This window comes from Melozone crissalis, unplaced genomic scaffold (genome assembly GCF_028551555.1).
Source record: "Melozone crissalis strain CALT ecotype California unplaced genomic scaffold, PUWL_Pcris_2 ptg000023l_1, whole genome shotgun sequence".
NCBI classification, from domain to species: domain Eukaryota; kingdom Metazoa; phylum Chordata; class Aves; order Passeriformes; family Passerellidae; genus Melozone; species Melozone crissalis.
The window spans coordinates 30,846,500-31,113,587 of NW_026535801.1; the positions used below are offsets into that span (position 1 = coordinate 30,846,500).

A 267,088-nucleotide genomic window follows, 5' to 3' on the forward strand; every position below is an offset into this window, starting at 1 on the left:
GCAAACCAAACTAATCAGTTACAACTATGTGTTATTAATAATGCAGTTGCCATCACTTCTCTTGGGGTTTTTTGTTTGTAAAAATCTCATGAAGAAAAGGAGAGGGATGAAGTTAGTTTTTTTAACATCCATGTTTTTTAGCCAGGGCAGTGCTGCACAGTGTAATTAATGTCATGGTGCATCTGCCAGCACTCAAGAGTGTCACCTGTCAGCAGGGAGGGGCTGGTCTGCTGCTGCCAAGCAAATGCCCTCGGCCAGTTATTCTGGGACCAAAGAAGGAAACTGGCCTTAAGAGCTCCTGATTTATGCATGTTTTTCCTCCTCTCCATGCCAAGTAGCTGCAGAGCCAGCCCAGCCTCAGGGCCTGGACACACCAGCTCAGGGCAGCCAAGCACCCTCTGTTTTATTTTCTCTCAGCACGAAGAAAAATCACAGTGTGAACCCAGCCTGACCTCCAACATATTCTGGCATTACTTTCTGGCCATACAGGCTGGGGGGAAAAAGCTTCCCACTTCCCAAAGTTCTGGCGTGGGAAGCTGTCTTTCTCCAAGCTGAGCATAAACTCTTCAGAGAACATTTCCTAGGAAAATGTGAAGCACAGTAATGGATCTCTGATCCTGCAGCCACCAGGTTGATGGGGATAAATGCTTATTTCTGTACTCCACCCCACAAGCATGGAACAGGATGAGCACATCCAACATTTCCTACTGCATCCCCAAATGTCCTGAGAGCTCTCCAAGGGTGTTAGGGTTTGCTTACCAAGAAGACAGCTCTGTTGGTCTCACCTGCAGTGGGTGCACAGTCCTCTCCCGAGGCAATATTGGTTTTTTTCCCTTTTCGCAGAGGAACAAGCATCCTTTAAGGCAGGTTTTCTCTGCTTCAGTGGGAGGTGAATGGGGCCACAGAAATGCAGAGATGCTGCACAATGCTGCCAGTTCCATGCAATTCCCTCTGGGCTCTGGGGTCCATCACACCTTCCACCTGCAGTGCACCACAAAACCATTGTCACTGCTTACCCTAAACTTAACCCTCTGCCAAAGCTTTTCTTAGGCAAAAGAGCAGCACAAGAGGAGGCACTGCAGAAATCAAAGAAACAGAATTCACCATGGAATAAAGTCATGTCTCTCTGGCAAGGTACTGTAGTATGAAGTGCATTAGGTATATTTTGGATGGATGTATAATCCTATTTGTTGTGTATTGTTTGTGTTGTAGTCCCTAGATTCAAGTCCTCATTATTCTAGATGCTGTACAAATATATAAGAGTCTGTCATGCGTGGAAAGGCTTTTATTATGTAAATAGTCAGGTTCGGAAAAAAGAAGTAGTGTTATCTCTGTTTTACAGATGAGGCAGTGAGACAGAAAAAAACCCCAACAAAGCATTTTGCCCAAGGACACACAAAATCTGTGGGTCAGCAGTGGACTTGAAATTCAAGTCTTGGTTTCCTTTCTTACTAGCTCTTCTTTCCATTTGTGTATTGCCCACAACATAATTAAAATTAAGCACAAAGACAACACTCTGTGCAATTTATCTCTATCTGTAACAATCATCCAGCACTTCTCAGCCAAATCCTCCACAACTCTACTTTGTCTCTTCAAAACCTGTATTTCTGCCACACCCAATGCCTGTGACCACCATACAAGTCCCTGTACCTGTTGTCCTCTGATTTTCTGCAACATGCATCAGTTAACTATAAAGCTGTTCAAGAAAAAACCCTGTTGCATGTGGGGCTGTGTCTCAGTTGGACCAGCCTGCCAAATTTGTATTCCAATCCTTTTAAAAAGTGATACTAACCCTATTTAGAATAAAAAAGGATGCATATACATTTCTGCTGCAAATATAGAGCCAACCAATCTATAACTGCTGCTCAACACTACCTGCTAGTCAAAATTGTGTATTGCTGTAAATAACTAATCTATACATAGACAAATAAAACATGGATTTTTCACTGAAAAATCACAATATATTTTGTTTTGTGTACAGCAATATTTTATGTCAGGCTTTTGGAAATAATGTGGGAGGAGAGAATTGTACAAGTCATGACAGTCACTGGAAAACAGAATAAAATGGAATGGGCATTTACCAAGGCTAGATAATATCAAACTAATTCAATAGGTTTCTTTGATAGAGTAATTAATTAGCTAGACAAAGAGGGAAATGTGGCTGTCTAGACCTGAATAAAATAGCCAATGAGGAGCCATGTATAAATTTATATTCCTGCATGGAGAAGTCTGAGATTTATTGAGGAACTGCAAGGCATACATGGTATTGGAAGATGAGAAGCTGAACTGTATTGAAAGGAAATTAATTATTCAGAGGTCCTAAACTGTAAGTCTGAAGAATGATTGGTATTATTTTCATCAGTGACCTATTTGGAAAACAGAGGTGTCTGATCATAAAAAGACATTGAAGTCACCAATTTAGGAGGTATCATCAGTGTAGAGAAAGTTCAGAATATCACACAGCAAGAGCTGAATATCCTTGAAGAGCAAGGCCACAGAAGTAGTAAGGGAGATAGCAGCAGACAAAATTCTGCAGGAAACCTCCAATGATACTGAAAGATTTCATGTTTCAGTGCAGCATGGGCATGGAAAAGGCAACTGAAACTCTAAAATGCAGTAGGAGACACATTTCTAGCAAAGCAAGGGAAGTATGAACATCCTTGAATAAGACCCTAGTAAGATTTTGTTTGGAATAAACCCCATTATTCTGATTGTTGTAAAGAAAGCTGTGTTCCTAATGAAATGGGTACAGCAAAGGGCAGCTAAGAGAGCACTGGAGAACCTTTCATGAAAGGACAGGGTGCACAAGGGGCTTGTTCAGCACAGCAGCTGAAAAGTGAGATGTGGTTTGATTACTTTCTGTAGGGGGAATATTAAGGGTAGGCATCTGCATGTATGAGCAAGCAGGTATAAATTGGCCATGAATAATTTAGACTATCAATTAGGTGTTCTTTATCCACCTGCAGAGTGAGGGTATAAAAGTTATAGGGATGAAATCATACCTAGCTTTTCATGAAGCTCACAAAATGTATTAAATGGACCATGTGATCCAGCTGCCTACCTGGGGACTGGATTTGATAATCCAGAAAGTCCTGCCTATGCTGTGTCTTAGTGGGTTTCTATAACAGTGAGCTACCACCTCCATCTTATAATGCTATTAGCTATTACAGTACCTATAATCCCTTCAGTCCTAAGAAACCTTTCTATCCTTCTGAATTAAATTTCAAATAGAACAACCTAACTGTGGATTACAGAGCCATATGTGTTTTCTTTCTTACTCAATAAATTTGTTGTGGTGATTATCGTAAACAAAGATGAATTTCATTAGGGACTAAGAATTATTTTCATATAAATTATAGTGTTTATGGCACAACTGTACTGAAAAATAATGATGTTTTTATTTATTGTAATTGTTCAAATGGCTCCTAATGAAATTTTTGGCCTCATGAAGTGATCAGCTTGGAATGACTTTCCCTTCTATGAAAATATTTAAATATAAACAAAGTCTGCCAATGTGTTCAATTACAGTCATGCAGGGAACTAAAGGGATTATGTGTACTAGGAGTATATTCATGTGGCTTTTCAGATCAGCTGCTTCTACCAGAAAGGGAATAAAGAAAGCAGAAAGGCCCCAAAGACAGCCCATCACTGTTGGAATGGCTTGGGACACGATCATCAGAAATGCTCACTGGTGTTATTTCCATAAGCCCATAATGCTTATGGCCCTGTAAATACAAATACATTAACAACATGTTGCTTTTCAAACTAATTGAGATGCAGTGTGAAGATTACTTCTCAGAAATAGGATGTTCTTTACGCAGGAGATCATACTGGGCCCTGCTGCAACAAGAGCCATTGGGACAGCTCTGTGTTTTGTTCTAACAGCTGCATTTATTGCCAGTGAGAGACTTCCTGTGACATTATGAGGTTGCTCCAGTCTTGCAAAGCCCTTGAGAGTTAAATACTAGTGTTCCAGGAAAGAAACTTTTGGGCCCAGCACAGGACCTTAAGACTGAATCAGCAGAGGAGGTTTTTAAAAAAGAGAAGCAAGGAAATAAACTGCATATTCTGCTGATGATTTTTATGACCTTGCTCACACTTCTGCTGATGCTGTGTTAGCAAGAACAGTTCATTCCAGTGAGCATAATCCTTGCTCTTGCGATTATGGACACAGGTTTCTCTAAAACCTCAAAAATCAAATGCAATTTTTTAGAGTGCAAAATTGTTAGTAAGTCACGGGCTTTTAGCTAGTGCCATGATTTCAGCAGCCTGATTCAGAGTGCAAAGGCCTCGTGATGCAGCCGGGCTGCACTCCTCCTGAATTCACTAATTCAACATACCTGGTTTTTCCTGGGAATTGACAGCACTTTCCAAGGAACAGGAAGCATATTAATGGTTGTTAGTCTGGTTTTTAGCTAAAGCCTCAGCTTGAATAATACCTCCAGCTTCAAGCACCAAACTTTAGGAAACGTGTAAGAAAAGAAATGGTACAGAGAAAGGAGCAGTAGAATAAGAAATGTGTAGTAAACAGAAAGGGTTTTTTTGCCTTTTGGGTTAAAAGAAAAAAAATATATGAAGGCTTTGGGTCTAAATCAGAGAAGGTTTTTATTTTCCCCATAAAAACAGTTACAAAGTGGATCAGTAATCTGATATATTCCATAGTTTAATTTGCTGCAAAAAAAATACCCTGAAGCTGAATGTTCCTTTCAGAACCTTACTTTTGTGTTGCTCCTGTGACTCCATCACTGATGAATACAATTACTGCCAGCTTCTCAAGATGGGTGTTTTCCTTGGGGAGACCTGATTTAAAAGTCATGTTTAAATCCAGTGAACAGAGCCTAAGGGTTTATCTTCCCTACCTTAAGTCATCCAAAGCCAAGGTGTATAAATGCAGCTGGACATGTCTGCTCCCTGCAGTGACTGAGGAGAAACAGCAACAAAAAACTTCTGCACAGAGGGCAATTTCCAGGTCACTGAACATTGGTGAGGCAAATCCTGTCCTAACTCATCTCTGAGCATTCACTGTTGGGCTTTGCTTTCAGCTGGCTGATGACACACTCAGCAAGTGATGCCTTCTCTGTTTTGCTCATGTAGAGTCCCCTCGTTGGCATTTCTGAGGGGTTTGGCACCACGGGCACTCCCTTGTCACCCTCCCTTCATCCTCTGACACTGCCCACACCTCTTGGTCTCCTCAGCTCTCCTCCTCATTCTGAAACACCTCATTCCTCCACTTTGGCTTCCCTTTGCACTGACTGGATTTACTTCTTATGAATGTTTTATCTCTGGCTGCAGCTTTCACTAATGCATTCACTGCACGCTGCCCCTCTGACAATGTTTTACTGCTTCTGTGTCTTAGGGGAGTCAATGGGACAAGGAAAAGACACAATTTAAAGTGTAACTGGCTTGTTAGCCATGCAAATTCTTGAATAACACATATGATTTAAGTTCACCATGAGAGCTGGGAGCTGTAACCTCACTTCTGACTCTGCCACCACCTCCCTCAAGAGACCTTGTGCGATTTATTTACCCTTTTGAGGTCAGGTTCACCTGAAAATAAAGAATAATGTGTTTTTTTCCCCTAGGAATCTTAACTAATAGATGCATATACAATACTTGAAATCCTGTTTATGTAAATGGAAAATGCTTATCTTTTTTCTTTAAAACATTTACAAAAGGTTAAGAGAATTTTAGGGTTGAAAGATAAACAGTTCAGAAGAACTAGAAAAATTAAAATTACACATATATGCACTTATCACAAAGCTTTAGACAGCCTCTAATTAAGTAATCACTAGTTGTCTGCATTATAGTAGATGCTATCATAAGCTGTTAAACTGTGTAGCAGCGTGTAATACTGTGCACTCTGTTTATACAGGATAAGGACTCTCTGGAAATTATTCAGATTAATGTATCATCTGAACGTGTGCTTTACTTGAACATAGTCAGTCAGGATTGAGAGGTTCCCATGCTCCACTCTACAAAAGCCTGACTGGGAACAGTTTTTTCCTGACAGGCCAAGATACTGACCTGCAGATGCCAAGTTGTGTATTCAAGCACGCAGATGCTCCATCCCTTGTGAGGCTTCAGCAGGACCTGTTCGTGGTGCACATCCTGGGCAGCTCCTGCCCACAGCCAGCTGTCACTGAGAGAAGGGTGCTCAGGAAAGGCTCTCCAGGACATCACTTTTTCCTGAGCTTGTATGTTCAGAGAAAAACTACCTCACCAAGCAGGTGACCTCTCCTGCTGTGGCCCCTCTGCTCACCTGCTCCTTCCTTCCTCTCCCACATCACCATGGAGCCCCATCTTCTGACCCCCTCTTCACCACCTTCCTGTCTTGAGTCTGCTCTAAAAACAGTTTTTTCCCTTTTTGCCAGTTTTCCCCTCTGTTACTCAGCCCCAGAGCTACAATTAATCTTGTACCCCTTACTGTGGTCTTGCTTGACTCAGGGAGCTCCAGCCCTTGGCTTGGCTGAGCTCTGCTTGAACCACAGAGAAGAAAGCCTGGAGGCCAAAAGGGTGCAATAAATCTCCAGCAACAGCAATTTACTCCTGTTCTAAGATCCAAGAGTGTGGTGTTGTGAGGTCCCCAGGTTGAGGTGAGAGATGAGAATTTGACTCCAAGTTCTCAGAAGGCTGATTTATTGCTATGTTATTTTATTTTATGACATGTTATGTTTATTATAAGAAATTATATACTGAAACTATACTAAAGAAAAGAGAAAGGATAGGATACATCAGAGGGCTAAACAAAAATGAACAACAAAAACCCGTAACTGACTCAAAGATCTCACACAGCTGGCTGTGATTTGCCATTAATTAAAAACAATTCATATGTTTGGATAAACAATCTCCAGACGACATTCTGAGACTTCTCATCTTCCCAGGAGAAGAAATCCTGGCTAAGGGATTTTTCAGGAAATATCATGGTGACACAAGAGATTGTTTTTCCTCACTTGGATCACTGGAACAGGGAGTGGGGCAATGCCCCTCTGACATCCAGGGTTGCCATAGGTATCCACAGAAAATTGCTTGAAGGAAGAGTTGAGGCTGAAGAGCATTGATTTGCTCCAATACCATCTTCCTGATCCCCTTGTTCCTAAGCAGAGCTCAGCAGAGCCTGAGAGTCCAGAGTGTGAGGTGTGTTACTTCCATCCTAACACTGCCGTGTTACAGGCACTTGGATAGTGAAGTAGTAACAGATGGAAGGGGAAATTAAAAGGAGATAGCAAGGAAATAAGCTGCTTTCATTTCAGATTTGAGGCAATGGGCTAAACCGGTGTGATTTGGTACAAAACCAGTGAAGTCAAAGAGTGGTACAGGGAGAAAATTATCCTTGTATCGGTAAAGTAAGTTTTAAAATAGGAACCTCACTCTAAGGTTACTAGTGTACTTTTGAATTGTCATTTATTGTTCAATCATGCCCAGTTGATTTATTGAGAAATGAGTGAGATTAGCCTAGCATCTGGTCTCATCTCAGTGCACTTTTGCTGATGGCTATTCTGTCCCCATCACACAGGTGCCAGCAGCAGAGGACCCCAAACACACCTGGTTATCCACACAGTGCCAGGCACACGCCAAGGGCTGTGTCATCCATTAAACCTGGTGGCCACCAGCCAGCCGCTGTCAGAAGTTGTTACACGGGAGAACCCAAAGAGCACAGCTCCTAAAGCTCAGCTGCGCTGACAGCAGAGCCAATTGTCCTGCAGGAGAGGAGGAGAGGGAGAGGGAGAGGGAGAGGGAGAGCAGGCTCGGGGCTGACCCCACCGCTCCCCACAGCTCCCTGGGAGGAGGCTGCAGACCCTGAGGGTTGGGCTCTTCTCCCAGGGCACAGACAAGGAGACGATGCACCAGGGGAGGTTCAGGCTGGTCATTAGGAGCACTTCTTCACAGAGTGGGTGATTTGACACCGGACTGGGCTGCCCAGGGATGAGTTGGAGTCACCATCCTTGGAGGTGTTTAAGACTGCGTGTGCACTGGTCTGGTTGACAGGGTAGTGCTGGGTCATAAGTTGGTCCCCATGATTCCGTAGATATTTTCCAACCTGACTGATTCTATGACAAACTCAGCCTCAGACAAGGCTGTGTGAGACAGCGCTGCCGGTGCTCGGCTGCTCCCGCCCGGGCGGTGAGACACACCCACGCCCGGGAGGCTGGCCCGGGAGCGTGGCAGTCGCATGCCAGCCACACAAGGGCGGCGTACCCTTCGCACACAGCGGCCCCGGGCCCGCCCCGCAGCCCTAGGGCAGCCGCCCAAGCTCCGCGGGTCGACAGCGGGGCCGGCCGGGGCCCCTGAGGCGGCGGCGCCGGGAGCGCCCTCAGGGCGGCCCCGCCCCGCAGCGCCTCGGCCGTAACGCGCGGGGGCGCTGCGGCGCGCGCGGACGTGTCCGCTCCCACAATGCCCGGCGGGAGCCGCGCGCCGCCGCCCCGCTGCCCAGGTACGGCTCGCGCCCCCCCGCACGGGGCCGCCGCCGTGAGGGGCGCGGGCGGGGCGGGACCCGCGGCCGGAGCCGCCGCCCGGCCCTGCCCGCCCCGCCCGCGCCGCGGCCTCGCCCTCACTCCCTTCCCCTCCCGCCCACCGCCGCTGCCGGCCCCAGGCCCGGCCGCGGAGCCTCAGGGCCGGCTGCGTTCGCGCCTCTGCAGCGCGGCCGCTGCAGCCGTCTCGGGGGGTGGTGGTGGCAGCAGCGCCGCTGCCGCGGGCAGGGCGGGCGCGGGAGGCAGGCAGGGCCGCTCGGGGCTCCTGGCAAGCGGCGCTCGGTAGCGGGAGCCCGCTGTGTGTAGGGGTCTCCGCCCCTCTCCAGGCTCTGCGGGAGGGTGTGTGAAGTTCTGTGTCCTGGGGCGGTGCGGACCCGCCTCAGTGACCACTGAGTCAGCGCTTCTGCTGCGGCTGCAGATGGTCCGGTCGGAGCTGCCACGTAAGTAGGTGCCAGGTGAAAGGGTCAGGCTCCCAAACTTTGGGATGCAACTGGTTCCGCTCCCTTCGTTTGTCTGAATTGTTTGGATGTTAGGAGGAATTTCTTCAGAAGGGGTGGTTTTGTATTGGATTAGGATCCCAGGGAGGCGATGGAGTCACTTTGCCTGGAGCCACCTGTTAAGGAAAGACTGGACGTGGCAGTCAGTGGTGGCTGGTGACGTGGTGGTGTCCAGTCACAGGCTGCACTCGAAGATCTCAGAGGTCTTTTCCAATCTCATTGAATCTGTGAATCTTGATTCTGCCCCTAAGGTCTCTTTCCTCTGGCTTTATGGAAAGGATTATATTGGCTGGTGATTTAGGATTATTCCCTTGTCTTATCATATCCAGTGATGTCAAAGTGGCTTTATTTGTTGTGTCCTTCTGTAGTGCTCCAGTTTGTAATGCGAGTTTCTGAAGTATGATGTAGAGTGAAAAAATTAAGCTCCTTCCTCTGTAATGCAGCTGTCACAACCCTCAGAAGTGGGGACAATAAATTGTCCAACACTGTTAGGTACACGTTTGAAGTAAGCGCAGAAGTTTTATTTGTATTCTGTGTCAGACAGGAGTGCAGCTTGCACCCGCTTCCCAATTTTATGTTTTATGGAAAGTTTTTATGAGAGGCAGACATCCCAGCAAGAAATGCTGTGATTAAATTGGCTGAAGGTTATCAGGTGCAGGAGGGTAGGCTTGCCATTACACTAGATCTGCTCAGAATTTTGAGAAAGCTAGAGTTTGTTTTAGGTGAAGTATCCTGAGCAAATCAAGTCACAAGCCATTTTCAAACACTTGTTAGAAGTGTTACAAGACTATGTCAGATAGGTTTAAAACAGCTGTCACATCACAAGGTAGATGATGAATTTGTTACAAAAGGCTGGAATGTTCTAGTTTCTGTTTTCAGTGTTTCTAGGACTTTCCTAGATGCTGCTTCAGGATCAAGTACCATCATAACACAGAAATAAACAACATGATAATTGAATATGGCTTCAAAAAAACAAGTACAGTGAAACAGGCTCTGCTTTCCATCACCTGAGGTTTCTGGTTCCTGGGAGGAAATGAAACAGGCACATGTGCTGATTCCTGGTTGTGAAGCAGTGGATGCTGACGTGTGTGAGGAATTGGACAGCTCTTGGGAAGGTGCAGCAGCAGAGGAATGGCCACCCTGCTGACCCTTACCTGTCTGTGGGCAGCTCTCTCCATGCTCCTCTTTTCCATGAGTTCTCTCATTTGTGGGGAGGCTATGAAAGGGAAATCAACAATGATGGGGCAGAAGTAAATACTAACCGAGGGAAACAGGAATGGTGCAAGCATGGAGCGAGTGATGCTTCTGTGATGTACCCTCCCTGTGGGTGTTTGTGTGGGGGTCAGAATCCCTCTGAGCAAAGGGTTGTGACTTGCTTTTAATGCCCCTGGTAGTTTTTCTGTGAACTTTTCCAGTTGCCTCTTAAATTCACATGACATTGTAGCATGGACAGCAGCCTGTGACAAGGGGTTCCACTGGCTGGTGACATGTTTTGGACCCTCTGTGATACCTGTGAGCCAAACTGCTGCTGGTTGGATTTGGTATTCCACAGTTCTGTCATGGAATGAGACAGCAAACCTGATCTGTTAATTTCCTTGCACCTGTTAGAGATTCACAGACCATTTGTAGTGGCAGTGCAGTCTTTTGTCATCTTGAGGTGGTTGAGGGATGTAGAATTTCTGGAGGAAAATGTATGAAGTTTGTAATTTGGTGAATTACTTAATGCAGCTTTGAACAGATGTTTCAAAAAAACATTTAGAGGTAGCTCTGAAAGCATATTTATCTTTCTTCAGTCTCTAAATATGTAAGTGCATATCAGATTTACCACTTGGCTCCTTGTGAAAAGCTATATTGTTTTGAGAGCTGGATAAGGTAGATTTAATAAACTTTTTTTCTTTGTTAATACATTTTCAGGTAAGGCTGAATGTTCTGTTACAATATGTGCATTATACATCTCTTGACATGTGTCTGATCTTCCAGCCAAAGTAGTTTTCTGTTATTAGCTTTGGTTTTTAGATAGCTTTCTGATTCTGCTGTTAGGAGGCTGAGAAAAAAGTTCATATTTTCACTGGGTGGCTTTTTAAGATGATTGTAACAAAACCTAACTGGTGTTGAGATCTTCAGCTCAACACGGTTTCTACGTTTTGTGATTTCATAGTATATTAAGAGAATTGGCAGGTTCCAATAGAGGCTTGTCTTCTGTTATAGAGCCTGTTTTTCTCTGCATATATGTAGGAGTCTCAAAGTTTTGTTCAAGATTTGTACAAATATTTATTTACATACAGAATAGACATAAAAGTTGAAAGAATACCTCTAAACATGTCTTTACCATTTGCTTTGTCTGTGTGTTCATGTTACTGTTAGTGGTATTTGTGTTCTTTGTTCTCAGTTGTAGGAGCAAAGCAACTATGATGAGATTGAACATTGAAAATCTTAATGCTTTGGAAATGGAGCTGTGGTTGTGCTGTGTTTTGTTCCTGAAGTGCTCTGAGCAGAGAAGATGATGAATTATTGAAACACAGTTGATGAGGGGAATGATGGGGTTCAGAATCAAAGATTGTGTAAACCTCAGTTGCTCCTGTACTGTGCAGATGGATAGCATGTTTTCCCATTTTAAATGCCTCAAGTGATGGGACTTCCTGAACTTCACTTAAAGAACACAGATACATTTTAATATCTCTATTATCCTAGTTTTCTTTTTCTTTGATGATCTTTTGACTAACCTCCCTTAGTTCTTTTCAGGCCTTTCCAATATGTAAGGCCTCACAGAACAGAGCTGAAATGCATTGTTACCCACTAAATGTATTTATTAACTTTTTTTGTTTGTTCTTATCTCATCAGATAGCTCAACATGAACTTTAACCATCGAGATAATTTACCAAGTGAACAGAATATCTTTGTTGACAGCAGCGGAGCTGGCTGCGGGATTCCGGGTTTCTCCTGCAGTGCAGTCCTATTCCCTCCCTTTTCCTGAAACAGGACATGGAGCTGTGTTCCTTTCTTCATGTTAGGTGCTAAGTAAGTTATTTGTTTCATCAGGGGAAATGCACATCCATGAAATTACATTTTGTGCAATAAGTTAATGAAGGGATATTTAAACTGTGCCATGGCATCACTGCTCTTGTTTATATTGATAAAGCTCCCAAAAGTCCCTGTCAGGATCGAGTTCTGAGTGATAGAGATGGGTATTGGCTGAGAACCATTACATTTTAAAGCTCCTCTGCAATTTTGTCGTGCTCTTGAGCTGCTTGGTTCACTCCTTGGTTATATGATCAGCAGCATAGTTAAGAGAATGAGTCTGTGTGCATTCCATGTGAATTGTCCTTCTGGGAACATGTGCATGAACTCGGGGATAGGTAAAAGTTTCTAGAACTGTGGGTTTAGTTTCTTGCATGCTTCATGCCAGCAGGCTGATCTAGAGGAAGTCCTGGAGTTGAGGTTGTTTTCTGGTTTTGTGTCCAGCTGATGGAAGCACTTTGTTCAGGAGGGAATTCTCCAGTGAAGTGCTGAAATAACCAAGGCACCTGATAAAAGCCCCAAGGTGTTCAGCAGACTGCAGTCAACAGTTACAGCTTTGGGGAGAGTCTGATGTGCTGTACAAGTAAAATATGAGGGTGTTAATTTGGAATTTATTCAGCTAATGTGATGGATCTCAGAGGAGTTTGAGGTTTGACTGCTGATGAAGCTGAATTCACTAAACTGAAAATGACAACACATTTTTAGTGCTTACGTTATGATATGCCTCTTTCTCTCTGAGGAGTAAATAACCTTGAAAAGCCTGAATATTGTTGATTATTCATTAAGTTTCCTAATGGATATATAGTCTTTGGGGAGTGGGAAATAGAGAAGATGGGAGTTCAGGTAAAAATAGCTATTTCCTCTCTTTTGTGAAGAGGTAGTGTCTTTTTGGGGAAGATGGATTTCTGACTTGTGAGAATGCAGTCATTCAGCTGCTGGGGCTTGTAAAGCACCCTGGACGTCATAGTTTGAAAGGTGCTGTAAACATGTCAGTGTCACATACAAAAGCATATTTCAGCTGTATCCAGAAATATGTTTCCTCTTGCAGTTTGTGACTGTATGGAACTTGAGTAGCATCATCTGAGGGAGGCAAAAATATTTTTTCATAGTGTCTGAAGTGCTAGGTGTGTAGTATGTGGTAGGAGTCTGCAGAGCAGTGTTAAGAGCTGAGGAAGTGTTTGCTTTTGGCTTCATATAAATTCTAGCAGTTCGCCCACTTGGAGGAGAACAAATTTGTGTACTGATGCTCAGTAATCCTTTTAATACTTGTCTTGCTAAACTCTTGAATGTTTTGATTTAATGTAAAGTTTGAAGAACTGTTTTGTGGCTTGTGTAGATTAGTAGGTCCTGTTCAATTAAGACTCTAGTCTGAGTTACAGTTGGAAATCCTGACTGTGCCCCAGTTGAGGCCTGAACCCAGTGTACAGTTGGAGACGTTTGATTCATCACAGTTGTCTCTGTTGTCTGTGCATTTACCTTAATTCTGATTGCTCCTGATTTGTGTTTTGTTGCAGGCTGTTGTTAACTCTGTTGGCAATGTCTATGATTTTATCTGCCTCTGTGGTCCGCGTGAGGGATGGACTCCCACTTTCTGCATCTACTGATTATGAACAGAGCACGGGAATGCAAGAATGTAGAAAATATTTTAAAATGCTCTCAAAAAAACTTTCTCAGCTTCCTGATAGATGTACTCTGAAAACTGGACAGTATAATATAAAGTAAGGCATCTCATTTAAGTATTTGCAACATCCTAGGTTGTGTCTTTCTGTAAGTGAAAAAGTTAACTGTGCACATTAGAAATGCTTAATCAAAGTAAGATTAATTCTTGGCACTATTTATGTATCAGAAATTTAAAACCTGAGCAATTGTAGAAGGATTTGAAGCTATTCAGATTTTCATGGAAGTTCCTTTATAATGGCACAAAGTCATAGGACAACATCATGGGAAGAGTGGCTTTACACTGAATGAAAGGGTATGTTTGGATTAGATATTTAGAAGAAATTCTTTATTGTTTATAGTTCACTTCCTCTTAAACTGACCAAAATTCTGATTCTAATTCAGATATTTTAAGTGAGGTGAGTAACTTCATCTTAGCCCCTAGTTAACCATGTAGAAGTTACAGTAGTGGAACAATGTACCACCTGAATGATCCTAGAAAGTGCTAAGACCTCTCCATCTCCTGTAGGTATATGTGAGTTTGCAGCATCTCTTGGATTAAAGCCCAGGATGGACTAAATTGTTTCAATCTTTTTTTTTTTTTTTCAGGCTAACTACAGTTGGCCTGTAAACTGATTAGCTTAAAACAAACTTTTAAGAATAAGCTATAAGGCTGAATTAGGTTAGATTTTACTGCTTTTGTCTTTGATTACTCTTAATATTGTAAGTTATCCAGCAAGATTTTAAAGACATTTGAATGTTAGCATGAAAACCTAAACATTAATGAATTGCCTAAATGCAACAGAATATGTATGTTGCAAACTGTCCTTTTCTGATTTCATATTTGCCATCTCTGGTTGTCCTTGCAGCTGTCTTTGGAGAATTATTAATTAATTAACTCTACAGAACAGTTTTATTTCTTCCCATGCTCTAGAAAGAGCCAACAGCCCTCCCCTGAATCTGAAGATAAGGTTTTGCATTTTTGGGCTGCACCAGATCCCATATTGTACATTTGAGATGAGTAAAAAGCTGTTATGGGATGAACCTGCTGTGTTTCTGCATCCTAAAAGCTTTGTTATTTTCTGCTTCACAAGTGTGTGTATATGTGTGCACACACACACATATAGACACCTGCATACACAGTCATGTAAAACAGCTTCTCATATGATTGTACAATGTGGTGTTCAAGTAAAACATTGCCTAAAAGTAACTTGTTTTTCTTGTAGAATACTGTTGGGTTTTTCAGTGAACATTTATTCCTTTGCTACCCCAGATAAGTTTTTGGTTTTTGGTCACAGAATATGAGATCAGACTAGAAAAGCACTTAATTCGCTGAATTTAAATTTGAAATTTTGAATATGTTTTCTCAATTGTAGCTTTATAAGTTCTCTGGGAGTAAGCTATATGATGTTGTGCACTGAAAATTATCCCAATGTCCTGGCTTTCTGTTTCCTGGATGAGCTTCAGAAGGAGTTCATCACTACCTACAATATGATGAAGACGAATACTGCTATCAGACCATACTGTTTTATAGAGTTTGGTAAGGATCTGACTTTCTCCCCTTCATTCTCATACTAAGACAAATGAGAATTTAAATAGATACAACTTAATGCCCACAAGAAATGTCCAAAGCAATTTATAGCTCTGTTTCAGGTAGATTTAGAATCTGATTTAACTGCTGTTAGAGTCAATAAAGAAATACTTCTGGGGGCATTAAATTAGGCTACTAGAGTTTTATCCAAAGTTACTTCTGTTCATTCCAGTAGGTTTTGGTTTAAGCCTTGTGTGAGCAACTCTGGAATTCATCTTCTGGTAGTGATACCAGGAATTGCTTGACTTCATACCTGTTGAAATACTTAACCTGTGAAGTCATTGAGCTTCATAAATTTCTCAAGGAAAAGATTGCAGTTTCATGTTAGCTGTGCTATCTCTTGTTCAGTATATGAAAGGGAGAAATTTTTACCTCTCTTATGATGTAGTGGAGCATTTAATCTTCAGTCTCCAAATGCAACTCATCTCATATATATCAGATAACAGCTGTTACAAATTCCATTAATTTATGTTGCTTTAATACTATGTATTAGAAATTACTGTAATTAGATATTCTTATGAAACACATTAGAGCAAAGAGAACTGCAGTTTTAGAAACACGGGGGAAGGTACTCCAGTTGGTTAACTCCTGTCTATAATTCAGTCAGTTAATGACAATTTCTGTATGACATTACTGTCCTCCTTGTGAAGATTTCTTATGAACACTTTTTTTCTTCCACAACATATTTTTTTCATAAGGGTGTTTACTAAACTAACAGAAAAGCTAGAATAAGTGCAGTAAATCCATTGTATTAGAAATGCATTCAGTCTCATGCAATGAAAAGTCATTATTTTATTCAGTTATTACATAATTAGATTTTTAGAGCTTAATTTTTTTTAACAGCAGAATTAAATAACCCATGATGTATTAGGCACAAAACAGAAATAGTGTTAAAAATCCAAGATAAATACAAATGTTTCAAGCCATATACTTCAGTTTGTGAACTGAAAAGCTGCATGGTCTTGGATTTTGTAATTAACAAAGCCCATAGAAAAATACCTTTTTATTTTAAATTTGCACAGATAATTTCATTCAGAGGACCAAACAGAGATACAACAACACACGTTCTTTGTCCACAAAGATGAATCTTGCTGATATGCAGACTGAAATCAAACTGAGGCCACCGTATCAAATTTCAGTGTCAGAGCTTGGTTCAGCCAATGGCTTTTCTCATGTACCTGTGGGGGAGTATAAGGGTACTGGTAAGATATCTGCAGGTAAGTTCCAGACTTGTGTTGTTGCATCCTTAAATGAGACAGATGCAGTAAAATTCAATTTTTTTTCTTTTTAAAAAAAGCTTTTCATGTTTCTAAAACATAAAGCTGATAGGACCTTATGTGTATTTTAGCTCAGATGTCTGTTTTGCCTCTTGCTCCAAATGCTTACCTTCTTGAGGCACTCAGAGGAAGAAATGGCTCTGTCCATTAGACTGCTTTATTGAAGGGAAAAAGCCCTGTTAATGAAGATGAGCACTTAACAAGAAGATGGTTTTTTGTTTTTTTTTTTACCTTTTAGGATTTCTGAGAAGTTTTAATATTTCTGCCCAGTAAGACTCTCTGTTGACATAAGCTGAGAGCAGTGTCAGGAGTCAGAGCAGCTGGAGGGAGAAGCATCTCCTTAGGAAGCCTTTGCAATGGTGAAAGTCCAGAGAGCTGTGCTGGCTAGAGATGCACTCTCTAAAATGAGTGCCTTATGTACAATGTTAGGAATTGCCATTTTGTATAAAGCTGCCAAATTTATTTGAGTAGTCATTAATTTTTTTAAACTTTAATTTACTTCATGTAGGAGTTAAATGTGGAATTGTGGGGTTGAGCTGGGTTAAAGGTTTGTGCTATTCAGTGAATCCTCTGAATGGGTTTGAGGCCCATCTTCAGATGTTTCCCAGCAGGACAGAAACAAAATGCCAAATCCTTGCGCTGATACATGGGCTCCACATGTGAAATTGACATCATCTGATTTCAGTCCTCCAAGTTTAGTGAACCAAAATCATAAATAGAATGGAAGGAAGTGTTGATTTTAATTAGTTAATATATTTTCCTTTTTTTCCCAGAAGTACTGCTGTCTGTAAATTATCCTGAGCAGGCACACACTGATGCTGTTCACTTTACAGTGTCAGGGTGCAATCATAAATCAAAGAATTGCAATCATAAATCTAAACACCTCCTACAATGTTGTAATAAATGTGATTTTGTGCAGTTTATGTATATGTATACGTAAATGGGATCTCTTTGCCAGTATATTATCCTTATTATGTACTTACTCATGAGGATTACTCTAGAAGATTGAAAACTGCTTTCTATGGAAGATGAAAACCAAACAAAACCAGTAGGGTGCCCTGTTTGTACTCTGGGGCCCTGATTCTGAGAATCCAGGTGCTGTGAGGCAGTGTAGAAATAGCTTACAATCTCTGTATTTGCAATTTAACAGTATTGGAGTTAGAGTCAGGAAAATGATTAAAGGAAAAGTGTGAAGGTGTTTAAATTGTTTTAAAGAGTGGAATTGTCTAAGCAGCACTGTACATACCTTTGTCATCTTTTAACATGTGTGGGCTCTTTTTAAAGGTATGTAATGCTGTAATACCACTCGTGCCACTTTTGATTCCTATGTTGTTGTTTACTCTTATGTTCTCATATAATCCTGCTTTGTGGAAAGGGTTATGGTGGCAGACAGGGAGCTGGTTAATTCTGAAAATTGTCTAGATTTGAACTTCCTGCAGTTGGAAAAAGAAAAAACAATAAGCATGAGAGAATTCAGTCTGTGTCAAAATTGGCTGTTTTTTAAAAGTTGTTCATGTAGTGGGAGATGTGATTTTTATCACTTTTTTTAAATAAGAGTGTTGGAAGGTTATATAGACCTAAATTAAAAAACATAGGGACCATTTCCCTTTTAAGTAAAAAAGAAGATTCAACAATAATTGGCAGGTGATTGTCTGGTTTTTTTACTTACCTTCTTTTACTTACCTTCCACAACTTCTTACAGAAGAAATTCTGTTGTCTTCTTTTCTTTCCATGTCATTTTTTCTTCTGTTTCTCTTTCAGTTGATTTTAACTTTCTTCTTCCTCTGAATTCCACAGATCTCTGTTCAGTTATCCACTTCCTTCCCTGAGTTGCTGTAGAAACTCACCATCAAAGGGCTGTACATTATGAGAAGCTGGCACTTTGCTACTTCTTCAGCTCTTCACATTTTAGATGCTATTGAATAACAGTGTCTTTTTTAGAAAGTCTGCTAATGGTTTTGTAGTTCTTTACATTCATCACTTCTCTCCACCCTTGAAAAGAACTTTCTCTGGATGTTTGCTGCCCACTCAGTTGGCTGGACTTCCAAGTTTCTCCTTTGCTCTAAGGACAGAGCAAAAAGATTCTCACAAAAAGATGTTTTGCCTAGTGGAATTTCCTGAATATGCTGTACTGTTAAAAAGTAGGACTTTGTGGAGTGAGCTGTGTTAAATGAAGTTGGAGGGCACCCAGAGGTGGGAAGTTAGGTGGATGCAGATCCTGTTTTGTTGTGCAGAAGGGCAGAGTTGGAGGCATTGGCCTGGCCGTGGGGGAGGCAGTGGCTCTCGCTTGCTCCTGCTGGAGCTGGGTGTGTAGCCAGGGTGGGGATCCAGCCCTGCTGTGCTGGCACTGCCTGCAGGAGCAGCCTTCTCCCCCTGAGAGCTGTGCAGTGAGGAACAGGGTAATTCTGCATGTGGGAAGCATAAAGTGTGCGGATTGTGGATACAATCTTCCTGCAAAGGTACACGTAGGTGTTGGCAGGCATTAGAAATAAGGTCACAGCATGCTGATATATGATGTTTCAGGTTAGGATGAAATTACTGTTTTCTGAGCTTGTTTTCAGTGAAGAAACAGTTGTCAGATGAAAGTTATTTTTTGCTTGATTGTGTACTCCATGCTTTTGTCTGGTTTTTTTTACATTTTAGTTTTAAATAAACTTTCTTACAAGTAATGTAGCTTCTTATGTCATGTAAATTGCCTGAATTTTTATGTAAGTGTCAACATTAAATTCAGAATTTGTGCTTTATTTGAACTGAGAATTTTTGATATGGCACTTAATCAAATTTCTAAGGTTGATGGATGTACCAGTTTGAAGTCAGTTGCCCTTTACCCTGCCTTCTCTGACATTCCTTCTTCATTCTTTGGTTTTGCCTTCATCTTTTTGTGTATGAATGAGTCTTGTTGCTTTGATAGTAACACTAAAATTTGTTACACTCTGGAGAGTTTAATGACATTATTAATGGTACATAATATCCTTTTTTATATTTTTTTTTTTTGTATTTTAACAAGAGAGAAGTTACTGTTTTATGAACCTTCATAGACTTTGTTGATTTAGCTGACCACGCTCTTTACTTTTCCCCCATGGTTCTCAAAGAGGTGTTTTAAGTGCTGTTTTAGCACACAATGATTTTACGTTACCCAATACGTGGGGAAAAGGAGATATTCTGGAGGGCTGCAAGTGGAGAGCAGTGAACTAATTTTATCCACCAGTTAATGCAATGGAATTGCTATTGGCTAAGAACAGTCATATACACCCTCAGCTTTTTTCCACTCTCTAGATGAGATGATTAAAAAAAACCCAAAACAAAATAACCATTTGGGAGTCATTGAAAAAGAGTGGTTTGGTATGCAAATAGCACATCTAGTATATCTAACCTTAACTGAGTGATTGCTGGGAGTAATGTGCTCTACAGTTAGAAAAGCAGTGAGCTCTCTCAGTTAAACATGGGTTATACTTTTGTTTAAAAAAACCACCCCAACTGATTATACACTATTAAATTCAGCACAAATTAATTAACTGAACTCATCCTGTATATTTTTGTTTTATTGTACACTCTTAATTAGACAGCCCTGCCTGCTTATCAATGTAAAATAGCTTTTGTTGGGGCTTTTTTAGGTTCTGTAACTTCATAAACTGTTTGAAAAACCTTTTTCCTGGGTCTGTGCAATACAAACAACTGGGATTGACACCCCCTCTCTATTAATGTTACAGTTCATTAACCTCATTGTTCACATCTTTACACTTGGTTGATTTGAACAGAATGATTGGAGTACAGCTCAGTAGTCCCATTATTATCCCAGTGTTGCCCAGACTGTTAAGAGTTTTGCATTGTTTTTTCACATTTGCTTTCTGTTATTCATTATGGAAAGGGACAGTAATGAGGAACATACATAACTGTTACATACTTGTGACCCTGGGTAAGCTTGAAGGAGCGGGTGTGCATGGAAAGAAAGTGGTTTAATTTTAATGTGTGTTACTGGTAAGATGCTAAGCACAATCTGGAAGTCCATATAAGATTGTGGCACAGATGCCAGCTGAGTTTCAGAGCTGTCCCTTCATGTGTGTCTTTGGTAGCACACACTGTCTTTGTAAGGAAGGGAACTGTGATAGCTTTGCCTCAGTGTTCTGTTCAGCAAACAAGCTAAATCAGTCTCAATATCTCACTAATGCATTGGTGTTAAAGAAGAGTGGAGGTTGTGAGAGAAGCTCTTGGGCACATGACTTATTACCTGTTTACTGGTTATGGGCAGATTTCAGTAGCAAGTGCATCTTTTACTTTTGATTTTCTGGCATGTTTGAGCAGCTATGACTAAGATACTGAATAAATGGAACCTATTGAGATAAAGACTAAATATAACAAGACAATTCCGTATGTGAACTGGAGGAAAATTTACTTTTTGCTAAACCTTGTGCTGAAACATTTACCATGTTTTGTCTTTTTAGAAAACAGAAATGACATTTTTTGGTTTGCTTCAGCGATCTCTTGAGCTAGAAACCACTGACAAATGAGATTATTATTTTATTGAATTTCTGAAGGCATTGCTCTGACCTTTGATATCTTCTTTTGATCTGCTTTGCAGCTCCTCACCAACGTCTGGAACCTGTGACTCTGCCAGGGATTGTCTCATTTGTGCTTAGTCTGTTATGTGGGGCTTTGAATTTAATCCGTGGCTTCCATGCCATAGAAAGCCTTCTCCAGGTATTGTACATGCTTATGAATTTAAAAATTATGCATCATAGCAACCACAGTTTTCATTTTAGAAGTTTCTATATGAGCTGAGTTGTGCCAGTTTTATTTCAAAAGTACTGTTTGTGAGGTCAGGCCTCTGTTACAAATCCTGTATTGTTTATTATCTGTGCATCCTCCTGGAGTGTCTGCCTCATTCATTGAGGCTGTGAGTTCCAGCAGCAGTGGCAGGTGGGTGGCCAGCTCCTTCCCTGGTACCTTGGGAGCAGTGAGGATGTGAACATAATGTTCTGTTTGCTAAATTTATGCCAGGGTAAGAGGTGTTTAATTTCTATAGATGCTATTTAAAAACCCTTGAGTGAAATGATGAACAGCTTTGAAAATCTGGGCAGTTTTTTTGGAAAGTTCACAGAGCAGGAATCTTTAAGCAGGTTTTGTAAAGTTGTTTCTTAGGAGAACTTCTGTAGTTTTTTGTTTGTATTTATTAAACCTTATTTCTCATTGTGTATTGAAAGGATCAGTGTCAGAAAATTGTCAAGTAATTTCTTCTAAACTCCCCTCAGCAAACAACCCCCTCACACCAATTTTTTTTTCTGTAAAATCTCTACTATGACCCTCCCTGTAGCCTTTCAGTTTCTTTCTGTTCCATTTTTTGTGCTGGTTGTATTCCTACAAGTGCTACAGTGTCACTAATAATGGTTTATGCTTTCAAGCAATTCAGGTGAATATGCTGCTAGTACTTGGCAGGCATGCACAGAAAGTTCCTATGTGTTGCCACAAAAAAACCCCAAAAACTAAGACTTCCTTACAATTTAATGGTTGTTTTTGTGGTTATAGATATAGAAACTAAAAACCCCATGGAACTTTTCTGAGAGAAAATGGTAATCCTCTTGTTTGGCTGGTAGAGAGTCTTTTTATTTAAACATATCTGGACTTCATAGAGTCATTTAGGTTGGAAAAGACCTGAGTCCAACCATAACTCAGCACTGCCAAGTTCACTAAACCATGTTCCAAAGTGCCACATCCACAAGGCTTTTAAATTCCTTCAGGGGTGATGACTCAACCACTTCCCTGGGCAGCTTGACAGCCCTTTCAGTGAAGAAATTTTCCCTGATGCAACACGAGGCCATTTCCTCTCATCTTACCCATTGTTACCTGGGAGAAGAGCCCAGCCCCCACCTTGCTACAGTTTCATTTCAGGTAGTTGCAGAGAGCAGTAAGTTCTCTCCCAAGCCTCCTCTTCTCCAGGCTAAACAGTCCCAGTTTCCTCAGCTGCTCCTTGTAAGTCTTGGTCTCTAGCCCTTTCAGCAGCTAACTGCAATATTTTTGATACCTAATGGGAAATAAGGTAAAGAAGAATTCCTGTATTCCAGCTATCTTACATAGTATTGATATATGTAAAGATTGAATAAACAGTACTGTTGAGTCTCAGCATTTTGGGAGGGCTAGTTGATAGATGAACAAGATTAATGAAAATGTTCCATGCTGGGTCCTTCTTTCTGAGCTGTCTTTGGTTTGTTTTTTAAAGAAAGACTAAGTGAACCTGCATCTCTACTTTATCCCTAATTAGGTTTTTCTGTGTTATGCACAATTCTCAGTTTATAAATAGGAATGATTTTAAAGTATGCTGTAGTACAAGTAGTACTGAACAGATTTGTCAGTTAGTGTGCTGTTGCTAGAAGTTATTTTGTTACCTTTCTGCAGCTGATTTTTAAAAAAGAACACAAATGTTAGATTAATCTATTTAAGGCATGACAGGACATCCAGTTAATTTTATTCTCTATGTTATTGCATCTGGAGGTAATAGATTGCAGTACAGATGGAAGATAATTTTCATTTCTGACAAATGAGGCACACTAAAAATCCATTAAAATTTCCCTTACTTTGCTTTATTATGGAAAAGTCCACAAGGTTTAGGGAGAAGTAATCCAAAACACAATTAATGGAACGTGTTCTGAGAAGTCATTCAAAAGCATGTCTCTGAATTACTGTTTGCTTTATAATCAGTGGTTTTATTTGGGTGTTAATAAAATTCTGTTACAATCTGTAACTACTCCACCACATGTGCATTGGCACTGGGGCAAAGACTCACTGGGTAGAAATTGCTGCATTGTGGATGTAACTTCTGTGTGCAGACATGCAAAGTGTTTCCTGGTCAGCCCAGGACATGGGAATGCTTCACACTGAGCACCCTCTCAGCAGACACAAGTTGTCCTTGTGGATGGACCACCATCTTCTCAAGTGATATTTGCTCTCAAGGACAAACATTTGCATGAGTGCCTGTTGATTTCCTAGGAAAGTTTTTGGTGGTTGCAGATGTTTGCTAGAAATGCAGTTAGAATAGTCATTGAGCATGGAAATTTACTCTGCTCAGCTCTGTAGGAACTGTAACAACCCGTTTGAATAAAGTTAAAGGGTTTGTTTTGTTTTCAAAACACATAGTAGAGAAATCTGTCACTTCAAGTCAATTTTTCCATCTTTCCTTCAAGAGAACCCTATTTCCCAAGTCTGTGATAAATTCCTGTGCTGCTGTTAGCTGTCACTGCATGAGCACAGAGCTGCCTTCGTTTCTCTCGTGCAGTTTTACCCCACCCTAGTGGCCAGGCTGGGTCCTTTCCTGTTACCTCGTTTCCATTTTGTGAAGCTTTAGAAAGGCACAAATCTGTGAAGTTGCTATTAAAGGTAGTTACCAGCGTTTAGACTTGAATTTTCAAAGGCATCTGGAGAAGGTAAATATCCAGTGTTAGAGCTGGATATCTTTAAAGCTTTTGAAGATCTTGGCAGGAGTTTTTTGTTGTGAATAAACATTTTGGTCAGACTCCAGGACGTGATGTTTTTGCAGATATGTAAGTAAGCACTGATTAGTCCTAACTGTCAGTTTAGTGTGGTTAAGGAATTGCTATAAATAAATAAATGTGTGAAACTGTTTTAACGTGCAACAGTTCATAACTTTCGTACTGTAAATGGCTGGTATTTCACTTGTTTTATTGTAAGACATGGCTTTTCATTTTATTCTTGCAGAGTGAAGGTGAAGATTTCAGCTATGTTATTGCATTTTTTCTTGGAACTGCTGCCTGTTTGTACCAGGTGTGTTTTTCTGTTTGCATAATTCACTAGAGTATAAGAACATTACCAGTCATGCATAAGTGTCATCATGTTTTCTTAAATGTCACAGATACTTGAATAGGGTGATTACAAAAAATATTTTCTGCTCTGTTTTTTTTTCATTAATCATAAACTATCATGTAGTAGTAGATTGATACAAAAGATACAAAGAGCTTCTGTTTGCTGGCATTTTTTCTCCAGCTGGATGATTAAGACATTTAATTAAAACAATTATCTCTTAAGTCACAAGCAGTGGAGGTTATATTATTTTCTTGATAATTCTGCACCCCAGAATTTTCCTCACTCTCTACTTTAATGTGCATCTCCTTCTTTTCAAAGCTTGTGGCTGCTTTTCATTTTTCCTGCCTGACACTTCTTGCTTTTCTTCTCTGTCAGCTTTCCATTATTGCATCTGAATTTGACTTTCCTTTATTATTTATAGCAAGGTGCCACTGGCATCTGTCATTCAGTGACACTGCTGTTACATTAACCTCTGTTTGTGTCTCATGCTCAGTTGCAGTTATTATAATTACTTTGACTTTTAATCTTAGTCTTGTGGAGTATCCAGTTTTTGCTTGTTTCTGTGGGCCAGTGTTTAGTGCTGTGTCAGACAGTAATATAAGAAAATGCTTTTCTATCAGTCTTTTGTCTTGTTATCTGTAATCTTCATTCTTTACAATTTATTTCTAGCAAAATGTCCCAGTGCAACCTGTGTTCTCCAACACTTGTTGACTTTGCATTAACTTCTGCCTTAAATAATTTAGATTGGTGTTGATTTTCCATGCAAACTGTCTGTTCCATATCAGATAAGGTAGAGCTTCTCCATTCTTTTTCATATAAAAAATACACTTTTCCCCTCCTTTCCCAAGCTGGAAACCTTATTCTTTATAAAGTATTCTTGTCTGTCCAGTGAGACATCTTTCCTGCACTGTTTGCCTCTAGGAACAGAGCTGTCTGAAAGAAGGAATCCATGCAACTTGGAATGTAGACTTTTTATTAATATCCAAAATACACCTGTTGAAACTCTCTTTCCTACCCTCTGGTGTCATTCCTGTAATATGTGATGGGTCAGTTTTCAGAATTGAGGGATGTTGTTTCTCTGGCATGTTCTGATGTTCTCTGGCTACAGTTAAGAGCTCAGGACATTAATTCCCTGTGCTGTATGGCAGCCCATTTCACTGTCATTCACCCACCAGCTGTCCATCATGCTGTGTTGTCCTGTTCAATTAATTACAACACAGAAGTGTGTCTCTGGTTCCCAAGAAATGTTTGTAACTGTGCAGGCAAAAGAACCGGTCTTACATGGAATATGATGTTTTAGACTCACTGACATGTCTAGTGATGCTTCATAGTTTCTAGTCTTTTATAAAGGAGGAAAAGTAATAACTGCCTCAGTTGTACAAGTGCAAAGTGTCAGAAGCTGAGCCTTCAGTCATCTCTTAACATGAATTAAAAAGAAAAAAAAAATCAAAAATCAAAATCTTTGAAGTAGCACAGAGGAGCCTTCTCCATAAAAGCATGCTCAATATAACACTTCCCTTTAGGAGTAGAAAAACAACCCTCAGGAGTTTCTTAACAGTACTTGTTACAGAAAGCTGTTAAAGCTGCATTGTTTTGGCCTTTTGACAGTTTTTTGGCATTTTCATCTGTTCTGTAAGGGGCACATCCAGTAGTTCAGAGCTAGACCAATGAAAGATCAACTTCAGAAAGTGAAAAGTGGAAATGAAAGATCCACTTCCAGTTCTTCAGTAAAATTCAGTCATTGGACATCATGTTATAGTAACATTTTTAAACCACTGTTTTCAAGCCTTTATTAATCGTTTTGATGAAGCATATCCTGACTCTTATTTTAATCTTGGAAGCAGTCACACTTGTTTGTGCATTGTCAGCAGGAGTGACAACACTAGGAAATTATCTGAATTCTTATTGCTGAGATACCAGTGCCAACTAATTGCTCTTTTAGATATGATTTGTGAAGTTGTCAGCACAAGCAGGTTGCATTTACTCTCCTCAAAATGGCCAAGCAGGTTCAGAACATTTCTGTCTAGATTCTGGAACATGCAGATTACCAATCTCTAGTTTTACTTTGCTTTGGAGGAAGAACATACAAATCTTACTGATAATGCCAGTCCTCACCTCTCTGACAATATTTAGATACCCAGACACTACAAGTAGCTGTGCTGCTCTCAGCCGCACTTGCAGTGGAAATGCATGCTTTATAACAAAGTGGTAGAGTTCAAATAGAATATAAAGTAACCTCAATAAATTGTATTGTTTAGTTGCCCTTTTTTTGAGGAACATGAAAAATGAAAAGAAAATTAAGTGGAGTTTTTTTGACTGATAAAACATGGCAAATGCCCAGGAAGAACAGAAATGGCATTTAGATAATCTGATGATAGATGCTGTTAAATCTGTGTGACCATAGTTGTAAATCCACTGGGAACAGATTTGGAATAGAAAGTAAGCATAAATACTATTGTTATCTGCCTTAAAGCTCAGAAAAAAAACTTCCTTCAGCAGAAATGACCTGAATCCAGGGAAGGAGCAAAGGAATTTTTTGATTTTGTAGCAGTTAAGGGAGTAGTTCAAACAATAGAAGAAATAAAAATAATGTCTGGGTAAAAGCTTTGTCCTTTTAGAGATGAAAACTGAGAGAAAAGACTTGAGCAGATTGCCAGTTACAGTAGGAAGAGGGCTGGGTAGGGAACTGTGGGCAGTCCTGACAGACTGTGTTACACCACAGTGTGCAAAACATTGCCTAAAATTGCAGGAGAGTACTTGTGTGTCTCTCCAGATGTGATCAGTCCTGCAGCAGCTGAAGCAGGGCAGTGGATTTGAGCCTCTCCATCTGCCAGGAGACCCTGAGCATCCCCCCTGGCAGGACATGGGAGCTGTCTGGGGGATTGCTTGTGCTGGGCTCTGGGGCCCTGCTATTGGCCCTGACCTTCCCATTGCTTTCCTTTCCTTCTCTTGTTCCTTCTGCACTGCTTGAGTAGAGCAGAGTTTATTTTGACCAGAGATTGCCAGGAACATCCACTATCTTTAGTCATGGGCCACTCATGTCAGGCTGTAATTAGTTATTAATTGTTCTCAGGGTTTAATGCAAGGCAGATGTAACCTTGTATTGGTATCAGGTACTCCTCATCCTTCTATGGCTGCTGAATTGATACCGTTCTTCCATGCGTGATTCAGACTTTTCCTTGGTTTGGGCTGTAATTTTTCAGTGACCTGACAGTTTTTCTTCAGTAGAAGTTACTTTCCATGAGATAACCTGATTTGTTTTCTGTCTCCTGGCAGTGTTACCTGTTTGTGTACTACACAGGCTGGAGGAATGCCAAGTCCTTCCTGACGTTTGGCCTGATCTGCCTGTGTAACCTGTACCTGTACGAGCTGCGCAACCTGTGGCAGCTCTTCTTCCACGTCACCGTGGGCGCCCTGTGCACGCTGCAGATCCGCCTGCGGCAGCCCCAGGGCAAGGCCCCTGACTACAACGTCTGACACCAGTCTGCTTCCACTCCTTACTCTCAGGAATGTAAAGCTGTTCTCCAAAAGAAGCTGTCTGAATGGGGCTTTGATTTTTTTCTTTTATTTTTAATAAGTCGGTGTAAGATGCCTGTGGACATTCTACACTTGGTGGTTGAACCTTTTTTTAATTATTTTTTTTTATTTTCTTGAAAAGGACACAAAAGATTGTGGGACTAGAGGAGGAGAGTGACGTATGTCCATGCAGTGAAATGTATGTAGAATATGAACTGGTGGCATAAAAAAGCTTCATTCATACATTCATGGAGGTAATCTGATGTGGAATTATCTGATGGTATTTCATGATCACATTATCTGATGGTAGTGTGGAAGCACATTTGTACATTAACGGAGGAATGTGTAGAGTATGTTCTGCATATTGTGCAAGCCTTTCACTTCCAAGGTCAGTTTTGCCTTTGTGAGGCAGTAGGGAATAGGCTAAATAAATAATAATAATAATGCTATTGCATATTAGCAAACTAGATGTGGCATATGTAAGATACTAAATTTTGGAATGTTTTATTTCACATTGACATGTATGTGAATGTTTTCTTAATTAAAATGTAACCTGGAAACTCAGTTTCTAGGGATTGGCTTCACCTGTGGTGCTTTGTCTTGTGCTGTAAGTTCTTTAATGTGTTTTCATTTATGATTTTCTTTTAATTATTCTTTGAAATTGATTTATGTAGATAGGGTACATTTTTTGTAATTATTCAAAAAGTTCTGCCAATAACCAGGATTCTGGCACACTTCATGTGTTTGGACTCTGGAAGGGTTGAAGGAGAAGAGATTGGTGAGTAAATGGAGTGACTTGTACTTGTTGGAATACTGGTTTTTTTATATATTCTTCCTTACTCTCAGAAATGGATGAATAATTAGCTCAAACCTGAGACAGACAGCTGGTGACAGGAAAATAATAAACCAGTCTGATTAGCTTAAACAAGAAATTACAGGGATTGTGTTGGTTCTTTGGGCTTTATGGGTTGGGTGTTCTTGTGCTGCGATAAAACTTCTGTGATTGAGTTGAGAGAACAGTTGTATGCTGCTAAAGCTGGTGAATCAACCAGCAAACTCCAACCAACCATGGAGGGCCACCATCACTTACACTGGGGTTTTATTTTTATATTACAGTTATTTATTTTATATTTATATTTATTTTTTATTTATATTTATTTATTTTTATATTACAGTTATTTATATTTATTTTTATATTTATTTATATTTATTTTATATATTTGTTTTTATATTACAGTTATTTATGATGTTTTATAATGGACAAATAGAGGTAAGTTTTTATCTACAAGTTTTAATCAACCTTAATGGCAGAGAGGTTCTGTGCCCTTGTGTTGCTGGATTTGGGAATGGGCAGAGCTTTGCTGTGCTGTGGAATGTTGGCCCAGGCAAATTTTCTTGGATATTTCATACCAAAACGTTATGTTTTTAATAAATTACTTAGTGCAGATTTTATGGCCAGGAAAAAAGGAACTGGCTATCTTATTTTCTTTTTAAATAGATGGAGTATTAGTGAAGAAAATTGTGCATAATACAACCAAGAAGAATTAGAGAAACAAACTGCAGTGGGAAGTGCTGTGTCTCAGGCTGCTGCCTGAGGTGGAGCTTTGGAGTCCCTGGTGTGCAGGCTCCAGGGTTGGTGCTCCTCAGTTAATTCTCTTCCCTCCCCACTTAGAGACAGGGAAGAAGAAGGTGTTCATGAACATGAGCAGCAAACAGCCCTTACTTAGCACCCAGAATGGTTTGTATTAGCATCCAGTGCACCATTCTGAAAAGGTGAAGAGCAGTCCTTTGTATTTAAAATCAGTGATTAAAAAATAGAGGTATTATGTTTGAAGTATAAAACCAGGTTTTGTTTTGCTTACAGTGTCTAGAAGAACCCTTATACCTGTATTTTCACCTCCATTGATAAGCAGGGAAGCTACTATGAATGTCTTAAGTATTGCTAAGATTTTAACTCAGGTTGTTGTGCACATAAGAATTTCTTGTTGCATCATTTCTTGGTTTATATGTTGGCAGAGAATTTTGTTTTCTCTGAGGCACCGTCCCTTCCTGCTATTCCCAAAGATCCATTTTTAAGGAATGAAAACTTCCTTTGTCATAGCATCTGGAGCCATTATTCCATTCCAGTTATGCTAGCATTAAACTAATTGCTGATTAGCAGGTATAATGAACAAATGCAACTGCCAGTGTAACAGAAAACAGTTGGGGTTTTGTTTGCCTGCTTTTATAGCACTGATAAAAATCCCATTTCACATTGAAAAGTTAATGAGCATGACTGTTCTTCATTATGTGGTATTACTAGATGCTAAAACCACAGCTTCTTAGCATGGTTGAGTTTGTAATATTAGAACTTGCTGACATCTTGGTGTGAGATCAGAACAGAGATACAGCAGGCCAGGCTGGAGGTGAACATTTACTGAAAATTCCCAGGATTTCCTTTTTGCTTACACAAACTCAACACTCAGGCAGGGGCTTCCCTGCTGATTTTACCAGATACCCGAGTTACCAGACTTAGGAAGATGAATTTAGGAAAGTTGATTACTCTGTTGAACAACAGGCTTTACTTTAATGTGAAGTACAGATTACCATTTGTAGTTGCATGATTGTTCTGTGGGATTTAGTAGCAGCAGAGCCCATTTCATGCTGTATTTATAAAGGAGTGTCCACCATGGAATGTTTATCTTTCAATAAGGTGTCACTGCATTTGCTTTCAGGAAGGAATGACCAAAGGCTTGCCTGACTTAGAAAGGTAGGTGTGTAACGCCATTTCCAGTAGATGGCAATAGTTATTTGCATCTGAAGTTGTTAAGAGGTCTCTGGGGGAAGCTGACTGCAGCTGTTTTCCCCTGGCGATTTTTACTGGAATGCCAGTGCCGCGCTGCCCCTGTGGGCGTGTCAGTGCTGGGCTCTCCTGCTGCGGGAACTCCCTGCTGCCACCCCCGCCCCTTTCCCAGCCCTTTTCCCAGGGGAGCCTCGGGACAGGGCTGGCCCCAGCAGTGCAGCCACCTCTGCTTTTCACAGGAAACTCTCGGGCTCCCAAAGGCAGGAAAATGTTGCTGCTCCTGCCCCCCATCCGGCCTGAAACTCAATTTTCTCAGTCCTCCCCCACCTCCCCAGAGCCTACTTGCTCCTTTCCTTGCAAGGACGAAGTGGGTCAAGAGCAAGGAAACTTGAGTTTTCTCAGCTTTAAAACAGCTGAGCTGCCCTTTTCCCAGCAGCATCCCAAGCTTCAACTCCTAAACTTCAGTCTGGAAGTTATGGTGCCCTGAGGAGCAGTTGGGAAACTCAACAGAATGAAAATATTTGCCTCTGGGCATACTTTTTGGCCAGGTGTTGGTGTCTGTGGACGTTGTGTAACACATAAACAGCCAGGCTGGAGATATTTGCAGTGGAGGGCACACATCTAAGAAATTCAGTGTGTCCCAAATGTATAATTTTATTAAGTGTAGGCAGATACTTGAGGTAGTCAGATCTGTGTTGGGGAGAAGTGGCTAAACACCTAAAATTCATCAAAATGCTTTCTGGGTGGGAAAAAGATGCATTTGGGGAAAACTATCCAGCCAGTCTGTGTACAGTAATTGAAATGAGAGGACACAGCATTGGAGACTCCTGCCTTCCCAGCCCAGGGGAATACCCTTCTACAGATAGTTTAAAAAAGTTGCTTCCATCAGGCAATGTCCTAAACTGCTGTTTGTATGATTATGTAGGAGAGCACAGAAAATATTAAATAGTTCTCCTCCATTTTTCATAAAGACTGGTACCTTAAATACTTCACTGCTTTTTGTTCCTGCAGCTGTGTTCTCAGTACACTCATAAAATCCCTCCTAACCTATAACAGATTGCAGGGCATTTCATTTTCAGCTGCCTGTGTAATGTCTTCTCAACTAAAAGAAGTCAGCTGGAAGCTGTGGGGTTTTGTTTCTCAGCTCTACCTGAGGCTCCTGTTAATTGGAACAGTCATGTGTAGTGTTTACTTTTACGTGTAAAGATTGAAAATGTTGCATTGGCGGCAGTGCTGTCTCCTTCCAGTGTCCTTGAGAGGACAAGTACCATACCTGGGGTACTCTTTGGCAAAGGTGATGTGCTTTTGTAAATACAAACTTCTTTTTAAATAGGACACACACATGTAAGCTGTTCAGTTATGCTGGTTTATGTTGTCAGCTGCCCTGAGACTGATTGCAGGGGCAGCTGGGAGCCCTGGAAGGGCCCAGGGGATGTTTGCTGGGTAGCCAAGCCCTTGGGGCTCCATCCTGGGGCAGTGCAAAGGACCAGGGCATCCATCAGTGCCAGACAAGACCTGGATGTTTCTATTTGCAGATCCAGCATCTCCTACACAACTTTAAGTGTCATCCCACCAGCCAGCTGCAGCTAAAATAAAACAGAGACACATCACCAGTGAAACAGTGTTTAATATAGTTAAATTACTTAAATAGATTTCAATTTCCATGGGAAATCATAACTGTATCCATTTTTGCAAGATCCAGAGTAAAGAGTGTGTGAATACCCCTTGAAATGATCATGACACACTGTCAACAATCACAGCTAGAGATACTGGGGACTTGAAATTTCATTGACAACACAACTTCATAAGGTGAATCAAAAGTTAAGAAGACTGCAGACTTTTGGAAAGCAGAAAGCAAACCTAAAATCAAGTGTATGGCATGAAGGAAATGAAACTCAGTGAGGGACAAAGGGAATGGGAGGTGGAGGAGGGGACAAAGGCATAACACCGTGATGCAACTTAAGTTTATTTTGCAAACCAGGAAAGATGAAAAGGAGCAAAAGTATAGTACAAGGGCAGACTTGGCAGTTTTACAGAAGTCAATATACTATACTTTTCAGAGATGTTTCCTAGTGGAAGGGAGAAGGAAAGGGGAGATGCCATTTAAGCTCATGTTTAAATGGCTTAATGCTCAGGTCATGCTTAGCAATAGAGCAAATTAATTAAGACAGGTCCATGGATTTTCACTTATTCTCATTGTTGAGTAGGAAAAAGAAATCGCCACCACCATAGTGCAATCATTATGCTGTGAGTACTACAATAATTCTGCCCTGAGAAGAGTGGAAAAGAAGTTTATTAAATGTCAAAAGATTGGAGTAATTTTTAGTTCTAGCCAAATTCAATATCAAAACCTTCCCCTCATAGAATATAAAAAATATAGCTTTTTAAATAATTTCTTTTTTTAATAAAATATCAAGGGATTTTTCTTTCATAGTTAGAAAAGGTACATAAATGATAACAGTGAACTATTCAGAAACCCCCCCAACTAGTGATAAAGATGCCCAACACAGTCTCAATGGCACTATTTTAAGGTTAACCACCTCATATACACACTTGCCATCATAATATTTTTTGAAGATCACCTAATTCCTGAAAATTGAAAATCTGTGAATCAGTTTAAATAAGTGCTTACTACAGGAAAGTAAACTTGATGCTGCAGCACATAGTTCCTTGTAATGTCACATGGCAGTTACAATGTCAGACAACTCTCAGATCAGCAGGATTCTATTAAGACCATCTATGAAAAAGTATTTTTTAAAAAGAAAAGTTCAAATGAGCTTTTTTTCCTTTTCTCATAAGAGCTCCTGTTAAGAGTTAGAAGATTTGGGTAGAGCTCTTTTTGACACATTTGATACCATCTCAGGAGCTAAAACTCAAAGGTCCTGTTTCCATTGGGAAGCCGCCACCCTCCGCTGGAACGCTGCACGGAACAATTCTGTGACTACTGCGGGTTTTTCCTCTTCTTTGGGGTTGTAGATTTTTCTGGAGTTTCATTTTTAAATGCCTCTGATTCAGCCTGGAAACTCACCTGTTTGTTGTTGGTTGATTGTATAGTGATAATCTGAAAACTGCCAAGTCTGTGTTCAGAGTATTACACAGAAAAAAATTACACAAAAGTCTACAGGTTATATACACCTCCCCCCACACCTTGGTGTGGACAGCCTGCCTTCTAATTTATATATAATTTACAAAATATAGAATTTGGTATATCTGTTAGATCTCCATGTTTTCAATATTACAAAATAAAAAATACAAAAAAACCCACAACAAATTTCAGGGGAGTTCCCCCCACAAAATGTCTCTTGTTTACATCTAGTCTTTCCCATGTAAACTGATAGATACCAAAGAAGAGTACAGACGACTTTTTAATAAATATGGTTGTAGAGCCATCTTCCTTTATCCTGATATTCCCCTTCATCAGGTGTGCCAGCCCCACTCAGAAGAGCAGTCTTTTAGCTATGGAGAAGAAGGAAACAGAGGGGGCAAGGCTATAATGTCTTTTCACACTAAAACATTACCAATGCCCTTCTAAAAGGCCTTTTTGTGTGCTGCAACAGTGGGTGTCAGTTTTGAAAGCCCATTCAAAACAGCTAATAAAAGCACAGTGGTACACTTCAAATAGCTGGCAGTATGGGATGGAAACATTATGGGAGTGCAAATCCATTCCAAAATAATGCTTTGTAGTGAATCATACATTCCTTCAACCAAGTAAATGTTGTGTTGCGTCAATAAATACTTAAATAGCTTCTTATGCCATCCTGTGGTAGCAGCCTTTTTAAAAATGCCAAATTAATGTCTTATCTGTGAACTCTGTAGTGCAGATCTTTGGTCAGCTTAGCACTCAGCCAGGAACAGCTCCGAGGTGGTTTCTTTCTCTTGCCTTTTTCAATGGGTGGCCAAAGAATTTGCCGATACGAGTCATGGGGTGAAATTTCAACTGCGCCAAATGTTCAGCTTCGCTACCAAGAAATGATTCTTCTCCTATTCACAATCCTGGGTAATGCAAAATCCATCTTTGTGTGGAGCTGCAGTCGGTGCTAACTAATTGGAGGCCCTTCATTTAGAAAGTAGGTGGTCATTTCTCCCTTGCCTTTGACCTTTATGACCCCTCGATATTCCAGCTGGTAGTTGTTGGCTGCTAAAACCTGGTACATGTCCGTGGTTACCTGCAGAATAAACAAGAGTGAACAGGTGCTTGCCTTGTCTTCCACACAGTCTTTCCATCTGCTTTTGGAGTAATCCATGGACAACATAAAGTAGGATCAACTGTTTTGTTTCTAAGTCAATCAACGTTTGCACATCAATCACTAACTGAAAAAGGTTGGCACAAGTAGCTGAACAAACACAACCATTAGAAACTGAGAAAGTACAGGTGTCACACACAGTTCACAACTGGGGAAATTGCATTTTTTTCAAGGAGGTTGCTGGATAAAGTGTAACAAATTAGTCACATTTTTTAAAACACACCAGTCTACTCAAATGGACTCATTGTATCACTGGAGTGGCAGTAGGAAAACAGGTCAAACGTACTAAAATATCCTCAAAAATTACCTAGAAGTTACACAGTACAGCTTAGGAGTCAGGGGTTGTTTTTATGAAGGAGAAGGTAGTGGGCAATGGGAGAGAAGTGATTGAATGGAATACTCTAGCCAGCATCCAAATTGTCTCTGCAGATGTCAGTCAAAAATAATCACTTGTGCTGCAGAACAACAGAAGTTTAAAGACCATTTCCTGAGGTGTTTATTTATTACAATGTGATTTCTCACCCTTTTTCATGTGGCTTTACAGACCATCTCAAGAGTGATGCACAAATATCGATCCAGTTAACTGACAGGCAAGGAAACAGCATGGCTGCCTCTCTTGGGCTTTACACCAGCTGCTCTATTTTTATAACCCTTCAGTGTTTTCCCAAGGAATGGCATTCTGTTACTGTGGACATTGGCTCAGCAAAAGCAGGACACTGGAATTGAATCACTCCCTGGAAAGGTCACATCTGGAGGCTGAGGCGATTGTGATTATCAGACAGGTCCCATTAACCCCTTAAACAATCCTCTCTCTCTGTTGTGTATCCCCATCCTGCTGATGCCTGGACCTTTGCTGGCCTCACGCCACACATGGCACAGAGAGCAGCAAAGCAAATTACAGAAATACAGGGCTGAATCAAGCCCTTGGAAAATGAAACAAACACCTGACACAGCTGAGCAGCACATGTGAGCAGGGATCAGGCAGGACTGTGCTCAGTGCCAGTGAGGCACACTGGGCAGGAAGCTCAGCTCAGCACTTCCACCCAGAACTAAAGTGCAAGCTTTTAACAAAGGTTGCAATGTTGGTCACGATTAAAAGACAAAACTTGCTGGTACCACCAGCATTCCCTAAGTGGCTTTTCTTTCAGTTCTGTGTAGGTAAATGCATGGAATAAAGGAATAAAATGAAACCAAAATTTCAATTCTAATTAAGTTTCAAAATGTGCAAGTGACACAGGGCTGGCAGGGTAAGTTTTCCAGGGATTGCCTTACCTGAATCCTGTCAGGCACTCCTGTGCTGTCCATTCTGCTGGCTACATTCACTGTGTTGCCCCAGATGTCGTACTGGGGTTTGCGGGCTCCTATCACCCCAGCCACGACAGGACCAATATTGAGGCCTGGAAGGAGAGGAGAAATATGCTCAGATCCATTTGCTTGAGGCAGGTTATTTTTCAGACAGTAAAAACCCATCCTGAGCCTCACTGGTTCTAGCTGTGCTTTACCCTGACTTTAAAGCTATGGCCAGACTGTGGGGAGAGAAATGTTAAAATAGAATTTGGTTTCTTTGATCTATTATGCTCAGCTGACTGGCAGCTCAAGATGGATCTGCTCAATCCAGAGCTACTTTCCAGTGCCAGATAATGGCATAAAGCTTTTTGCCACCTGGCTAACAAGCAAACTGCTCACTTGAAATCAGCACATACCTGCTGCAATGCTGAGGGCCTGCAAGGCAGCAGCCCAGAGCCTTCCAGAACAAAGACAACACTTGACATCCTCAAATTTTTTCTTCCTTTTCTGTCACTTTTTATTCCCTGACTTAAAAGACAATTTAATGTCCAAGACTGCCAGAGCTGGAAGCACAGGGGCAAAATGAGCCCAAGGTCAACCACCATGGAAGGCCATGCTGTGGCAGCACCTACGCTGCTTCTAATTCCCTAGGGAGCTTCACTGATGCTTCTATAAGCTAAAAAACTACTGTGATGTTTCATAGAGGCCGAAGTGGTCACCAGCCACCAGCCAATCAACATCACTGTACAGCTAATGTAACATCTGTGGTTTTTACTGTCCATAAAATCCCCACCTCAGAATGACCACTACCTACATGGAATCCTGTGAGCATAAGGACATTACCTATCTTCATCTGGAAGTTGTTGAATGAATGCTCATTAATGTATTTCATTTGGTCCATTAACCTCATGGCAAAATCTGCCAGAGCTTTGATGTGTGTCTTCCCTTCCTTGTCATAAGTGGAGTCGTTGAGGCCTGAGGCAGCCATGTAGGTGCTGCCAATGGTCTTGATCTTCTCCAGCTGCTTGAACTGGTCTTCACTTATTATCTGTGTCACAAGAGCAAAAGAAGCAAATAAACCGTGACAAACACACAGATGGTGGTAATGTCCATGCCATGTGCCCTGCCTTGCTGCAAGTAGTGGAAAGAGCCAGGAAGACAGAGGAAGAAAAGGGATTAGATACTCAAAGGAATGACAAGGGAATAGAAGGGATTTCATTGTGGAAAAAGATAAAACTGAAGACTCCTAGAGTAAGGAGAAATGAACCATGGATTCAATAAACCACCCTCCTCCAGGAGCTCAGCAGAGCCCAATAAACTCATGCTTTCAGCTCACTTTGCTCACCCAGATTTTCTGTGACTTACTTCATCAAAATCAGCGATGATCTCATTGAGCAGCCTCAGACACTCCACCCCTTCGTTGTTGGCTTCCAGCTCCACATAGAACTCGGAGAAGTTGCTGATGGAGGCGAACATGACGGCCACGCACTCGCAGGACTGGTAGTAGAGCTCGTCGTTGCGCCGCTCCTGTGCCAGGAAATGCGCGGCCACGTCCTTGGGCAGGATGTTGTGCAGCAGGCGCCTGTTGTAGGCCTGCAGCTCCTCCATCTCCTCCTTCTCCTCGGTGGCCTAGGGTAGGGGGAGACACAGGGATGCACTTATGCCTTTGGGAGCTGCTCTGGGGAGGGGAAACAAGCTGAAAATTAACTTGCGGTGAGGGCAGAAATAGAATGGGAGAAACTGCAAAGCAGAGCAGAGCCAGAGAGATGCAGGAACTTGTGGTTTGCAGTGGAAAATGTTCCATCTCCTTGTGCACACGTGTATGGAAAAGCAGGCAGAGAATAATGCCAGAATCCAGCATTGTATTTCTGAGCCCTGAACTGGTTAACCACTCAGCTCACTCCTTCCATTGTTTTACCACTTATAAATGAGGATTACAATGTTTATCTGCTTCCCAAGGAGCTTTAATTAATTGTTGCTTCCTCAGTGCCTTGTACTCAAACCACAAAGACCTATAATTGGAATGATGTCCTGCTACCCAGAAGGTAGAAAATCGAAATAAAACCTGCAGTCCTGTGGCCTCTCAGCCATGAGTGCTGGCCAGAGCCCAGGCCTGTCCTGCTCGCTTGGGAATCACATACAGGGCCCAACATCACTCATGGGCACAAGCAGTGAAAACATTAACAGTGAACCAGGGACAGGAGCACAGTGTGGCATTATCCACAGTGTGTTGGATAGCCAGTACTGCTGCCTGGGGGCTAATGAAGGCTGGACATTGAGCCAGTTCCCACTGCTTAACAGGAAACTGAATGAAAATGCAAATGTGAATCTTTCACACCCTTGAGCGCAGCAAACTAAAGCTCACTGAACTCTGGGAAACAATTCAGCAGTGACTATGAGCTTCCTATATTTATAAATTGTGTTACATTACATGTTCCTGCAGCAGTAACAGCTCAGTTGCCCAAATTCATTAATCTCAACCTTCAGATCTATAACTCTTTACCATGGGGACCATCCAAGGTGCGTTTACAAGGAAAAAAGGGGTTGAATAACTGGGATGAGATGCACAGAGTATGCAAAGTACCAAAGAAGAGCAGAGCATTATTAGTATGCCCAGTTATAAGCCAGATTCAGATAAAATTCAAATTTTATCACACTCCAACTCGACAGTGAAGAGCTCAGTCATTTTATATTAACACCAAAGACCACATGTGATCCTCCCACAGCCAACACCCACCAACCTGAAGTTTCCAGAGGAAATCAAGCCTTGCAGTGGATTCCACTTGCTGGGCATGCAAGTACAGTGCCAGGACAAAGACAGTGATGATGACAGGGGTCACAATCTTCAGCGCGACTCGTGTCGTCACCGGGGGGCTGCAGCCAAGCAGAGAGACAACTTCCCTGTTACTGGGGGAACACGGCCCTGCCACACCCCACACTGCCCACTTGGAGGCTAACCAGCCTCTCAGGCTTTTGTTTTCCCTTTCCCCTCAAAGCCTGTGTTGGTAAAGGGACAAACCTTTACAAAAAGCTGGAGACTCTGGCTCACAGGTGCCAGTTTCTAAAGGAGGACTTGGAAATTGGAAAAGTAATCCAGCATCTTGGAAAGGGTTGTCATTGATATAAAGGGCACTCTGCAGAGAGTGGCTATACATGCTAAGGGTGACAACACCAAAATGCTGACAGCTCCTCAGACTGTGTTCATCCTGCCTTCTGCACTAGCTTCCCCAGGCTCCTGAGTAAGGAACTGCTCTAACTCTTGGCTTCTCTAATTAGTCACTTCTTAATGGGCTTTGTTGTGTAAGTGCTCTGTAAGCTGAAAAGATCACTAAGGCACATTCACACCTCCTCTGACAAGCAGGCAAATAAAAACTGTTAAATATGAATTAGTGAGTTACACAGTATGAAAATATTTTGATAAAACCTTTAAATTGTATTACAAATAATCCCTGAGCTGACATAAGTCCCACAGGAAAGAGGATGCTCTGAGAGTAGCTATCCATACAAAAGGGCAACCCTCAGTCCACTCAGGGCATCTGCACTGTGTTGTACCAGCTCACAGCAATGCACAAACACCAGACACTGCTGGTGAGTCAATGTGCTGCTACTGCACCTTGTGAACAGAAAATACCTACCAACAAAGACCTATAGAATATTTCATGCCAAAGTGACTCACCATGAGGATGTATCATTTGCAGACACGCTGAAAAAAAAGCACAAACACAAGGTCAGAGGAGGGTTTGGCTCCCTGCAGCTCCTGCCCTTGTGCACATCATTGCACAGCACCTCTGCAGTGTGGCACCTCTAACGCTGTGTGGGGCTACAGCTCTTTGGAAGCAGAAAACTACTAAAAGATGGGAGGAGGAGGAGAAAGCAGGCTTCTGAGCTACACTCAGAACTCCAGAGTGATAGTGTGACATGGTTAATGTGGGTAAAATATCAAAGAAGCATTAAGAGTGAGAGAATAATTTGGGATTTTAATGTCAGTGTGGGATGCTTGGCAAACGCCTGTGCATCGATCACTGCTTCATTAGGTCAGACTACAAAATTTGGCCTAAGGAAGAAAGCTTTGGGCTTTTTTATCTTGTGAGGGATAGCTCTTCTCTTCTCCTTTTATTGTGGCATGGAGATGTGTTTAATTCCTTTAACTCGAATCCTGCTCCCTTCTTCTGCACGTTCCTCACTACCAGCTTGTGCCCAGCTCTGGGTACCACACACAAGGGCACTGAAGAAAACCCTTTAGCACATTCCTATTACTACTGACAATTCTGCAGAGTACCCACGTGTATCAGAGCTGCTGGGGGAGATGGAAGGTGTGCTTTTTGACACTGAGAGCACAGAACAAGGGAGCTTTCTGGTAGGTAGCAGCTGTCTGAGCTCCTGATTGACTGATTGCTTAATGCTGCTGGCTTTGTTCTCGAGTATGGGTGGAGTATTAGGTGGCTGAGAACCATGCACAAGCATCTTTTAAAACACTATTGAAATGCAAGGAAAGAGATCAGTGTTTAAATTACTGTAGTGTCATTGATGCAATTAGAACTTTGCAGGCTACCAATGTGATATTAGCCTGAGAATGTGACAGCTCTCTAGAGAGCTTCAGGCCACAGTTTTATGGGGTTGGAGGGAACCTTGCACACAATCAGACATCTAAATAATCAAAATAGGCAAGGGAACCTAACTGGGCATAACATAAAAAAATAAAAGCATAGTGACTCTCTAACCTTGTTTGTTCCAAGACATTTTCTGCAATTCTGAGCATGGAATTTCTTCTGACATGGATTTTGCAACCCACTGCTGTCTTGCACACAATCTATTGTGTGGCTCTTGGCCAGCTCCAGCACTGAACATGAGTGCTTGGACACAGACATGGTTTGGAAAGCCTGGGGACTCCTCCTTGGAAGGATCTAGCTGGAGACACTTCCCACATGGAGTATGATTCCCCTACTTCCCTAAATCACCTGGCCAAGGGTGACTGACAGCCCTCCCTCATCACTCTCCCTCATGACGGGAGCATGGCAGACCTGACCCTTAGTACTGAGGCTGCAGCTCACTGTGGGTGCTACTCATGCTCTAAAACCTTCATCAGAGACTCCCACATTGCAGAAGTGCAGCAAACAGTATTTCCAGTAACTCTGGATAAGTGGAGATGCCCAGTGCAGGCAGTAGGGGTGTTACATTGGTAGGTTGCTCCCCCATGGAACAGACATTTCCAGTAGCAGATGGTTCTTTAATTACTGGAAGGGAACACAGAGAGAAGCTTGCTAACTACACTCCTGCTCAAGTGAAGTGCACATTTTTAGCAGGAAAGGCAGTTCATTTTAGAGACAGCTCCCACAGGACCAGAGCATCTCACTTTTCCCAGCCACAGTTGCAAGGACAGACAGCTGGAACAGAAATGATGGCTTTGATGAACAAATCACAGGGCAAAGCTCTCTGGGCTTCCCTGTTCAGGAACTCAGTTTAGAAGACCACATTGGCCCATCACACCTTTGAAGCAATGCATTAGTTTTGTCTTCTGCAGAGGAAAAGGTAACACGATAGCCCTGTGCATGCAGTGACACTCCCTGTGTCACACACTGGTGTGGCTGCAGCCAAGCCTGGCAATTCCCAACGTGCTGTAATCAGCCTTTCAGCTGCCTGCATGCTGGGCTGGTTTGTACACACAAGTGTGAAGTGACATCTGCATCACTTCCAATTAGTCAGAGTACCACAGTGGCTGCAGAGCAGACACTAATTATGTAGCTACAATGGGCACCCAATTAAAGTAGTATGAGGTCATGGTGGCTTTTCTGTTTTTTTAGTATCAGCTGGACAATAAGGTCCATCTCTGAGCTCTGTGCTACATGCTGAGCTCCCATTTCACACAAGTGGCCTTCCAGACAGTGGGGCAATAAATAGTCATCCATGGAGCTCCTTTGACAAAACAAATTGTCCTGGATTCCACTGGAATAGAGTTAAATTTCTTCCTAGCTGGGCAGTGCTGTGTTTTGGATTAAGTATGAGAATGATGTTGATAACATGCTGATTTATTAGTTGTTGCTAAGCAGTGTTTATATAAGTCAAGGACTTTTCAGCTCCTCAACAAGCCCAGGGAGCAGGCAGGAGGGACACAGGATGCTGGGAGGGGACACAGCCAGGACAGCTGACCCCAACTGGCCTAAAGGAATGTTCCATACCACATGGCATCATGCTCAGTATGGGAACTGGGGGAAACCTGGCCTGGGGCTGCTGCTCAGGAACTGGCTGGGCATTGGTTGGCAAGTGGTGAGCAACTGGATTGTGCATCACTTGTTTTGTCTAAGTCTAATTAAATTATTATTATTATAATTATTACTATTACTATTATAAATTTCTCTCTTTTCTGTCCCTTTAAACTGGCTTTATCTCAACCCATGAGTTTTCTCACTTGTCCCCCTCCAACTCTCTCCCCATCCCAGCACAGGGCAGTGAGGGAGTGGCTGTGTGGGGCTGAGCTGCAGCTGGGGTTGAACAAATCCCTTTTAGTGAGAGATAATACAGCATCACAGAAAGCTATTTCTGGGAAAACATGCTAACCTTCTCCACTTTATTACTGACTTTATTACTGACATTCTGATTGTGAAGTGATGTAAATTACACTTCCAAGTGCTGTAATTTCGCTTAGTGCTTGAATTACAAGAATGAAATTATATTTGAGATATAAAATGCTTTTATTTCACTAATTGTGTTAGAAAATGCTAAATAGCTTCTGCTGATGGAACACCTAATATCTGAAAAAGAGGGAAGAAAACCTCATTCTCCCTATACCTCCCCACAGAAAGCTCCATGGGGTTTCCTACCTAATTTCACTCCATTGAGTTAACAAAATATTTTAAGTGATTACTGCCAATGGCAGCAAAAGCTACACTTCCATTAACTGGCAATGGTAGCAAAAGCTGAATATCCATTAATTATTGCTGGGCACATGGGAGTGCTGAAATCATGGAACAGTCATGTGAAGGAGAGGAGTAACCAGATGCATTGGGCTCGAAGGGCTGATGGTTAATGGCCATCCTGAAATCTGAGCAGCTACAGAAGGTATTTCACAACACACTGGGAAGGGCCATGGGAATCTTCTCAGCCTCCTTCCAAGGCAGGAACAACCACAGCTATCAGCCTTGACAAATAGTTCACCTAAACTGGCATTATTTGATTCACTCACTTTTAAGTACAATTGTTGCCTACAAGGGGAAATCATCAAAACAAGGAGTTAACACAACAGAGCAATTCCCAACAAGAAACAAAACTCGTGGAGGAGGACAGGCTTGTGGATGTGCCAAACTTCCCTCCCTGGTGTGGGGAGCCTCAGGAGATGGGGAACCACCACAGCAGTGGAAGGAGCTGCCACCAGGATTAATGTGTGACCTGATGACAAGCAGCTTTTGTAAGTAAAAGGACACCTGCCCATTCCCACTGAGCCCAGCCCCTCCTGCTGGGAATTGTGCTGAGCCCAGCTGTGATCTTGGCTTTTCAAACAAGGACATTTGTCCTGGAAGCAACTGGAAGCAGATCACTGGCCAAACATCAAGCACCACCACTCCACCACCCCAAGCTGGGTTTGATGTATTGTGGTGGCTCACATCACATCCCTGAGCGAGCTCAAGTTTGTTGGAGGATTTTTTTTTTTCTTATTTGAGAAATGACATTTCTATATTGGGAGTGTAATACCAGCATAAAGAATGACTAACTCCACTCCCCATTTCTGGAAAAAAGGAAATACAGATCCACTCTGATTCCAGTTATATTCTGTTATTAATAGATAGTTCATTAGTCAAGTCCCACATTAAAAAGGTCTTAAAGGGAACTGTATTCTCCTGCTCCTGAGAGGGAGAGCACACATGCACCTGGCTTGCACCACAGCCTTGGCACTCCCATCCACCTAATGCCACACTGGAATAACTGTGTGAAAGAAATCAGGCAAAGATTTCAGAAGTGAAAGGCACTTACTAGGTGTTGGCTGTAACCAGGAGATCTGCATTGTCAAAAAGGTTGACCCCTGGCACTTCCACAATGAGAACATATATAAATTCAATTATTAACATAAGGATCAATTTTCCAATACAGCTGATCTGAAGGAACACAGAGCAGGCCAGGAGACTCAATAAGACACTGTAGGTAAAGTACTGTATAAAGACAAAAATGGGGAAAAAAAACCAAAAGAGAGATGAACGTCAGCTGAATAAATCAAAACTGAAAACAAAGGAAACTAAACACAGGGATAGAAAGGGATTGGTAGTTATGTAGTTGAGCTGACCAAACATATAAACCTGGGGCTGCCTGTGGAATTCTCCCACATTACAGCAGTTTAAACTGAATGGATGGACAGGAAAGCTGTGGCCCTCTTCTCCAGGCATTACATGCTTCACTCTCAAGGGGCACAGGCCTCACCCAAGGCTGTGATGCAGCTTTTCCCTGGACACAGCTACTACCAGCTCTGCTGGATTAAATCATGCTTTAAAGTCACAATCTAGGCTTAAATATCTGTACCACCCATAGGACCAAGGGTATTGGCAATTCACCCCCCTGGGCAGATGCCCACCTGAGGCCAATGGGGAAGCACTGTCCCCTCCAATGTCACACACTGGCTCCATCAGCAAGGTACAGGCTGGGCAAATGTCCCCATGCCCACCCCATGATAATTTGTCCAGCCAGCAGCTGCAGAGGTGCAGATGTGCAGCACCTCTGCCACAGCTGGGTGGTGCAGCAGCAGCTCCTGCCAGGCTGGGAGCTGAGTGTTCAGCATGCCACTGCTTCCCAGTGTGACTGTGGGTGCCATTTATGGCTCCTTGGAAGGACAGCAGGGATGCAAAATAAAGAAAGGCATGTTATCCAGCTCACCACCTTCCTGCTATCAAATCTGTGAAGATTTAAGCTTCCACTCTGTCTGGACAGGCCTATTTCTGGCAAAAACCCCATATCATGTGCCTGAGGCAATCCATCCTTTCAGTTAAAAGCAAGCCCTAGTTGAAGCAGAAATATGCTTATGTTCTGAGCTCATTTATTAATAGTCTGATATATTAAATTAGAGAAAATAACTTGTACAGCTTGTTCTTGACTCCTCTCTCTTGACTGAGGGTAGGATTCCACTGTCTCCTGTATGGACACTGGGAGCAACAGGCAACCCCTGTAGCAGATCCAAGATGTGCAGAGTGCAGCCGAGGGACTCCTCACTTCTTAGCCCACTGAACAGAAGGACCTGGCTAAAGGCTGTCAGAGCAACCTCAGTGTGCAAAATGATTATTCCTCATTGCTTAAAGTTCCTCTCTGTCCTGGGCCAGCACTCTGTACAAATTCATGGTGGGCACAGACTGTTCCTAGATCTGCACTGTGCCAAATTCTGCTCCTGGGTCTTTCTGCAGAAAGCCTCTGCACACTAAAGCCTCTGCAAGGTTGAAAGTTGCAGTAATGGTGGTCTCAGAAACCTCATTGAATCACACAGGGACCATATTCCTGTTAAGTTAAAAGGAAATATGTTCAGTGGGACACCAGGACTTTTAGTAGCACCTTAGACATCTGGATGGTAACAGATCCACCATAAATCTGTCAGGTCCCCATAAACCCAGATGACCTTGATATAAGTTCTGCCTCCATCCTAGACAGAGCTGTTTTTCCTTTCCAATTTCCAGTAAACAACACATGTAACAACTGTGACCTAAAAACTCGGAGAAAGGTCTTGAATAGCTATGCAAAAAGATATTTTTTTTTCTTTGTAAAGTATTCTATTAATGTGAAAAACATATTTGGGCTGGTTTGGGTTGTGGGTTGTATTGGGTTTTTTTCCCATTAGAAGCATTGTAACTTTTTCTAAATGAGATGTCCTGAAGACACAGGAATTGCATTGGAAATTGAAGCAGACCACTGTCTGATCTGTCTGAGGCCAGACCTACCATACCTTGGGAAGGAATATATAAGCCAAGTTTTTCATCAGGATATAAAACAATGGAGGGAAGCATCAAATCTATGAGTAGACACTGATGTTCAGAGAACTGATTTTTAAAACTGAGCACCCACAAACTCCTTTGAAATGACTTGCAGTTCTGCATGCCATTAAGGACCTCTTGGAGAGGGACATTTCCCCTGCTACAGACAGGATCCAACTATTTTAAAAGCCTACTAATTATTCAGCGCTGAAGGAACTTAAACATGAATGTGGATTCATGATAATAACTTCAGACACTTGAGTCTGCCTGTGTCAGTTCTGTAATGTCAGTCAAGAACAACCTTGTTTTCCTCAGAATCACAGAGATTTACCACAAAGGTTTGATAGCCTTTTTCCAGACAGACCTCCAAAACCCATTTTTTCCAAGCAATACCTCTGGAAAGTTGCAGCTGGGCAAAGGGCTGTCACAGAACCCCTGCCAGGTGCCCAGGCTGTAGTTGGAAGTCAGGTTGCTGATAAGGCAAACGTCCACCCGGTCAGGAGTGATGTTGTATTCAGCAGCCATGCAGCTGGCAAGATCCACAGTGCTGCACATGAACTGCAAAACCAAGTTGGTATTAAGCTCCACAGCACAGACAAAGAGAAGAAAACAAAATAGCTTATATCAGTTTAAAAGCCCCTTGGAAATGGCTGTAGCAAAATATGCAAGATGAAATCATCAGCTTAGGTTTTACTGCATGTGCAGTAGCTATGCTTTTTCTCCCCCAAAATATGAATTAACAAAATCCATGCCCCAGAGAACAGCCACCTCAGTCCCAAAAGTGCACCTCAAAAGCAGAGTCACCACCGTGCCCATGAGCTGATCCCTGCCCTTGGAGCAGGAGGCAGCCCCGTGCAGGGCTGGCACCAAGCCCAAGGAACACTTATGTCCCACTCAGTATGGTGGGAATTATTACAGTGTGTGTTATTTAACACTTCAGCCTCGTGCCAGCCCTTCCTGCAGGGATCTGCATCAGGTGGGCTCCTGTACTTGGAGCAGAAGCATTTAAAAAATCACAAAAGGATCTGGGCACAAATCAGTGCCAGGCATATAATGAGCTCTGGGGATGGAGCTGTTGGCCTCCCATTTCTTTTCTGTGCCCAAAAAGCAAAGGGCCCCAACCTCAGATGCTTTCAGTCCTAGGCAGGGTCATGTTAAATTCAGTGGTTTTAAGGGTCACAATGCTGCAGAGCATCAATAAGAGAACAATGCAGAACTGGATGGATCAAAAGGAAATAATGGGCATACCATGTTGACAAAGGCAGACAGAAAAACCAGGATAATGGCAAAGACTCCAACTAAGGTACTATTGGTCCTAGACTGTACAATCTTCTTAGAAAGAGTCTGGAGAGGAACTGGGAAAAGCTGCAAGAGAGAAAAAAAATCAAATAGACACATCAAATCCTCACTTGTTTTACAGATTACAACCTGCATTTGAGCTGCCTGCATCCTTCAGCGTGGGTCTGTGTGGATGGAGGATGTGATGGGGGATGGCAGCTCTGGGACAAGGGCAGGCAGAGACGTGTCTGCCTCATGGCAGCAGGCCCAGCTGGCTCTCCAAATCTACTTAGCCTTCCTAATGGGAGTGATGGCTCCTGAGCCCAGATAGCATGGCTTGCAGGGCTGTGCTCATCCTGTCGTGAGAAGCAAACCACAAGCCATCTGTAACTGAAATAGCCAGGAGCTTAAGCCTGGAAATTACTGGAGCAAAAATTTACAAACGCAGAAATGAGAGTGCATGTCGTGTCCCTTTGATCACCAAGGCGTGTCATGGGGCTCTCTGGTGCCATTTCAGACACTGACTGAAAACAGCCCAGGCCAGCCCTGTGATGTGTCAGGCCCTCTGCAGAGATCAGCTGGCCCAGGCTGGGCTGTGGCACTCTGCTCCACACTCACAGTGACAAAAATCCCCGTGGCCGAGGGCAGTCAGGGAGCCCAGCTGGCCCAGGGACTCCTGCTGATGGCTACTGACTGCAGCATCCACTCCAGATGGAAACAGCCCGTGTGTCAGAGCAGAGCTGACCCTGCCCTTCCCAGCCTGGGCCACCCCTGGCATGGCCTGAGGCATCCCTGCACTGCTCTGGCTGCAAGTGTCCAGGAGACAGCCAAGGCACCCCTGTCCCTTCACGTGGCACCGCTGTATGTCACAGACATCTTCTATGAAAAATCTTTTCTTTAAGATTTTTCCTCCTGAGAAGCTGAAAGGCCTCAGGAACAAAATGTAAACAATGATTATCTGCTGCTGTGGAATGCAACAGGTAGATCTGTAATTAGTGTCATGTAGTTGTTTCTAATTAATGGCCAATCACAGTGAGCTGGCTCGGACTCTCTGTCTGAGCCACAAGTCTTTGTAAATCATTCTTTCTTCTTCTATTCTTAGCTGGCCTTCTGATGAAATCCTTTCTTCTTTTAGTATAGTTTTAATATAATATATATAATAAAATAATAAATCAAACCTTCTGAAACATGGAGTCAAATCCTCATCTCTTCCCTCATCCTCGGACCCCTGCGAACACAGCCACAGCTGTGCCAGTGGGAGCTCAGGGCTGGAGCAGGAATGCCAGGAGACCCTTGTGCTCCCATGGGAGATTGTCCTCCCACAGTGCCCTGCCCCTCCACACCACCCCACCAGGGCAGGGGGGCCCTGCCCAGCACCACCAGAGCCTTTTCCAGAGCCCAGCTCTCCCCTCCCTTACTCACTGCACCACTAACCAAGCCACTAGAGGGTATTTTTAGAGACACAAAGAAACAGCAGCACAGCGCCATGGCACTGCAATTTAACTATGACTAATGTTTCTATTAAAAGTCTTGCTTTTCCCTTTTATCCTTCACTCTTACATCTTTGGGTATGCAACATTTTGTCAGCGCTGTGCTTCCCACACAGCAGCCCTGCAGTGTAATTACCGAGTGCTGCAGCTGATTAGCTGGAGACTCTTCACAGAGGCAGGGAGAGGCTGTGGCAAGAGTTTTGAAAGAGCTGATTTCACCTGCTACCAGCACATGCTCCAGGTGAAAGGAGAGAACAAGGCTCTGTGGGGGACTGGAGAAAAGGGGAAAGGGGGGTTGTAACTTATTTGCACTGTATGAGGATTGATTGAAATGCACTGGAAGCTTATGCAATCCTTCAGGCTCGGTGGCAGCCACTATAAAACAAAGGAAAACACCTTTTTCTCACAAATAAACCCTGGTGACATAGAAATCCTTAGCTTTGTTGATAAGCCATGAACCAAAATATCCCTTTGCCCTACCATGTCCAGCTGCTTCCACACAGATGTCATCTAGCAGATTCCTACTAGAATTGGGTTATGGAAAATCCAATGGGGCTTTCCTCTGCTCTAGCCCCTTTAGGATTTGGAAGGAGAAGGAGGATCTGTACTGCATTTAGACAGTTTTCTCACTAGATTAGAGCAGGACAGGTTTTCCTGCCATATCTTTGTTTAGGCCTCAAGGCCAAGCTCCACAAAGGTATTCAGGGATCTAACTTCCATCTGCAATCTCTGGGAAATCAGGCACCTAAATAAAATGTTGGAGTTTTTTGTTGTGGATCTTGGCTCAAGCCCCTGCTGCCAACAATCCCAAAAAAGCCTGACTTTGAACCAAGCCTGAGATATCAAGCAAAGCGATCAGTGGAAGACACTTGAATTCTAATGAAAACATGTTTTCTTTCTATTAATCTTGGTTCTCATTACTTTACAAACTAGGAAAAATTTTAGGTCAGTAAACAAGTACAGCTGGGAAAAGTCCTGGAGAAGAAAGAAATGCCAAACCCCATAGGAGGTCAGGGCTACAGTTGAGAGTGCAATAGCACAGTCATGCCATGCCATGCCTCTGAGGAACCTCAGCCTCATGAACACTCGTGGGGGCCCTGTCACATAAATCACGCTCTCCCCATTTCACAGAGGCAGCTGGACACCAGGAACACCTGCAGCTTCAAGGACTTCTGTGACAGACATGGGGACCTATCTCAGGTCTGAAAATTCAGCTCCATTCATGCAGTGCTTCTCCCATAAAAACATCCACAAGTCAGGGGTAGAGCACAGAAGTAGAAAAAAAGGAAAGAAGATGACTGTCCCTCCCATTTCCAAAAACACAAAAATAAGACCTCTTCTGTGCTCGTAAAAGAAGCAGAATATCAGGACATTGCAGTACAGTGAAAATCCAAGCAGCACTGCTGGTGGGCCCATTGGCTTGTAGTGTCCAAAGGGACACTCAAATCCTGCCTGAGTGACAAACAGGGATCTGATGAAATGGCAGCTCCCAGACCCATCTGCACTCCTGAGAAGGGGCTGAGAGAAAGGATGTGACCCATCTGGGCAGCTGAGATCCATGTTTGGGCAGCCACACAAGGTGAGGTCACTCATTAGCACTCTTAAATCCCCATGTAAAGAAAAATAACCACAATGGGAAAAAAGAAAATTGGATTGTCCAGTTGATTCCAGTTCACTCTGAATTGAAATGTGTAAGTGCAGGTGAAGAAAGGGCACTGCTGTGCAGGTGAAAGTACAAGTTTAAAAAGTGATCCAACAAGAAGTGCGTGACACTGAAAATAATCCATAACCTCCAGTCATTTGCATGATGAAATTACTCTAAATAAAGTAAATTCCTTGGAACAACAGCTGATGTAGGATAGAAGAGAAATATTTCTTCTTTTTGTCTTCTTAACATCTAGTGTGGGTATGGAAAACTGCTTAGATAATTGCTGTTATGTTGTAAGATGAGGTCTTTAAGGTCTGATTTTTCAATTTGTAATAAAAGCCTTTGAGTCATTTTGAAGTACATTAAGATGCTTCTGCAGTAAAAGACAACATCTCCAGGCAACTTGATGTTGCAAGTCCATTTCTGTAACTTATTTCACAGTGATTTATTAGTCTATTAAAAAAGTACACTTTTCAGAGGGTTTTATTTTCCTGATTGAGACAAAAAACCCAAATGCTTTAGGAGCATCTAGACCAGCTTTTGGAGGCAAAGAATGTGATGGGCAAGCTACACCTATGTAGAGCTACAGAAAAGCTTATTTTCTCAGAAAGGATAACTTGAAATTTCACTCCTGTGTTCTCCCAGAACCATGCAAGAAGTTGAATTCCACACAGCAGTGTAGATACCAGAAGTTAAAGGATTTTAAGAAAAAACCACAAACTTGATAAGTTAGTAGCAAAACAGATGTCTGTCAGCAGAGTATTTGAGAAGGGACCCTGGTTCCCATGACCTTAGACTCTACTGGGAAGGGACACCACCTCACAGTGGCCAAGACTTCATGGAGCATCAAAGCAAAGAACTGGAACTCTCTTGTTTATTACAGCTGAAGAAACTTGGAAAGCCAAGCTGGCTGTGCTGGCAGTTCCAGGATGAACTTCTAGTCCGTGGAGAATTTTATAGAGGAAGATAATAATGACAGCAAAAGAAAATAAAACATGATCAGGCTGTTCAGAAAGAGCCTGCTGGCCACTGTCAAAGGCAGAGCTGGGGAGGCCAAACAGGGAGGGGAAATCTCACATGAAAGCTAGAAAGAGGAAGAAAAAAGAGACACTATCATGTAACAGCACAGCAAACAGGCAAAAGTTGTGCTTATGCTGATGTCCTGGGGTGAACACCTGCTTTCCAACTTCATGTGGAATGAACCACTGGTATTTAAAACACATGCTCTCCTCTTCCACATCTGAGTGTGAAACAAAACAAACAATGCTGACATCTCTGTCTTCAGGGTTTTCATCTGAAGGATCTGCAAAACTGCCTTCCTTCTGCAGGTGTGTGTTTCCTGGAGCAATGTGGAGTACAGAAATAAAACACCCTTATCCAAGGGCTGGGTAAACTCACTGCTTAAAAATCAAAGACTTGAAACACAAAGATGTTTTCTGGATGACAGAAGTGGGCTGCAGCTATTAGGAGCTGCTGCCATCAGACATGGAGCTGACAAGCTCGAAGTACCTGTTCCCTAAACAAGCCATCTCATAATCAGGTGTTGTCAGCAGAGGCTAATTTGGAGCACTAAGAAGAGGCAATCAAAAAGGAACCTGAGCTAGAAGGCCCAATATTTTCAATATTTGCAATCTCTGCACAGAAGCCACACTGGATGTTATACATGAGTATGTTGTGGGGATGAAAACTCACTGCTGGAAATGTCAGGGGCTTCAGAAAATCCCATTAAATTCTGATGTTATTCTGAATTCCCTCTGATGTCTTGTGCATCCAGAGCCCATGCACTGAGGCAAAGCCAGCCTAGAAACAGTTGGAGGCACCACTGAACAGACCTCTTCTAGAGGAATTTGGAAGATCAAGACAAAGAAAGCAAGAATGAAATCTGCCTAACATCCCAGGGATTGAAAAGTCCTGTGTGCCTTTTAAATTCATCAGTAATTAAGACCAGCAATAATTTTACCCAAAAAGCCCAAACCATCACCAGAGGATTTGAATGATGACAGAAGAACTGAGTGCTGCTGTCAGTATGTGGCAGTGGCCTGTAAATGCCACTGGGTGACAAACAGCTCTGAGCCTTGGATCAGGCAGCTGGAGTGCTCCAGATCTCCAGGGCTGCCCCAGCTCCTGTCCCAGCAGAACCAGGGACCTGGGGTGGCCCTGCCTGGCTGGCAGAGTGCTGGGATGGTGCTGCCAGAGACCTGCAGCACAGCTCAGCACCAAATTCCCAAGTTCACTGTGGCTGTGATCTGAATCTTGTCACATTGGTGGTTAATTAACTGCTAATCACATGAACTGCTGGTACCTGTTTACAAATGGATGAATTTCAGTAGCATCGTCAAGTGCAATGGACACAGCAAGTACAACCAGGCATCTTGGGTACCATTTCCCAGCTCAGGGCACCCAAGCCTTCCTATCAGCAGTGTTATTTCTGACTCTGCTTCTCATTGCTGGTAAACAAGCCAGACCAATGGGATGCTGCACTTAGAAACTAGGCTCCCTTTAATATTGTCATAAGGCCAAAGGAAACCCTGTGAGTGAGTCGTTAACTTCAAACAGAAGTTGAAGATTCTGTCACTGGGAACACTCTGCAGCTCTTATTATATGAGAAAGCAAGGCTTAATTTCCAAATTTAACTTAAAAAAAAAATAAAAAAGACATGTAAGGTGCAAGTCTGTCAAGAGCACCCACATTCAACTGTTGAAAATGGCACAGAGAAGATAATTAAAGTGAGACAAATCATCTGCCTGACATTATCCATTATCCCACTGTTTCTTCTGCTGGAAACATAATGCTACTGAGCTATTTTATTCCAGGCACTGAGGAACAAAGCTAAGCTTGGGCTAAGGAACCTGAATCTGAGTGTGTTCCATGTTCAGACACTTCTAGGCTAGAAGGATCCCTAAACCTGAAACACATCCATGTTTTTAATAGGAACAACTTTGAGTGAAATGGATGAGCACAGCACCCTTCCCACAGTGCTCAGTGCCAGTTTACCACAGGCTGACAAGAAGAATTAATATGTTTTTGGACTTCACACAATGTATTTCTTTTCTGATCAAAGGCAGCTACAAGAAAGAGCCCAGTGAATGTTGGAAGCTCTGTACACTCATGTGAGAAAGGCTGATAAAATTCTATATGTTTATGGCTTTTACTTCCCTCCAGGACATTTTTCCTTGATGATATTCTGCTTCTGATTATCTGCCTACCCAAACAGGCATATGCAGCAGGGGCGAGCACACAGGCAACGCTGCAGGAAGTTTACAGGGAGGAAATGAATGGTCAGGGCTTGGTCCCACATTGGAAAATGTGCTCTTCTGATATCAATATGAGAGTGTCTGCAGGGGACTTAATAGACATGCAGATCCACAGAGTGATTACTTCTTGCTGAGCTACAGAGATGCCAGCCCTAGCATCTGTTTGCAGTTCATTCTGCCTTATCAAAGGCTTTTTCTGTAACCCTTATCACATAGTGTGGAAAGGATGGCTAACAAAACACACTCTGTTAGCTGAAGAAGCAGATTGCTGATCTGGTTATCTTAGGCAGAGGACTACAAAGAAACCACAGTACTCACCTTTACACAGGAGTAAATGACTGAAACAAACACCACCGTGGTCAGGATCAGGAAACAGGTCAGGAAAAAACCCAGCATAAATGTAGAGCTGAAATCAAAGAGAGGTTTGGTTGGTTTTGTTTTGTTTTTTAAATGCACATTGTGTAGAATAGCTGCAGCTCTGCTCTCCAGAACACATTTGTACAAGCTATGACACACTGCACAGGCTTTCCAATTAGGATAGCTGTGGGAGACACGAGGTGCCTGGAATACCAACAGACCCTCTGGCCTATTTAGAATTATTCAGACAGGCTGCAGAACAGAGAACGCTGCATCATTTACAGCAATCACCTTCCTGCTGGGGTGACAGAGGTGGGACTGAAACACATTTCATGCACTAGAGGAGGTGACAGAAGAACTTGTTGCGGCAGGTCAGCCCCCAGCTGGCTGTGGGCAGGGCACCCCTGGGAAGGAAGGCAGGCTGAGTGCTGAGGTGCAGCTGGGTGGGAATAATCTCAGTGGGAATGGCTTCCTGTCTTGCACAGGGAATGTCAGTGCAGCACCACTCTCTGTGCTCTGTGTGGTGCTGGGATGTGAGCAAGCACAGCGTAAGGATAGTCAGGGATAACAGCCTTATCTTGGCCAGCCTGAGAGGTTCCTGCTCCTCCCAACTCTGAAGTACAAAGAGGATTCCAGGGCCAACTTTGTGCTGTGAATTTTCATCTGTTTTCTTCACAAAGAGATTCAACACCAATTTCCCAGTGATTGGTCTCAGTGTGACAGGATAGGCCTCCTCCCAGGAGTCAGCCTTGTTCATAATCTAAAGGAAGTACTCTTGCAATGTGACATTGAGGGCAACAACACCAAAGCCAGCTGTTCTCTGTGTTCTCTCGTGACTACTAGGATAATTGTACTTGCTAATTCTCTGTTTGAGCCTTTTTTGAAATTCCTTAAAGCAATTCCTCTTTATCATAATAAATTGACACTGACATTCTGTCTCTAGTTTCAAATTCTGATTCCACGGTGTGTCTTTCATGAAGCTCTGATGGTGACACATATACACCTGTGGTTTCACTTGGTGTTCAATAAAAGACCAAACCTATGCAACTGAAATATAAGGAGAAACAAAGCAAAAGGTGAAGGGAAGTGTATCTGAACTATAGTTAAAATAAAAAAATTTATTTACTCTTGAACCAACAGGCTGACTAAGGACACTTCAGAACTTGCAAAAAAACCCCCAAATAAACAACCACCCTCCTTATGGGCAGCATGGGAGGACACTGAACAGCACATTTACACCACACTGCCAGAAGGGATGGCTCCTGCGTAATACAAAGGAGGCAGCCATACGGCTGCCACACATGAGAAATTGTCAAGTTGTCATTTAAATGTTAAACTGGGTTTTATGGAGAGAGCATAGGGGCTGCTTAGGGAGCTTGATGAGCAACACAGGGCTGGTAGAGGGCCTCTGCAGGTGTGAAGTTATGATGGCAATATTTAGAAGTCCAAAGTGTAAGCCACTGTTCAATTAGTTACTTTCAGAGAACATTTTTGGATGTAATTAACATTGCATTAATTGCTAAGAATTATCTAGTTCCAATTTTGAGCCTCTTTCAGCTTCACTTGCAGTTTCCCAAAGCAGACCTGTCTGTTTACATTGTGCATTTGTCCTGATGTTGTTTTGCTGATTCAATCCTTCTGTGAGCACTTGTGCCTGGGAGAGTGAATGATAAACATCAGACTATGTGTTATTTCTGTGACCTTCTGAATATCTGATCTGAACACTACAAACCAGTCTCCAGTCTAAAAAGAGTGGTGGGAACAAACATAGAAAACAGTTGTGATGGCACAAAATAGTGCTGGAACTCTCTTTAGGGACAATTTTTTGTCTTGTAAGGAAGATAAATTTGGAGCCTTTTCATAGCTTCTGTGATCTTGTTCTTCAGTTTAAAAATTACTAACTCTAAATTTATTTCCAACACAGCATTGCTCAGTGAATGGTGTATTATTGCTACTAAACCAGATTATAGGAAATACCCACATGCTGTAATTTTAAGTGACTTTTAAAGAACTCTTTGAGAAGTCCCATTTCTGCAGAGCTCACTCACTGCTGGAAGAGATTTAGTGAGTTGAGCTGTGCCTTGCAGACAAAGCTGCAGACCAGTGCAGTGGGCCAAGAGCACTGTGCCCCACAGCCCTGAGGAGCTTTTGCCATTCTTGCCTGGGAAAAGAAATGACAGCAACCCTGAAACCTGGAGTGAGCCACAAGCTCAGGCATGTGCAGCTCAACCTCCTCTCTATCTCTCCTCTTGCCCAGCTGCTCTGAGTCCAGAAGAATAAATGTATGAGAGATTATCCTCCTTTGCAAAGCAGATCCTGAGACCTCAGTGCTCTGAGCAATGAGGCTGTGATGGGTTTCCATCTCCCTGCCCCTACGTGTTTAGACAAGAGGGCAGCCCAGCCTTGTGCTGTGAGTGTGTGCTATGCCTTGGTAGCCAATCCCTCCTACTCAGTGATATTTGTTTTCCACAGGCTTATAAATGTGCTGAACTGAATTTCCTAAGACCAAGGTAAATTATAGGAGAAATCACTTTGGGGAAACAGAAATCCTCACATGCCAGTGAGGAGGTTTTAATCTGCACTAGAAATGGGTAAAACAATAAGCACCATGCATCACTTGAGCATGAATTATTTAAGGATTTTTCTCTTCCCCTTGGAGTTCTGAATTTTCAAGGAAAAAACAAAGAAAAGTAGGCTGGAGTAGAGGAGGGGAGCAGATGGGAACAAAGGCATGAAAGGGTACTCACTGTGGCACGATTATGATTTGAACAAAGCAGATGAAGAGGAAGACTAGGGAGGCACAAGCCACATAGGCTCCAAACCTGTCATCCACCTGCTTGGAGTACTGCAAAAAAACCACAGTTATTATGTTAGTGGGAAATTTGACTGGCTGCCATAAAAAACTTCTTACTTGGCTTTTGTCTAGGTCCTTGGAAAGCAGTGCTGGTATAAAACAACATTCCCAGCTCCCCTTCTCTCCCAGGCAATCTGTAAGGGCAAGAACAGGCCCAAAGGCCAGGGCAGAAACCCACAGAGCTGGGTGAAGAGAGGATTCACCAGCTGCCCCTTGCCCGAGAGGAACAGAAATGCATTATCTGGGACCAAGATTCTAGGTCACTGTCATCAGACCTAAACTTCTGGCATGGGAAGTTTCCTCCAAGAGGGACAAATGCTGCTGATGAGAAAACCTTGCATTTGTGCAGATGACTGACTTATTCTAATGGCAGTGCAAGGCTGCTGTGCTTGTCACACAGTCACCCCTTCCAGCTTCTTGTCATCGTGTCAGCCACGTGGGAGCTCCACCCCATTCCCAGAGATGCTTTCTTTAGCTTGGAGCTCAGTTCTCAACACAGACCATATCAGTGTTTGAACCACAAAATAAAAGGTGCTCTGAACAGGTGAACCGCTAATTTCCCTGGCAGTTTTTAGCTATAAAATTGAAGAGGAGGAGTGGGGGGAAATTACATGCTCGAGCTTTTATCCAGTCCCACACTGATTCATTGAACAGCTGTAAATCCTCAAAAGCTCTGCTTTTGTAATAGGTAGTCATTCTTGTCAAGGAAAGACTGTTTCTAAATAAAATTACAAAATAATTAGTGCAGACTTATTATGAAGTGTTTTCCATGGAATAATGAGTTTAACCCACAGACCACTCAAGCATCCTAAGGATATGTGCTTGAATAAAAAATGAAAGAAAAATAGGATTACTTCCTTTGTGCAATTAAACCCATCATTTTTTATGGTACCTTTAATAATGTCATCCAGGTACCTCTAGACTTGGAAATTTAACTTGATGATAGCAGATAGTCTCTACTATATAGTCAAGGAAATGGTCTTTGCCTGACAGCAATATCTGAAACCAGATCAGGATGAAATCAATTGCTCATGAGCTTGAGCTCTGTTACTCCCCTTTCTCACATTTGTGGGATAGAGAACTACTTCTTGCTTAAAATGGGTTCCCAAAAATATCCAGAGTACAGACTGCATCCCAATGAGCCCTAATAGTACTTGGGGCTCTATGGGGACAAAGGGCAGAGGAGTCCCTCCAGAGGAGCTTAGGTAGGGTAAAGTGGGTTTCTCCAGTGATTTGAAGGAGATAAGGGGTGACTGCAATCTCAGTTTGGAGTCTCAAAGTCAGAGAAAAAAAAATTTGGTTTATTCTGGATTCCCTTTACTGCTTATCACTGCACATTCATGTGTGTCTGATAGAAATGGCTTTCCTGGCCAGTGCTCCCTTCAGATGACTGTGATTTTTTTAGGACAAGTTATATTAAAGTTTTCATGAAGAAGCATGGATTTTTTAAGATCACAACCTCACCTCCAGCACCCAAACCATAGTTTAAACCCTAGATATAACAGCCTGACCTTCTGCAGGAGAATTAAAACTCCTAACAAGCCTGGCTGACCCACTGCAATGGTTTTTGGACAGCGTTACCTTTTTCTCCAGGTCAGGCTCCCTGAATGTTAAGAGGAATTTGCGCACGTGCTCCGAGCGTAACCGATCGATGCTTCTGGCGTCGATGGCCCGGCCCAGAAATTCATCCACTTCATCCTCTGGGTTCATGCTCTCCTGGGTGCTCCTGGGGATGCCATGGAAAGGGAGCATAAGAGCACAAGGTAATTTCTGCCTCTGCACCATGTGTTATTGCAGTGCATAATGAGCTGGAGGTTAATGGCATTTTGCTCCAGCTGGGAAAGGGACTGGGAGCAGAGAGGGAGTGGTACCAGCTCTAGAGCTCACTGCCAGTCCTGAGTCATTACTACAAGGCTTCTATTTATTTGCCCTGTTTCTACACTACATTCCTTGCACTCAGGTCTCATTTCCATCCCTCATTATCTAAAACCACTGGGTAGCCTCCTTCCCCTTGTCCTCTGACTTATCCTTCCCTGCACTGCTCTACTGCTGTAGCTGTTAGTGCCTGCACTGAAAAAAATGATTTATGCCTCCAGTCATATTTCATGCTTTCTAATAACAATTTCTGTAAATATTATTAAGAAAATTTCCAAACTTGAACAATTTTCCCTTTTTGAGAAAAAATTGTTTACAGAACAAACATTTGAGGAAAAAATGTGGCCTGACTCCCCTTCACACAGTTACTTATGAGTATAAAGCATAAAACAGAAAGAAAAATCTGTTTACATGATATTTACTTAAGGAAAAGTTGCAAAAGAAAAAGGCAACAGAAAAAAAATACAAATTTGATTCTGCTTTCTAAATATGTGGAACAAGATTATAATATTTTGTGCCACTGTTTTTCTGAATCTCTGCTGTAGCTAGAGAAAAATGAAGCTGATTTTCAAAAAAACTGTTGAGAAAAAATAACACTGTAAACTTAATTGTCCTGAGGCGTTTTGCACTGAGGATGAGGAAACCTGAACCACCTCCCCAGATTCTAGTTATTTTAAAAATCTAACAGTATTTTAATGACTTGATGCTGTCACTTTAATGGCCTGCCCTCAGACAAGCTATAGGCAGAAATTAAAAGCTAATCCTGAAGTGCTGTTTTTCTGCTCTGCTTGCATGATTGCCCAGGTTATCCCCAGGGTTTGCCAATAGTTATCCACTGGAATATGCTCCTCCCTTGCACGAGGGCATATTGCAGCAGATAACTATTTCTGTGTGCAAACCCCAGGGTGCCACAGCAACCCTGGGCTCCTGCTGTGTGACCCTCCCCAGCTCTGGAGGAAAAATCCTGGGGTCTGACAAGCACGATGAAAAGCTACTCTGCTTTATTTCCCTGGTTTCATTTGCACTGCACCAGAGCACACAATGCAGTCTGTGTTGCAGCCAGCAGGCTCCCACAGGTAAGGCTGTGCTGGAAAGCAGCTCACAAATCAGATTGTGACTCTGTTTTAAAAGTTAAAGGTCCCTTTCCAAAAAGGAAGGCTCTTTCAAAGTTTTCTGCAAAACTAGATCAGATTTTAAGAAGAAGAGAAAAATAAATCAGGTCTATCTGCTCGTTTCCATTCTACCACTCCTTGACCCAGCTAGCAAGCTAAATGTGTCTGCTCCTTACCTGGGTCATGACAGCACAGCAGTGGCATCTACTCAGTGGCCATACAGCAGTTACAAGCCTAGTTTGTCTCAAGGTCTAATCTCTATTTCAGTCAACCTTAGTATCAAAGGGGTTGGGGGAAAGAGTTTTTTTATTTTGGGGCTCTAGAAGTTACTTAGTTCCTAGAAATTCATATAATCAGCTTTGAAAATAAAAGTGGTTTTTTTTCCTACAAGGTCAGGACATTCAATTTACTTCCTCAGGGGAAGTACATCTGCTTGAGCATTCAAGGGGATGCTGCTTTGCTTCATTCAGTCCTTGCAGCGTCTTCTGGGCTTATAAAAACGAGCAAGGAAATCATTAGGCTTTGTATTTACAGAATGCCTTCCAAGGCCCTGTGAGTTTGTACACGCTGGGGCCATTGCCATTTCCCCGCTCCACACACGAGATGCGCTCTGCGCTGCAACCCAGCCCAGGGGCAGCCCAGCAGCTGGCAAAGAGCACTCACATTTCCAGCTGCAGTCTCAAGAACCTGCCTGCTTGGTGTCCACCTCAGCTGCCTGCAGGTCTGTAATAGGCTCTTTTACTGCTCAGGGTGTTTCTAACACTACAATAAGCTCCAAGCTTGCAGGCTGGTTTGAAATTGCCTTGCTGGGACATTGGCAGTGGGCAGGCACCCTCACACAGACTGCGGGGAAGCTCAGTCACCTCGCACAGCCTCAGCTGTTCAGGTGACTTTCACAGCCCATTGTACCCAAGCTAAATTACAGTGCAGCAAGTTTGAGTACATTTGCATAAATGTAATTTTAAATTGGCATACTAAAGTTCCCAGTTCTAAGGAGTGCCCTGGAGGCAGTGCCTGTAAGTCAGAGCTGAGCTACTGCCATAGATTAATGAAATTCATATGTCAAAATGCCTTTTGATATAGTATGGTTGATGGAGGGGAGGGTGGAATGAGGATTTCAGGCTGCCATGAAACTTCCAAAAACACATCCTAAAAGCAGTGCTGAGGTTTCTTCAAATGTAGCCAACAGAAAATTGTGTCAAGGGACAGAACAGCACAAACAAGAGCTTGTAGCAACTTTTTCAAATGTGAATGCTACCAATTAACCCAGAGATTCTGGCTTCAGAGTGGTCCAAAAATGTGCTGCTGATTTAATTACTTTCTGCCAATGCAGAGTGTGACCACTGCCAAAACTACATGTATGCCATAATTTTAAATGCTTCATGCTTAGGTTGAGTAACTAAACCTGCACTCATGCACATAAGGTTTGGTCCAGTTTTCAGGGACGTGTGCTGCCCACGTCTTCCCTTGCTGCCAGACAAAAGTATTGACCCTCAGTATTTCTGCACATGAAGGAACTGCCTCAGGACCTGACATGGTTTAGGTATCTAATTTTAACCTTTCTCACCATGAACATACTCTGCTAGAGATTTATTTTTGCCAAATCTTTGTACTTGAGTTAAACAGATTTCTGGATAAAGAGAATCAGAGGCAAGTAGTAGCTTCTTTTGATACTGAACAGCAATGCAAAATCCTGAAATCTGTATAATAAGCTGGCACCACCCTGAGTGAGACAGCTCAGCTATTGGCTGTAACAGCCCAAGGAACCTTTCAAACTATAGGATGGAGAACAGAGATTATGGCCCTTGGAGCAACAGAGGAGATGCTGCTCCTCAGCTGTGGGGTGGCTCTGCTGTGGACCAGCACTGAGGCAGCTGATTTCTGTGTTTTCTAGCAGAAACTATGAGGAAAAATACCATTTCATGAGAGATACTGGAAATTTCTGTATTCCTATTATTTTGTTGTAATCTGTTAACTCTTTTCTGCCCAAAGCATATCTAACATCAATGGAGTTTCCCAACATCCCTGGATACAACAGGAAACAGTGAACAGTGGGACCAGAGAAACATCCCAGGGTGCACAGAGCTAAATGTTACAAAAATCCAGTTTGCAGGGAAGGGCAAGGGAAGGAGAGAATGACTCTTAATATTGCCATGTTCAAACTTATCACTTTCCATTTATGCAGCTGCTCTCCACAATAATGTCAATTTTCCCACAGCTGGATGTCTAGAGCTCACAGAAGCATTTACCTGTCCCAGCTCACAGAAATCCACTCAGCCTGAGAAACATGACAAAGAGCAACAGCAACATAATTTAGGCATCAGTCTCCTCTACTGTTGCCCGACTCGCTCTAAGCAAGCTTGTAATTAATGCCATTCAGCAGGACTGAACATGAAATTATTCTAAACAACTTCAATGCAGGAAATGCTTTTGTTGTGTCCAGTTGTAGAAGTTAAAACGTGAATGTGTTTGGGTATTTTCCTCCAAAGGCAAATTTTCAAAATATAACTCTCATTAAATTGTTTTAACAATTTCTCTAAAGTTCTCTAGGAAAAAAAATTAAAATGCTGCTAAAATTTGGCTATATTTTAGACCATTAAACTTTGAATTTACTTTTTCAAACAAGTTATCATTTCTGAGTTTATTTTTATATGCAGGAATAAGTAATATGCAATAATGAGTAATATAAAACATAAACAAACTCAGAAATTATACAGGCATTTCAATACACACATAAACTTTTCTTATTGGAGATGTCCAACACTTGTATATACTTTAGAGGAAGATTTTGTCTTGGGTTATTTTCAAAGAGTGGAGATTATTTGGGGCAAGGGGAAGTGCAGCAAAAGCATTTTTATTATAAAAGCAAGTTAGAAGCACCAAACAAATAAATGTTTTGAGGGCAGTGGCTGTTCTGAATGCACATCAGTCAATCCTGTGCCCTCAGCTGCCTGTCCCTCCAGGACAAACCTCTGGGGAGCCCAAGCATTATTTTTGGCTTCCGGGCATCAATTTTTGTCCTGTTTTAATATGAGAAAAAAATCCCAAATGTGTAAACATAACAGTGTATGACAGAAGTAAATTTGCTTACTTGTCCTTGGGGTCCTCGAAACCCTGAAAGAAAGGAAAAGAGCACAAGGGTGAGCAAACAGGCTGACCTTGAGAACACAAAGCATCCCGGGAACAGATTTCACAGGGGACTTTCCAGGGCACTCATTTGTTAGGTGTGGATGGACAGCTTTTCCCACCCTCAACAATATTTTGTGCAGCCCTGCCAGCGGGCAGACAGAGCAGCTTTGGAAAAACACATTCCTTCAGATATAAATTCATGGAAGTGCAGATAAAGGAAATGTTTCAGCTGACTGCTGGCACACTTTATTTCAGGTGTCTTCTTTTTAGCAGTCACCATTACAATAGACACAATGGAAATTGTATTGATATTGTAACTGAGGATGTGTTTTGCTTGAAACAAAACTCAGAACAATAACATCAATCAACACCTGTATTCAACAAGGCTGCATCTCTTTATGTCAGGGCTCAGCTAAGCGCAATGGATGCATTTTGGTTTTCATCTCTCCCAGGGGTCTCCCTGCTCCTCCCCTCATCACATGCACACACACAACACGTTTTCTTGAATGAGATTTCAGGAATTATTTATATTATTTGCAATAGCCCAAATATTCACAATTCTTTCAGGACCACCTGAATGGATTAAGTATTTATGAGTCATCCATAGTTGTCATGGCTAGAAGGCCTTAGACAAAATTTTATATGAGGGCAAAAGTTTATTTGCTTAGCATTAACATACCTAACAGACCAAATTACATCAAAATTGCCATTTTGCATGGGCTGAAACAAAATGTGCCCTCTGACATCTTGGCTTAAATTTAACTGTAGTTAAGAAAAGTTGTATATTTGACAAATAGGGTCAAATACTAAGGCACAGAGTTTGTACCCTGTGTTCCAAAACATAAAACAAATGTAGCTGGGAGATATGAAGAATTGCTTTTGTTTTTCTCCCAGGGACCTCAGGCCAAAACTGCTCAGGGCACGTGAGGATATTCCAGCTGCTGGACCTGCAGCAGCAGCCATTCTGGGGGCAGCACACTGAAATCCATCCTGACTGTGGAAAATCAAACATCTTTGGGCAAAAGTCTTCCCACAGGGGCCTTGTCCAAAACCATCAGAAACAACAACATTGACCAGATACTAAATGAGAACAGATTTTGCCCTTGCAGTGAGTTAGCAGTGTGGCCACATGGCAGAAGGAAAGCCAACACACCAGCTTTGCCAGAGGGAAAAACTGAGGTCTGTCACTCAGGTCAGCAGCCAGGACTGTGATTCACTGAGAGAGCAATTCCCATTTCTGCATACTCTGTTTCAGACTAAAACCACACTCCTAAACAGAAACTGCCACTCCAACTTAACCCATCAAAAATTCAGATCAAGGAAGTCTCTCAGTCCCATGTCACAGCCACCAGCAGATTCAGTGGGAAGAAGGAAATAATAATGCTGATTAGCATGTTAGCATGGCTAGTTATTCAAGCAAAAAAAAAGAAAAGTACTCTCTGATTTCATGTTAAAGAGTGATCATTCAACTTTTTGTTGGGTGGTTTTTTTCCTTCTTCTTTTGCCTAATTATTTTACAGTTGTCAGAAATATCTGATTGATTTATTTATTTATCCTCTAAGTAATCCTACCACACAGTGCCAAAACTGAAAGTTCACTGATTAATCATGGAGACAAAATGCTCACTAATTTGTCTGGTGTCATTTTCAGTTAGGCTGGGGAAAAAAAAAAAGTCAACTGAACATGAATAGCTACCAGCCAAGAAATAAGCAGAGGGAAGGGATGAGAAAACAGCCAGTACTTTATTAGACAGATATGAAGGTCACTTTTTCAACTTAGGCAGTTGGGAACTGGATGACTGAGTGCAGTGGGAGAGTCCCCTAAAATGGTCTGATTTTTCACCACCAATTGTGTAACCCTCCATCCCACTGAATTCCTCAAACTAAACACAGATCTCACACTCCTGCCTTTGGGATGCACAAGTTTGAGGGCACAGGCTGACCAGGTCAAGTTACTAGAACACCTCAGCAAGCATATCCTCAAAAATTTCCCCAATATTTCAAGTGTGGAATAATATTTAACTGGCCATTTATATGGGTGAACACTTAATCCATATGGAGTTTGATTCTGCTCTGCTTCTCTCCCTCAGCAAAACTGTTACAAGGAAAGTTTCTAAAATAAAAGAGAATTAATTGATCTAGCTTTTCAATTTACAATACTAAATTGTACTTGAAATTCTGGAAATTATTCTTGATGGTAACACAAATTAAATTGGTGCTTCAAAACTAACGACCAAAAACCCACAAATTTCAAGTAAAGCAGAAAAGAAAAATATTATCACACTTTCTTTCCTGGATCTTCATTTAACAAGGCTAAATATTTAAGAGTGACTTGAACTTTAATTAGAGAGAATCAGCTTAAAATTAAATGTTGTAGGAACCTGTTTAAGTTAAGCAAATAAAATGATTCACTTCAAACGCTCCCATTTCATACTAAAGATTCTTCAAGCAGAATTGCCAAAAATGGAATTGTTCCAGAGAAAGGTCTGTGGGATTATTTTAGGAAGAAAATCCTTAAACACAGCTTCTTAAAACCTGGTCATTTATTACAGGATATCTTATTTGCACTGGAAGACTTTGCCAGGATATAAAGCAAATACACCTCTAGGACCTGGCTATGACCAGAGCTTTTCCTCCCTCTCCACTAAAGCATCCCTGTTTCACTCACTCACCAAGAAGCCTTTCAGGCACAGGAGGTGATCAGGTGCTCAGGGTCGTGCTGCTCACCCTGCTTTGGGTTGGGAGAGAAATTCCCCCTGGGTTTTGGTTAACGTGCTTTCACCTCTCCCACTCTTGCGGGCACGCTCCGTTCATTGAAGAATCTGCACTTCAGATTATTTCCTTGCCCTTGCACAAGGCTTGAGCACTAATGACATATTGGTCTTTTTTCCTTCTCCCCAGCTGGCAAATAGTTTAGTATCTTCAGGAGTTTTGCTCCAGGCCATGGCTCAGAGTAAGGCTGCTCCCATCCATTGCCATGGTCTGTGTTATACACAGGATAAACACACAAGCAAGTCTGCAGGAATAGGGCCTACATGGATTTTTCTTCATTCCTACTCATAATCTGGTGGCCAAACTTCCAAATACGAGGGGCTAAAGGCACTGTTCAGCACCCCTCATGTGATCCACTGGAAGCTGGACAGCTGGGCTGGGGCTGGGCTCAGCCTGTTTGGGTACTGCTGCACAGATATGTCAAAATTGGCATTTCTGCACAAACATATATAGAAATCTGACCACCCTCCCAAAAAAAAGCTGATAAAAATGGATGCCTGTCATTTACGAGAGGAATTGTAAAAGGATAGGAAGAGGAATAACCAATTCCTGGAGTTAAGAATATAAATCCCCTCTTGACTGCTCATGGATTTGTACCCAGCAGGCTGAAACAATGCCAGTGGTTTTCTAGGGAGCTATGAAGAAAAGGCTGGGAATTGTCAGCAGGAGTGAAAATGACAAAAGTGATGGTGGCTACAAGGATCAGACAGATAGGAGTTTTCAGGAGTTCAAGGATAGCTCCATAATCATGATGATAAAGTTGCCCTTGTTCAGGCCAAAATTCCTTCCTTCTGGAAGGGACCATAAGGCATGAGATAGGTCTGACCACAGTACAGTACTAATGGACTGCTGCACATAGGACCTCATGCAAATTTTATTCAGTCTCATTTTAAATATCCCTGATACTGGTGTTTTTCTCATTCCCCCAGGAAGCTGTATTACTCTGCCATCAGATTGCAAAAGCAAAGGTAATAGCATTTAATAATTCCTCTGAGACTAAGACAAGTCCTCTCTTTGACTTCAGGAACAACCCAAACTCAGCCGAATCAACTCCCTTCAAGGCTCTGCTCTTTTGTCTTTTCTACAGGAGATTATTAAAAAAGCCTTATTGTTTTATGGCAGGTCAGGTGACTCAGAATCCACACTGACACCCTCAGTGGGAGTAGATGTGCAGGAGGAAGAAAAGAGGGAATATTACTGCCTCAGTCCCTATGGCCCCTAAGGCTTACTACTTTATGGGGGATATTTTATGAATATCTATTGTGCTAAAAGCTCATATGACTGCCATCTCTCTGCTTGACTTCTAAATTAACTAAGCCCTTTTCTTTGAAGATTAAAACTGATTCCTTAAATAGAATGACAAAGTGTTTGTCAAAGACATGACAAGCTGATTGTTACACCATAACACTTCAAATCAAGAACGATTAGAAATAATAATTCTAACTTTGAGAACACTGGCTGCAATTATTAACATATCGTAAATATGCAAAGAAAAGTGAAGTAGATTTTATATGATTTTAACTTTTCATTTAACTCCAAAAATAAGGCAGTAGAGGGGCTGATGAGCTTCATGACCTTCTTAATGGCAATGTGTGTGGGAAGCATAAATTCCACCCTTAAAAACTTCGTTATCAACTCCAGCAAAGATCTTGGGAGCAAAAATGACAAAGAAATTGAATTTTCTTACCCTGTTTCCGTCTCCAGAACAAAGTCAAAATAGAACTTACATGATGTTAAAGCAGAAATCGAAATAACTTTGGACTTAGGGACAAAATGAGCTTTGTAAGAGTTAAGGCCAACTCGCAGAGGTGCTTCCCAGAGACAGGGACCGTGGAAAACAGAAAGGGAGAGTGACAGGCTGAGAGTAGATGTTGATAAAAACAAACTGACTTTGGGTCTACCACAAAACTAATTATTCACATCTATTTTCAGCACTGTTGTACCTTCTGCTTTGTCCCTGTGGTCAAAAAGACAAGGCTATGAAGATAGATGCTGTCAGGTGTAAATGCAGAAACAAAACTGAAGGACTTCAAAGCACTGAAGCCAAAAATAACACAATTTCCAGAGTCCAGAAAGAATAAAGCCAGATAGGAAGGATATTTAACAAGCATCTAAGTGCAGAACAACAGACTGGCAGAAAACCAGTTTATGAAACAGATTAAATGATGAGTGCGTCTGCTATAGCTGGAACAGAGACTAATGAGGTCTGAAAAGGAAAGCTGAAGTGCTCCTTTTCTGCAGCCCACCCCACTTGATAAAAAGGCTTTAATTCCACGGCACTGGCCACAGATGGTGAAACCCTCTGTTTTCTTCAACTCAAAATGATTCTGTAGACAGTCCTCAGCTGGCAGACCAGCTAATGCCATGAATTAATCTGGGCCATCAGATTTAAATCTATAGATCACAAGAGGTTACTTTGGCTGAAATAGGCTTTCTTTACCTTACTTTTAATTACCTTCTGGCTCTGAACTCACACCTCTGAAAAGTGCAGGTTGCTGACAGTTTTCTGTGAACTCTGAATCCAAATATCTCCAGTACAAAGGTCACATTTTCAAGTGAAATGGTTTCTGGTTCTGTGCCTCATTTGTGAACAGTTTTTAGAACTTGCAAAGCAGACATAAAAATAAGCAGTCCTAGAAATGCTCTGAATCAGTTCCTGGCTCCATAATCTCTGCCCTTCCATGTCTACTCTACAAATGATGATAAACACCACAAAACTTCTGCAGAAACTACTGTTTGCCTTCTAATCAGATGCAGACAGACTGGATCCCAGCCTAACCAGCCTTAATTGAAATTGCCCACTGGTGCTGGCCAGAGCTGCTCACCCTCTCTGAAACCCAGACCCAAACCTGACCTGCAGCATTTTGACATTAAGGCTTAGTGCCTGCTTGAGGAAGCTTTGGAAATCATTCTGGGAAGTGCCACAAATCCACCTGTGCAATGCTTCCATGAACATTGGAAGAAGTGTTTCTGTGAATAAAGAGGAATTGTATATTTATTTCTGCAGGCTAAATTTAGTCCCAGTCAAAACCAGTCTGACACATTTTAGTACTGTCTCAATCCAAATGACCTTTCCCATACGAGTAAAATTTATTCTAGAAAAGGGTACTGAATGGTGGGAAAATTATCAGTGCAAGGCTTCCAAGCAAATATCACTCTGCCTAGGTTTCTCAATAGCAGCTGCAGATCTGCTGTTACATTGACTAGTTCTTCAAAAGAGAGATTCTTATCCCTCTTTTAAAGAAGTAATCAAGGATGATTGCAAGTCCTGATCAGCTAGAATAAAAGGCTAGCAGATGAGGATACCAAACAGTGTAAAGCCTCTGACAATTTGAGCAATGTACACTGTACACCCAGTCATTTATGTGAGATCCCATGGATCATGTGAATCAGGAAACCCTTTTTCCAGGTGAGCACCAAAGCAATTACACAGCATAACTGCTGGATGGGATTCCTCCCCTTGCTGTTTGAGAGCTATCAAAACCAAACTGGCTCTATAAAACCCAGAATAGACTAACAATTTCCTCCCAGATCTATAGCAATATGTGGAGATTACAGCAGAAAGGATTTTGTGAGTTTCTCCCTGCTTGATTACAAGTTAAATTACTAGAATAGCAGTGAAAAAATAGTGGGTCAAATTCTTCTCCATTGGGGGCCCCTGCCCAGCTTTGCTGACGTCAGTGTTGCAATTACCAGATTTAGCAGATGATTGCTGGGAAAGAGGATAATGGTGACCTGCAGTTAAATGAAACCTTTCAGAGGAGGGTGAACCCTCAGTGCCTAATTCATGGACTCAAATCCAATTCTCTTTGACAGAGCTGACTGAGGAAAACTTGTCCTATGGAGCTTTTATTTTCTATTTTCATTACTTCTGATATTTTAGAGGTAGAATTGGCACAGAACCAGCTGTGGGATCTGTTCCACTGAGGCACCTGTTCCCCAGTTTTGATTTCCAAGTAACAAAATCTATTGTAAGGGCAACTTGGAGACATAAAGAGAGGAAATTAGCTGTATTAACAATGCAAAATGCAAAGAACTGTTTGATTTAGGACAGGGGGAACAGGACAAAGAATTATTTTATTGTTGAATGACCCTGCTTGTAGATGAGTGCTGTTTCACTAGAAGAAAACACCAAGCAATGAAATATCACATAGAAGGAGCAGCACCACAAGGAATCAGGACTGATTCCCTTTATCATGCCAGCCAGGATCCATTTTATAACCTTGTCTCACATCTTTAACATAGGCATGCAGTAGTATTTCCTACACATATATAATCTCTATTTGATTTTATGTCAGTTTTTTACTTTGCAACTAACATTGACTTCATACACAATTTCACTGCAAATTAAATGTTTCATTAGCTGTACCCAGACTCATGACAGAAGCATGGTCGGACTGGAACCAGCATTGCAACCAGGGAACAAACTTGATGAGGGAATCAGAGCTGTGCAGAGACATGGTAATAGTCTTCAACCACAGAGAAGATAATTGTAAAGGAGAGAAAATTAAACTGTCTTCTATCCACTGTGAATAGCTCATACAGCACCATGGTTTCAAACTGAAGTGAGGACATGTGAAGTGAAACATCAACAAAAATCATAAAACTGTTGAAGAGAATGCCCAGCAAGACTTTCCATCCTTTCAGGTCTTTAAACAAGGGCTAGACAAGTCTCTGTCAGCAACGTTGGGGGTACAGCTGGCTCCTGTACAGAGGGGGAGATTGATGGCATGAAGCTCCATGGCCAGATAATAAACTTTCTAAAATCTTTACATGTATCTCATATTATTCATATATTATTTATTCCCTATACATTCTCCTAATAGAGTCTTTTTAACCTTATTGTTTCAATGTTTGCAAAGGATTTTGTGATGTCACTCCAGACTTAAAAGCCCTGAATAAAATAATTAGAAATTGTTCATGAAAATCAGGGATTTCACAGGCTTCTTATACAGCCTGTTCCTTGCATCTAAGTTTTTTTCTTAATTTAGACCCTCATTTCAGCAAATTAGGATGATTATTTTTAAACCTGCCCTTTACAGTCACAGAGAATGATTTATCATTATTTTTTGTCCTTATAAACGTTCCTGTATTTGAAGACTTTTATTTCTAATCAGTCTTCTCCCTTCTAGGTTAGAGCAAACACAATATTTCAACATTTTCAGAGGACACACTGTTGAAACTCTGCTTATTTGGAATTTTGTCCACTAGATTATCTCTAACTCATCCGCATCTCCTAAATTATTGTAATCCCAAACTGGATGTGCTTTTCTGGATACAAACTTAATAATGTTGAGCAGAGTAAAAGATGCAAGAAAATAATTTGTCATCTAGAACAGCCCTGTAATTTTGAAAAGTATCAACATTTCCCTTTTTATTGCTGTTTACAACAAACCTCTTTCAGTTTACAGTCGACTACAATCCCCAAATTGGTTTTTCTTTAATAGCAATTTTGTTTTGCTGATGAAAACTGAGACACGAGTATTATTTCCAGAAGTCTAAAATTCATCAATATTTATAAAAGCGCTCTGAAATATATACTGGGAAAAGCAAAGTATTTCTCAGTGGTGTATAAATATTGTACTAGCTATAAATATACCTGTACTCTCTCAAATGCTTTTAAGTTCACTTATTTTTGACCCTCTTGCAATTACAAACTGGACTAGAGAGACAGTGGGGAAGGCAAGGCTGGTGTATGGAGACCTGGGGGAATGAGCAGCACAAAAGTCTCCATTTCCAGAGAGATACAGTCACTGGTGCTGGACTGATTGCTTTTGTTTAGGAAACGAGAAGACAAGCTGCAAAAGGCAATAAAAATAGCAAGCAGCTCTGCTGTTGTGCCAGGCTGTGGCTCAGTTCCTGCTCTGTGTGCAGCCCTGAGCTGATGCTGTGCAGGTTCCCCTGCCCTGGAGCTGCCCCCAGCCCCTGCAGCCCCTTGGGCTCCCAGAGCAGGGCTCCAGCAGAGGCTGCCAGCTCAGGGCAGGGCTCTTGGCCCTCCCAGGGCATTTGGGTCTGGCCTTCCCCTGCACAGTTACCAGTCTGCTCGGGGCTGGGGCTCCTGCAGCAGCTAATGGGGGTAGGCATCAGCAGTGTGCAGCATTGATGAGTCCGGGCTGCTGCCTCCCTGCAGGCTCTGCAGGGGGAGAAAGGCCACTGCTAAGCAATGGGAAGGGAAAAAGAAGGATGTGTGATGGTCTGGAGAGAAGACCAGTGCACAAGGAAAGTGCTGGATGGGACGAGCTGACACAGTTGCAACTCCTTGACTCAGGCCCCAGCTAGACAGGGTAGGAGTAGGAAAGTGACTCCTGCTTTCCAGGACATTTTAGGTTACCACCACATGGACACATGTAGGATAATTTATCTTATTCATATGTGTCTGAAAAAACTCCTGTGTGCACAAGGGAAAAACTTTAACTAGAAACATCGTGGAAAATCTGCTGGACCTGGTGCAGGTTAAGGTCCAAGCCACAACGTGGAGAGAAGCAGGGACCAAAGGTGCCCCATGTCACTGCCCACGCTGCCATTCCACACAAACCCCACCAGCTGCACTGGTGATGTGCCCAGACATGGCAGCACATGGGAATGATGTGACAAAAGAGGAGAAGAAAGAGGAAAAAAGGAATAAAGCGCTACATTTGATGCTACTCCATTTCCTCTCAGACTACTGCTAATATATCCTAAGAATAGAGACAGCTACCAGAGCCAGCATTCACTGGAAAGAAAAATGGCCAAAATAATTCTGTTTTCTATTAAATATAACAGTGCCTTCCAAAAATGCAATTCAGGGAACTTTAATATTCTCTTTCAGGGAATTGTAAGTAGAGCCACAAAAAAAAAAAAAGTGTCTATTTTTTTTTCTGAAAATATGGTTGTCTTTAAAATGCAAAATGTTTTACATTTGTGACAAAACCCAGTGCCCTTCATAACCATCTCTATTATTCCCTACACACAAATGTATTCTTCATATCTACACATTAATACAATGGAACTGCACATCACTGCAATGTTACCTGGCTCCTGCCTGAGGACAGTCTCACCACTACTCTTATAAATACCTGTTTTGGAATTACAGAGCTAAGGAGCTCCAGGTCTTGAAGAGAAAGGCAATGTTGCATTGCCCACCTTTGGCATAATACTTTGACTAATCCAACCTTACATGTTCACAGCTTCCAAGAAGAAAGACTATATATAACAACATGCAAAAGGTCTGGTGGGTGATGTGGAACAAAGAGCACATTTTCAGGAGGTTTGAGAGCTGGTGCTGCTTACCAAGATCAATGACATGCCATCCCAGAGGAGCACTGATAAAAGCTTCTGTAGCTCTGCTCCCCTTCTGTCTCTCTGCATTTTGTATTTCTAAGCAGGCAGTTTGCAGCCAGCATGCACTCTGCATGCATTAAGCACACATAGCATACATGTAACACAGTGTTAGAGATGACAAAGCACTGTGCAAAGCTGGGTGGTACAAAAAATTGAATATTTAAATTAGAAGTTTACTCTGAGTTGAGATAGGAGATGGAGAAATTGCTCCTGTGTTCTGATCACTAAAATATCCATCTAGCAGGTATTAAAATGGGAGGCCATGGGGAGGATGTTTGCATTTTCACTAATGCATCTCAAATGTAACAGATCTGTAAATCGGCAAATAACAGGTTTTAAAAAACAGTCCATAAGAACAATAAGAAGTCTAGCTGAAAATAATACATCTGAATCAGGTTTCAGTTGGTTTTCAAGGAACAGCCTGATGCATGCAACACCAGCTTCTCAAAGAGAGCTTAATACAAGAGGCAGATTGAGTAAAAGGGACTTTCTGAGCTGCTGAATTTTCAAGAAGATAAATAGCATTACAGAGAAAGGCTCAAGATGAGGAAAAAAAAGAGTAAGTCTTTCCTCCTACAAGTGAGGGGCAGTGAAGTTTTTAGGACTCAGCTTGGTATTTCAATAAATAATTATGTTTTTCCAACTGAACAACCAGCTAGACACGGCAAACTGTAATTAAGACCAAGAAGCATAATACCATTTGGCATGCATACACCTTGTTTCTGAACAGGAGGCTTCAAGAACCCCTTAAAAGCTATTCAAAAAAACTTATAATTATGTGCTAGTGTGATTAGTCTCTTCTAATAATGTCATGCCTATTGAGCACACCCTATTGAAAAGCCCACATAAAAAAATGCACAGTTCCACTGATCTGTATGCTCATGTCAGAAGCCCTCATTTGGAGATCTGAGAAATGAAAGAAATGTTAGTATTACTAAGAAATTTGGTTTAGCACTGTAAAATAATATTAAGATTGAATAATATTAGCATCAACTACTAATAAAAGTGCCAGCATTTCCTTTTAAAAGATACCATATGCAGTTTCTTGTAGCTATGACCAAATTTTTAAACTGTGGGATTGAATCTCATGTTCATATATTTTTTTAAATATGTGAAGGCTTTGGTGACCTGGAGCAGAACTTTGACTATAGACAACAAAGTGAGCAACAAATAGACACTTTTAACTGTGCATGAAGGGTCAAAACAACATAAATAAGGTTACAGAACAATCTGATTATGCATGCAATTATAGAGGTGTTAAATATTTCTATTATTATTAAAAATAGCCACTATAATATAAGCTACCTTCTTAATCTTTATTGCAGAGAAAAAAGATATCATCTACACCTTTTATGTAAAATAAGCCATAAAAGTCCTCTCAGTGCAACTGAATTGGTAATTAGCTCTTGTTCATTTTAATTTAGAAAGACTGTGAAAGGTACAAGAAAGAAATGAAGATGCCTGCTACCTGAGGCCAATTAATCCATGTACTCGAGGATGTGTTCTCCAGGATTAAACATGGCAGTGACATCCCTGGGGCCCCACAGCACACAGAGAGGAGAACAGCACCTGGCTGTGACAATGCAAGAACCCTCTGCAGGTACTGAGCTAGCAGAAATGTCAGTCAGATGCCTCTTGAACGCCCGGGTTATGGAGCAGTTTTTGCAGATAATGACATCTTCTCACACAGCCTGGATGAGTGCTCAGAATGTGGGACAAGTCAGACAAAAGATCCTTCTTTGAGCCATTCAGCCTCCCTTCCCCTCTCAAACAACCTTGTGCCTCATCTCACAATCACTCACCTCCAGATGTACCCATTACTGTTATTTCTGGAGTCAAAGTCGAATTTTCCACCCCCATTTGGAAAACGCCCTCGGGGGCTGTAAAAACCTTCAGACAAAGCAGGAGGGATACATAACACCCTATTAAGAAGAAAATGAATTAATGTCCACAGAGCAAGGCATTACCATTCTCTTCATCTCCTTGGAGACCTGGTGGCCCCCCAGGTGGTTGTAGAAGGGCCGGTCAACCCCCCAGTGAGGCGGGTTATGGCTGATGGAGTTGGCGCGCTGCCGGTTCATCTTGGCTATCGTGGCTTTCTCGTCTTTCTGGAATACAAACCACAGAGAAATGCATGATACATCTCCAAACATTTACACAGCAGTCATTCCCCAAGCATCTCTCACTTCTGATCTCTCGCTCCAAAAGCTGGCTTGGCACCTTGAACTCTGTGAAGCAGTCACTGATCAGAAGCACAGTCAGCATCTCTTTCTCTTATTTTTAGAACACTTTACTCTAAATGTTGCCCGTCATTTTATTCCTTTACTTGTTCTGAACAACCACCATGACCTGTGTAAACATGGGTAGTATTCAAAAATTGAGACATCTGTTTTCTTTATTAGCAAATTGAATAAAACACAACAATTTCAGATAGAAAATTGCAGCTCCAAGATGAGATGCTACACAGAGGATCCTCAAAAAGCCAAAGAACAGTTACATCTAGAAGAGAAACAACAGACAGAGTGATTTGGTTGATGAACAGGAGCCTTGAAGCTCCTTGAAGCAATGGGAATACAGAATTGGGTGTTATATATACCTTTCTCCATAGGCACAAGCAAATAATTTTCCACACTTGCAAGAGCATATTCCCAGACATGCTAAGGAAAGCACGTAAATCTTGCAAACAACTGGTCTCATGTTAAGGGCAATGCAATTGCAGAGTGTGACAAAATGGTCCTCCCAACTCTAATGCTACCTTCCAATTTGACAGTGACACAAATTCTCCTGAAGTTTGGACAGAGTCTTCGATTTTGTTATCAAGGCTTTGGCTCTTGGCTGCAATGGGAATTTACTGTGAGGTTAGCACAGATATATCAGGTTTCATTCCAGCTCAGTGCCAGTCTCAAGAGCACAGAAGTGCAACCTCTAACTAGGCTCAACAACAGGCAGATTATTTCCTTATTTTGAATATAGTCCCTAGCCAAAAAGACAGGCATGTTTCCACAAGGAATGTGCTCTGTGGACAGAAGTCCCTCTAGCAAGGGCTGCACTGCAGACTGGCTCAGGGAGGATTGTGTGATTTACCTGTACTGACTCAGAAGGGTGGCAATTTCTATATCCTTGCTTAAAACAGACAAACTCTGGAGAGATTGAAAATTCAGAAGGTATGGATTGTTGTTTATTACCTGAGAGATTAAACTTTTTCAAGAGAATTGCTGCTTCAATGACATTAGAGAAGAAAACAGACTTAATAGTTAATTTTAGATTTCCAGACAAATGAGTTATTAAAAAAAAAAGCCTCTATTGCTTTCAACTCTAGAGTTTTGGTTCAAGTGTTATTTGACAATGCAAGTTGGTCCGCTGCTTTTCTTGCCTGGAGTCTGCATTCCATATCTATTTATTTTGATTCCCCACTATTCAGTGTAACTTGTACCTTTCAGGAGTTTGCAAAATACCTGGTGTTATCTCCATGGTAACCACAGAGTTAAATGTCAAGTGCTATGCTGCCTTAAATTAGGGTTTTTAAAAAGAAATTTAAAAAGGCTTGCTGAAATTCAGTGCTGGAGAAAGCTGCCTGACTGACAAGCATGGGAAATCATCTTCTCTCTCCTTGCAAGGAATAGTCAGCTACAATGACAACCTTTCCCTGGAGACCACAGCTCACCACACGGGCACCCAACATTGCAGAGCACGTGGGGCTGCAGCTCCATGGCCACGGGCTGGGGACATGGGGCCACCTGGGACAGAGTCCTGTGCCCCACAGCCAGCTGGGCCCATGACAGTGAGCAGCAGTGGTCCTGCAAAGACCTTCACCCAGCCAGGATGACAGGTGTAGGGTCACAAGGAAACCCTGTGGGAGCAGGATGATCATCAGGAGAATCATAGGTGCTCCCACATGGATGCCCCCAGGACGGCAAGTGCCTCCCACATCACCTCTTCCCCACCACTGCTTCATCTGAAAAGCCTGAAAATTGCAGCACTTGGCACCAGCTGAGTTTCACATAAGCCACCATGACAGAGCCACTGGATAATCTCCAGGAGAGACTTCTTTTAAATGTTTCTAAAAATACATTAATGTGATGAAATCTTGATGTCCAGATTTGAGTTGGTTTGAGGTTTTGTTTTTTAAGACTCGCTGCTCTTTATACTCACTGCCATCATTTGTAATACTTTCTTGTGGCTTTTTTCAGTTATGCAATCTTTTTCATAGTTATGCTTCTTTCTTTTATGATGTGATGCCAGAAAACTGGTAGGAAATACAGTTTCATTATCTCCAAGCAAATAGATATTGTTTTTCAATAACAGAGGTGACACTGTCAATCCATTTTATTCCAACTAATGGGAGGGTTTTCAACCAAATGGAATAAAAAATCCCAGATGTTGAAACTAGTCTGGGGACCCATAAAAGCAAAGCTATTTGGTTACTTTACGAATGCCTTTACATCAACAGATGATAAAAGTGATATACAGCAGGTTTTTGCCCCATGAGTTAGTAAATTTGGTTAGAATTTGAGAAAAGGCTTAATGCCAAAGTCCATGAAGACATACTGCCCCTCTCAGCCCACGAGGGATCCTCATACCTGCTGCAAGTGCTAGTGGGTCTGGAGCACTGCTTGATGAATTTGAAGGAAATTAATGACCTCATACATATTTATTGACACATCTGGACTGAAGTAAGAACAGGAAAATGAGTAAACATGTAATTCTGAGATTGTTTCTAACCATGAGGTCAGGTGCCATAAATTTTCCATGGCTTCTTGAACTCTGGCAGTATTTCCCCCCCCACACCTCTTGTAGGAAGTTTCCACTGGGTTGTGGACAATGTTTCAGCAATATTTCCAATCAGATTAAAACACATACATACAAGCACAGTGCACTTCTGCTTTTCCACATTACATAACGTGCTACAAGGTCATCTTGAATAATAGGACTTTGCTGCTAACATCAACACTTACTAAAGAAAAAATTAAACCTGTTGTTTTAAAAACTTGAGATCATTTATTTTCTGCAAAATCACTTGTTCAGTGGGTGATGAAAATAACAAACTCTAAAAATGAAGCATTAGATGGGTCACAGCTCCTCTGTGGAAATTTATGAGGATGCCTCCTCTGTTTCTTCCTGGCTAAGTGACAGCATAAGGACAACTTGCACACAAAGCTGCCTAAGGCATAACAAGACTGGAAAAGAAGAATAAAGAAAGAGAAGGGATGATACCTTTCAGTCCTACTCATTACAGGTACTACCAACAAGAGAAGGTGCAAAAGTTTCTGACAGCAATGAGTTTTTCAGATTTGAGGTGGCTAAACTCCAGAAAGCTGTTGTGGGAACTTTTCAAATCTGGACTCACAAAGAGACTGTAAATCTGATTCCCAGGGGTTTTATTGTGTTCCCACCACCAGTTCCCACACACTGAGCTACAGTAATGTTACAGCAAAACTGCAGAAAGAGCTGGGTTTTCTTGTACTTATCAATTGAATCAAGAATGCCTGTTATTTCTTTAGTGTGTGTGTGTAATAGGATTTTCCAACATATTGATCACTATCAGTGCAGCAGTGAAATCTGATTATGGATCAGCCATATCAGATTTAGCTACATATTATTTAGATTTTCTTGAAGTCCTTCTGACATGTGCATGATGTTTCTGGTAGTGTTACATGCTCCAAACCACTGCCTTCATAAATCTACATAAGTGGAACCCTGCTGAGCTCTGATTAAATGACTTAAATTGAGGAATCATCACATTAGATTGATTGTGTTTTAGGAAAGTCACATGCTCAACATTTAAAGGACCATTTTGTTTCTTCAGCTGGATGGAATTCCAGGGCGCTATTTAGAAAAGAATGAGAATTGTTTTTCTAGGAGTTACAGCCAAAGTGTTGTTGAGCTGTTTTAAGGCCACCATCAACAATCCTTTCTGAAACTGGTGTGTACCTGCTATTGTTAAAAGAAACACCCAAGTGTAATCAATTGTAAGACATTAGAAAAAATAAACATTTTTTCCCTTTGCAGACTTTGTGCAGTCAGCACAGTGTGTTTGGTCAGCAGTATTGCTCATCTGTTTGCAGGCACATTTTGTTTCTACTCATGTCCAAAGCAAAGTATTCCCCATGATTTCTGACAATGTTGAGGATGATAAAGCTAGCTGTAAAACTGTGTGCTGTTAAAATCTTATTCCTCTTAAGGTCTGTTTCCCACTCCTCCAAACACACACTTTTCCTTCTCAGAGTAAAGCTTTGAAGTGCTGGGAAAAGGAGTTGTGATGGTTCTGCAAATGAGAGCAGCACCTGATCACAGAGAAGAGCAGAAAGTGAGCAACAACCAGAGTGACATGCTCCTGTACAGACACCAGAAAGTTGGGCAGCACAAGAACTGGGAATAAGTAAATGGAGTTCTGTAAGAATATCAGGGAAGTGATAAGATAGCAATAATGACTGGGACAAAGGCTTTGAATAAGATTCAGAGGGGCAGATATAAAAGTTGTGATGGTGGAGGATCAGAGCTATGCAATATGAATGCTACAGTCTGCAGAGTAAGCTAAAAAACATGGATAAAACAAAACCACTCTGTAGAAGGGTAAATACATTGCTCTGCAGGCCATTGCAATGCCTAGGGGTTAAGTTTGGGAAGTATTAAAATGTGGGCAACAGTTTTAGTAATTCTAGCTGATAAATTGCTGTTTATCTGTTAATACAGCTTTCAGGTAAAGAATGAAGCCAGTAAGGAAGAAAGGCAAGGATCTCCTTGGAGAATTCCTGTATTTCTACCATGCTAATGTGTTCAGTCCATTAGAAACACATATCCAAATGATTGTGAAAATTAACTGGATAAGAATCAAAGTTACCCTGTGCAAATCACCCTATACCATATGAGGATAACAGAAACTTACAATTCTTCATTACTGTAGAATAGAAAGAGCAGATTGTATTTTTCCAGGTAATCACTACTGTCTCAGTGGAGGCAAAAGAAAGAAGGCTCATAAGCACAAGGTTATAAATGGAAAACATTGAATTATAGAATCATTTAGGTTGCATTTAAGATCATTAAATACAGCACTGCCAAGTCCCACAAAACCATGTCTGGAAGCAAAACTTGAAGTGTGATGTGCTGAAGTCAGAAAGACAACCTCCATTTCAGATCTGTGGAAAACTGCCAACTTCCATGTCAGTTCTGGTAACAGATATTTTTAATAACTATTTAGTCAGTGATCATGACACATAGCCTGTAGAGTAGCAAATGCTGGGTTTGGATTAACAGACTGGAATCCAAGTTTTTCTAAAGAGAAAAGAAATGCAGCAGCTCTCACTGGCTTTGTTTCTTGCATAGAGCTTTGACAGAGTGCTGTGTTGGAGAGTAAGGGCTAAGACAGATGGGGAACATGAAGCTGGGAAAAGAGCTTGTTTCTAGTGAAATGGCAAGAGACAGTGTTGAACAAGGAATTATTAGTCTGGATGGAAGTTACAAGCAGAGTAAGTCAGTTACTACTCTTAGGGCAGATTTCATTAATTTTTTTTTCTTATCTCACCTGGCAGCAAGCGAGCAATGATTTGGCTAATGGGAGAAGCAGAGGTGCATTTGATAGATATGAAGAAAGGGAGTATTAGCACCCAACATTTGAGGACTAAGAGTGTACAAAATGCATCATTCCCTTAGAGATCACAGATAGAAACTTCATTTCATTATCAGGAATCACATTAGTTCACCACAGAATAAACAGAAGACACTGAGATAATCCAACTTTGCAAAAGGTAAAGGTTTCCTTTGAGGAGCAAGAAAGTATGAGAGATGTGATTGTCTCCTCTTTGTTATGTGAAAACATAAGAAGAGTCTGCCTTAGGAGAAAAAAGGAGAGGGACAGGGGGGTACAATTGCTGACAGACAACCAGAGCAATCCAGGTTTTAGAGCAGTGTTAGCACTAATGGGAGCAAACAAACCACAGCAAAAGATTCAACAGAACTTTAAGGCAGAGCCTGCTAATTTCATCTTTTCAGGCAAGTGCTCACCCATGAGGGCAGCAGAATCACAGGACAGGGCAAACAGAAAGGTGAAAGCAGATCTGGAGGTAAAGATGAGGAGAAAAAAATCCAAAAAGATTTTAAAACTTTGCATTTTGTTCTCTTTTAATAGAAAGCAACTCTTCTGTGTATCAGACAGAAAACAAGGACTCCATTTTCAGGTCTAGCAATATTATTAAAGACCGAGGGAGAAGAATCTAGCTTTTTTCCCTCCTAAAACCACACGGACTATATTCCAGTTAATAGCATTTTTTAAAAGGAAAAAGCAAAAAAAAAATTTCAAAGAAGAAGCTATTTTCAGTTCCTGGAACAAAAATATTAGATAGATGTTCCTCCCACTTTGTGCCCAAGAAATGGCATTAACACAATGAAAAAGTTAAACAAATAAAAAAGACAGAAAATTCAAAGTTGTGGCTCCCCGTGGCAGCAGTAAGAAGAAAGAGTAGGGAACACATACCCTTACATTTTATCTATTTATCAAAACTCATGGTATTGTTGGGTTTTGATGGCTGTGGGACTGATGAAGGAGGTATCCAGATAATTCTGCTATGTGAAGTAAGGAACAGCTCAGGCAGTTACTTGGCTCTGCTCTCAGGTCAATACTAATGCCAAGCCTTATGTACAAGGACAGCAGGAACCCAGACACAACTCACAGCAACTCTTCACTAAGCCAGGTGAACATTTTATGGACATTACTGGAACAGAATGAACTGAAAACCTGGCTAAATACATCCCAAGAAGTCATTAAAATCAAGCAGAAATGAAAGGAAAAAGTATAGTACCAGAACTTTGCCTGCCATCAGGCAAAAAGTTCAAGACTGACTGAACTGACAATGGGCAAAAACTTTTCTCACTTCTGATCTTCATGTTGTGTGAAAATGAGTTTTTGAACAGGGAGAGAACTTTAAACACTGGACTAAGTTGTCAGGAGAAACAGAGGATGTCCCATCCCTGGAAGTGTCCAAGGCCAGGCTGGATGGAGCTTTGAGCAACCTGGTCTAATGGAGGGTGTCCTTGCCCTGACAGGGGGTTGGGACAAGATAATCTTTAAGGTCTTTTCTTCAAGCCTTAAGGTCAAGGCCTCCTATGATTCTATGAAACCATTCACAAAGAGATAAAAAACAGCTATGGGAGCACAAAAGTTACAGCAGTGTGGGCAAACCAGAAACTCCTCAAACTCCAAACACCTAATACCCATGACACTGCATAGCTGCTTTTTAATGTCTCAGTTTAGCCCAATAATTACATAAGTCATCCAAATGTCCCAGTTTTTAGCTACTCTGGGATGCAGCACGTTGCAGCAGCTTTATAGTAGTGCTCAGAGACTTCAGCTAAGGGCTACACTAGGTAACAGAGCTGCAATAAATACATATACAGCAGTGAAAGAATGGCCCATTTCATTTTCCTATGGCAAATCAAGGCATAAAGATGCAAGTTCCTCAAAACCTATGTCTGGAATGGAATCCACATCTCTTATGAGTCTCTGTCCAATCTCCTACTCAAAACACATCCTGTGTTCAGAAAGGAAGGCAGGTGCCAAGCACTCTGAAGTGCTTATCTCTTCATCTTCTCTCCAGAGAAACTTCTGGTTCTCTACAAAAACATGCAGACAACCAGGTATGATTTAAGACTCAGTATAGGGTCTCCACTCCAGGAGATGGGGTCTGACCACAGGGGTATTTTGGCTTATATTCTTAAATCTGCCCAGCAAACAGGAAGTGACTTAGATAGCTAAAACATCAGCTGGCTCACTGACAGGCAGTGATGCTCAGGAACAATAATCTTGCCCTGCAAGTTCTAATCCTCTTTTGAAGATTGACATTGTTAATGAGATTTATTTTATGAGCAGATAGAGACCAAAACATCAGCTTCTCTCTTTAGAAGATGATAAGGGATTTTCTTGGAGATTTTTTACACAATATCTATTAAGGAGATTTGAGACTTCCATTCTCTCAGGAAATGAGGCAATGGTAGCAAAGTCTTTCTATACAGGTGTTGGTTATTCAAATCAACTGTGCTGTTGCAACATGTCACAAATACTAATTCACTTAATCTCATAGCAGTCATATTTATAGATGTGGGAAGGTTTACTTGGTTTTAGATTCAGAAACATATTAAATTATTTTCAATTCAGGTCAATCTGTGTATGCTTGCCCATACTGTGAATAGCAAAGTAGGGGCTACAGTGCAGAAATTACTAAGAGAAATATTATAGGCTATGCTCAACTAGATCAAAAAGGTCCTTTTCTAGTATTTCTATAATTTTTAAAAAGAATACAAACTAGTGATAGTTTGCTATTGACAGTCTCACAAAAAGAAGATTTATTGGTTGACTTTATTGGTTGATGTCCACTTGAGTTTGACTTGATTCAAGTTCAAGTCAGTAATGCCCTCATAGCCTTATTTTGTGCAGCCTGACCCATGTCACAGTTGGTATGATCTCATCTTACTGCCGCAATGATGATTGATCATTACAGTGGACCAGTTTTTCTCATCTTCAGAAAGAGAGGCTGAAAAACAATGATAGGAACTGCTCTAATCTTCATGTTCACTCATCTGGTTGAGCAGGCAGACAAAATCACCTCTGTAATCTGTCAGAGAAAAGATCTCTGTGGTTTTAATCTATGCCTTTAAGTATTTCTACAAAATTCATATCTATATTAATAACATTTTTCAACATGATATTGAAAACAACTGAGGACAATTTCTTTGAAAGAATTAGAAAGAGCTTGATGCAGATACTTTTGTAGATGGTGGCTATTCCCTCCTGTGCACGTAAAAGTTCGGGAAGAGGAGAAAGAAACAGGAAATTTTGTCACTGAGTGTCAACTGTCTCATCTATAAAGGCTCTACTTTGGTGTGTCAGAGACATCAAGTTAGGAAAAGCACCTAAACCTGCGTTAGTTTGCTTGGCCTTACCCTCTTCTGGCTGCACCTCACAATCAGGAAGGTCTCAATGCTGTGCTCTTTCAGGTAAGCGTTGCGCTCCCCTCCGAAGCCCAGCTCCACCTCGTAGTCTCCATTGAGATAGTTCAGAGTTGCCTTTGTTATGTGGATGCGCCTTCAATGAGACAAAAGACAAGGAAGTTTTGTAGACTCTGTAAAGTGATCACCTAAAAAGCCAGGTCCTGTCAGGGACGGGTTTCATGAACTGGAACAAACAAGCAATGAACCCCAATTGATTTAGCCATGCCACTACTCTTACACATTCAGTGTGGGAGTTTAATGGACAAACACAACATCTTGGACGAAGCAACTTACCCAGCTTTGCCCCCTGCTTCCATGTGGTTGGCTAAGGTGACATCGTTGGACCACACATCAAACTGCCACTTCCTGAGGCCCAGGACCCCGCAGTGAACTCTGCCACTGTGGATCCCGACCCTCATGTTGACATTCACGCCCGTCACCTCACGGACCAGCCTGAGAAGAGACATGGGGAGAAGGGCCTTTACTAACAGTTGAATGGCTGCAGTCAGCAGCACAAACTTGCACCCAGAACACAAAAATCCATCATCATCCATAAATTATTCACAGATACACATGGCACAGCTCATCCACATCAACAGGACAGCAGAACAAAACTGGACGAGCTGTACTGCTCTTGGATGGCCAGGCTGGCCAAGAAGAGCCCTAATTAGAACGTGGAGCTCTTGGAGTAAATCCATGTACACTGAACTCAGGACCAAGTTGAGAACTCATAAAAAAATTATCTCTGGGGCAGTAAAAGGATTAAAGTGCTGGTCTCTGATTTCCATACCAAAGCTGGACATAACCTGCCAGGACTCAGCCTCATTAAGAGTAATAGCATGTTGCAAAGAGAAACAGGAAATTATTTAGGAGATCTTAATTTGTCTATATGGCACCAAGCATCAACTCTTCCACAGATGAAATATGATATGTGTGTGAAATACCCCACTGAAGCTGGAAAGCTTGAACAGGCCTTACAGCAGCAAAACCAGAGAACCACATCTATTGCAGTCACTCCAAACAGGCAGCTACAAATACTCAAGTTCTGAATGTAATGAGGTTTTGGATGCTCTGCTTACTCCCAAAAAGACTGCTGGAATACTTTGTGAGTTTTCCCCTTCAGGGCAAAAGTTAACTTCAAGAGCTGTTCACATGAGAAATATATTAAGGAGGGTGGGTAGGGAAAAGCCTTGATGAGGCCTTCAGAGCAACTCTGCTTCTCATTATTGCCAATCACATCACTCCCAGAACATCCATGCTTCACAGGCCAATTCACCTCCATCACATACCACTGTCCCTTCCTTTGAGTAGTAAGTTTCTTGCACAAGGAAGTACTTTATACCTATCAGATTTCAGTCCCTTCTGTTTTCAGGTTCATCCAGTCCTTTCTAGATAACACCATCTGGATAGGTAAGTCCTCCCAACTCTTTAACATCAACACAGTCCTAATATTTATGCTTCAGTTATTAATGGAATTTCATTAATAAAGATAAACCAGTTCTGGACTCCAATTCCCTCCTAACAGTGCAATATGTCCCTTAAAACAGTGTCCAAGATGACTTCTTGTTGAAACAGCTCCTATCCTCTTCGAGTTCCTTTCTCTTTATGATCCCTATCTTATGTTTCACTACCTTCTCACTGAAGTGACATTATTTTTATTAACAAGCAGCAGAGATTGTCTAGCAGGTAAAGGAAGCTGATATGGGCAAGGTGTTACAGGCTTATGAACTGAAGAAGCTCCAACCACAACACTTGAGAAAGAAACAGGAGCTGGAGTAATACAAATGTAGCTGCACCCATAAACCTGATAGAAACAACACAACTGCAGTTCCTCCCTCCACTGGGTGGTACAAGCCCTCCTGCATACCTGCCAAGCCATGTTACTGACACAATGCCAGGGAACTTTTCTCAGTAGAGTCATTGATGACCAGGTGACTTTGTCCAGACTTTGCAGCAAACAAATAAGTTTGGTTATTCATTGGATAAATGAAATATCCTTTGTTAACTTCCTTCTTTTCAGCTCATTTATACCAGTGGTACAGTGAATACAATTTTCATGAAGTCTTTCTATTTGGGGTAACGCTCCCTGCTGTTATTAGACACAGATGAAATCAGCCTACAGGCAGGGCCCAGTGCTGGTGAAGTCTGCAATCAAATGTTCAGTAGTTATTTGTTACCTGCAATAAAATGTTCAGTAGCTATTGGTTACCTTAATTGTGAAATCTCTTATCTTGATCCTTGGGGGAAGAGGGGGGAAGAGAGAGAGCAGGGGTAGTGAGAACAGAATCACCTTCCAGACTTATTAAGAGATAAGATTGTTAAATGCATTCATTATACAGCGAGTGGGAAACAAGTTTTAAAGGCTGCTGAAGAGCTATTTGTAAACAAACACTGAGTGCACCTCAGCTCTGTGTTTATTCCACTAAGGTGGGTTGCAGCTAATCAATGAAGTCTGGACTTCCTGGTGTTATTTAGCCTTGTGGGGAATTACACAGCAACATGTGAAAGCCTCTGGATTTCATCAGGCCAACAACTGGGCAATGAACACAATATTCTGTGGGGCTGGTGGCCAATGACTGCTGCTTCTTGTGTTTGACAGGACCCTTTGTCACCTGCTGCTTAATTCTATCTCACATGGAAGAAAGAACATTCTTTCAAGGGCTGCTGGGAACTAGTTACTTGCAATTCCTCTTATTTTGCACATTGCATACAAACCTAAAAAGGAGATTGGTGCAAGACAATGGAGTTTAAAAACAGGAAAGAAAAGGTAGAAAGTCCTGACAGTGTACACTGTATACAAAGCAAGGGAATGCTGTTGCATGCTGTGCTTTGAATGGGGTCTCCTGGGTGAAAACATTGCTTTTTACCCTGTGTATTTGTGTTATGAAAATGAGGTTGAAAACTCTGGGGGTGTATTGATGTCCTTGCAGAAATTCAAATGGTAAGGGATGTACTGTACCAAGCTCAGGAGGGAGGTATCTCTAGATTTTATCAAGCTGAAGTGGAAACTCCATCAATTTACTGAATAGAATAAGTGGAGAACACTGACAGATCGTCTACTTCTCTGTTGGTACTACTAATACTTCAGAATACACCTTCAGAAAATAAAAAACAAAAGAGAAGGGAAAGAGCAGGAGAGTCTGTGCAGCAGAGATGGTGTAGATATCAAGGTCTTCTCAGCTACAATCCAAAACTGACTGAACTTTGCACCTGAACTTGCATACATTCAAGATGACCAAATAAATCTTCCTTCCCTGAATTCCGAAAGAATTGGCCTGTGAAAGCACATGTACAATGCAAACAATATTCAACACTGTCTGTAATCCTCCAAGCAATAAAACTAGACATGGATCTCCTCTTTGTTACTCTTGAAAGACAGGAATGGTCTGGACTAACAGCTGCTAGTCTGACCTCAGGAGCAGGCAAAGCCCCACCACATGTTTTAAAAGAAAAAAATACAGATGGGGAAGTAAATAGAAATAAAGCAAAAAGACCAATCTGTGTCAGTAATTAATTTAACTAAAGTAAGAAAGCCTTGAATCTGACCCTTTTTGCATAGAGGGACACACAGAGAAGGATTTGTTGAACTAGACAAGACAGACCTTAGCAAAGCAATTTTCAGGTGAGTAAAAAACTGGTTTAAAGACATAAATGAATAGCGACTGAAATTTAATAAAGTTATTATTAACCCTCTGAATTCACAATTCTGCAATCCACTGGAATCCTCCTTTGGGAATGAGACTTCCAGTAATTAAAGTAACCTTTGCCTTTTCCATCAAGAGGCTGAGCTCTGATATCCACATGACTGTATGGGCACGAGTGTCTGTTTTGCTGCTGTCAAACCTTAACAGCATTTTGGTTTTTTGTTCCACCTGTTTTCCCTTTTTGCTGGCCAGAGTCCTCTGGTTTGGTTACCTCGCTCCTAATATTAGGAAGAGCTAACAGGAAAGAGAATCTACTTGCATTTGTTTTGAGCTTCTCTCTGGGGAATATGGTACTTACGAGATGGCCTCTATCATATCCATTCCCATTTCAACACAGCAGTGTGCATGGTCAGCTCTTGCTTCTGGCAACCCAGACACACAGTAATAGCAATCACCCAGGATCTTGATCCGTAAACAGTGGTTCTCCTTAAAAAAATAAGAATAATAAAGGAGAAAGAAGTATTCAGCTTATATTCATGCTTGCAATAGCTTGCCTTTTAGGGCAGTGAATATTTAAGAAATCCATTGAACCAGCACAGTATGTCATTCTTGCAACAGGAGAATGAAAACAAGAGGAAACAAAATTATAATAGAAAACTTACAGCTGCAAGTTTATCAAATCTGGCAAAGAGCTCGTTCAGCGTCATGACCAGCTCCTGAGCAGTGCACTGGGAGGCCAGGCTGGTGAAACCCTCTATGTCTGCAAAGAGGATGCTGGGGAAAAGAGAGGGGGAAAACAAAAAAAAAGTGCTACAACATTTGTTGCTGATATTTGTGTGAGTGTAAATTGCACACAGAAGTCTGGGATGGGAAGGCATGTGGGGTGTCCCAGCCCCACAGCAACAAGGAGATGAGCAGCTCGAATGCACCTTAGGATGCAGCCCCTACCCCACCTGCAGCTCCCAGGAGCTCCTCCCAGTAAGGCTGCAAGCCCAAATGTGGGAACCCAGATCATCCCTCTGGCCAAAAGATCCCGAGATCCAAAATGACGAATGTGCTGCCAAATGACAATTGCAGACCTCGCCAGCTGAGGCCAACTGGCAAGAATCTGCAATTAGGATATCTCTGCATAAAGATATCACATCACAGGTCCACCCAGGAGGGACTGGGAAAGCCCTGTGAAAGCAGCCTGGACTGTTTTGAAAGCACAATTATTTGAATCACAAGTATTATTAATGACTCTTTGATTTCAGTGAATCAATATTAATGTTGTGCTGCAAGGACAACAGTGGGTTGTGGGTTTTTAAAAAACTGCACAAGGATTTTGTCTCATTGATAATTACAACATGGAAAATACTGACTTGCAATCAAACCCAGCCATTATGGCAAATTTAAAACTATTCAGTAAAACAAGCAGCAGACTTTATCTTTATAGATCCAAGATAAAATGTAGACATGCACACAGAGTTATATAAATAGAAAATTCATGAGTTCTACTTGTATATTGGAATATTTATCCAGTGGTTGATTCGTTCTTTGAAGTTGATTATTGCCATCAAGATGTACTTGGAAAAAAAAATTAAAAGTATAAATAACAACCACTTTGGAATTGTTTCTTCTTTGTAAAATAAAACTCCAACATGTTCTAGGCAAATTGCAGAGGTATGTTTTCAGTTGGAATTCCCTGCAATGCCTTCAATCAGAAAGCAAAACCAACAAAAATATTTTCACAAGCATTTTTTGCAAAAATCCCGAAACACATTTCAATTCTGGCATGCTTTTCATATTTTCCTTCTACATTTCAACTCCAATAAATCACCAACCAAACATATTGCATTAAATACTTCTTTGTTAGTCACACTGATGCTAAAATGTACAAGAGAAAAACAAGATGAGTGCAGGGATGTCTGAATCAAAATATACTTTGCCATTTTTAAACACTTGAGAAAACACACAAAAATAAATCAAGATTCTGCATATTTACAAATAAAAGTAAATCTCCTGAAGAAACACACTTGAAATCAAATGAAAGCTTAGACAAGTCCGTACTGCTCATAAGCAATTGAAGTACGTGCTAATATGTAATGTACAAATGGGAAATGTCTCCAGTTCTATGGCAGTGACCAAATATGTCTTGTTGAAAGCATGTTCCTCTTCCAACATAGGGCAAATTGCAAATTAATAATTTTTGAACATGTTCACACTATGCTTGTGTGCATGTTGCAATAGCCTTGTGTTAGAACAGGAGAAATCAAGATCAGCTGCTGCCCTGACATTCAGATATCAGCAGGTGTATCTGAAAATACTTCACAGGGATGCCCTGAGCCTTCTCCCCATGCCTAATAAATGTGGATAAATGACTGAGGTTGCTCTCTTCATTCCCCATTTATCATTTCAGATAAATGGATCAGACATTTCTAGAAGTGGAATGGTGACAATATTTCAACCACACAAATGAAGCAATCAGCAGAGCCCTATGGAGCTGTTCTGCACACAGATTTGTGTTAGCTAACCAAGCACCTGGGTGCATTACAGCCAGCCAGCTGTGTGACCTGCTCTGCCACCCAACAGCCACACTGCTGAGCTATCAGCACTCTCTGGGACACATGGGCTGCAGGGAATGGAAAACCTCACCAGGGTATGGAAAGGACTGCATGTGAGATGGCAGAGGACAGAGCAGGTAGATGGGAACTGAAGATGGAGAGGACAGACACACATTTGTGCCAAACAACTGGAGAAAGAACAGGACACAAGAGTCAAAGAAAACAGTCCTTGACAACTGGAACCCAGCCTGCAGCCTCTGTCCTCTGCTCTCAGCAAGGTACTCAGAAAGCCACTAAATCCCATTTTACTCCTCTGCCCAACCTGCCCCCTCCACACACTCCTGCTAGCTCTGCAGCTCCTGCAGCAGAGATTCCTGGCAGGTTTGTCAGTCCCAGCCCCTCCTGCAAGGGAGGAATGGGGACTGAGGAAGTTCTGCTCCTGCTGTTATTAACCCTTGTAACCCTTACATTCAGCCTGCTCCCTGTAAAATACCCAACAACCCAAAAGTGACAAGGAAAAGAGTTGTCTCTTACAGCAGCCATCATGGAACAGCACATGATCCTCATCCTGTGTTTAGTCAGAGCTGTTATTTGAAAAGAAGCTTGTTATATCTATGTGCTTATACACATAACACACACAGTCAGATGTCTGAAGCACCTCCAGACCCTGCCAGTGCATCTTACCCAGACTATCAGCCTTTGAGGTTAAACACACAGATTCCCACTACTCTCATCTCCTTACTCCACACTTCGGCCATGTCAGACTACCCTCAGCAGTGAAAATATTTTATTACAGGACCATGGTGTTGGTGATTGGGATGAAGGGCCCAACTCATGCCAACTATTTGTCTGTCTTCAGAGGTCATGGCATTTCCTTGCTGGTGGGAGGACAATGCCAGTAACAGCCTCCCTTGTGCCAAATGGTGCAGCAAATGACAATGGGTCAAAAAAAGGTCAAAGGAAATAAATATTATGGCTATAAAATATCGTGAGATGAGTAAGGCAGTGGTTTAGCTGTACTACTAGCTGGAGCAGATTAGAAGGGATTGACCACACAATCTGCAGCCTGGACATCAGCAACTATTATCAGCCCTGAGTCCCAGTCCCTTCATCTGGGAAGCTACTGCTTTGTGGAAAAACCAGTTTAGCATGTAATTAAAATGTTGTAATGGTTTCAGAGTTCTTGATATATTTTCCACTCCATCAGTGTCTTCAGATTTACCATCTGATTGGGTTTTGTCCAGCAGTAACCAGGGTATGACCTCAAAAAATACAGAAAATGGTTTATTTCTGGGAAAGACAGGGAAGAAAAGAGGGCTTATCATTAATTTTATATGTCTTTCTAAATTCTTTCTGTTTTATTTTGGTTGAAAAGTACCACAAATTGTGTTTTAGGGTAGAGGTGAATACTTTCCTAAGCTCCTATTTCAGTTCCTATTTCCAGCAAGGACTGCCTCAAGATTTCATAGCTGCACAAGGCAAGCTCAGTTTTGTGGCTGTTGCCCTGCATGGCTCATGAAGCTGACAGGAAAAAAGGATGAAAAAGAGCCTGATGGCAGATCCTGCCATCCTCCCCTCTGCTTAAGGACCAGCCTGACACCTGCCTGGTCGCACCCAAACCCCAGGCAGGAAGAGGAAAGGGAGATACAGGGACTGGAACACCCCATAGCTGCTGGCTCCTATGCATTCCACCATGTCTGAAGGGCAGCACAGGGCAGGCTGGGCTCACAGCTCCAGCTGCTGCTGCCATGGCAATGCCAGCTCTGCCTGAGCTTGGCTCTTCCCAAAACCACCAGGACACAGTGGACTGCAAGGATGTCTGGGTGCTCTGTGCACAGTGCCTCAACAGAACTGCAAAGGCAGACTGAGCTGAAATGGAGGGAACACAGCCAGGATGCAGAGACAAGAAGAGAAAATTCCCATCCTGCTGAGTTCAGCTTTCCCACTTTTTGGTCTGTAATGCATTCACACAACAGTTAAGATACCTGTGGACAAGCAGCTCTGGAACCAGCAGGAGCCTCAGAGACCAACTCAGGTCTACCCCCCTACTGCATCAAGTCCTACCACTGCAGGTCCTTTAAAACTATCTCCTTGCACTACTGATGCAGAAGCACCACAGGATCTTTGGGATGGCAAAAGATGGCAGAGAACTTTTTTTGCAAGTGTGCAGGAAGGGGAGAGGTATGGCAGAAAGCAAAGAACATTAGGAATAAGAAGAGCTAAGGACAAGGTGAGAAGCAGGAGATGTTTAAAAACCACACACATCTACAGGGAATGATTTTGCAATGCAGACTTAAATGTCTGAAGCTAATACAGTTATTAAAGGAGGGACACGACACAAGTTTCCCTGCAAATGCAGGATTATTCAAAATGCGAAATTAAATCATGAGTGCCTCTAATGTAAAAACAAAAAAACCCAGCCGTGTTCTATTTCAAGCCATGTGCGTGCCATGCACGCCAGCCACAACATAAATCAAGCAAGGCAAGAAACACAAACCCTATCACCATCACAACGGTGATGCCAGTCAGGAATATAAACACCATGTGTTGCTGGAAACCAAACGCCACAGGCACTGCATGGGAAACAGAACAAAACCCCACACTCTGGGAGCTTTAATGCCTTATAATAACTGCTAAGTGCTTTTGACTGGATCTGAACCTTGGTATTTTACCACAATGAACACTAGCTACAAGAGAAGAAAGAGTTCGTGTGCCACAATGACATAATCATTGTTCACTAGAAGCAAGCGTTCGCGAGCAAAGGTGTAACAAGAATGCCACTGACTTTAGACACAGTCTGCCCTTGCCAGTGAGCTCACTAAGCTAATGGGGGAGGACAGGGTCTCAGGGTGCTACAACACCATCCACTGCAATTGGGGTTGCATGCCATTGAGTCATACTGTGAACAAGGAAGAACAAAGAAAAAGGATGGACCAGGATGAAGCTAATAAAACTCTCACTTGAATGGCTGGAACAAGCTCTTCACATCAAAGCAGGCTTTCAGAGAACCACAGTAATGGTGAAGTTGGAAGGGACCTCTGGAGGTCACCTCATTTAACCCTCTGTTCAAGCAGGGCCACCTAGAGATGGTTATCAAGACCATGTTCAGATGTCTTTTGAGTATCTCCAGGGTGGGAGTATCTCTTCAGCATTTTGGTAAACAAGTCAATTTTTACACTTGGACATCTGTTTAAAAGCCAGTTCCTCTCTTGCACTGTAAGCCCAGAATTATTTTCCATCTCCAGTGGCACAAACAAAGTATTAAGTTCATCTAGAAGTTCCTGGAATAGACAAGACATCAGGATAAATCCAATCTCTCCTTCTTAGCTACTTGGGGATGGGATGGCATGGAGATCCTCTTTGTTTTCTACTCACCCTGTGCACAAGATAGGATTCCAGCTTCCAGAAACACTGAGAACATCTCATCATGCTCCTTTCCCTGCTGAATTTGACAGCAGCAACAACAAAAGGACAAACCAAAACAAGCTGAGGACAAGCTCCCAGCAGTGCCACAGTGGCCATGGTCAGGCGGCAGCGTGTCTGGGAAAAGCAGCACCAATGTGAGCAAGGGCAGCAGAGCCCACATAGGGAGGGTGAAGGGGCCCACACAGATCACTGTGCTGAGTGACAGCCCAGGGACCAGCCCAGCAAGCTGCTCCTAGACCATCTCAGGTCTCAACAGCATGTCGGCCTTGCTCTCTTGGGATGTCTGTGTGACAGGCTAAAGACACAGCCTTAGCAATGCAAAAAATGTTCTCCAGAACAGCAGGACATCAGACAGACCAGAGGTTAAAATTTTTCCTTTTCCTACAGTCATGGGAAAAAAGCAAACACAACAGCAAAAAGATACATGCTCTATCCTCAACTTATATGGTCATTTTGGAGAAGATCCATTTAGTACTGGAAATCACCTATTGTTTAAAATGAGCCCAAGCACTGTTGTGACACATGAGCTGGCACAGCTCCCCCTTGGAAAGGAGGACTCAGTCTTGCACTATATTCCACCTTGAGATCATTCATGCTGGCTCCCTCTTGCTCGGGAGGGTGAGAAGGGGCATATGTACACAAATGTTGTGATAAGCAAATGAGTACTGGTGAGAGAGGGGAAAACACAAAGTAGAAGGATATACAAAAAAACCCCTACAAAACCCAACCCCTGAAAAACCGTGAGCCTTTTCACCTTTTTCTTTACAACAAAAGGCAGAAAACCTCCCTCCCATCCCTCTTCAAAGCTGCCAGAAACGTAAACCAAACTCACATGCCATATATGAAAACTTCCCTCTGCAAGGCCATACTAAGTGGACCTGGTGGCAGCAAAATCCAACAAAGAAGCAGAACACCAGATGGCTCTGGGAGACACTGGTGGCAACGTGCAGACTGCCATCCACAGCCACTGCACGATGACAGCCAGGCTCTTTGCAAAGACACAAGGTGCAGAGCCCTGTGTTGGCTTGATTTTCCTGTGCTTGCTCTCAGGTGAGTGTTACTGGAGGTCAGAACTGCCTGAGGGGCTCATCTGGGAGATGCACATCTCCAGCACAAACATGCCACATTTGTGGCTGCAGCTCTGTCTGCATTAGCAGGGCTGGGAATGCCCTATGGAAAGGCTCTGGCTCTGCTGATGCTCAGGGGCTGCTGAGAAAAAAGGCACCAGACTGTCCATCATGGTCATCTCCTCACCTCAGTGGTCTGTCCCTCACTGACGGCACAGGAAATGGGAAGAAATTTAGATCCTGAAATCACTAACCAGAAGGGGGAAAATGCACCAGCCATGCAAAGAAAAGTTTTTCCATGACCTCCCTAGGTTTGCTGTTTACAAGCATGAGTAGCATCCCCAGTTACTGGAACTTAGCTATAGCTAGGCAACATCAGTACTCCCTTTTTTATTTTAAACATGAAAAACTTGCTATCCTCTCCTTCTAAACATTTTGAGTTACAAGATTTTCCTATTGCAGCAGACTATATTTAACCAGATTGATTTTTCACTGGAAACAGGAGTAATAAATAGTCTTTTGGGAAGAAAAGCTACTTGAGGAAGGCAAAACCAAATAAAAATAGATATACAGCAGCTACCAGCCAAACTATAGGTGTGACACACTATAGATGGCTTTGAGATGACTGAAAGAAATTTTAATCCTCCATCATTGCCAGCTAAATTAGATACTTCTGTCTGTCAAACCTAAAAAGGAGATCCAACCATTCTAAATAAGACTTTGCGTTATTAAGAAGGAGGAAATTCAGACCTTTTTTATTTAAGAAGGGACTGATGGGAATGTCAATTTTTTTCCAATTTCTCTGGTCAGGGAAAAAAATCATGTAAATGCAAAAGATGCCAAATCCATTCCATCTCCAAGGAAGTTTAAGAGGGCAAAGCTGAAGGATGGGGCCTTTTGCAGGAAGGACCCATGCACAGTGCTGACCCCAACCATGAGCCTTTGCTGTGGCTCTGAGCAAGCCCAAACCCACCCAGCTCTGCCTGAGCAGTACAAAAGAGCTGGCAGGTCTGTCCAAACTGGAGCTGAATCCAGTCCACACCAAAATAAATCTCAGATGTTCCACAAGACAGCCTGAAATCCAGAACTGCAGGTAAAAGAGAAAGGAAAAGCCATGTTCTGGTTTTCAAACTTCAGGTGTGCTTTTTCTTCGGAGTGTTCCTGCAGCCTGTTTTCTGAGCTTGGAGCAATCTCTGATACAAAAATCTTGCTGTAAACCAAGAAGTAGGACAGCAGAGCTAAGAGAATTCCGAAAAAAGGGACCAGCACAGTTGTAATTCTGTTCAGGGCAGGAAGGCACTATTGCTTCCTGCCTTCTCTTTGAGACAATACCTTTCAAAATTGACTGAAGTCACAGAAGCAGCATGGTAAGAAAGAGAAACAACTGAAAATTTAAGCATTAAAGCAAAAGAAAACCTGTTGCAAAGGGACCGTGTGCCAGCAATCCATCGGTTGTCAGAGAAGGTAAGAGAGAAATGTATTTTGTCACAGTTAACAGTTTCATAAGTGCATCCTGGCTCAGGCACATGGCAGAGAGATGAAATTGCTTCTAATCAGGTTTGTGATGCTTTCTGTTACGTATTGCCCAGGTCTTTGTATTTGATGGAGAAAGAATGAGCTCTTTATAGCTGTGAAAACTGCCTTCAGTCTGTTCTTCTCTGGTATCATGGATATTCAGGCTAACAATGATGCTTTTGTAGTCCCTAACCAAAAAGCTGCAGTGATTCTGCATGCAGCCAGCACTTCAATCTAACCTTACTTCTTCAATTTTTCCCAATGTTCTGCCTTTTGGGATTTATTTACTTTGTCATTTCAGCAAGTCAGGGTTTTCCCTCTGGAAAGTCACTACAGAATGAAAACATAACATTAGTATATAAATGTCATCATTTAAAACATTAAGGAGCAATTGTGCATTTCCCAAAGTGGGTAGGTAGCAAAATGCACAGACTCCCAATGGATCAGCTGAGAAGGAACAAGTGCTGTGATGTTCTGTGTACACTATTTCCATGGGTAGCTTATTAGATCAATAACACAAAGTGGCCATTTGGTGGGAAAACAGTGCTGAGGAGCACAAACATGAGTCTTCCTGCCCTTTTTGGAACAGTCAGCATGAGTTGACTCACTGTCCCCCCCTTCTATACTTTAAAATGTAGTTGAGCAGTTGTGTTTTTAAAATTACACTGATGAAACTGTAAAGAGAAATGGACCCAAAGCATTCAGAGACACTTAAGTGTGCACACTTTATAATGGTCACTTTTCTGAGAAACACTAATGAACATCAGTGGAGAGGAACTGTAAAATGAAGACATAATTCTTCATCAGGTACTTTGAAAGTTAAAATGGTTGCCCAAAGAAAATGGCACAGCTCATTAACTGAGGGATCAATGTTATTTGATTAATAAACAAACCTGATAATAAATTTAATAATAAACCACATTCATGTTTTCAGTGACAAGGGAGATTGGCTGCAATGTCAGAATCAAATGAAAAGGAAGAAATCTTGCAGGAAATTGAACTTGTTATCTGGTTGTTGTACACTGCATTAATTTTCCTTACTTGATAAGAACCAGTAATGAATAGATACCCTCAACTCACAACTAAAGTCTCCCAACTTTACAAGAGCTATAATTTAACATTAAGGATTTTTTCCCCTTTTTAAGATGTCACCTACCATCACATCTGAATTGCCCAGTGGCACTTAGGTTGATATCTATTTTTGGTTCCCTTTGGTGATACAGAAAACTCCAGCTTCCATGGAGAAACAAGGTAAATATAATTAAATTCTGTACAATTGCTATCAGCAGTAGAACCACTCCTCCTCAGAAGGCAGTTCAGGTGAATATAAGGACTTCTATGCAAAGATGGTCCTTGAACAGGGAATATGAAATTCCATGCACCTCTTCAGCCCCTAACATATCTCATATTCCAAATACTTGGCATATTTCCATGATTTCATAGAGAGTAAGCAGTGACACTGAGCAACTGTTAAAATGCCATTGGTGCTAGAGAAGCAACAACACACTATTTTCTAGAGACAGCAGTATGGTCTACAAATAAAATACAGAAAGATGCTCAAGGTGACATGGGAAAACCCTGGGAAAGCAGGAATGTGAATCCTGGCCTCCCAAGCCCAGGAAACATCCACACAAACCCCACTCCTGACATGCTGGAGCAGGAACCATGGTGAAGGCAGGTCTGCCCACTGCAAATGTCTCTCCAACTTTCCCCTAAATCTCCCCTGATTTTTGCACTCAGTGGTTTCTTCTCATAATGAAGCAGACATATAATTTTAACTTGATTTCAAGAGAATTACTGTAATTGCCACCAACAGAATAATAGATCTGCATATAAAGAAATGGCTTTTCTCTTGCCTTTTCCATTGGAAAATTTAATTTCTGTGTTAATGCATTAAGATATTTCACTAAGCCATTTGCTTGCTACTCTCAATATTCACAAAATATTATTACCAAATGTAGTTTCTGCAAACAGCTATTCGTTTACCAGTGTTCTAATATCAATAAAATCAGTAGAATCTGACCAGGTCTTTTCTACAGCATAGAAAGCCACCTTGGAGACCACTTAAACCATATAATATGGTAATGTGTCTCATAGCATAAAAATAAGAGGAAAGTTGCTGTTTCAGATCTTTCTACATCTATGCAAAACCAGTCTAGCTAATTTCTGTTTACTTTCTATGCCAGCACAGTAGCAGCAATTTTGGTTTTCACAAAGCTGCATGGAATGGAATATAAGTGCCAGGGAGGACACATGCCCATGTGAAGTCTAACAAAGCTGGCAAGAAAATTGTGGCTGACGAGTCACAGGACAGACAGGTTGGAACTTCTCCCCTTGGGGATCTGGGGAATCCAGAGCCGAATTCAGTTGCAGAGAAGGAAGGAGTTTGAGCAAATTGCCCCAAGTGAAATGTCTGTTAGAATACCCATGTTAACAGCCACACTGATCCTGTCCCCAGCACTGACACATTCAGGGTTCTAACAGATGCCTGGGATTAGAGTGATTTGCTCCTCCAGACAGGAGTAGGCATAGCTGAGGTGAAGTGTTCCTCAAACAACACATCTGTGCTCTCCCTGGGGTCCGTGCTGGGGCTGCGTGGACCAATGTGGCACCAGGTCCCACGTGAGCAGGGCCTGGGGCTGTCAGGCACATCTGGAGCAGAGGGCAGTGGGAGGAAACGGAGCATGCAAACACAACACAAACCCTAAAGATCTTTGAACAGCCTGCAACTTGCAAGATGCTCACTAAGGCAAAGTGCAGCTGTGCTATTTGGTGCTTGTGTGGCTGGGTTAAATGCTCCTGCAGTTCAGATATCAGGAGATGAGTCCCTATTCCTACACACCAAGACACTCTCCGGAAGCCAGAAAATGCTTAGCACAGCTACTCTATTTCTTAAACACCACAATAAACAGACTTGCAGAAGTGCTGGATTCTAATAGCCACTGAACAGAAAGAAAGCAAGAGGGGAGGAGGGGAAGTGCAGCAGCCCACACAACATCAAATGCTGGTAGGCTCAGTGCTAAATAGCAGATGATTCTTACTGAATAAGTGCCCTAGATTTTGCAAACAATACAGGGAACAAAAATAGAAACCCATTTACATATTGCTGTTAATAACTTTATTTATAGTGTCACAGCTAGAGCACAATAACTGCAGCCATGGCTTAACTTGAAAGCCATTCACTGTGGAGGAGTCAGACAGATACTGTTTTCTCAATCCTTATGCAACTGAAAAAAAAATCCTGCTAACAACACCCAGTTACCAGAGTCCTTGTAAACAGAATATGAAAAGAAGTTAAAAGCATTCAAATCCAAAAGCAAATCATCCCTGGGATCCTCTTGGTTTCTGGACCTTCTGGCTACTTAGGACATGCTGTGGTTAATCAAAGACCACCAGAGCTAGAAATCCTGGCAAGCAATTTTTCACTTCAGTTTGAGCCTCGTGATAGCACCTTACAGGAATATTTGACTGTTGTTTAATTTATTTCTTTGGTTGTTTTTTGTTTGTTTGAATTAAGAGGTACAGACAGGGCTCAGACTAGGACAGTAGCTACAATAAGAAACAGTATGCGTCCAGAATTAAAGAGAATCCCTCCCACATCTGTGCTGCCATCTACATGACTGTAGCCAAATTTTACCTGGGAGTCAAGATTCCTGCCAGATAAAATACCACTGGCCTGACACAAAACACTGGCATATCTTTAAGGTACAGAAATTTGTATCCTTGATTCCATAGTATTTTGCAAATGCCTGCTATTTACAAGTAAATGGAGTGAAACTGAAAGCAAGAAAACCATCTCCTATGACCCATCACCCAAAATGTGAGAAAACACGGATCTAATTTTCCCTCTGCTTGAATCCAGCCTGAACTGGACAACTGGCTATTTTGGATTGGGAACAGGGGTGCCCTCAGGACCTCATGCTGCAGCTGCTCATTACATATAAAATACTCAGAATAATTAGAGGCAGAGACGGCGAGTGCTCCTCTCTGCCCTGCTGATTATGGTGCACGCTGTGACATGGGACAGTGGGATTCAAGCTGCTGCTCCAGGGTTTGATTCTTTTATATAGAAAAATGAAACAGAATTAACAAAAGAAAATGAGGGTGCCTTCTTCATTTATGGCCTCTCCTAGGAGATGTGGCCTCAAATGCCCTCTGGTACATGGGAAAATCAAATTCAGATTAGCTACCCTGGCAGTGGGCTCCTGATGAGCATGGTGTGCCTCATCCCTTGTGCCTCTTCAGGTCTTTGCTGCCTCTGTGTTGTCCTTTCTGCCACATGGAATGTCAACTGAATTATTAATTCTCTGGGTTTCCATTTTAGTGAGGAACAGGAAGATGCCCCTTTGGCCTGGCAGCCCAGAAATGCCCTGCTCGCTCCCCTGCACCCATGAGAAGTGCTCAGCACAGAGAGTGTGTGTGTTTTTGCGTGTGTGTGTGTTTGTGTGTGTGTGTGTCTGTGTGTGTGTCTCTGTGTGTTTGTGTCTGTGTGTTTGTGTCTGTGTCTGTGTCTGTGTGTGTGTTTGTGTGTGTGAGTGTGTGTCTGTGTGTGTGTCTCTGTGTGTTTGTGTCTGTGTGTTTGTGTCTGTGTCTGTGTCTGTGTGTGTGTTTGTGTGTGTGTCTGTTTGTGTCTGTGTCTGTGTCTGTGTGTGTCTGTGTGTTTGTGTCTGTTTGTGTCTGTGTGTGTGTGTTTGTGTCTGTGTGTTTGTGTGTGTGAGTGTGTGTTTGTGTGTGTCTGTGTGTGTGTGTTTGTGTCTGTGTGTGTGTTTGTGTGTGTGAGTGTGTGTTTGTGTGTGTGTCTGTTTGTGTCTGTGTGTGTGTCTGTGTGTTTGTGTCTGTGTGTTTGTGTCTGTTTGTGTCTGTGTGTGTGTGTTTGTGTCTGTGTGTGTGTTTGTGTGTGTGAGTGTGTGTGTGAGTGTGTGTTTGTGTGTGTGTCTGTCTGTGTCTGTGTGTGTGTCTGTGTCTGTGTGTTTGTGTCTGTGCACACTCCCTGCTGGCTCCTTAGGCACAGCTCCTCAGAGCCTTCACCACACAGACATCAGGACATTTCTGCAATAGGAGCCAAGCATGTTTGAGCTCTGATCAGCCTCACCACCAAGTCAAATTAAAGAACTCATTGTCTGTCACAGGTTTTAACTTTTCAGGCAAGATACCATTTTCAGTTTACTTCTTCCCCCACTGCATACTTCAAGGAAAAGCAGCTCAGCAGGTAAACTACACCTGCAATTTCAGTGTCCCTGGGCTTTGCAAGAAATTTGTAATCACTTCCAATTTCAACAGAAAAATTTTACTCAGTTTGCAGCTGAAAATTATAAAGAGTACTAGATAGTAAGAACAGAATATCACTTAGAATTTACATTCTGTAACATAACTTTGTCTCTACATGAGACCTGTCCTCCTAAACTGTGACCTGATGGCCACCATGCCACAGAAGGGAAGAATCTTAGGGAAGAAAGGCGAGGACGTGAGTTTTTTTCTCATTTTAAATTGAAACAAAGTAGAACTATTAAATGAAAAGGCCTCTTTTTCTCTTGCCTGGAAAGGAAATTAATCTCACAAAGGGGCTTACAGTAGTTTTGAATGCAATCCAGAACAAAAGGTTCCAAATGAAACAGAATAATTATACTTTTATGGATCAGTTCTTGGCATTTGTTGAGGCCTGATCTGTAACTGCAATGCTCAAGTTCCCCAGAGCAGAAGCCAAAGTTTTGTTTGTTTTGTTCTACAAATTGATTCTTATTAGCTCATTCTTTGGAAACAGCCATGGCACAAAGCAGTGGTGCATTGGTGTGCAGGTTCCTGGGAATGGAGGCTTCCACCAATTCTGCTATAGCACATAACTGTCCACCTGCTTGCATCTGGTTTCCACTGCCCTTTCTTTTTTCCTCCAGAGATCCTAAAAATTGGTAAATTTGCTCCTTTCTTTCCAAGTTTTTTTTTTGTCTTCCCCCTATTTTTTGCTTACCTCCCCTCCCCACTAACATCCCATCAGCTCTGTGACACAGGTTCTCTCAGTTCCTTCATGGTCCAGGGAGTTACAAAGCACTTTTCTGAATTGCTGCTTCATTCAGCACTGATGTATGGGTCTGCCAGGCCTTGGAGATAACAGAAATTAAATAGTTGTGAGAAGAAGGAGGGTTGTCCTAGTAACCCTCTATTAGCAGCATTCCCCACAGTGAGCAGGAATGGAGCCAGTGCATGATCACACTCTGCAAAGAATCATGCTTACATGAAAAAAACCTAGCCAAAACACACCATCAAAACACCCCAAAACAATGAGCTGACATGGTGGACTAAACTGTCACTACTGTAACTCTGCTGGGACAATTCTCCACTGCTTCCTACCTGCACCTTCCCCTTCATGTGGGAGGACAAGTTGTGCTTCCAGGTGCTTTGCACAGCTGCTGCTGGGACACACAGGCATTTACAGCTGATCCTACAACTCAACAAAGCCCTGGACACCCAGCCTTCTGCATGCCACTTACTGGGGAGGTCTCTGCAACAGGAGGCTAGGAGAGAATACTTTCCTGATGGTGACACAGATCCAAGTTTTATAAATACTTTTATAAATATTTATAAATAGCACACCAGGTTTTTCATCTTGGAGGATAAGTTCTGTAAAACTGCAGATGAGGAAGTTGATTTTGAATGTTGATTATCCTCCTATATGTTTAAGGCATCAATTTAGGAGGTTGATTCAAAAAATGGACATGGTTACTGGTCAAGAATCTCCTTAGATTTTCTCAGTGCCTTTGAGAGCCTCGGATATTTGCTAAAATCACACACAACAACCACAAAGAGCTCTGCTGGTCATGGTATCAAGGAAGATAACACCTACAGTGCTATATTTTGGTTGCTTTTTAACTAGCATCACACAGACACTTCCCAGTCTCTGAAAGCTACCTGCAAACTTCCAAGTCCCCAGAATCTACACAATTTTACAAATCCTTATTCCCACAATTTAAAATTATGTTCATCTTTCTTGGGCTTTGTAACAAAACCACAAATGGGCACAGAAAAATCTCAGTTTTCTAAAAAGAGCCCTTCTATCATTCCACAAGGGCAATGCCATGCCAATTGGATGTGTGTGATGAAATGAATTAAACCTTTGGTCTTTTGCCTCCTTTGCTCTTTTGTGCAGTCCTCTGTTTCTCCTCATTTCTGTCAGTTTGTTCTGAAGTGACCTGTTCTTATCTTGGTTTCTTACAAAAACCCCACTAACAGAATTATGCAGACTGCACAGTCAGTACCAACCTCTCCCCAACTTTTTCACCACTTAGCATAAAGCAAAGCTAATAAAAAAGAGAAACTTTAGAAACTACACTATGACTTTCATTTACTGAAGGACATAGACTGAAGTTAGCAGTGGTACTAACTTGAGTCACAGGATGCCAGACCACTCAAGAGCTCTTCTCCATTAAATGGTTCCAGCTTTTGTCTCCTTCATTACTTATCCACTGTCAAAATTATATATACACCAGTAGGAACAGATGCACAAATTAGCAGCAATTGTTGATGGATATAAATACAGTATAAAACAAGAGCAGTTAATCCATCCCCATCAAAAACTGTGTCTCTGTTTTATAGCTTCTGTAAGAGAGCTTCAAATAGTTTTGCAAAGTTTCCTGCATTACAGAATAAAAAGTTTAACTAATTTTTGCTTTTCAGTCATTATCATCTAGGGAGGAAGCAAAAAGGTGGGATGATGATTTTAATAAAAACCTCTTCAAATGTTATATAAACTCAATGTTCTTAAAACCACTTTGCATGTTAACTACATGACAAAGCAGTTCATCAACTGAAATCTCACGAAGTCTTTACAGGAGAAAAGCAACTCTGTAAAAGCAAATTCAGAGAATGCTCAACTTTTCTTGTCAAGGTTACTCCAGATTACAGAGGACTGGGAGTGAATTAGCTGAATAAATGTAATATGATGGGGTTTTTTTACTATAAATTTGATACATTTGTTTTTATCAGACCAATCAGCAGTCATACATTTTTTAAAAATCAATTTCTTCTTAGTACTACTGAAGAAAAAAGAGAATCCAAATAACCTTGATGAGTTAAAATTCTGCTCTGTAAACTTCTGCAGGCACCTTCATTATTCTCTCCAAATTACTCTTCACAGCGTTTCATCATTAAAACATCTAACACTCTTCAATCCATCACCCTGTGAACTTCACAGGCCCTTGTGTACACTCAGATAGCAGGGTGTGAATTATACATCACAGGCCCTTCCTAATTGCTGCTGCCTGGCTGGTGGCTGCAGATCTGCAATCACCTGGCAGGCTGCACCCCTGGGACCTCATCCTGACTGCAGCACATGTGCTCAGGACGGGGTGCCTTGCACCAGGACTTTATCTGCCTTGTTCTGCACAGGGTACAAGGCTCACTCACAGCCCTGAGAACACCGGGGGCTCCCAGCAGGGACCAGGACCACAATATATTGCCAGCTCAAAGAGGAAGATCACAGAGCAAATGAATACTTCAACGAGTTAGCATGTATTTGTTCTTAAAGGTTGCTGTGCACATGCACAAAGAGGTAGGTTTGCTAAAATATAGAAAACTGCTGTCCTTATTGGCTTAGAAGTTTTCATGGCTGAACCATCATCAAGATCACTCCCTGTCTGGTGTTCTGGTGATCCCTGGCTGGATCACTCCCTCTCCATTTATTATGGAGAGGGAGTGATCCTGGGTTCAAACATCCCCTGTAATATCAACACTCAGACTTACTGCAGAGCTTTGAAGTGTGTCAAGGCTGCAATAAATGAATTTCTTTACACATGAATTTTAGTGTGAATGAAAATCTCCAAAAGATAAGTGACTTTTCCCTCTCAAAAACTACAAATTGATTAGGAAGAGACAAGTGATTAGTGGTGGTAAGAGCAGAGTATTTCACCTTCATCCATGGGTGAAACCTACTTCTGCACTTCCTCAAACTTATTGCTAACTTGAAAAAAAAAAAAAAAAAGAAAAATCTGCAACATTAAAAAGCAAAGATTCACATCTGCCAGGCATAGGTGAAACTCCCAAGGGCTGGTTCTTGACAGAGAGAGTTCCCATTTAGGTAAAATTCCCTGCTGTCATTTGGGGAAAGATGTGGGCAGGCTCATTTCCCTCCTACTCACTTTTCTCATCCTACAGCTTCAACCAGAAGTTACAGCAATTAAATGCTCTAAACTCACATGAAACCCACAGCTACCCCCACCTACAGGCAAAAATAACTTTCTACTGCTCGTGGGCACATGCCTTGAACAAGGAAAAGGAGGGAGAGGTCTTGCCAAGCCTCGATTCTGAGAAACAACCAACCAACCCATCAACACACTTTGGAGGAAATTGAAGCTCAGGGACTGGCACAGAGAGCAGCAGCAAGGATGGAAAACATGGATAAAAGTGGCTCTTGGGCTTTCTCCTTTCTTAATGATGGTCTTCCTTTTTTTTAAACAGAAACCATCAATTTTCATTCTGCCTCCCCACAGAAAGGAAAGAAGACAAGGAGGAAGATGGATTATACAGTAAATATTTTAAAAAGTTACTGCTCCTGCCCTTTCCTGGCAATGAGGCCTTCCAGAGAAATTAAAGCTACACAAACTTTGGCTGAGGTGAGGGACTGTGTAATATTTGAAAATATCCCTGTCAGAATTGCCAGAAATTTATACCTGCCATAATGTAACTCTTTTATTAAGGAGCATTAAGTCCTTCACCACCAAGAAACATTAAGAATGGATGTCCTGTGTGTGAGGAGAGTGGGAGGAGGGAAGAAAAAGATGTTTGCTTAGTTGAATTTTTCCTTAAATGTCCTAGTTCACAATTCCATAGAACCTCGCAACCCGGGAATTTAAAAAACTTCCTAAGCAACTAATAAGGCATCACAACACCTAAAAGGTGAAGAGGTTAAGTTGACACAGCTGGTCTGAATACCCTGACACTCAGCCAAAGTCGAACTCTTTGGTCATTTTCAAGAGGAGAACTTTTGGGTGTTACAATATCATTAAATCAGAAGACGAGTTACAAATGCTTTTCATTTAAAAAGCCGAAAGCAAATGGTCTTGTTTCATTTCTGCAAATGGTTTAGTTCAAGTTGTCAAGAAGTTTAAGAAACTCTGAAAGCAGGTTAATGTTGTTGAGTACATGATTCATAAGAATTATGTGAAGGGGTGAAGAGAGGAAACTGTCACTTTTACTGCACTTGGATGCCAGCCCTAAAATAAGCTTCTTGAAACAGTTCATTAAAGGAATTTCAATGACAAAGCCAACCTTTATCCGTTCACAGAGGACTTCAAGCCTCCTTTTATAGCACAGAGATTACTATATTTGGCCAAACCTAGATAACATTAAAGCCATTATCACTGCAGTGAGACACTATAAATAGCAATAGTAATGTAAAACACTTAAAATTCTGTCTGGGAAGCATGATAGATAAACAATATTATCTATGCATAATTTAGGGCTTGTCTATCAGCCATAATCTCATTCATGATAACATGAACAAATTTAGTTACATAATTCACCTTGTTGTTTCCCCAAAATTACTTGCATAGTCTTGGGAACTCCTTTCCTGATGGCTTTTGACAATAGACTTTATATTTAACACACACACATATGTGGGAAAGGTCAAATCATGCTCTGAGGTTCTCGATTTGTCAAAGTTAATTCTCATTCAATAAATCAGGACAGGAAAATGTTTCATTTTCTGCTTAAAGGTTCTGTTCATGTGCATTGAAAAAGAGGGTATTAACCTCAAACATTTGCATCTTTGTTTTGTCACCACTAAAATTTTCAGAAGAACGTGATCCTGAAACAAATTTTGCTGCCAAAAATTACAGGAAATTATATTTTCATTGTGGATAAATTAGTCTCTGAACTTTACTTTCCATAACAATAATCAGGAGATTATGAACTCATTTGCAGGAAATCCAGATAAAAAGATTTGCTCAAAAATGGTTGTCTTTTACCCATTCAGATCAAAAGTACCACAGTATTTTGCATTTAAAGAATCATCTTTCCCTTATGGAGATACAGCCCACCCTCTAAGGGAAGTGTACCACAGTAAGAAATATCATAGCAGAACTGCTTCTTATGGAAGGATCATGGCTGTGCTTTACAGACTTACTGCTGCTACTTAAGGAAGATCTCTTCTACACAGGTTTAAACTGACTTATTTTTTCCTTAAACAAACAAAAAAGGAAAAAAAAAGAGAAGTGTGTAACCTCTTTTTGTAAAAAAAAACACACAGAAAAACTCCACAAAAACCCCCCCCCCCAAAAAACCCCCAAAAAACCTGAACCATGTAACCTAGAGTCTAAAACTAAGCATATAAAAGCAGAACTGTAAAGTTAAGGACACTTCATTTTTAAACTAGCAAAGAAAACCTACACACATTAACTTCACATAATTTTAGATTAACGTTTTCTGCTGGTAGAGTGGTTTGGGTTTGGTTTTTAATTAAAATTAGAGGTGGTCCCAAAAGCCCAGACCCAATCATCCCTGAAAATGAAAATATTTAATCTTGTCTGGAAGAGAATTTAGCAAGCCACTTCTCCCACACAAAATGTCAAACCAGGCTAAGTGCACCAGGCTGTGCTCCAGTGCCTCCTCAGTTCAAAGGACCCAAGTTAAACCCATCTGGATGGAAACCTCCAGAGCCTCATTATTTCCTTGTTGACAGTGGGTTTGGAAAGCCACCTCACTCTGAAGATCCAGTAAAAATCAAGATGTTGGGTTCCAAGCTTTAAGATGACAATCAAACTTTTAAATTAATAGTTAACAAAAATTCCCATCCATTATACTTTCATTAAAATCTGCCTTTATACACAATCTTGGGGAATGGCAGGAGAAAGCATCACTGAATACAGCTGATGGAGAAGGAAAACCCCAGCTCTGTGCAGACCTTCCCACTCCTGTGAGCTGCAGAGGAAATGCTCCTGCTGATAAATCATCAACAGGAAGCCAGATTCAATGGCTGGGCACAGCACCCTTGCACTGACTTCACATACTTCTCAATTGCCTTGACACAATAACCTTTGGCTCATAAAAACTTAGCTCTTATGACATTTTTGAATAGTGACGAACGCAAACCAGAATTGCTTGGAGCGTTCTCCTCTCAAAAGCCTCCCCTTAAGCATTTCCCTATGCAAAGTAAAGAGCCTGCTTGCTTTTATTCAGCCAGTTCATTAATCAGCATCCCTGAGATGCTGCCTCCCCCCTCCAGGGTGTTTCTGTGTGCACGTAAATGCTTCAAAATCATCCCCAGCCATTCCCACTAGAGGTGGTTTCAGAGCACCAAGGCAAGAGCAAAGGCTCCGTGCTGAACTCCTGGTGTGAAATGAGTCATTTGTTCCAAATCATGTTTCCTTTCTTCAATATTCGCACTTAGTTATTCATTTCCCTAAAGTACATGAAGATGAGATGTTCCTGAGTTATTTTCTATTTGCTCTCAGCATATACACTATTTTATTCCTATTTCTTATCTCACTTTTCCAGCCTTTTCCATGATTTCAGTGGGCTGTGATTTAGGACCTCACAGGCACAGACAACAAAGCCCACACTTTGAGGAAGATATCATTTATGTTGTTTCCTCTTAAGATCTTTTGAGACCTTAGAGTCCCTTTGCACTGGAGCTGGTTGGTACCTGCAAGGGCCTGATTCCTAAACACTCATTAGCATGAGGAATAAAGTCAAAATTCCTTGTAAGCAGCAGAAGTGACACTATTACATAAATGCTTGTATTATTCAATAAATATGCAAGATATGAAAATTAAATGTTTGCCAGAGTTCTGTTAGCTACTCATCAGGAACTGACTGGTGCACATAGCCATTTATGTATTTGTGTTTCACCTTTCATGTTTCTTCACAGCCATAGCTGAAAATCATAACTCTTCTCTCTTTCTATACTCTTAGCCATGTGCCATTTTTTGATGCATCTTTTGAGATCTCCATACCAGCCATTATCTTTGGTCTATTTTTCTTCCAGTCACAATTGTTATATCAGATTCCCCTTCCCCTTTAAAATTTTTCATTTGCAAACTTAGTTCATTGTTTATTTATTTTTTGCATATGTAATCATATAGATTAAAACTTCAAATCAGTATCATCCTAAAGAGACAATCAGCTTTACTAAGATTTGATCACTGAACCACTTTCAAACCTGCAAAATAATGACATATGGAAATTGATGTGGAAGACTAAAATACCATAGTCTTATGGCATGCTAATGAATTGCACTTAGTTTGAATGTCAGGTTGACCTTTGAGTAATGGAAAAAAGTAATTCACAATCAGCATCTATCACAAGTAATTTACACACCTACTTGAACAAGCTCAGTGTCATTAAGGAAAAAATGAATGTGAAGACACAAAATGTAATTTACTGTAGCACAAAGTCTGCTGAGGGCACTGTGGATGGCCTCTTCCCCTCCTCTTCATCACCATGCATATATCCTTTATTTTTCATCACTGAATGTTACTGTCTTTGATTTCTGATACTGATTTGTCTTCATTGTCTTGCTAGTGGATCTTTATCTCTTTACTGAGTCACAACCAAAAAAACTGAAGGACTGAATTCCATCTAAGCCTGCACACAGACTCTCCCTGATTTCAGTGAGTTTTATATAAGACTACATTCAACACTGAGCAAGCTCCCAATTTTCTGCTTGTACATTGCCTCTCCCAGCTACCCTCAATCCTAAGGTAAAGTCTTCAAATGCATCAGAATTTCATGTGGATTTTTTTCATGTCAGCTACTGGAGGGTGCAGTATGTTAGAAACTCACTTTTACTTGCTAAGCCTAAAGTGTCAGAAAATATAATTCAACCACATACTAAAGCTGCATGAGAGAGAAAAGCTACAGAGGGAGTTCACAGGAAAAAACTCTTGTTGTAAGGGGAGATGGAAAAGGGAAGCTCTCTGTCCCCAGTCCCTGTGTCTCAAAAGAAGCATTTGTAGACTGACAGAGCTGTTACACAGTTCCAGGACCTGGCTTAGCTGAGACATAAATGTTCTCCAAAGAGATCAGGTACAACAGCAGAGGTGAAATGCATTAAGATCACGTTAAACTTTGCAAGTGCAGCCTATACAACTATCAAGCCACCTAAAGTACTATATTATTGCATCTTCCCTGGGAAACTGGACAGGGGAACCAGGAGATGTTCAGAAGCTCCTGGGGCTGGACTACCCCAGCAGCACAGGCTGAGTTTGATTTTGCATGACTTGCCAGAGATTGGATATCAAACTTTTCTCCTCATCCAGGTAGACCAAGGAGCAACACATTGCTGGGTGACTGAGCAGGTGTCAAGGCTGTCACTAATGGACCCCCTGCTTGCAATTCCAAACTGCCAGAAACCACTCCAGAAAATGTAGACCTTAGCCAGGCTCTGCAATTCACCCTGTGGGAAGTGCTCCCAATTTTTAAATTGCATTCCATCATCTCTTATCAAAAGGGTGCTTGTAATTAATTACAGAAATCACAGAATCACAGAAATTCTAGGTTGGAAGAGACCTTTAAGATCATCACCATGTTCTAACACCTCAACTAGATCATGGCACCAAGTGCCACATCCAGTCTTTTTTTAAACTCTTCGAGGGATGGTGACTCCACCGCCTCCATGGGTAGACGATTCCAGTATTTGACCACTCTTTCTGTAAAATACTTCCTCCTTAATTCTAGCCTGTACCTCCCTTGGCGCAACTTGAGACTGTGTCCTCTTGTTCTGTCTGTTGTTGCCCGGAGAAAGAGACCGACCCCCAGCTCACCACAGCCACCCTTCAGGAAGTTGAAGAGAGTGATAAGGTCATCTCTGAGTCTCCTTTTCTCCAGGCTGAACAACCCCAGCTCCCTCAGTTGTTCTTCATATGGCTTGTGTTCCAAGCCCCTTACCAGCCTCGTTGCTCTCCTTTGGACACGCTCAAGCATCTCAACGTCCCTCAATTGTCCAGAAATAACTCACCCCCAGTATAATACCTTCTCAAAACCATCAACACGTACTCCAGCAAAGAAATAAGGAAAAAAAAAGGAAAATGTAAGGGAAGAGCTCAGTTCAAGTAGCTTCTCAAAGGAAGACATTGCTTGAATGAGGCAATCCTTCCACCATCTTATAAACAAACTTTCAAAAGTCAGCTAGTGACACTTCAGAGCCTTTACACTGATTTTGGATTATGTGTCATTGACATCTTCATCCCTGGGCATTCAGGGCCAAGCACTGGGAGGGTCCCTCCTCCCCCATGGCTGGGAGACAGGCTGCTGTTCTTACCTGACATTGTCATGCTTCTGGATGTAGATCTTATGAAACATCATGTCTTCCTGTTTGGCATTAATGTCAGCTTTCATCTCCATGGCAACATGTCGAGGAAGTACAGAGAGCAGGAGACGCTCCTGTGGAGTCAGACAGATGAACCAATTAAAACACCTGCTGCCCAGTTAACAAACACACTTTGTTCCTTACTGGGGAGAAATGACTCATCAGTTTGGTGAGAGATGAGTACAGCCAAGCAAAATGGGCTCCATAACCCCAGGAGCTGATCCCCTAACCAGTCATATGCAATTGCCTTCCCAACCCCACAATAAGAATTCAATGGTTTTAGAAGAAATGTATTATGTTGCATTCCAGGTGCACTGGGCTTACAATTCATGGCTGCCAATTCTCATGCCAGCCATGCAATTCAAAGAGTGTCCATGCAATGTTCTTGGAAGGACTCTGATAAATGAGATTGTCTGACCTCCCACACAGTCTCTGCACACCACCACCAAGTCTTCCTTCACCTAACACCAGAGGAATGATACCCCAACACCCTTGGGCACTATTTAAAATTCCTTTCTTGCTTATCTAATTATCTAAGCACATTCCCCCAGCAGGCACAAACCTGCTCTTAGCAGCTAAAATGTCGTAGAAACACCCCAATAACACATAGAAACCCCCGATGAGAAGTGCTACTGCTACACTTCAAACTGCTGGTAGTGCCCAATTGCATTAAGATCTGTAAACCCACCCACTCACCTACCAAGAGTATTTTCAAAAACCACAAACCATCAACAGTTTGTGGCTCTCCTTGCCCCTCAATTGGCACTTTCATTTACTGATCACAGATTTTGTGTGACTTTTGTAACATTACTTTGCAAGCTGTTCCTACAGAGTATGCAAAAATTGACAAAATGATGACTTCCTGGTGATTTTCCTAAAAGCTCACATAAAAGCAAGTGCTTGTTATTATTCTAAATTTGATGCCAATTTCACACAGAAATTATAGAATTTAAATCTGCAGGTAATTTGTGCCCCAGGGATGCGTTTTTGTATATCAGGAATCACACCTGAGAATTCTGCCCAGAGCTGCATTCTATTCCCAGTCACACCCTGTGAAGTTCAAAAGGTTTTGCTATGGCTCATGAAGGTGGGGAGCATCTCCTTTGGGATCAGCTCTGCTGTGGTCTGGTCCAACCTGCAGGCAGTGCTCTGGAATAGCTGAAAAATCCCAAAAGTGGGATTTTTTTTTCTTGTGTCACTCTTTTCTTTATTTTTCCTTCCCTGCAGTGAGCAGGAGGAAGAGAAGGGCCTTCCTTCTTGATGACACAGAAGGAAGGTCCCCAGCCTTATCTAATAGCTCATTAACTCTCAACAACACAGGGAGCAGCAGGGCTCAAACTCAGGCCTGACTCAGAGGGGTCAGCAATCCTGTCCCAAGTACTCACGTCACCAAACCACTTGCCCATGCTGCAGTTATAGGTAGCTTTTTGGCTTCTAATTCCTAGCTTTAACTGAAATTTCACCATTTTTTTCTTCCTCTAAGGAGAGAGAGGAACCCTGGGGGAACCAGAGGAAGGTGAATTCACTGAAAATGTGCTCAGCATGCACTGAGACATTTTATAGTCTGTAGCACTGCCCAGTATTTCTTTTAACCATAAACAGAGCCTGCCTTCAGTCTTTGAAGAGATAGTAATAACACAGAAGATGTGTTGGAGGGATTTCTATCTCTGCTTAAAACTGCAGCAGTCATGAAAATACACTTGTTTTTTAAAGTACTGTCACCGTCACTAGCATACTGCAGGTGCTAACAGTTACATATCCTTATTTTTTTTTAAAAAAAGCAGCTCATGAATCATGCACGTGTCCTTAGGCTTCTGTCAGCTATTGGTGCACTCCTTGAGTGGAAAAGCACAACACATTTGTATGCTTTCCAGAGTAAATGCTGCATACCCTGTTGTCATTTGCATATTCTAATAGGCATCCTCAAATGTGTGAAAGCTGCTATTTTATGTGTGATTTTACACATCCTCTAAGTAACTTGGAGCTTTACGGGAGGTTTGGGGGCACCCACAGGTTTGGAACACTCCCTGTGGGCGCATGGGCACGGAGCATTACTCGCTTCCAAAACAGAGAGAGGAGCCTGAGTGCCTGTTTGGAGCATTCCAGGAGATTGTCACCTACATTTCCGAGTAGCTTTTACTTGAGAGCCCCCACCCCTACTCTTCCTGACACCACAGGAACTTGCCAGATTAAACCACCAATATTTTCAAGACACTTGAGATCTCCAGGATCTGCACTACTGCTGCTCTGAGCTAATAATCAGGGGATGAGATAGGCTCATCAGGTGAAACAAATGCACGTGGCACAACATCCCTTCATGCAGCTACTAATTAGGAAGTTGAATTGCGTTACAGAGCCGAGCCTTATCTTTATTCTGTTTGCTTGGAGTCATCACAATCACTGAAAATAACCTCTGAAGGAGAGGAGAAGGCTGTAACAGGAGAAGGCTATAACAAGTGCATTTGTAAGGCATAAGCCACATGAAAAGGCCTTCAAAACAACACAATCCCTGTGTTTTATTTCAAATGGAGCAGAAAAATGAGGGTGTCCACTAGAGAACAATTTCCATTTTGCTCCAATAACTAGAAAGTGCTGCAGCCCTCGCTGTAAAATCCTGTATTAGGCACCAGTGAGGTGACCAGGACTGGTGTTTTACAAGTATAACAAGGCAGCATTCTGACCTGATAAAAATGCAAGAGCAAATCCATATATAATTCTCCCTTCAAAATAACATGCAAGTATAGTTCCACTGAATTATACATTAAACAACTGCATCCCAAGGACAACTAGTCTCTAAAACAGGCACATAAATGAAGGAGCTCAACACAGATCTACCCTGTTTACATATGTACACATGGATATATTTGTGCATGGGCACACACATCCCCACAATGACTCTGCAAAGAAATTTTAACTATTTATGAAGTCCTCTCCCAAGATGACCTCAAATCACTGTGAATATTTAGTATGTTAGGATTTTCCATTTCTCCTCAGATATAGTAACAGTTAGTTTTTACCAGAAGTGATGCTGAGATGAAAAAAAGGAGAGAACAACTTTGCAGAAGTGATGCTGAGATGAAAAAAAGGAGAGAACAACTTTACAGAGACAGAAGACATGCAATGCTAGAATTAAGACAGTGCAGTCCCAACAACCCATCTCTTACCCAAATGCTATTTGCTCTCTACACAATGTGGAGAACACATGATTTTTCATCCAAGAATATTTTGTTTTGGGCAAACAACAGCAATTCCTGTTATGGCTCTGCCCTAGCTTATCTCAAGTAATGAAATCACAAGTCATCTTTTTTCTGCATTGGATATTCTGGAATTTCTATTTACTTCTAGGCTAATTTTGGGTGCTGTAGATGCTTAATAAAGGAAAATACAAGGTCATTTGCCTGAGAAAATCTGCCTGCCTTTATAAGAGAACAGCACACAGCAGCACCATCGATCTCCAGAAAAAGACAAGCAACTATAAATAACGGTGTTGGGCTGTGCAGTTGTGTTTTCCTCCACCCCTGTTTGGACATGTGGGCTGAGCTGTCCTTATTTGTGTCTGCTGTCACCTCGTGCTTATCTCAATGCATTATGCATGGAGTCATCTGAACTGAACCTGGAGATCAATGTCAGCCCAGGCTGTGGCAGCAAATAATCTCATTAGGAGTCTCCAGCTGCCAGGACCCGCAGTCACTGCTGCAGGCACTGAGGAGCACTTGGCAGGGACTGGCTTTGACCCATGGTTTTCTGATGTCCTGGCTTTCTTATGTGTGCTATGCTTCCTGGAGAGGGGGAGAAGAAAAAAGCACCAAGACAGGGCATTTGTCAGGGCTGCTCCAGGGAGCTGCTTCTGAGACAGATGTGCCCAAATGCAGCAGAGCACAGGCATCTGAGCCACGCTGCTGAGGCTGCCTCTCAGCAGGGAGCACAGGGCTGAAATCAATGAGTAAAATGAAAATTCTCTTGGCTCAGTCCTTTCCTCCACTTCAAGGTGTGGAAGGAAGAGGCTGCTCATTTCATCTTTCTGATACAATATTTGTTGCAAAGGAAAAAGGAGTCTTGAGTGTGAATCTTGTTTTCATACAGAAAGGACCAAATAAGCACATGCACATGTTATTTCACAGCAAGGATTGAACAGCAGCTATGTCAGCCAGAGGTACCTCATGAAACACTGCCAAAACACAAATCCATAGATGCAGATGGGCTGAGACATGAAGGAAAATGAAATTGAGTTGCCACAGCGATGCAAAGACTCCCCAGCTGATTAATTCCTCTGACCTCTCCCCAAACCCACAATCAAGCTCTGAGATATCTCCCAAGGGATGAGTGGAAGTCCCATTTCATGATTAATTTCAAATTGGACTGAACAGACCACTATGAGATGCAGTGCAGGGCAGAGATGTGTGTTAGTTAGCAAGGGAATAGTTAAGCTGCCCCAAAAGACCTTCTGTGTCTAATTCTGAGACACAAGAGAGTCATTGCAAGAGAACTCACAAATGAATTAGGGGAGCACATACATTCAGCACCCTGACAACTAAGCTGTATGTTGGCAGCAAGAGAGCTTTTTTAGCAAAAAAACAATGAAGCTCATGATGAATCCTAATTTTTGAACAAATACAATTAATTTGAAGACAATAGGATACAGAGAGGTGTGTAAGCAGGTAGGAAACTTTGGGAAAGGAGGGAAGAGGACTTTCTTTGGAGGCATCAAGGAATGTTATGTTGTGTGGACCAATTCTTGCCTGCCTTACAGCTCTCTTTTGGCAGTGGCTTGACATGACAATTGTGCCAGGCTTTGACCTTACCAAGAGGGTTGCGTCTGTATTTAACACTTGGCAGCAATGATGGGTGCAAAATCTATGCAGACTCTTTGTGTAATGTGTAATTTTAATCCATGGAGCACATGCCCCTGGATATGTAGCTTGTCTCTCGAAAAGTCCATCAGAGACAAGAACTACACCCCTGAGCTTTCTTTCAAACCTTTAAAAATCCTGTTCTCCAACAACAACCTATTCTTGCCTGGATTACTCATGAAGCAAGAAGCCTGCAATGCCATCCTACAGGAACAATTTGCATGCTAATTCTGTTTCAGCATTTTCATGCTTTACTTCCAACTGTTGCTCTTACCTGCTGCTGGTTTTCCCTTTGAGAATGCAGCCTGGCTTGTATGCATTCCCTGGTCTCCTGGAAAGCCTGTCTTTGGGACACCTCTGCTGGGTAGTGGGTACACACGCCTACAATGTTTGTACAGGAGAAGATGAGAACATTGGAGACCAGCTGCAAAAAAAAAAAAGAAAACAACAACAACAACAACAAAAAAAAAAAAAAAAAGAAAAAAAAGAAAAGAAAAAGAGAGAAAAATACTTGGTTACACTTTGGAAAACTGCCATTGGTAACAAAACACCAGCCAGAATCCAGCCCCTTCCATGACTCCTTAAACCAACACATATTTAAACCTCAGGCTCTTAATTTTAATGAATTTTATCTCTCTAGTCTTTAAAATATAAAACTTCCATATATGACCTCAAATATAGGTTCTTTCCACTGTGTACTATTTCACAAATAAAAGATACAATTCGACTGGTAATTCTGCAATCTTGCCTTTGGTTATCTATTATCTGGGAACTACTGAGACAAATCAGTCTAAAAGTGCATCATTGCTCCATCACTGGAGGTCACATATAACTCATGCAGAGAGATCTGGCAGAGGAACACTAATATTTTCATGTTTGTGCACCTACATATTTGGCTCAAAAACATTTCAAAGGTACAGTAACCATTGTTTTGAAATAGTGCTTAAAATACTGAATGTAAAGTGTTGGTATTCACAAAGTTTCAGAGAAGTTTTTATAATCTAGTTCCAACTCAAAATTTTATGTTTCTAGATAAAAACATATGTTTTTTACATTTCTATGGATGAGTACAGAAATGAGTTGCTAAGTCTGAAGCATATTTCAGCTGGACAAGCATGAAGGAAGAGCTATGTCACTCTTCCACTCCCATGCATGTTATGTTTTGTAAGGAAGCAGTCACATAAAAGGTTGCAACACAAGGTTTCAGCAAAAGTTATTTCCCAACTATTTTTTAATAAAAAGGAAAAAATATTCATGCCCATTGCTGGTATTTGTTTCAAGCAGAATGCTCAAAGCCTGTTCTGATGGCTTAATGTAAACATTTCTCTTAACAGAGGCCAGTCCCAGTAGGACTTTTTGAGACTTGCACGAGCTGTACTGGATCACCCTTTGAGGACAGACTTATTTGAAACACCTCTCATCTCTTCCAGGGGAAAAGAAAGTCAGACCTCCAAGATTCTTAATAATACAGATCTTTGCTCTCTTCCCTAATGAGCCCAAATATACCCTTTGCCTTTATTAATTTTTTACTTGCAGAATAAAAAAAGCAGTTTCCAGCCCAGCCCATTCCCTGAAAATATGGAGACACTCTGAAGGGCAGGAGAGCTGCAGGACACCCCTCAAGCCCTGAGCTCACAGGGGGTGCTCAGAACTTCCCAGACCAACTTGGACACTGTGGAGGAGAGAGGAGCTGCCTCCATCTCAAACATGGACCCACATTTCCAGAGTAACAATCACTCCATAAAAATCTGACTGGTATTACTCCAACTGTCTGATTACATTCCTACGCTAAGGACAGCAGCAATTCTTTTATTGACAACTCCAACTCGAAACAGGATTTAGGCAGAAAAACCTCATCTTTCAGCTCAAAATAAGCAACACCATCAACCACAGCCAGAGGAGGGACTCCTCTCTGTGGATGGCTGCCAGTAGATGACAACACTCCAACTTCCCAAGATCCTGCATCCAAGCGCTGCATTTTAGGCCATGCCCCTGCAGTGAGTTCCCACATTTGTGTGCCACTCTACAGCACAAGGACCTGCAGGTCATGGACACCCCCAGGTGACTGTCACCAGTCCAGATCTATTGGCAGACAACATGGATGAAATTATTCTCACCACCTACTGATGGGTCCCTCCATGCAGAGCCCACAGATGGCACAGAGGTGTGATGAAGATGCAGGTCGCACATGAAATAATCTAATACTATCTAATCCAATACTAAACCCACACATCCCCTTCACAATTGTATTCTCATTCAGCTCTTTCTAAGCCTGGTTGGATCCTGCCAGATCCAAGGTTCTCCACCTCTCTCCCCCAAGCTGATCAGACACCAGTCAGCCCCCACCCAAATCCTGCCCACTTAACCTGAGCCAGTCCTGCATCCCATGGGCATTTGATGCTATTTTTTGGTGATAACAGTGATTTCTAAAGATGATAAATCCCTCCTAGCATAAAAAACCTTCAGCCAGTGCTTATTCTATTGAAAAAAACCAAACATAAACAGGGTGTCAAAATAGAGCTTTCTTAGGATTTACTCTAGTTCTGACTTTATGGGTGCACTGATTGAGACTCTCAACCAATGTACACAACTTCTACAAGTTCAACCTGGTTAATATGGGCTCAAAGGGGTTAAAACTAAACAGCATCTATTGCATGTCCAGATTACAGCAAGGCTCCCAAATCCTCACTATTGGAGTTGTGCAGTGCTTAGAAAATTTGCCAGGGAATATAAAATTACATAAGCATGTATGATATCTTTTGAATGGATAAAACTGAGAACAACAAATGTTTTAAGGAAGTAAGCAGTATTCAGCTTAATCCCAAGACTCCAAGATTTCATTTCACTTCCAGTCACTAAACCCCAAAAAACCTCCCCAAAGCAGTGACTCAAGTCTTGCACCAAGAACAGGAGACAAAGGGTGGTTTAGATGCCAGGCAACATATCAAGAATTGATCCAGCAGAAAGAGGAACACCTCAGCCCTGAAAGCAAACTCTTTTTAGGTCTTTCTGGACAAATGGTGTTGTGCCAACAAAAAGTCCCCCCAATGGGGTACATGCACAACAGACACAACTGCTGCGATGATGCCTTAAACAGCCAGGCTGTGCTGTTCAGGGTGTGTGGTTCATACTGGACACTGAGACAGGGAGTACAAAAAACACCATCAGAACTGACATTATTGATAACATTTTTGAAACACCAAGCAGTTTAACTTTTCAGCACTCACATCACTTTACACAAACCCAAGGGACTTCACAGACTGATTTACAACATAGACTCAGATGACCATGCTTCATCAAGTTGGAACAAAAACTATATTGCAATGTAATTTTCAAGTAGTGGGGGGACAGGTATCTGTATTTATTCTGTTTAGCAGGAGCTCATTTAAATTACAGTATGGCATCTTTGCAACACCCTGAAACACAAGGAGTGAAATTACTCTGTATTATCTCTGTTACTGTGTAACTTTTCTGTGAAAATATTAAAGATCTGCAGAGATTTAAAACTGAAGCTCCTTTTATTTGCAGCCACACTTGTTAGTGAGAATGAGAATTTTGTTCAATATCTGTTCACAATAATTTTCTACACAGCCATTTTAAAACACAATAAAGGAAAAAAAATCCTAGGAGCAACCGTTTTTTTTTTTTTTCACAGTCCTCTGTCTTAACAAAATAAATTTATATCCTGTTTGCCAAATGGTACTACTTGCTTATCAGCTTCCTTGCCATTTTGCTATGGTAACCAGCTTCAGTCCCAGGAGGAAAGAGATGATGTAGATACTAAAAATCTGATTCCCTAAGCTCCATGGCCTGAAAAGTAAAAACATATTATGGCAGCTATTTCAGACAATCTGTGCTTGAAGAGCTGTTCAAGGCAATGGAAAGATAAAATTGTCTGTTTTGTAGTTGACTTCCTTCCCCTGCCTAACTAGAGATTTAAAGTAAGAAGATTGCTACCTTTCTGCTTTTGGAATACAATAGTTTATAAAGACCATTTAATTACATGTAACTCCAGGTAGGCTAATAAACCTGCCTGCAGTATTGGCACGTGTGATATTTCATAAACTAACACGTTCACTCCTCCATGACCTGGGTGAGGCAGAGAAATGCTGCTCTCCTGGTGCTACCAAGGCAAAGCTCTTCCAAGGTGATTCAGCACCTAAGGAAGAGCTGTGTGCTATGAGGGGTTTTCAAAAACCACAGTGGCTCCTTAGTGCCACTGAAATAATAGATCCCTCAATCTCAGACAACAAAACAGTTTCCAGTGGCTTTGATTTCATCGCACAAACAGAGCACTGCAACGCCTTTGTTGAATCTGCCGCAGGAAACTGTTTTCAATAATTTTTTCCCCTGGTGACTGAAAGGGAAAAAAGAAAAGAGATGGAAACAGTTTAGTTCCACATGTTCTAGGAGTTATGAAAACCTGGTATTACAAAATCAAAATGAAGAGCTAAATTTGGCCTGACACCAGTGTTACAAAATTGGTGTTTTGGGCACCTCAGGCCAAGCTGAGGAAGAAGCAGGATGTCTCAGTGGCCAGGAGAGAGCCTCCAGACCACCACAGCACAAAAAGTATTAGCTTGCAGCAATATTGCCACACTTCCCCCTGCTGTGTTTCTATTCGATAATTCTTCAAACACCAGATGCTATTCAATATGTAATTAAGAGACAACAACATGCTTAAGAGAAATAGCATCAAGATAAATTTAGTTAGTTCCCTACTTCTGCCAGAGCAAACAAGGCTGGCTACTGACATGAGAAGGTGGGCCATGTTCCTTGCAATAGCATTGCTTATCATAAAAGTCACAGTTTATGTTTTTTTTTGCCAAGTTACTCTGCTTTGGCCCACTTCTGTTGCAGAGGCTCAGGGTTACTTCTGTTCTAAGATCACAGCATTAGGCTATTCCCTTTAGTTTCCAACACCACTAACCACTATTCTGTTTTTCTATTTATTTTTCATTTAAATCAAAATACTGTTTCAATATTTTCATAAGGTCCTGTTTTGCAAACAATTACTTTTGAAGCTTTTACTGTGAAGCGATAAAACTGCCACAAGGAGAAATAAAGCACATATATGGAGATTTAGAAGTCATAGGAAACAACCTGCAACAAACACCAAACTATGTACCCCCTCTTTCAGTGTGACACCGCTCTGCCTCAGCTTTCCAACTCTCATGATACTCAGCCAGTAGCAAATTGTTTGTTAAAGTGATCATCTGTGCAACTGCCAGATTAAAAGCAGCTAACACTTGACTTTCTAAGCTGCATTTCAAAGTGGTTGTATATTGAATTAGCAAAGTGGTCCAATTATTAATTGCAGGGGCAGACACTGAGATTATCTTTACTTTTGAGAGTTACTTTTTAACCTTTAAAAATTATTATGAAATCTTGAATACTTATTGTAAACAATGTAAGAACAAAAATATGACGATTACAAAAGCTCTAACTATCCAAGACAATTCTGCTACACCAATATGTGCAATCATGAATTAGAAGTATGGATGAATTCTAAAGACAAAAAACACCAACATTATGAGAAAGTGTTATTGTTATAAGATATAGCTGGTGCTATTTTTTAAACACTCTCCCTGAACTGCAATTAACCCTCTATTGCCTCTTTATACACTACTGTCTAATAAAAAAAATTGGAGCAGCTACAGAGCCAAAGGCATAATGAAAATTAAAATGAAAGACAACATCAGCTGGCTCCAAGATCAAATTACTCATGTATTTGTGTTGTATATACAACAACATCTTTCATTTCCCAGAGCTACAGCCAGCAGAGTACTAAGATAGTGAATATTTGTAGATTATGCTAGAAAGATAATTAAACAGTTAAAGTCACATGGTCTTCTCCAGTGTTTGGCTAGTAAAGAACAGTGTAAGTACTAGTGAAGAAATCAGGAGGTTTCAATTTCAAATGCTGCAAGTACTTCGACTGAGTATTGAGGGAAAACTGCAATATCCAAAGATTACACCAATACACCAGAGCCTCAGAACAAATTTTCTGAAGGTGCTGTGTGCTGCCTTCCCTCTGTTCTGCTGCTGCTGTACCACAGCCACTGCCTGGATCTTGAGCAGAACAGAAAAGCAGTGACAGCCACCACCTTCCAGAGGCTGCTGTGACACAAGAGCAGTGCTGCTGAAGCCAGTGTCACGAGTTTAAATGCCTCCCTAAGTCATAGCTGAACTACTGCAAAGCAGCAGAATTCTTTAGAGAGTATTAGAGAGCGATGTTCTACACGTGCACTAAATCTCTTCAGCTGGTGGAGAGAACAAAAAATGTCTCTGCAGAAACACTTCTGAAACTTTTCTGATGTGCCTTCTGTTTGGTGAGCCTACAAGGAACAAAAGCTGCCCACTTCACTCTTTCAACTAGATTCTATATTTAGCACAAAGTTACTTGCTGAGAGTGACCTGTGGTATTTTGGGTGAAAACACTAAGAGAGCCTTTATGCCACTTGTGAATATCTCTGTTCAAGGACTGCAGTCAATAAAAACATTCATCTGATGCCATCCATTCTGTGCATTTCAGTGACCAGCTCACCTTTCCAGCCCCAATGTACACTCATCCCTCAAACGTGATGCTGTTCTCCCAAATGAAAGCCAAACAAGTATTTTGCTCCACATAAGTTCGTTCTTTCCTTAAAAAGGAAAATAATTATTATCTAATTTACGTTTTAAATACATATCTGCATGTGGAGACATAATACAGTATAACCCTAACCCAGAGGAAAAAAAAGAAAGATATTTATATTTTTCAATACTCTTAATTGTTTCAGAAGATATAAAAATCTTTGATGATGCATTCTTAATTGGAATGCTTTCTACCTTATTCTATATAATTTCAATTCATTTAATGATTGTTGTAACTGCAAACCTTCTGTGCATTCTTGCCCAACAATATTTGTACTGTCATGCAGAATCCAGTATTTATGATTTGGGATTTTTTTATCATTAAAACCTTTAAGTCCTACTTTTATTAAAGAACAAAATATTATCAACACAGATTTTTTTTAAATAAAGCTTCTAAAAGGAAAAAAAATCTTACATAAAATGGATAAATTCTACTTCCCTAACGGTGTTTTATTAATTTTTCTGCTGGAATTTAATTTTCTTTCATTACTGACTGATAAAATTAAGAAGTGGAAAATATATTGTCCTAACCAAATCTTGGTGTAACATCAGCTAAAAGAAATATTTGTGTGTCTAAGTTTTCCTGGAACTCTATCACGACCCCAGAAAAGCATCCTTTGCGTGGTGGCACAGCCTGGGGGGAGGGAATGCTGCCCTTCTCTAGCAATAAAACAGTAGGGAAGGAGATTCCTGGGTCTGCCATCCACCCTCCACAAATCTCTGTGGCAAACAAGTTTTTCTTTACCTCCACACTTAACATAACTTAAAAGGTACAAATCAGCACTGGTTTTCAAGCAAGGATCCTCCCCTGATGGTGATCCAGATGAAGCCAGGCAAAAGCTGCCTGGGCATTCCAGGGAAACACCCTGGCCCTTGGACGCAAGAGTGAGACTCTGAAACAACTTAGGGAGAGGCTTTCTCCACTAAAACAGGGACATTTCCCCTTTCCTTTCTCCTGCTGACAATTCAGCCTCTGCTTTTTAAATTTAAATTACCACCTAAGTCTTTGCAACCAGGCTGTCTCTTTGAAATCCAGTGGCTTCTTATCTTAAGAGATGGAACACCAGCGAGATGCTCCTGCTGAGCACAAGTTGCAAGTTTGGCCTGTTTCAGATCTGCTGTGGCAGCCTCCAGAAGGAACACCATGATAGAAATGGAGGAGCTGGATTGAAACACATCACATGAGCAGTACTGTGCAGTGTTTTTAACAATTTAACCCTCCAGCTCACTTAACCTGACCCTAGTAAAAAAGCATTTGTACCAGGAGTGAATTCATCTCCCTGGAAGTGTGTTTATTTCTGATCCACAGAAGTGACAAAGACTTCAGCAACCAAATAAATTCTTACCAAAATAAAAGCCCTTGAAACAGGCCTTGAAACATGAGGTACTTCTCCTTGAGGATGTGAAAGTGGATGAAAGCTTCTAGACTTTCTGTGCATGACTCACAGCTGTCATTGGGTAAACATCTTCCCATAAAAAACATGTCAAGATAATTTTGACAACTGTACAAAATTTTCCCAGATGCATGATAGCTTAGGCAATTTAGACAATGACTTTAGTTAAGAAAATTAAGCAAAGCTCTGATATTCCAGCAAAATCAATTGTTCTGTGAATGATTGTAATCACGTTTGAGTTATTTTCATGCCAGTCCCACCTGTCCCTGTGCTCCCAAGACAGGAGAAGTTGGTAAGATAAGATACAATAGGTGTTAATAGAAAAATATTGTAATTGAATAGAAGCTGGATTAAGATGTCTGGTTATCCAGATTCTGCACAATGTCTCTGAAGCTAAAGGGAGGTCTAATCAATGAGGAGAAAAGTCAAGAAATTTGCTTTATTCATGATTTATATCCCATTTCCTTCTCTATCTGATGGAAAGAATGTGAGGGACAGAAGACAAATGCCTAGGTTTTCTATTAGGCTCTCTTAAAATTAGTCTGCTACACTGAAACACACATGAAAGTCCATTAATACACACCAACTAACTCAACCAGCAAATACATAAACTGCTCTAAGCCATGGTGGAAGCAAGATTATGTTTACTTTGCTTTTCTGCATTTTTCCCCCCTTTGGAACGGGTTGTGCCTGGCAGCCATGCCAAGTACATGATCTCAGCAGAGGAGACTTGTGAAGTCCAGGATCCCAGTCCTTCACAGTCACCCCCATGGCTGCCACTATATCCCCTCCCCATCCTCCTGCCCAGGGGAGCTCTGCCTCTCCCAACACCCTGCACAGTGCCAGCAAATGCTCCACAGAGAATGCCTGGGACTTGTGCTTGCATTCAATGGCTTTGGGAGAAAATGTCTGTACTAAATAGGCAAAATCATGAAGACAAACATCCCTCTGCTTCCTCCTGTCACAGTGAATCCTAGTCCTTAGTATTCCTGGGAATATTTCAGGGGGCCCTGGACTCAGATACAGGCAATGCATCACGTCCCTTATCTTCCATCGTCATTTAAGCACAGGAGTCACCTCCAGGTCACTGGGAAAACAAAAATATTTATCTAGTTACATGAAAGACTTATTTATCTGGGAAAAAGGAACATTCTCCACTTGCTCAGCAGGCAGAAATGAGAGCCCTAAATATGGTCTGTAAGATATAAAAATTACTATTTCCCAAGCATTTAGAATGTGTGTTTTTGGGAGATGGTGAGTTAGACTGGTTTTGTTTGTTTGTGTGGGAAGAAATGTAAAATTGGAGAAAGAATGGAATACAGATGGGTATTTTGGTTTTGATTTAAAAAAATACCTCCTTTCTTCTTCTGTTGCTGGATTGCAAATCAAACCAGAGCAGCTTGCCCACAATCTCTGTTCCTTCCTATTAACATCCTTATCCCAACATATATTTTTAATAAACAAAACTTACCAAACACTACCAAGCAAAGTTTGAACTCTTGAACTGAAGCAGTGGCTTGCACTAGATGAGGTGAAGGAACAGCATTCATAGGATATTGCAAAGATTGTGCACAGCCACCACTAACATCCAAGCCAATCTGTGAGGGACCTGGCTGGATCACATCCTCTCCTCCCAAGGCTGCTGTGGGTTTTGCCAGCAGTTACAGTAAACTGGGCTCACTTCTGCATCACAGGGGCTGCACACAAGTCTGAGATTTGTTATCACATCTGGCTGCTCCAGCAGCTGAGCATACTGATCTCTAAACAGATTTGGATTCAGCAACACAAAAACTCAGTAAGCAAATTCCTGACCAAATTTTAACCGAGCCCAGTGATCAGCTCAAAGGAGCATTCCCTGGCCTTCAGCCTTGTCACGCTGAATTTCAAAGATCTACACTAATACAATAAAGATTTCATAGAGAAGCTCTGAAAGACACTTCAGAACTGTTTATGAAGGCAAGGGTAAGACAACCCAATGACATTGGTTATGACTGGCTTTGTTTATAATACAAATTACAACATAATTTAGCCTGCCTCCATTTCACTGTGCACAACCCCTCTCCTCTGTGCCTTTGGAGCTGCACTAATGCACTCTCCATGAGCCTTTCATTCTGCCACACATTTACACAGCAAATCCTAATTTTTTTCCACCTTGCACTTTCTCCTCAGCTCCCCAGCTCTGTCGGTCCCCAGACACACACACAAATGCCTCACAACTCCAGGATCAAACCAAAATGACTGCTTGTAAATTAGCCAAGATGAACCTCGTTCTGTTCCAATAGAAGCAACAATTTGGTTACTCACTACTACGTGAGTTTTTCACAGCATACTCTGCAAGTCACAATTTACATCGCCTTGCAGAATCTGAAGGAAAACATTTCAAGCTAAATTTTCAAGGTATATGCATTGGAAGCATTATCCAAGCCCCATACTCCAAGATTGCACCATTAATTTCTGTAAGTATTATGAAATGGCAGGAAACTGGATTCTTGAATCAAGATATGATAAAGGCAAAGAATATTTTGGTAGGATCTTAAACCTGCTTTTTCTTCCTGTCAAATGTGTAAGATGAATATACTGAAAATACTGGAATTACAATACTGTAAAAATTCCACTCTTTAACAGAAATAAACAAATTAACCTCACTTTCCTGGAGAAGTACAGTTTGGAATAGCCTTTGAATTCTGACAATGGAAATAAGTTGGGTTGGCTGGGAACTGGGTAGGATATAAAGAAACTAAATCCAAATTTCTGCTGCTAGTGGAAAATTTTGAGCCTGTAATTGAGCATGTACTTTTATTCTCCCCAAGATCATTACCAGAGATTATGCAGCTGAATAGGTTTTCTGAGGTGAACCTAAAATAGACCGAATATTATACTAACCTCCCCAAGAGGATACTGTACACCACAGAATTGAACTTTGAAAAACAATAAATTACAATTATTTAAAGCAACCTAATATGGGGAAGACAGACAGAAAAAAATAGGGAGTACTTATTTTCAGAATTTTTTGTAATATGACAACAAGACAGGACCTAAGAGATCTCCCGGACTATAGAGCTCATTTCCCAGTTGCCTCTTAAAAATTGTCATAACCAAAAAAACTCATACCACAATTCTGTTGAAGTTTGAAGTCTTCTGAATAGCAGTAATTGCTTTTCTCATATTATATATAATACGCCTCTTAATACATTCCAAAGAGACATTTTTCCTGGAGTGGACAATATTCACAATAAACAAGTTAGCTTGCAATCTTCTTTCCCTGTCATCATCATCTGTTGCACCACTGCTTAAATATTAAGTCATGGTATCAGATTTTTAATTCCCAAGAATACAGCTCCTGTGCATTTGACCTTGCCTAGTAAACCTTTCACAAATCAGCCCTTGTATCATGTGCAGATTTACTAGTTCACTTCAAAACAAAATGAGTTTATGGAAAGTACTTCAAACATGGAAGATAACTGGATAAACAATTGCCTAAAGAAGCAAAACAGCTGAGAGGTTTTGCTATCTACTGAAAAACAGGTACAGTTTTTGCCTTTATGTCTAGGAAATGAAAGTCACACAAATGAAGAATTTAGCAGGAGATCATAATAAAGAAGTGGTGTGAAATGTTTCAGGATGTGATCAGATCCATGACTGTGGCTTGAAATCCTTAACTGGTTCTTTGCCATGCTACTGTAATGTGATAGCATTTGTCAGTTTAAATCCAATAGGGAGCTCCTAAACCATTTTGATAGGATAAAGATGTTGGAAGCAGTTGTCTACTCTTATCAGTTTAACTGTATCAGCTTAAGACAGATAGAACTAGGGAAAATTATTAATTATATTTCTAAGATGTTATTTCATCACACACTTCTTTGTGCTTTCTGGTGAAACAAATATGAGCTATTCCTTCAAATGTGAAGTAGGTGGTCCTTGACAGCAGTGATAACTGGCACATCCTGCTGCAGAGCTGGTAAAATAACAGTAAACAGAAGAAAAAGTGAAAGGATGGCAAAAATCACAAATCCAGATATGGGATGGAAAGTGGGAGAATGCAGAAACATAACAGACTAAACCAAAAGACTCAAATGGGCCATTTTTTTCATCAACTTGATTCATCCACTGAGGTCTACAAGACAGTTTTTAAAAGAAGCCAACTGCTTTTTGAGAACAGCAAGCACAAAATAAACTGACTCAGATGAACATTGTCTGCCTATGAACAAAAACAGTCCAACCTATTCCCTTTTAAGAAACAATTTTGGAAATTTATAGCTAGTCCAGCAATCAGGCACTAAGCTGTTGGCATAACATCAGGCATCACAAGCAGTAATGACCACTGCTAAGTCTGTCTGATGCTTTTGTTATTACCATAACCTGTTTGACAATTTCTCATGTGGTTATCATCCACCAGCTTTCTTCTTGCATTCATGCTTAACTGAAAAGTTCACAAAGTCTTTGCAGTTCTGGAAAACACACACACACACAAAAGGCACATGGAAAGGAAAGTGCAGTTAAACCTCAGAAGGGGCAGAACCCACACCAAACGGGACAGAAGAAAGAAATGGAGATCATAACAGAGGACTAAGAATGGTAAGTCATGGACAAAGAAGCACAAACAGCTTTTTGGAATGATTACATATTTCCTCCCTATGGAACCTGTAATCAAACCTCTAATTTTTTCCCACTGTTTTGTCTGCCTCAAAAGCAACTTCTGCTGAATAACAAACTACACATACAGTCCCTTCAACCAGCAGGTCTGCAAAAGAGCAAATGGACTCTGTTGCCATCCCTTGCACAGACAATGTAAGTATTAAACACTGTGTGTGTCCTGAGACTGCCTTGAATCAGAGAAGTGAATTGAGGCTGCAGCAGCAAATACCTAAGTACTGAATAATGTTCATCAGCTCACAGGCAAGTTTTTATCTTCTTCAAGCAAGACTCAGTGGGCAATGTGTCACATTTCCAAGCATGAGTATCCAACTTCAGAGATTCCATTTGCCCTTAAAATATCACTTTTACAATGCAATATTTCTGTATCTGATTATCAGCACTGCACAGATCACAAAGAACTCTCTTAAAAATGGCTGTTTAATTACTTCAGAACAAGCTGTGTTCTTTTGGAAGAGAAACTACTTGAAAGATCAGCATCATATTTTACTGGACTTTGAATATGTGCATGAGAAGGTCTATATCCAGGACTTGGACTCCAAGAAGAATATTTACATTCCCCACCGTTCCCTACTGCTATGGACGGGTCAGATGCCAGATATCATCCAACTATGCACACATGAATTTCAAACAAGAATTAAAATGCTAGAAGTTACCTCTCTACAAGAAGAATGAGAATTAGAGATTGAAAGCAACAAAAACAAGAAGATAAATTGGCTTACTACCCATGTGTTTTTTTAATTCAAGAAACATGAGCAGCACGATTTCTTGCAGGACGGGAAAGGGAGAGAAAAGAAAGACCCAAAATTGTTCATTGTCCTAAGTGCACTGTCCTACATACTGTCATAAAAGCCACTCCAGAATTGGAGTCAGTGTGGCTGACAGTGACTAAACAGCAAAACAGTTTGGTGGATCATGGAGAGCCTGTCTGCAAGCATGCCTCCTCAGCTCTGCTCCTGGCAGCCTGAGTGTCAAACATCAGCTCCTGCACCAAAGGAACAAAAGATACACCTGGCAGGAACAGCTTCCACTTCAGGGAGAAGAAAGTCAGCTCTTGGTCTGAATGCAGATGGAAAATGTGTTCAAGTACACTGATTCCTAAACTGTCTGGAAGCAGATGAAGATCCCTGACTTTGAAAATCATCTTATTAACAGCAGGTGCAATTCCCTCAGGGGAGGTGAATAACTCCATGCAATGGCATCTCAGTATTTCCCCAGCTCTACAGAATTGCTTCAGCCCAGATACACTTAAATCTCACCCACCAGGAATTCCATCAAGCCCCCTTTTTACCTCCTCTGTCTGTAACAGCTGCATTAAACAAAAAAATACACATTTCTTCAGGTTACCTTACACTTTGTGTAGTCAAGAAGTTTGTGCTAAGACCCATAAAATATTGACACTGTCACTGGTACTTTATTCTGACAGAGAGAATTTATTTAATCCCTGAAGCTATTCCCACTACTTTTTACAACTATCACAGGGAGGGGTATCTTTTAAAGAAATTATGTTTCTCAAAATAACTTTTTGTCATGTATTTCCCCTTTCACCACAGTCTGCTCTGATCTTGAGGCCTCAGTTTTCTGTCCTCCTGAGTATAATTCTAGCTCTTCTCCATTTGGCAAAATATACAGAAAGTGGATTTACAGTCTAGACCTCCAGGATTATGATTCAAACAGAATTTTAGCACATCCAGGAGACTTTTACTTACCAGATATCATTATACCACATCCCTTGCTATGTGTATTTTGCTAAATCAGACCTTCCTGTCCTTTGTTTAGCTATTGCCTCCTTTTCTCACTGTGTGCACTACAGAGCCCAGTTTTAATTGCTCTGTAACAGCTGATTTAAGACTATATTGGGCATATTCAAGGTATGCACATTAGAAATATGCTCTAGATCTCATGCTGCAGTACTCAGTCACTAATCCATTTAAGCAGCATGAAGTGATAGGAAAGTCACATGTAAATTCAACCAGAAGATTTTAAAAATTGCCTTTTTCTCCTGGTCCCACAGGGAAATAAATTTTTGGCATTTCTGCCCACACACTCAAAGATCCTTCAGGTGTATAGCTGTCACCAGTTCATTAAGATGCTTTGATGAGGTGTTTTTAGGATCTAAAACTCAGGATCATAGTTTAAACAAATGAGATGCTCCCACAGTAAAGCATTTAGTTTGGGCATCCAATATCAAATGCAATTAATGAACGTTTTTAAATGCTCAAAAAAACCTTAGTTCTTGTTCCCCTGCATATTCTGGTTGAGCAATTATATCCCGAGTTTCGATGAAGACAGACACTGAAAGGTATTAACAAACAGTGAGGGTCACTGTTCAGAAGAGGAGAGGCTGTTGATTTTATTTCCCACTGGAATCTACTGGGAATAAGTGAACTAAAGGATTCCAGAAGAACAGCTTGTTCTCTGGGCCTTGCTCAGTTCAAACAGGAAAAACATAAGTTATTAAAATATATACACAGCACGAGGACTGGAAACAGGCTCTTTTTTTTGGGTTCTTTTGCTCTCCAAATCACAAGTGTAGACCAAATGCCTTTACTCTTCTTACTGCTTTACTGCTTTTTATTACTACTAGTGACATGTCAGCACTTCTGTCCATGCTACCTCCCTCACCATACTGTCAGACACTGCCCATACCACAGAGGTTCCCATTCAAACCAAGTTTTTGTAGTGCTTTCATAGCAAGGGAGCTAATGACTGAATAAAAAAGGGACAGCAGTCCCCTTCAAACAGGCTCAGTTTTCCAAACCAGCACACAAACCACCAGGTACTGCTACCTCTGCTAGACAGCAAAACTCCAATCCTAATATTTCAAAGAAACATACTTCAAGAAATTAAATGTTAGAACAATGTGTCACTACAATAACCCACACAATATTCCTCCAAGAGCCCATTATTTTGGTATTGACTCTTCAGCATCATGGTTACTGTTTCTTTTGCTATCCTAAATGCAATATGCAAGGGGACGAGGGAGCACTGATCTCAGCCAGTCCTCTTGGTACTTACCTGCTACAATTCCTGCCCTACCACCCAACTCTAGATTTAGTTTCTGATTTTAGATATAGAAAGGATAGAGTTAATCTATCGTTTCTATATCTAACACTAACAAGTGTTAAACAATTTCCTACTTGATCATTAACCTGTCAAATTCAGCATAATAAAACCATCACCAGTTTAAGGAACTACAAAGGACTTGTCATGGAGAGAATTTTAAGAACACGACAATCATGTATAAATTTAAAAAAGTAATGATGATCCTTTCTACAGCTCGATCCTGAAGAATAATTTTCCACCTTCACACAGTAAAAGCAAATCTTCTGCAATAAGTTTTTTTTTCTTTTAAAAAAACTTTTTGAAACTTTCTGAGCCTTCTTGCAAAGAACACATTTGAATCACAGAGTCAGTTGATGTGACATTTTAATGCTTTTCAGGAACTAGGCAGTGGTCTGGTATACTTTAAGTTTATGATTTATATTTCCTTGTAGTTTATCACAACCTATTATAATTATCAACAAGAGTTAAGGTGGGAGAACTAACACAGTAATTTTCCATCTAAAATATGCCAGCTCTCAAATGCCAGACCTGTACTCCTGGTGTGTCTGCAGAGCCTGCAGAGGCAGTGCAGGGAGTATATTGCAATCTCAGCTGTGAGCAAGTTACTGCTGGCCAATTTTCTAATACAGCGTTAAAATGCAAGAGATAATTCCAGGATCTCCACAAGCAGTAGGAGGAGGACAGTGTTCCAGGCACAGTTTGCACTCCTGAGTTTGGAAACATCTGCACTATCAGATAAAGAGCCTTTTATAAGCAGCACTAAGTTAATGAATTTCTACGAAGTATAAAGAGAGCCACAGAACAGAGATCCTTAAGTGGTAGCACACTGACAGATGAGGCCTATAATTTTGTGGGAGGAATTTCAGTGTGACTGCTTTTCCCTCACTCTGTTGTTTCTTCTGGTGACCAGCTCCACTACCTACACCCTTCCTAGAAAGAGGGCTGGCAGGGCAGCCAGGGCGTTCAGGCTCCAGGATCCACCTGACCACCCTGGGCTTAGCACAGGAGTCACTGACAGAAACCGGGAGGCTCAGACCCACAAAAAAAGGTTTGTCCTCAGGACTCAAGAAAAGAGGGCCTTCAAGATCACTTCAGAAGGCTTCCTCTCCTTATTCTGAATAAACGACACACTGAGCCCTTTGGGTATTCACAGAAAGGAGGGCTGCTGGCTGAGGTTTGGGTGTCTCCCCTGAGCACGTCTGAGCACAGGCAACAATTCCAGTGGTGAAGTGAGCAGACAATCTTAGGGTGGCCTTGTCTGATAGTGATGGAAGAGACTGTCCTGTCTCATTCACTCACTTCTCCACTCGTGGCCCTGCTTGATTTATTTGTAGCAGCAATACATTAATGTTATCTGACAGCTACTATTAAAGCGTCACAAGCATGTGTATGCAATAACACAGATGCTGCAGGGAATTTGCTGCAGGCCACCAGCTCCTAGGCACAGAAAGCAAGGGGAGGCAGGGGAAATACCTCATAAAACAGAGATCCACTCCTTATTCCTCTTATTCAGAAAGAAAATTGACAAGGAAAACTACTACAGAGACCAAGCACAGGCAGAAGGCATGGTAACATTCAGACAAAATTAATGCTCCAAGTTTTCCCACCTGTGTCCTTATAACTACAAAACCCAGCAAAAACAAAACTAAAGACAGGATGTTGGAATAGCAGGAGACACAAGAAAAATCTTCTCTCTTCACTTTTTTTCTTTACAGTGGTGTACAAGCATGGTGATAACATTTGGTTGATGACATTTCCTGCCTCCATGACCCCTCAAGTACTTACAGATCTATTCTTACACCATGCTTGAAAATGACAGCCATAGACCCTCATGTCTCATACACACAGAACAAGCAAATATTGAGTCCAAGGTCACAGCAAAAAACAGCAGCAAAGCCAGGATTTGCATACAGATTTCTCAAGCAACAGATTATCCAGTACTTTAATAGAAGCACTCACCAGATTCTTTGTCTCAGTCTCTGAGACAAAGCTAAACAGGGAAAACTAAGCAAAATATTCTTGCTGTGTCACCTGAAGTCAGAAATGTTACAGAATTTGCCTGAACCATATCCTCTGTGAGTTCTGGGAAGGGAAAGTGACCCCAGGTCACTCATGAAGGGCTGGAAACACTTGACAGCTGCAAAAATCTCAGATACTGAGGAATAAAATCGCTTTGACCTAAAGAAAGCGACTTTGTAGCAAGAACCAAAGAATTATTTCTGTTCTGCATGAGACAGAGCTTTTCATCTGCAAGTATGTGGAGGACATGTAAGAATCTCCTTGGCCCTTTTTCATGGCCTCACTGAAACCATAAAGTATTTTGTCCTGAATATTCATGGATTATGGATCAGAATGATCATTACTATATTCACTGAAATTCAGTGAATCAGATAAACCAGTATAATTCTGTTAATTCTTCAAGGACATGGCCTCTAGAAAGACAGTCTGAAATGGGCTGTTTGTCATCTGTCAAACATACAAAAACCTCTTTATTTTATTATTAAGACAAATGTATTCTGTCCTCTGCTTCTATACTTAAAAAAGCTAACACTACAAAGCACTACTTTCTATCACACAATTACATTTAAAAAAATTATCTTCATGTTGCTTGAGTGACTTGACTGAGCCAACTGACGTGGCTTGCTACTCACAGAATGTAGCAACATTCATAATTGAGCAGAATATAAAGCAAGGTCAAAAAAAGGTGCTGCTCAGTATTTTTTGGTGCCTGTGCCACCATTTTGATGTGGTTTGCTAAAGATTCTACCACACAGGGCCTAGCAAATGCACAGCTGGAAAGGTTACTACATCTTCTAGGTCAGAGGACTCTTAAACCATCAGTGCAGTGCTCTTTGCACAGCCACCCCCATCACCATCCTCCAAGCACCTTTCCTTCTCCTCAGTGGGATGGCTGATGCCCCAAGGATCGACAGGGAAACAAGCTGTAACCTATTAACTGCATAATCTACTTTCTCTCCTTTTAGAGCTAATATGGTCAAAAAAAGAGTATGGGTCAGATTTGCACAAGTATTTAGGCCAGATATGCAGATAAGCAGTTAGACTATGTAGACATACATTAAATCACATTAAGTGCCTATCTGCACCGTTTTGAACTGAGCTTCTTTCCCTTTATCAGATTCATAGTAATTTAATTGGAGCTGATTAGAAATTAAGGTCTCCAGGGCCAATACAAAAAGTTTACATCAGATCACTCCAAGCCGCGCTGCCAGCCACAAACTGCTTGCTGTTGTGTAAGCAGAGGCCCAGGGCCTGCAAAGAGGTGCCAGGCAAGGGAACTGGGGAGGGGGGGACACTGGAGGTGTGGGGGACACAAACCCTGAGAGCCAGCTCTGCAGAGCAGCAGAAGAGGAGCCTGGTGATGGCTCTGTTCCTGTGCTGCAGCCAGATACGTCTCAAGCTGTGCCTTGGCTTCAAGCGCCCCAAGGGGTAAAAGTGCACTAAAAACAAAGGCCAAATAAAACATGCTTTAATTCGCAGCCATTAAAACCCCAGCTGCAAATATAACTGAAGCATGTTTCTTTTTAAAGAAGCAACACAACACTTTCTCCCTCCAGCCCTGTTGACTTCAAAGGCTTCAAAAGTAACTTGATGCCACGACTAGAGGCAAAGCTGCCATTAAGTGCCAACTCCTGCAGTTCCAGCTTTTGAGGCCCTGAATTCTGTTTTGATTATTTACCTTCAAATAAATTTTAAAAACAAAAAAATAGAAAGAAACAATGAAAGTAAGATGGGAGGCAGTTTCCAGCATGGCTTCCTGTATGCCTGCCTGTATGACAAGAGCTGGGGGCAGGTGAGTAAATGCACAGAACTCACAGTTGTAAGACATAACCTTACACATACTTCTGATACACTCTAGTGAGGACCATCCCTCCCTAGTACTACATATAGCTCTCAACAAAGGATTTCTTATGTCCCTGTCCCCTCTTTTATTAGCGTTTGTTCTACCAGCCTTGATCAAGTTGAGCACTTGCAGAAAATAAGCCTGAAACCCCTTTTAAAGTGACTTCTCTGGTGTGCATATGTCACAGGTTGCTGGGTTTAAGTCAGCAGAGCTTTAATCCATGGCTTAGCACACCAAAAGAAACAGAGTTCCTGCATCCACATCACACACACAGAATCCTTGAATTCAGCTTGCATGGCCTGCCCTGGTTCCCGATTCAGCCTCATGGAACCCTCCCCTGAGCTGGAGGCACAGGCCAGGGCCAGGCGAGCTGTAAGTTTAGAAAATGAAAGGCAAAGGGTGACAAGGCACCCGCCACACTGCGCTGTGACAGCGCTGCCAGTCCTGCCACCTCTGAAAAGCAACCAGAGCACCGGGCCCTGCCTTGTCAGGACTGCTGCACTGCAGCCCAGGATCTGCTGGCATGGCCACATGCTCAGCTACAGAGAACTAAGAGAGAGGAGAGGGAGGGAGGGAGGAAAAAAATAACAAGAAAGGGAGGAAGCCCTGTGGTTACCATGTTCATTGAAGAAGGATTTGTTCCTTGCTTATGCTGCTGATGTTCTGGTACAGACTGCACATGAACAAGCTTTAAATTTATTTTGGTGTTCCCAACAAGCACAAACATAAAGGTTACACTTCAGAATTTCCTGCCCCTGCATATTTAAAATAATGCAGCCACACCAAAACTCCTTGGCCACTGCCGGGTCTGTGGAGAGAAGAATCAGTTCAGACAATAGCTCCTCTTTAATTTCCAATTCTCCATCAAACAGATGAGGGAGAGAAAGAAAGCTGAGGAGCAAATAGTTGAGTTGACTCATGTCTTCTAAGTGTCTTTTTAAAATGACCAAGTTTTAGTTCCTTAGCCCAAACCAGAATGAATACAAGTCTTCATATAAAAGTATCTTGCATAATGACAGATGCTGATCCAAAAGCCTAAGTTCAAACTAAACACACTCCTATTTGTGCATCCTATTTGTGCCAGTGCAATACACAAGAATCTTGCAATCTCTCAGTTACAGTAATAGGGGTAGTAGAGGATTGAGAGCAAATAGTCTTGAGGGAAAAAGCTGTAATCCAGTCACAATTGCACGTGCATCTACACCCTCCTCTGGACAAGACCTGATGGAATAAATTAGAGCAGTTAAGTGAGAACAAAAATAATAAAGAATTAATATTTTTTTAGCACATAATGACAGCACAGAAGACTTCATCCCAGCTTCCTCCTCTGCAGCAGACCCACTGTACAACCCACAGCTACTCACTTAATATCATTATGTGCCAGAGCTTGGTTGTGGATTATTTTTGTTTCATATCCCTTCTCATGTTTACCCAGGCCTCTCAGAGAACAGTTTACAGTTTGTTACTATGCAGCTCCACAGCCTCCAGCACAATGCAGCTCCAGTCCTGGTCCTACAGAGAACAGTTTAATAACCATTTATTACAAACAGTGTGGCCAGCCAGTGGCAGCAGGGAAAGGCTGCAGCAAGGCACAGCATACACAGAGCAATTACTCTTCATGATTTAATCCCACAGTCCTGTCCCTTGGACAAAGTCTTAGTGCCTTCAGCAGGTCACAGTAATCTCTTAATTTCTACAAAAAATAAATCAATGCACTTTCAGTAGCATCATTAAATAGCTGTTTCCTATCACCTACCTCTAAAACCTCAACCTGTTGAATCCCCTCTGCCACCCAAAGCCCCAACCAATGTGCTGAGTCACAACAGGCAGCCATGAAGGCTATCTTCAAATAGCAACTCAAAATATAATTTCTTCCTTCCAGGCCACCCTTGTCTCTCTCTGAGATGTGTTTTCCTATGACAACAAATAAAATCTGTTTTACTTGTGTTCCACTTAAAAGCAATTTGTAAAAAAGAAGCAGTGAAAAAAAGAAACAGACAATGCCTTTTTCTTTAAATCTCTCCAGCATAAAATAGGAAAAAATGCCTAAAGGTTTCCAGGCCAGCAGAGTTTTCTTGTTTTGTTTGTTTATTTTAACATAAGTAATTTGGAAAGCATGAGATCAGGACGTACTGGTACCAACTATGTTATCTCAGCGGTGCTGCAATTTCCCATAGCCTACACTATCTGCAGGACCTCTGTTTCTTTATGGTCATGAATTCAGAAACAATGATAGAGCTGAATAAAACCATGAGCCTTGATGAATAATAAAGCACAGAAATCCTGCATTTGACCAAGGCTTCCTGGCTGGTGCTTTAATGGAAAAAGCTTGGCATGGGAGATGCCTTATAAACTCAAGTACTTACTATTCAGAAGACACACAAAACAAAACCTATACTGCCCTGAACCCAAGCTTATCACCAGTCTCAACTTTTCCTCACCACCTTTCATCTGCAAAGGGCACTGAGAGTGCTGAGTACGCCCACAGTGGATTCACAGCCAGGACTAATGAGTGCCATGGATGGTGCAGGCAGCAATAAAACCATGTGGGTGCCCTAAAGCCAGCAGTGGCTCTCCTGAATGCAGCTCAGGACCCTGGCAACACAGCCACACAAATCCTAGCTGGCCCAGCCAGCAGGATTTGCTGCAGATCTTTGCTGCCTGCAGAGATCTTGCAGATGTAGCCTATTTCTGTCTGTCGAGGCTGGAGAGCCTTTCCACTGAGCAGGACAGCCTGAGCAGCAGGAACAAGGAATGTCAGGGGCTGACCAGCTGAGCCTTGCTTTCTTCAGAAGTCACAGCAATTTTGCACTGACAAGCAGCTCTGCATTGTGAATGAACAGCACACCTGAGAACCTGGTGGGGGAGATCTCCACAAGAATTCACTTGATTTTACGGTGTACTAGGGAAAAGTGCATTTCCTCAGCTCAGGAAAGGCTAAATGAGAGAGGGTAAACCTCCCATATTCTGTCATTGTCTAAGTCTACAAAACAGCAAGTTAGCAGCAGCACAGTGGAGCTCACAGTGTAATTTCCCTCCAGACTACTCTAAACTTGGAATGGGGGTTTTTCCAAATTTATTGCTTCTCTGATTTCATAACAAATTAGCTCCATGTACCATTACAAAAATTGCTTTGCTGTCAGCCCTGGAGGCTTAATTTGGGGTCTGGGAAGCAGAGGGCTCTTCCCTTCTCACACATTGTCAACAGCCACACAAGGTTTTGAACACTGAGTTCCACCCACGCTTGTCCTTGTACAACCCCAGTGAGGCTTTTCACAAGGTTGGACAGGTGTAAAATGACAGAACCTGACCTAAAACAGCACTAAAAAGACAAAGCTGGGTGGGGAGCGGGGAAGCTGTTACTCCAACATTACTTAATAGACTTGAATTGACTACATTTTCTGGGGGTTTTTTTGTTTCCGCTTTGTTTGGTTTTTTAAAATAATATTTTTAAAAGAACATCAACGTATCAAATCAGTATGAAGATAACTGAAGGAAAGGGGTAGGAGGAAAGAGAATTGCTGCCAACAGTCAAGGCAATACTACTGTTTTCATAGAGCATGTGTTCCCTTTAAAAGGGGCCTGCTAAGCCATGCTGCTACTCCAGCACTGTGGGAATGCAGAAGGGATGGTTGGAAACTGGGCCCACGGTGTCGCAGGCAATCTCCAGCAGATTTATGTAGGTGACTCTTGAATCTAATTAACTTTTTCCATTTCTACTATGCAGATCTCTCATTGATCATAAATACTATGCATCCAGCCAGCACAGAAAGAATTCCTGTTGGGTGCCTGCTCTATCTGGTGCAATGCTCCTATCAGCAGGCAAACAAGAGCAAAGGCTCAGGATTCAAATAATCCAAATTAGGTTTGGATGTAGTTGCACGCACTAATTGAAAAGATTGCCCCAAAGCTGCAGTAGTCCTGAACACACTGAGTACACGTGCAAGCAAGCATGCTGTCATGATGCTGACAGATGATGAATTTGTTTGTGTGGTGAATTCATACAAGGAAGAAGCAGCTGGAAATGCATTGTAATGCGTGCTCTATATGAATCTAATCTCTGCTAATTTTCTGCAGATTCCAGCTGCTAGCCAGATGGGTGCAACTGTGACAGCTTTGGGATAAATTTCTGTTTGTGACTAAAGGACCAAAGAACTTTAGCTGAAGGGCAGATATTTGAGGAAGGGCCAGCAAAGGCTATCCTAAAATAATATTGTTTGAAGGCATAGAAACAACAATATTCAGCTTTAATTAACTCGCAGCCACACATTTTTTTGTTTGAATACTCTCCTCTGGTTTAACTCAGTCTGCTCCTGCTCTTAGTTGAAACAGGGTAAGCAACTATATTTTAAAATATTCAGTGTTACTTTTTTGTAATTTAGGAGAAGCTATTTCCTTTTAATTTCCCTGTGTGACAGAGCAGCTCTCCATTCCTTTACTAACCCCTTCTTCTCCTATACATCTAATTTCAGGAAATTAATTCCCAAGCCTGGCTAGCCAAACCTGTATGCAGTATCCCCAACTCCACAGGGTCTCATTCAGTGTGCAACAGAACTGCTAATCCCCCCTTGGATAGGGAGCATTCACTAAATGCATCCCAGGGTTGTACTTGTCTTTCACGGCTGCACCAGCAGCAGCTTAGTCATTCTCAGACTGACTCATGCACTGTGGTCTTTCTCCTTTTCTGTCATTTCCAGCTGATGAAGGCTAAGCATGGAGCTGAAATGGAATCTCTGTGATGATTTAACGCCTATCAACTCAGAAGACCCTACCTCTAGGGTGTGCACTCCTCTAGAAGGCGTGTGCAACTGTAAAACAGGGTTTGAGGCCAAGGTTTCTCTTTGTCAATAAACGTCACAACAGAGATCACCCAGAAGACATCCTAAAAGTTCACTCAGATGAATTTCTCTTCTCAGATATCCATCTGTATTTGCCATCCTTCAGACCTATGGCATCCTCTCCAAAATAAAGCATTCCTTAAAACTCCTTGTAATTCAGTGTACTACCATTTGCCTGTTACAATTTCTTTACTCATTTTTCTCCCTATCTCCACTTCAGCAAGCTTAAAACTTGCTTGTATTTAAATATGTCAATTACACCATCACTTCTCCATATCTCTTCCTTAGCAATGTTCCTTTCACCTCTTCTCTCCCTCTCCTCTGTCGTTCAGCAGAATTGTCCTGAGGCAAAACAGTTATTCACCTTTAATCCATTCCTAGGTGGTCTTTAACTCAAACCCAGCCTTGGCAGCTGATATTCTTCCCTTGCTCTATTTTTATCTTGGTAAATATGTTCAGGCAGGCAAAAAAAAAAAAAAAAAAAAAAGAACAGGATTACTGCAATGAGGTGGGTAGTTAAATGACACTGTGTGATGAAGAAAGCCAGTTTGTAACACCTCAGAACCTCGTGTTCTGTAACCCAACAAGAACTGAACCAAGAGGCAGAAACCCTGACCAGGGACAGGTGAGATACTGATCACAGCCCTGCCACAAACATCAGCTTGTTCCTAAGAAATAACAGGGTACAACTGTTATCCTTGTGCTGTAGTTACAACTCACTGTATTCAGTTACAACTTCACTGGCTGGTGGTTCACCTCGTGTTTTTGATTCTTGTTCAGATCTATTTTTTCTGCTTCTGCAAGGTCAGCTCTAAGAAATAATAAAAAACTTATTCACACTAACAAACCTCGAAGCAGTCAGAGAGCATGGAATCTTTTGGCAGCATATCTGGAACTAAATATTTACTGAACACATTTCTAATCTAGGGACTTGGCCAAAATGAGAGAGAAGGCATGTGAAGCCAGCATTTTCCAAAGCAAGCATAAAACTTCACACACACAATGCCACACATCCCCTGCTGAGAGATCACAGAAACCTGGCTGCCCCAGAGATCATTCATCTGAAAGGAAAAACAAGAGTGGACTGGTAGGCTGGGAGGCACATCAGCCAGCCAGCTCAGCTGTGCTGTGCCGAGGAAAGGCTGCTGTGACCCTGCCCCATGCTCCTTTTTCTCCAGCAAATATTGCTCCTTGCTCCACTGAGGCAGAACTCCAGCAATGTTTACACTCTGCAGGACTAAGGTAAGGTTTAGAACACCCCATTGCACATGGTCCTGTTGGTGTGATGAGAATGTGTGGTTGCCACCATGGGCTGAAACCAGCTGCTTATTTTTGTTATCACCTTCCTTTTCCCACAGCAACCCTTTCCAATCAAGTAACCCTAACTGATCTTGGAAATCAATCAAACTTCTATTATGTTTACATACAATAGACCACCATGACTCACTTTCATCTGCAATCCTTAAGCTTCAAACACCGGTTTAAAACAGGCCACAGATTATTATAATCATGTTTACACAAGAAGTGTAATATGCCAACCTGTCAAAATATTGTCAATATTTATTCCACATAAATCCATCCCCCCCAAAACTGAAGCAAAACTTAATGAAAGATTAAAACTGAGGCAGGCTGGAAAAAAGGTAGAAGCAAATACTTGAATCGAACACTACCAATAGAAGGATGAAGCTAAAAAAAAAACCCCAAAACTGAGCATCAAAAAGAGACACTTGTCCCAAATAAATTGGGCAGCATCAACTAGCATAAAGCACATGAAATTAAAAATTCATGACCTATGGAAGACATCAACTCCAAAGAGGAAGGATGGCAGACTGCCTTTAAGAGTCAGGAGAGAGAAGTGCAGTGCAAACCTGTGTAAGAGGAGGAAAAAGGGCTACCTGCATAGAAAAACAGCAAGAAAAGCAAGAAAGGAACGTGCCTTGCTTTCAAAGGATGAAAGAATATAACTAGATGGCCAAGCATCATGACAAGATGAGGTATATTTCTATAAAAGTGGAAATTGGACGTGCCTTTTTCTGCCACTCCTCAAGGAAAACTTCATGTGGGAAGGGGCTATGTTATGCTGAAGGGCTGCAGGGAATCTTTAAAAACAGACTAAGCTCATTAAGGTACTCCATGTTTCATGTCTCCTGAAGGACCTATATTTTCTATTACATCTGGGGAAAAACAGAGCTGATTTCCACATCATTTAATGGTGCTTTTTCTGAGAGATTTTGCTCTGTCCCGTGCAATGCGAGCTTGGATGGATTTCAGTGGCAGTTAGAAAGTGAAGTTTGCATACAAATGTCAGGAAGGAACTCCATGTTATTTGTACCTAATCTTATTTTTCCATGTGAAGTCATCTGGGGCAGTTTTCTTCCTGCTGGAACCCTGCAATCCAGGGGAGTTTCAGGTAATCCATATCTTGAATTAAACACTGCACAAACAAAAGGGCTGACACATGGAAAAGTTAACCTTCTTTCTGCCTTCCCCAAGTTCAAATCTGTATAATATGGGGTGATACAAAATGAACTTGAAGGGCTCATAAAGTAGCTCTTATTTCCATAGACTTTAATGGAAATAATCCATACTCTCAGCTTTGCTGCACAACTCTCAGTTTACAACAAAATACTGAAAGTGTAAAAATGTGACGCTAAGATGAATTCAGTAGTTCAGAACATGAAAACAAATAGAGTATTAACACTGCTTACTAGTCATCCCTTACATTCCTATGGGCTAGGAAACATCTCTGACAGAAGTTACAGAATATTCTGAGTTAAAAGGGACCCACAAGGATCATCAAATCCAGATCTTAAATGAATGGCCTGCATGGGGATTTCTTTTTAAGAGTTTGCAAAGTGCAAGGTCCTGATCCCTCACTGCACGATTACAGGGTAACAGAAATTAAGATCCGTAAGGAACCATTTAGTGGTCATGTCAGTCCCCCCAACACAAACAAACAAATTTGTGGAGATGAAATTCTTTCACAATATCAGTTATTCTTATACCCATTCTCTGCTGTTACCTTTTCAATTTCAAAGGCCCACGACAAATCAGTGTCTTTTCATTACCAAGTTATTTTAACTGACTTCTGATATCTTTCCCAGTTTCTCTCTCTAAAATTCTTAGGATCTTCAATATCTACAATGACATACACATACGTGTGTTGCCAACAGAGTTTGCAGCACTGAATGAAAAATTTGTGGGTTTTTTACTCTTGCTTCAAGAATATGGCACAACCAGCATCCATTTTTAAATTTTTCCTTGTTTAGTTTGCTCCCCAATATTCAAGTTTGTCCCAGTTGAGACCTAAAGCCTATACAGAACTGATCACTAATAATGTCAGTTTGATTTTTTGTTGTATCAGATATAAAATGACCTGTAATGTATCTAATCCATACAAAAATCAATGCAAGTCTGAGAAGTTTTTGATCATGGATCAGTAATTATCCAGTAATTGATCATGCATGGTAACAGATAAAGAAGAAGAGCAGGAAACTCTCCAGAGAAAAAATAGGACGATAAACTGCATACAGAAGGAAGCTTCCTCCTAACCTCCATCACTCACCATAATTCATGGTCTGAATCAGAGAAGTTCTTCTCTATAAAGTAAAAAGGGGGAAGTTACTGGTGGATATGTTCCAAACCTTGGGTAGGCATCATTTTGTTCAGACCTCATTACTTTTCTACCAAAGATGCAGCATTACTAGAATGGAATTAGTGACAGAAAATGCCTACTAATAGTAAAGGAAAATATTATTTGCTGTCCTCTTCTGACATATGTTCTGTTAGATCACCATGATACAATGAGCTGACATACTCATTCAGCTTCCCACAGAGGAAGCTCCAGAAATAAATAATTTTTCTTTCCTAAAAATATTTTTCCACCCACGAACAATGGCTGTTAATTTAAAATTGCCCAACATGCACAAATCAGTCTTTTTACTCTTTGTTCTGTGACAAAAATGCATTTCATATACCACCATGTCCATTCCTCTCATTTTGCCCTAATCTTCATTAACCTCTGCAGTTCCCTGCCATATTGAACTACTCCCTATGCTCCATCACATTTTCCCAATTATATTCATCGTGTCCATGCATCACAACATGAAATACTGGACTTTGTACAAAAGGAAGTATTCCTAAACTCACAGTTTCTTGGCAAAATGCTCAAAGTAATGCTACCATTAGAAGCTGCAGCAACTCAGCAAAGAAGATAACAATGTTAGTGCGTAATTTTACCAGCATATTGTGACCTAGGGGACTCCCCACATGTAATACAATTATTGGCTTCAGAAAAATGGAGAACAATGATGTTTACAATCCAACATTTAAGGAAACTTTGTGCCCTTTGGCATCAGGGCCAGCTGGGTGATGACAACTTCACTCAGCTTTCCAGTAGCTGGACAGATCTAAAGCATGAAGGAAGTATGGGCCTTTGAATTCCTCTATTCCTTGGCAAAGGAATCCTATGGGTAGAGCTGGGGATGAGTGGGGTGCTAAATTGGATGAGTATTTGGTAAGGAGCTAAAATACAGAGAAGCGTTTCTTCACTGAAAAATCCTGCTGAATGTTCCACAATTCTGTTGGACAATGACCTCAGGCATTAGCCTGACTTGGGAACAAAAAGCTGGGATAAGTTACAGAGCAGTCTTCCCTTCTCTCCCATGCCAGGGAAACCACATTCTCCAATGTGCTATTTCAAGACAATGTGAGAAGCTTAGAAAACTCCTTTAATCCTCTATTCCCAAGAGTTGGCTTTGGGTGGGCCAGCACTATTTGTGCCCCAGCATCTCCTGGTCACTTCTCTGGCTCACACCACTTCACAAGACAGCAGCAGGGATGAAAGCAAAAATCCTCATCAGAATTCCCATTGCAATCCAAACAACAGCTGCTATTCCTTCTGAGGATGGCACACGTTTTTCAGCCTGGTTATTTCTCTCATCTCTTTTAAATTCACATATGTTACAAGATTTGGATTTTTCCTCCAATAAATGTTCAGTTATACCCTGAAGCTTTTCATTTCAGAGCTGGTACAACAACAAGGACAGTGGGTCTCTGCTTTTGCTTTGCTGCTAAAGGACTAACACATTTCATATTGCCCTGGATTGCTGGGTTTGCCTTTCAAAGTGACAGGATGATACATCACTTCAGCTTCTGAGCCTGATCCTTCACCACCGTGTGCTCTGCACACATCCCAGAGCTGCACAACAGAGACTGGCAGCCTTCAGTCCTGCAGCTGTTCCTTGAGAGGTTCAGATCTTGGTAACACTTTTGGTCATGGATGAAAGACGAGCCAAACACCCATTTCTTTGACTAATTCACCAGTACATAGTACAGATCATCATTTGGCCATAACTCTGAAACTGAGCAGTTCTATGAAGCTTTAACACATGCCCAATTCTGCTTGAGTGCTGGTTGTAATACAGAATTAATGCTTAATCTATTATATCTATATAATTTGTCCTATTTCAATCCTCCCTGTGTCACCTGTGGTCCAAAATGCCCTAAAGATAAAATCTTTTACAGTTGCTTTCAGTTTAGATCATGAGACCTGCATGATTATCAATCTTAACACCTATTTGCAGAATTTTTCACTAGGAAACAAATATTAAATTAGAGGTGCTGAAGTAGTTTTACTCTGAGTGATTTCTTACAGGAGAAGGAATAAATTAATAATAAATTATTTAATTTATAATAATAAACAATATTTTATTATTATAAATTAAATAATTTATAATAATAAATTATTATAACTATCTATGCTTTCCTTCTCTTGCATTTTTTAGCATTAAGATGAACATTTGCATTATGGTAAACAGTGAGGTCTTATACAGAAGCACTGTTTGCAAATATTTTTAAGATAATAAGCTAGAACATCATTAGTCTCAATTTTCTCATTTATTTCTCTGTTTTATTCCTAATCTAATTTTCTATGCAGTTTTTCTACCTGAAACTGAAGTACTGTGGGTTTGACACCTTTCACAGTGAAAATGCTTAGGGAATCACAAAAGATGATAAACTGTGAAAGAACAGAGTGTTAGTCATGCAAATTCCCTTTGGAGAGATGGAGTTGCACCATTCCAGTTGGGCCTGGAATGCTGGTTTACCTGAAGACATCTTGTGTCCCCTAGGTTCAAGATTGCATTAGTTTAACAACACTGCCAAACTCTCGCAAGATCTTCTCTTTCCCCAGCTTTCAAGCAGTCCTTTATCTCCTTTAGATCTGCCATCAAATAAAAATTTATGGGTGTTATATTCAATTTATGGCCATACACAGAAACCTTAAGTTGTTCATCTTTTAGGACATCTGTAAGGCAGTGGACAAGTTTACATGACACCACGACACTGCAAACAGACATGAGTTATTGCTGGCCCAAGGCAATATGTCTGGCATGGCACAGTGCAAAGCCATCTAAGTGTTATTAACTCTAGTTTACGGTGAGTTTATTAGGTTGCACTAATGCTAATTTAAGGAAGTCATTAGTCAGTGACATTCAACCTGACTGCAGCCAGCCAGCTCAGGTGTCTTTGCACTGAATTCCTCAGCATTGTAGGCTGCAAGGACAATAGAGACAAAGGTGCAAGTTGTTGGAAAGATGGAAATTATGTTTCCTCATGTCTTCAGTGGCAGCACTGATAGGCAATTTTACAGCAAATCTCTTTAAGTTTCTATCATTCTCTCCAAGTCAATCAACTCAGGCTGTGATGCCTTCTGCATTTTTACATTCCAGCTGAACACATCTCAAGAACATGAGGAATACTGAGATGTCATGGTACTAATGATATTGCAAAAATGTTCTGATGCTCAACAAAATCAAGATCCAAATTTATGCTGGAAACAGCCCAGAGATCATTGCTGAAAGAATCATTTCACCACATTAAGAATAAAGAAAACCACAATACTACAAGACCCTGTGAGACAGTAATTTGTAATTATTAATGTGAATCAATTCAAAACCAATAGAACACAAGATAAATGGTAAAAAACATAGTTGCTACAATTTCTACTAGCTTTCCTCTATTCCAGCTCTTTATTTCTCCATTGTCCCCACTCTAATTTCAACCTCATCTGATTTGCTTTGAACAAGACCTGCTGGGATTTTTTTCCTGAAAACAAGATAAATCAACCATTTGCAAAGATTTGAGCAGTTTCTTTGATTTATCTCAGCAGCCACAAGCAACTATCATTAGGACTCTCCTTCCCTGGAGATGCTCTAAAGCTATCTGGATACCATCCAGAGTAATGTGCTCCAGAGGACCCTGCTGAGCAGGGAGGTTGGATTAGATGACCTCCAGCTGTCTCTTCAAACCTTCCCCAGTCTGTGATTCTGTGAAATGGACAAGGTGAATATTTACCAATGTTCCCTATAAGAACTGAAGCAAAACTGTAATGTCAGTAAAACAACATTTAAATTACAAAAATACTCATTCCCCCTTTATATACCATAATCCAACATCTTCACCTCTTTTTTGTAAGCCACATGATGCAGTTGACATATATTTCATCACGTGATATGAAATTAAGTCAAACATTAAAAAAAAAACCCAACAGAAACTCTGGTACTGGTATATAAATAGGAACCTGGTCTGTATGACACAGACAGCAATGCTGCCATTCTCCTCCAACAGGAGAACACAGATCATTAAAGTAATACTGTAGGAAGTAGACAGTTGCAAGACTGATATTTTAATATATGAAAGGCTACTGCAAAAACAAGGAAAATCATCTGTTCTGTTCTTCATGTTCTTCACTGTTAGCCAGGACAAGAACTTAATAGCGGGGGGGAAAAAAAGCAGATTATCATCATTAGTTTTCTTCTCTTTTTTTAAGGAACAAACACAACTTTCTAAATGTGAAGATAATTAAGTAGTGAAACAGATTGCCTAGGGAAGCTGGGAAATCTCAAACTCCAGAGATGCTACATAATAATTGAGACAGGTCAAAAATGACACTTAAGCCTTCCATCTTGCTTCTTTAATTACTATCTTACGAGCATGACTTTTTAAATGGCACAGTTTTTTAATAAATACAGTGTGTCAATTAACATGTCTGAGGATTATACATCTCAGTTGGCTTATGCTAGGAGAATGAAGCATTGAATAAATACTGAAATTATTTTATTTATTAGAAACACTTATTTTCTAATTAAGAGGAAAATGCACTCTTGCTTGTATAACTAAGGGATTCAGCAGTGTTCCCAATGAGGCCAAAACTCTTCCCATTTCAGTGAGATAGCAGTAATTATGAGCATCATCATCTACATAAGACTTTAATACAAAATCAAAAGAAAAAGCAAACAGAACAGTCTTTTGCTTAAGAAGAGAAAAAGCACCCTCATGCTTTGCCAAAAGAGGTTGGCATGGATGACAAGTTCCTGCTGGATGAGAGAGAGAACAACATTCTAGCTTCTCCCTACAATGTGCTTATTTTCTTAATTACATTATATAAAAGGAATTTCATTCCATCTGCTTCATTGGTGACAATTTGCTCGTATTATGGAGTTACTACAAAAGTCAATGACACAAACATAACAAATGTGAAACAATAAAACACATGCAAAGTAAGAATGACTCTATTAGTTTAAATGTTCAGGCTGGTTTTCGTGTCCAGTTCCGCATTATAATAAAAAAAATTGCTCATCTTGCTAATCACATAATTTTTAATACAGTTTTGTTCACTGCTACAATTTAATCTCTTCAGACACTGAAGTCTTTATAGGACAGAAATCATTTTTCTGCTTAAAGCAATCTCAGTATTGCAATTTGGGTTCTGATGGGGCTCTGCTTCACTAAGATCTTCATACTTAATCACTGAATATCTAAAATGAGAATTTTGTATCAGCAGGGCTTAAGGACAGAGCTGTGGAAAAGGAAACCTATCCATCTTCCAAAGGATAAGCGTTCCGTTTCCATAAAGTGGGAAGAAAGACTTGTTTAAACCAAAGGTTCTCTCTCATTTAGAGGACTGAAGCATTCTCTCTATTAAAAAAAAGAAAAAAAGAGCTTTCCAGTATTTATAAACAAATGACAATGATCAAGGGCACGGTAGGAAAAGGTGTTCTCACAAAATGACATGGGAGACTGGAACTTCATAGTTGAAGTAAGAAAGTGACTGACAGAATTATGTGCTGTCACAAAATACCAACAGAATGGATATCAGAATCCTTTACTCTTTCACAACTGAAGTTCAAAGGGTTATGCAAAAGTTTCCCAGGCCCTTAGTAAAGCTTGAAAAATACTAATGATGCCAAAGTCTTACTGAGGTTCAAGGAAAAATGGGACCCATCTCTGGACAGTTGATCACAGCGGTGTCCAGAAATGAAGTTCAGAAATGGCAAGGGGTGAAGGAGTTACGTGTCTAACACTTTAGAATTTATGTTAACCTCAAAGCTATTGGCTTTCAGAAGAGTAACTTCCTTAGGCAGAGTAACTGCTTTCTTCTGAGTTCTGTAAATTGACCTCTGAAACACCCAGGACTGGTTACTGTCAAACACTCTGCAGATGTAATACCATATGCTCCTTCCTACGCTTTGTTTTCAGAAACAATGCCATGGAGATGCCCTGAAAATGCCCACTAACTGGTGTTTTTCCTCAAAGAAGAAATTCTTTCTGCTAAGTTTCCTAAAAAGACAACTGAATCATTACCATTTGAGTAAACCTGTGGTTTAAAATCAATGCAACATTACAACAATCAAATGTTGCTCATATTATTTAACCATTAAACAGAAACATAAGAAGCTGAAGTTGTAATAACATTTCCATTGTAAGCAGAGTTCACATGTCAAATGACTTAGTCAATTCTAGTTTGTGACTGCATACTAAGAGGTGTTATAACATGTTTGGCCTCCAACCTCAAAATTATTAAATCCTCCCCACTTATTTCAATATGGAATACTCAGCTACATTCAAAATACATTCTTCCCATGAACTTCCAGTTTACTTGTGCTGTGCAGTCAGTCTTTCTGCAAACTGCAGAAAGATTCTATGTGAGGAGAAAAATCCTTTCCCCCCCATTTCTGCCACACAGCAGATTCCCACACCTTGGGATGAAAAAGGTCTTTGAAAGCTAAGCCTGTTGCCTCCATGTAGTAAGCAAATGTGACCTTGCTGGAACTAACAGCAAGTCCATGATACCTAAGGCTGTGTATGGGTGAATATTATTTTAACTAGCCTCATTAATTTAAAAAGAGAGTTTCGTCCTGTGGAATGCACAATGACAAAATGCCTTCTGGGTTGAGTTCTTAAAACCTCACTGCAATAGCTTTTCTGACTGTCTTTCAAAAGGAATTTTAATTCTGCCTCAAATTCATCTGTTTATTAAAAAGGGATGCTACTTCCTCACTTTAAAGAGAGAGGGAAAAGTAGTGTTAATTTGTAGTAGTCCTAATGCACGAACCGTTGCCCTCTTGGGTGCAATACTGCCACTGGAAAAGCAATGTGAGATGTTATCACTGCAGTAATAAAACCAAGAAAACATTTCACAACAGCAGAGTGCCTTAATCCCCCAGGCTTTACAGAGATACCAGTACAGGAATTGCAGCTCTCTGAAATGCAGTCACACACACTCAACTTGGTGCCATTGGATGAACCTGCTGCATAAGGCTGAGGCAGCTCAGCCACTCACAGGACAGCAGAGAGGAGGAATTGAACCATCTCTGGGAAATCAGCTGGGAAATTCCAATGGAAATTTAGGTAGATTGAATACAACCTGGTACTTAAATAGATCTAACATTTCCAATTGTACAATTTTAATAATAAATATTCAACATGTGACACAACTCCCATTTTTCAATCTGTTGTTGGATAAACCGGTCTCATATTTAAATGACTTCAAAGAGAAAAAACCCTATCCACTGTCAAGGTTGGAAAAGAGATACTTAGGACAAAAACACCCCACGAAGTCCTGTAGATGTTAACTGGCCTTTGAGAAGTCATTAAATAGTAGTATGACTGACAAGCTTTAAAACAGAAAAGTGCCAGACAGAAAACAATCTAAGCATCAGTATCTCAAAGGATAGCAAACACTGTCTTCAGCTGAAAAATACAATGTTCCAAAGCTTTTGTGCATGAATCATGGCTTTTTTGTTTGGTTTACTTGTAATGCAGTGATGAGAAGGAAGACGGAGGAAGGAGACAGAAAAGCAGAAGGCACTCCTATCTTACCAGCAGGCCCCTAAAAGAGCTCTCAGTTCATTAGAAAAGCCCTGGAGAGTCCCCTTCTCTCGAGCTAATCATCCTGGAGAGCTCATTTCTCTGCAGTCTGTCTGTCCAAGACCAACAGAACAACCATTTTTAATCTGTGCAGGCTAAATTGAACCAACGGGGGCTGGCTGAATCATTAAATTAATGAATCATTAAAGTTTGTTTTTTGTGAGAAGCAAGTGTCTGAGTAGAAAAATAACAATAAGAAAGGCAAGAGCTCTGAAGTGCAGTGGTTTCCTGCTGGCTGCACAATATCCATCATAGCAGGACTCAGGAATCCATCTTCACATAATGTTTCATCCCACTCTCAGTAAGGCCCTGGGTAAGTCCCATCTCTCAAAGTCATATAAGTCAAACTGTACTTATTACTAATTCAGGCTGAGCAGTGCAACAGTATTAACTCTAGCATGAAATACCAAAAGCAGCAGATGTCCAGCAACAACTCTTTTCCTACAAATAAACAAACTTGAGTGTTGAATTCTTGAGTAGCATCTAAAGAACACCAAACTTTACTCAGGGACCCAGCAGAGAACTAAAACAAAGCAAAGAATACTGCTGTGAGATGCTGAACTTCCTTATAGGGGCAAAAAATGTCTAAGAAAGTCAAATGAAATCAAATTTATATCCTAGAAAGGAGGAGGAGGAGGAAGAAAATATCCATAGATTGAAATAGCTTATTTTATTGAACTTTATGTAAATAAAGATGAGCTTATGTAAGTCCATCATTGTTCACAAAGAAATTCTCAGTGTCAATTCAGTAAAACCACTTTAATTACTACTTTGAGTAGACAGTTCTTTCATGTAATTATTTCAGGCACTATTCTCTAAAAACAGAGTTATCAGCTTCACAAAAGGTGGGGATTAAAAGACTGAAGAATCAAATTATTCCCTTTGTTTAGAGCAACTTGCTAAACTCCCATTTTCCCCCAGCTGCCATACATAGCTTTCCCATAAAAGGAAACTACTTTGGCTAACTTGAGTTCAGAAGCAAAAAAGTCCTTTTAACCCTGACCTGAGAAGTACCTGCAGCAAAACTTCCAAAGAATGGAAGAGGAAATTTCTCTATGAGACCTAATGTTCTCTGCATGATGGGACATGGTGGGCTGAGGCACAAAGAGGAGTTCTCAGCTAAGAGAACTTGGGTAAATGCAGTGCTATTACAAAACCATTCTGGGATTCACACCCACACAGAGACATTGGATGCAAGAGACTTTGAGGCACAGAGTGACTGCTACATCTTCAGCATCCCCAACTCAGTCAGGACCAGATAACCTACTGATATTGTGCTCCATGTGCCAGAGATTTCTATGCTGCACCCATCTTAAACCAGTTTGAAACAAGGGAATCAGGAAACCGTATTAATGCTCAGCTATCAGACAAGACCACAAAGTGTTCCTTATTTTACACCTGGAGGTTCAGGGGATGAACAGCAAAGTTCCTCTTGCAGCATTCCCAGTTTTGCAATACAACACTCTGCTTGGACACTTCACTGTGCCCAAATTTATTGTGCTGTGCAGTGGAATAGGCCTCACTCCTGAGGAGGATGACTGTGCTTTGGGATGGTGAGAAACACAGCACGTACTGAGCACTACAACTGCTCCCTGCTGATGGAGTTTGGTACCTTCATTCCTTGATACTGAGCCACACTACCATGATGAGTTACCACGAGCTAGCTAATGCCACTGCTTAACTGGTTTTATGCCACTGCCCTCACAAAAGCAAATATTTCCTTAAATATAATTCCTGTGTGCATTTTCCACAGCTGCCTTGTGAGAAGAGAAAACATTCCTCCACTCAGGAGCACTTTTCTTTGGCAGGGAAATGATGCAGAACTCTATTCCTGCTACAAAACCATCACACTACCATCTTTTCCCTCTCTCCTGCAAAAAACTGCTCAGTGTTGGCTGAACAAGCCAACTCCACACAACACTGCCAGATACCAGCCACAAACACTTCACAGATTTGACTGCAAACGCTTTCTAGAATCCGTGTCCAGAGCTATCTCTCTCAGAAACATCACCACAGTATTTTAAGTGACATTTAGACCTCAGACACTAAAGGAGCATGTTCTACATCAGTGGCACCACTATCTCATTTAATATATAGGGCAGCTGTTGAGTTACATGTCCCTCCACAGCACTCACATACCCATTAGATTGCCTGGGGCTCCTCTCTTTGAGTCTGCTAAAGGCAATCTAGTTTGCAAACAGCATGTATTTTATGTGAAATACAGCCAGGAAGAGAAGGAAAGAATCTAAGGGAGAATATCTCCAAACATAACTGCTAAAGAAAAAATAATCCTATGCTTTTTATTTATTTACAACAAAGCTGCTCAATTTAGAAAAGACAGATGTCATCCACATTCACAATTTTAAAAATATATGTATAAATAAAGAGTGCACCTGGCAGCTAAAGTTATTGATTTTCAAATTCCTGTGGTACAATAAATCTGAATAAATTGAATTAGGCACTTTAAAAAGACAAACTACTTTGTTCCTGTAAAATCAGTGCAGGGTATAGAAATGAAAGCTTTTGATTTCCATTTCATCTTGATACAAATAGCAGAGATACTTTCTATCAAAAAGTACATGAGATGTGAAAGCTTCCTGCCGGAAAACACTGCTAAAAGAAGAGATAGATCCTCTTAATTAAGGTTGTCTTGTATTTGTCTCCATAAAACAGACATGATCAATAAGTGCAGAATAAAATTGATTGCTGCAGCACATTTCATTAGGTGAAGCAAATGTCTCCATAGAGATTAAGCATGTCTTTAATATCTCAAGGTGGTAACACCTGTCTGCTTGAAATTGTGATCTCTCTGGGGCAAAGTTAAAAAACCCAAACCTACCCAGATTACTAGTGGCTGCATCATTCCTACTGCTGCCTCCCCCACTCCAAATCAGCAAACCCCACATTACAGGAATTATCTTTAGGGCCCTTATCTAATTGACCCTTTGTACTAGCACTAAATGGCACATCCATCCCTAGCAACAGCTGCTCTCCTGAGCAAGGTCCTGTCTGTCACACATGTCTGCATCAGGGTCACCCTGGAGCTGGGGGGACAGGGAATGGTGCTCCTGCATGGCCAAGACAGGCAGGGGAGGAGGGATTCTGCATGCTGGAGGGGTGGGGGGGAGCAGCAAAGGCACCCTGCCAGAGGAAGACAAATGGTGAGAACAGTTCCCAAGGAAAAGGCTGAGCACAGATTCACTGCCCTTCCCGTCCCGTGTGTGCCTTCTCCCAGCTTCCTCTCACCCTGCTTTTTTTCCCACATTGCCAAGTCCCTGTTTTAAAAGGAATGCAGCCAAATGGTGAATAATGTGCCAGTGCAAGGGAATGAGTCAGGCAGGGGTGGATGGATGGATGGATGGATGGATGGATGGATGGATGGATGGATGGAACACACACACTCCATTGCATATGGGGAGTCTGATTTGGTGAGCTTTGCCCCTGGTTCTTATTTCCAAAAGGGGCCCTTGGTTACTTTTCTGTTTTCTACAACCACCTCACCTGTGCATGAGGAAATGAGAATGCAGAAGAGGGGTCTGGCACCACAGGAAGTGTTTTGTGGCAGTGTAAATGACTAACAGAGGATGTGAAGCCCTGAAAAACCAATCCCACTATTGTTTTATGTTTTCTTTCGCAGAAGGATAAATAAAAATGCTTCTTGGAAGCCAAACAATAGGAAGGATCAGAACAAAAAGCAGCTGAACAAGCATTACCCCTTCATCCTGCACCTTTGCTGAAGTGAGAACTATTATAGGACTCAAGCTACTTGGAATGGCATGAAGCAATTTTCTGCCAGCAAAAGCCCTGAGCTGAGGAATTACTCTGCACCCGGGCTCAGATCCCTCTAGAGCTTCCACACAGCCAAAGATTCATGAAACGTTCCTCCACCCATGTTGAAGGAATTGTTTTCATTGTAACTACAGTCACACCATCTGTCTGAGTTGCCTAAACAGTACCATGTGCACAGTTTGAGCTGCCCTCTCAGTACAGATATTTACATGCTCTTGCACAATACAGTTACTGAAAGATGGATGAAAAGGAGGCATAATCCTACTGAGGCAGCTGCAGGGAAAATTTAGGGAGAGGCACTTGGATTTGGCATGACTTGGGATGTTCAGCAAATCATTAAAACATCCTCATCAACAATCCACAAACACATCCACATCCCTGCTTGATGGGAAGGTAGAGGCCTGGGAAACAACATTCCCACTTTCCCCATTCCTACTGAAATTTACACTTCTGTTGCCAACTAAAAGTTTAAGTCCTGAAAGAGATGACTAAAAGGTGATGAGTTCTTCACTACATGTGGATACTGACTTGAGAAAATTTCGGTCAACTTCTGACACTGACTTGGAAGAACCATCACTGTAAATAAGTCACTTGTTAATGAAGCCTTTTCTGAAGTAAGTTTTATGAGAGCACTTCACTCTTATAATGTTTTCCCTTCAGACCAGCTGCAAACCAGCAATGAAAAAACACAATTGGTACTTAAGCAAAACCCACACAACTCACATGGAAAGACTAAGAGGGTAACTGCAAGCACCAACCACCAGTTTGTGGGGCTGAGGTTTGTGTCTCCACACTCTCAAACCTGAGAAATCCATGACAAACAGTTTTTCTGGGTTGTGACTAATCGTTCCCAATGAAAGGAGATATTGGCCAGCCTTGTCTAAACAAACCAGATGAGGCATGTTCAGGAAAGGTGTTAGCAAACGTTTTAAACACCACTTAGATCCTACTTTAGGTAAACAGTTTAGCTAAAGCAGTTGGTAAACACTGGCCATTTTCCTAGTCTGGACAGTGGCAGAAGTTGCTTAGTCCAGTTTTTCACTCAGGTGATTTATATGAACTATTTTGCTTTAAACAATTCCTCAAATGGATTTGACCATGATGTCCACTAGGAATTTTCTTCTCAGGTGTGGCAGGAGTACACCACAGCATCAGTGGGCATATCCATGTCTTCCCCTTCTTTACCACCTACCCAGAAACAACAGGCTTCTGCTGGGGTGGGATGAAGTAAGCACATCCTCCAAGATAAAACAAGGCTTGTACACTGAGGGAAAATGTTTTGTTGAGCTGACATAGCAGAAAAAGCGACTTTGAGACACATAAGCTGTTTTCTTCACTTCTTCTGTTCCTGCCCTTGGATCATCCCACCTCCAATAAAATTTCTTCCTCTAATGAGATGAACTGCCCTACTGGTACCTGTTACTTACCATTGTCTAGATCACCCAGAAGTACTGCCTAGATGGCACCAAGGTTTTAGGGATCTACATCCACATTTAAATAATATGAATCTCAAGCAGGTGACAATTTATTTAAAGGAGACTCACTTATAATGGGACTGACTCTTTTTCAAACCTGCAGGAAGTTACAATAGAGATGGTTCTGATGTAGTTCTGGTTTACAGGGAAGAACCTTCTCAGGGTTCAGAAGGGAAAGGTGACTAAATCTTCTGAGTCTACAGGCAAAGAATAAAAGCAAGGAAATGAGGATAATGGGGCTTAAAAAAGCTTCACTAAATTCAGAGAACTAGCTACAGAAAGAAAACACTGGAAAGCTGCCAGAGGGAAAGGATACAAGCAGGACAGAAGAAGAAGAGTAGACAAGAAGGTATTAGCTTCTCATATTCACAAGTTTTGAAAATCCAACACAGAAACCACTTCTTGTGGCCCAGTATGAATGTGAAGTAACAGCAAACCTCCCTTACCCCAAAAGCAGAACCTACATCACAAGAGCAATGCATGTACTGAGGGACATGAAAGATGAAAAGGGAATATTCTATAAATATATCAGAAGAAAGGAATAAATGATTGAGAGAGACTAAAGTAATCCATGCTTTTATTGCTTCCATGTCTAAAAGAGCTTAGCTATGGCCAGAACCTTCACACAATTCCAAAAATCTGTCAAAAACACAAACAAGAATAAGGAAGGAAGCAGCTAAAAAATGTAAGACAGGGTAAGTGCAGTCAAGCCTGCAGTTTTGGTGAAACGCAATACTGAATTTAATCAGAAAAACACAAACCTGTGAATCATGGCCAATCATCTTCAAAAATCTCCCATTAACATTAAACACTCAGCAAAATGGGAAAGTGAAATGTTGCAATTCTCTCTAGAAAAGGAAGGCTTTGGGGAATAATTAGAAGCAGAGGGTGAAAGACCTGGATTAGCTTAAGAAGAAGGAATGTGAGAGGCCACAGTAACTTCATATATTTTAGCAATATTTAAAAAGATAGCAATTAATTGTTCATCACATTTACAGAGTTAAAGATGAGTAGTTGGCTCTATTTGCAGTTGAGAAGGTTTATTAAGGTCAGACTCTAGGGAATTTTTCCCTAAATATGGACAGTTGAGGATGGGAACATGTCCCAGGAATACTTGTTGACCTATGTTCACTAAAAATGCTTATAATAAAAAAACCAGCTTTCAGGAACATCTTGGGATATTCAGCTGTGCCACAAAAAAGGGGAGTGAGTCATGAAAAATGAAGCTCTGTAGTTTCTTGAAGTCCCTTCCAGGGGTAGATTAAATTTCTGATTCCCAAAGGCTTCAGGAACAAACCTGAGCTGATACTGGGGGGGTTGGGGGGGGCAAGGGAATAAAAGAACAAAGCAGCAGAAAGCAAAGCCCACCTGCAGGTAGCTGCTGGTCTCACAACTTCTGGCTCTTTTAGAAAAGCTGAACTGACTTTGCAAAAGGATTCAGAAGAATATGCTTTTTTTGGACAGTGATTCAAACCTGAATCTGTGCTATGGGTGCTCTGAACTGCTCCCAGAAAAGCCTCCCAGTTGGCTCTTTAGGCTGAGAAAAAAGCCTTCACACAAACCAACCCTACTTAACTACTTCACTTGAAAAACAAGCAAAATCCTGCTTGCAATGAGGGGCAATGTATGTGACCCATATTAGACATGGGTCTCTTTCTCTAAGCTGCCAGCAGCTCACAGACCCTTGCATTTAATCAACCACTGCAGCTGGGGAAACATTTCCTTTGCCTGAGCATTGCTGAAGTGACATCACTGGTGTGAAAAAGAATTTGCACCATGACTGCAACCAGAGGTTTCTGTGCCATTGGGGTAGTGTTTAGAGCAACTATGCAGAAAGGATCTCTTGAAAGAGATATGCTGCTGACAAAGTCTTTACTGACAAAGTCTTTGGTGAAGGAACTCAAAAATGAAAGCTTCTTTCCCATCCCAAGATAAAAGATGTCACTCCAGTGAAAACAAATTTTTCTCTTGCCTTTTTTCAAAATAAAAAAATCATAAGTGTTTTTTGCAGGGGCAGGTTCCTACAACAGTAGGAGGCACATCTATGCCAGACATGATACTATTACCATAAAATTACCTTCCACAAGTGAGGCTTCTTCTACCTGAGTAAAGAACAATACTGCTTACACCACCAGCTCCTGGCTGCATGCCCTGTAGGACTCAGAGATCATTTTTTCCTCTGGCCAGGACTAGTAAATGTTTCTAATTATAGCTTAAAAAAACTCCAGTATGGAGGGAAGTTGCTGTCTGCCATAATATTTAGAGTAGTTATACACATTAAAATGTTGGAGAAACATGATCTAGTGATACAGTGAAACTGGCTGAGTAAGAATTGCTGTGAGATTGGGAGGCTGATACAGAGGTATTTTTAAGCATGCAGTTAAAAGCAGCCCTCCAATAGTTTGCTGCTCATGAAATTAGTAAGGCATACAAACAAAAATATTTTGGGATATTTAACTTCAGGATTGTTTTTGTGGAAAGAAGAACACGTTCCAGATAACTGAGGCTTTGGTAAGTTTAATGCTGACCATGTATTGTAAATACTCTTCTATAAAGCCACACAGCTACAACCCAGCATGGTGAATACACACTGTGTGCAAAGTTTAACATGTTCAGTTTGTATGCAGATGGAACATCAAGCTATGAGTAAACCTGCTTTATGTTCCTTTTCTTCTGACTATTCCTGTGAAACAATGAACTGAAAAAACCCTGAATTACAGACTGACTTGAGATCTGTATCTTATTTTGGATTACTTAAGCTGCATCTCTGGATTTTTACTGTACTATTCTATAGTTATTACAAACATAACAGATGCTCAGTGTACTTCCATTGCCATCAGCAGCTCTGCATATTCCTACAGTTATCCTGAAACACAAATACTTAGCAAAGCTGTCTGGGGAAGCTCTTCAGCTTGTGGGTTAGTTAAAGGAAAAATGGGAATTATAAGCATGTACCATACAAAACAGCAGTATAAAAATTAAATTTATCCAAGCAGTAAATGGAACACCTATCAAAGGAGAGAAACAAAATTCAACAAGAAGCCCAGTTCAGTGGCTTCTACACCTGTACATTATCTTTAGTACACTATTATCTTGAAGAAGTGTCCTCACACTATAGTTACTTGAACTACAAAATTTCCACAATTCCCACACAATAAACAAAACCCAGCTGCAGATACTCTGAAGGGAAATTAACATTAAAGAAAGAAGCCCTAACAGAAAATACAGTTCCATTCAGTGAGGAATGATACCCTACAATAAACACTTTCAGGCCATTGCATAGCCGAAAATCTGGGCTAAAAAAATCCCTCAGGAGGGGAAGCTAAAAATTCTTTTCTACACCTTCAGCTTGGACTCCACAAATGCCATTGAGAGATCCACTGAGGCTGTCTCTCAGCAGTTACTCTACAGGCAGCACGTGGTTTATGCATCACATCACCATCACTGTGTGGTCCTGATACTGGACTATTAGAAGCCCTAAAGCCAGGATTACTCTACTATCAATCAGTGTCTCTGAAAAAGTTGAATTTATAACACAATTTTTATGAATGCTTTGTCATCAAATGGCCTCCAATGTCTAATATCAGAGAAGTCCTAAAAAGTTTAGTTTCAATAAAAATCCTATAAATATATTTATGCTGTGTATAAAAAAGCATAGCCCAGTGAAGAATACATCATTTCCCCAAATCTGTCAGCTTTGACTGCCAGAACTTAACTTTCAAGCCACACAACTGGGAGATGCATATGCTCACTAGTTGTAAAGATTCTGTTTTAACAATTATTTTACTTTTTGTTTCAAAAATAAATATTGTTTATGAAAGCTTTCTGTATATTCCCCAAGTTCAGGAAAAAAAATAAAAGGGAAGCTACAAACCTAGATGAATATATTTTCAGTGATGCAGTTCACTTATGAGACTTTGCTTATTTTTTGCAAAAAAGCCCACACTTAAGAAGAGACATTCCTCTCTGGCTCACATGGTGCACAGCATTGCATAGTGGAGTATTTTCTCAACTTTGAAAAAGTGGGTTTTGCTAGCAACGCTGCTCATGGACTGCCCTTCATCCCTTTGGTCACAAACAATTGCCATGTCTTTGCAATTTGGGGAGAATTTGGTGGAATCAGCTGCTAAAGTTTCTGAAAGTGGCAATTGGAAAGCACCTCCTTGGCACAAACTTGGCTTCCCCATGTCCCTCACCCAGCTCAAGGCAGCATGATTCTGGAGACAGAGCTGCACCAAAGTGGCTCTGCAGTGTTCAGAGCAAACGGCCCAGGGAGCAGAGAATCCTGGGCTCTCACCTCATAGACACCTGCTTTGGTGTCTCCACAGCATTTTTGGGACAGATCCACTCTCCTCCAGAGGATGCACCTGCACCTGGACCAACAGGGACAAACTCTCACCGTGCCAAGGGAGCCACAGGCAATGCTACAAACGGCAACTTCACTTTCAGTTTCCCAGGAATGTGCAGGAGAGGTTTATGCTGGCTCCACTGGAAGTTGTGCTGCAAACAGGGCTTTTACAGGACTGTCTCATGTCCCTGGGAAAAACACTTTATTTTCTAGCAGATGTCATGGGAACAGGTTAAGAGCAGGGACACTGGCATGTTCCTCCAATGCTCAGCAGAAGGTGGCTTTGTGTCCCCTTACCCTACTGCCAGCAGGGAATGGGGCAGGGAGGGGACACAGGGACCTTACTGCACCATGCAGGATTTTTAGCTCATGAACACAGAGGCTGGTTACAGAGTAGCTGGGATTGTGGCCTTTTCCATCATTCCAATGCATTTCCTGCCTCAAAGGCTCTGGTTATGTGAACTAAACTGTGACTGGAGAGGCCCTGAGGTGGCAGAGCAGGATTCCAAATCCCACTGTCCACCATCTCCCTCCCTCATGAGGCCATGCCTTGTGTGGTGACCTAAGTGCCAAACCCTGACTTTTCAGTAAACTCAACTCCTTAGAAGCTCTGTGTAAAAGGAAAGAACAAGTGAGTGCAGACATCGAGCAAGTCAGCAGAAGAAGGAAGGAGACAGCCAAAGTTCAAAACACAAAGAGGGGTTGATTTACACATCCTACACAATTTCTGCTCTTACTGTGGTACCCCATTGCCCTGCCCCCTGGCAAGCAAGGGCTGTCCAGGGCTGGTTCACAGCAGTGGCCACCACCCCCTTCACACTGGGCACCCAACTGCTGCTTCTGGTCCCAAGTTTTGCCGGTACCCTCAGCAGGCATGAACATGGGGTGCCCCCTCTCCCCAGATAGTATTTTACACAATTTCGGGGAGCCTCAGCCACTTTTGAGACCTCTTCTGCATTGTCAAACATGGTAGAGAACCAGCAAGCTGGTTTAAATCTATCCTGCTGAGGGAAGGAGGTGAATTCACAGACAGTGTAATCACACAGCCTGATTTGCTTGGAAAGTCAGGCTGAAAATCCCAAACAGAAACAGAAAAGCCTGTCAAAGGTTGTTTCTGAGATCTGCTGGAATGAGAGTGTGGGTTCTGAGGAAGAGCTGCAGGAGCTGGCCTGCTTCCTCCCCCCTCCCACGCTCGGGGGTATGGCTGAAGGTGCTCCTCACCAGCACTGTGGGGACTGCACCCCTTGGCCTGGCCCAGAGGGGAGGGGAACAGGAGACCAAGCCCTACACAGAAAACAAGCAGACACAGTGAGGGAAGGTAAGCAGGCCCTTCCTGAGGTACAAAAACCACATTCCTTCAGACCCAAAACCCCCCAGTGTTCTCTCCAGTCGTGATTGGGCTTTTTTCCCCAATATAAACAACAGACTTTGCCTTTTTAAAAATGAAATTCAGAACAAAGCCCATCAGTACCCTGCAATCCAAAAGGCAGAGTGGTTTCCAGTTTTGTTTTCCTCAGCCCTCCACAGTCCCCCTCTGCAGGGTCTCCTCCTCCTCACATGTGTCCACCCTTGGCATTAAAAAATAACAGGAAAATCCCCAGCACCCAGGTGAGCCCGAATCACTGGCACTGTGCACCTGCACTCCAGACAGGACTAAATCCAAGGCACAATGCTGATTTGTTTCTAGTAGTAGACCAATTTACTAGAAAAAGCTTCACAAGTAAAACAGGGTGAAGCTCCAGGCATTCACAAACTGCTCACAGAAATACAGCCACGCTAGCGGGGCTTCATTTGTTGTTTAAGCATATGCACTCTCGGATCCCTACACTGTCAGCAATTCCACTGGCATACATACAGCTGACAAAACCACTCAGCCTCTTCTGCAAAAATTTCCAGTCCTCCCATGATGTTCCAATTAGATCAGCTACTAATAACTGTCAGCTTTGCAAATAATTTCACATCATTCACTTGGGCAGAAATCTTCCTTACAAATCCATGACTAGGATTGAAATAACCAACCATTACTCACTCTCACACCAAAGCACAGCCACATTTCATCCCATTAACTTTCCCTTCAATGCACCACAGCGCTGCCCTAGTGATGCTTTTCCATGTGTTTGTTGAGTTACAATATACACAGAAACATGTGAAAGTAGGAGGACCCAGGGCAGCAAATAATCACCTTTGGGTCCAGTACAGCTTTCTGCACAGCTGAAGGACTGCCCTAAGGATAGCCTTTCTTAAGAACTTTCTGCCATATGGAATTCAGGAGAGCATATCCACTCTTTAACTGATGCTATCAGTCTATCTTCTTCCTAATCTGGAAAAACGATTAAGAGTTGTGAAAACCACAAAAGCACAGATATTAATACGTGCTCAACAGTTCCAAAAGCACGATGAGGTGCAAATCTGACCTGTTTGTAATGGTAACGTTTTTCTCTACTTTCTAATTTACTTCAACTCAGAGAAAATACATGGCAGTCAGTGCAGCATGCAATATTAAATCTTGGCCTAGCAATCAGAGACAAAGCAGTCAACAAAAGCTGAAGAATTTCTTTCATCTCCTGGTTTTTGTTTTAAGAAATGCGTATCTACTTTGAGCTTTAGATTGGGAAGCTTTTGATCTTGCAGGGCAATGGAAAGGAAACCTCTGCAGGAGTTTGCAGCTCATGCTCTGTTGGCAGAGGGCAAACTTTCCTTATCAGAGCAGGCACAGAACAGGAGGACGCCTCTTTGCCCCCAAATTGCAGCTGTGGGCTGGGATACATTTATATTGCTACCTGCCCTGAACTATCTCACAGTGGTGCAATGCTCTTCTAGTAAGTGGCCACATTCCTTTTCAGAGGTGGGTGCAATGACTCATTTTCTATATATAGACTCGTTGGAGTACAAAATGCTGCTGCTTTTTTTTTCCTTGTAGTTGTTCTCAACATATGCTTTTCCATGTCTAATTATTATGTTATTGAAACAGTATGCTGAATATTTATGAGACTGGAATAAAAGTTAACTGTGCCATTCCTCATAAATGTAGATTTTAAAAGTTTCTCGTCTTTATTGTGAAATTTTCATGATTCAAAAGTAATCTAACAAGAGCATTCCCAGACAAATCATTTCCTCTACCAGTTTTGTCAGATCCAGTTTAGTTGTTCAAGCATTACAGGATTTTTAAAAAATCCATCTATGTTTATATATAGTAGTACATTAGAATATAATAGAATCCAGTCAACAAGGTAAATCTCTTTTGTGTATTCTCTACTTGTCTGTGAACCATCTGCAGCTGGGAAGTTTCATTGTTAGAGGTCCATTAATGAGATCAATACAAGCTATAACCACAAAGGATTAGTTGGCTCATATGCTATTGAAAGACTCTTGGGTTCAGCAAACTGTTTTGGTTCTCATGTGCAGTTCAGCCTAACCATGCCCCTCCTTTCCTCCTCCAGCAATCCAAAACCTGGAAATGGAAGCATTCCCCTTTTCCTCAGTATCAACTTACATACACAAAACTCAGGCAACAAAAAGATTCAGGGATTCTAAATTTATATTCAGTGGATACTCTGGGAATGATGGGGGATGGGTATGTAAAAGGAAAGGCTCTCTGCCAGATATTGCATCTACTGTAGTTATTAACTGACTTTTTCCCTGCTTTCCTTTGTGACTTATCTCAGGTCTAGTTATGCATTCAGCAGTTTTAATTCTGGTTCCTGAGCAAGCTCAGCTGCAGTTGCTGCCACCTCATATCAATAGCACTTCATGGCTTTCCTGCATCCTCTACTCATACCCAAAAAGTGATATTTTCTATTTCTGGATAATAATAGGAGCAGGTGAAAAAAAAATTAATAGCAACAATAATTTTAAAAGCACTCCCTCCACTTTCATCCCCTAGTGTAAAGCAGCAGAAGGACAATAAACACAGAGCTGCAGAGAACAAAAGTCTTCTTGTTCCTCTGGGGAAGAAAAAACCATCAAAATGTGCATTTGCCTTAGAAGAAATACTGCCTTTCTGGTTGTGTCTGAACTCACATGACAGATACAAGTTGACATAATGCTGCAGTTATTTATCACACAGATGTTTAAAGATGTCTCTTAATAAAACACCATAATCACACACAGTACCACAAATCCACCAGACCAGGAAAGCTAATATTTACTCAATACTAAATACCTAATGACCATGCAAGCCTCTGAGGAACCAAATTTGGTTACTGCTTTGCTACTTGGAAAGCCAGAGCTTCAGAGAAAATAGATTATTTGGATTTTTTTCAAGCTATTCAGCTTTACATTTTCCATCAAACAGCCAGTCCCAGCACACAAGTTTTCTGTTCCCAGAAATACTGTGCTTTTCAGCATGTCAAATGCCAGTAAAATGGATTTTTACCTTTGCATTTAGTTTTGCATTGGTTTAGCACTCATCCAGAAGCAGGAGAGAGAAAGGGTTTGCAGAACAAAGCAGACCTTGACCCAAGTCATGGCTGTGCACCAGGAGGTAAGGAAGGAGCTGGAGGAAAGCAGGGTCCCTTGCTGCACCCTTTGTCCTTTGCTTACACCCCTCTTTTCCTGCCCAGGTGGCGTTTCCTGCCTTGCCTTTGTGAGGGACAGCATGAAGAAGCCTTCATCCACATTTCATCTGTTTATTAATGAATTTACACAGTCATACTCTGGCCCTTGATATACCACATCACCTTTAATGGTTTGGGGTTTTTTTAATGTATTGTTAGCTGCAATTTTTATCACTCAGATAGAAAAGTGTTACTGAGAGACAGCTTTCCTCTTCAACCAGTTTCTGTGCAGGCAGAGCACCCTAGCACAGTGCAGGGCTGTGTTAGCACTCCAGAGCTAGCTTGGATCCCAGGAAAAGCACAAACAGATCAGTGTGGTTTTTCGCTTAAGTAAATGGTTCATTTCCCCCTCACCACTTGGTGTTGCTTTGTACAGCAGTGGCAAAACCTGTATTTGAAGAAATTGCAATTCAACTGAAACAGGCAACAACTGAGGCAAAAATCTTCCCGTACATTATTTGCTCAGTTCTACCCATTAGGCAAAGACACGCTCTATAAGCTGCAGGAAGGAAGAAGGCTGCTGTGGGATACTGGGAATTACAGTGTCACTAAATGTAGTGGGCTATACATGGAGAAAACCCAGAGAGTTTCTGCATACACAATTATGTGATCTAAGTCATCCTTTCTTACTCAGGAGAGACATCTTGAAACCACAACATGGAATTCTCTGAAAAGCACCAAATTGAATGCTTGGGGATGGTAAAAGGGAAAAACAGTGTCAGGGATGATTACAGAAGAAACAGAGAACATCATCTCTCTGCATATAAACTCAGTTTTGCCTACATCTTCATTAACAGGTGCTGTTCTGAAATAGATTTGGGATAATTAGAAAAAGACAGGGAGAAAGAAAACATAAAAAGCAGAGGTACAAAACAGCCTTTTTTACAAGAAGAGATTACCCAGATGAGGACTTTGCAGCCTGCAAGAGACATCACTGTGGAGAAGAATATGATTATGGTTTAGTATCAGGAACAGCACAGAGACAGTGAGCAGGAACAACTGTTCTCATGATGCAAGAAATAGGGGGCACCAAATGAAATGGTCAGACAGTTTACTTAAAACAAGAGGGGCCAATTTTATTTTTTTTTATTATACACTACATAATTAAGTTGTGGAACTTACTGCCACAGGATGTTTTGAAAGCCAAAAGCATAAACGGATTAAAAGAAAAGCAATTAGAGAAATTCATGGAAGAAAGGTCCACCATGGGCTATTAAATACAATGATGCAGATACAACCTCTGGCTGAAGCAGAACCCAAATGGCTGGCTGCCAGAAGCTGGGAAAGAATACTGCTGCTGCTCTACACTGGCCAGCAGCAGATGCTTTGGGAAAAGAAAATGAAGGGCTGAGCTCTGGTCTGAGTCACAGAAGGTCTTTCCTGTGACCCAGGAAAGTATACATTGTAGCTGTTTCATACAGTGTAGCTGTTTCAATGCTCTTCTGAAATGGACAAATTTGTCTTTGATAATCTGATGCTTATTAATATCCAAATTTAATTCCTTCCCTATACCACAAATTAACAGAAATACTACAACGAGCAATTATTTAAAGTAATGTGATTACCTATTCTTCATTCTTTTAGATTTTCTTTTATCTGGGCATTGCTACATGACTTAAAAGGCACTTCAGCTAAACCTACTGCTGCATGAAATTTCATGTCCATGACAAAAGGTTTCTATGCCACTACAATAATGCTTCCGTGTTGAAACCAGAAAAACATCTTGCTAAATGCACAACAGTTATTGCTTGGAGGAAGAGAAATGTATCAAAGCAATGAAAGGTCCCATCTTCTCTCATATATATATCAGTATAAAGTAAATCCAGTGCAATGAATTTCCCTGGATCAGCAGTGCCTTAGAAGGTCAGGATCACCTCATAAAAGCCATTAAAGACATGCTAGATTGTCTCAACAATACAAATGAACAATTGTGCTCTTGCAGGTTTCTCTAAGGGCAGTGCAAATATGCAGAAAAATCAATTACTGAAATAACAGCTAATCAATAATTCAGGGCTATGCAGAAATGCATATGCACGAAGCAATACAAATCAGTGTCAGCTTCTGGAGTTCTTTGTCTGTTTCTGCTTTAATGTTTCCCTAGTATAGTTTTAGAATACTGAGTTATTCAGGTGCTTAAGGAACAAGATGAAGCAATTTTATCAAAGTGAGATTTGTTCCTCCTCTGCATTTTCAAAAAACAGGGAAGATGAGATTCAGGTAGGTGGACAGGTTTGAAGTGAGAGCAATTTGCATTAAACTTTTTACAACTTTGTAAGAGTTTTCAATATTTGAAAAGTGTCCATTCTACTTATCTTTTAGGCACTCATCACAAAACAGGCTGGAGGGGGCCCTGTTCTCTTACATTCAACAAAATATTTTTTGGGAAAAAGTACATACATAGAAAAATTGTTAAACAAAGGAAAATGTTTTATCACCCTAAAGGGATAGCTCTTAAATTCAAGATTCACATTCAAAAGACTTAACATGGTTGGCTTCTAAAGCAAGGCCCTAAAATAAGCTGTAATAATGAGCTATTGGATATAAAAGGCACAGCTTAACCCCAGCTCCACCTTCTCTGGTTCTTCTACCTGGAGTACAAGGCCTGTGTGAGGTCTGTGAAGGGAGGGTTGTACACTCCCCTGCTTTGAGAGGAGCAAAGGGGAGCACTGGGGCAGTCAGCTCCCAACCTCCAGAGGCAGATGCTACTCTGACACAATCCTGTAGGTTGTCTATAGATGGTAGACAGATGCCCTGTACTCACTCTGATAATGGTGTAGAGCTCATTCTCAGAGGCTGCACTTCCCAGAGTGCATACAGGGGAGAAGTGGAACCCCACAGCTGCACTGTCAGTATGGTCCTATTGCTAAAATTCCCAATGCCCACAAAGCTTCATGGGGTTTCTGCAGCATCTTTGCAGCTAAGAGAAACCAGGTTCTGCCTCATGCTGAAAAATCTCTTATCCACACCAATGTGATTCAAACATAAAGAGCTCTTAATGCTGGATGAAAAACTTGTAGTAAGGGACCACAGGAAAGAGACAGCTTCAGCTTCCACTCCATCTCTGGGTAAAACAGCTCAGTTACCATGGGAACACATCTTCCCACAGTACCACAATCTCCCATCTACCACGATGAGTGCAATCCAGCACCCCACAACAACCCCTGCTTTGAACAGTTCCCCCTCTCCTTGCACAGGCACACAGAAGCATGCATGCACACACAGGCACAGAATAACTCCGTGCTGCACTGGCTGGATGCACAAGTACAACAGAGCCAGGGCTGTGCACTAAGTGAGGGAAAAGCTCAAGGAAAATGCTTTATATTTTCACCATCTGATATCAATCTAAGGCCACCTCAACCACAGCTTCTCCAAAGAAAATCAAGGGATGCTAGCTAAGAAAATGCAGCTTGATAGCCTTTTTCACCTACCAACCTTGTTCTTGCAAAGGAGCCTGCAACTTTGTCAACTGACCATCACCATAAGAATATGAATTTAATTTTTTAAAATATCTACACAACTAGGGCATATTCATGGCATTTGAGAGCAGCAGCCTTCCTCTGAGACTGACATACTACAGCAAGAATCAGTGAATTATTTAAATCCATACCACCTCCTGCTTTAAACACACATGATGATTCTATATCATTAATTGTAGTGATATGCAGTTGATTAGCTGTCTCCAGACCTACAAGCATTCAAATTATTAAGGAATCAGTATGATCCTAGACAATAGGGCAGGAATCCAATGACTGAGGGAAGTAACTTTATCAACAAATAGATGTCAGATTTAACACCAATAGTCTATGGCCCCTTTTATCTCTGAGCCTCAGAGCACTTTAATAACATTAACTAGCCTTGTGAGATAGCTCTGACACTCATTTAATGAGCACAGAGCAATTATGTCCACTTTATGGGCAACAGCAGTTAAGTGGCACTCACGAGGTCAAAGGGGAGTTCCGGTATCCAGCCACCAAATCCATCCAGCAACTCACTCCACTAGGAATAATTTAGCCCCTATTTATTAGATCAGTTTCCATGCTTGGGTGGACAATCTGAGTGAAGGTTCAAGGATGTGATATTTCCCACAAGCAGACAGCCAGGAACTGCAAAGCATTCTCCATAGTGTAAATCTACACCAACATCCCACTGAATGGTAAGTCTCAGAACCAGCATCTGGAGCCTTAGAAGTCTTGTTTTTCCCAGAACTGAAGTCAGCATTTAATGGAGATTAAATACTAAACTACACCTCTAATGCCATACAGATATCACAGTGCATTCATTCCCTCCCTAACCTGCAACCACTGACTAGAACAAAGAGACCATTATCAGCCAACACCACTGGAAAATTCAGTTTGGCATAAATGGTTGTCAGTGAACTGTGGCTGAGAGGAGCAGGGGGTGTTACCACAGCACAAGGAACGAGCCTTAATACCCCACTTTGCTGAAGTGTGGCACAGGCACAAGGAGGAGATCAGCTCAGGCTGTCTGCCCCAGGCAGGTGTTTTCCTCTCCTGCAGAGCTGAGAGGGAGCAGTGATCAAGGCACCCAAATGGGTAACGAGTTCAGCTCTGTCACCAGCTTGTGGTGGCTTTTGGCATGCTACTTCACCCTTGTGATTGTTCCTTCTTTAATAAAAATCTGAGAAATCAACTTTTTTCCAAAGTTTTTCCAAATTCAGCCTCCTCTGCTCTTAAGTTTGGGAGATAACCCCCCAGTCATTCAGCCACTCAATGTGCATGGAGCTGCACAGATCAAAGATGCTTCCTTTTTTTGAAAAAGCTGTAACCAAATAATCAAAAATCATACCCAAATACATTCTTTTTGTTTGCTTGGGGACTTTTTTGATTGTTTGGTTGGGTTTTTTTTGTTGAGGTTCCTAAGCTTTATTATTATTGTTATTATTATTATTATTGTTAGCTTCAGATATCTAGATCTCTTTTTAGGGTTCAGATCAATTTAAAGGTAAAGACATGGCTTCAAAACAAAACAGAAAATGCAATTTACCTCTCCTCTCAGCTGTTTTTCTTCTTAGACAAATCTGAGTGAATGAGTTCATCAGCTCCATCTCAAAACCAGAATTTTCTGTCTACTTACAAAGAAAACAAATCAGTATTTCATTACAGAATCACAGAATAACTAGGTTGGAAGAGATCTTTAAAATCACTGAGTCCAACCCATGCCCTAATACCTCAACTAAAGTAAACCATGGCACTGAGTGCCACATCCAACCTTTTTTTAGGTACATGCGATACAAGAACTATTGTGTGGTTGCACCATGTGGAGATTAAGAATATCTTAATGCATCACAGCTACTCAAGCTCTCTCAGAAAGACTTAGATGCTGACATTTGGTAATTGTAAATACATGACATGCCACAATCCCCCTTCCCCAAATACTGCCTGTAAGCACTGACTAAACAACAGGATCTGGGGCACATTTGCAGGTATGCAGAGTGCAGAAAGTGCTCTTGGACTGACACATTGGAGGGGGGACTGGATACTGCTATATAAGAACAGAGCATCTTTTTTTCCTTGCAACTGCATCTCAGGTTGCTTAACCAACAGGACTTGCATGGGAAGATGATCTGTTTATTTAGCCTGTATTCTGTAACTGACTGTGAATTATAACTTCTCAACAAACATACAAATCAATGGTGTAAATACCAGGCAGTTTCACCCTAAGAAGAAAGTGTCAGAAAGGGGCAAGGATTGAACAAAACCTTTTTACAAGCACAGTGACAGCCCCTCCTGGTGAAGAAGCTCAGGACTTCATGGAAGCCATCAAGCTTATCAACACCCAGGGAAGTACAGCTGTGAGACCAGTGATTTGAGCAAAGAAAGGTTAGAGAAAAACTCATTACAATGAACAACTTCAGTTCCCTTGGGGGAACTGTCCTATGCCTTCTGTCCTACCCCTGCTCCACACTGTCCTACCCCTTCTCAGTTTTTTTTTTCACACTGTGACCACCAGTGACTGTTCACCCTGTCCTGGTGACACCATGCCACAAGGTTCAAAAGCCACTCACTACTCTCAACTGGCACAAGACATCACACCTGGGCTGTCATTTCCCCCAGATCAGAGAAAGGCAGGGAGGCAAAAAGATGTATACAGGATGGTAGGTGCTTCCAGGATTTTCCTGTAGCCTGGTGAGTGGAGAGATTTTAGCAGATGAAAGCTGTTCCCTGCTCTGCACTGTCATCTTCTACACAAATCATGCACAAACAAGGGAACAAAAGAGATGTGTTTGTTCCAGTTCTGTTAGAAACACAAAGACATTGTTTTGGTGGACAATTTGTTTGCTCAGGAAAGCTCAGCTCAATTGCAGGAGTAGCAATTGCTGTGAGGTCCTGCAGATGATTGAAACAGATAAAGCTAAAAATCCCTCGTCCAAATATCACAGGCCTTATTTTTATCATCACAGAGAAGTGACCCTGGTTTGCTTGAGCAACTTTTCCATTGAAATAATAAACATGAAAAGACAAAGCTTCCCTTTAGATTAACTTGTACAGTCATTAACTGTATTCATAAGATGCTGCACCCACAACAGATATTCATCCGTCTTGGAAGCGGGACTTGCACTAATTCTTCCAAAGTTTCGGTCATATACAAACAGCCTCCACTGGCTTGGCTTTGTCTATTTTGTTGCTTAATCCTTAGCTGACACATTATGCATGGATGTTTTACATTGTTTATATTCCAGACTTTCCCAGCAAAAATGCACAAAATCTAGGAAAACAAGCACATTTTTTTAGAAGTTGTTAGATGCATTCACTTATAAAGAAAAAGCAGTCACATCTGTGCTACATAAGATGTGTTAGAAGGCCAAGATGTAATTATCTCATTGGTGGTTTAAATATAGCTTTCACCAGAGAGAGTTCATCTTCACCCATGCTGTAAATTGGGTTAATTTTTCAGCATGCCAAATGGCAATTTATTCTCTTAACATGAATGGCTTTAGTAGCATCAGCTGCAGCTTCACAATATTAACATGTACCCTTTAGAACTCTGAAAAAGGAATTATTCACCCTACCTTCAACAACTGCTTCATTCTCAAATCAAACAGGCAACATTAACCCTAAATTACTCTGCATTAGAGTAAGCAAGAGCTGTCTGAAACAGAGATGAAGTCAGTATTTACTCCACTGAAAAATCAAGCATCTGTTTAGACATGCAAGTCTGTGACAGTGTTACCTACGGGAGCGAGAAGCGCTGAGCGAATGTGCAAAATTTTGCAAAGGGACTGCTCAGTTAGAATAGCATTGCCTTAGCCCACATAGGATACAGCAAAGTATGTATTTATTTAAATGAATTGCAAACTCATGGTGGAATAGTTGGCACTTCCATAAATGTAACAGAAAATTACGGAGAATTTGAAGAGACGTAGCTAGTCTGCATTTCTGACAAGGCAACTTTAAAGCAAACTTTTACTGATTGCAGTGGAAGTTCCATGATACAACAAACAAACAAACCTACAAAACCCCCCAAAACAAACAAACAAACAAACATACATCCCAGAAATTTTTATCATTTTTTTCTTCCAGTGGCAAACCAGATTCTAAAACACTATTTTCTAAAACAGGAAGAACTTCTACATGTTTTACTTGAAGCTGCCCTATTCAGTTTTTTTTTTCCAATATTTTATCCTGGTTGTAAAAAAATATATTTATATTTGAAGGCTAGACGACTTTTATGTACAATAAGTTGAGATCACTTAACTCTAAATAAAACAGATAATAATCCTACCTCCAGATATATGATGTCTTAAAAATACGTTTGGAAATTATTTTCAAGGACAACTTTTTCTGATGAAAAAAGGTGATGAAACTACAGGTGTTCCAAAGGCACTATTTACTATCAGGTAAACCTGCCAGACCTAGTCTGGAAGAATTGGGGTTATCTAACCTAATCTTTTTGTAAAGCCACCTTCATCTGGGAAGAAGGGGAATTAATTCTACAAAAAGACAACTGATAACATGACGACAATTCAGTGCAAAGCAGCAGGGCAAACGTCAAGGATTATAATTGCTGCAGTGAAATATCTCTTTCAGAAGGGTCCCCTCTGAGCCCTGTCTCCTTACACACAGCACTTCACTATTCTCATGCTTCTTCTGCCCATCTTTCCCTGACTACAGGTAAGCATAGATTTACACAAAGATTAGCAACAAAAGGCCCTCACTGTGACTTAATGAAAGGGAATTTAACTTCAGAGTCTGAGTAATTGCCAGAAATAAAATCTGGTTTAAATATTATGGCTTATTTAACATTCCTCTTATTCAAAATGTAGTGCCCTATTTACAACCTAATTAGAAAGTTTTATAGTGTTTAAAGAAAAGCTATTCCCATTAGGAAGTCATCAACAACACAAATCTTGTGCAGATGTCTATAAGCCATCCAAGAGAAGCTGGCAGCATCAGTCACCTGTCTTCACTGTCAGTACAGTTATAAATTATTAGTATGGCACACTACTTGAGCACAAAACCCCCAGATTTAACCTAGAAAACAACTGAAAGAAAACAACTGAACCAACAACCACCTTCTCCAGACCCCTGAATATCGACCCATGTAACAAAAATCTAAAGGTTCTACTTTTTACCTTTTGTTGGCATTGTTTGAGACAGAACAAATTAATGAAAGATACTGACAGGTCTACAAAATAAACCTGCATTGTCCATCACAAGCAGGAGCAGTTTTAAAGCCTCCCATAGGCTATCTCAAGTTTGCAACTGACAGTAACCACATTTTCAATACATAATTCCTTCTAGGTCTTTGAAAAATATGTTAACTTAATCTATTGACCTTGGAAACTCATCAGGAACACGGAACATGTGTGTGAGTGAAAAGCCAGTTTCTAACCTCTCTGTAATACATCTTTGGGTTTGATCCTGTCACCTAAAACCATCTGAGCACCCCAGACATAAAGGCAGCCGGGCTGCCATGCATTTTCCAGCCTGTTTCCTAAGGGATAAGAAACAATCTTTGCAGAGCCTGACAGTGGGACTCTTCCTGAAAGGTGAGTTTTACACTGATAAAGGTGTAGCTGCTTGGGTGCCATTCTGCCCTCTTTTCACACTCTGCCTATGATGCTAAAAGGGCAATCAGATCAGGCATCTGCAACCCAGCCCCATCCTTCTTTTGGGTCACAGAGCTCAGCATGCACACAGTCCCTACAGGCAGTAAAGGTGTGCCTAGGAGCTCCCTGATTAAAATCCTCTCAGGCAACACACACGTTTCAGTAATGTGAAATGACAGACCACTGCACTGTAGCTACAAATCATCTGCACCACGCTGAACTGTGATTTTAGCCTATTTGTTTGCAATGCAATCTGGGTCTCCGTAACAGAACCATTTTGTATCAGCAATTGCATGTGGGAGGAGGTGTGGGGGAGTAGATGGCAGGTGCAGTATAATAAAGCCACAAACTATGCAGTGATGAGGTTGCCCATAAATAAAAAAGGCCCTCAGGTAGCCATATTTCTCAAGAGCACTGACAATCAATCAGCCTTAAACAGATGACCTGGAAACATCTCTTGCATTCCATTTTATCTGCACTTCTCTCAGTATTTTTCTTACCCTCTATTCTGAAAAGGAAGACTTTAAATCCACTGTCCCAAGATCATCAAGCTTTCCAGTGAGCAAATAAACAGTGAGTGCACATTCAAGAGATAGAAGTGGAAATAAGACAAGAGGCAATGGGCAGAAACTGATGCACAGGAAGTTCCACCTGAATATAAAAACTTCTTTACTGTGTGGGTGACTGGGCACTGGACAGATTGCCCAGAGAGGGTGTGGAGTCTCCCTTACTGGAGATATTCCAGAGCTGTCTGGACACAATCCTGTGCTACGTGTTCTGGGATGACCCTGTTTGACCCAGTGTGGTCCCTTCCAACCCTACCCATGCTGTGATTCTGTGAAATATGCCCACAGGCCAATGAGCAAGATCTGCAAGCACACCTGCACACAAAGATGAAATTGCAGCTTAAGGTGAGTTCCCTATCACATGATAGGGAACTGAACTGCATTATTGATTGTTGTGGCTCTCTCTCATCACTGTGTTACAGAACACTTGAGAGACCTCCTAGTGCAAACTAATCAGCACAGAAACTGGAATATGTCCCACTGAGCACTAGGCTTCCAGTGCCAGGGACTACTCTCCCAGTCTGTTTCACTTGTGTTCCCAGCTTGACTGTCTTTTTGGTTATTCCAGTTTCAGTATTTCTAAGGTTATTCTCCCTCAGAAGGTTTATCTACAGCAAGCCTTGATTCTGGAATGAGGCATAGTTTTAAAGTGCAACACCCATTTCAGAAAATGAAATAAAATGTTGCTCTTGCAAAGTACTTTACTGTACAATACCTGCTTGGGTCAGCTTCCTGCAGAAGAACTTGCTGTGGTCGTACAGGAAAGAACAAGATGAAGGAATGCATCCCTTCCCCATGCCAGAACAGATTTCTTTACATGCCAGTTCAAATTAGTTCAATTTCAAGTGTCACAAAACTTTGGCTGTGAAGAGATACCAACTCTTAGAATCTGCTTGTTGCAATGAGAAGGATCACCAGCCCTCCCCAGAGCTGTCCATGAGCTCCAGCCCTGCCCAGTGCTGTCCATGAGCTCCAGCCCTGCCCAGAGCTGTCCATGAGCTCCAGCCCCTCCCAGGGCTGTCCATGAGCTCCAGCCCCTCCCAGGGCTGTCCATGAGCTCCAGCCCTGCCCAGTGCTGTCCATGAGCTCCAGCCCCTCCCAGGGCTGTCCATGAGCTCCAGCCCCTCCCAGGGCTGTCCATGAGCTCCAGCCCTGCCCAGAGCTGTCCATGAGCTCCAGCCCCTCCCAGGGCTGTCCATGAGCTCCAGCCCCTCCCAGGGCTGTCCATGAGCTCCAGCCCAGAGCTGTCCATGAGCTCCAGCCCTGCCCAGGGCTGTCCATGAGCTCCAGCCCCTCCCAGGGCTGTCCATGAGCTCCAGCCCAGAGCTGTCCATGAGCTCCAGCCCCTCCCAGGGCTGTCCATGTGCTCCAGCCCTCCCAGGGCTGTCCATGAGCACTGCAGGTTCAGGTGGTGCCATCGGGTGTCAGCCCAAGGTACTGTCCATCCACGGAGCACACTGCACACATCCTGCCCTGCAAAGCAGCATCACAAGGCCTGCCCAGGGAGTCAGTGCATGGAAAAAACAAAGATGACCCCTGGCAAAGTTTCTGTGCTTCCCACAGGCCTTTCCCCTGTACATCAAGTCATGCTGTCCCCTTCAGAAATCAAACAATTCAGTTTTTCTGAATTGTTTGATTCAACACAACACCCTGTCCGTTCATCCCACCTGCGTTGTGCTCCCATTTATGTAAAGCTGGTCTTTTGCCTTTTTTATTTCCCTCCAAACATCCTCTGGAGCCTGATGAAATCCCAGGCCCTCACCCTTTCAATCACCTCTTCCTCCTCAACAGAGAGGCTGGGATGTCTCTTACATTTGACCTTGCCCCTACACAAATATGCAGAGCTGCTTCGTTTCCCTTTTATGTGTCTCTGCTTATTGCTGACAGTGGTAATTTTAGTTTGTATCAAATCACAGCTAGATTGCTATCCCATAATGTTTACAGTCTCCTGTAATGTATATTTTGGAAATGCTAATGAAAACAATTTTTAAAGAGGAGAAAGGAATGGCATTCAAATTGCTCAGAGAGCATGAAGAAAAAAGCCCCATCTTGTCAAGATTAGCTGTGGGCCTCTAACATTACCCTTTATTATCTAATGGCAGTCATAGGCTCCCATGGGGAAAAACACACTTCTGAGCCTTCTGAAAATCCCAACCCATTGTTTAGATTTGAAGTTTTAAAGGGTGTGGGCTTTGAACCTGTCCCTCATAACAAATCTGATCGCTGTTTGCGCATGAAAAGATTGTTTTAATCGAAAGCTGGAATTGTCTTTCCAAGAAGCAACACGTGCACTGAATAGGGAAGCTTTTCCAGGGGATGCCACTAACGCCTGAGAAGAAGCAAAAAATGCAACTATGGCTACAGAATAGCTGGATCCTGCATTCTACTGCCTTTGAAAGGAATGCCCCACACAAAGGTACAAAACTGGTTACATTTTCCTCTGCACAGACCTCAAAACTCATGTTCCAGTCTAAATTAACATAGATCTACAGGATCATACTCTTAAAGAAAACTAATGAACTGTTCTGTATTCATCTTTCTCATTACAGATCAGCTGCAGATTATCACATGAATAACATTCCAGCTCTGAAGGGGAGAAATCCTCCCCTGTACCAGAGAAAAGTATCTTAAATTCTCACAGGTACTTAAACACTAAGTTAATGAAACAGTAATAAGTCATACAAGTTACTTTTAAGCTGCTAACACAAGATGAACACCAGCTTTGCTGTGCACAGGATGATTTTTTTAATGGTATTCTCTCTAGCTGTTACCACTGATAAGGTTTTTGCAACAGCTTTAGAAAGAAATGGATGTAATTTTGCAGCATTATGCATTATTCTGGGAGTGAAATAAGGGCAAGATTTCATCCTACATCTATAGAGAGGAGCAGTTCAGAATTCAGAGCCTAAGGGTAGGACAAACCAGAGAGAGTTTGTGTCACCTGTTGGCACTCCTGCTTGTGCTCTGCTGGCTGCTCTGACCTTTGGGCCTTTCTGAGTTATGGTAATCATGTGAGGATGCCCCATGGGCCACAGCCCTGCTCAGAGGCTGTGCTGCCTTAGGGACTGTGGATGTGTCTAATCACATCAGCCCTGCCTAGAAAATCTCTGCCCTCTGAAGCTTTCATGCTGGAGGGATGCTGCTGCAGCTGCACATGGAATTAGAGCATTTACAGTCCCTGCTAGCAGTTTGAGATTGGAGGAGTGTCAAAGGGCAAGGATTTCACCCAAAAGAGCCAGCAAAATGGCACTCACAAACACCATGCAGAGTGCTCAGGCTCATTCAGTCTGCCACTCAAAGAATAACATGAGGCTACAGTTAAAAGCTGATAACTATGCATTAGGGAATACAGTTCAGACCTATCCCTATCTATGCAAAGCTGACAACATGTATGCAAGCTTCATGTACACAACCACAGCCTTTCTGGCCTAGATACTTGATTGAATTTATTGTTAATGTGGTTAAAAATAAGAGCAGTCCCAGAAAAATCTTGTCTCCTGAGGCAGGCAGAATTCTGAATGCTGAATTCTCATTCTGAGTCAATACAGAATTTGGAGAGCCTGAAATCAGCAGGTTTCAAGTCTACTGCACCAGAACTAGTTGTCACCAGAACTTGAAAGTTGTGTCTCCAGCAGAACAAGAAAAACAATTTTAAAGGTTACAGCTAAATACATTAGACAGGCACATCTGAATGCATTTCACTGTCACCAAGGTTTTTTGTTATACCAGTGGTTGCCATCTGCCTTCTGGAGAGAAATACAAGCAAAACCTTCTCTTGTGTCCACAAGAAACAGTTCTGACAAAGGAAGAGCAGACTGTGAAAAAGATCATCAGAGGTGTACCAGGACTGAGCTGGCTCTGGACCTCACAGGCACCAATGGATTAGAGAGTCCCACTACAAATAAGGCACTGGACTGGTCACTGAAGATGTACAACTGAATATCAGCTCTGCCTACAACTCCAGGCAAATCACTCTGCTGATCATACTCTCCTCTATTTCAAGTGTAAAAATGACAGAACATACACACCTTCTCTCTAAATTTAAATTTAATTTGTTGCTGACAGTGAAGATTCAGAGCCTAGATTTCAGTTAGGGCATTGAGGCACTCAAGGGACAACAGCACGGTGTTTAGAAATCATCCTTGAAGCACAATAGTGATAGATGCTATCCCAGTGAGCCCTTAACAAGGCTTCAATATGCTCAATAAGTTTACTTGTCCAAAATTGTTACCATCCCTGAGTTATTTTAGATTCATGGACTGTCTATGAATCTTTGCTATCTTGATCAGCTGAAAGGCTTGAAATTACCAAGACTGGTATTAAGGGTTTAATTTGGATTAGAAATGGATCTCAGAGTCCACTTCAAATACTGTGGCATCTTTTCTAAATACAATAAATTATTTCTAACCCTAACTTTTTCTTAGATGTCCTTTATTCAAACTAATAGTAATTTATTAAAACTTCAAATACACATTTTCCCTGATTATCAAACAATTTCAATTCTCTAGTCAAAAGGATAAACACATGCAACATATAATCACTGGTTTTTGCCCACTCTGGCATAGATGTAGCTAATTAGATCACTAGAGCAGCAACTTGTTCAAAGTCAAACTAATTTCTCAAAGATATCAAACAGCAATTTCTAAACAATATGAAGACCACAGCTTTCATCTCCAAAGATCATAAACACTACTGGAGAGATAAACTGAGGGAGACAGAGGGGTTTTTCAAGTGTTCAAAAGTTGATTGATGATGTCTGACCTTAGCAAGATGGATCAGTCAAAAAATGATAGCATTTTTAAGTTTCCTTTTAAAACCACAGACCCATGAGAAACCATAAGAAGTCTCAGCTGCGGGACTTTTCCAAGGTGGTTAAGTTTCCATGTTCATTTAAAGTGACAAGCAGCTACAAGATTCCTAATATCTGAATACATTAAGTCAATCTACTTTAAGATATATAAAACTGACCAATGTGCAAATGGAGTGAAGCTCCAACAATTTTTTCTGAAAAGATTTATGTTTTAAAACTTCAGAGTTTTTAGAATTTGTGACTTCCAGGTTGTTTTAGTGTCTAAGAAAGTCACTCCCAGAACATCACTGTAAGTAGTTCTCCCTATATAAATAACACAACTTGATACAGCAAGCAGCATATACCAAAAAATATTCATTCTCCTAAAGGTTTTATACATTTAAAAGTTTCAACCAACTCTGTAGGCCACCACAATAGCATTAGTATTGTTTCTGCAGAGGTAAAGAATTGCTTCAAGATATTAGTGAAGATTAAGATGAAGATTAATCTGTGCTAAAATACATGGTAGGCTTTCTGAAGACCTGTGAAATCTTGACTGTTCTGTTTATTTTATTGCAGGGTGGATCTTTCAGTAAAATGGGAACTGCAGTGTTAAATTCCTGCTTGCTAGGTTGAGGTTTTAAAGGAGATATGTCAATTATACTGTTATTTATTTAGGAAATACTTCTTTGAATGAACACAAAAAGAAGCTTAAAAGGCATTACTCCATTTTGTGAATTTGAATACAGAACATTACATTACGAGATTTATGGTAGTTATACCCAGAAGTAATATACTTCTTTTTACTGGGTGCTCAGATAACTCTCTTCCCTCCTCATCTTTTTCCCCAGTTTCCCCATTTCTGTGGACTAAGTTTAGTTTCTGCTTGCCCGGTCTTCAGATGTCCTTTTTTAGTTGTCTGCCCTTTCTTCATAACCTTTTCTTCTTATTCTTTAACTTCCTTATGCCAGCAGTACCAGCACATAAGATCTTTCCATGAGAAGCACAGCTGACTGAAAAGCTGCTAAAAACCCAGAAGCTCACAGAAGCTGAAAACCACAATATCAATACATTCATAAACAGATGATATTTTGGACAGTGGGTAATGTGAAAATCTGGGAGTAGATTCCAATCCATTATCTTTCCCTTGGAAAGGATAGAATAATAATGTTGGAGCTTGAATCCACCCTTAACCTTTGCCCTCCACTTCTATACTTTAAAATTACAATCATCACAGTTACCAGAGAGTATTGCTTTAACTGCAGCCTTGAAGAGTCCTGTTTCAAGCTCATATCATGCTTTGAGGCAAACCACTCTACTCTGGGCTCCTTAAGTTTGACAAAGTTCATTTTTCCTAAGCATTTTCTGGAACTCATCACTGGGTAAAAATAGTAAAGAGTTGGCCTGAGCAGCATTTTTTCCTGCCCGTTAATGTATTTCCTGCTAGCTCTGTCTTGTGAAGTTAAACATGTCTCAGAAAGGAGTCTGTGCTAAAGAACCTTCCAATAGCTCACCAGTTTGAAGCAGACAATTCATTTCATCTGACAAAGTATCACCCCTGCCTTGAGCAGTCCAGCAGCCTCTTTATCACATGGTATATGAAACATCTGTACAGCAAGGCCGAGCTGCTCCTGCTGGGTTCATCATTTCGGTCGCTTCTCAGGCAAAATTAACTGCTTTGTCACCGTGTTCATTTTGGCTTCCCCACAGATTAAAGCCATCAGTAATCAGTCCCCATCCCTGCAGCGCTGTCCAGGGCAGTGGACTGTTTGTTCCCACACTATCTTCAAGAGGTGGGGTTGTGGCCCTGCTGATGCAAGGAGCTGGTCAGTTTTACAGCGGGTGTGTTATCGTCTGCTGCGCAATCCGTGACCGCCCTCCCTCCTGCCGTCAGCACAGACCTGCCCATCACACCGCCCACACAAACTCCTGATTAGAAACACTTCTGCAAAAATTAGATGATAAAGCATCATGGCACAAGATAGACTGAGTAAGAGACAAGTCTTATAATATGCAAGACCATATCTAAATAAGACATTTAGCCAGATGTTATATGGACTAATTTTCGAGGATCCTTAACACTACCCACAAGTGAAATGTGAATTGGTGTTTTGCAGAGGAGCCATTAGCCAGGTTGGGATCTTACTGTACACTCCAGGTCTGTAAAATAATAACCATGTCTAACTGAAGTAAATTACAGTTTAATATCTATAGTTACATGACTAACAGAAGGGAGGTTAGTGGGCAAGAGGGACCAAAGTAATGCCAGGATGCTTCAGTACTAACACAAGTTTAAACTCACTAAATTTGTTTTCATTTCAAATCACTGTATCATTTGAAGACTCTTATGGCAGACAGCTTGCTCACCTTGGATGCTGGTCTTAGGAGCTGCCTCTGTTTCCCACCTGCAGTCACCATCCCATATCATCCTTACACTGCATGGAAATTAAGTTACAGAGATCTGTTCACTACAGGAAAGTAAAGGCAAAGGCAAGTGGGGAAGCAAGGGATGAATTCTACAGAGACCAGCCTCACTGTGTGGTGCACTGCTCATCAGGGCAATCTGAAAGCTTTACTCAAAGTCAAGCCTACCAAACTAGCTGGGTACCTTTTGTACCATGGCAAGATTTGAATCAGCACTTCTGAGTCTATCCTGAAGCTTTATGATCTTAACACTGAGAGACCAGTTCATGTAACAGTGGCTGAGTCAAGGAGCTGAGGACCCTTATACCACAAAACAAACACTGCTCTGTGGATCAAGATCTCATTCAAGTAGTAGATGAAATAGCACAGCACGACACTGGCTGTCAGCCCCAGTGCAATCCACAGAAAAGGATGCTTTTAGCACAGATTAACCAAAAAACACACAAAGGAGGAGTTTGGCTGAACTCCACAGGCATAAGCAGAGTTCTATTAAATGAGAGTCTGGTCGAATATAGCAAACAGTTATTTGCAGCACACCCTTGCAAATTAACAACCCAGAGACGCTCCAACAATTCTACTTTTTAACTTTTTCTCCCCATGTTTCCAATCAAAAAGTTTCATAGGCAAAGGTCACCAAGAAAACTTTTTAAAAAGTAGAAAATGTATTTCACATTTTGATATTTCCATGGAAACCTTTAATACCTTGTGTAGCACAATATGTTCTTTAAACCCACTAAGCTCATGAGAGACTGCATTTTGTCAAGAGAAATGGATAGTCTTGTATTACTGCTGGCAACACTCTTAAAATAAACAATGTCTTGCACTTTCCTTCAAGTGTGTTTATCCTACATTTTCCTCTGAAAGAAAATGATCCCACAACATAGGAAAAGGATATCAAAGCCCAGCAAATGGTTTAGGGCTGCCTCGTGCAGCAGAACTGCCCAGTACAATTCCTCTGTGCAGACTGCTGCAGCACGGCTCAGACAGCTGATCTCTGACGCTGGTCTGGTGACAGATTTCTCCCTGGCAATTTGTCCATAAAAATAACTGGCATTCTTATTAGCATGGCCGGCCAAGGCCTGGGTGGGTGTGGAAACTGAAGCTGCAGGGCTCCTTGTTCCAGGTCAAGGAGCAGACACCTGGAGATGGCCCTCCTTGCTCCTGCCTCATGCTGCATAAATAGAGTTAAACTTCACTTGCCAGAGGGGTTGGTCCAATGCAAGTCACAAACATTAAGAAGTTGTCATTGTTATAAATTACAGCCAGAGCTGCCAACTGGAAAAAGCTTTGCATAGCTCTAACTGATAATTGTGCAATGCTGTCAAAACTCTATCAGAAACTAGATTATCACACACACCCTAAAAAAGTATCCTGTTCCACCTCATTTTTGTTTTAAATGGTGTGAAGAAATTGCAGTTTCCAAAGAAACACATACTTTTTCTTGTAATCTCTGCCATGTTTGAACACACACACATTCATGAATACCAAGGATTTTCTGTCTGCTCCTGTAGCACACCCACTACACACAAGGCACATGCACACACTGCACTTGTACTCCCACCTGCTGTAAATAACATAATAAGTTTGCAACACAAAAGATCAATAAAGGTTATAACTAGATATTACAACTAATAAATTTAAGCACAATGAATAAATTTAAGCATTTAGGAATAATTTAAGCAGTCTGTTGTTTGTCATTGGTAGAAAAATGTTTTAAAATGACAGGAGAGTCAGCTTTTATAGAAGCTGTATTCCTAATGCAAGCACTATTTGGGGAACTGTCTAATCAGCATTACTTATTTAAAAACACATTTTTTGTAACCTAGTGAATTTTCATCTGAGTTGTAGTTAGATGGGTGGGGTAAAACCAGACAAATTAAGAGGGGATAAAAAGGATGCCAGCACATCAGTATATCGTCACAGAGCTGTTTCTCAGGGACAAGGTGAACAACCAGGACTCTTTCTATCTTGTTTTAAAATTCACTCCCCTTGAACCTAATTCTTCTGTAGGTAAGAGGCAACACCCTTATTAACTTCTGGTGGGAGCAGAATGGGGTCAAAAATGAGTGTTTCTGAAAAATTTTTTTCCATTGATACAACATCAAGAACTTTTCCTGTCTGATATTTCATAACAATGAGATATCAATGGCTTGTAGGATTCACTATCTAAATAAGCAGAAAAGGTAAAGATTTTCATGTAAATTGTCCAAAATGACAGAAGGAGCCTTTGGCAGAACTTCTCCAGTGCTGTAGAACCACGTTCAGTCTTGCTGTTCCACCTCCATCAGCATTTCATGCTCTCTGCCTTGATAAAAATGTTAACAACAACTTCACACTTTTTCCTGGTAAAAACTGGGAAAGCTCCTTCCAGAAATGAGTTTTAGCACCAAGACAGAAAATCAATCTGATAAAAGCTTGGGGAACCCGCACTGGTCTGCACAGACACACCCCATAAGCCATCAAGCCATAGCTTTATAGCTATCAAGCTCTAAAGCCCTGAAGCTTGGGCAGCCAGGACTATTTATATGAATGACAGCTGTGTATCAGATCCTCCAATGCTCCACCTCACCCACACAGGCTCAGTTAGCTCAGCCTCACTCCCAAAACTACAGCCACAGATAATACACAAGGAAGTAAACAAGAAAAAAAAAAAACAACCACTTAATTTCTTTTTTAAGAAGGCTTTGTTAGAGAGGCTCCTAATGAAAAAAAATGGCAGCAAGAAAAGAATTTTATAGGGACAAAGCTTTGCTCCATCCAAAGTCTTCAAAGGATAGCTTTGCAAAAGAGGAAAGAGTCTAATCACCAAGTCCAGTATTGCAGTTTAGAACATAAATCTACTGTATTTATACCCTAGAGACTTCGTGTCTTCCCTTGTAACAATATGCCAGTCCATTCCTTGGATGCTTGTTCCTGTTCAAGATCCTCCTCTCTTAAGCAATAAATCCAGTGGGCTTGTGCTCTGGCAGACGCTCAGGTTTTGTGTGTTTCCAGAAACAGACATGTTTCTGGCTTGTTTTCCTGCTGCCAACATTCTTGTGCCTCCAAGGGAGCCTTTGTAAACACGATGTTAGGAATAGCTTTTGAGACACTTCCCCAGGTAGAAAATAACAGATACAGACCCAGTAAAACACTGGCAAAACAATTCCCAAAAACTAAACCAAAAACAAACAAACAAACAAATCCAACAAAAAAATAGGGACTAAAAAAGACTTGCTGCACTGATTAAACTGCCAAGTGAGACAGAGCAGTCCATTATAAGACTTTCTCTGTATCAGTACCTTACTGTCAGTTTTCTCTATTTCATGTGAATTTTACATCAAAAGAAATACCAGGAGAGAAAGGTGAACTTCTCCACCTTCTGAATCTTACATATTTAAATGGAGTAAGAGTTATATATGTATTTCTATCTTTATCAGTCAGATATGAGACACTTACCTCTATCACAGCAACACAAATCCCACTAAGTACAAAGTCTCATGAAATAGTATATTCCTTTGTGTTTTCACCTACCAAAGTTTAATCATTGAATGTACTCATTTCTCTGATAACAGGTTCCCTGACTCATTTTGTTAAAAATAGCCCAATACAACTTTACACACTGGCATGTGTACACACACAGTGACTAACTGATCCAAGAAAGTTCCCAGGACTTATTCAGTCCTTTCAGATTCATCAGCATCTTCAGTTTCAGCTAAACACAGTAGAAATTAAAAGGAAACCAAATACCTCAAGCTTCACTAAAGTACTGTCAAATGATTTAGCTCTCTGCTTCTCCACCTAAAAGAGCATCTTCAATAAAAACTTACTCCCATCTACTGTTATCACTTCAGTGCCTTCCATCCTACCAGGTCATTTGGTTAAATCAAGTTAGGTTGGGTTAAACCTAAAAGAAGTTACCAAGTAAGACTGATCATGCATGGAGGACAATTCATTTATTGAAAAAAATATGAGAAGTTGTATGTTTTGGTTTACCTCTCTAGAGGTAACCTTCAACAACCTCTCTCAAGGTAAACCTTCAACAACTCTAAACCTGATGGAGACAGGAAAACCAATGGACAAATAACATACAAAACATGGAGAGATCATTGCAGATTGTATTTGACAGTTCCCTGCACCACTTATTCTAACTGCAGCACTGTACAGCTGCATGCATGCACACTCCCAAAGGTTCACAACTATAGTTTAGTAATCCCCCAAAATGGATATATTATCCTCAACATTGTCCCAGCATCCAGAGTTGTTGTCATTTTAACACTATTGATGGTCGATATGATAGTAACTAAATCTTAAGTCACTTTCAAGCAAATCTACTCAACTTCATGACTTCAACATAATTTTTAAGAGGAACACTCCCTGTCTGCCACAGTAGTTACAGGTTTGATCTTACAACCTTCTCTTCTGAGAAGTAAAGCTTCCAGCAGAACATGCTGCTGAACATCACAGGGAAGTCTGCAGTACTTCTCCGCTTTCCTGTGGGAATAACTCCTCCACTGTTCACCAGAAATTCCATTTCACAGCCTTCCATCACAACCAATGCAGCACCATTCAGGCCTTTGTGCAGGAGCTGTATTCCTCAGCCTTTGAAAAGAAACAATAGGAGCTAACTCTACCTCAGAAGAGTCTTTCTTTACAAGCTATTCTTTTCAAGGCCGTGCTGCAGAAAATTTAGAGAAGATTTTAACCAATCTATACAGGTTATGACAAAACATACAGAAACAGACATAGTTCCATATTCTTTGATAATAGAGTGTTTTTCTTCCTACCCATCATTCTCCCTTTTCTGTATTCAGAATTACAGTGAAGCATATGTTCCCAGTACCATAACCACTACTGGATTTCTTTAAAGCTTTAACATATGAAAAGCCTGAGAATCATCAGCTTCTCCCAAAATGACTACAGTGAATTATTCCCCAAAGAGGATTGGTCCTGTTTTATGGTTTACAGACAAATATCAGGATGACCTGTCACATGAAACAGATAAAAAATTCGTTCATCATTTTTCATACTATAATTTTGACCTTTTAATTTTCCAATTATTTCTCTCAATAACTGAAAAGATTTTTTTTATGATACTCATAATTTAGGAGACCTTGGCAAGTGCATAGTATCTTTCAGCATTGCTGCCAAACAACTTGAGTTAAAGTAATAAATCAAGGCATAACTGTCCTCTGCTGATAAGCAGAATTACCAGCAACATATGTTTTATAGCTTTAGGATATCAGTTATTTGTATAATTGAAGTCCTACCATCACCTGAGAGAAATGCACACAAAATAGTCATGAGGCATCAGTGACACATTGCACAAACATGGCTAATAATTTTAACTTTATTGCAGCCCTTCCCATTGTGATTTGGAAGAACACTGCAGGTTAGCAACTGCAAGCAATGATACACTTCATTCAAAGAAAGCTGAGGTGAAAGAGGGGTTTTATTCTTCATCAGGACACAGCCCCTGCCTTTCTTACAATTTGCTTTCATTCAGCTGCCTGAACTTTGGAAAAGCAAATACTTTAATAAATTGGCTCAAGGGCACTGTAGCGACCTCTGTAAGCCTCATGCTAAGGTCCAACCCTGCTCCAGCTTTCTCCTATACAGCTGTATGTACTTCAAGCCATCAGTCCCTTTTTCAGGGTCACTTTTTTGTCTGAGGAAACAGCATAATGGATGGGAAAGAAATGCACCAGCAACTACCTGCACACTACCACGACTCCTTTTATTTTGTGTGCAGTCAGGGTGAGAGGACTGGCATTGATTTGTATAATATCATAAAATACTGAGGTATGGAACAAAACCCAGCATTGTGCATCCTTTGCTGTGCTCTGAGGTGAACACAGCTAGCCTGGAAGAAACTGATTTACAAAAACTTTACAAAAGAAAAGGTATTGCTTGTCTTCAATGCCTCACAAGGCTGACTTGGGGCTTTCCTTTGGCCATCCAGCCTCTGCCTTGCTAGGTGCCCCTGGTGAGGAAACAGCTCTTCACCCAAATGGGGCTGGCTCTGCTCATTAAGAAGTGCAATTTAACCATGTGGATTTTGTAACTTCTCCCACTAGCTGGAAGACCCAAGTAATGCAAAAGAGAACAAAGCACCAGATTCTATCTGCCCTGGAAGAGGTGAACCCATGGACCAGCAGCAGGTAGGAGAGCAGCCTGTCCATCATGACATCTCCCATCTTCACCTCCCAAGGTGCCAGCTGAAGGCAGGGAAGGGCAGACTGAGTATGCTGGGGCCTGAGGATAATCTGAGGAGCAGATGACAGCAAAGCTGTACCTAATTCCCCTTTCCCTCTTTGCCAGTCCCAGGACTCCAAGCAGGCATGCAATGTAACCCAGGGACAGTGCAGTGACCTGCCAGCAAGGGCCAGTGGCCTCCTCCTGGGAGGGATTTTAGTTGAATTCTCCATTCCTACTGGCTGACCTGTGGGTGCTGCCTGGCCTCCTCACATCACCCATAGCTCTAAGGGAGCAGTCACATCTCCCCTGTGGCTTGTGTGGCTCATCTTCTCTCTCCCTGCCTTACAAGAGAACCATGGCAAGAGGGGCACTCATCAAAGCTGAGAATGCTGTGTGCACATCTGGAAAGGTTCCTGTGTTTTGTTGGAAGATGAATACAGGCGTGACCATAAAAGGAGTATTTTTACACCTGAAAAATACTGCAAGAAGGGATTCAGATTTTTATTTGCCAATTATGATGACATTTATTTCTATCTCTAAATTCAGAGCAGTGAGATTCTGCAGCAAAAGGCATGCTGTTTCACTGCCAGAAAGTTAATTTTTCTTCTTCCCTGTGGAACATATTTTTCATTGTGGCAGTTTCTGAATACAGCAATGTGAAAGAAAGGAAGCCTGGAGATCCAGGGAAATTCCATAGGACTGAAAAAGTCTTAGCCTCTCCCAGCTGGGTGGTTTCCCCATGGTCTGGGGATACACTTATCTCCATGACTGCCCAGGAGCTTTTCCCAGTGTTTTGCCACCACAGAAAACTATTAAACGTGCAATGAATTTATTTCTAAGCAACTCTTTTAACTGGAAACAGTAAGCTGCTATGGACAGAAGGGAAAAGATTACCTTATTCAGAGAAAGATTTCCTTTGGGGAAAAGTATTGAAATATACAGCAACACAGTCAGCAAGCACAAGACAGAGCTGGAATCTCAAATGTAACCTTGAGTTGCTGCAGGGCTTCATTTGTTCCTGTCTCTGTCTCCCCTCACCCATAAAACCAGTATTAGATCTTCATTTGCAGAACTGCTAAAAATGCACTGCCATTTACCATCTGTTCAACATCCTACTGACCTAGTCTTGACACAAAACACCTTTCTCCTCGCTGTCAAAGTAAGAAGCAAAGCTGCAAGAGTTGCCAAAGAGTCGCCTCTTTCTGAACATTATCGTCTTTACAAATTATATCAGCACTTTAGGAAACTAATTTCAATTAGCAGGCCTGGCAGATCACTTGGAATGAAAGGCAGGAGGGAAGAAGGTGATATTTAAAAAAATGCATCTCAAATCACATCAGGGCAAAAAAGCAGTAAAACTACACATTTGTCTGGCACATTTTGTTGACTCAATGACAATTTTGTTGACTCAGAACTCTGAAATCTGACATCACCTTGTTACAAAAGAGGCATTTTCAGACGCATGTTATTTTTCTACAGGGGTTTGACTCATTTTTCTAAACTTTAATTTAGAATCAATTGTTCGCTGTGTTATTTTCACACATAAAAGGCAGCAATGGCTCTTATTACCCCACAGAGATTTTTAAAAGCCTAGAATACAGTTGTGGAATAAGTTGCTCCTTTATTTAGGGAGAGAGCAGAGAGGGGAAGGAGAAGCACAAAAACCTTCAGTTGCTCAAGTCACTTAGTTAGCCAAGCATCCTAATGCCTCTCTGTTTCAAAGAGTAATTCTCTAAGCCACTAGGAGTTGCAAGTTTGTGAAAATTGAAGGCTAATAAAACCATGTGACTGTCATTTCTGAGTGGGTGGAAGCTCTCTTCTGAATGCATTTGGAAATGAAATCACCCACACATTTCCATACTTGATAAAGACCATAGGGCAAATGACCACCTGCCAGCAGAGAGAGAGGAAGGGAGGAGGGGAGAAATAGAAAAAACCCCAAACCCTAACATGAGGTTTTTCAAGCTGTGTATTTGTGACAAGATGCTAGAAACTAACATTAAACTTGTTTTTGTTCTTCAGGAAACCTACAGAACTATGGAAAAGTATTATTTCATAAGCATTTTTTTTTCTACTTCTCAAATAGGGCTCACAATTACATGCAAACTTAATATAACAGTTCCACAAATTCCCTAAGATCAGTGCCATGCCTTTTAGGACCTGTCTCAAGCAAGGTTTTGATCTGTGAATCAGAACTTTGCATGAAAAGGGTGTGGAGATAATGCTGCTTAGAAATCAAGTATCTTCTCCAAGCTGCAACAGCTCAATCAATCAACTTGTTATCATTATGAGAAACATGTACTGTCTGGAAACCTGCAGTCAGCTGAAGAAACAACATTACACCCATTTGTATGCTGAACTTATAAGGCATATTCCACGTTTCTTGAAAAAAGAACAAAAAAAATAACAAAAACCCAAACCTAACTAAAGCCAAACCAAACAAAAATACAAACAAACAAACAAACAAACAAATCACCCACCAAAACAAACAAGTAAAAACCCCAAAACCAAAAACCACCACAAGAATTCATACAAATTTTCCTGAGAATTTAGGATTCCCCTCTCTGTGTGAGGATCTCAACCCTGACAACACTCCTTTGTTCATCAATGCAATAAACTACAATTTGGGGAAGTCTAGGTCCTGTATTTGGCCCAGTGGCCTCTGGTTGCCTTGGCACTGTAGAAGCACTGTCCTGGCATGCCTTTTACTAAAAGCCCTCTCCTAGCCCAGCCTGCACAAAAAAAGACAAAGTCTGAAAAGGTTTCAAGGAAAAATTGTGAGAATGATCTGATCTTGAGAACTGATCATAAGGAGCTCATTTGCACAGCTCAATGTAAGCAAGATGGAGAGACAATTATTCATATGCAGAAAAGAGCACTGATGCCACAGAGCCCTGAGTCATGCAGCTAAAGGCAGAACATGATGGGAATGTTTTCCATTGAAGCATCCCAATCATCAGAATTTTAGAAACAGGATATTCAAGCTGGAAACAGAAGGCACATTTTTACCACACAGGTAATCCCTTACTGTGATGGCTTAGAGAGGACAATGGTAATTAACTATCATTTAGGACCCACTTTAATCTAAACTGAGCATTTCAAACGAAAATTCTCTAATTCATCAGTACACATCCCAGCCTAAAGCAAAAATTAGTTGGGACTCTACAATGTGTCATTTAGGAGTTAAAGCTGTTAAGTCTGAACACAACTGTGATAGATGATGACTTGCTCTTTGCAGGGCTTCCCCAGCTGGGAGTTTGCAGCAATTCAGTCCAGTCCTTTTGTACAGATATGCAGTTATTGACCACAGGCACATTCCCTTCACTGTGCAAGGGATGGCTCCTGAGCAAGGCTGGATACTGGCACCTGCAGGGAATGAGGTGAGCTGGTGGAACTGAAGGCACAGCTCCTCTCTCATGGAGCCCTCATGGCTCCTCCAGTGCCATGCCCAGGGCAACCCAGGGTTCTCTTTGCCTGCACTGGTACCCACACATGCTCAGTCTGATGTTACCAATACAAAGCCATACAGGTTTCTAGAATATCCTCATTTTACAGAATAAAAAACATTCCCCCCCCCTGTTTTCTACACTCATTTACTAAGCACACCCACATCACATCCACTGGTGAAGGTCAAATGGACAGCTCTCATGTTTCTGAAGGAGAGGACTGCAACCTCTACCAATATCCTGTGGTCAGAACAACATCTAAAATTTACATCAGGATGCAAAACAGCAAATGCAAATTGTAGATGAACAAAAAGCCCAGATTTTAAGACTTTAGTTTAGAGCCTCTAAAGCCTAAACATGTCATAGTGGGTGCAGATTCCTTTTATTAGCAGTCAGAATATGCTACACTGAAGTGATTTTTCTGCTAGCAAATAATGCGCTACTCTTAAACTATCTGCAATACTAGCTTTATACCACATCATTATTAATTTATCTCCTAAATGCTATTATCTTCAGGATGTTCTCCTTAATAATTCCTTCAAAATTGTGAAAGCTGGCTGAAAGCCAGCCATAGTGACACTGAAATGAAAATAAAAGGCTCCTGAAAGCTGAAACAGAGTGATACTCATCTAAACTAAAGCAGAATGTCAGTGTATTTTAGATGTTGACATTTTAAGTAAACCATGACCTTCTGCCTCTGAAACTTCAGTGTAATTGTTATATGGAACCAATTCCCCATTAAAACTTCAAGAGACATAGTCATTTAAAAAATGTAGAGAAGAAACATCCAGCTCTTTCAGCCTAAGAACATTGCATTTGATAATTTCTCATGCTTAAATACACTACACAACACTTTACTGTGCACCTTGTTCTGAGCTGTATGCTCAGAACAGCTGAAGAATGATGCAGAGCCAGAGAAATAAATGCCTTCATGTGAACCAAGAGAAGACAGCAGTTATGAAAAAGAGGATAGGCAGCCAACAAGGTGTGACAAAGACTGAATTGCACGTAGGTCCTTATGTAAGGCTGTTCTCTAGGCACCACCAAGATAGAACTTCAAGTGAGGACATGCAATTTGACAACATATAGCAGCTCTCACCACTGAGCAAAGAGAGAAACTGCAAGCCAGAAGACTTAGCTTTTCTTTCTTCTGCTGCTGTTCTGTCACAAAAACACAGAAATCACAGAACCTCCCCAAGTCACAGCTTCTTGCCAATGGAAGACAGAGAAAAAGCATCTCAAGAGTTATTTTCTTCTTTTCTGGGACAGAAATGGCTCATGTTTGTACAGTGATACAAAGCTGAGCATCTTCCACAGCTTGCTGAGCACATGCAAGCCCAATTCCATGTGCCTGGGCAGAAACACCAGTTCTGTCACTCTGATTTTAGGACATCTCTGCTGAGCTACAGAGAGCACACACAAGAATGTAACTGGGGGACAGAGTGAAAGTGAGACTGAGCTTTGTGAGGGAGCTTGCCAGAGAGGCCCAAAGGAAGAAACCCATCTGTTCTCCTGTTCTGACTAAGAGCAGAACATGACCACATGACTCGTCCAAAACACTCTGATTCTCCATCAGCACAGCCTTACAAAACAGGGGGAGCAGTGGATAAGGCTGTGCAAGGCTGCTGGTGTCCAAGCAGGAAGAGGAAAGGCTGTTCTGGTTATTCAGATTCTGGCTCCCATTCACTGCTCTGTGGGGATAACTTAAAAATATGAGGTTCAGGGAATTTGATTTACCTCGAGCCCAGCAGCAGAATGGTATCTCACCTCATTTAAAGCAGAGCAAGACTGAGAAACTTTGCCTGTCTTCAATGCAATTATCAGCTGGGAAAAGGCAGGGAGGTAAATCACCATAAGAAAAGTACTTAACCAACCAATATTGATATTGGTTGGTTTCCTTCAACTGAGTGCTTTCCTTCAACTTCCTTCTCTTGATGGGGAAGGTAAAAACTAAGGATGCTTTGTAGCAACAGTGCAACAGGCTATGAAGAGTCTCCCTGCTGAGTAATCCTGATACAGACCATGCTTTTATAAGACTCAAATTTAAGACAATCCTGATATCCCAATTTCATCTGTCATAATTCAACTTCCTATTATTGAGGCTTTCATTTTTACAGAAACTGTTTAATTCCATCACAGCTAGGACATCCTGAGATGGTTCTATGGATCACATGAAGAGTACATAAGGAAACTGAAGTCAGAATGGAAAAAAGAGACCAAAATACATTTGATCAATGTGCACTGTGAGCCAAGATGAAGCAGAGATCAAAAAAAGAACTGGGATTTCATCAGCTGAAAGAAGATGCTGCTTTTTCCTTACTGCAATGATTTCCTTACTGGATTCAGGCTGTGATGCACGAGGGTGGGCTTAGGTCTGTATGATTTCCAGGTGTCACAGTGGTGGGTGTGAAACAAACACAAGGAAGGAAGGAAGGAAGGCTAAAGAAATAAAATTGGGTCTTAGTAAATATGAGCAGCATTTTTATTTAAAAACCCAACTATACTGTATTTGGTAGACACTAAACACTGGCTTAGAGCTGCTCACATCAGCATCCCAGTGCACTATCAACACTGTTAAAATGGAAATCCCTCCAGACACTGCCACTGAAACCAGCTTTTTCATCACAAAGTCTTCGTTTTACATAGCATTTTAGGCCTGAAGCAGAGTACAGTGAAAACTGCTCTCAAAGTACTTGAAATAATTAAAGGGAGACTAAAGGAAAAATCAGGAGAAAATATCTGGTTGAAAACCTCAAGATCACAGGAATTATTTAAAATACCAAGAGAGGTGAAGAGCAGAAATGGGATAAAAAAATCACTTGGAGGCTATGCATCATGGAGATGAGACTGTAAAGCTCAGGAGTATAACTAGGATTGCTTCTGCTTTGAAAAACTGTTCAGCAGTATTTCTATTTAGCAAAGAATAAAGATGTCATAACAAAAAATTAGAGATTTTAAACAGTAAGAACAACTGAAGGAGGATTTATTTGTTTGTTTGAATGAGACAGAGACAGCACACACATACCCAGGAGGCCCTTCTGAGATGCCAGCCTTGGGGTTAACTGGTTTCCAGTCCAGTCTCCAACAGGAGGTCCTCATGCTACAGACTACTGCACATAAACACAATCCTAACGAAAGTCAAGCCACAAACACAGGTATTGCTGCCAGTTGATATGGAACATGCAATTCCTTGAGCCCTGGAATCAAGGAGGTGGTTTCCTGAGAATCTGCAACTCCAGCTTGGTGATATCTCACAGCACAAGCTTCCAGCAAAGCTCTTCCCGTGGCTGGGACCATGTTGCAAGGCCGTGCCCTGGGCAGATTTTTCAGTGCTCACAGGAAGAAGCTCATCTGTAGTAACACAGCTATCACTGAGACTTCCCCCAGCCTGTAAAATTTGGCTGTGATTGGCCAATGGGTTAAAAAAAGGGAGTGGAAAAGGAGGAAGGAAAATATATGCAGAAGGAGCTTCATCCTGCGTGCTCGTTTCCTATGGAAACAAGGCTAAACCCAACAAATTATGAAATGAACACTCATTTTAGTGCCAGCTCTGTTTCAGAGCATAAGATGACAGAGAAACCTCAAGCAGCAGAAAGTATATGCCCTTCACTGTCTCAAGCAAGAGTGTCAGCAATAATTGCACTGATCCATTATTCATGGTTCATAACACTATGGCAGTGCAATGGGGAAGGAAGGAGAGCAAGCAGATATCAGTAGATTTTGAGCACATGGTTAGCACACAGATACTCCAACACTGAAAGGCTGCTAAAGAGCCAAATTAATGATGTCTAACTGGATAGTCTGGACTCTTTTTATTATCACATCTCCTGCACACAATTCATGGAGCTTGCTCCTCACTGATGTGGTTGCCATATATAAACAATGCATAGTACATATAAAGGGAGGGCAAAAAGAAAATATACAGCCATCCGTGCATTTAAGCTTGCCAAGTGTTGCCATTTGCCTGTATATCCATATCTCAGAGCTACTAAAGAACAGAAAAGCTGAAAACGCCTTTGCATTTCCAAGCATCCGTTCTCTTCTCTGTAGTGACTCCTCTTTTAATGTCAAAACCAACATTCTAAGTTAGCCAGGCACATTCCAATCCAACAGAAAGGAATTATTTTCCAAGCCCATTCTAAGTCACTTGCTCTTAGTGCCATGTAAAGCTCTGAATCATCAAGTAAATATAACTTAGTTTTAGGGAGGCAGCTTTGCAGAATAACTTCTGTTCTTCAGCACCCACAAGGAGCCATCTAAATTACCCACATGCAGAAAGACACTAACTCCACCAGGCACATAACCAAGCTAAACACCAAAGGCTCAAGCACCTTGTATATTATCTAAAAGCCTGTTTAGGTGAATCAACAGCAAAATACACAAAGTATTTTAAAAACTCTTAGTCTGATTCTACTCAAATTCCTTACTGGCTTAGCAAGTGCTTTTTCCAGATCTACCACTCACCTGCTCATCTGCTGAGGATAGAGACCACTATCTACTGCTTGTTTCCCTGGGGCCCAACAAGGCAGCTTTGCTGGTGGCTTCTTTCAGAGAGCAGACTCTGGGATCTGCCACTAGACAGATAAAACAACCTTCAGCTTGCATGGAATTGCTTTGTCACAAAAGAAATCTTATCCAAGAACAACAGCCTTTCAGTTCTCTAGCAGGGTTGCAAAATCCTCTGGAAGAGGAGCTTGCAGCATTGGCCCTCGACACACAGCTCCCAGCACATGAAAAGAAAGGCTGCTCTTTGGCACTGCTCTGAGGGAAATCATGACCTTCACTCAGCCAGCTACTGGGCAATGCCACATCACCCGTCCTTCTTCCAGGCTTCACTTCACCCAGCATCACTGAGATACAACATAACATTTTCCACTGCAAAACACTGATGCCTCCCCACAGCTAAGTGTATCATCCCATTTCCAGGAGTACTCCAACCTCTTTACTAAAGACTTTATGGACACAGAAGGCTCCTTGTTGTCCCTTTTTTTAAATTTCAGATTCTTTATCATCAGACACTATCCTGTACTTATCAAAAGATGCATTTGACCTACCCACAATTAATAGTTATCCAAGACCTTGTCTTAATATCCCCCTTGGAAAGTTAAAGGACACCATTCTGACTCACAAACACTGCCAATTAATTAATTACACAGGGCCTTATTTTCCAGCAGAAATAGTAATTCACATATTCACATAACTGTCCCCTAAGATCAAGCCTTTTTGGAGACATCAAAATGCACAGACATTTGGCTAGTCCTAATTTATTCTAGCATTTTACCAAGGAACTCTGTAGCTGTTACAGTAAGTAGGTTTTCCTTTAGTCAGACAAAATTAAGATCTGCACAAAATTCATTTCTTTTCCCAGCAAAACCCAGTTTTCAAGAGCAGTCCACTTACTCAACTGGTAACAGAGAGAGGTAAGCTAAAGGCAGTGTCTTGATTGCAGCCACCAAGACTCAATAACTCAGAATAAAGATAGTTTAGGACAGGAGTAGGACAGTCCATTTAAAATATCTGAATGTAGAAGACAATCAATTGTTGATTCTAAAGCACACTTATCATAACAAAAGTAACTTCCTTTTCCCCAGGTGATTTTGAGACAAACAGCAGGTCCCTTGCTGCTGCCCGTTCAGAAATACAAAGCCAGAGTTTCCATGTCACGTAGCAGGAAGGTGTCATCTTTCTGTGGTGTCACTTACTCACCAGCTCGCACCACCCACACCACTGCTAGAGAGGACTCAGCTCTGTGATGGAGCAGGTTTTCCCCCAGGCATGGATGCAAACAAGCCAAGGTGCTAAAACATTCAGAGGGAGAGAGCTGATATTCAGGCTGCACACTGCCAGTCTGCTATGGATGCTCAGAGTTACCTGCAAACTCATACCCAAACATTTCAGGAAGCCCAAACTTCCTGAAATACCATGCCAGCCTCTGCCCCTTCTGATCCTCCCCACCTAATGCTAAGTATTATTAGGTTATTTCACACGATTTCCAAGTCCCTCAGGACTGACACCATAAAGTGATGAAGTCAAGTAAGCAATGACTAGCAGAGGTTTCCTTTATCTATTCCTTTTCTCTAGCATTACCACATTTGATAAGCCCCAGGCCCAGGCTCAGGCAACTCAAAGTACAGAACCAGATGTTTTGGTTCCCAACACGGTCACTTAGGGAGAACTGGATATTTCAGAAAAGGGGTGCTCCAGGCTCACGTGCCATAACAGGGAGACACCTACATCCCACTTAGTTTTGCACATGGATGTCTCTAAGCCCTCATTTCTCCCTAGGATACAGGTATTGGAATGAGGGCTGAGCACTGGATGTCTGCATGGAGCTGGACATGAGACCCTGACTGAGAGACGCCCGACTGAGCACTGAATGTGAGGTTCACTCTGAAGATTTCTCTGGCATATGTGTCAAACAAGAAGGAGGTCATGTTGTCCCTGCTCAGCTTTAATTAACAGTTTATTCAGCCAGGAAAAATGAAAGATGCCCTACTCAGTTAAAGAACACTTAAAATTATGGTACCCACCTTCCTGCCCTATCTGGCTGATCTAGATGAAGGCACTCCCTGAATGCAGTCAGAAAGCAAACACCATGGGAGCAGAAGGAAAACATGACATCACAGCCCCATGTTAAAACACTTCCATGGATGTGGGAGAGCTCAGTACGAGGTATCATTCCAAGCAACATTAAACATCTGAAGTGCCTGGAACTGCAGCTAGGTTCGGCCAGCTCTCCTCCCTACGGATGTGGTTATTGCAATAGCAGAGGCTGTTGAAAAATCAGGACTGCAGCATGCAATTCTGATGAATGATGGCAATAAATTAGCATGTGATGAGTCTTCATCTTTTAAAGGCAGCTCTCTCCACTCATCTCTAGTGCTATGGATCTTTACATTACTTTGAAGAGATTGCAAGATAAAAAACACTGCAAAAGCATTACTGAATACTATTTTCTCCTCTCTCCTCTCCTTCAATTTATATTTATCTCATCATTTTGCCAGTGCAAATCTTATTTGATATACTCTCTAAAATCTTCTTGAAATAATTTTAGAAACCTGAGTCAACTGGATGTTGAATTTTGACAAGTTTTTGAGAAAAAGAGTTATGCTCTGTGATTCAAAAAGGTAGTCTTAGATATCTCAATTTTAAAAATATTTTCTCTGTAAAAAACCAACCTAGATTTTCTTCAGACTTTTTAAGCTCGTCTGTCTTCCCTCAGAGACAGTTGCTCCCTTGTTAGTAGTAGCAGAAGCAAATAAGTGTAAGCCTCATGACTGATGATAAACACCACATCTTGCCATAGTTTCCCAGAGAAATGAATCTCTAAGATCAAGCATGTCATTAAAAGCACCTTATAACTTTGAGATTGGAAACTGTACATAAGGAGCCAGTATCTCTGAGAGACTGAGAAAGTACAAAATCAGCTGGAGCATCTGGTAGAGCATCAGTAATGCTGCATGGCTGTTTAGCATGGAAGCAGCATCTCAGATGTGTCATCCCGATTGAGGTACACAGGGAGGTTTATGAAATGCCTTTTTCACTGAGCATTAAGTGAAAAATAAACACCAAACCAGCAAATCCCAGAATCCACATGTAAGGGAAATAGATATACTTTACTAATGTATATGGATGAGGGAAGGAGCTGTGAAGGATATCATGACTTCACCGAATGATAAGCTACACACAGAGTGTGCCTCTCGATGGACTGCTGGGAGTCATCAGGGCACAGGAACTGCAGGCACACTGATAAGAGCATCAAAGGAGGCTCTTACCATTTGCATTAATGTAACTGGCTGTAGCACAGGGATGTAGACAAAAGATAATGATGCCAGCAGTTTGTTATATTCACTCTTTGTTCTTCCTTCTCCTCACGCAATTAGAGCAACTATACACCTAATTTAATGTAAAATTATATTGCCTGAATTCAGTGTAGAAGCCCCAGCAGACAGTTTCTGTTTAGTTTGTTGTCTTTCAACATGCAGCACAATGCAATATTAGAGGCTTAAGACAGATAGCAATAAACAGAATGGGCTCCTTACCAAGATTCATTACTGATTATACCATGAGCATTAAGATCTGTTTTTTCCAAAATGAAACATTTGTTTTCTAGCAAGAGAAACATAGCTACTTCTGTGACAGAGTCCTGTTGAAGCATCCAGTTTGTAAACAGGGACAGAATATGTCAGGTCTGTTTAAATCTGGGACAGGATAGAGTCACTCAGGTTTTGCTGGAAGGACGTATTCTCCTGTTATCTGGGACAGCTCCTGGGTTCTGTCAAGATCCAGGAGAGATGACAAAGTGGCTTGGCAACCATCTTGTCAGCAGCAACAACAAGAAAGAAAGAATAGCACAGCTTAGACACAAGAGAACAAACACACTTTCCACCACTGTGACCTTTTCCTCAGAAAGGCAGAGAAAGTGCTGTTATCAGGGAGATATTAGAAGGGACCTTGGAAAAAGAGTGCTGCTTAGCTGACTGGTGGGGATTGTTCTGTCCTCATCTGAAATGTTCGGGAGAACATTCTGAAAGTACAGCAAGAAATTCCTAAAAAAAAAATAATAACTGATGACCCACAAAGGGTGAGGAAAGGTCTTCAGCTGATGTGCTGCAATACAAATCAAATTCTACAATTTTATACAAAGCAAGTGTAAAATGCATGGACATTTTGATGTGCAACAACAGTGTATTATAGTGGAACACTTTATAACTTAAGGACTGCCACCAATTCTCCACATGAGAGCCAGAAATAGCCTTCATTTGCTTATACAACAAAAGAGTCATTATAAAGGCAGAGTTTGCTGAAGCTACCATCAAAGCTAAAAACTAATGGAAAAGGTGGATGCACTTAAGGATAACAGCACTAATCAGGCTTTCACTGACCTTGAATCTAAGACTAGAGCTGGTGTTTCTTCTGGATTTCAAAGGGAAGTGTAAGCACCTGTGCATACTGGAGTGCCTATCTCACTGCACCACAGATGGGCCTCTGTCCATGTGGGAAGCTCAGAGGTTCCAGTTCCTGGATTCCTCACCCTTACAAAATGACAGATCATTAGGACATAAAAGTCAACAATGAAATTAAGAAAGTGAAAGAAATTACTTGGCCTCCTTTAATCTTACGATAAGATCTATTTCAAACGGGAAGGTTGCTTTTTTTCCAGCTTGCCTAACACACATTCTTCAACCATTTCTGTTTTGCACATTAAAATACCTTGGATAAAATTAAGTCAGAATCAGTACTATTTAGCAAGGTGCAACTTACCAACTCTTGTTCACCTTGGTAGGTGAAAGAACACAGCTCCTCAATGAGGTTTTTTTCAGCTACTTTGTTTCCTGCTTTACATTACTTAATTCTGGATCCAAGATAGGGAGAAATAATGAATTTCCTGGTAACTGAGCCCTCAAACACAAAGCACATCAGTGCCTTAGAGACAGGAGTCTTGCTGATATCATCCAAAGAAATTTAATGTTGGCAATGAGTTATCACTCTAGAAATACACCTTTCTACCAGGTGGGATTTACATTCCAGCTTGAAAACAAACTGCTGCTAAAGGAACAAAATTTCTGCTTCAGAAGGATTTTACATAGAGCTGAACCTGTATGATCACCATTCAAACATGAAGTCTCAATTCTAATTTCTATCAAAGCTGCTTAAGCTCAAAGCTTCCCTATGAAAATTTCCTGGTTCCTTATCCAGAGAAAAACAAGATCTAAATTCAATTGGGAATTCAGCATCCTGAAAGAAGCAGCATTTGTCAACTAAATTATTTTCCAAAGTAAAAAGTTTAAGAGATTAAAACTTTGTCCACAAGTGAAAGATCTGACTGCCATGGTGACAATAGAGGGAAACACAGATTTATTCTCTATTTATCTATAAATCACCTTTTGCTTGGCTAGCAGAGTCACATTGCACTCTCTCTGAGTAGTCTGAATCCTCCTGAAATAAAAAAGTGAGTCTTTGTGATACAAGGTGAAGAAAGAAACATTCAGGAAAACATTTTAAAGTAAGCATATGAAAGCTCCAGCTTAACTGGTGTGGCTGGAACTCAGGGATGATTTATCAAGATTCCACTAACACAACATTTAGAAACCTTAATAAGAGGAGCTAGCAGCCACTAATAGCAGTAATATGCAACTGAGTCCAGAAATGATGGACTATTTCCAGCTCTGCCACTGACTGGAAGTATGAAACGCTCTGAGTGCCAAGGCAGCATCATTAAGACAGCATCAGTATGAATTACTCATTTTTGCCACTTTAATACAAAGGAAAGATCTCTTTGTAGATTAGTAGAAACACTGCTAGCTCTTCTTCTGCTTGTCCCCAGAAAGTGGGATCTGTTTTTCCATACTTCATAAACAGAGCTTAAATTTTGCAATATTCATTCTCTCAGTTTGTGTTACCAAATAGGTGCATGAAGACACCACATACAGGAGAACAAGAAAATTACATATTTCAGCCCCCTCAGTATCTGGTTTTGTTCCAATGACACATACCCCAGTTTTTTAATTTGGATAGCTGGAGAAGCAATTTAGCAAGATTTGGAGGAAATAGGGATAAAATTTGCTTTCTTCTCTATCTCAGTCACCACCCTATAGTAAGTTCATCCTCACATTTCAGCAGTGCTCTGATTTCTCCCTCTATCACCACAAGTCACGGTCCGCAGCTTTTTGGACTTTAGTATGAAAAAATATATTGCCATTGGTCTTCAGTATGAATTGTTATCTGCTAAAAAGCTGTCTAAGCTCACAAGCAGCCTTCAGAGGAGAAGAAACTTTCAGCTGCAGCAAACGTAGTCTGAACAACTATAGATGGCAACGCTGAAAGCTTATTTCATTGTAGCAACACATTCAACCACCTAAAACTGCATGAAGGAAAGAAAGGCAAGGCATTCTACTGCTGGCTCTTTTTCTCCTTTGCATAGATCACCCCAGCTTTTCCCTGGGAGAAGGAAAGGGAGCTTTTGATTATGGTGCCCAAGGCAAAACAAATTATAAAATGTCCTTGAGTTGGCCAACAGGGAGGAAAAAGAGACACTGCACACCCACTGTGTCCTGCCTCCACCTAGCAATGCCTATTCCAGAGGTAAAACCTGGCAAACCAAATCTTTCAGCTCAAACAGGAAATCTTCATGGGTTTTGGGACAAAGATCTTCAGCAGAGAATACCTAACAGATGTTTGCTCCAAGATGTGACCTGCCAGAGTTTGATCACAGGGAAAGTAGAGCTGAAGTCTTCAGCTTTGTTAGGAACTGCTGGACATTCCTAGGCTGGACCACACTAAGATTTCCCCTTTTATACAAAGCAGAAATGGGAACAATTTTAACACAAATCTCTACACACAGTAGAGCATTTTACATTAAGGGCTCGGGGAAATACCTTTAAATTACCTGAAGCAGCTTGCCCTCAAATTTTTATAGTCTGGACAGAAAAAAAAACCAACAACAACCAAACAGGCAGTAGAAACACTAAGAAAATAAAGGATCCATGTAAATATCCCTCCAATATCTTCACAACATTTTCTTCAAAGGTAACTTTATCACTAAAACATAGACATTATTAACACAGTGTCTCTAGGGACACTGCTAACACTGTGAGGGCCTACTCACAGGTAGGGCCTACTGAGGGCCTACTCACAGCTGCTGTACTGGGCATTGTACAAGACAAAAAGTAAAGTGCTTACATTTAATTTTTAACACAGGAAATGAGCTGCCCCTCATCTACACAATTCTCACCACTAAACTCAAGAGAAACAACCAAAGCTTGATTTTAATAATTGAGAAATACAACTACTGTTTAAGCATTCAGCAGTGAAGGCAGCACATGAAAGTCCAGTTAAAAACGACTGAATGCGCAGATCAGCCTTGCAGAGAGTCTGGCACTTCTGCTCTTTTTTCCTTCTATATGGCTGAAAATGAGCAGAGCCAGGTCATAAACACATTTCAGACACCAGTTTTCTACAAATCCTCAGGAGCCAGGAAACTGCCTGCTGGGAGCCTGGTCGTACTTGCAGAGTTGTTCCAGAGCTGTTCCAGGCTCTGGTTCTGAGGTTCCAGCCCTGCAAATGCTGGAAGGAGAGCCTCAGCCCACATCATCTCCCCATCAACAGGGGAAATAAATATAGTTTCCCATAGACTTACTATCTGGTTTGCTGAGATTGACTTTAATTGTTGATTAAAGCTTTTATTTTGCAGTTGGGATATTTATAAATTTTCTTCTTCTCTGAGGATTCAAAATAGCAGAGGTCAGTCTTCCAGTGTTACCATCTGTCTCAATGGGCAGTAATGCATGAGATGTCTTGTCCTCCACCTGCCTAAATACATGACATTTTATCTGAAATTGCTACTGTAACAGGGTCCTGTTTGGTTCAAAATAATGGAAGTTACTAACACTTTGAAAGTTACAAAGAAGAAGAAGGGAAGAGAAAGGAAAGAGGCTGATTTTCTTTGGAAGCCAAGCCAAAAGTATCATAAAACTGTTCATATTAACATTTTATGCTTCATACCACCTCCTGATCTGTAAGCTGGTCCTTTGAATCCCAAGAGCTTCCTTTAAGAATGCTGTAGAAATCCATGCTGCTTTGCATATTTTTCAGCATCTTGTTTCCAATATGCTAATTAGAGGGGAAGCAATGAGAACAAAATTAATTTACCCATCTATATTTGCTGTTCCAAGCTTCCCCAAATGCTGAAGGAAATTGACAAAGTCAGCATGTCAAAGAGCTGTTTCTAGCCTGTCATACAAGGTGTGAAGAAATACATGGCATTTGACTGGTTTCTCCTGTCCCTACTGAATTTATGGCTTTAAGCATCAAACTGTCAGAAAGGGTGACTGTCTCTGACTGTAAATGATAATTACTTCCAACAGCCCATGCAATGATGCTTATATCACTTTAACTAAGGCATGCTGTCCAGCCCAGCTGCAGACTAAAAGAAAATTAAACAAAAACAAACAAACAAAAATAAAAACAAAAACCAAACAAAAACAAAACAACAAAAAATTTAAGGACCAAATCTGTGCCTGAATTTTATTCTGTGTCTGCTGGGGTGGCTTGTTTAAAGTGACTTTTCTCATGACATGGGATGTCTGCTGGGTCAGCAGAAACACTACAGGCTGGTGGGGTGATATGGGGAAGGTATGGGGTGACTGAAACGCTCTGTAACCTTCAGGTCACCTTAGTTTTTATCAGAAAGCAGGTCTGGCTAACCTCAGCTTCAAATTTCCACTCCACTCCTGGGACAAGATCAACAGATATTCATCACTGACTACAACCAGTTTGGATTTTATTTGTAGCCTTACAGATAGAGGCCAGGGGAAACAGCTTAGGTTCAAGGAGAGGTTTGCTGTCTCACCACCAGTATTGATGGACTTACAGTTCTTCCAGGGATTTGGTCACCTACACATTTGATAGATATATCTCTTCTGCTAAGCACTGAGTAGAAGCAGTTCCAGGAAAAAAAAAACCAAAACCCAACCATAACTACAGAATCTCACCCAGTGCATTCTTCACTAGTGACTCCTGGGATAGACAATCATTTTTGTCTCTCCTGTTTGACCCCAACTGGGAAAATATACTCTAGATACTGTTTTCTTCCAAGATTATTGTATGAGACAGTCAGAAGCTGACTCACAAGACACAAAACTTCACTATTCTTATAATTTCTTTTACTGCATTTGCAGAAGGTAGTGTGACTGATTGGATGCCATTTGCTCCCAGCAATGCTACTTTGGCTGTTCCTCATCTCTGTGTTATGACCCAGCTGCTTGCACATTGTGCTATTACTTCTCTCAGATTTTTCCAAGAACTGAAGCTTGATGGATTTGCAATTCCCCAGCAGTTCCCACTGCCCTCTCCCCTTTTTTAAAAGGCAGGCATTATGTTTGATAGTTTCCATCATTCTGTTACCTCAATGACCTCTGAAATATAACTAACACAGTAAGAAGGAGGTTTCAGCCACTTCTTTAAGTGTTCCAGCAGGCCTTCTCCTGACAGCAAATGGGGCTTTTAAGAAAATGGCTCCTACCAACACTGAGAGAAGCACCCCTGCTCCAATGCCCAGAGCATAGGTTGTCAGCCTGAGGGCATGACAAACAATTTTCTGGCAGCTTTATCAATCACTTCTCTTATCACATGAGAGGGTCACCAGAGGTTTGAATGTAAGAGAGTCACATAGTTGCTCCTGAAACAAAAACTCTGAAAATCTAACAGCCAGAAACAAAAGCCTTGCTAGCATCCTGATGTGCTATACATCTAGTTCAACAACTCTCATGGAAAACAGTAAAACTTCCTTAGCATGGATGAAACTACATTACCATGAGAACTCTTAAAACATTTTATTTATGTATAAAACCACAAGTCTTTGTAAACCATACTGCATGCTGTCACACAACTGCATACAAGCTAAGAGTCATGTTGATATAAGCCATCATCATACTTCAAAATAAATACTCAGCTGCTAGAAATCCCAGGTATAAGCCAAGCCTAACATGTCTCACAGCCAAAAGCAACATTCCCTTTTAATGTGACCACAGACTTCCAGAATTTTCTAAACACTTCAATTCAAAATGGATAGATACATTGTGTCCAATTTCATATCTATTAGAGAAAAAAAAAAACTTCTCAAACTGATTGCAATGAGGTACTTGCAGAAAATTCACACCTAATCTTGCTGTCAGAAAAATAGCAATTTGCCAACTAAAATATTTAGGAACTACTCCTCCTTCAGCAGAGAAAGTTTAAAAATATTTGTCCCAAAGAGTTCATGAAGTTCTGTGCATGCATTTGGGAGTTTGTCCTAGGGAACAGAATCAGAAGATGAAAATATTGTTTTGTATACAAGTTTTCGTGGGCTCATCTAGAACGCCTTAGGATGATGGAAGCCTAGCTGGTTTCCTTGGTAATTAGAGATAGTCAACAAGCAAAGTTTGAGGAAAAGTGCCTGGTACAAAACCATTTACACAAACAAGAAGCTATTCTGAAAGACTTGCAAAAAGTCAGTGAAGAGGAAATGTCAGTATTCCAACAAACCTCATGTTGCTTTGGCAGCCTTGCCTTAATCTACAGAAAAGAGCTTGGGAGCACAAGCCCACTATTGGTAGTTTCAAATCCCTTCATGAGGATTGACACTGGGGCAAGGGCCTAAATGCATCCTTAATTACATATTTAAATACAAGAAAATTCTCTAAGTTTCTTCTCAGCATGCTATTGCTTGTCTGTACTGTACTGCAACTTCCCTTGTAGAAGGAGCCCACACTGCCTACATTTGAGCTTCTGATTCCATTCTGGGGTGTAATCGTAAGTTCCCAAGACTTTCATCCAATTTAATTTTGAGCCAACAACTAGCTTCCACCTTTGCATCACTCTTTTTCCTGAAAGAATGCAACTGTATAAGAATACCTTGCTTTAAGGACAGATTCTGCTATGATATTGAGAGGTTTCCATAAAGAATCCTTCTGTTAAGCCCATAATTTTCTCATTTATTTTCATACTTTGAGTTTAAAATATTCCTATTCCTAACCTTAGTAGTTAAAATGGCACAATCCACAACAATAGTATTTTTCAGTTATAACATAAAGGCAATAAAACACAATAGACACTACCCAAAGCCTGTAAATTCAGTTCTATACACAGTTCTTCATTACTGATAAATGCTGTTCTTCTGAGAGAAACCCTTGTTAAATAGGTAGTTTTAGGTGAAGGTCCCAAAGGTCAGCCTACTTTGGTGGAGATTATTATAGAATGGACAGTTGAGGCAGACTTACATCCATGTGTAATGATTTAGAGACAGAGCCAATCCCAGGAGCTCTAAATTGGGAAATGGCACCTGCACTATTCAGCAGAATTCCAAATTTCCATTTAAGCATACCACTCCTCTGGGAAAACTAATGAACCTCAGAGACAGGGAAGGGTGGGACTGCCAACAGAGGCCATTCTGCTCTGCAGGGTAACCCAGCTTCCTACAGAGGCAATGGAAGGACCCTGATGGTTTTGAGAGGGAACCTGATCCCATTTGCACAATGCATCCCTGTGAGTCCGAAAGAGCTCCATGGATGTTCAGCTCCTCAGCCCAGGCAAGAGGCACTAGCGTAAGAGAGGGGAAGAGGTTGCACAGCATCTGCACAGCCTTGTCCATGTAAAGCTTTCTGCAAGTTTATTTGTTTCAGGAGCCTCACATCTGCCTACAACCTGTACAAATATATCCAGATTAGACATAGGAAAAGTTTCTTTGGATTTCTGATGCTTTTTATTTGCAGAAACAACATTGACACCAGGGACTCCCATCCATTTATTTTAGGCTGATCAAACTTAGCCTTTATTTATTTCCTGGTGTATGTTTCTATTGCTATATTAAAGGTCACGCAACAACGTGTATAGATATAATTCAATTTTTTTTCCAATACAGGAGACATGGAAGGTAAAAGTTACACAGAATACTACAACCTCTATCAAGTAGTTTATTATTAACTTTCTCCTGCAAGGCTAAGAATGAACGAGCCATCCGGTAAACCAGAAGGAAATGTAGGTCCTTCCCTATCTTTCCACTGACACAGGTGAGGTGCTGCCAACTAAAATTTATTTCTCAACTATGGGTTTGGAGGACTGCAGCCTCCTGACCTTTCAATGCAATGTTTGTGTATCACCAACCACACCACCTGACAGCAGAATGGTAAATAGCTATAAGCCTCCAACAGTGAAAAAATTAAAGGTAAAAGACTTTCAGACATTCTACAGAAACCTGCCACTCCATTGCTTATCAGAGGATCTAAGAATACTATTCAATTAATCTACCCTTTAAAGGGTAATTTAAATTTAAATTAACAGTGCCTCAGTCAGTCAATATTGTTACTTGATTACAAACACGGAAATTAAATTTGGAAAATAAAGTGGAACAATGGAAAATAAAGGGAAAATGGGAAGGTACTTAGCCAATGTTCCCTCCATGTTCTTTGCAAAGCAAATTGACTGGAGGAAAGGTACATAAATTTCACCAAACAGTGACAATGCTCATAAAAAAGTGGTTTTAGGAAATTCCCATGCAAGGGTTAGGTTACCAAAATGAATCTCATTTCTCTGGAAAAGCGAACACTACCTTGAATATTCAATTATGAGCACTGGCACAAGATGGAAATACTGTGCAGCATACTCCTTTGGAGCATGGATTTCCCAACTCGTTTCACAATGGGAAGATGAATTGAAGAAGGAAACATTTAACAGAGAGCCAAAAATGTAAAAATTTGGGAGGCAAGTTGAATTTAAAACAACAGCAAATTTGACACAAAGAGAAACCAGCAATAGATTACTGGAACTTTTTTTTTGTTTACCTCAACATGATTTTTTTAAAGCTACTTTATTTTTAAACATTCAAACATTACCCCATAGCTAAAGGTAAGAGACACGCTCTTTCATGTTTCACACAACTTAAACAAGTAAATGAAAGGTAAACAGTTTTAATTGCAACGTTCAAGCACATCTTCAGAGATTCTCAGAAACTCTCTGAGATTATTTCACTAGTACAATATCATTAATTTAGGAATCTAGTGCCAGAATCTAGACTCAGCTGCTGCAGCAGTCTAGCTGCCTTTTACATGATGCCAATATTTTATGTTTTTCAAAGTCCATGCTTTTCTAAGCTCAACAAGACCATTAGCACTGCTGCCAGCATTCCATGGGATAAAACACACTTTCCCCAAATACTGTAGGACTCACTACTAGTAGGAAAAGTGCTGTACAGTTTTTCTCATTTTACAGATGAGACATCTGTCAGCAATGATGCATCCATTGCAAATCAGAGGTTTAGCGACAGCCAGCACAGGATTCAGAGCTTTGTCCCATATTCCTGTCCACTGTAAGACACAGCTCTCCTTCTGGGCCTGCAAACCACAACTATTTGTCTGAAACCTCCAGCATCTTCCCTACTCCTGTGGACATTTAGAAGATAGTTTAGAGAGAGAGAGAGAGACAGACAGAATGTGAAGAGAGGAGAGTCAAGAGAGGTGAATCCAAAAAGTTGGTGGCTAGAGGTATCACGGTGACACACTAGACAGGAAAGACACAACCAGGGAAAATTGGCAATGAAAGCAGAGGTGATGAACACTAACCAAAAAGTTCTGTATACAGGGAGGCAGTCTGAGCTACTGGACACAATAAATAGTGATGGAACACAGCAAACACAATCTCTTCTCCCTGTATGCAGCAATGACTTGGCAAAGAGACAGAGGCTGAAAGAACAGACCAGTCTCTTGGACGGATGGTTGGTAAAAAGAGTAGAGAAGTAAGACAAAATGTTATCTGAATCAAGAGAGAAAGTGATCACAACTTCACCAAGAAGATAACATATGATCTGTCAATGGAAATGCACAGTTGCTGTTGGTCACAGCTGAAAAGCCTTCGCCAAAGACTTTGAAGTTTGTTTCTTGGCAGCAATGATGGGGCTTGGTGAAGGTGGCAGCACAAGTAGCTGACCACCACCATTTCTGAAACAGCAAAGGAGCCCAGAGCACAGCACTGGTTTTGGTGGGTTATCCCAGGAACTAACTGGCCCTTCACCACTGCTGTGAGCTCTGCTGTGCTTCCCTGAGCATGGAGAGCTTAAGTCAGAACAAGCTGTTCACTTTTTGTCTTCTCCCAAGCGCCTCCTTGTAAAGGGATAACTCAAGTGGGGGCTGCTCTGTGGAAATCTCCAAGGAGCACTATCCAAAAGCATGGCAGGGGGAGGGGTGCTCAGCCATCTAAGCCATGGTCTTTCTTTCCTAATTACACTTGTTTGCCAAGATGTAATTATTTTGCCTGCTTTGTCTTCAGCTTGACAGTCTGCTGATCTCAGTCACCACCCTGCATGCTGACCTGGCAGAGCTCCTCTCCATCCTTTCCTAGAATAGGATATCTTACAGACAAGATAGACTTCACAGACTCAGCAAAACTATTCTTATGATTCCCACTTCCATAATTGCCTTATATGTTTGGGTATTAAATTTCACCCAGTCCTTCTTCCCACACCTACACAAAGCATTTCATTCCAGCTATGCAGGGAATAGAAGCTGTAAGTAGATATTATCAGCATTATCCCAGACCCTCCAAAGTCAACGAACTATTAAGTTAAGCAGTCACTGCAGCAGGATCTGAGTATTTAACTATTAAATAACTGAGATGAACCAGCCTGCCTTAATGCAGGATTGTCCTGTGTCCACATTAATACCAGATGAGCTGCTACAGTTACAAAAAGTACTTCAGCCTTCTGAGAATTTGTATTTACATATTTCCTCTATGATGTCTGATAAACCAAAGGAAATCCATTACCTTCCAGGTTATGAAGGGTCACAGGCCATGACCAGAGTTATTCAACCTAATGTATTTCCATGACAAATAAGACAAATCAGTCCAATAATGCTACAGACCAAGAAGGAATTTTTGACTGTGGAAAAGGACTCCCTGAGATGAGACCCAGTCAGAGCTCTGAGCTGTCTGGGCTTGCTCCTTGCAATTTTCTCATGCCATCAATGCTGTGCTGAAACCCTGAAGATCATCTCACTTTTCCACTGATGTAGTATGCACATCTGGTGCCAGGGGAGAAGATAGAGCCCTGTCTTGTCACTTCAGTTTTGTCATAGAAACTGAGAACTCTCCCTCTAGAAGAGCACTTAACAAGGGCCCTTATCACCCTGCAAAGGGGTATGGAGTTCCCAAGAACTGACAGACTCCAGGGGTGCAGCTAAAGCCATTGCTTTTCTCTAGGCATCTTCTCACAGGAATGGCGCTTCAAGAGCAAATTCCCTCCCTAAACCTGGTAGCTGACAGTACAGGCATCCCAGAGGCCTTACCAGCTTTTCCCCACATGACTTAAGATTGCTGAATCTTAAAGGCTGCTCCAGGGTGATTCGTTTCCCTTAGAAAAATCAAGCCCTGAAGTTTCACCCAGAGTTCGCTGTAGGCTTTTATAAAAACAGTGGCTGAATCAATGAAAATAGGCATGATGGGTTTCCCAATGCATGGTTAGGGGAAAAAAATAAACCCACAAATAAATAGGACTGTAATCCTAGTCTGTGCTGAATTTTCCATGGATGTTCTCAGTGTCCCTCATCTACAGGTCCTTTGACCCATCATAGCTGTGCAAGCCCTCATCCTGTGTTCCTGCAGCCAGAGCCCTGGACGAGTGAGTTGGTGTCATGGTCACTTACCACACTGCCTCCCTCAGAAACAATGTGCACCCCTAGATGGCCCAAAATCCAGGAGACATCTCAGATATTCAAAGGGATTTCCTCTCCCTCATTATCCTGTAGCACCCGAGACTGTCACTGGTGTTGGAGGCCAGAAGTACTTTGAATAGTTCTCCTCTTCTTCAGTCTGCTGGCCAAGCACCCCCCAGCTGTGTACAGCTTTATTTTACACTCCCAGCTCCGGGAGTGGAGACCACTGACAGACACATCCTCAGGGACTGCCTTGCACGATAGGAAATCTGCAAAGTGCATTTATCTTTGCCACCTTGCCAGTTTTCTAGGCCAAACATTATTAACACAGAAAATAAAGCTAAGGGGAAAAAAGGAGATACTGTGCCCAGCCTTGTCAGTGAAACAAACATACCATGCCCCAAACCAGCCTTTGCTGGAATTTCCATGCCCACACCAGTGCAGCAGGTGTGTGCCTATCTGGGGATGTTTGATTATCCCACACTGAGGATTTTTAAAGCCCGTGGGAGCTCGAGTTAAACCTGGTTGCCACCCGTTCCTACTGAGAACACTCTTTCAGGAACATGCCTACAGAGGAGCAAGTCTGAACGTTTTGGTGGGTTTAAAATAGCTCTCAACCAACTTGAGAAAAGCAGGGCTGGTTTGGGGAGTGCTTCTGGCAGGCTTGGCTGAGAAGGCACAAGTTTGCATTTGTACTTTTGACTTCTCTGCTGTAGGCATGATAGTGCAGGAACTGTGCCGGTTGTTGTGTTCTGGTATGTCCAAACAGCTCTGCTCTTCAAACCCCTTCACTTCTCCTTCAAGGGAGAAAACTAAACTCTCTTACTCCTAACCTTCCCACCTGCTGGCAGGCTAATTCTCACCAGAGGGCATGCACTTTCTTGGATACATACTTTCCCAGACATTCTTGATAGAGGTAACTGTCTGCCCAGGATTCAGATGGGATTTCTTTCAGGTCCTGGTACCATATGCTGTGAATATATGGCATGATAGGAAATGGGAATAAAAAGGCATGAGGTGTGACAGCTCCTATTCTAAGATACAGTTTGTAGATTGGTGTGGGGCATCACACAATGATTAAGTCACCCTGGCGATTAAAATGGAGCCCATTGCAGCCTTGGCTGAAACACCAGAGCAGACAGAGTAGACTGAGCAGTTGGCACTGCAAGTGCCAGAACTCACAGAGACTGGTTTCCTCCTCCTTCCTTGCATCTTGTGGCCGACCCACTTGCTCCAGCTGAGGCTTTTCCGCAGTTTTGGCACTTAGGAAAGTTTTGCCTGAGTCGATGCCCCAGCCTTTGTGCAGGGGAGCACTGACACTGCAGCATTGTGCCCCCAGCTGCATGTTCCCCCCACTGCTGGGCTGAGTCCCGTGCTCCCAGCAAAGCCCTGGAGCCCACAGCAGTGGGCAGCAGGCACAGCTCCCATCCGAGGTGGGGAAGGCAAAGCACTTTCCAAAGAATCTGAACAGACCCATGTGAGCGCCACAGTCTGAGCTAACATCAGATTTCAAGTGGAAGAGCTGCTGGCGACTTGCCCAGATTCCCTGGCCTGCTGCCTGCCAAGTCCTCAGAGACTATTTTTGTCATTATTTATTTATTAAAATTAACTGTCTTGAGGCTGGACCGCAGACAGACAGAATCTAAAAATGCAGACACTCAGTGGAAAGCTAGCTGGGAGGTAGGTGGAGAGGTTAATAATAATATCTGGTCCAGTCCCATTAAAGGGCAAAAAACCCCAATCTTCTAAGAGAGTTTGTGGCTTAACAGGCTTAAATTCTTGCAATTCTTCTAGGCACCAGGTTGCCTAGAAAGACAAGGTGCTGGCTCACCTGGCAGGTACATGTGCCATTTCCATACAGACTGGCAGACTGGGCCACAGCTTATGAATTTGGAGAAAGGTCATGAACTAGCAGGAGCAAGAAAACAGTGCTGTGAAGGCTGACAATCCACTGTACCAGTACTGAACCACTTCAAGGAGCAACCTGAATCAGTAACTGATCCTTCACTACAAATAATTTTTATCTGCTAGGATCCTCTACAAGACACTCTCCTTTTTTTTTTGGCTGCCAGAGACCACCAAATTATATCACTGTTATATAGGCTAAGTGAACAGCCATGTCAGCTTCTGCTTGTAGACACCTTGTGTTCTTCTAGTGCCTTATAAATCTAAAGAGAAGCTCTCCCCAACCTGTGCTGAAACCAAGCCAAGGAGGCCATACATCCCATATTAAGCCCAAACCACACTCAGCTATTTGGAGAATGCAAATCCAGCCAAAGCCACAAACAAAATGATTTGTTCTAAAATGCATTTCCAGATGGATCACGATGAATGAAGTACAGAACACCTACAAAGAGATTTTCATCTTCAAAAGGAACCAGTGCATCTGATCTCCCCAAAAACCAGGTCTGGGAATGGGGAAGCTACAGAAAGGGAGAATACCTCTTTCTACAACAGAAATACTTCACACTCAGATGAATGCTTTCCACCCACAGAACATAAAGCATTTTTTCTAAAAGCAAGCACTATTCTGGTTTCACTCAGAATAGCAGAAGCAAGGCATGTAAACCATTGCTCAGGGTCACACAACACAATATGGTATTGTCAGCTCTTTGACCTTGCTTTTCCAGTGCTTACCTTGCCCTATTGTGCTGCCTGGACAATGTGTTGATAGACAACAGGCTTTCTAATCCAGCAGAGCCCTGTAAATCACAGCTCCCAGTCTGCCCACATGGTGCCTGGCTCTAACTGATTCAGGAGCTGGCGGCTGTTGCCAGCACAACACCGATGCAGGAAACCTCATCCTGTTCACACATTAACAGCAGGAGCCTTGCAATCATGACACAGCACACCACTGGGAGTGCCACGCAGGAATCACACTCACTTTGGATGCTGCTGGACACACACTCTCCTTCAGGACCAGAGAGGGGGTGTCAGTAGCTCACGTGGCTCACACAACTATGAATATCCCTGTGGATTTACCCTGTGCATTTACCCTGGTTTCAGAGGATTTCTTGATGCAAACAGATTCACAGATATAATGCTGCTTTAGCACATTCTGAAAAAGCCAGAATGTGTGTGGATTACCTGACAATTCAAGGTCTCTCCTTTTTGCACTAATCCAGGCCTGGGATTTGGGTGTCTTCTTTAGGCAGATTGAAATCACAGCCCAAATCCCTGCAATGCTATCAGCACAAGATTTTAGTAACACCTTACAGACTACATGCAAGGATCTCCCTAAAGAAAGCTTTGCTTGTATTCCAAGCCTCACAGCCTATCAAACATAATGCACAAAATCTTCTCCTCTCCCATTTAGAACAACACTTTAACTAGGAAGGCTGTTTCCATGAGATGTGCACACATTTCAAAATGTAAATATAGCAGAGCAGGAAAAGAAAAAGGACTCTTTGACTGCTAATGAATCACCCTTGTTGAAAGCTTCCTTTGGGGCATTCTGCCATCTGAGTCACTTTGCTCTGCATGCTTCTTAACTTGGCTCTCTCCAGGCTTCATTCACCTGACACACATCTCTCTTTAGGCTGTAGGGGTACATGCCTCTGCTTCTGCAATTCTCTATTAGCCAGGCAATGGGTGAATATATGGGTATAGATAATTTAAGGTGACTGTAAGGACAATGATGAAGGGGACACAAGCATTCTTTAAAACAGTATTTTTCTTTCAAGAGTAATGGTACAGTCAGAACAGCACTTGTATACCACTCCTCATCTTCAGGAGGACTTTGCTAAACATTAACCAGTTGCTCCTCATATCAGTTGTGGCATGGACTCTATAAACATGCATTAATTTCCTCATCAGTTTAACAAAGATGAAATTGATAAATTAAAATGAGTTGCTAGAGAGCAGCTTAAATTAAAGACATGCATGACAACTTGGGCCCTCTCAAGCCCTATGATCTGGCCTACCTGTTAACAGAGGAAGTGTCACCTGCTTTCTCCTCTTTTACTCTGATGCAATCCAGGTCAGATCCCATTAGTTAGATGCATTAAATCATATATTACCACTTCAAGAGCTGTGCTCTGGCCAGTTTCTCTCACACTGAATTTAAACACAATTTCACCCACACAAGCACTAACAAGCATGCTATGTGTCCTGTCTTCCCTTGTATCATCTCAAACTACCCTTCTCCTCCTTCCTCAGGTAATTTCAGATTCAGTCAGTTCCCAGATTTGGGTCTCCACATGCCACAAAAATATTTATTCTGCCACAGCAAGTGCTTCTTTTGGTGGCTGTGCAGGCTCATAGTGTGCATTAAACCAGGCCAGAAGATTTCTCTTCTGCTGAGGAGCAATCACATCTGGTAGGCACATCCCTGACCAGCACTGCCTCCAACAGACCCCGCCAGAGTTCCCTGTCTTAATGAACCAAACTGTCACTCCTTCACCCTCAGCAGCTCTTTCCCTCCAGCTAGCCTTGGCAGCCTCCACATGTTCCTTCTGCCAGAGGGACAGGCAAAACATGATTTCAATAAAAGCTGTGTGAAGCCTACCCTGTGCAAGAGCTCAAGACCCCACAGTCAGGATCTGCTTTAACACAAGATCCAATGCCCTCCAGGTAACTCTCCTGCACATAACCACTGATCTATGCTGGTGGACAAGGGCAAGCAGAGGGGAAAGTATTCTGCAGAGCACTCTGCTTCACCTCCTGAAGGTTTTCTGACATGGTGAGACACTGTGAAACAGCCTGCACAGAGAAACTGCAGTACACCTGCTCAGCTGCCGGGCTGACTCACCGCCAGGGCCACACGAACATCAGCGTGACTGCGGCTCAATGACACTCCAGCCTTCCTTATTCCTGCTCCTGGAAACTCTGCATGGGCAAGAGGACACCACAGCACACTGTGGGAAGGCTTGATCTGCAAAGGTACCTCTGTCCAAGCCCACAGCTCGGAGCCTGGAAGAAGAGGTGGTGGCAGAAACACAAGGACAGGGCACGGGGCTGTGCCAGCAGAGTGCATTGGATGGATACTGAGCCTGGGATGACTGAGCTTGCTAGCAGCCTGCTGTGTTTACACTTATACAGCAGATGGTTCCTTTAAAACAGAAAAGCTCAAAACAGGAGGTAGCCCTACCACCAAGTTGTTTAGTGAAAGTTTCCTACAATTTTTCCATTGTCAGTCCCAGCTGAGAGATGTTTGTTATGGAGAAGTCACATGTGAAAAAAGCACGTGCACGCCAGGAAATCTCTGTGTTAGTCCCAATACAAGATCTGTCACAAGACACTGTGGGTCTCCTTTTCAGACTGTTTCTTGCATTCAGCCCCTTGTCCTCTCCTCCCTTCACCCTCTTCTTTGAATCCTCCTCCATACAATATTGAACATTACCCACTCAGCCTGTTGCCATAAACCCACAGCGCCCTTCCAAGAGAGCAGCAGGTCTTGGGCACACTTGGCCCATTTTGGGGCCACGGCCAAGACTCTGCACTTCCCTGCATCCTACACAGAACATTACCAGACTGCCAATTCAGCTAGCTCACGAGATTTTGCTCAGCAGGCAACAGAGAGCACTTCACAATTCCTTTTAATTACAACTTCTTTGTAGTGTTTTCCTTTATTCAAGGGAGAGAAGAAAATTTAAAAATTGCTTGACCCAGTCCAGATTATAACTGATCCTTGCTTTAAAAAGGACAAGTTTACTCTGAAAATAACAACTCCAAATGACATCTCACAGCTGCCTCTCCTCAGCTCCATGCACCATCCTACTGATCCTCCTGATTTCTCTCTCAGGCTGTTGCCCTTGCCTGTATGGATACAGGCCCACCAGCCTCCTCCATCTCAGCAAGATGTTTACTGTCTCCTCACACACACTCTCTCTTTTACATCCCATTTTCATTTCGGCCCTTCCCAGGGTCCCACAGACCCAACTCCACCATCGCATACATCTCACTTCTCCTCAGCAGTGAAGAGAAGAAGAGAAGGCTGCCACTGCCTTCTCTTTCCATGGATGGCACGGAAGGGATGGGGAGCAGAGGAAAGCAGGCAGGCAGGACTGCAAGCACAGAGCTCAGCAAGGAATCTGTAGGGAAGCCATTAGCACCTCTCAGTGCTTGCCCTTTACCTGCACACCACAGACCAGGCCCTTCCTCTTCAGTCCAGCACACAAAGAATTGCCAATAGTAACCTCTTCCCTTTTGCTCCCTCACATTCAAATTTAAAGCTGCATTCCCACGAGTAAAAAAACCCAAACAGACACCAAGCCTCAAAGCTGACTGTATTTCCTTTAATTCCTAGCAGAAGTCTGCTGTTCAGAGTTTAGTCAAAGGTGCTGTGAGAACCCTCTCTGTTCTGCCACACCAATTTCCACTGCAGATCACATCAGTAATCAGCATGCTGTGGTATGCAGGAGTGGTCAGGCAGCTCATGCCTGTTCAAGTGCAGCTACATTCAAAAGTTGGACTGAACAGTAGGAAATACAGAAGCCCACAAGCTCATTATTTATTCTGTAGAAATGCCTAGAGGCAAGAGGAGGCAGTCACACTGTTTAGTCAATGAAAAATGCTCTTTAGGAAGATTTTAGATGTCTAAATTCACAAGACCCACTTGGGAACTTTCAGGTGCCTGAGGCATACCATGCTGAGAGCCAAGGCACCACAGGAAAGAATGGCTTTGGAAACTTCATTTCACATTTTAACCAATCCAGTGGGATGCAAGAAGGTTTTACTCCTTCCTCAGAGCTCTCCTAAGCTCCCTCATTACTGAGGCTGGAACACCAAGGGCCTCAGGAAGCCATAACCATTCCCTTTGTACTGCAAGGCAGATGGGTCAAGCCAAGAGTCCCATAAATTCACCATGGCAAGTATGAGATGCTGTACAACATAACCCAACCCACTTTCTTATGGCACCGTGATCAAGACAGACAAACTCTGTGCATGCTCATCCAGGAGGATCAGACCACCTCAAGTCTTCACCACACTCCTCAAACAGCCCAGCACAGAGAGGGATTTGGCTGGCTCAAGGGGCTGAGCTTGCATTAGACACATGATCACTGCAGAGGGCCCTAATGCAGCCTCCCAGGCTCAAAGCAAGGAAATGCTCACAAACACATCTGTGCAAAAAAAAAAAAAAAAAAAAAAAAAAAAAATCTCACTATAACATATACTGTTCCCTTAGGACAAGTTATTCTGGTCTGAAAACAAAACAAAAAAAAGGCAGTAACTTTCAGAAAACATAGCTAAGTGAAAACAAAGCCCAGCCACCCTTTTCTGCACCTTCAAGTCAGATGCTAACACACATTTGTGTATGCAACAGCCCCAGAACATGAACCAGTTCAGAGCACAGATATGGAAAGAGGTGCTGGCACAGCTTCCTTGGCCATTTCTGACAATGCTGTTTTGTTCTTCCATAAAGCTGTTTTGTTTAGGGCCTTCTTTGAAAATTCCATCATGACACATGTGCAAAGTGCCAGCATGGATAAATGTGCTCCTCCAGGATTATTTCACCATGGTTAATATTCCACCCCCCACAACCTCCTCAACCACAGTCTGTTCCGCATGCTCATTACTTCGCAAGGAGGAATATGCACTCCTGTCCCACACAGTTTCTGTCTGTCTGCCCCTGCTCCTGCCAAAAGTCACCAGTGCTCCTGGGGCAGCTGCTTTCCATGGATTTTGCAGCTGCTTTGAAGGCAGCTGGGATGCCAGGGCTCACACATCCTTCATGAACTCCATGCACCTCTGTGAATCACACGAGCCAGTGCTCCTGGTGACACAAAATCATGGCTCAATGCACACTCCTGTACAGAAAGTGTTTTACTCATCAGCACAACAGCCCAGGACCTTGGTGCAAGGAAGTAAGGAAGCACTTGAGTATTAATGCTGGCTAAGTAAAAAACCTCCTGATTTCCTCAGCAAAACAGCACTTGACCCACATTTTCTAGAAAGCAACAGCTTGCATGTTACTCTGTGCAAACTCTACTTAGAAAGAAAGAAAAACTGACCCACATTTGAACTGTCTCAGTAATCAGTGGTGCATAAAAAAGGCTCCCAAAGTAGCACCATTAACCCAGTGTGTTATCTCCAGTGGATGGGTTCTCTAAGACAATTTTACAGAGACTAATGCTGAACTTTTTCTTGCCTACAGCATCCACTCAAAGCAAAGCTGGCTACTACATATTCCCATCCATGTCCTGCTCGTGTCCTGCTTCTGGGGAAACAACCAGATTTGACCCCAAAAATACAAATCCTAAACCACCAGCTTCCTATGAAGAGACACTGTAAAAGTGCCAAGCATTCAAAACCAAACCTAGATGTGTGATCCATGGAAGGTGCAATGAGGAAAGCCATTCAGGGAGGCCTGCACCAAAACTTCATTATTGATTTAACATGCAACATCTACACTTCTATGCCCTCCTCCTGCTCTCAGTGACTAGTAGGTCTCTTCCAGTATTTTAATCCCTTACTTTTCCTATAATCATTGAGTATTCAACTGCAAGGTTTTTTGCCAGACTTTTCCTATTTGGTTTCATTTTAAAAATATTCTGGAACAGTTAAAATTTTGGTTAAGAATCACATCAAGTCACTTGATGCCATCTATACTCCAGCATACGCTCCAGAGCCATCGTTACTCACAAGCACACACTGGGTATCACAGATATTTGAAGGCCCCCATCACTGTGATATCTAGCTCAAGAAGATGGATAACACAAGAATTGCCCTGCAGTTTCCCACCAGCAGGTTCCTTTGCCAGGCACTGCCACTTGCAGAGCAGCTCATCAGAAACCAGCCCAATGCTCTGCTGAAAGGAGGTCAGAAACCAGCAATGACAAAGCACATCAGGAGAGATGGTGCTGGATGTGTGTGAGGCCCAACTGCAGCACATGGGCAAGTCATGGCCTGATTTGCCAGAAATAGGGATCATTTCCTCTGCAGCACTGCTAGCAGAGCAGGCAGGTGGGCCAGGCAGGAGAAAGAGGCAGGATGCCAATGTAAGCCTGAAGCAAATTAAATATCAGAAGGCAGCAGGTTCCTTTGAGACTGCTTGGTTGCTCTTTTGGCAGAGGAGAAAAGCAAGCCATTAAAGAGGTAGAATACACCCGTGTCAACTTCATTTGCAGCACTAATTGCCATGCACGTGCACTAATTGCCCTCACATGAAGTGCAAGGGACTGGGCACCACTTGAATCCCAGGCAGTAGGTGAGTCTTCCAAAGTAGCACTTGTTGGATCATGCTCTCACCACACATTCCACTTGTACCAAATAAAAATGGAAGGAATCAGTGCAGTCTTGTTTTTTCATAAAGTTATCCAGTGCAGCTTATTTACAGACCAAAAAGGAAACTTCAACCAGACCACCAGAGATATTCAAAACATTAACAAAGTTTGGAGCTTCTTATCAAAGTAAGAGAAGGTAAGAGCCACTGAAACAAACTGTGTCACTGCTGTCACTGTGGAGGACAGGGCAATGGAGCAGCCCATTCTATCCTGCAGCCACCTTCTGTGACTGTCTTTTCTTTTTTCAGTAATAGCAACACTATTTGATTGCTCTCAGTAAAAGCTGATGGCTGTCAGGGCTCATCCTAGTTACCTGCACAGGTAAAGTACATCAGAAAAATAAACACTGATGGCAGGAACACAGAGCTGCAGTGCCTGGGGCTTCTCCTGGGGCTGTTTACATCACTGAAGAGGTGAAAGCAAGGAAAAAACAGAGGGAGGGAGGACTGCAGCAGGTGGGCAGATCATGCTTGGCCATCTTCTCTCCTGTTTTGTTAAGGGTTTCCTGGAAAAACAGAATTGTGAGACAGTGGAACAGATTGCCCAGAGAAGCTGTGGGTGCCCCACCCCTAGAAATGCTGAGGCCAGGATGGATGGGGGTCTGAGTGACCTGGTCTAGTAGATGTCCATGCCAAAGGTGTTGGAATTGGATGATCTTTAAGATCCTTTCCACCCAAGCACTTCATGATTCTGCAAAAAAGGGGTTTATGTCTTTCCCTTCAGCAAAGTCTGAAAGCAACACATGTCCCAATCAGTATGGTAACATGTCCTTAACATCCCTCAGCTGCATTTGCTCCTACCTCATTATCACTCCTTTCTCACTGGAGCACACCCACCCTCTGAGCTGCTTGCTCAGGTGTGCATGTGCTCCTCCCAGTCTGTTTTGGTCCAAATACATGGGCTAAACTAACTTTGGGCGAGTTGGGCTGCAAAAAACACTTAAGTTACTGAGTTTGACTGTTTGGCAGTAATGGAATTGCTGCTGAAGCACAGACAACTTAAAAACCCTGGAAAACCAGACTCAGTGATCCATTACCACATAAGTGAAGAAGAGAAAATGCACCTCTCACTACAAAAGTCTTTTTACAGTATTTCTTCCCAGTTTTTTTCCTCAGGACCTACAGAGAAGTCAGGCTGGGGAGAGAGACAGGAGGCACTGCAGGCACATCTTCCACCAGCGTGTCTGATCCACTGCAGAGTGCCTGGTACAAGGCAGATGCCTCTCAGTAATGTGAGGATTGATCAGTGTAAATCAGTCACTATTGTTCTACACCAGCTGTCCCTTCATACAGAAAAGCCCTGAGGGGAGTTAAAGGCATTTTGCAAGCAGCCAGAGGGAAAAAGGTATTTTTGGTGATAGGCAGGAGGCATTTAGATTCCAATTCATTTCTTGCTGTGCTAAATATAAACTAAACAAGGCAACAACGATTTAGGGTATGGTTCAAAGAGAGGTAAGATTCCTTTAGATCTCATTGGGACAGGGAATAGCGGAGGGAGAAGTAAATATCATGGCCATTAAGATTCAAAAGTTAGTTGGCTCAGTCCTGGAAATTGCAATTCTGCCTAAGACCACTGTTTGTGCAGAAGGCACCCTTCAGGTTTTTTCCCTTCTACTCAAAGGAAATCAACATTTTCACTCTGCCCAGACCCAAATGCTGTTTCAATGAGCAAGCCAATGTTACAATGGCACCCATTTGAACGGAGCACAATATTTCTCCAATAAGCTTCAGCAGGAGGTTTGGCAGGCAGGGAGCTGTCACAGCATCTCCCCATGAGGTTTGACACACAAGATATGCTCATGTGGCAGCAAGGCACTGCCTCAATAGCGTATGGAGCATTGCAAATGTCTTCAACAGAAGGAGAGCTGCTGCAAACCAAAGGAGCTTCTCTCAGGAAAGACAGAGAGCATCACCTGCCACTTCTGTGGCATTCCAGGTGGCAGCCTGGCATCTTAGGCATGCAGAATTTTGTCCTGGTCCCAGCTGCTAAGGAATTGGCAATGGAAAGGTTTGGTCTCAGCCCCAAGCAAGAGGCCACGCTCTGCAAGCAGATAATTTCTCTGGGAAGGATGAGTTGTGAGCAGTCACCCCTTGCACAGAAGCAGCCACAGAGGGAACACTCATGACTCCTTAAAAGCAGCTTTGGAAATGGGGCCAAGAGCTGGCTAAACATGACAGATAAGCTCCTCTCTTGACTCTGTCCCTATCACAACCAGCCCCAACCCTTGCCAAGGGGGAAGGCACACAGCACAGAGTCAATCTATCTCTAAAAGAAAATGACATACAAGGGCAATGCACTAAGCTAATAGTATAAAGTACTCCTCACTCACATAAGCTACAGCCTTAGCCTGAAGATATTATGGTAAAGATTGGTCTGTTCAGAAAAGTTCATCAAAATAAATTGAAGAAAATTATTTAAACCTGTGAGAACACTTCTTTTAACAAGCATGACTTTATTTAGTTTGCATTCCCTCTGGAAGTGAATTAAATTAACTAGGTCCATTTGCATCTAAAATAGACAAGTAAGGTGGTTTCAGCAGTGGACTACAGTTTCTGTATAGTGGGCTTTATATTGTGGTATAACTAACCCACAGAGTGTTACCTTTCCTAGACATCATTCCTTGGACAAACCTTCAGTGTCATGACACAGCCAGATACTCATTACCTGCATTAGGGAAGAAGGAAAACAAACTAACAAAAACAAAATTGCAGTTTCCTAACTTTCTCTCTTGAGATAGGAAAATATTTTCAGGAAATACTTCCTTAAGTATTTGCTCACAGTCATTTCAACCACAGTGCAAGAGGCACACACTTTTAAGAGTCCCTGGAGTTCTAAGGAGTTACCTAAGCACAGCTGAGAGGGGCCAGGCACCAAAAGGAGGTCACCTGTGAAAGGATGTGTAACCTTCAAGCTTACAGCTTGTACTGCAGTGCTTCCAGGAAGGCTCCAGTCAGGAATGAGACCCAGCTGTGCCAGATGTCATTCAAATGCACAGTTTGTGACAATAGAGAACGGCAGGCTCTGGGTGGGGTGGGAACCAAAGCCAGGTGAGACAAGGAAACGAAGCACCAGTTTCATCTGAGAGCAGCTTGAGAGCTCCAGTCACACACAGCTCTTCTTTACTGTCTGCCCCTACCCAGGGCTCTGCTAAAACACCCACCAAGGAAACAAACACACCAGAAAGCACATCAGTGCTGCTGTGACCCCCAAGAGCACATACACAAAGGAGGGGTTTTTCTAGACTGGTCTGTGACCAGTACCTGCCACAAATGATTTAGGCTGACTTGGTCTTGTCTTGGTGCAGCAGGATGGCATGGCTGAGCTCTGGAAGTATCCGTCAATCATATCATTTCTGGGTTTGTACCTTTCAAAAGTTATCAATACATCTGTCATATCAAGGAGCTGGCACTTGTTCTAGCACTCCGACATGACTAAGAAGATAAAAGCCTGAGCTCTAGTCCCTCGTTTTCTTGGCTTGTCAACAGCCTTGCAAATTTCTCAGATATGATAGTAAACCCATATGCACAGCATCTATTTGGTGGTGTGCTGCTAAAAAGTCCAGAATAGATACAGAGCAAAGAAAAATGCCATATTCAACATCAATTAAGAAGGCAGGAATGTAATTACCCGGTACAAAATCTGGGCATGATGTCAGAACCCCTTCAAAGCTAACACGTCCATCTGTGTTATATTTAAGTAGATGCCACCAACTTGAACAGAGAAATATCCCCAATATGTTCCATCACAGGGTATTAAAATCCTGTATTACTAAGAAGAGAGAGGAAAAAATAAGTATTGGTTCGGTTCACAAATCACTGCAGATTGCTTTTTCAACTGACAAATACTATGCAATTCAGCACTTAAACTTTTTTTTTAATTGAATGGAAGAAGTTTTAAAGTGTAGGAGAATTGTTCAGTGGGTACTGTTAAATGAGCTCAGAAGTCCATCCTGGCCTTAAGATCCAGAGAGTTCAGCACTCGCCAGCAGTTCCCACACTAGTAACCTACTTCATGTTCAGCGGCCTGAAAGACGGCATTTAGCTTTCAGCCTGAGTGAGACTGACACTGTGATTGCACATTCTCCCACCACACTGCACAGCCTCCTCTTTCCTTAGCACTGCACAGCACTTCTTCCTCTCCCTGTGAGATTAAAGTAACCACCTGCCCAGAAAAGAGAAATCCCATTTAAAAGGAACATCTTCATTAATAACATGTCCTTTGGTCCCCCCATTTGTGTGCATGAATACCCACACGTTAAAAGCAAGAACACAGACAGAAAGCTGCCATTGGGTGCCTCCCAGCAAATGGAAAGAGTTCATCACTCAGCAAGCATGTCTGAGGAGCTCTGTCATCTGTGGGCTGACCAGCAAACTACTGTTTTTAGAAATACTGATTTGAGCAGTCCCTTACCACATTGCTGGCTCTAAGAACTCAGTTTGCAGAGCGAGAGGGACAAAGGGATCAGTGCTTGTAGCATTTAGTCCACAGCAGGGAGTTAAGGGAAGGAGGCAAGGCTTTTTCTGGAAGGGAAGATACAGCCAGGGAACTGTTTGCATCAGCAACATTTTATGACAGATTCTTGCAAGCAATGTCACAGCCTTTTCTTCTGACTATGAAGTGAGACAGAATGTCTTATACAAGCTGCAAACATATTTGAAGAATAAACAGTTTGCGTAAGTTGCCTGTTTGAGAGATCAATTTCTAATGTCTGGGGGGAAAAGAAAGACAAAACACAAACCTTTCTTTATTTCTATTCCCTCTGTGTTGCATCAGCACAGTTCTTTGTTTACTGTCTGCAAAGATGCACTCTGATACTAGTGGAATGTGTATATTGAATTTGAAGAGCAGCTTTAATTCCCAAAACTCAACCTACAAAAGCAAAGTTTCCCAGGAAAGCACAGGATGATAGCCAAACACGGCAATACCACAAAGACCCGATTCACAGTAAAAAATCTGAAGGGTATTACATGGGTGTGTAAAACTTTTCATGAAAAGAAAAGGCAGTTTAATATTTCACCTGGAAACTCATCACTCAAACTGCAGAAGAAGCAGTCTAGGTAAAGGAATTATAAACAAAATCAGGGCAGGATTGAGGATGCTTTGAAATAGACTTCTCTTCTGCTATTTCTGCTGCTATGAAGTAGGAGAAGCCACAAATGATGACTATACAATGCACACTACAGACAGCCCTGATAATATCTTAAATACACAAATATGATTTGTGTTCCTGATGTCTGGGGAAGGGAATAAAGATACCTGGCAATTACATTAGTGTCATATAAATACGGAGAAAAAAGAACACAATGATATTTTATTTGCAGAACAAAGCCTGACAAAACAATGAAACGTTCTATAGTGAGTGCTGCAACAAAAATCCTGCTAGGCATTAGTGAGGCCAGCCTGGCACCAGAAGCAATATTGTTGGTGATGCCAGTGCTGCCCATTAATTCTTCAGCTGTGGGGGGTCCTACCATTTGTAAACACATCATTTTTGTGGTGCAAAACCAACCGTGTCTGGCTGAAGTAGCTCACAAGCTTCCCTACCCACCAGGCTCCTGGTGGGACAGAGCTTCTCAAAGGTTCAAGAGCAAGACTCGAAGTGCAAGGGGGAGCTTTAAAATGTGTTCAGTCCATTTCTCTGAGTGCCAGAACAAGACCCTCTCATGCTAAATTCTGCTGCAGGCCTGCTGAATGCTGCCATTGCTGTCCCTGCCAGTGATGAAACCAGCAGGAGTCAGCACCATCATAAAACATCACAAAGAGTTTCACTGGGAGTGGTCCAGTTGCAGGTGCTAAAAAGCATCTTGAGTCTTGTCTTGGCCTGACAGCCATTTTATGTGTGACCTGATTAAGTGCTAGAAACTTCAAACTTTCTTATGATAAGGTGAGAAGATTTAGGAGTTCAGGAGACGAATATTAAAATTCTTGTCTGTTTCCCACACCCCCTCATAACTAGATTATCCTTTTTAATATCTTTAGGGTTGTGTTTTTTCATTCACATGAGATTTCCCCTTGGGTTTTTACCTAGCCTAAGGACTCCATAATAATGAATCAAATTAAGTTTCTGGCAGCAGCGGGCTACCTCTCAGGTAAAGACAAAAAAATAATATTTTTTTAAAAGTATCACCAATGTCAAAACAAAAAGAAGAAAGAGCATCCCATGGATGAAAGATATCACAAGTTCAGATCACTAGGCTAGACTTCAGAGGGAGGGAAGGAACTGACACCGAGCCTATCCCACATCAAAACACAGGACTTGCAGGAGATGAAAAAGTCACACAGCAGTTAGACAGGAACCCCACCCATTTCCCAGAAGCTGTAAATCTTCACATTCCTTGCACACACTCTGTCACTGTCCTACCCCTCTGGGCCATAAAAAACCAACATGCAGCACATCATGAAATCATGTAGCAGCTCGAGGGAGGTGCTGGTGCACTCCAGCTCCCTCAGCACCACCTCTTCTGGGCACAGATCACCTGTGCAAGGTGCCATGTAAACCCTACACACAGAGCAGATGGGAGGACAAACCTTGCCCAAGGCTGGTAGAACCTGGAGCCCTTGTCTCCTACCTCCTCAAACAAAACTGGGTATTTTCCCTGAACCATACCCACCTGCACAGGGAAAAAGAATGAACAAACAAAAAACAAAAAAAAGCCAACCAAACAAAAAATTTAAAAAAAAGAAAAAGAAAAAACAAAAACAAAACCAAAAACAACCCAAGGAAATGAAAAAGAAAAAGAACAGAAAAAAATTTAAAATAAGTAAAATGAGACAAGAGGAAGAAAAGAGATGAGAAGGAAAAGAAGAAAAGAGAAAGACAGGAGATTTCAGAGCATGGGTTCTCAGAAGCCATTACCAGCTACAGGGTGGATCACTTGACCACACACAGAATCTGCTGTCAAAATAATTTTGGCTTTTACCTCTCAGTTCTTCAGGTGTTGCTGGGAATTTTTCATTGCATCTTCTACCAGGAGAGAAGGAAAATTCTTTTAGCTTGATTAGAAAATGAGAGTAAATGTCCAGTAGTACCAAAACACGATGACCAAACCAGCTATTACCGAAAGACTGTAACTACACCAACGACTGCAATGGCTAAAAAGATAGCAATTGTTCCACTTTTCTTAAAAGACAGAGAGGGAGCCATGTACATGACTGAAAGATTAGCTAATCAGACACAAATTGAATGCATTTGGAGAACAGCCTGGTGCCCAAAGTTCACATTCCAGCTGGGCTGAGTCCCAGTGCTCTTCCAGCCCAGACCTTGGCAGCGCTGCCCACACCACAGTGGACTCAGAGCAAAAGGGCATTTAGGAAGCACTGGGCTATTCAGGCTCCAGGAGGGCACAACCAGCTCCAGTGAGCCTTTAGCACCAGGATAATCAGCATTTTATATCCACTGCTGCTCAGATTTATAAATCATCTGAATGGGGTTAATCACAAAAGCCCTCATAAATAAGATGTCCTGCCTTGGACAGGTCTCTGACAGAGAGCAGGGGTCAAACTAAGCCATTGTGCCCAGGACACTGAAGGACAAGTCAATGGCTGCTTTCTAAGATTAGGGCAAGGAAATTTGTCCTTCTGCCTTCAGTACCTTCATGAATCCTGATGTTGCCCTGAAGTATCTTCACCTCTCCAGAAATAAGCAGAACTAGCACACCCTGCCTTTCCAAGCATGCCATAAAAGTGCCTAGAAGAACAAGTCTTTTTGCCATGCACCTCAATCACCCTCATTAGGTTTTGTCTTGAATTCACCAAGATCCAAGCCAGTTATGAAAAGTGTGATTATGACCACAAGGCTGAGAGAAATTACTCAAATAGGTCAGTTTATAAAGACAGCAAACCTATTAAGAATCCAGGAACACAGGGAAATTAGACACACAGCACTCTATCACACTAACAGGTTTTGATACTGGTGAACATTACGGTGAAATATTAAACTAATTCATGGTGGGGGGAAGGAGGATTAAGCAAGGGGGTAGATTAGGAGGTGGCAGAATCATAGGGTAATTTAGGAGATAAGAAAAACAGATATGCCTTTGTAAACCTCAAGCAACACATGCCCAAGAGATAAAGACAATATTCTTACAAAGGACTAAATTGATACACAATACCTCAGGGATTTACTTAATTACTTCTATTACAGAATTACCCTAGGGAGGCAACTAGCAATGCAACAGTTACTGAATATTTCAGGTTGCCATTTTTTCCCCTGAACAGAAGACCACAAATCAATTTTCACTAACTTCGGTGCAACTGCTGCTCAGGCAGATTCTTCAGTAGCGAGCAGTGCTAGAGCTCTTCTCCCTGCACGAGAGCCCCACTGATATCAATTATATCAATGTTTATGCAGAACAGGGCATTAAGTGCTGTTTGAGGCACCCAGTAGCTGAGCACCTTAAAAATCCCATCCTATACAAACATTACTCAAACCTATTTTCCAAGTGGACAAAAGTAAAACAAGCAGCACATAACCACAGGAGAGCTGACACACAGATCCATCTGCATTCCAGGTGGTTCATCTCTCCTTCCTGATGAATAAAGACAATGCTGCTTGGAGACAATGAAAGCACAGTGCAAGGACTTGATTAACACTCTGCTGAGAACCTGTCCCTAAATCAGTCATCACTCACATGCAGCAGGCATGCTGAGGCTGAGATGGAACACACAGTACTACTTCTCCTACTGTGTGACTAACTTCTTGCTGAATGCCATTCAAATTGCCAACTGGAAAGCATCTCTACAAGGTGCTAGGAGATCTCCACAAGATTGGAGTCAATTCGCTGTTACAGTAAGGAATTGTTTTTAGCCCTGCTGAAGTGAGTTTGTTTATGAAGAGCAGAGAGACTGGTTCTCATACCACCAACATCTTCTGAGAAACAGTTAAATGCTGAAATGTTACACTTTCAAGACAGCCACCGTGCAGATATAGATCAATCATCTACCATTGACGTGCACTGACAGAGAGAAAGGCCAACACATAGACACCTCTCAGAAGTGAAGGATGAGGAGTACTAATGTAACATTGTTATGATGGAGACATGGAAAAGGATCGAGCAAGAAGGAGTCCTGAATCAGAGAGACAAACCAAAGACATGCGCTGAGGTAGTTTGCTATCAGAGATCCTTTGCAGCAGGTTTGCAGTAGTATTTGGGGAGAAAGGAGATAACTGCATTTCAATTTCTATTTCAATAAGGTTACTGACACAAGACAAAAAAAAAAGGTATTTATTTTTCGTGTACCTTACCAGTCACCCACTCGCACTGAGTTAATAAACTACAAAGACTTAACTGTATCCTTGAACACGAACATCAGAAAGTTACAATAAAACAGGTTTGGATGGGAAAACAGGAGTAAATCTAACCTCAGTCCACGGGCTTGTTTGATGTTTGTATATGGCATTCTTATCCCCTACTCCTGGTCCCCCACTCACTCCCACACACAATTCCCATCCCTTTTCAAGTCTGATTCAGAGTCCAATAAACTCTTGTGAAATTCCCTGTCCCTTAGCCCATAGTGTTACAAAAATGCCAGTGCTTACTCAAGACTCTCAGCGCTGAGGGCAGCTGTCTCCTCACATGACTGCAGTTAAGCATCTGCAGCCCACGGGCTGAGCCTCGGCCCATGTGCCCGTACAGGCCCGTGGGTCAGCTGGGCAGCTCGCTCCGAGCACTGGGAATAAATCTCACTGTTATCTCGGCTGTGAATGCAAGGCAGATTGCTGATAAACGGTACACTTCTTTCCCAGTTAAGTATTAGAAAGCCCCATTCACATGTGTTTTCAGAGCCTGGAAGTGCTCCAGAGCCAACACATGGAAAAGGTGGCCTGCAAAGAGATACACTTACATGCAGAGAGATGACCACACACTTCCAGGCAGTGAAACATATTTGTAATCTGTCCCAGAATAACACAAGAACATAAACCTGAAGACTAATACAGTCATCCCCTCCCCAGTAAATCCAAAACCAGTTCCTCTAGAGCTAACTGGTCACAGGAACAAATGAAAAACCCCCTTTTAAGCAGTCAGAATTTGTAGTTGGTGGAGCATCACCTATTCACTGTGTTCCGCTTCCAGCAGCATGCTGCCTTTGGAAACAAGTAAATTCCCAAACACAGGATTTCTTTTTCTCCCCTCCCTCAGCACTGGATAACTTTTTAATATAATGCAATAATTAGTGCTTTTTTATTCCAATCAAACCTCAATTCAAGAAGCCAATATAATTGCCTCTAGCTGATCAGACTCACAGAGGAACCAACTAAACTCATCTTTTTGACAGAGGTGCTTTCTCTTTTGAAAGAAAGACTCCTCCAAGTAGCAAAGAGAAGTCAGAGCCTATTTTCCACATCCAGTGATTCCAGAAGAACTATTTTAAAAAGCAGCTCAGTTAAGACTGAACAGTGACAACTACTTTTGCTTCTGTCACGTTATGGATTCAGAAACAGCAGATGGCATTAACCCTTCCACGAAGTCTGACTAGCATAGCCTTAAACCAGAGAGTTTGGGGACAGAAAAATCCAGCAATGATAGGAGAAGATAATTCAGATAAACTCATGCATCCTCAGCTAGGGAATACAGCAAGCTGCCTTTCCCCCAAAAGGGACCTACTACCAAGAATTTCACTCTCTTGAGAAAGAGGAGTTTTTGACAGGCTCCAGAGCCTTATAAAAGTGCTCAGGAGTGAACACAAGAGTCACCCTGCCCTAAACATCGGTGGATCATAACGAGAGTGTATGATTTCTCCTGGTTTGGAAACAATTCAGAGAGGATTTAAAGCAAAAAGCTCCAACAAAGTAAAACTTACTTAAGCATTACAGTTTAAAATGCCATGAAAAAGAGAGGAAAGGTGATATACATCCTAACCAGCCTTTCTCCTGTGACTGCTGGATGTAAAGTACCATCTGGTCACAAAGGCACTCTCATCCACTCCTGCTCCACAAAACCCAGGCTGATGTGACTGTCAGCGTGAAGTCACAGAAAACATTTTAACTCACTCTTCTTGACTTATCTGGTCTTCACCTGCCTTTGCCTCTGGTAGTTTGAAGGAGGAAGACAGGGTTTGTGTGCATTAGGGGGGCAGAGCTGAACACAACTGATTTCCACAGCAACGAGATACAGCCCCGGTGAAGAAGGCCTGTTAGTAGCTGTCAGGCAATGTGCTCAGCAGAACAGATTTTCTATCAGACAGCCAGAGATAGCAGCTCGTGTTCGTACACAAACGTGTGAGGAATCTGAGCTTGGCCTTGTACTGATCCGGCAAGTGCTATGCCAGCACAGACCACAGCAAGACTGAGACTGTGCTAGTAGGAAAAATAACAGGCAGCGTGGAGAGATGCTCTGCCTTTGAAGACAAAGTAAAAGTGCTCCTAGGACATTTCTCATGAACTGAACATTTATTGCCAAACCATAGGAAAACCCCAGCATCACTATGAAAGCAAAAGCAACTGTGCAATGCACAGATTTGTGCATGCTGTACCATCACCTACCGTCCATGCTTCTACCTTTGACAAGTGCACATGCATACACGAGCCAACCTCTTACAAACAACCTGCTATTTGGGACGGGAGGGAGCTGAAATTGCTCCAAATTTTCTACTGAGGGAGTCAATCATTTGGCCTTTGCAGTTTAGGCTCCTTCCTACTAAAATACAGTTACCAGCATTTTCCAATGCTATGATATTTTATTCATTTGTTAGTATGCTCCAAACCCTGCTCATAACAGACTGCTAAATCTTCTAGCAGCAATCATGATGGGATTTGCCTTGCCATGTAAGGATGCAGTCTCCAAACACGCTGATTTCAACAGGACCAGTCTCCGTTTATAAAGCAAAAAGCACACATGAGGCTTTGCGAGACCAGAGCCCCAGTGGAGAAGAGCTGAGGCCATTAGCAAACTTTTTCAAGTCAAGCAGAAAAACACCAACTGTCCCACTCACAGTGTATGCTCTGCTGGAAATGCACAAAAAGCCATTTATATCAAACATAAGAAGAATATGTCACGTACAGTTTATAAAAATATTTGTAACAAACTAAGAAAAAAGCCAGAAACTCTCCAAGTAGGCTTAACGAGGCTGTGGGGAGAAGAGAGTAATTTCATGGGCTATTTTGTATAGCAAAACAGTGACAGCCTCATTTTGATGAGGTTTTATTTAAGTCCTACAACTTTTCTTGCCATTGCAAGAGGTGGAACTCAAAACAACTGTGAACTAAGATTCAAAGCAGGCGCTGAGCACGAGGCTTTATTTTGTATTATGTGTTAGGGCTGTAAAACGACCAAACACCTGATTTTAATAAACAAATCCTTGGTAACACACAAGTATCCGGGCTGACTGTGACAGGCTCATCCTTGCTCAGAGTCCTGCACATCAGAAGGATGACAACTGCCTCACAGCTTCAATGTTTTACATGTGGTAAGCTTAGAGCACAAGCCCCAAGGCTGCCTGCCTCACTTGAAGAGTGGCGCCTTGTACTGCTGTTGTTTATACAGATATGGTAATTAAAAATTGCACTGTAATGCATTTGATAATAGTCTTATTGTTCCCGTGAACTGAACTGCTTCAGTTAAACATGATATCACAGCTAAATAACAACCTGCATTTAGACTTTTTTTGGTACTTTTTAGCCTGCCTGTACAGGAACTCCGGGCTTTTTCACCACAGAGATTTCCAGCACATCTCAGAGAAAAACACTTTCCTGCTAAACCAAAAGCCTACCCCACATTCCCATGGAGCGTGCTCTCCTAAGATGCCTAAGCTCTGTGCTAACACTGAACCCGGAGTGACACACAAGGATAACCTCTACCTTACCAAAACAGCCAGACTTTCTACACCTTTCTCAGTAAAACAGCAGCGTGCTTGGATACTGTTCCACAGGTGTGCTTGGCACTGGGCTGTTTACATTGAATTCAACTGAAGTGCACCAGCAGGGCTGACAGTGCTCGAGCAGCCGTCATGGGAACCCAGTAAGACACACACTTCTTGTATGTTTAGAGCCTTAACGTGGAGCAGAAACGAGAGAACACCACAGCAATGAAAAAAGCAAGATTACAGGCTAGCCCTGCACACCATCCCACCCAGCAGCAGGTAACCTAGGAGCTCAGCCGAAAGTCCTGCCAACCTTCCAGCACCAAGCAGGCCTGTGGAAGTCAGAGCATCCCACTTCAATGCCGAGCACACATCCAAACCACTCAGGGCTTGCCTACCTGCTTCAGGAGGAACTTATCCTCCGCGTTGATCTTGAGGGAGACGGCCAGGTGGATGGCGGAGAGCACCACCCCGCTGATGACCGCGGCTCTCATGCGCACCGGCAGCAGCGTGTAGATGCTGTAGATGAAGAAGACGGTCCACCAGATGCCCTCGGAGGCGCTCCTGGGCCACACCAGCAGAACCCCTACCACTTGCACCGCCAGGATCACCAGGATGACAGAGTAGCACGCCAGCCACATGTGGTCCTGGTGGAAGTTGTTGCGGTTGCACACCATGCACAGCACCACCATCAGCACGATGGCCAGGGAGAGCACCACGACATAGGATACCTCATAGCGGCCGTGCGCGGCATGGAAGATCAGCATGACCACACAGACCAGCACCAGCACGGCCATAAGCATGGTGAGGCTGCTCTGGTTTAGCCGAAAGAAGTAGCGCTGATAGAGACGTTCCAGTTTCTCGGACTGGAACTTCTTGGACCTGAAGATTTGCAGCAGGCTACTGCAACAACTGCCCATGGAGAAGGCCGCCTCGGAGTCCCCCTCGTCCCCGTCCTCTTCCTCCAGCTCCTCAATCTTGGCCTTGATGCGTTTCTCGTCCAGCCCCAACTCCACCGAGCGGGGCCGTACCTCCCCCTGCTCCCCCAGCTGCCGGGGGCTGGCATTGTTGGGGGCAGCGGGGGAATCACTGCCGGGCGGGTGCCGGGACCGGTGACGTCGGCTGTCGTCACCGTGCTCCTGCCAGGCGGATTTGGACCTAAAGCTCATCATCCTGCAGCCGCTCTCCCCGCGGTTCCGGGGCTCGTAGTCTTCCTCGCTCCTCCACCTGCTCGACATGCGGGCGGCCTTCTTGCCCGAGGACCTGTTGGGAGGCGGCGGGTAGGAGTAGCCATTGGCCCGGGCCTCCGCCTCGCCCCAGGCTGAGCGGTGCTGCTCGGTGCCTGCCCAGGGCGCGGGACCGCCGAAGCCCGGGGGGCTGACGCTGTTGGACCGGGACATGCCCTGAGGAGCGGGGCCGCGGGCGAGGGGATGACCGCGGGGCAGGCGCAGGGGACGAGCCGCCGGGAGAAAACCCCAAAAGGCAGCGGGGAAGGAGAAAAAAATGAAGGGGAAAAAAGGAAAAAAAAAAGAGAAAGAAAAAAGGCAAAACCCGCAAACGCCCCCAAAGTCTCCGGAACGGCCGGGCGTCCCCAGAACCGGGGTGTCCCCGGCGGGACGCTCAGGGCAGTGCCATCGCCGGCCCCGGCACTTGGACACCGCCGAGCGCGCTCGGCACCGCGGGCACCGGGACGGCCCCGGCTCACGGCCGCTCGCCCTCAGCCGCGCCGCGGCGGCCGCAGGGACTCGGGGCGCCGCCGGGGAGCCGCATCGCAGCGCGCCCGCACCGCTCCCGCCCGGCCCCCGCCGCTCGGGGCCGGGCGCAGGGCGGGCGCTTCGCCGCGGGCCGGTCGGCGGGGAGCGGGCGGAGGCTCAGGCTCGCAGGGATGCGGCAGCCGGCGGCGGCGGGAGCATCCCCTGCCCGAGGGGCGCGGCGGGGGGGCTGCCCGGGGCGGACCGGGCTGCGGCGGCGCTCCCGGCTCGCCTCGCCTCCCAGCGGCGGAGCCCCGGCGGTAAGGCACGGCCGGCGGCAGCCGCGCCGCTCATGCACCCGGCCGCCGCTCCCGCTACGCCGCGGTGCCTTCGGGCGGCCGCAGCGCCTCTCCCGCGGGCACCGGGGGAGAAGGGAGAAACTGGCAAATCTGAAAAATCGGAAGGGTAAGGGGAAAGAAAAAAATTCAAAAAAACCCGAGCGGGGGCGGGGGCTCGGCGCTGCCTCCCCCGCGCTGCCGGCGGTGCCGGAGCGGGGCTCTGGCTGTGGCGGTGGCGGCCCCGCGCGCGGCTCTCCCGGGGACGGCGGCGCCGCGTCCCGGCCGCGCTTTGTGCTCCCCATTCAGCCGCGCGCCGGCCGCGCCGCCCCCGCCCGCCCCCATTGGCCCGGCCCCGCCGCCGCGCGCCGCCATTGGCCCGGCCCCGCCGCGCCCCGCCAATGCGCGCGCACGGGGCGGGGCGCGTTAACCCCTTCGGCGCCGCGCGGCAGCTCCGGGCCCGCCCCCGGCAGCGCCGCACGGGGCGAGCGGGGCCGCTCCGGGCGCTGCATCCCAGCTCCGGTGTCCGGCAGGAGGCCGGGGCATCAAGCACCGGGGCCGAACTGGCGAGCAGAGGAAAATCAAGCCGCAGAAAGCCCTCCCGCAACAGCAGCACCTGTTACCGGACCCACCTTAACGCCGAAATTAAGGGTAAAATACACGCACAGGTAGCTTTACCTGGTTTCTTCAACCACTTAAGCTACAGCCCTCAGCTTCACCCGACAGCGCTGTGACACCGTTTTATGGCATGTTCCCTAACCTGGGAGTAAGGCATGACCACACCACAGCAGTTCCCAGCAAGTTTCCATCTCCAGACTCTTCCATAATGTTCTTTCAGGTGAACCACTCTTTCTGCAGATGCAAGTGAGCCAATTAATGATTTACAGTGTTTTGAAGGTAAGCATCATTATGTACTAAGAATAATATTATTGCTTGATATTCTGCATCATGTTTTATTAAAAACAAACTGTCAAATCAGATAACTGCTTGGCTTAAGTTGCTGAAACTGGTAATTGTCCAGATGTTTGATCAAACATTGGAAATCCCTGCTCACAAGCAGTCCTTAGCAGTAGCAGTGCTGAAGCTGTGGTTATCAAGGGACACAGATAAGCAACGTTTGTACAGAGGAAATATTGCTGGACACAGTTGGGGAAAAAAGCCAAACCGGATAACCTTCCAAACAGAAGCCCTTCACGTGTCCTTTACACGTGCAAGTAACTCCACAAACTACAGCAATTTAGGCCTTTGTGCATTTCAGTGGTTTGTAAAACCATATGCTGAATATTCAGCAGCTTCTTCTGCAGAGCATCTTTTATTTACCAGGAATTCACAGTTAAAGATTTTCCCTAAAACAATAAAACTGTTACAGTGGGGCTCACTTCCAGGGCACTTTCCTGACAGATGCTACACACTGCAGCTGATCACAACTGGACTTACAGTTGGCTTCCCATGAGGAGCCATTTTTATATATAAATACCACTGCCCTTCAGATGGAATTCATCATTTCTTGTGATATTATACAACACTCTCACTATCCATACACTACTTTTGTTCTGCTTGAGTAGAACAACACTCAAGAATTATTGTGTAGTTGGTTACTCTGCCTGAACAGTGCCTGAACCCAAGGGATAAAGACAGTGAAACAATTCTTCAGTGAGCTGCAAACTGGGACAGGTCTTTTTGTTTTGTACACAAAGTCTCATTTTGGAGTTCTTCTCTCAAAGCCAGCAGTAAAAGATCTCGCTTTTTCACAGTAAAACCAAGTAAAAGGAGAAAGGTGATCCATAAAATTGGTGACCCTAAAATTAGTTCTGCTTCACAGAAAGTTACTTTGAAGTCATGTGTAAGAACCAAGCACATTCAACATCCACATCTTGTTACATTTCGTTCTAGATATCAACAAAGCATTGCCCAGATAAAAGACCAAGCAATTTAAAGTTTTTTATGTTTCACCACTGGGACTAAATGAGGTTTTACTTATCTTTTGCATCATGGAAGCCTCTGGAAGCCTGAATCCTAGGCAGGACTCCAGTCACAGAAAGCTACAGCCCCTTCTCCAGGAAGTTTATATACAGAGGTACCAGGAAAATGGTAGTTTCAATTCTACCATTCATGTTTCTTTTCTCTATGCCATTTTGTATGACATACAGTTTTGCTTTTCTGTAATGTCATAAGAATTGATGCTTAATCAATTTTAGGGTTTTTTAAAAAAAAAATCAGTCAGAGGGGAAAGAAGTTTTGTCCTTGCTACAGGGAAAAACAAGTCTTCAACCAAAAGTTTTAACTTTAGAAACAGGTAGATAAATACGAGGTGTTTGAGTTTAAAGAGGAGTAAAGAAGCATTTGGAAGAGATTATGCAGAAAATCCGTGAAAACTTGTGAAAACAAGGATGTTAAGAAGCTAAAAAGTGTCTCAGAAGCAAGAGTAGCACCAACTAAATGGGTACTTCACACAATGAGGACATACAGGGTTGTGACAATGTATGACTCCACATGAAAAGTAAAAATCTTTAATGCCCACTTCTAGTTGATGATGGCACTAGAAGACATAGAACAGTAGTAGAACAAAGGCAACGAGCAGGATATTTTAATATTAAGGATACAGACCATAATAGAGACAGCTTATCTACAGCTTTCCTTCTAACACGCAGTTTCCTCAAGCCCTGCCTCTCGTTTCTAATTCAGGAACGTCATGACAAATGGCAGTAAGATACAATGTTTGTCTCACTCTAAAAATTATGCACGAAAGCAAAACACTGCATATTCTGGGTGGCTGTGAAGTCATTTAAAAATGCCTAGCACTTACTACAAGAACATTCAGGCAATCATACTTTGTTAATGAATTATGCATAGAGAGGAGTTGCCTTTTTCTTTAACAACTAAGCCCAGCCATTTTCTGAAGGATGAGTGTAAAATTGAGGAGCTTCTGTATCTCAGTGCCAACATGGCTATGTACAAATTATGACATTAATCAATACAAATGTGCTTTTCATAGAAGTCCATATAAAATAGTTACTCTGTTCAGAGATCAACAAATATAAATACCACAATACTGTGTAGAAAAACAGAAACTTCCTATTCCTTATCCAGAAAAGTTAATGTTGCACCTTCCAGTCTAGCCTACCCTTCACAAATTCTACCTGCCCCATAAAAGCTTTTTTTTTTTTTTTTTTTTTTAATTCTTTGTGGGTAGGGTATTTGGGCAAAAATCAATTCAGTATCTTCAATAATATCTTAGTAAAATTCTGGATTAAAATGGAACCTTTTTCAAAAAAGTATTTATCTGGTTAAAATAATACCAAAATGGAAGTAAACACATGGAAGACTTAGAGAACGTTGCAAAACATCACTCAAATTATTTCACCTCCTCAAGAACCTTCAGGAAGCCATGAGGGAGTCAACAGAGATCTACTGTGGCAGATCTAAACTTCTTCAACATACAAGTTCACATAAATTCTGGTTTCACATGTAGTCTCATAATTTGTATAAAAACATTTTTTACTTTATTATTATTACAACAGGTGCAGCAGACAAACATTAGCATTCTTTCTTTCCATTATTTACTTTACATGGGGAAGACCAACTAGATAGTGACCTCAGGACATCTGTGTCACATTTCACTCTCCATGGTCTTCATGCACTCCAAGATTCATGGAAGCATTAAATCCACAACGTTGGAATATCCAAAGCAGCCCTCTGAAACCAAGAGATAATCACACAGTCCAGCTTGGAGCCATGAAATAAAGCTGCTGTTACAAACTCTCTTGCTCCACACCACCCATCTCCCAGTAATCTGATGATTCAAAATGAATAGAAACAGAAGTGAGAAAATAGTGAAAAAACAAAACCACAGTGACTTCAAAAATAAACAAAAAGCCCAACCCAAAACAATCTGACTCATTACTGACTTTTGGGGTTTTTTAGGGATACACAAGGAGCCTAGCAAGACAAGGTGCTTATTGAATCACATTTATCAAGTGTTTTGACAGCAGCACCCATATTTTACCCCAAATGTAGAAATAAAATTTCCTGCATGCCCATGCTGTTTAGTCCAAGCAAACCTGGGGTACAGATCTCCAAGTGCACATTTGCAATACAAGAGGATTGCATCATGAAATTCCCCATAATGCATGTAATTCATGTGGTCATTCCAGGGATTTCACATAATCCTGACATTGGGGAAAAAACAGCCAAGGATTCCAGTTTTTGACACAGGATGTGAACACAGCAGCCCATTTGTTAACTGTAGCAGCTTTACCTCATCACCTTTGGATAGCAGCAAAGCAATGAACAGGACTGAAGTGTCTGTACTGAGTGAACTCCTGGAGGCTGCACGAAGCTCAGAGCCCAACAGTAAGAGTTTTACATCTTTCTGTAGGAGTTTTACACCTTTCTGTAGGAGCTTTACACCTTTCTGTCAGCCATTTATTCCTTCAAAATCCCAAATGCTTAGGCCTCATGTACAGTCCTGCATCAGCAGGAACCTGGAGCACAGAGCCCATGAATGCTTACCTCTGTCCCTTGTCTGAACACACCTGTAAGCCTGGAGCAGGTTTCCATACATTGTCTGACTTGGCAATACCTCTTAAAGAATAACTCAGAATTTTCAGACTGCAGGGTTTGCTTCTGCCAAAGGGATGTAACAGTATCAACTCTCTTACTTACTAACTAGTTATTAAGTAACACTATCCAGTCTTACTACCAAAACTAACCAGCAATGTCTGACTTTCAGTTTCACATCCATTTTCTTGCTGATGCAAGACAGTTTTTTCCACTGTTCCAGTTTGCTAACAAAGTGGTTTTTTTACTTAATTTAAATTGCACCAAAAAGCTGGGTAAGGAAACTCATTTGATGCTATCAAACCAGCAACTTTCCCAGCAGAGGTTTATACACAGGAATGGAGGACTGAAACAAAGTACCTAACTCAGTGCATCCAGTTCCTTACAGTCTTGTAATAAACACCTGGAAGAAAATAAAACAAACTTCATGTCATCAGCACACTAGACTAAACATTGCAGCATTTCCATTAAGGGCTGATGTTCTGTCTTAATAAACAAACAAAAAATCCCTCCCAAAACCCAAAACCAAACACCACCACCCTCGCCCCAAAGAACAACAACAACTACTGCATTCCAAAGGGAACAGGAAGAAAGTTTCATGTTTTGTCAATGCCCAAATATTCTTTGGGAAACACAGCGGTACAGCTCTGTAACCTGCAGTACCTCTCCTCTTTCATCTCATCATTTCATTGATTATTAAATAGAGACCAGTATTCATTATCTTTTCTTATCCAGTAAGTGAAGAGGATGTATTTTACCCAAACAAACCTTTAAATGGCAAACTGAATTCATAAAAACCATCTATTCCAGGCTGATTAGAGGGTCCTCCACTTCCTATATACTCTCCACAAGTGATGGTTTTTGTGGGCATGCTATGCGCAAAAAAGAACAAAGTGCTGATATTTACATTGCCATCAACTTAAAATTGTTATTAAAGAAGATCCCTGAAATGCCTGTATCCCTTTATAGGTATTCTTCAGATTATCTCATCCACTGTCCTGCCCAAGAGGCTGAATGCAATTACACAGGAGCCAAGATTCTGCAAGTTCTGGTGCTCAAAGTAGAAAATGCCAATACTTGCTGCAAGTGGTTACTGCTCACAGAAGACTGTGCAGACTGTCTGTAGCAGGAGAGTCAAAAGCACAGGACAAAATGCAGTTCACTGCTCACAAGTCAGCTGAACAAGCTTCTGCAAAAAACTTCCACCAAAGAATTTCCCAATAATAAGATCCTCATGTAGTAACAGGTAATGTAAAATTTCTATGTACAAATTGCACAGAATAAATTTAATCTAGAGAGAGGCAGCTGTGGCACATCAAAGAGAAAAACAAACCTCTGACAACACTAATGCCCAAGCTAACTTGTGAGGCCATAAAAAGAGCTTTAGCATCTTGCACATCTGTAAAGGAAAATATTATTCTGGAAATTAGTGATCAAGATTATTAATAGAGTTACAAATTTTTAATCCACATTCGAAATTGCAACTACTTCAAAGGCAGCCTTCAGAAACCACCTAAGGAGCTTTATTAATTATCTTACCACTGTGAGTCTTCTGACAAGTGTGGAAGAGCATTTGTTTAGGAGACAGGAAGCAGGATTTAAAAGCCACTTGATACTGAATGGAAGTTCCAGGCAGTTGGGTGGCTTGAATCAATCACTCCCAACTGCAGAAATGCTCAGTTCACATCACATGAAACTGAATCACACAGATATTCACACTTTTTTATTTTATATTCAGTCCAGCACAGATCCCTCCTCTAGTCTTATATCAAGAACTGCCAATGCTTTAAGATGAGCCTTACATATTATTGTGACATGAACTTGCTGACAACCACAGAATCCTTATGCTTTTCAGATTCTTTACTGTTACCCTAGGGAACTGAAATTGTTTCCACACACAGTTTTCAAACTGCAGAGAGGAAACACAAATAGCCAGTGATAGTTCCTGCAAGGCACAAGCAGAGCTCAGCACCTCTCCAGCACAGCATTTCTGAGTTTTTAATTACACAGCAGTGCTAAGTCACAGCCATCATGCGTAGGACATGTGCTGATGCTGGGCATGACAACACCATTTCATCCCTCTCAGTCAACAAAAAAATCACTGTAGTTGTGCAATCTTATGACAAGCATATGCCTGGAATAATAGCACTCACTCTGCAGCTACCACTCAGTTCCTTTTAGAGGATTATAACTTGTTATTTATGGGCATTAATGTCATCTAGACACAGTTTTTAAATCTCTCTCAGGAAGTGTTAAAAATGCTAAAAACGTTGCCGTGGTAGCAGACATATTATATTTAGTAGATGAACTCTGAAGTATTCTGTTGCATTAGTTTAGCATTCCACTATATTTATAATACTCAATATTGTTTTTGAAGGAAACCATCAGCATTGAGTACAGATAACAGCAGGAGAACAAAGAGCTCACACTCAATTGAGGATCCTTCAGGGAGTTCTGAGTGTTGACATAGTCAGTTCAAGGTGTTGTTATGAGCACTTCTTTTCAATGTGGAAAGCAGAGCATTAATAACAATATGAAGTTTCTTATTTCTTTTGTCTGAGCTCCAGAGCTACCTATGCTAAAAGAACTTGTAAATTAAAAGATACACATTGTATACAAACGAATAAAAATACAGCCCCAACTCACACTTGCAAAGTATCTGCTTTTGTTCCTTAAACAGTAACAATACAACATATTTTGTTCAGAATTATTTTATTTGGATTATAGCAATTAGTATCACTGTTCAGTAGGCCAAATCCAGGCAGAGAGCACAGAATCAACTGCACAAGGCAACAACACAGACTAGTATTTTAGCATACAAACCATTTCACTGCATTATCAAGTTGAAATATCTTTCAACCATGCATAAAAAAATCTATGCTTAAGTCTTTCAGAGCTCCAGGTAATATCAGATTCCTAAATATACAAAAAATACATTTAACTTATAATAATCTTAGTGAATCAGACTTATAAAATTACAATTTTATTCTTCACAACATAGAAAAAAATACAAAAATGACTGTATATAGTTTTCACCCAAGTTTCACTGACATATACATCAAAATATATGATTTGATGTATACTCATGAAAATTTTAAGCTGAAAGATAAGTTTTAAAATGACACTGCAGATTGGTCCACACAAATGCCAACCTTCATAATGATAAGAAAAAAACCCTCTGATAAAAACATCACATTGTGAAAAATTACGATTTACCTGCACTGTAACCTGCATTCTTACTGTAATTTACAAATATGAACATTTCTACAATTCCAGTTGTAAAGCACACACTGGTGAAAACCTTGGTCTTTTGGAGAGTAGTGACTAAGTCAGAGCTGGCATGGTAGAACAGAAAGTGCTGTCAACTGAACCAGTGCACACAACAGCACCAAAGCAGGGGGGCCTGCTGGTCTGGAGAGGCTGAGAGAGAACATGCAAGCCAAGTAAACAGTCTGTGGGGAAAATAAACCCCTCTGCACTTGTGACACAGTACCAATCAAAGCTTCTGTTATAGAGCTCAAGAAACCACAATTTCAGTGACAGATGAGGGGAAACTTCTTCTCTTATGAGGAGAAGAAACCCCACATGTGTCAGCAAAATCAGTATTAGGGAACAACCCAAACAGTTTTAAGGTATCACACTACAGTTCTCTCTCAAGATCACCTTCCAGTGATTTCCATGGAAGTTTAACTTGAAAAAGCACTGCAACATAAAGCACTGAATTTTTGAACACACTAACTGCACATTCAGACTTCAGAATATAATCCATAAACCATCTTTGCCGGAAAGAATTCTGACTGACAATGCAACTACTTTTTCTTCTGAAAGGAAAAGTAACTCCATTTTATTTTAAAAGGCCATAGTTTATTTGCATTTTTGTCATAAACGGGATACTTTCAATTAAAGTTAATATTCCATAGTACAGCCTATTCAGCAAAGGTGTTGGTTGTAGAAGTTTTCTCACTACTGGCAGCTTGCTCTGCTTTTCCATGGTGCCAGTGCTATCTGTGTAGATCTGTTCTGTATCTTTCTCATCAACAGAGCCTGGAGCTTGTTTCATGCAGGAATATTACACAGCCATTTTTTATCTCCAAATTGGACCAACAAATTTGAAACCAAATCTTTTACTTGGGCACAGAAATCAAATTAAGAAAAGTTCAGGAGCTGAGCATTGACAATATCCAGTAACCTAAGTACATCAGGAAATCAGATCTTTTAGATTACATCCTTCAGAAATATTGACATTAATTTCTTTAATAGCAAGTAGAAGCAAAAGGAGATTTTTGTCCAGAGGTGGAAGTTCACACTTTCAAACAATGACTTCAGAATAATGTAACATTTCTCAGATCACTACAACAAAGCACATAACCTAATGCATAAATTAATTGAATTTTTGCATCTTTGAATCCAAAACCATTTTGAGGTTGTATATGGCCATAGTAATACAATCACAGAATTGTTTGGGTTGGAAAAGACCTCTAAGATTGAGTCCAACCATCATCCTAACACTGCAAAATCCCAGTAAACCTCATCCTTATGCACCAATCTTCAGGTATTTTAAATACCTTCAAGGATGGTGACTCTATCACTTCCCTGGGCAGCTTGTTGCAATGCCTGACATTTCTTTCCATGAAGAAATTTTCCCTAATATCCCATCTAGACCTTCCTTGGCACAACAAGAGGCAGTAGGCTCTAGTCCTATTGCTTGTACCTTGGGAGAAAAGACCAACACCCAACTTGCTACAACCTCCTGTGTTTTATAATCCAGTCAATAACTGGCTCCAAAATGTTGAAAATAGAACAAAGATTATTATTGTCCCTTGTCCTTTCTCTGCCTATAATAATCCTGTTTGTGTTGAACAGGAAAGGCTCTGTATAGTCAGAGACAGGGAAATTCAGTCTTTTTGATGGAGCCAAAGAAAAATCACTGAAAAATAACAAGTTTGGTTTTTTTTAATATTGCTCTGACAAGCATAAATCTGAATAACTGTATATAATAACTGTATATGATAACTGTAAATCCAGCTCTTCCCAACTGCTAGAACAGAGAGCCTGTGTTCTCAGTACCTCCCAGCTGTGTTTAGATGAGCTGGGATGTGTCAAACACAACCAGGCCATGTGCAGGGGAGTGCTGGCAGGCCCAGCATGAGGCAGCACTGCAGGCAGCATGGGAGGGTCACACCTCAGCTGTGCACTGAATCATGACCAGAGGGAAGCCAGAGAGGCTCACATGTCTAGTGACTCCCACTGGCTGCAGACAGGACTGTCTGGCCATCAATTCCTAACAGAGCAAAGCCATAACCTACATTTCCTTTTGTCTCTGCCTGGATATCCATTCATTTACCTTCTCCTTTTGCTCCCTTCATTCCCCACCCTGTTGCTCCCAATCAGAAGTTTCTTCTAGGCTTGGGCCCAGCTCACACAGCACTAATGCTTTCTGCCTCACCACAAGCCTTTCTCAGCTCCTTCCTTTTCCTTTTACCTTCCAAGGAAAGGTAAAGCCTAAGAACCTGAGAAAGCACCTAGGAGAATGTAACTTCTTGTGGCCTTCTACTCTTTCCAAAGAGCAGACGAGGGTGGCTTGTCCTCCAGGCAAAGGCAGCGAGTAACACGTGAGAATTTGCTCTGCAGATTATGACTTTGCAACACTTCAGAAGCTGAGTGCCTGGAACTGCCTGCTTGGAAGTGCCAGAGTGATGACCTCAGTCACTTGAGAAAAGTCAGGCTAAGGAACAAGGCTCCCAAACACAGAAGACCAAGCAGACCTCAGCACTGAAAGATGAGTATCACAAACAATGACTAGAGATGATAATTTATAGTAAAAAAGGGAGAACTGCACCTGTTTCTGGGTGAACTACCTCCTTATATTCTTTAGATTCATTACTGATACCACTGAAGTATTACAGTTAGTATTATTTATTTTTTTAATATGTAAAAAAGTATTCAGGGATGCAGTACTTGGGGTAGTTTTAATGTTTTGGGTAAGAACTGCAGTCTCTGAATTAATATTAGCATTTGAGTGATCAGCTTAAACAAGATCTTCAGAGAGCACACTCTGGTCAGACACTGTTTAAATTCCTAAAGAACCACATTCCCCTCATTTTCCGTAATTGGTTTCTTGTTCTTGTTCCCATCACCTTTAAATACACAACCTACCTTTCTAAATTCAAATACTTTGCCCAGATTACATTCTCCACTGAAGTCTCTGACATTATCCTGAAATATTCCAGAGCATATTGTTTGCTTTCCCAGCAATACATACAGTTTCTGGCATGCAGTCAAGCACTTAAAAAAGGAGGTATCAGTAATATAATCCCAATTCAGGCATTTAGTGGGTACAACTTCATCACTCATACTGCAACCTTCAGGCATTTAGTAATAAATGAAAACCATTTAGCACATCATTTAAGGAAAAGGTTAACTGCCAAGCCATATAAAGTTTAAGTTTTCCGAAGCACTGCAAGCTGAAATTATTTCAATGTTTGACATCCTGGAATTTCACTGAAAACAGATTTATTAGTTATTCTTGCTAAATTACTGGTCTTTTACCTCTGACTTATCTTGGTATACTCTTTACAAATGTGCTGGGTATTGAAAAACTGCAGCATTTTGATGTTTGAAAAGTTCTGAAAAAGAGTTGGAATTACTCCGGCTTCTTGTGTTCCTCAGTGTGGGAGAGAACCTTCCGCCTCTGATGCAGCATGTGGAAATAGAGCTGAGGGAAGACTGAGGAGAAAACACACCCAAGTCAATAAAGAGTTAAGAGAGGCCTGCAAGATGCACAGTACATGGTCAATTCACCAATCCTCTATTACAGGATGTGCTAATCCACTTTTTGCCTAAATTATCTATTGCCTTTACACTCTAAAGAGATGAACTGATATTGTTCTTAGGCTTCAGGTACTATTAATTTTTCTGCTAGCGAAATCACATTTTTAGTAAAATGCAAAATGCCTTATTTAACTCTAAATGTGGAAGCAGATGACAAAAGCTGCCTTAACTGCATGCACACAACACAAAGAAAACAGACTGCAGGGCAGAAAGATTTCCAGATTTGTTTGATTTTTTGTAATTCTACTGTCACTTTTTCAGGCTCTAAGGCATTTTATACACATCAGTGCCTCTTTCATCTCTGTCTATCCAGAGATTTTTCTCTTTTTATTTCTAAAACTATGGTAAACAGCATGTTTGCAAAACAACAAAGGAGGGGGTGGAAAACATACATACACAAACAGCAAAAGCTGAAATTTCCATGAGAAACCTTTGGGAACCATGCAAAAATTAAACAAGGTCATCAGCAGGCTAAATTGGTTACTCCTATGTATGTTAATCCCATAATTGTTTACTTTTCCCAGAACAGCTGTTAATACTAAGAAACCTAACAAACTCATACTTACTTGGAATGTAAGAGATCATGACCAGGATCAGGAATGTATAGTAGTCAAATGAAAAATTGTACTTGTTAGGTAAACTAATGGAATACAAGCCAGACTGCCTGACGAAGGGTAATGCAGCATATATTGTGAGTAATTCACCTGAGACTCCCATTGGATACAATACTATAAACAAAGTGTACCTAGAATGAAACACAGAAAGAATTAAAAGTTATGACAAACTCTGACAAAATATTTGTTAAATGATATTAGAGATATTCAAATTTTGAATTCTCCACTCAGTATTTCTTTTTCTTAGATCTTATTTGATTAGAGCATGGCAAGGTATGAGCACTATTGCAAGGTGAGTATTCAGATCAGCAATCATTTGGAAATACTTAAAGATTTTATATGACAATCTACAAATTATCTTTAAAGCTATTCTCCACACATACACACTTTGTTAATTTGATTTCTGAACTCTTTGGTAGAAGTAATTTTACTACTTAAAACGGGGTCAAATATAGTTGATGTTAATCAATGAGCTTAAATGCTATTTCAATGACAACCACTGCATTCAAGAACTACTGCTAAATGTCAGTTTACTTACTGCCATCCCCTACTGTTACATATCAGTTTCTGACAAATAATTATTTTGAAAATGAGTTCAGACAAATGCCTCTTTCAGCTTGCAACGTAATAAATCTTTGTAACCCAAAAATCTGCTAGAAAGAAGCTAGGCAGCCACGTTCACAAACAGGGCAATTACCTGAAGGCAGAATCTAATTTTTTTGCACTGCAACTACTTTACAAGATAAATATCCCTGTCAGATCAGTGCTTTAAGGCTGTTACTTTTACCATGCTACCGACCTGGCCCATTTGATGAGATAAGGGAGATGGTTTAACAAGCTAAAGGTGTAAAAAGAGTAACGGATGATCTCGGTGATTGTCCAGGCTACTACAAACAAGAGGACACTGTCTTCACTTTGTACCTGTGAGAACAGAGAAAAGGCTTTGTATGAGCTTGAGCATTACCAGTTATTCACCAGACCCAAGGAAACCTCACAGAAATCAATTCCTGTGGGTTACTTTACTGCATCATTTTAGAGAACAGACTCCAAGAATGAGCTTAAAAGCAACATTAGTAACAACAGTAAAAAACCCTTCTTATCATGCTCTGTATTTTTCTAGTTGCTTAAGAATAGCTCTGCTTCATGATCAGTTAACTTCAGCTCTCATATTCTGAGCAAGGTAAACTGGTAGAAGAAATCCTGAAATGCTGAGAATAATTCTTAACTTTTCCCATTCTATAAAGTGCCAGTTTCTATTTCAGTCCTATGACTGTCTCCTAGTGCAGAAAGAATGGTCTAACACCTGATACTTGGTATACACTTAATATTCTGATACCAGCTCATGGTGCTTCTGAGCAGAAGCACTGTTTTCCTTTTCTGGCCAGAAACTGGGTGCTACTTTTGAGCAGCAGCAGAACAGCTAACACCAGATCTCAGGCTGGCAGGAGAGAAGAACCATGCTCAGATTGTCTCACCTCAGGTAAGCTTGACAGGCACCTGATTCACTGTTCCTTGCTCCATTTTCTGCTTATTGTAACTAGCACAGTTCCTCTAATGTTACACTCAAGGCAGTATCACGTTTCACTGCTTTACACCTCTTGGAGCTTTTATGTCACTCACACATCAGTGAAGCAGCTGCAACTCCACATTTTAACCCTGAGATCAGCTCAGCTGCTCTGAGCATGGTGCTAATAATGCCAAGCTTGTGGGCTTGATCCCTGCATGGGATCATTTAGGAGCTGACTCAGTGATCCTTGTGGGCCCCTTCAAGCCCAAAACATTCTGTAATAAACTGCCTTTGTCTGTGATATTTATAAGGTAAATCCTCAAAAGCATGTACTTTAAAATGAAGAGTTATATTGATCAGATTATGGAGCATCATTATAAGGTTCAAGTTCCTGATGGATCTCAAGTATATGTGGAGTCACAAACCCCAGAACTAACTCTTCAGGGACCAAACATGATTTTAATTCAGCCTTCTCCCTCTACTCTTCAACAGAATTCCCAGCTGTGTGAACACCTTGAGCCCAAATTCAGTGGACAGTGGGAACGAAAAGAGCCCAACCACATGGGCCCATATTTTCTCTTTTCCTCCAATTCTTGAAAAAAGGGAAAAGGAAGTCAGGAGATGTGGGTGGTGCACTCTATTCATCTTGGACAAAATAGAAACCAACAGAAAAAAAAAGGATGAAGAATATAATATATATACACACACAGACACATATATATATATATTTATATATATATATGTGTGTGTGTATATGTGGACAATCAGAATTTTCTTAATAGGAGGGGACTGATAATATACTCTTGGGTAAGAAAAGGGAAATTTTTTCCAAGGGAATTACCCAGAAAAAGCTTTGTTACACACTGCAAAACCCAGAAAAATTTATACAGAAATTTTGAGCTATCCTGGAATGCAGAGCTGCTGGTAATCAGTATTGTGCTGTAAATCTATGTTCTGCAGCCTGTAACATTTCAGGTCACTTTCACTGCATTTTGCAGCAAAAGCATCTTATTCTTTTCCCGCATTCTGACAATTTGTTTATATATTAATCTCCCTTACATCATCATAAAAGAGCAAAATCCAAAAATTATTTGAAGATTTTCAGAGAAGAGACCCAATCTATTTTTAGACATTGCTGCAGGATCCTAATCCTGTTTGAGGTCTGCATTATAAGTTCCTAGTTCTCAGCAGGGAAAAGTGAGCAGATGCTGCTGCTCCTGAGGAGGAACGTGCTTGACAAGCACTCCAGAGCTGCATCTTCTGGCCAGCTCGGGAGTAGCAGCTTCGTGATGAGTTCACCCAAACCTGTGAGTCCCAGGCTTCAACCTGTGCTTTAAATCCCACTTCTTTCCCTAGCTATGGAAATGGGAAAAGTCAAAACCCAAGAGTTTGGGTTTTGCAGTAGCATCCAAGGATATGAGCAAGGACAAGAAACTGGGGTGCTACCAGTGAATCATACACATGGAAGTGGAAATTACAGCAGTTACAGTCCAGTTCTATCACATGACATCTCCAACACTGCCTCCAAGGTCTGGTCTCCCCCTCTCCTTGGTATTTAAGTTATTAAAACAGTTCACCCCATTATGAAACACACAACCCTGTCAGGTCACTTCAAGAATCACTGATTGGGCCTTCATAGCTTGTCTCCCTATCTAAGGAAAAACAATTTTTCAGGAGTCCTTACTCTTTTAGCCACTGCTAATGCTGCATTTGCATCATTCCTCCTCCAGGTTGAAGACAGAAATACACAATAACCACTCAGGCCAATGCTCCCTGAGAATTCAATTCTTCTTCCCCTACTTTCTTCATGCCAGTCTTTCATGGAAGTCTTAGACACAAGTCAAAACTTTATTTACACCTTATTATCCAACTCTTTTAATAGGGGTCAATCAAACAACAGGCATAATTTCTGGCATGTGTTTCAAGCCAACATATCATCAAGGAAAGTCCTGGATATATTTCAGCTTTTCTTAAATACTGTGAATAGCCAACAATGTTTGCTGAAATATAAAAGAAACCACTGTCTTTTAAGATGCAAAGATGAGAACTGGGAGTTGACAAAATAAAGCCTGAGAGGTTTTTAATGTTCTCCTTAAGATTGGAAAGGGAAATCTCTCTACATTAAGAGAAACAGTTTGACAAATTTGCAGAAAATTTCAGCTAAACACATAATTAAGCAATCCAATGCAGAAGAGCAAAACCAGCAGCACTATGCAAGTGTAATGATGGAAAATATTGGAACAGCATGTCTCTCTCCAAAGAGCTGGTTCTCTGGTGCAGTAATTAAAAAATAAAACATAAAATTCAGGGGAAAAAAAGGGAAGCTTCACAGTAGGCACAAGCGGCCTGACAGACTATTGTGTTGTATGGTATTGCTTTAATTTTACATAGATGTAAAGCAATGATGAGTCAGGTTTTTCAACTGTACTCAGCCATTCAGACTTCTGACCCTTCCATCATGGACTTTTTACAACAACTTAGTCCTAAATATCCTAAGTTAAGATGTCCTTCCCTCTTTTAAGTAAGTATGCTTTACTACTGATAGAAGATATCAATTCCCCACTGCAGTTACTAGAGTCCCAATTACCAATTCTACATGCTTTAAATGATGTTTTCACAGCATCTCTTGCCTGTGTGTTCTACAAAAGTTCCTCTAAATATAAATTACACTTATTTGCAACCCATCAGTAACTGAGCCCAATGGGATAAGCAATATATGCCTGCTGACACCTTTTTTTAATTACCCATCAGAACTGGGTGCAGAATTATCTATCAGAATGGAACTCCACAAAGGCCTGCCATGATGTCACCAGATGATCTCACTGCTCACACAAATTCCAAAAGACCTCTTTTGAGCTGAAGGGCACTTTCTGTTCTCCTATGCCTACATTTTCCCCGCCCTTCACACCAGGCTGTTTGTTCTCTGCCCTCCTTTGCAGGGGAAACAGTAAAATTCACTGAACTGGCTCCTCTCTGACATAATGGCCAGCACTGATATGTGCCAGGCCCTCCTCCACAACACCAACAACTGCTCCCACAGTGCAGGTGAGGAGAATCTCAGTGTGCAGTGCTTTAACATTGCCATGCTTTAACATTTATTGTGAATAACTTCATATTGAGTTTAACAACGCAGCAGCACTGAAGTCCACAAAAAGCACAAACATGTTAGTGGCAAGAAGCATGCTTCAAATCACATCACATTTCCAAAAGTGTATCCTGACAGAAGGAGGGATGCAATACACATTTCTTCTTTTAGCTGTATTATATATGAAAACAGTCTGGAAAAGCAAGATACTGAATAAGTCTCATTCAAAAAGTTAAAGAGGAAAACTGCAGTTTGTTTTACAAGGACCTCATCATGCAACTGCATTGCTTACAAGTTCCACAAAGCTGTGTGAGAATTTAATCCTGGCCTTCACCATGGAGCTCACTTGTGCAGACAGCCCTTTAGAGAAAGTAGAACACTTGTGACACTCGCAAAACATCTCCCCAGGTGAGCCTGCAGCTCCCTGGTCGGGGCAAGGGGAGGGAGCAAACACAGCCTCTTATTTGATTTATTGGCTCTAAGTCATAGGTCAGAAATTCATCACAGGGTTCCTTATCCAAGTCATTCTCATACCCACTCTCTAAGACATTAAAAAAGTAACACAATACAGTCTTTTGCAAGACTTTAACCAGAAGACCACCTAGGTGCGGGAAAAAAATCTGCATGGAATATTGTTGAAAGAATCCTTCTTAAAAGTCAAATATTTGGCTATACTCATTTCTCCCATTTTGTCAATTTTCTCTGGTGAGAATGTGGGCATAAGCTTCAAAAAAACCTAACCCACAATCACATTACAGGTTTTTCTTTGGTGTCTAACAGACAACACATGGAATAATTCTAATCCTTCCAATGTAACCTTTAATGTTTGGGTTACTTCAAAACCAGGAGACAATTCATAAAAACAGATTATCACTGTTTTTTATGAAGCACCAGATATCCCAAAATCATATAGATAACAAGCAAAACTCAAAAAGTATTTACTGTAAGCATTTTATAAATATATATAAAATCTAACATCTTGAGATTATGTTTGTTTTTTTTTTTTTATCAAAACCTAGTACTTATTTCTGGTGAGTTAAACAGAGGCCAGATTACATTAATGTGCACCAATAGGGAAGTCCATTAGAAAATAGGTTTTATGTTTATTGAGAAAAATAACATTCCTCCACTTTAAGTAGTATGAAACTAAAGCTTCACATGAACAAGCATCACAATACCAGAAAGGACTGATAATTGCTGGGAACTACAGTGACTTATGTTACTCTACATGTGCATGGATGCTCTGATAGCAGGTTTGGAGGAAGGAAGAGAAAGCAGCTTCCCTCAAGACTTTGCAGTAAGACAAGTTCCTTAAGACATTCTCCATTCAAGTCACAAATAATCTTATGCATAAAATGACTGTCACTTATTTCAGGCACCCATGCTGACACTAATTTCTTTCTTTAATGAGAAGAAAACCAGTAAAATTAGTTGGCTACAGCAGAGATGCAGCATATTTGGGCTACTACAAGGATTCAGATGACATGAGTCAGTCACCATAACCTGTACCAATTAAAGCATATCTAGATTTTAAAACAGCTGTCAGGAATAATCTTCAAAACACAGGGCTTCCAAAAGGTTCTAAAGAGATCTGCCTAAAGTACAGCACTGTTTGGTGTGGTGAGCAGTGAGAAAAACACTCAGTCCCCAAAATTTACCTACATTTGAATATAAGAAAATTGATGAAGGACAGAAGAAAGATTATCCTGGAGAGTGGCAATGGAGAGCATGGAGCAGTGCTGTGCACAAACAACTGAGGGGGAGTTTCAGGTGCCACAGGAACTGAACTGCATATGCAGGAGGGCAGTGAGATTTTGCTTTTAATGATATATGTGAGATGAACACTACAAGGCTGTACCAAATTCTGTGTTCTGTGTCACACACTGGAAGCTTTTGCCTGTCAGTAAGGACTGCAGAATCTATCCAGGAGCCAGATGTCTCACAGGGACAGAATCAGACCTCGCTCTGTTTGACTGTTAACAAAAGATGACATCAGATCTATTTTTATTTCTTTTGATCCACAGAAATTCATGTGAACAATTTCCCATGGTGGGATACAAACAGAAGACATTTTAAGGACAATAAGACAGCAATCAACACTTGCTTTTCAGCATGGATCAATAGCTTTTCTATCAATTTGTATCTTGACTTACCTCTTTTACACTATGTGTTACTGCCCATGTCAGGAAAACCCTTGACATCACTTGGAAAGCAGTCAGAACAACAGAAGAGGGGACAATGCCTGGAAGATATTTTGCAATTAGTAAATATGCCTGATTAACAAGGCAGGGGGTAGGGGTGGGGAAATAAAACACAGCTAAACCAAAGTCCAGTTATTTGAAATTTCTGGAAGGAAAGCATATAATTTTTTTTTTAATTTGAAAATCTGAAGTCAGTCCTTCAGTATGTTTATACAGCACAATGCAGTGCAATCCCCTGACAAGGCTTTCTGCATCAAAATGCAAACAAATGTAATTGATCTCATTGCAATCACAGCACATTCCTCAATACACAGAACAGCTCAATCAGATAATTCCAATCAAACAGCTTCTGGGATACAGAATTTCAAATAATCCTGTTTGATTACAATATCCAAGATACTCTTCATTACTGTGATTTAAAAAGTAAAGACAATAAATATGCTTTGCACTGTATACTCTGTAAAAAAAAGAGCCATCAAAAATTATAAGTCTTTCTCAGAAATACTGATCTAGCCCATATTTCGATAGATGAAATGTTTGTAGCTCCTTCCTGGAAATACAACTCAGAAAAACCCCCAAACCAAAAAAAAAACAACCAAAAAAACCAAACCCACAAGAAAAACCCCAGGGAACAGTTGATGCACTGGCAGGTACAGAGGCAACTTGAAGATTTTCTCAAGCAAGCAGAATTCACTGGTTCTCCCAGCAAGTTCCAACTGACCTGTCAGTGAAAGGACCCTACACAGCCAGGTCTGTCACAGCAGGAATAGTTTTAGATTGTAAGATTACACAAAATTTCTAAACTTTGCATCCCAAAGTTTTATTTTCTTCCAATGGCTAAATTGCAGGTGTAGCTCCTAAGAGACAGTAAAAAGTGCTTGTAAAGCTAAAGCAAACCACAAGCCACACAACAGCCTCAAAAACATACAGGGACCAAAGAGAAAATGAAATGGGAGGAAAGAGTAAGAAAAGTCAAAAGCAAGTTTCAGTTGAATTATTTTCATTGATATGTTTTGGCTTCTTTGAGAGGAAAAAGGAAAATCCTACAGACATAGTTTTCTTCAGTTTTATCCCACTGTCTTGGTCTCTGGACTACATGTTACCTCCTTTCCAGCTCTGTATTTTTAAAATCTTTGCCATGTGTCAAAGTCCTGCTCTCAACCACGCTTCACAGAGACACTCCCCTATCAATCCTTGTATTTTGAAGGACTTGCCTCACAGATGCTAACATTTCAGATTCTACTGAAAAGATGTGGAGAGAAAAGTTATGCTGATACACACAGCCATCTGTCACACATAAGCTTTTCTATTGACAGAGAATTACAGCTCTAGTTAGAGCAATTAGTTCAGCAGGGGCAAAGGAATCTGCAAATTTCCTGTTTCTCCTTGCATAGGAACTTGTGCTACAGTCAGTAGGAGTGCAGCAGACAGCAGCAGTGCATCCAGCTGTGCAAACCCCCCTCACTTTATTTAGCTGACAAACACTTCCATTAACAGAAAAAAATATAATCCACAGCCACTTAGAAGAAAACCAGTCTTTTGCAAAAGAGTTTTGTTAGTAAAAAGAAAAGAATAAAAAGAATAAAAGTAAAAAGAATAAAAACAGCATAAAATGTTGCCACTTTCTCCTAATGGCTCTCTCTAATATTAAATTGTGTTACTAAGGATCACATGGGCTAAATGGATCCACACCTCAAATAAACTGAGAAAACAGCAAAGCATTATGGATTTAGGATGATAAAACCAGCATTTTATCTGCAAAGTTCTTTCTCCAGTGTTCCAAGATTTAACTTCTGCTTCTTGCCACTTGTTAAATAAGAACTTAAAAATGGTACATTTTAATATTAATTTTGGACAAGTTTTTTAAAAGTATGGTTTATTCTGGTAAAAAACAGTAATTGAGATTTAGTAAAATTAAACTGCATTGGAAGAACTGCCTTGGCAGCACAGGCAAATAGGTGATAGACACAGTTTACTCTGAGAAGCCTTTACATTAATTTGAGTTGTATATGATCATTCCCTTCCTGGGGTGATCTGTGCAGTTTATGAAATGCCTTCTCAAGACATTTTCAGAGCAGCTGGATGATTCAGGAGGGTCAGAACTACTTCATTAACTATAGAACCAGACTGCCCTCTGCTGACACATTCCTAGCACCAGCTCTCCCAACACCTCACTTGGTTATTGCAGCATCCCCCAGAACTCACTATGAACCTACAATCCCATAACTTCTCCATTATGTGGCTGTCTGGACAATGATGAAAAACGCCAAATTTGTAGTTGCAGCTTTAGGAACCTCAACACCATCTTTAAGTAGTGGCTAGTGAACATTCAGATAGGAGCTAAAGCACTGTTTAATTGTTTTGTGACTTCTCAAATTAGGGAGTTAAAAACTGCAATGTCTTTCAAACAAAAATTAGTAAGTTATGCAAGCAGTAAATTCTGCAATTCACAGACTGTAACATTTTTCTTGCTAATATATTGCTAAAAGTTCAGTCTTCTATAAAAATAGTAAACAGAAAATTTGCAAGCTTACCAAGTGCACAGTGCAGAATCTAGAACAAAAAGAAAAATTCAAATCACTAACATTTCAAATTAAGCAATTCAGACACACATTTAGTTCTGTTACAAGTGCTTAAGATTCAGTATTTGCATTTCAATGATTAAGATTAATATTTAGCTCTGCTGCCCAAGCTAAACAGCAGACAGTAAAACTCCCTCTTGCTAAAAGGAAAACTCAGCTTTTGTGTGAGCTCTTCAGTAGAATGAAAGTAAATGTAAGAAATACAACACATTCATGCAAATATTAGTAAGGCCAGGGAACAGGACTACACCCACCTCCAGCAAAGCTCCAGTTTGGAAGAATTTCAGAGGCTTTTCTATTGAATAGTAAAGGCTGTGGTAGCTGCCTTTAGCCAGATATGCCCGAACTAGGCCGACTGCAATAACGAGCCACCTGAAACAGAGACAAAAGGAGACATTAAGCAAAGCATAAATTAAAAGAAACCTTTAATCTCTCTTTCAATACTTGAGAAAGCAACAGGCAAAACTGTCCTGAAATACACTAATTCTGCAACACTGCAAATGTCAAATACTTGCATCTTCTACAAATTTACCCAAGTGAAAGATGATGCATTTTAAAAGCATTTTTCAGCACCAACATGGTAGCAATTTCTCTAATGTCTCCATTTATTTTTCAGTGAGCTCTGTTTAATTAGTTATGGAATGTATTCATGGCAGATAGGCATCATATTTTCTCAGTTTAAGCAGAAAACCCCTGACAGCTAGTCAGAGACCTATTACCAGCTTAGAGCAGTATGACATAAACAAGATTCAGAAGGAATGGATTTTAACATTTTGGTTCAGTTCAAAGTAAACCCCTGGACTCTATGAGAGGTCATCCAGCTTAGCTGGGAGCATATATATATGAGAAATGGTTATAGATGAATAACTTCAAGGAAACTGAGCTTGCTAAAGCCTTGAAGACAGCCATGGTCATTCCCACCCCAGTTTTCCTTTTTAACCACATCTGAGCCTATGTAAGCCATGCCCTTGTAACTCCAACTGTATGTGAACAATGGGACCTGTTAACCCTGCTGATTTTCCCTTTAGGGAACTTAAACCTAAAAATTTTTCATCCTGGCTGATGAAGCTTCCACTGATTACCACAGCTGTCCAGAGCTGGTGCTTGCCCCCAGCATGAGAAATTCTTCAGTCAAGTCTTTGCCAAGCCACAAATCCAAGGTGAGTGGTCAACTCCAATCAAACACTTACCATTTGAAAATAGCATCTATAGTGAGCTTTATTTCCAATTGCTTTTGGCAATCTGGAGAGAAGGGGTTGGTTGGTCAAGAACAATCCTTAACAGGGGCCCCCAAACCTTTCACTGACAGGCTCATCCTGGCTGTCTAACACTCAATTACTCTGAATGCCACCCAGTTTTACCTCCATCTCCCTCCAAACTCCTTGCGTAAATAACCAAGTGTCATTGCTAACAGCTCACCTCAATGTGTGGACATGTAGCAAACCCACTGACTACACAATGGTTTTCACCCTTTGGAAAAATGTGTAGCTGTGGTTTTGTAAAAGAGATGAAGAAATTCCCTTTATTTGCAGCAGATTAGAATCTTACAAGTACCACATTGCTTGGATATTGCAGAGTATGTGCAGATATTATCCCAAATGTGACAATTGTTTGAAACACACGGTGAAGTTCAAGAGTTACTTATTGTTGAAGATTTTTCAACAATAAGCAACTGGCATCCAAGTTTGTGTTTGTAACAAAATCTGTTAGCAGAATTGAAAGAAAGCTAATTACTTTCTGCCTTAACTTCTGGAAGACTTGCACCAAAGAAAAGCAGGGGGAGTGGGGAAGATAAATGGGAAAGAGAAACAAGCCCTCCCTTTCTACAGAGTGACAAGTTATTTCAGTTAAAGCCATCTTGTGAAACCAAAAGACAAACATTTGCCAAGTGATTGCTGTTTACAAGGAATAAATCAGATTCATTTTGTATTTGGACTTCAGTGCAGAATAAACCAGTAAGCACCACAGTATTAGTGATTCTGCCCTGTAACACCAACTGCCGCTTCTTTAGAGCAGGAAATCAGAACAGGCTGACACTGTACTCTTCTCATCTGTCAAGTTTCTCTGGTTTTCCTGATCTTCCATGTTTGTTGAGAAACTGCTGAATTGAGCAATTTCTGCAGTTGCACAAGATGCCAGCTCTTGGCTGTGCCTGCCTACCATTCTCACCTGAGCAGAGGCAGGTGAATCCCACAGCTCCCAGAGGAGCTCCAGCCTTTTGCTCTGCCCCACCCTCGAGCCAGACCACTGACTCCAGCAGGACTGTACTTTCCATTCCATTTCCTATCCTTCAAAAAGCATTTGATACAGATCAGAGCATGAATCCATACGAAATTGAAAGCTGAGCCTGGTTTGTGCTGAAGCTTTTAGTATCTCTGTCCTGCTTCTGTGATTCTTAAATAGTTCTTCACCTTCTAGGACTAGACAAAATGGAACAGGAGAAGGTGAAACCAAGGAATATCAGCTGAAAATGGAACTTGGCAAGAAGTTTAGAAGGGCAGCAAAAGGCACCACTGTCTCATGAAAGCTCATTTCTCTGACCTACACACTGAACTCCACCTGGAGTTACACTTCATTAAATTACTCTTACCCTGTCTGTCAACTCCAAACTGGACAATTACCATTCTTTGATTAATCCAGAATAAGAAAAATGGATACTGAACACACAGTGTTTTTCTACTTTAATTTGGTCAGACTTGATAGACAAGCTTTGTGCTCAGGTCCTTAGGTAAACTCCCTTGGTTCTCTCACAGGTCATAAAAAGGCATTTTCTTATGCAAAGTTTACTTAGGTTCTGTAACAAGAAAGAGAATATAGCAGAGCTATGCAGTGAGTGCACCTGAAAGGGAGAAGTGTACTTTGACTCTCAACAAGCACTCAGGGAAGACATGGACAATGAAAATCATAACCCAGAACACTCTTTGAGCAGCACTGATTAATGTAAACCCTTGCACATTCAAAAGCTATTACATTACCATCGACCTGGCTGAGTGAAATCCTTTTTAAAATCATTGTTTATACCACCACCAGCTACTTATACCCAGAAGTACCAGTCAGTTATGGCACTTGACTAAAAATAAGAAACATAATCACCTTTTAAAGCAGCTTATCTAACATTTACACTCAGCTCTAACAGCATGCCTCATCTCCCCAGCCAGCACTATCCAGTGATTTTGGTCACGCACAGTTTTTAGGAAAAATCATTTCTATGCTGCATCTCTGCCTCCAGAAATGAGCTCCCCATGCCAGGCCAGGCATGACTACACAGCTTCACTCTGTGATGGGGAAAGAGTCTGCCTGAACACGAGAGGAGCAAGATGCAGAGCTTTCTGCAGCTTAAGGCTGTGAACCATGGGCAGTAAAACCTGAGCAATACAGCTGAGAACCAACTGCAGTCCTGGTTATCCCCTGCTGTACCATGATTGTCCCATTACTAAACAAAAAAAAAAAAATATTTCTAAAAAAAAAAGTGCATGCAGCTCTTACTATGGTACCACAGGTACCCATGCTTTTTGTACTGTTTTGCTCTTGTAAAAACCACTGTATGTTTTTTATGTAGGAATCCATACACTACGTGCGCTACAGCATGAAACTAGAAATAAGATCCATTATTTTTGGAGTAAGTTGTGTTTTCTTTAGCTGAGCCAAGATAAATGCAAAGTAAATGCAGTAGCTATGCTGACATTTTTCAACTGTCACTTGATCTATTTTAAACAGTTAATACTTAAGGCAACTATGGTTTTAAAACATTTACTTTAGTACCTATTTACTGCACAAAAATGTTGTTGTGTGCTTTAGTTTATAAGCCTTTTGGAAATCCAACCAAACAAACCACGTCCAAAAAATCCCACTTGCTGTAAGAGTATCAGTTCAACACCTGGGTACCTTGAATTTTTTGGTTTTTTCTTTTCACAATTCTCTTTCCAAGGCAGTGCAGTTGGAGAAGCTAAGTCTGAGCACTCTGACTGACAGGAGGTCAGTAACTAATCAGTGCCACCAGTTGTGTATCAATCTTTCCATCTTCTCATCTGAACAACTGAGCTTCTGTCAACCAACTCCAGAAAAACTACCTTTTTAAAAGGCTTCACAATAACAAGAAACAAACTGAGCTTTTTTCCTAAGCTCAATCCTGTATATTGTGGAAGTTCAGCACTGTCCAGGGGAAGTGCAGCCTCCTCATCCATTTGAAGAGGAATTATCAGTGAGAGCCCTCGGTGACCTACCCCGAAATAAAAGTGAGAGACAACACAGAGATATGACCATGATCACAGAACTCATATGGTAACTCCCCAAACTGCAGAAATCATTTAATCACAGCCCTCTGCAGAAAAAAGCAGCTCATGTTAAAGCACTATAAATCACATCCCACCCAAGAGTAGAATTTTCTAAGAGATTTGATGTAAATCAAGAAAATGGACAACACTGTGATCAAGATTTATATGCCAACAGAAAGCTAAATAGAGGTTTATGCTATTTATTTCTGAGCTTCCAGCACTCAATTTTTTTTTATTTGTTCTTCTTTCTTGAAGAAATAGAAATTTCCCACGCCCAGGAGCTCACATGCCATGACAGAAAGTTCATGACCACAAAGAAAACTTTCCATTTATACCACAGCTTCTCTCTCAGGTTTTTTATATCTTTTATAAACACAAGTGAATTGCATATGAGCAGCAAAATAAGCAGGGAAATGCTTTTATTTCTTAGAAGAGTTCAGAGGTGAACTCCTTAACATTGTGCAGGGACACCACAACAAAACTAAAAAGCTCTCCTGACTGCCTGCAACGTGTTGTATTACTCATGCAATTATTTCTGAAACAACAGATTACTTAAATCAAACTGGTGGGTAATTATCCTTGCCCTCTGAGTGAAATACCCTGCAAATATCCTATGGAGCCATCAACCAGCTCAGTCACATCTCACAGTAACACAGCTGTTGGGTAACGGGTGTACCAAGCACCTCACAAGAACCGAGCTCTGCCAGCCCCCCTACCTCTGACCCACACAAGTGGAAATATCTTGTAAGCTGAAACAGGATCAGCTGCTACCAGCAAAGGCTAGAATCTTCATGTCCAACTGCCTGATTGAATTGTATCTATATTAATTCTACACTAACCTTCCCTCCAAACATGGCACTACTCTGTCTGCTCAACTCCTCACCCGCCAGGGTTTATTCCACTATGGAAAACACCACCATTTGGGATCCATTTTAAAGGCTCTTTTCTTCTCCCACCCAAATATCCTCAATCTTTCAAAAGACTGTTTTATTTTTATCTGGATTCTAATGAGATGCGACAGCTATAAATTAATTTAAAAAAAAAAAGAAGAAAAAAAAGTCTCCTTTCTCTTGAGAGTCCCCAGTTGTCACTATTTTTAGTTTTGTATCTAAGAACACCTGAGCAAGCACCAACTTGCTCCAGACTGCATTACACCATGCAGGGGAAGGGCAGAGCACCAAGCTGGTCCAGGAGCTCACACATCCCAAAAGCAGCTTCCAACCTCAAATTACAGAGCAGCTGAAGGGTCTACGGAGAAATCCTGCAGGGCTCAAGACCTTTGCCTTTAACTACTGCTGTGGACAAATTCTCTGTATTTAGGGTCACCTCTAGTGAAACCTGCTGGACTCTACACCACAGACATGGTGATGTGAGGAACCTACGGCCAGCGGGATGTGAGAGCTGCTGCAGAGCAATGAACGTGTCAATGCTAGAGCCGGGCAGCTTCAGGGAACCCGCACCCACACCGTGCTGTGCACAGCCCGCTCCGGACAGGCGGGGCGGGGCGAGCAGCGCTGAGGGCTCGCCGGGGACTCACCCGGGCCAGGCAGGGACAGGCTGAGGGACCCCGGGCACCCAGCCTGGGTTACGGTCACAGAGCACGGCGAGAGCCGGGACAGCGGCAAGGCAGCTGAGCCTGGACGCGAAGGAGCCGCTCGCCAGCACGAGGAGCGGCGAGTGAGGGCTCGGCTGTGCGCCTGAGCCTGACCCGAAGTGCGAGCAGGGCCGCCGACAGCACGAGGGGCACAGACCCGGCCCCGGGCGGTGCAGCCCATGGGCTCGGGAGCGACGGGAGCGCGGCCACGGCGGCGGCGGGAGAGGCCGCTGCTCTCGGCCCGGCCCCGCTCCCTGCTCTGCCCTCGCTGCCCAGCCCTGCCCTGCCCTGCCCTCGCTGCCCCGCCGGACCCACCCGCGGCCGCAGCCCGGCCGAGCGCAGCCCCGCGCCCCGGGAGCGGCCCCGGCCGGGGAGCCCCGCGAGCGGCCCCGGCCGGTCCTTACCCCGCCGTCATCACCACGTTGTAGATAACGAGGTAGCCCGTGGCCAGGGCGCCCGGGCCCTTCCTGCGCCGCGCCTGCTGCCCGCCGTAGCCGTTGTCCGCCCGGCTCCCGCCGCTCCCGGCCGCCGCCATCTCGCGGCTCCCGCGCCCCGCCCGCTGCCGGCGCTCGGCGGGCGCGGGGCGGGACTTCCCGCGCGCCGGGCGGGGACGGCTCCGCGCAGCCGCGGCAGCGCCCGCGCCCCTCACACCGCGGGGCCGGCTCGGCTCCGTTCGGCCCGGCCCGGGAGCTGCGGCGGTACCGCGGGGCAGGGAGCGGGGCCCAGCCGGGGATCAGCGCCCTGAGCGCTCGGTTTTCAGGGCTGGTTCTAAACGCCCCTCTGCTGGCAGAAATAGGTGTGCCGTGTCCCTAGAGACGTTAACGGCGTTATTTCTGGAATACATCGTAGGTTTTCATCGCTTTTATAATGTAATTCAGAGGAGAGGCGATCTCCATTAATACGTACAAACATCTCAAAGGCAGGTGCCAAGAGGTTGCTGCCAGGCTTTTCAGTGTGCCCAGCCACAGAACAGGGAGCAATGGCCATAAACTCACACGAGAGGTTTCGCCTCAGCTTGAGGAAAAGCTGCTTTACACTGAAGGTGGCAGAGCACTTGAACAGGCTGCCCAGCGAAGCCGTGGAGTTTCCCTCCCTGGAGACATTCCAAACCCAGCCAGACACGTCCCTGTGTCACCTGCTCTGGTGACCCTGCCTGGGCAGGGGATTGGACTGGATAATCTCCAGAGCCTCTTCCCACCCTACAATGCTGTGATGCTGTGTGAATGAGAAGTTGTAACTCATTTCCTGCTGAAGCTCCCTACAGGAGCAAAAGCCTAGAAAGCATTGCTTTCCCAGCAACAAACAGAACTGCTTTTCTGAACAGCCACAACAGAAGAATTTTTATTTTTTCTCCCCTACAGAAATTGTAAACACGTCGTGGAGTTACTTCTCCATTCCCATAAACATTTCTCAGTTTATTTCCCATGCATGTCGTGGTGCAGTCCCTTTATGAGCAGTGCAGAATAACAGCATAAGCCTCACTCCCCATCTCAGAAAATTCTGCTTCCATCTGAGTATTTTTGTGGCTTATAAATTCATGTGCATATCTCTTGCAGACAATAGGGCGTAAAAGGCAGGATGATTTATGAGAACTCAATTTTCAAACAGCTATGCTTTAGTGCAATATTTCAATAAATGTAACAAATTTCAGAAAAACAAATCATTCATTATTCATGTATGCAAGTAAAAAAAAAAAAGGCCTCTGTTTGCAAAGTCTGACAGTCACTGCAGAGGAGAGGAGTGTGCAGTCCAGGGCTGCTTTCCTTGTCAGCAAAGGGAAATGGGGACCCAGTGACTGCACGCCACACATGCAATTAGCAAAGGTCTCCTCATCAAGCAGAAATGTGCACAGGATGCTTGGGAGGTTGGACAGTTTGGTCATTAAGTAAATTAAGTTTCTGCAAATCCAGAAACACAAGTAGTGAAAAACAGCAGGCAGCCCCAAATTCTCCATTGTCTCTTGAGAAGACTGAATGTTATACAAAAGAAATACAAGGAGAATTAAGTGGCCCATCTCTGGCAGTTCCTGTGTCTTGCATAACCTCTGCTATTGGGGTTTCAGCCCTATGACACCCCAATACTCTACTTCTGCAAACATTATACAAGCAAGGGAAGGTTTATAGAAAGAGGGAATGCCTTTTATTAAACATGGCTGGCAAAATGAGACAGGGTTTCAAGTACATAAAATATCTTTCTTCAGTGGAAATAGAATTCTATCAAACAAAGCAAAAAATTCAAGGTCAAATACAGCTTGCAGTCAATTGCTCAGAGCTGAATCAGATGCATGTCACATAATTTTGGAAGTCGAGGTCATTGTTTCCTGCAGAATAGAATGGATGTTAATAGGAAGCTAGAGGGAGATGGTAAACCCCTTGGAATATCCTTGGGGCAAAAGAAAAATAGGCAGTTTATAGCCTGTGGAACACAAAAGGAGTAGTGAAGGAGGAGGGGGAAGGGAAGATCTGTGCAGGAACAGCAATTCTGAGTCTGTGGGCTTTGATACCCAGTGCACCCACAGACCTTGCTTTGCCTGCAGAGCAGCCCAGCAGAACCAGAGCTTTTCCTGCTTCAGGCAGGTGCCTCCCTACAGTAGGACACCAGCAGTCACTGAACACAGCCAGGTACAGTCACTGAACAAAGCCAGTACAGTCACGAGACAGTGGGGCACGCCTGCTAAGATGGCTCTTGGAAGGGCTGAGGATTTGCTCAAGAAGCATGTTGCTACAAGCAGGGTGTTTGCACAATCTTTGCTTTAAGGAGAGTCTGTGTGGTCCTGCATGGCCTGTGGTGATGTGGGCTGCATGACAGCAGAAGT

The 267,088-nt window shown here is 41.8% G+C and overlaps 3 protein-coding genes across 3 annotated transcripts; 1 reads left to right on the forward strand and 2 right to left on the reverse strand.

Annotated features, from left to right (window-relative positions):
* The first annotated feature begins 11,883 nt into the window (after positions 1-11,883).
* Positions 11,884-28,419, forward strand: SEC22A (SEC22 homolog A, vesicle trafficking protein). Its single transcript, XM_054278425.1, has 7 exons — positions 11,884-11,983; positions 13,498-13,701; positions 15,016-15,179; positions 16,253-16,447; positions 21,087-21,205; positions 24,215-24,280; positions 27,596-28,419. Exons 1-7 carry the CDS (start codon positions 11,970-11,972, stop codon positions 27,794-27,796), a joined length of 963 nt encoding a protein of 320 aa, XP_054134400.1. The 5' UTR covers positions 11,884-11,969; the 3' UTR covers positions 27,797-28,419.
* Positions 28,420-32,233: 3,814 nt separating this feature from the next.
* Positions 32,234-236,682, reverse strand: ADCY5 (adenylate cyclase 5). Its single transcript, XM_054277897.1, has 21 exons — positions 235,398-236,682; positions 116,769-116,918; positions 111,597-111,718; positions 88,461-88,572; positions 88,157-88,284; positions 84,449-84,607; positions 84,107-84,248; positions 75,142-75,282; positions 63,046-63,068; positions 58,549-58,693; positions 56,861-56,958; positions 54,075-54,162; positions 47,335-47,451; positions 46,480-46,644; positions 44,114-44,289; positions 39,825-39,851; positions 38,890-39,022; positions 37,514-37,777; positions 36,992-37,196; positions 36,134-36,258; positions 32,234-34,783 (listed from the first exon to the last, which is right to left on the reverse strand). The coding sequence occupies exons 1-21, from the start codon at positions 236,397-236,399 to the stop codon at positions 34,655-34,657; spliced, it is 3,651 nt and encodes a 1,216-aa protein (XP_054133872.1). The 5' UTR covers positions 236,400-236,682; the 3' UTR covers positions 32,234-34,654.
* Positions 236,683-245,387: 8,705 nt separating this feature from the next.
* On the reverse strand, positions 245,388-264,808 carry HACD2 (3-hydroxyacyl-CoA dehydratase 2). The gene is made up of 7 exons (XM_054277775.1): positions 264,678-264,808; positions 258,660-258,777; positions 258,358-258,376; positions 255,776-255,864; positions 249,830-249,951; positions 248,983-249,161; positions 245,388-248,311 (listed from the first exon to the last, which is right to left on the reverse strand). Exons 1-7 carry the CDS (start codon positions 264,806-264,808, stop codon positions 248,229-248,231), a joined length of 741 nt encoding a protein of 246 aa, XP_054133750.1. The 3' UTR covers positions 245,388-248,228.
* Positions 264,809-267,088: the final 2,280 nt, after the last annotated feature.

Excerpts from the sequence above, each read along its gene's own strand:
- ADCY5 (XM_054277897.1), bottom strand. The coding sequence starts at position 236,399 with ATGTCCCGGTCCAACAGCGTCAGCCCCCCGGGCTTCGGCGGTCCCGCG. Across the intron at positions 75,283-84,106 it reads TGAGGTGCAGCCAGAAGAGG|AAAGACGAGAAAGCCACGAT; the intron begins GTAAGGCCAAGC and ends TTTGTATTCCAG. Across the intron at positions 63,069-75,141 it reads CCAAGGAGATGAAGAGAATG|GGTTTCGAGGACCCCAAGGA; the intron begins GTAATGCCTTGC and ends CCTTTCTTTCAG.
- HACD2 (XM_054277775.1), bottom strand. The coding sequence starts at position 264,808 with ATGGCGGCGGCCGGGAGCGGCGGGAGCCGGGCGGACAACGGCTACGGC. Across the intron at positions 258,778-264,677 it reads AACGTGGTGATGACGGCGGG|GTGGCTCGTTATTGCAGTCG; the intron begins GTAAGGACCGGC and ends TCTCTGTTTCAG. Across the intron at positions 249,952-255,775 it reads TAACACATAGTGTAAAAGAG|GTACAAAGTGAAGACAGTGT; the intron begins GTAAGTCAAGAT and ends CTGTTCTCACAG.
- SEC22A (XM_054278425.1), top strand. Across the intron at positions 15,180-16,252 it reads ATACTGTTTTATAGAGTTTG|ATAATTTCATTCAGAGGACC; the intron begins GTAAGGATCTGA and ends AAATTTGCACAG. Across the intron at positions 16,448-21,086 it reads TACTGGTAAGATATCTGCAG|CTCCTCACCAACGTCTGGAA; the intron begins GTAAGTTCCAGA and ends TCTGCTTTGCAG.